General features: G+C 43.1%; 5 protein-coding genes across 11 annotated transcripts; 1 reads left to right on the top strand and 4 right to left on the bottom strand.

The window, feature by feature from the left end:
- Positions 1 to 36,440: 36,440 nt before the first annotated feature.
- Positions 36,441 to 60,878, bottom strand: CHAF1B (chromatin assembly factor 1 subunit B). Of its 3 annotated transcripts, none has more exons than XM_090060485.1 (14): positions 60,781 to 60,878; positions 58,150 to 58,353; positions 54,554 to 54,686; positions 53,617 to 53,734; positions 51,806 to 51,909; positions 49,858 to 49,954; positions 48,060 to 48,144; positions 45,102 to 45,195; positions 44,164 to 44,233; positions 43,980 to 44,071; positions 42,302 to 42,464; positions 39,975 to 40,400; positions 38,351 to 38,445; positions 36,441 to 37,802 (listed from the first exon to the last, which is right to left on the bottom strand). In XM_090060485.1, exons 1-14 carry the CDS (start codon positions 60,850 to 60,852, stop codon positions 37,681 to 37,683), a joined length of 1,875 nt encoding a protein of 624 aa, XP_089916611.1. In that variant the 5' UTR covers positions 60,853 to 60,878; the 3' UTR covers positions 36,441 to 37,680. The 3 variants fall into 3 exon arrangements, with proteins under 3 accessions (XP_089916611.1, XP_089916624.1, XP_089916617.1); XM_090060491.1 differs by lacking the exon at positions 36,441 to 37,802 and adding an exon at positions 37,809 to 38,122; XM_090060498.1 differs by lacking the exon at positions 60,781 to 60,878 and having other exon boundaries at positions 54,554 to 54,582; positions 58,150 to 58,347.
- Positions 60,879 to 67,166: 6,288 nt separating this feature from the next.
- MORC3 (MORC family CW-type zinc finger 3) lies at positions 67,167 to 126,559 on the bottom strand. The gene is made up of 17 exons (XM_090060477.1): positions 126,411 to 126,559; positions 110,986 to 111,058; positions 110,185 to 110,317; positions 106,377 to 106,589; positions 105,192 to 105,341; positions 92,003 to 92,153; positions 88,374 to 88,505; positions 87,729 to 87,848; positions 87,174 to 87,271; positions 85,432 to 85,536; positions 85,153 to 85,275; positions 84,982 to 85,056; positions 83,899 to 83,941; positions 81,632 to 81,822; positions 79,181 to 80,030; positions 76,422 to 76,585; positions 67,167 to 69,699 (listed from the first exon to the last, which is right to left on the bottom strand). Exons 1-17 carry the CDS (start codon positions 126,447 to 126,449, stop codon positions 69,546 to 69,548), a joined length of 2,814 nt encoding a protein of 937 aa, XP_089916603.1. The 5' UTR covers positions 126,450 to 126,559; the 3' UTR covers positions 67,167 to 69,545.
- A 6,621-nt stretch (positions 126,560 to 133,180) lies between these two features.
- On the bottom strand, positions 133,181 to 224,557 carry DOP1B (DOP1 leucine zipper like protein B). 4 transcript variants are annotated; one of them, XM_090060439.1, is made up of 37 exons: positions 224,445 to 224,557; positions 220,115 to 220,290; positions 202,026 to 202,207; positions 201,766 to 201,936; positions 198,647 to 198,836; positions 196,800 to 196,895; positions 196,073 to 196,196; positions 193,364 to 193,464; positions 192,794 to 192,908; positions 189,507 to 189,627; positions 186,968 to 187,087; positions 184,174 to 184,279; positions 183,037 to 183,228; positions 181,395 to 182,094; positions 175,158 to 175,429; positions 173,207 to 173,359; positions 171,909 to 172,009; positions 168,831 to 169,021; positions 166,484 to 168,113; positions 166,097 to 166,193; positions 164,661 to 164,846; positions 162,899 to 163,024; positions 160,287 to 160,421; positions 158,342 to 158,397; positions 155,207 to 155,311; positions 155,052 to 155,118; positions 153,638 to 153,779; positions 151,923 to 152,005; positions 151,575 to 151,684; positions 150,461 to 150,607; positions 149,952 to 150,013; positions 147,429 to 147,557; positions 145,783 to 145,919; positions 145,359 to 145,414; positions 144,181 to 144,342; positions 143,610 to 143,739; positions 133,181 to 137,265 (listed from the first exon to the last, which is right to left on the bottom strand). In XM_090060439.1, exons 2-37 carry the CDS (start codon positions 220,250 to 220,252, stop codon positions 137,005 to 137,007), a joined length of 6,894 nt encoding a protein of 2,297 aa, XP_089916565.1. In that variant the 5' UTR covers positions 220,253 to 220,290; positions 224,445 to 224,557; the 3' UTR covers positions 133,181 to 137,004. The 4 variants fall into 4 exon arrangements, with proteins under 4 accessions (XP_089916565.1, XP_089916582.1, XP_089916573.1 ...); XM_090060456.1 differs by having other exon boundaries at positions 144,181 to 144,339; XM_090060447.1 differs by having other exon boundaries at positions 175,158 to 175,426.
- Positions 224,558 to 254,636: 30,079 nt separating this feature from the next.
- Positions 254,637 to 263,060, bottom strand: LOC149874360 (carbonyl reductase [NADPH] 1-like). The gene is made up of 4 exons (XM_090060425.1): positions 262,922 to 263,060; positions 259,936 to 260,270; positions 256,892 to 256,999; positions 254,637 to 255,343 (listed from the first exon to the last, which is right to left on the bottom strand). The coding sequence occupies exons 2-4, from the start codon at positions 260,219 to 260,221 to the stop codon at positions 254,907 to 254,909; spliced, it is 831 nt and encodes a 276-aa protein (XP_089916551.1). The 5' UTR covers positions 260,222 to 260,270; positions 262,922 to 263,060; the 3' UTR covers positions 254,637 to 254,906.
- Positions 262,891 to 287,512, top strand: SETD4 (SET domain containing 4). Of its 2 annotated transcripts, none has more exons than XM_090060411.1 (11): positions 262,891 to 263,027; positions 264,382 to 264,501; positions 265,705 to 265,800; positions 268,195 to 268,232; positions 268,798 to 268,886; positions 269,439 to 269,868; positions 271,097 to 271,271; positions 271,971 to 272,025; positions 272,424 to 272,504; positions 274,628 to 274,751; positions 277,413 to 287,512. In XM_090060411.1, the coding sequence occupies exons 2-11, from the start codon at positions 264,429 to 264,431 to the stop codon at positions 277,545 to 277,547; spliced, it is 1,296 nt and encodes a 431-aa protein (XP_089916537.1). In that variant the 5' UTR covers positions 262,891 to 263,027; positions 264,382 to 264,428; the 3' UTR covers positions 277,548 to 287,512. The 2 variants fall into 2 exon arrangements, with proteins under 2 accessions (XP_089916537.1, XP_089916529.1); XM_090060403.1 differs by having other exon boundaries at positions 271,944 to 272,025.
- The last annotated feature ends 846 nt before the right edge of the window (positions 287,513 to 288,358 follow it).

Raw genomic sequence — 288,358 nt, 5'->3', positions numbered from 1 at the left:
ACAGAGTTTTGGAACATATACTAGTGGTTTTTTTAAAAAAAGGTGAAGAACAGGAGAGGTCAGATCATTTGAAGACAACAAACATCCTGAACAGAACTCCCTTCAAATTATTTCTCCCATTCCTCATGGGGCTGACTATCATCAGACAGGTAGGCAGTAGGGCTATGCAAAATTTCACTGAGCGTTTCATTTCAAAGCTGTTTTGATGCATTTTGAGCTCAAAACAGCAAAACTGAAATGAAACAAAAAGCATCGAAACAGCTTTGAAACAAAATGAGGGTACTTGAAACATTTCAGAAGTTTTGTAATGTTTCGAGTTTTGAAGCAGCCCGGTGTTGGCAGGCAGGGGAGAGCCAGGGCTGTGCTACAAGTGGTTCTGCAGCCCCATGTAGCTCAGCTTGGCGGAGAGTGCAGCCCTGGCCCCTCCTGCCTCGCGCAATGGGGCTGGCGGAGCTGATTGGAGTGCAGTGCTGGCTCTGCCTGCCTCCCACCCCCAGGCTGTGCTCCAATCAGCTGCACCAGCCCCATGGAGCTCAGTCTGGTGGCGGGAGGTGGGCAGAGCAGGGCTGCACTCCACCTCCCACGCTGGGCTGAGCTCTGAGTGGCTCCGCGGCCCCATGGAGCTCAGCCGGGGGGCAGGAGGCAGAGCACAAGCTAGGCTCTGCCCACCTCCCGCCATTGGGCTGAGCTCCATGGGGCCGCGGAGCCACTCAGAGCTCAGCCCGGTGTGGGAGTCAGGCAGAGCCAGTGCTGCGCTCTGCCTCCTGCCACTGGGCTGAGCTCCATGGGGCCTTGGAGCTGCACTGGTCCCAGGCAGCAGTGGCAGCCTCTTGTCATCCAGTGCAGATGCAGGGGCCTGCACCTCCAGGAGGGCTCTGCCAGACTCCTCCAAGGGATGTGGGCCCCCACATCTGTGCCTGGATGACAGGAGTTTGCTGCTGCTGCCTGGGGCCAGTGGCAGTATCTGTTTTCCCTGGCTCTGGGTGCAGGCTGTGTCCAGCACTGGTCCTAGGTGGCAACAGCAGCCTTCTGTCATCTGGCAGAGATCCAGAGGCCTGCACCCCAACAAGGAGTCCGGCACATCCCTGCAGCCCTCCTGGGAGTGCGAGCCTTGACTTACATGTGGAATGACAGGGGGCTGCCGCTGCTAGCAAATTTTGCTTTCAAGATTTTGAAGGGCAGTGTCTGAGATATCTCTGCACCAATCTCCTTGAAACTTGGCAGGCTTCATGCCTTCAGAAGGAGTTACCATCTCTGCAATTTGCATCTGAATCAGGCAAGAAATGACAATGTTATAGGCATTTTCATGATTCCTCATTATAGCCTATGGGACAAATGTCAAAATAAGATGAAACAATGAAATGAAACACTGTCCCTTCAAAATGGCAAAACGGACTTCAAAACAAAACAACGGTGCTTTGCACAGCCCTAGTAGGTAGGCAGCTAGCTCATGTTTTATTCTTCTCAGACCTCTTGTAACTCATTTAGGTTCACAGGCTACAAAAGCCAGTTTCATTTCTTCCCTCTTCCTAATGCTTCCTATGCATCTCTGTGAGACTTTGCTACTCCTTTAAAACTCTCTTATGTTACCTGGTGTATTTGGTCAGTCCTTGGTACCTTTTGGCTGCTCAATATCCAGGCATGTCTTCAAACTAGGACAAATGAAGAAAAACTGGTTTTCCAGTCCCAGTAATCACCTTTCTGGGGTAGATCCAGAGGAGGTGTAGTGGCATGGCTACACTCCCATTTCAGACTGGACTGTTCTGCTGGAGCCTCCGAGTACTTTAAAAAAGTCCTCAAAGTGGAAGAGAAGGAGAATCCTCCCTTGCCTTCTCTGCTTGGAGGCATGTCCCCTCCCCTCCTTCTCTAGTCTCTGCTGCCTTTCCATCTGTCCCAAGGGTTGGGCAATTTCACAGCTATGCCTGCCCACTCCAGACGGACTGCATAGGAACTGGGCTCCCCTAGGGAAGCCATAGTGGCAGCAGTTTTCCACACCTACTTCTGGGAAGACTGGGCAGTGTGAGGGAACTGAACCCTTCCTCATTGCTGCTGCTGCTGTTCCCAGCTAAACCCAGCTCCTGCTCAGCCTGGCCCCAGCAGGCAAGAGTAGCTCTGAATCTTCCTCTGCCACCAGGACAGCAGGGAAAGCAGCAGTGACTAGAGAATGAGAGGAGGGAAGGAAAGGACAGAGGGTAGAAGACACAACTCTGAGTATGGACAGGAAAAAGAGGAATGCTTACCTGCTTTGGGAACTTTAAAAAGTCCCCAGAGTTTCCTGCAGTGCAGTCTGTCTACACTGGTGGCTTGAAGGGGAGGAGGCTGCGAGAAGGGGTGCAGCCACCTCTGCAATGAGGATGGCTGTTTCCACATCTCCCCTTTGCCAAATCCTGGATCCATCCCTGCAACTTACCAAATCCATTCTTCATTAAAGAATTAGAAAGAGCAGACTGAGGGAAGTGATTATTCCCCTCGAATTTTAGGCACCTCACTACAGAAAGGAACGTGGAGAAATTGGAGAGTCCAGTAGAAGGCAAGTAAAATGGTTAGAGGACTGGGGCACTTAACTTATGAGAAGAAGCTGAGGGAACTGGGCTTATTTAGTCTGGAGAAGAGAAGTCTGACAGGGCATTTAATAGCCACCTTCAACTACCTGAAGGGTGGTTCCAGAGAGGATGGAGCTAGACTATTTTTAGTGGTGGTAGAGAAAGAAGCAATGGTCTAAAATTGCAGCAAGGGAAGTTTAGGTTAGATACTGGAAAAATCTCTCTCACTAGGAAGGTAGTAAAGCATTGGTACAAGCTACAAAGAGAGGTTGTAGACTCTCCATCCATGAAGGTTTTTCAGACCTGGCTAGACAAAGCCTTGGCTGGGATGATTTAGTTGGGGATAGACCTGCTTGAAAACGCAGTTGGACTGGATGGCTTCCTGAGGTTGCATCCAGCCCTAATTTTCTGTGATTCTAAGGTTGAGTACTGGTGTTTTAGGCCAGAGTTTCCCAACCAGTGCTGTCAGAAATAACCAGGCATGCCACAGAATTTTGCCATTGCAAAGAGCTACAATGAACTACAACAGGTATGAGGATGGGGAATGCCTTAACAGGCAGGCTGAAGAAAAAAATTATTAAGGTAAGTGTGCTTTGGGCTGGAAAAGGTTGGGAAACACTGCTTTAGGCCACTCAATATCTTAATGACCTTCAGTGTAGTTACTACCTAGTAGGGCTGCGCGAAGCTTCAGGTGCGGATTTGATTTGGAGGAGATTTGGCCCGATTTGGCAGCTGAATCTTTGAATCTGAATCGAATTGGGAGACAAATTAAAAAGGTCTGAATCAATTTGAAGCTCTTTGAATTGATTCAGGAAAGATTTGGAGAGATTCTGAGACTTGGGCAGTCCCTGTTCACTGCCACAGGGAGCTGGACCTGGACTCCGTGCCAGTAAGTGTCGGGGGGAGGGGCTGGAAGAGGGAGGAGGGGACCATGGGGGGAGCCTCTCCAGGCCCCAGCCCCATCCCCAGCCCCCTGAGCAGCTCCTGACCCCTGCTCACTCTCTCAGCCCCATCAATGGCTGCCCCACCCAGCCCCAGCATCTGGGCTCTTTTTAAAAAAAAGCCCTGCACTGACCAGCTCCTGCCAGCCAGGGGGGCAATCCCCGCTGCACCCCACTGCATGTGCAGCTCTGCCATGAGCCCCCATCCCCTGGGCACTCTCCCAGCCCCATTCGATAGCTGTCCTGCCCAGCACCAGTGCCTTCGCGGTTTAAAAAAATAATCCCCACAATCACTTGTGCAGCTTGTGGGGGCTCATGGCAGAGCCCCCCATGCAGTGTGGGGCAGTGGGAGGCAGCAGGGATCACCCCCCCCACCTGGCAGAAGCCAGTGAGTGTGGGGCTTAAAAAAAAAAGGGTGGGGGCCAGGATGCTGGGGCTGGGTGGGGCAGCGATGGGGGGTGCTGGGAGAGTGGGTTGGGGTTGGAGGGCTCTGTAGCAGTGCCCCCCCCCCCCCCACAGCATGGTGTATTGGAGTTCAGTGGGGATCCCCCTGCCTGGCAGCAGCTGGTGAATGTGAGGATTTTTTTTTTTTTTAAGAGCCAGGATGCTGGGGCCAGGCAGGACAGCCATTGACAGGGCTGAGAGAGTGGGCGGTGGATGGGCCCTGTTTGATTTGGAGATTTGGCTGATTCGGTGGCAACTGAATCTCTGAATCAGATTCAGCTGAATCGACTTGGGACAGTGATTCAAATCACCAAATTGAATCACCATCCCCCAAATTGGCCAAACCTGAATCTGAAGCGAATACTAGCTGCTTCGCACAGGTCTACTACCTAGCATTTTATATACATAATATAGGTAACAGCTTACTCCTAGGAGGGTAGTAAAGCACTGGAACAGGCTGCCTAGAGAGGTTGTGGAATCTACAGCACTGGAGATTTTAAAGACCCTGCAAATCCTTGGCTGGGTTGATCTAGTTGGGGCTGGTCCTGCTTTGACCAAGGGGTTGGACTAGATGACCCCCTGAAGCCCCCTCCAACTCTAATTTTCTATAATTTCTATGAATAGTCTTTACAGGTAAATGGTCTCTATTTTCAGTATGGTGGATACATATTGGAAGCCTTTTCAGTAATACATTGTCAAAGGTGTTCAAAATATGTTAGTAATAACTGCATAATAATTTCATATCAACCAGAATTCATGAGTTGTTCAGATTCCTCAAGTCACCACACCTGGATAGTCTATCTGAAGTCAGTTACTCTTCCTTTATGAATAAAGAAACTAAGTTTGACCCCTATGGAACTTGGAGCATTTAAAATTGACCCCAATGTGCTTTCCATAGACTAGGGCTTGAATTCTTCATTCTGCATCTTTCTCAGTACATATGAACTTATTAACTCCTAAAATATTTTTGTGTGATTGTATACTGTTTTATATTTTATACTGTTCAAGTGTACCCTCAGCCACAGCAGAGAAAACCCAATACCAACAACAAAGGTCTTAAAAGATAAGTAAAAGAGAAAAAGTTTTACAAGTTAGCTTGAGAATTTTTTTTAAGTTCTACACATCCTTTTATTGATTTAGAAATTCTAGACAGCTTTAATTGTTTTTAAGCATGTCCATCTATATTTCAGTTGAGCAGTCCGTCAGCCCGCTGGGAGAGCCTGTTCTATATATTTATTTAATTTTAATCTAACTATAGCAACCAGACAGTATGCATGATTCAGTTGCCGAACTTATACATCCAATGTAATATTCTAATGTATGAAAAGAAACATAGGAAATGCCTATAAATTGGAAGAGGATGGATACCTACTACTCCAAGATTCCCAGCTGAGTCTTTCAAAATGGGTGAAAGAATTATCTGGGCATGATGGGGAATTTTCTAATAAAATTAGATAGTAACATAGTAGTTGTAAAACAAGCCATGTTGAAAGGGTCAAATATTATGACTGGCTTGGTTTTAATACCAGTATTTGTTGCTTTATTTATGGTTCACACTCAGATATCAAAGTGTGAATGAAGAAAATATTCTACTAATGAGAAATTATGCAACATAACTTGCAGACTTATAATACTGTATTTCACAACATTAGCAAACACTAGATAAATAAAATTATAAAAATAAGAGTGGATACAAAAATATCACAAGGTAGCTCTTTATAACTGCAACTGCAATGCCTCCTTTCATAGTAACTTAAAAACTTTTCCTGGCCTGTAATAGCTTGGGACGGCTATTTGTATTTTGTTCATACTCTGACATCTTTGGCCACACGTGTCTTTTTATGCCAAAAATGTAAACTTCCTTACTGTGAACAAAAGAAGTTGTTTCTACATGAGTTTGAGGCAGCACGAGGACAGACTGAAGTTGGAAAGCTAAATGAAAAAAACAGACACTGGTAAAGTAGGTCAGTATGATAATCATTTATCACAAGTTATTTTGAAGGTCAGGGATCTCTTACTGTAGTCTTTGGCTCCCTGTCAAAAAAAGCAGCAGCAGCAGTAGCTTTTCTATGGTGAAAGTATAGCAAAGACAGAACAGAGCCAGACAAGAAAGTTTTACCCTCCTACAAAATTGTTCAGGGTTACAAAACCTTTTCCAGTCTCCTTTGGGATGAAATAATGCCTGTCTAATGTCATCTGGAGAAGACCGTAGGCTTAAAAGTAGGTCTAATTCATATCCCAGGTGAATACCCTGACCACCTAAGCTACTTCTTCTGGGGCAGGGATGGTGGCTCTCAATCTTTCTCTCTTCCTCTCTTCATTCCCCTTCCCTTCCCCCTCCAAACTTTTCTCAATGACGCTTTAGTCAGAAGTGGTATATTCCTACAAAATGTTTCAGTTACAACAAATGAACATTTCCAATGAAAAACTATTTAAACAAACAATTCTGGAGAAACTGTATCACAGACTGTCAAGCCCAGACTAGCCCCCATGTTCCTTCTTTCCATCTTTCTTCCTCAACTTTGTAACTCAAGCTATGTAAGATGCCTTTTTATTTTCAGGTAAGAGAAAAGGATGCTTTTAAGGACAATTTTTTTAACCTTTCCTTCTCTTCATTTCTCCATTCCTCAGAGAAGTAAGTCTCCTTCCACAGTGTCTGATTCCTGTCCTCTGCTGCATCATATCTATATAATTAGATAGGTTTAGAAATTCTTCTGGGAATTATTTTTTTTTTCATTTTTTCCCTTCTGAAGCACCTAATACACTTTTTCATGTTTAATGATAAATAATATAATTTTCCTTGTGTAGCTCAGTGTCTGTTCAGATGTGTGCCATATGTTGGGAAGCAGGTGGCTTATGTGTCATGTAAATAAAAATTCAGAAGCACAAACATCATGTCTCCATTTGAATTTTAGATCATATCTTCAGGGCTTTTAGTCATAGAGCATTATCCAGAAATGATTAATTAGTCAACGCTGTATGTTGATAAAGCTGCAGATCTGTAACGCCTTTATGTTTTGTAAACTACTCAGTACTAAACTTTCCTGCCAGGCAGCACCTGCTGCTGGGTGGCAGGTTCTCCTAACAAGTCTCCACCTTGCTGATGCTTATTAAAATAAGAGTCCTGGTGATGGGAAGGGATCAGATTGTCAGACAACTACGATGGACCACAAAGCCACCAAATTAATGAAGGCAGGCATCAGGGAGGTCATTTTAGTATTATAATTTTCCATTATTAAAGATAAGAGCAGCATTTTAAACTACTTCCTCTGAAAAAGGTTGGAAAACCCATTTGTCTTCTGAAAGATTATAGTGCCAAAGTTAAAGGCCAAATTTAATCATTAAAGAGTGAATTTTTTTTGTACTGCTTGGTCATGTCTGCATGTTCATTGATGCGCCGTAATTATGGTGCATTAAGGTTAGTGCCTGTGCCACTGAGTGATCAAGGGGACAGATAAACCCCAGCACAATAAAGGGCCGGGCTGTTCAGCCAAAGTCCCACCCACCCATCAGCATTGCCTGGTAAGGGCAGGAATGGGCTGATTTGTACCTGAGAGAGCAGAGCTGGAGGGCAAGCAGTGCTACTACTGCAGTTTTTGAGCACTTTCATGTTGAGCATTAAGAAATGGGTATGCTCTGACATCAGAAGCCCATGCCCACCACCAGAATTACAAAGACCAGGTACACCAGTCTGGAGGATAAGACCGCTGACCCTGTCAGGGAGGTGAGTAGGCAGCCGTGCTTTTCCCCCAGATTGGAGAGCCAGTGGGGTCTCCAGATATTTTGTGATGCAGGACAGAGAAGTAGAAGGCCCTGCATGAGAATGCATATCGAGGGGCCCAACAACAGAAACCCTGAAGAAGGACCCAGGGAAGAACCCATGCCAGAACCTGGTGGACATGTACCTGGCAAGTAGGGTAATGTAGAAGGAAAAAAAAAAAAAAAGGAAAACAAGGAAAAGAAACAGCTTTGAGCATGCCTACAGGAGAAAGGGGGAGAAACCTCACCCTGAAGGTTGAGTTTTGAAGTCAGTATTACAACTGACAGGGAACTAATGAACTGATCCCTGCATTTTCAGTTGAGGTTAAAATTAATTATTGCTCTTATGAATTGATTACTTTGATATGTTGGACTTTTTTATGAATTAGTATTGTGTGTAAGGACTTTTTAGGATCCTTGATGGACATAACTGGATTTTTCTAACCCAAATATAAGGAGGGTTTGTGTGTGACCCAGAGATGAGAAAAGCATAAGATATCATTTGGTCACAACTAGAATAACTGGAGCCCCATTGAACATGGTTGGCTAGTGGATGAGGTGTAGGGAAGGTGGGGTTCCATGAATACACCACTGAAGGGACATGCTTACAGCAGTCTTTAGTAACATAGGAGCCTCCCTTTTCTTCATTCTTTCTATTTTAAAATCAAGACATGGCAGGAAAGTCAAGGGGGACTTCCCATGAGGGAATAGCCCTAAGTACCCAGATATCGACTGTAGGAGGCTGCTAAAATAGGAAAAAAATCAGTCCCAACATTCCCAACACCAACTATTTTGGTCAAAGCAGGTACAACCTGTAATAACAAGTACTAACCTTAATGCACCATAATTGGTGCTACTGTGCATTAGCACAGATGAACATTTTTGTGTGATGCTAAATGTGCATTGGACTAAATCTGCTGTGCATTAGCATGGTTTTTGCCAGCTGCACTAATTCACAGTAGAATTAGCCCAGTGTGCATTAAGCATCTTGTGTAGATGCACCCACTTAGTAGCAAATCTCAGTACAACTCTGTGAAGTCACTCACAACTTCATAGTTAAAGATAAATAGATAAATTAATAACTTTACATGCTCTTTTGTGTACACTTCTTTCTTCGGTGCATAATCACACATGGAAGCAGCAAACAATCTAACAACTGTAATTTTAGTTAATTACTCTTTTCTAAATAAACATGTATACATAAAATGTTTTAAAAACATTTCCATACTGCATCTTAAATCCACTACTACCATGTCCTCATTTCTGGATTTGTCTCTGGGCTTCCAAGCACTTCTGTGCACTAAGGGGCTAACCCTTGCCAAACTGGTTCAGCCAATCTTTCCTATAGTTTTAAATACTATGTTGTAATGGATAGATACACAAAGCTTGAAAAGATGTGGGGAATAACAATTCTGCTTACTCAGTCTGCTTGAGAAGGAACAAAATAATGAACTGTCTGTGATGAGCGCTAAGCAGTGACTAAATGAGATTACTTCATCAGGCAAATTAATATATTTTCATAATGAACAGCAGGTAATGGATCACCTGAGTGACAAGAGATTCTAATATCCAAGCCTGGGCATTTTCTATAATATAAGTATAATAGGTCCTCCATATGCCTTCAGTGTCTGTATTATCAATATTTAACTCCCTTTTTTGTAAAATCTCATGAGATACCTAGCTTAGACAGGCATTCATGTTGATCTATGCTACCAAGGCATTTACATGGCCTCTTGTCATTGTCACCTTCAAACAGGCATGTATTTAGGCTCACAAGAGCCTTAAGAGACATAGCAGCAATGTTATCTTCACTTTTTCCAGTGGCTTACTGAGGTGCACAGAAAAAATCAATCTCCCATTATGACATGAGACCCTTGGTGGCATCCAAATATGGGAGGACTACTGGATGTAAAAGTTGAGTCTCTACTGTCCAATCTCAAAAACTCAAGTTTGTCATCAGAAAAAACTATAGTATATTCAAACTTCTGTGTTTGTTCCAGATAAGAGGATGACTGAGCACCATACTTCCCAAGTACACTACACCTCTAGACACCAAATATCTACTGTATTGGACCCAGGTCCTTTCAATCTCAGCCCCTGGGTTGTTGTCTTCAGTCCCTGCTGTGAAGTCAGCTATTTATTTATATAGAAGATAAGCTAAATAACATGACTTGTCTTATTTAGTAATCAGGACTTTGAATAACATTCAAACTACATTTCATCTACATTCATGCAGAAAAAAAATTCTACAGCTCCGTGTAGGCTAATCACAGAATCCCCAAGGATGCAGTCAATCATGTCTTTCCTATTTAAGAGCAGCGACCCCATTCTGAATTGGGTATTAACTACCTGTTTTGTTTGGCAGATCTCTTATTCCAAAAATAAACAATTGTATGAAAAGTCATAAACTATATATTGCACTTTTCCATTAAAAAAATCAAAATAATGTCAGGATTTTTAGCAGACTTACTTTTTTGCAGGAAATCTGGCTTCTACAGCTGGTCATGTTGTACTGTACACTTCAGCCAACTTTAACTGCAGTCCAACATTTCCTTTTTAAGGTATCCCTTACCAAGGAGCAAAGCCAAGTGAATTTTGGACAGGATTAGTGTGTTAAAAATTATGAATGTGTTCTTATTAGAGTAGGTTGCATGTTTTACATTAAATATTCATTCAAGTAGTAATCCAGCAAAAAGTTTGTCAAGATGATAGTTACTTTGGCTTAAATAACACATTTTTTCCCTGGGTTGTACCAAAATGCTTGTATTTATCACCTATAGAATTTGAGGACATTACTGAGGATCTTATTTGAGAACAACTATGTCCTATCAGTGGTGCCAGATCCTGTGCTTTTATATTACAGAAGGACTATTTCAGAAACTACTTGGTTCCCACTAGAGATAACCCTTTTACAGGTTACACTCAAACTCATGCACAAAAAAAAAACAGTTTGAATTTTTTGTCTGACCTGCTGAAATCAAACCTTTTTGAGCTGAAAAAGTCTCTCAACTACGTCTGATTGCAGATATATAATCAGAATGCTGTCCATTTTAGATACAAATTTGCCTCTCCCTCCCAAAAATCCATTGTTGTTACCCGATTGTTTATTACTATCAACATTTCATTCATTCCCTTCTATACCTTGTCACCCCTCTCTTAACTGCTCTCTGCCTCATCAGCCGTTGCTCACCAAATTTGTGGTAGCAGAGCAGCTAAAATGCAACTTCAAGGTCTCATTGTAAGCTCTTCCTGAATTCTGCACCCAGATGACATGTTATAAATGGCCACATAGTCCTTCAAACTGGGGAATCAAAGGCAGCTGGATATGACATTGACTGCATCACTCTCTTGTATGCTGTCAACCATAAAAATTAGTGCATCTCAATCATGCTAAGCCCTTAGGCTCCAATAGCCAGCCAATGCACTTTTCAGCATTCAGCTTGAGCCCTCAGGCATTTTTTCTACATTTGGAAGTTCCTTCTGTCTTCCATGAAGGAAGTGCTTTCTCTTGCTCTTTTCCAATCCCTCATTGAACTACTAAATAACTTTTCTCTTTTACTCAGTATATACATCAAAATTAGGCCCCGATCCTGTCATGGAGCTCCATAGGGAAAGCTCAGAGGGTTGTGCCATACTCCCTTCTGCCCAGGACTAGAGATTTAGACAGAAAATTCTCTAGAGGAGAACTGGAATTGAATCCTCATCTGAAAAACATGAAATTAACTCTTCATTTTATTGTAAAATATCTTCTATACTATTCTTCACTATACAGGTATGTTGTATAACAACCCTCAGAGATGCTCTACCTTGAAATAAAATTTAAGAGATCTCATGGAAAATCTTCATTTTAGGTTTCCTTTAATGTTTTTGCTACTTCCCCATTTTACACTTAAATACTTTTATGCCCACACATGTGTATTGTAACAGATGTATCATTACTCAGGGTCACAGTTTAAGTGTTTATAAAACACGTACAAGGTGGATTGGGGGTTCAGTTGCTTGATTTCTGCTCTACCCAAACTTTAAAACCAACTGCCCTTAAACCAGCACAGCTACAACCTACACCCCTAGAAGGGGCAGTGGCATTTTTATTCTATTCTGGAAGCACTGAGGGAGTCGACTGACTTCATGGCTAATTAATGTGCCCGATTCCTGCACATCCTACGGTCTCTTTGTTGCACAGGTGTTAAAGACCCTCTCTCCTTCTTAGTGATCTTAATGTCCTACCATTCAAATGATCCTTTCTTCCGCAATTTTGTTATCTGGTAGCCATTCTTGTTAATGTTTCTCTTCTGTTTCACAGCCCTGCATACAATGTTTTTAGCTTAACTCAGGTGTAGTAATATTGACTCAGGTATAGCAATGACTGACAGGGAGGTACTGGAGGCACTGTCGAGATGCTCAGAAAGACCAGATTTTATTTTACAAAATTGAATGAGAGATGTACATTAAATTATAATGACTACAGGACTAACAAAACAATATTTTTTATTGTTTTTTATATTTCTGCTTAGTTTTCTGTGTTTTTTAAACTTTATATATGATCTAGCAAATTAGTGAACATTCTGATACAGTTATATTTATTTTTCTTTGACCTTAAATGGAATTATTAGTTCTGAACCCATAACTTATTTGTAAAGCTTCTAGTTTCTCTCTAACTGGAGAAAAATGTGTGTCATATTATAAGCAATGATATACAACATCTGCACCTTTTCAAAATTCTAAATTTGTCCATGAACAGGTAGCAGATATGGTATGTGCACAATCAAAAACATAATGCGTTGCAAAAGAGTTTTCCTTTAAACAGCAATGAATATTACCTATCAGTAAAATTACATGTTTTTTCCTGAAACAAAAGAGAACACTAGAAATCATTCAGACTAATCAAGTTAAAGATTAGCAATACTGCCCTCATGTGGCTGGCATGAATAATTGCTCTGGCATGAACCGGAATTCATTAAGTACCCGGAAAACATTGGTTTCTGCTGAATGTTTCTGTTAACACTCAGAAGTAAGAATTAAAGGTGCTTTGCTTTAAAAAAAAAAAGTATAGACTGTGCAATTCTGGTATTAATAATATCCTGAACTCCCCCATTACTACTATAATTTCTACAAGATTAAGGTGGCCACAATATCAAGACTGATAAAATCTTTCCATTGTAAGGATATATAGGTCATGCAGCAGACTAAACCTGACTCTTCAGATAAGAATTGATTCAGTTTTACATATTCATAAAAGCTCGGTGTAGTTCTTTTTCAGCAAGAGAAGCTCAGAGGAAAAACAGGACATGTAAAAAGGTTTTTCGTGGTTATCTAACTCCAGCATGGTTTAAAGAGAAGTATTGAAGACTATAGCTCCAGGACATGAACCAATGGTTTGAATTATTATGAAATAAACAAATAAAAACTGCTGAAGTACACACCATCTCTGTGCTTCCCAAGCCAATCATCTAGCATAATTCTTTCCTGATAAAGCTTCCAAAAAGGTAAAATCTTCATAGATTTCATAGACACTAGAGCTGGAAGGGACCTCAGAGGATCACTGAGTCCAGCCCACCATCCAAAGGGCAGGAAATCAGCTGGGGTCATAGGATCCCAGCAAGATAAGCATTCAATTTCCTCTTGAAGGTGTTCAGTGTAGGTGCTTGAACCACCTCCGATGGCAGGCTCTTCCAGACCTTGGGGGCTCGGACAGTAAAGAAATTCTTCCTTATGTCCAGCCTGAAATGGTCTTGCAGGAGTTTATAACTGCTTGACCTCGTCATCCCCTGGGGCGCTCTGGTGAACAAAAGTTCCCCTGAAAACTGGTGGTCACCCCTGATAAACTTATAGGGGGCCATCAGATCACCCCTGTGCCTGAGCTTTTCCAGGATAAAGAGCCCCATGGATCTCAGCCTGTCATCATAAGGTCTGTTTTCCTGACATCTGATTATGCGTGTGGCTCTCCTCTGGACTCTCTCAAACTTCTCCACATCCTTTTTGAATTGTGAGGCCCAAAACTAGACACAGTACTCCAGCTGTGGCCTCACCAAGGCCAAGTACAAGGGGAGAATGACATCCCGGGATTTGCTTCAGAAGCATCTATGGATGGAAGCCAGCATTTTACTCGCTTTACTAGCGGCAGCATCACATTGCAGGCTTGTGTTCATCTTGTGGTCAATGATGACCCCTAAGTCTCTTTCTTCTGTAGTGCTAGCCAGCGTAGCACTGCCAAGCCTATAAGGATGCTGCAGGTTTTTCCTCCCAAGGTGGAGAGCCTTGCATTTTTCGGTGTTAAACACCACCAGGTTCTCATCTACCCATTTGCTGAGCCTGTCCAGGTCAGCCTGGATCACCCGCCTGTCTTCTGGCGTGGATGCTTCACCCCAAAGTTTGGTGTCATCGGTGAACTTGGCCAGTCTGCTTCTGACTCCAAAGTCCACATCATTAATGAAGACCTTCACCTGGTCATAGAAGGAAATGAGATTGGTCAAGCAAGACCTATCCACAACAAACCCATGCTGGCTATCCCTTAGGATGTTTGCACTGGCCAGTCCATTAAGGATGGCCTCTTTAATAAACTTTTCTAAGATCTTCCCAGGGATAGAAGTCAGGCTGATGGGCCTACAGTTAGCCGGATCCACTTTCCTCCCCTTTCTTGAAAATAGGCACCACATTGGCCTTCTTCCAGTCTTTGGGCACTACACCAGAGCGCCAGGAGTTCTCAAAGATCCGTGCCAGAGGCTGGGCTATGATGCTCGCCAGCTCCTTGAGTACCCTGGGGTATGGATTGTCAGGGCCAGCTGACCTGAATGTATCCAGCCTCTCAAGGTGTTCCTTCACGAGGTTGGCATTTATGGAGGGCAAGGGATCACCCTCACCCAGACCTCCCTGTCCCGGAACAGGCATGGGCGTCCTACGGGACTGATGAAAGACCAACGCAAAGTTCCCATTTAATAGGTTGGCTTTTTCCTGGGAGTCAGTTGTCAGTTGCCTCATCTGGTTCAGCAGCGGTTCAATGTTGCCCTTGCTTTTCCTCTGGCTCCTCATATATGTGAAAAAGGACTTTTTATTGTCCTTGATACTTGAAGCTAGTTGGAGTTCAGTTGCAGCCTTGGCTTTCCTGGTTTGCTCCCTGCAGGACCGGACCAGTGCAAAATAATCCTCCTTGGAGGTGAACCCTATCCTCCATCTTTTGTAGGCCTTTCTTTTGAGCCTAAGGAAGTCTGCTAGATCCCTGGAGAGCCAGGGGGGCTGCTGTGTCCTCTTGCTGCCTTTCCTCCGAGATGGAATAGACTTAGCTTGTGAATTGGGTATCGCTTCCTTGAGGAGCAACAACTCATCCTGAACTCCCCTCCCCCTGGGTTCATGGTCCCTTAGGGCTTCACTGACAAGCCTCCTGAGCTTGCAAAGTCAGATTTCCTGAAGTCAAGAACTTCCACGTTGCTGACTGACTTGCCAGCTTTACAGCAGAGTGTGAAGATGATCAGCTCATGGTCGCTGTCACCCAGGTTTCCATCGATCACTAGGTCACCGATTAGGTCATCCCCAGTAGCCAGTATTAGGTCGAGCAGCGCTTTGCCTCTCGTTGGCCCGTAGACTTCTCGAGTCAGGTAGGAGGTCAAAATAAAGCCCACCACCTTGGTCTATGCCCCTAACTGGACAGAATGGGAGGTCCCAAAGTCCTCCCTTATCCTGGAGGGAAGCTGCAGTGGGATTTATTTTGACAATATTTACTACCCTTGAGATATTACAAGGATAGAGCAGTCAGGGAGCAGACACATTAGTATGTGACAAACAATACGCTGGCTAAAATTCAATGGTCTGGGTAATATAGGAGTTGAGACTAGACTATCTAGTCAACCCTTGTGGATGTTATAGCTATGAATCTTAAAAACCACCAATTTATACCAGTAACTAATCTTTAAATCAACAAGAGCTACTACAATGAATTGTTTTGAAAGTACTTTGAGATCCTTGAATGAATACTGCATAAAGACAGTGCCGTTTTATTAAAAATATACATTCGGTAACCACATGCATTTTTCATTTAAGAAAGGAAAACTGTCAAGCATTATAACTCATCCTTATTATTACAAATTGGCTTGTTCATTGTATTTACATCAAACTAAAATATTTTGATAGAAGACTATTTTATGTTACATATGGAAGGAATACTGGTTTGTTACTGGCTCATAGCCATTACTTTTTGTAATAGTCTGTCATATGCCATTGATTACACACACACTTGTGCATGCACACACACAGAGTATTTTCTCACATACAACACACCCCTTCATGTTTTTAAAAGCAGAATAAAGAAAAAAATATTTTTCCAGAGTTACAGTTGCAGTGAGCAGGGCCAGAATCTAACCTTCAGCTGACTCACCCTCCCTTTCCTGCTTAACTAAAATCTTAGCTCCTGTTGAAGACTGGTCTCCATGGGTGAACCTATTATTTTGAAGAGCTAATGCTATAAAACAGGACAAAAGACCAAGAGCACTGTCGCCGCCGGGATGCGACTAGCTGTTCTCGGGCCGCTCTTCCCCATGGGGTTGGTGTTATCCCTTGTCGGCGCTCCCGCTGCTGCCTGAGCGAATGTTCTCTGCCCGACTCCTTGACCCCGTTCCCGCCTGCCACGACTTGATGTTATCAGTGTTAGGGGTCAATTGTCGTGCATGCCCGTAGCCCAGGGTTCCCCGGTGGTCACACTCGGGGCTCCGCCACTCCTGCACCCCGGTCTCACACCTCCTTATGGTGCTGTCAAGCTGTTAGTTGTCTTGCTCTAGGATTATTACTGAAATAGGGGCCAGCTTCCCTTCTGCAACCGAGACTATACCTACTACTGGTCTGGGCTATGATGCTTGCCAGCTCCTTGAGTACCCTGGGGTATAGATTGTTAGGGCCGGCTGACTTGAAGGTATCCAGCCTCTCAAGGTGTTCCTTCACAAGGTTGGCATTTATGGAGGGCAGGGGACCTCCCTGTCCCATAGTGGGCATGGGCGTCCTACGGGACTGATGAAAGACCAACGCAAAGTACCCATTTAATAGGTTGGCTTTTTCCTGGGAGTCAGTTGTCAGTTGCCTCATCTGGTTCAGCAGCAGTCCAATGTTGCCCTTGCTTTTCCTCTGGCTCCCCACATATGTGAAAAAGGACTTTTTATTGTCCTTGATACTTGAAGCTAGTTGGAGTTCAGTTGCAGCCTTGGCTTTCCTGGTTTGCTCCCTGCAGGACCGGACCAGTGCAAAATAATCCTCCTTGGAGGTGAAGCCCATCCTCCATCCTTTGTAGGCCTTTCTTTCAAGCTTCAGGAGGTCTGCTAGATCCCTGGAGAGCCAGGGGGGCTGCTATGTCCTCTTGCTGCCTTTCCTCCAAGATGGAATAGACTTAGCTTGTGCATTGGGGATTGCTCCCTTGAGGAGGAACCACTCTTCTTGAACTCCCCTCTCCCTGGGGTCATGGTCCCTTAGGGCCTCACTGACAAGCTTCTTGAGCTTGTCAAAGTCGGCTTTCCTGAAGTCAAGGACTTCCGTGTTGCTGACTGACTTGCCAGCTTTATGGAGGATAGTGAAGGCGATCAGCTCATGATTGCTGTCACCCAGCTTCCCATCGATGAATCGGTCGCTGTTTAGGTCATCCCCAGTAGCCAGTACCAGGTCGAGCAGCGCTTTGCCTCTCGTTGGCCCATAGACTTCTTGAGTCAGGTAGAAGTCATCCACGCACAAGAGGAAGCTTTGTGACTGCTCAGATTTTGCTGAGTGATCCTCCCACGAGATGTCCAGGTAATTGAAGTCACCCATGACAACCATGGTCCTGGAGCATGCAGCCTCAGCCAGTTCCCAGGGGCAAACTCCTGGCCAGGCTCAGGACTTTGGGTGGGAGGTTTGTAGTAGACTCCCACTGTTGTGTCCCCTGTGCCATGTTCCCCATGGATTTTAACCCAGAGGGTCTCCAGTCATCCACCCTGGTCGCCAATATTAGCTTGCAGGGATGCGTAGCTTTCCTTAACATAGAGAGCTACACCCCTGCCCCTTTTATCTACATGATCCCTCCTGTACAGGGTATAGCCATCTATACCCGTGGTCCAGTCATGGGTGGAGTCCCAACAGGTCTCCATTATCCCAATGACATCATAATTATTTGCATTGAGCAGGAGGACGAGCTCCTCCTGCTTGTTCCCCTAGCTTCTGGCATTTGTCCCTTTGGGGGCTCTTGCCTTGCCCACAGATTGATCCAGGACTGGGGCAGGGGTGGGCTCCCTTAAGTGCCTTGGCCTGCTGGCTTTGCAAGAGTTGCTCAGTGGGCCAGCAGTGGCGGTAGTCCCCCATCCCCCAACAGGCTTAGTTTAAAGCCTGGTGGAGCAGGTCAGCCAGTCTGGCTGAGAAGAGCCTCCTCCCCAGGGGAGAGAGGTGGAGGCCATCTCTTCCCAGCAGCTCGCTGCCTCTTTTGCCAAACAGCAGGCTGTGGTCATGGAAGTCAAAACCTTCCTGATGACACTGGTGCCAGAGTCTTTGGTTGACTATGTAGATCCTCCTCTCCCTCCTCAGCCCATACCCCGAGACTGGGAGAATCAACCCCTTACCTTCCTGACCCCAAATATGGCAACTGGTCTAAACCTGAGTAGAGCATCTAGACTTCTAGTTAGGAACCTCCAGCTTTAAGTTTCAGGAGGAGCACTGGAAGAATACCAGAACTTCTTTACTGTGGAGCAGGAATCAAAGCATTGTGCTTCTATTCTGGACAGAAAATCTGCTTCCCCACTTAATATATGTACTTCAATTTTGGGAGGTTGATTTTTGGGGATAGTATGCATATTGTGTGCAAGTAAATATGGTGTGTGTGTATGTGTGTGTGTGTGCATGTGCATGTGTGTGTATAGGCATGTAGTAAAATTTTGAGTAGCAAGTCAATGAAGTGCACCTCTTAGACCTGCGGGTTTCATCTACACATTTGCCCCCATGGTCTTGGGTAGAAGTAATTTTTTTTTTTTGCAACTATTTACTGATGCAGCTCCATCACTGATACAAGCTGTGAAAGTGCCCAGAAGCCTCCTACGACTGCCACCATTTGAGGACTTGCCTATATGTAGAAGGTGCCATCATATCTGTAAATGTGATTTTAAAACAAATTAGTAACAACAGCTTTTTTCAATTTAGTTTACATCTTTATGAATAGTTTTACTCTAAAATCATAGAATCAATGGACTGGAAGGGACATGGAAGATCATCAAGTCTGGCCCCTTGGGCAGGAAGTTAATGAGCTCAGGCTAGCTCAATGAGGTGCTTATCCAGCCTCCGCTTGAACCCCTCCAAAGATGTCGACCGCACCAACTCTGCCTGTAGTTTGTTCCAGGTTCTAGTTACCTTTACAAAGAAGTTCTTCCCTATGTCCAGTCTAAATCTTCCCTCTGTTAGTTTGGGTCCATTGGTCCTCATCCTCCTGTGGAATTGCTCCCCCAGATCTTGGTGCGCCCCCTGAAATACTTGTAGGTGGCTATCAAGTCATCTCTCAGCTTCCTTTTACCCAGACTGAACAAACCTAATTCCTGGACTCTCTCCACGTAGGGCCTATCCTCCAGGATCCTGATCATGTGAGTGGCCCTTCTCTGCACCCTCTCGAGCTTATCTGCATCTTTCCTGAAGTGTGGTGCCCAAAAGTGGGCACAGTACTCCAGCCGCAGTCTCACCAATGCTGAGTAGAGAGGGAGGAGCACCTCCCTGGATCTGTTGGCAACACATCGGCTGATGCACACCAGGGTTCTCTTTGCCCTGCTGGTGACTTCATTGCACTGTTGGCTCATATTCATCTGCTGGTCTATTATGACCCCCAGATTCCCTTCAGATGTTGTGTCAGCCAGTGGGCTACCACCTATCCTATAGTTATGGTGAAGGTTCTTCCTACCCAGATGAAGGACCCAGCACTTTTCACTGTTGAACCTCATCTGATTCTGATCAGCCCATAGAACCAGTCTGTTTAGGTCATCCCGGATCCTTACCCTATTCCTCTGGTGTGCCCAGATTTCGCCATAGATTGGTATCATCAGAAAACTTAATCATAGAGCATTCCACCCCATCCCAGGGTAATAAAAATGGGGGCACCGGAACAACCTCCCATGGCAGGACCCAAGGCAGGGGCGATATGCCCAAGGAAAGGGGGAAAAAGCCCTGAAAAGAAGAAATACTTACCTCCTGCAGGGAAGAGCAAGCTGCATTGAGGAGGGCCACCAGTGCGGTTTATCAGCCACTTTTATTGCTGGCTGGTGGCGGCACTGGCATATGACGTCATAAAAAACTGCCACCCGGCAGATTTAAAAGCTGGGGAATGGAAGGAGAAGCAGCAGGGATGCTGAAGGGCGAGAGTGCTCCCCAGCCAATGTCCCAGGGAGGCTGAAAGCCACGGCAGGAGCAAGATGGAGATCCCTTGAGGGGGACTGCCCCCACACAGGTGGGACCCACCACCTTGTGGGACCCACCACCTTTATCAACAGGACAGCCAAAGAAGAGAGGGATGATGTCAGGGGACCAGAGAAGGTCTAAAATGATGGACCCATGAACGGGGTGGGCAGAAGCCTACACCCAGACCTTTTCGTAATCTTTTTTTTTCCTTCTTTTTTATGACTAATCCTATCTTGGAGGGTGCATGGAGGGCAACCCAGGAAAGACCCTCTAAAGATTGAGGCCAGATTGGGCAAGAGCCTCAGAAGAGGGGCGAGTGCAAAGACGGAGATAATTGAATGCCCTGTGGTCATCAGGATTAGGCGAACCGAGGAGCAGGCCAAAGACCCACCATCCAGCTGCCTGGAAGGTTGGCTCTTGGTTGGAGTGTAGGGGAGGTGGAGCCCCAAGAACACCTCCAATGGGTGACACCAGGAGTAGCGAGAAACCCCAGAAGGGACCCCATTCCGGGAACACAGAAAATCAAACTGCGGCAGGCAACTGTCAGGGCTGCCCTCAGGGTGGAGCATAACCCGATGCATAAGTTCCAGGGACATACTCCTCAGACGGGGTCAGGGGAACGCTCGAAAACTGCCCACAATCTTCTATACAAAGTTCGACGGGAGCACACCCCTTCATCTAAGTTATTAATAAGTTTGTTAAAAAGCATGGGTCCAAGCACCACTCCCTGTGGGACACCACTGGAGACAGTCCTCCAGGATGAGGACACCCCATCAATTACAACTCTCTGTGACTGGCCTCTAAGCCAGTTTTCCACCCCCCTCACCGTAGGGTGGTCCAGGCCAGTACCCTCCAGTTTAATTGAGAGAATTTCATGGGAAACAAAGTTAAAGGCCTTACTGAAGTCTAGGTAAATGATGTCTACCGCATGTCCCTTGTGCAGCTGGTTAGTTACCTGGTTATAAGAGGACACCAGGTTTGTTAGGCACAATCTATCCTTCAGAAAACTGTGCTGGTTGTTCCTTAATACCTTGTCAGTTACAAGTTTTTGATTGATGGCCTCCTTAATTTTTTCAAAAGTTTTTCCTAGGACCAAAGCCAAACTGACTGGTTTATAGTTTGCAGGGTCATCCCTCCTCCATTTCCTAGAGATGGGTACTACGTTGGCCCTCTTTCAGTCATCCAGGACCACTCCTGAGTTCTGCAACTTTTCAAGTATCTTCACCAAAGGCCCTGCTGTGAATTCAGCCAGTTCTTTTAGGACTCTAGAATGTAGATTGCCTGGCCCAGCGGACTTTTGTTCTAAAGTCCCAGCCCCAGCCCCAGTCCCACCCTGCTCCCTCTCCTCCACCCGCCCCATGCTCTAAGACTCTCCACTTGCCAGTAATTATTTATTTATTTATTTTTGCAGCAAGTCTGCCAAAATTGCTGAGCCTGCTGACTGGTGATGGCATGAAACAGTGGAGTAATTACCCTGATTAAGCCCAGGGAAGCCATTAATCCACGCTTAACAACATGTGGATTAATGGGTTCTCTGGGCTCAACCAGGGCAATTAAACTACAGTTTTAGGCCAATTGGCAATGTATTGGGAGGGTGGGACTGCCAGGACCCCTTGGTCAATCAGAGGAATGGGGGGTGGTGGTGGGGGTGCCATGTTCAGCCCGTGAATATTGCAGCCAGCCCTGGGATCTGCCTGTGAACTTGGCTGGCCACCTCTTTGAGATTGGTAGATCCCTAAGTACAGATAAGTGAAATACTTTTGCCAACAGAACTGAGGAAAAGACAAGTAGAATTTACTTATCCTGTTATAATTTATCCTTCTTGGTCCATTAGAGATTATTCCTCTCTATCTTCTAAGCAGTGATGCCTCCTTGCTGTTTTCAACTCCTCACTCTCTCTCTCTCCACACACACACACTCTGTATGACTAACTGTTTCACAATCTATGACTTGGAGATGATGCTATCAGACAACTGACTGCTTTTCCTCACTCCTCCCAAGCCAATTGTTCAAACTAGGAACAAAGCATACATTAGAATTAATATTACAACATATTAGCTTCCATACAGGATAATTTATCAGCTTATTCATTTATTATACCAATGGTGGAAATGAAGGCTTAAGGTATGGATCTTAATGGGTCCCAGCACTTCTCAGTCTCTCTCTCCACAGCAAATGACCACAAGGGAAAAAACGGAGGACTGAGACATTTTCCCTCCAGCTAGTGTGTGGTGCAAATTCAGTGATGCCCTGAGTATGGTCTCACATACCACAGAGAAGAAAAAGTTAAGTGCATTTTACCTTTCAGGGGCACATGGTGTGGCATTATATTACAACTGGGACTTAGCCAGCAGCAAACCCATTTTACAAACAAAAGAGGAAATTAAAATAGCAAGCATACTGAGTCAACTCAAACCAAAATTTTTATCTGAGGATGTTTTTGTTTGGTTATGTTTGGTTTTCTTGTTCTTTTTCCAGCTATATGTAGGGTTTTAATAAATGAAAACTAAGAGAAAGACCATTTATCCAAAAGTAATATCAGACAAAGACAGTAAACCTATTTGAAAGTGATATAAGAATAAATGCACTTAAGACCAGTTAGGCAACTGACAAAATTATTTGAATGAAACACTTTACTGTCTGCCCAAGAAAAGACTGAGGAAAACTTGAATTTATCCATCTGGAAATACTGGCCACAGATACTTTGCACTTTTTTTCTACATCACATGTCTAAAACATCTAAACTTGAATCCAGTTTTTTTCAAGGATTAGATTTGGGTAAATGGAATATCCCAATCACATCTAAAGTATGCAACTGATTCTCCATCGTGCGTTCTAGCACTGTCTATAAAACAGACAGATGGATTGTCTCAAGTGAAGATCATATTCCTGACAGAAAATAATGGAGCAGGAATCACTTCATCTGGGGAAAGAAATTGTGGAAAAAAATCCTCATAAGGTCCTTTCTGGGACAATTAGTGGTTGTGTTGAAGGGTCCCATCTTAAATTATTCCTGCCCTTTGACAGACCAGACTCTTGAAAACTGGAAGTCATATTTCACCCTAGTTGAACAGAAAAACTGCCAAGCACCTCTGGCCCATTATTTACAAAATGCCTACTGAATTGCAATCCCAGGCATCTTGAAAGCTTGCCAGTCATATTGCTGCTGCTGTAGTCAGCCTTTGCTGCCCTGCTTTTCTTTACCCTGGAGGACCAGCTACCCAGAGACCAACGGCTTGGCAATCTGCAAACATGGCTCCTGCCTCAGACAAACTCAGGTGTAGCTACCACATCCCTCCAGAACGGGAGAGGTGGTGTGTTACCGCACAGCTGCTTTGTATGAGAAGCACCACCTTTCCTCTGAGTTGGGTCTGCTCCACTACCATGTCTTCTCCTTGGACAAGCATTTCATGGAGGATCCTGATCTCAAAGTTCCCTACTTCTCCCCTCACCAATAAGGCTCTCAATATCTGCTCCCCAGTCATCCCTTCCTTTGTCTCCTCCAGATTTCCCTCATCTACCAGTCCTCTATCCAATGCAAGTTCCCTCAGCCAAGCCTTCCTCTCCCACCACACCCTCAAGACTGAATCTGCATTTTCCACTCCCTTCTTCCACTCCTAGCCACACACCTGCACCTTCTTTATGGACAAGGCTGTGGGCATGTCCTTTCACAGCATCTGATGAAGTAAGCATCATGCCCAAAAGCTTGTGCTATATATATCAACTTTGGTTAGCCTATAAATCTATTTTAACTTCTGCTGGACTTCAGACTAACATGGGCTGAGTATGTCTCAGGGGCTGTGTCTACATGAGTGGCAGACCATGCAGTTGTTTCTGTGTAGACATTTAGTACTTGCATAAGCAAGTACTGTGCAGTAGTGTTGCCACACCAGTTTTTTTCAGATGCTGCAGTGCAGTAACAATGAGATACTGCACAGTAGCGGTGCATCTCAGTTTGTGCCTACCAATGCTACTGCACAGTAACATGTTGCTACTGCGTAATAGTGTCTCATGTAGATGTGCCCAGGGTGACCCAGCTGAGCTCCCTGTTCTGTTCAGAGTAGAGACAGCTGAGTCAGTTCCAAGGAAAATGTTTTTGCCTTTCCCACAGCAATTGCCCCTTGGCTAATCAGGATTTGTGGAGGAAAGTATACTAGGGAACCCCAGCTTTCTTTGGTTACTCCCGTCCTCTCCAAGGATAGCTGAAAGTGAGTAACAATTCTTTTTCCCATCTCCTCTACTCAAGGAGGGTGAGCTGGGGTGTATTGTCTATAATTACAGATATATATTAGTCAAAGTAGTGATAGTGAGGCCTGATATCAAGGAATACTCTATGGCAGACTGTGACTAGTGTACAATGCTACTGTTAGAAACAAAGCAACAGAATGAATACTGTTTTATATAAATGCCTGTGCATGTGTGCACATGCACACATATTGCTATATAAACATAAAGCACATTTTTCTTTTGAGGACCTGTTGTGCACTGAAAATATATGAGTGCCTGATTGCTTTAACCTAGTCCCAATTTGAGTTCTGAGCACTTTTGGAAAACTGACCTTGCTGCTGTCTTCTTCCATTTCCACCTATAGTACTGATGTGCTTACATTGTTACTGTGAATTGTAGAGCATCTAAACTGTAACAGACAAGTTCTTTATGATAGAATTATCAAACTGACAGGAAAAATAAGTGTTATAAAAGGCATGAGAGGCTTCCTAACATAAACTGTATTCAAGTCTTACACCTTAAAACACAGCATCCAAACCACCATGCCGAGTCTTTCTAAATATGAATGCTGAACAGTTCTGGAATTTGTAATGCAAATAAATCAAGAAATAGATCCCAGCCAGTTACCATAAACCCTTTTTGTACCCCTCTGTATCTCTGGGACCTGCTACACATTATAACTAAAGCTGGATAGAAACTAGCTATAGAGTTACGTTTTCAAACGCTAATTTTGTAGTTGGTTCACTTTTTTATAGCTGGATAATCATTTTTATGGTGTGATTACTTAGCTGGTTAATCATACAATAAATTTAGACCAGTCATGCATGCAAACAATATAATTACTTTCATAGAATCATAGAAAACGAGGGTTGGAGGTCATCTAGTCATCTAGTCCAACCTCTTACTCAAAGCAGGACCATCCCCAACTAGATCATCCCAGGAACAGCTTTGCGTAGTAGTCTTAAAAATCTCCAGGGATGGCGATTCCATGGCCTCTTCGGGTAACTTGTTCCAGGGTTTTACTACCTTCCTCAGAGTTTTTCCTAATATGAACCCTAAACTCCCCTTGCTGCAACTTGAGACCATTGTCTTTGTTCTATCATCTGCCACCACTGAGAACAGTCCAGCTCTATCCTCTTTGGAACTACCCTTTTCAGGTAGTTGAAGGCTGCTATCAAATCCCTCCTCTGTCTACTGGTCCCCAGATAGAATATGCCCAGTTCCCTCAGCCTCTCCTCACAAGTCATGTGCCCCTGACCCCTAGCCATTTTCATTGCCCTCTGCTGGACTCTCTCACTACATCCTTTTGTAGTGGGGAGCCCAAAACTGGATGCAGTACTCCAGATGTGGCCTCACCAGTACTGAATAGAAGCAAAAAATCACTTCCCCCAATTTGCTGGCAACACTTCTACTAATGCAACCCAGTATGCCATTAGCTTTCTTCACAACACCAGCACACTGTTGGCTCATATTCAACTTATTATCCACTGTAATCTCCAGATCTTTTTGAGCAGACCTGCTGCTTAGTCAGGCAGTATCCAGCCTATACTTGTGAATGGGATTGTTCTGTCCTAAGTGGAGGACTTTGCACTTGTCCTTATTGAACTTCATGGGATTTCTTTTGGTCCAATCCTCCAATTTGTTGAGGTCTCTCTGAATCCTAGCCCTCCAAAGTATCTACTACTCCACTGAGCTTGATGTCATCCACAAATTTGCTGAGGGTGCACTCCATCCCATCTTCCACACTGTTGATGAAGATGTTGAGCAAAAACTGGACCCAGGACTGACCCCAGGGGCACTCCAACTGATACTGGCTGCTAACTAGACATCAAGCTATTGATTACTACTGTTCGAAACCAATGATACAACCAGTTTACTACCTACCTTACAGTCCAGTCATCTAACCTGGACTTCCTTGGCTTGCTGACAAGAATGTTGTTGGAGTCCATACCAAAAGTTTTGCTAAAGTAAAGGTACATCTGCTGGTCTCCCAGCATCCACTGAACCAGTTCGCTCATCATCAGGGATCCTGGTTTGCTCTGACCCCCTCCGCCCCCCAAAATATCCAATTTTCAGATTTAAAAAGTAATCCAAAATCCGCATTTTTCCATAATTAAAATGAAACGCTACTCTATGTGGTGTTTCATTTTAATGAAACACTAGCATGCTAATAGTTATATATTAGTGGTGTTTCATTTTAATCACAGAAAAATGTGGATTTCGGATTACTTTTTAACCCAAAAATCTGGGATTTTTTTTTTTAAATGAGAGAAAACCAGGATCCCTGTTCATCATAGAGAGCAATCAGGTTGGTCAGGCGTAACCTGCCCTTGGTGAATCTATGCCGACTATTCCTAATCACTACCTTCTCCTCCAAGTGCTTAGAAATGGATTTCTTGAAGACCTGCTCCATGATTTTTTTCCAGGGACTGAGGTGAGGCTGACCAGTCTGTAGTTCCCCAGATCCTCCTTTTTTAAAGATAGGTACTATATTTGGCCTTTTGGCCTTTCATCTGGGTCCTCTCTTGATTACTACAAATTTTCAAATATAATGGCCAGCTGCTCTGCAATCACATCAGCCAACTCCCTCAGCACCCTTGGGTGCATCCTGCTCAGCCCCATGGATTTGTACTTGTCCAGGTTTAAGGATCATCCCTAAACTCTTCTTTCACTGCTGCTGGCTGCTTACCTCCTCCCCAAACCATCCTGCCAGGTGCAGTATTCTGGGAGCTGAGCTTGCCTGTAAAGACTGAGATAAAAAAGGCAGAGTACTTCAGCATATCATTTGTCAGTAGGTTGTTTCCTTCATTCAGTAAGGGACCCACACTTTCCCTAATCTTCCTCTTGCTCCTGAAATACTTGTAGAACCCCTTCTTGATACCCTGTATATCCAATTGAACTCTGGCCTTCCTGATTTCATCCTTGCATGCCTGAACAATACTCTGATATTCCTCCCTAGTAATTTGTTCAAGTTGCCACTTCTTCTAAGCTTCCTTTTTGTGTTTTAGCTCATTGAGGAGTTCCCTGCTAAGCCACTTTGCACTTGGGGCTGGTCTTACTGTCTGCTAGTGGCTGGTCCAAATTTATTGTGAGATTATCCAGTCAATTGCATAATATAGGTAAATGTAGCAGAGCCCTGCTTTATGCATTTTTACAAATGCATTTATGTACAATACACAATTTACATATACTTTGTTTAGGAGCAAAATACCTTTCATGCTATCATTAGGGAAAACTCAAAAAAAGTGAAAAAACAGAGATTTCACTTGTCCCTCAGCAGCAATCTGACACCATAATTAAGAATACCTGGGGTGGCTAGTATTTGAGAGCTTTTTCCATTTGCAGAAGCAGAGGTTTAGTTTACTGTGTCTATAGGCGGTGAGACTGGAGAACATTGAGTATATCTTCTACCTCGGAAGCCATCTCTCCCAGAAGGCTGACCTTGACAAAGACATCCAACATCACCTCAAATGTGCAAGCACAGCATTTGGATGCCTAAAGAAATGGGTATTCAAAGATTGCAATGTCAGATCCGGAACCAAGCTCATGGTTTACCAAGAGGTCATGATCCGTACCTAGCTGTATGGAGCTGAGACATGCACTACAGGAGACATCTAAAGTTGTGAGAGAAGCATCATCAATGCTGCCTGAGGAAAATCCTCTGAATCCAGTAGGAAGACAGATGTACCTTTAATATCCTCCTACAAGCAAACACCACGAGTATTGAAGTGATGATCATCCAACATCAACTTAATTGGGCTGGCCATGTTATCTGGATGTCCAACTCCAGATTCCTAGAGTTTTATTTTCCTAGCTCAGCCAAGGTTTTATTTTCCTAGCTCAGCTCAATTGGAGAGCAGAGAAAGCACTTCAGAGATGTCCTTAGAGCCAACTTAAAAAACAGAAATGCAACATTGATGTCAACTTGTGGGTGACTATCACCCAGGACCAACCCAAATGGAAAAAGAGTCTGCTGCAGGGATCTTAGTATTGAAAGCTTATGATAATAGGAGTTGGAAAAGAGGGAGCAGAAGAAACAGTGTGTTGTGGACCAAATCAAGAATCCAGTGCCACCCACCCCACCCGGAAACACATGTTCAAGCTGCAACAGAGTCTATCGATCCCAGATAGGTCTTATAAGCCATCTTAGGACATACAGTTATGGCAATCATGGAAGACAATCACCCTTGACTGCGAGAGATTATTGAAGAGGAAGAGGCAGAAAGTACTGCACACATTAGGAGCTTCTTGCATTCTTTCCAAACCCCAAGTTCCATGCGTGCCTGCCCCTCCCCACCGTCATGCCCTCTCTGAACTTTTGATGTGGGACTCTGAGCCCTTCTTCCCACCCTTTTGTCCCATATCAAATGTTCTTGTGCCTTCACATTCCCCTTTTTTCCCAGTATAGTCATTTAAAACAGTACTAGGATGATAAAACAGCCGAGATTTGAGTATATTGTTATGCAGAAAGGTCTTAATATCCACAACCAAATTTTTTTTTTTTTTTGATTCAGACAATTTTGGATCTGGTTGAGCCTGATGGATGTACTATCTAATTCTAGAATTGTTTGGACATGGCATTTCAAAGTTGCTGTTTTACTTCCACACAGATAGTAGTACTCAAGCTGAGTGTAACATCTTTACTTCGTCAATTAAAAAATAATAGTGAGTATCTCTATAACTGACACTACTACTAGTAGCATTTTTCCTAAAAATATATTACCATGTGTTTTATAACTAGCTGTGCAATTAAATCATCAACTAGAAAAAAAATAAATCAAAATTTAGAAAGATTTAGCCACAAAAGAGCACTTTAAAATGTGCCTATTTTTATTCTGTCATGCTTTTATTTAATTTTGAAAATAAAAACATGTCTTAATAGACATCTATTGCATCATATTTTCCTTATTAGTTACATTATTTCATTCCATATCTCCATATTTTATATATATAAAATTTTAAATCTGTACATCCAGGCTGTCTTCCTTTTGTTTTGACAGATAAGTAGTGACCCTATTTACATGGTTAATGTGTTACTCTACTGAAAAACTGGACCATACTTACTCAAATACAAGATGAGGTTTTTTCACCCAATTAGAATGGGGGGAAAAGCCCCTCATAACTGCATACAACAAAATCTCACTGAATACATTATCTATTGTTAAACTTCTGCCAAAAGCAGTGTGTGCTCATCAATGGAAATCAGCTATGAAGTTGATTAAATGCAACAAACACTGAACATATCTATAAAACATGTGGCCTACATTGGGCAAACATGCTGATGGGAACCTACCACAAGAATAGGATAGTGTAGCCCATCTGAATAAGACATATAGTAGTGCATCAGTCTGTGGAGTAGAGGTGAAAGTCCTGGCCTACATAGATGACATCAATATCCTGTGTAGTGACAAGTACTCAGTGGAAAAGAGGCTACAACACACACAAAGTGTACAGAGTAGTGCCGGGGCCAAGTTCAATGTAGGTAAGTGCACCTGCCTGGCACTGGGTGAACTTAGGGACCTGTCAACCCTAGAGGTCTCTGTCCCCTGTGAGGGATGGAGTTCAACTCAGAGTTGATGGGACAGAAGGCATGGGAGAAGACAGAGGCCAAGGTCAGAGACTGGGACTGTGGAACATACACCACCTGACATTACGGGGGAAGGGGGAAAAGGAGGCTCATGGAGTTTATAAGAGTGAAGTTGCTACTGGTGTTTTTGTATACCACACTGGTTTTATCCTTCTCCCCGGCCCCCCCCAAATTCAAACCATCTACAAAGTCCAGAGGCCCATGCATGTCTTCTTCTGGGGCTCCAGATGGGAGAAAGTGGCAAGGACCATACTGTATAAGAAGGAAAAGAGGAACAGCAGAACATCTAGCATTCATTTGGGCTACATACATGAACCAGATCTGCAAACTGACAACCGGGGCAGGCTCTAAAACAGCTCACTTTGTGAGATACTGTGCAGGGAATCTGCTGCAATTCTCGCAAGTGTACTTGCTGCTCAAACCACACCCATGGACCTGGGAACAACTGTGGTTCTACAAGGTCCTAGAGCACTTTTGGACTGCATATGAACTACACAATGAAGCCCTGGCAACACTGACAAACCATTGTAAAGGTGGTAAGGGCAAGGGACAGACTGTCACCTGTGGTGATACTACCTGGCAACAGCTGCCAAGCCACATGGGAATCTTCCATAAGGACCTGCAGAAGCAACCTGGATTTAAGGAGCAAACGGTTCAGTGGCAGGTCCTCCAGTGATGAAGACAACAATGAGGAAGAAGAGACGATGACAGGGAGGAAGATGACAAAGATGATGATGAGGAAGACGACAAGGAAGACAGGGACTTGCGGGCAGTGGATCTGTGAGGGAACTAGCAAGGGAGGCGGTGGGGAAATGGGAGGGGAATATGGAAGTGGTTTGCATGATTGTATTGGTTAAAGAAGAAGGTGACATGCACATGGGTACGTGTATTACAACAGGGATGATGATGGACAACTGTAGACATGTTATGGACTGTCAGGTGAACCATGTCAATCACAAGATAGAACAGCAAAGGCTTAGGTGCGCACGTGCGCATGTGTGTGCGCGCGCGCGCGCACGAGTGTAAAATGTATAAAGATGAAGGCTGTATGAAATTTTCTCGGCTGTTTCAATTTGACACAGTTTTGGACTCATTTCGAGCTCAAAACAGCAAAATTGAATTGAAATGAAGGGCGTTGAAATGTTTCAAGTTTTGAAGCAGTCAACAGCCAGGTGTTGGGAGACGGGGCTGCGCTCCCAGTGGCTCCACAGCCCCACGTGGCTCAGCTGGGAGCACAGCCCTGGCTTTCCCCGCCTCCTGTGGCCAGGGTGTGGGAAGCTGATCACAGTACAGGGGAAAGGAACTGAGCTCAGTTCCCCTCCCCAGCACTGCAATTGGGCTGGAGAAGGCAACTGAGCCCAGCTGTGCCGAATTCCCTTCCCCAGAGCTAAGATTGGGCTGGGGAAAGGAACTCAGCTGATTATTGGGCTCAGTTCCCTTCCCCAGCTCCCGGTCCCAGATGGTAGCACTCAGCTTCCCTCCCCAATCTGGCAGACAGATTGGGGGCCTGCAGCCCTGGGAGGACTGGCACAGCCCCCACAGCCCTCCCGGGGTTGCGGGCCCCCGATCTGCCTGCCAGATGAGAGGCTGTTTCAAGCTACCCCATTATAGCATATGGGCGGAACAGCGTAGAAACAGTGTCACTGTTTCGACAAACCAAAACAGAACAGCGGTTTCGAATCAAAATGAAATTCGAAATGAAATGCTGTTTCGTCAAAACTCAAGTTAAAACTGAACAGTGCCATTTCACACAGCCCTAATATTATATATATAGTGTGTGTACATACATTTACATTTGCAATACATATATATTGCAAAAAAAAATTATACAAAATATAAGTAGGTGCCAAAGTGCTGCTCAAAAGTATGTTTATGGAGTACCCATACTGAAAATTAGAGCAGTTTCAAAAAAAAACGTGAATCAATTCTGGATAAGCTAAGTGCATGGGTACTATATGCAAATTGCTACAGTCATGTTTAATTTCAAGATCTTCTATTCGAGTAAATACAGTATTTTAAAACGTGCATGTTGAGGCAGAGTGTCCTGTGACACAAGCTAAATGAGATGTTAGTCATCAGAAAATAAATGCATCTTTTCTTCTTTACCATTATTTATTCAAGAAGGAAGAAGCTCCTATTGACAACAAAATCAATTTTTCTGGAAAGCATATACTTTTTTTATGTATATATATTAAATTTATTTTCCGTCTAAAACCCCCAAAGTCTTCTTTCTCCAGCCTGCTGGATTTAACACTGCTAGTTTCAGTGTCCTTTCCCTACAATCCCAAGATAAATTCCTGTAGAACAGTGACATCCAGTGGATGTTAAGATATCCTTTTGCTTAAAATCCCATACCTAGGCCTTCGTGGATTTTGTTTGTGTCAACTTCTTTTAAAAAAAAATTATCTGCAACTGAATGGATTTCAGCAACCAAATTAAAATCATCTATTATCTTATTTGCCACAATGGTAAGGATGGCAACCAAGAAGTACGCTGAATTCGGATGAACAAAGATTCTGTATGTATGGCACACAGAAGGACAAAGACATAGGGATGATTAGAATGTAAAGAATACCTTGTTAGTAGATCTTTTACACAACATATGAAGTAATACTTAAATATGACACACAAATTAACCAGTCCAATTGATGTGCCCACTAAAGAACTGGGTACAAACTAGTTTGGTGTACATTACAACATTTTGCCAGCATATTCATGTCAGCTGGGGAAGACTAAAAGATCATGCTCTCTGCTCAGCACAACTGTGCTGGTATTCTCAATCCCTCTCTGGATGGAACTAGGAAATGGAAGAGAGCTTCTGCTACCTTAACCTCCATTGTAAGGGGAGGTGATATGGCCAAAGTAACCAGGTTATTGGGAGGGGAGGGGGCATTGTGGAAAGGACTGCACATAAATGGAAAGGGTCTAAATTACAATGAATCCTCAAAAACCACTGCACTTAAAATGGCAAAACCAAGATTCAGAGGTTATCCAGCCTCTCTCATGACTACCACTCTTCAAAGTAGAAGGTAGCTTAGATCCAATTTATGAAGAAAACATTTCATTGACTGTTTAAAAAGCTTAAGTAAAACTATCTGATGTGCAGGACTTCTATGGAGTAACGTATATCAAAAACTAGGAGATGGGAATACTATCATTTTCATGGCTCAGATTGAAAAAAAATGCCCAAAACAACATTTGATGCAAGTATCTGTATTACCATCAAGTATCAGCCACATCAGTACAGGCCCATTAATATATATTTTTATTCAACAGCAGTTAGAAGCCTGAGTTGGCTTGGTAAAAACATCTTTATTTTCCGTACTTTAGGAAGAACCTGGCATGGACAAAGCTAATAAACTTGGGCCCTTTCTCATCTAGATTTAGAAATGATCCAAAAGAGAACTTAGGTAAACTTTTAGGCACTTAACTCTAAAAAAGTGTGATTAAAAAAAAAAAAAATCCAGCAGCCATTTAACCGCAGAAGGACCCAAAATTCATGACGTACCCCATTTCACTACAGTATTCCCTAAGACATGTCCAGCGCTGCTCTGGTTGTAGGAACAAGACAGATTAGTGCCTAAATTCCTTGACAACCTCATTTGGTGGGCATGTTCAGTGCACTCCTAACACTCACCAAAAGAATAAGGCTGCTTACAAAAAATACTGGCAGTTGCTTTATTTTCAGCCTTTTCTTTTAGAGAAACCTATGCCTGAAAACTTGTCTAATCTCACTCCCACAGCAGAAACTGATATCTTTAGTTGGACCAAACAGATTTTGCTACTTCTGAAAAAGCAGCTGGAGTGGGAGGAAGTGGTACCTAGCCATAGAATGACTAGGGTATTGCATAAATTTTGGGTACCACCATAAGCACACATATCTTGGAAGACTAAGCCCAGCTCAGTTCTTTGAAAGAATTGTAGGCCTCTACCCACAGGAAAGGCCTAAATTCTAGGTCCCAAAAGGACAGAAATGCCTGCCTTCATCCCCAATTCATTCATCTAAGACTGGGATGTCAAAAAAATCCAGCCCACAAAAGCTTATCATCCAGACTGCAGTGCTGCCCGTGGCCCTTGGACTAGCTGCATATAGCATGTGGAGCCTACCTGGCACAGGTTGGAACAAGCATGTGTGCTGTACATGGTGTAGTCAACCTGGAACATGTGCAGAACAAGTTATGCAGAACTGGTCCTGGATGTGAGCTGCAGGTAGCGCCTGTGCCAGACTAGCCCTACATCCTGGATTTGAGGCTGGTCCCACATCCCAGATCCAGTGTACAGGGCTGGTCTGGTGTAGGGGATACATGCAGCACATGCCCTGCACACCATACGCAGCAAACATCCCAGATCTGCCCCATGAGCTGCATGATGGGCTAGGGTTGATGCATATTAAAAGCAGTGTGTGGGGCTGGAGCTGGTGTACACACTAGGCCTGTGTGAAGCAGCTAGTATTCACTTCGGATTTGGATTCAGCTGATTCTGATTTGGCAGGTGCCAAATCAAACAGATCTTGCTACTTTTGAAAAAGCAGGTGGAGTGGGAGGAAGTGGTAACCACCCGGGGGGGGGAGGGGGAGGATCCCTGCTGCCCTGTGTTGCGAGATGGGGCTCTGCCACAAGCCCCCAGAGGCCCTAACAGCCACTGCATCAGCTGGTGAGTGCAGGGCTTATTTATTTATTTTTTAAAAGTACTGGGACACTGGTGCCAGGCAGGGCAGCCATTGACAGGTCTGGGAAAGTGAGCAGGGGTCGGGAGGTGCTCAGAGGAACAGGCAGGGGATTGGTCTCCTGATTCGATTCAGAGATCAGGTTACGGAATCTCCTCCGAATTGAAAATCAGCAACCAAAGCTTCGCACAGCCCTAGGACACACTAGGGGCTGGGGAAGCAGGCAGGGAATGGGGCCTGGCGGGGGTCCCCCCAGGGCCCCCTCCCCCTGTCCCAGCCACCTGCGGAGGGTTTGGGATTGAGAGTATGGTGGCGGGTAAAAAGGTAAGAAAGGTTTATTGACATAAAAACCACACAACTGTGCGTAAATAATAAGACTCCAATGACAGACAATAACAATTTGCGTTGGCAACTTAAATTAGCAGTCGTCTCTGATGCTTGATGTATGACAAGTTCTTTTTCCACAAACCTCAGGAAAGTCAGGCGTCTCCAATCAGTGCTATCTGAGGGGTACTGGGAAGGACCTTGGGCTCCTCGAGATCCACTGGCCCACTGACCCAGGTCAGCAGCTAATTAGTAGTTTATTTCACAGAGCTGCACCTTCCTTCCAAATGATTTCCAGATGTGCCAGCCAATTTATAACTTCTGAGCTATGCTGGTAACTTACAGCCATCCAGATTCTCCAGTTATAATTATTCTTAGGACTGACCAATAGCAGTACAAGCCTTGCATTCTTCTGATAAGGTTAATTTTTACTACGCCACAGGGCCTACTACTTCAAGGCTTTGCTAAATTTACTAGGCCTTACCTCACTACATAGAAGGCCTCGCTACATTTTTTACTTTAATTAGGTTCTTAACAACAACATATAGCTTAATATCTGAACAAATGACAGAAAAACACTTGGTCTAATTTTCACAGAGCTTTCAGCAAACACTTATCACACAGACAATTTCAGCTGTCACTCCCCCCTCCTCCAGCTCCCCCCCGCCCCCTACTTACCAGCACAGAGTCCGGGTCCAGCTTTTTGTGGTGGCAAGCGGGGATTGCCTGAATTTCCAAATCTTTTCTGAATCAATTCAGAGGCTTCAAAAATCGATTTGGACCTTTTTAATTGGTCTTCCAATTCAATTCAGATTCAGAGATTCGGCTGTAGAATCTCCTCTGAATCAAATCTGCAACCAAAGCTTCGCACAGCCCTAGTACATACTGCAAGCAGTACATGGGGCCAGCCCACAGACTAGCCCTGTGCCCCTCATCTGGGCCACAGGATAAATTTGACACCCTTGGTTTAAGCACTAGAAACAGGGCAGAAGTTTAGACACACCTGTCTGTAACTGGCTCACTGTGCACAGCATCCGATGAAATAGATAGCTGCCTATGAAGACTAATGACTCTCTGAACCGGTCTTTAAAGTGCCACCGTGCCCAGCCTTCTACCTGACTTCACACTAACACTGCTAATCACCTCTGCATAGTGTGGTGCCCAACTCCACTCATGCTGTGTACAGGGAGCCCAGGCATCTGCTTCTGGGGTTCAGGGCCAGGCACATAAAAAGTGCTTAACATGTAGGCACTTTAGTCTTTTCCTGAATCTAGCCTTTAGAGCAGTGATGTAATCAATATTTTTGTAACTTCCTGTATGTATCATGCTACAATAGAAATGTTTGTAGCAAAGAATTCTTAGCATCTGTTTAACATTAAGTCTTGCTGACAAGCATTTAAGTAAAATTTCTTCCTTACGAACACCGTTTTATGAACCATTTCTTAAGTATTTTTACATGGACTTTACTTTTGCTGTGTTAGTTCAATTTCTCAGAAAGTTATGAAAAAGGATAAAGTAAAATTGCTTATTTTAAAAACAAATCATTTTACAGTGAAACAACCAGAGCCATGGAAAACCGTATGTAGAAAAGCTTTAATGTGAAATTGGAACATTTTTTTTCCACTACGTGCCTCAACACTTCAAATGTTAAAAGTATAAGCTTAATCACAAGGGATAAATAGCACTTTAAGCTCTTTTTTTATGTCAAAGTCAATTAAAAGAATTTTTCATGTATTTTAACCATTATCTTATTTTTCTTTTTACTAGCTCATGGACATTACTCAAAAGGCTCCCACCTCTTCAATCCTCCACCACAGCTGAATGTAGAAAACATAACAATTAAAACGTAGCTTTCAAACAATTTGAATTTTGATTTCATTTGTTTTCAAACCCAAAGTTATACTGTTGAGCTACGCAACAGGTATTAAGTGCTAAAATAAACAACCATAAACAAAGATAAATGTACACTGGTTTTGTGTTTTATTGGCCAACAGAACAGGCTCTAAGATAAAAAATAGCAAAAGAGGTATTTTTCTTTGATGCCCTGGAAAACTTCATGCCTACTCTTATTTTTTGAACAAAAAACCAAACCAAACCTAACCTAAAAATTAAGAAATCTGTTTCTGTTGCTTAATGCCCACAACTGATCTTTAGAATGTTTCTGTTCAATTCCCCATTCCTTCTCATTATAAGTTTGTAACTTCTACTGCAGAGTTAAAAATACAGTTCAGTATCACTGATACATGCAGAGCATGTAAGCATTAACTACTTATATAGAATGAAAGTTGGAAGGCATGAATTATACTACAAACTGCTAAATTTAAAATGGCACCTAGAAGTCAGATATATACATGAACCAGCTGTTAACCACATAAAAAAAAATCACTATAAAGACAGACAAGTCCTTAGAAATCCCTCTTTGCCAAACAGACCTGCTGGAAGACTTAATAGCTTAAAAATATCAATACGGTGATTATAGAGGAGATCCTTCAGTTGTCATAGGAGATTACTATAAATGTATCATCTGAAAACATTATGTTTTATCATACAACTGACATTTCTTGATTAAGAAAACTTTCTTCAAAAGGGTGAGACAGTTAAAAGCTGTGTTCCAGCTACTTCCCTCACTGCAAAGCAATGCTTCTGTAGAAAAATCAGTCTTTTCTTCTGCAGATATCTTCTTTCACAGCTCTGCATGCCCAGTACCATTCCTACTTATAAGCAGCTGCCAAGGAGCCATCCTATGAAGGAAGGCAATATATTTGCTATTCTGTCTGAACTGAACTCAGAGTGAGTTTATTGAAAGTTTGGTCTTTAGTTGTTTGAAGTACAGGTGGTTTGGTCCTCAATAGGTACACAGACAGGTGTTTCTTCAGTTCTAGGACGTTTAGAGGCTGGAGGATTGTGCACAGGATCATCAGGTGGTGATGGTGGCTCTGAAATATTGAGAAACATGAAAACCATGCTTGGCTGGACTTCACATTTATTACGCTGAGTTTACAAGTGAATTTAGTACTCGTGAAAGATTCTAGGTTGGTAGTTGTAGATACAAGTTCTTCATCTGTACCAGAAGCATGCCACAGATGCAGTGGTGGAAGCTGCCTCCCATAAAACCAACCAGTAGTGAAGTAGTGATCTGGAGAGGACAACCTGCATGCCAATTCATTCTACAATGCTGAGATTGCTGGGCCAGGTGCCACTTGGTATCAACTGTAGAGAGATTACTTTGTGATATAGGCACCCGCATGCTACTCACCTGTACAAAATACAAAAGCACCACTGAATAGTAGCAATTTCCAAATCTGTGCACTAGAAGTTCAAGTTCTTTAATTTGCCACTATTTTTTGTATTTGTGCCTGAACTAAAATTGTCATACTTATGAAATCAGACAACAATCCATAACAATACATAAATGACCTCTGGAAAGAAAGGGCCGAGTAGGAAGAACCCTTATTTACTATGTTACAACCAGAAGGTTACTTACCATGCTGAACTACTCCTGAAGAGGAAGGTGTGGGGGCTAGATTTGTGGCAGTTGAGTTTGGTGCATCTGTCCTCACAGGAATCAAGTTTATTCTCCTAGAGAAGAGGGGTGGGAAAGAAAGAGATATCTGCTTCCAGTGCTTTTAGGTACCTCATTTTCCCCACAGTCTTCTTTGAAATGTACTGTACAATTGCAATTACCTACAGTGATATACATTTACTTCACATATGCTTCTTCTCTGGTCATGAATGGCATAGGGATATATAGAACAGAAAATATAATGCTTATAAATAAAAGCATTTTAAGACTTATTAGACACCCTTTCCCCTGGATTAGTATAAACAAATAATTGATAGTTCAAGAAAATGAAGGATCCTTTACTTAAACGCACACTTCCTCTGTAATCTTAGTGTTTGCATTTTTCTTCTCTTAAATCTATTAGATGTCTCACAAAAAAAAGAAACAGTACAAATGGGGCAGAACGACAAAACGATGCAACTGAACATCTGATTATGCTTTAGTCTTGCAAAATGCCTATATATTGCTCTTATGAAATGACGGTATTGGGATAATTGAGATCATGTTAATGCTAACAGCAGTTTATAAATTATCCCAGTATATTTAGAGAAAAATCTCCCCCTAGAATTTTGAAAAGTACATTTGCAAAAATCTCATCCTTATAGTAAATATTCTTTCCAGATTTGTGTACAGGTTTTCCTAGCTTTATGCAGGTTCTGTATGTGCGAATTCACTCTTATGTGATTGGTGTGGTGGAAGCCCGCAGTCAGCTGCTCTGTGCAATGCATTATAGAAGTGATGTGCACCAATATATAGTCTCCTGCGTGGATCTGTGCTCCTCGCTTGTTGTCTGACACGTGTTTCTGTAGAAGCCATCCCCATTATGATTGTGCCTTGTGCTTGTGTGTACTGTCTGATTTTGGTGAGTACGAAAATTGTCTTGTAAAAGTGGAAGAAAAGGGTTGGGGGTCAGTACAGTCAAGTTCTTGGAATGTATCCCTATTTGTTGCATTGTAAAGTGGGTTCCTTTTATGCAAATTAGAAGTTATGCACCGTTTCTTGGGAATGCATGTGCAGCACAAAGTGAAGGAAACCTGTATTAATCCTAGAGAATAATTTCAAATGAAGCTTTATATGCTCATCTAACAAACTCTTTAAATAACTTACTATTAGTGACTTACATGGTATATTTAAATATACTATGCAGAAAACACGTCCTGAGTGAAGTCACACATTTATTGTGTGACTACATTCCAATGTAGCCTCTTATTAACTTAAAAAAAAGACAGGCATGAAGTTCTACCAGATTACACCTTTAAATACAAGAACTGTGACAGAGATAGAAATCTGTTGTAAATAAATGCACCAAGGAATAAGGCAGAATTTAAACTTTACTACTGCCTACCAGTTTGGATAGCAACTCATGAAGTCAGATCTGGGAGTTGTGTTGAGCTTTCAGCTGGAGAACAACTGGAAGGTGAAACTGTCACAAAAGCCACAACCAGGACACAAAATGTAGTTCTCAACTTCAACATATTAGAAATAGCAATAATACATCTTGTGCTGGTCTTCATATTTATAACTGAAATGACAATTAAAGTCTTACCTTGGTGTCTTACTCCATGCTTCTAAGGTATTTAGAGTAATCCTTCTTGGCTGGTTTACTTTAGCACTCTGGCTGGCTGCCTGTATAGGTTTCCTCTCTTCTGACAAAGCTGGAATATTTTTTATGCCAACAGGTGTTGAAGGAGAGTCCTTGCTAGTTGCTACTGCTGTTGGTATTTTTGGCTGGAGAGTGGGAGTGCTTAGGTCTTCAATTCTGCTTGGAGGAGTTCCATCTGCTGGGCGAGAGCCTGGGGAGACCACCTTATGTGACTGACTTTTCTTCACTTTCTTTTCTGCTACAGTAGGGGTCTTGACAGTTAGCACTGGCTTTTCCTTCAATGGCACTCCAAGTTCACCCTTCTCAAATGTAACAAAAGAGCAATACCCATCCGTGGAAGAAATAGCCAGAAAAGATCCATCGCTGGACCTGTTTTTTCATGGGAGGAAAGATGAGAAACTGACTACGCTCCCCAGAGTAACGTTCTCTGCCAAAACCACAAACTGCCTCCCTCCAACTAAATACAGAAATTTAAATAAATCTGCTATCAGCTCTATGTCAGCTAATTTAAAAAACAAAAAATCTTATCTGCCAGGGTGTGTGGCTGTGTGTGTGGGTGGCATAAGGTATGTTGGGTGGTTATGGGGGCAGGGTGTATGTGCATGGCATTTGCAGGGTCTGAGGGAGAGTGCTAGGACCCCCACACTTTGCCCATGGCACAGCAGCAGCAGGTGGGAGCGCTCAGTGCTGGCACTGGTGCCCAGAGGCATGCAGCTCTAGCCAGAGCTGCACATTGCGGCAAGGGACGCAGCCTCCTCCGGGCAGTCTCTATTACTGGTGTTCCCCACCACACATGCTCAGTCCCTGCACTTGCACCAGGAGGGAAGCCCCCAGGTGCTGGAGCCAGCTGCCTTTCCCACCCCCCAGGGGAAGGCACCTGGGGCTACCCTCCCATGCTGTTCAGCCCTGGCGGGGAAGGCAGCCAGCTCCAGTGCATGGGGCTTTCCTCCCATGCCGTTCAAATGTAGGGGCTGAGTGTGCATGGCAGGGAGCACCAGCAATAGAGATTGCAATGAGGGGCACAGCGTCTGCCAGGCAATGTGCAGTGCTTGCCAGACCTGAGCACTGCAATAGAGGCTCAGGGGAGGAAGGAAGGTCCCATGACTGGGGAACAAAGTCTGGGATGTCAGCAACCACTGCCCCACCCCTCCCCTGCCCACTGGTGCTCCTGCCACTGCAGCTGGGGTTGTTTGGGCTCTCCCACCTTCCTTTAATTTCTACTTCTTGCCCCCGCTACTGGCGATGGGACAGCACAGCAGGAGAGGTCTCAGGTACCTAAGTGGGAGGCTCAGGGTACCTATGCTGCATGCAAGATGGGAGGCTAAGCTATTTGTGTAGCCAGGCTGACTGCACTGCAGGTGAGAAAGTGGCAGGGAGAGAGGGGTACTTTGCATGCTGAGGGATGAAGGGGAGCTGTCTGCACTGCACTGTGTGCATAATAAGGAGGGGCCCATGTGGCAGGACAGATCCGGGGGTGGGGAAGGGTGCAACTGTCCACACAGTGAACAAAAAGCAGCTCTTGGTCTATGGCCCACATCTTGTGCAGCCTTTAGTATAGTGGCCTGCCTCAAATATGGCCCCCAGCTGCCTGGAAGTTGGACAGCCTTCACTTAGATCCAGATGCACAAGACAACCAAGCACCTCAAGTAGACCTTTGGCAGAATTTAGATGCCTAAGTTTAGGACAGTGATTCTCTAACACCCCTCCTCCTCCCAGATAATCCTATATGAACCAAAGCTCCACCAGTGAAATTCACTAGAGAGCTAAGGTTCTGATTCTGTGCACAAGCAAGGCTGCCTCCCTCCTGTCTGGACTGAACAATTGGTTATCCAGATCAAGCATCCAGATCAAGATCCTCCAACTATGTTTTCTTCTGCTGATCTACCCCAAGAAGCCAGATCCAAAAGAACAAGTTCAAAGAGTATCAACAGAATGCGCTCTATGCAAAAACAGAGCTAGAGGAGTTGTTACTGCCCCTTCTGTCTTGAGGCACTCCAACACCCAAGCCCCTTTGTAGGTGTAGCCTGCAGTCTCTCTGTGCCTCTGTTCCCCATTTGTAAAGCATATAAAAACACACTTCCATAGCTCCTGGGATAAATTATTTAAAAAGAATGAAAGGCACCAAAAAACATGATAATGACAATTACTTAAGTACCGTAGATTACATAAAACAAACTGACATAAAAGGAGGAAGCATGAGCAACCTTAAGGCTTCAAATGGGCTAAGGACAACAATCTACCCAAACACAACAAATCTGTCGGTCACCTACCATGAAATGTCACTCAGGGTATGGTAATGTACGTTAGACACATAACCAAATGGAAAGGACTGCTGCGTATCATATAAAAGCACAGAATCTTCTGAAGCAACAGCAAATACCAACCGATAAGGAAAATTTATTAGACTAGGAACCGACTTCTGACTGACTTCATCTAGAACACAAAGAAAACACCATTGGGAAAAGTCTCATACAGGCCACTGCCTCACTTAAATGATACTGCTTAAATTGACATAGCTACCCTGAGTCTGAACATAATTTTTATCCTTAGAGTGAATCAGTAACTATACTGTGGTTAAAAAGGTGACATTTTCATTATAAACCACCATTTTCAGGCTCTCATGAGTTTCTGGAAAAACTACACTTAAGTTTCTCTTATTTTGTCTCACCTTACAAGATAAATGGTTGGGAGAGGTTTTTGGTTTATTTGTTTTTTTAGGGTTTTTTAAAATTACAAGTGCAAATCAAAGCCCTGTAGTTAAACTTCCTTTAAACTTTTTTCCCCATTATTACTTCAAGTGTGAACAAATCTCAAAACTTACTTTAATTAGTCATGCCAAATTTATAAAAATACACAGTTGCTATATAATCCACTCAAGGTGATTAATTTATGTTTTTTTGTATAATTTTCATGTTCAACTATTGGCTAGTTTTTCATACTCAGAGTTTGCTCCTTATATGATTAGTGAAAAAGAAAAAGAGTACCACTCTAGTAAAGTTTTCCAAATCCTTGAAATTAAGCACCCGGTGGCCTCTTCAGCAGTGATAAAATATAGAACTCCCAGTCACTTCTGTGTTGGTTACAGAAGCTCCCCTTTTAAATTAATGGCCTCATTTTTTCACTTTAGGCATTCGATGCTGTAAATTTTGCCCTAGGAGTAACAATATATGCCCAATAAAGAGTGACTGACAATTTATGGAGAAGATCTCATTCTCCAAAAGAGAACACTGCCTCTGAAGACTGTGAGAAAAAATGGTACACGCTTTTAAACAATTCAGTAATGGACACTCTAAGCTGAGCTAGATAATTAGAAATGAGGAAACTTATGCCTTTTAAGCAAGACTGAACAGTCTCATTAGAAGTCCTAGGTAAAATCCTGAGTCCATTAACTTGAATATGAGCAAGATTTTACTTCCTGCATCCATCCACTTCTGCACAGTATGCTCAGTCATCCCCATCACAGTTATGCCAGCATGATCCAGTTCTAATCAACAAGCCTAGTGCTACTTCAGTCTTGGCTTCCCCTGAATAAACATCACAAACCTGTGACAAATGATGGCAATTTTGGGGTGGCTCCAGGAGGTGGGAAACCAAGACTAAAAAAAAAAAAATATTTTACTAGGTGGTTCTTTAATGCTAAGCCAAATTACTTACATTTATTCACACCAATCAGTTTAAAAGTTGGAGAAAAATGCTAAATATTTTTTCTGTAGCCTCAGAGGCCAACTAAGAGCATTCAGCCACTACACCAAAAGCCACTTAAAAAGGCACTTAAAGTGAATTAAAGTTCTTAGAATCAGCAAACAGGGTTATACCACAACTTAGAAGCTTTCTTGAAGGAATGTTACAAAGGTAGGACATAAAATAGTATGACCTGCAACATTATACTCAAGTTTACCTTTTAATACATTTGCTGTAAAAAAATGTTCCCTGAAGGATTTACAGTACCTTTAGGAAGTGCAGTTCTCAATTCAAAGTAGATTGGGCAGCAACGAACAGCTAGTGTTGCTTTGCCAGGACAGGGCAGGTGAGCCATGGGCCTATTAGGAATAAGAAATATTTTTAAAAATGGCATTAAAAATTATTATTTTTTGTAATGATAATGAAGAAATAGGTTTTTATTAAACCCTACCTTTTAAGATTGTTTCTGGAAAAAACATACGTAGTGTTTGTCACATTTTCTCCTGATTCAACACATCCAGCTGAGAAAACACAAAACAATTAAACCATTACTCATCAATTCAAAAAGGTACTGAACAGACAGCATACATTCAGAAACATTTTATTTTCCAAGAAGTAGCCTTGTGTCAGCAGGCCAGATTTTTGTGATCTGAAAACAACTTGAAAAGGTATTGCATATATTTCTTTAATACTATTTTTGTTTCCTTTATGTACTTCCTTAACACAGGCTTCTTTTTGATGTTTCCATACATCTGCACTGGGAATGCCTATACTGGAAAACCCTTCTTGTAGTGTTATTCTAACTAATAGTGCAGAATGCTTTTAAGAACAAGGACATACCAAAACCCCCACTCAGAATAAAAGTCAAGAGTAACTACTTATTTCTGATTTTTTTTTTTAAACAGTGCAGCTCTGTTAATATACCAGGTGTTTCATGGAAGCTGCAAGTAGATTTTAATATGACATGAGAGAAATTCTCACAATCTGCAGGCTTGATGGTGGGAGCTTCTCAGCCAATAAATAGAATACATTAATATGTCTCCTTGTTTTCTTGTTTCATCATGCAAGAACAATACACCGAACAAATACTGTAAAGCTTTCCTTTGATTGAACTCAGCCAAACTGTTTGGAAAGTGGTCTCAGTGAACTTTCAGATCAGCATACAAACATCAGACTAAGTGAAAATTTTTATTGACACAAAGTATGCTGAATTTAGTGTCAGAGGAAACCCCAGGCTAAATCATCACCACCAGCATGTCACCAGAACAAAAAACTGCTGGCCATATTCACAGCAGTATTCTCCAAAGCATCAGAAACTGTTAGACATTTCCTAGGTGAGGAAGAAGCCCTATGGGCTGCCCCATGCGCACAGTACCTGCTTTCACGTACCTGGAGTAAGTAGCAAGGAGCCATCAGGAGTGAAACTAAGCCTGCGGAAGAATGATTTCATGCTGTCATCATGAAACATTCTAAAGCTTCTCATCTGTAACATTTAAAAAGTATTTCAGATGCAATGTGAAAAAAATCTTATTATGCTGGTAATTAACTATGTCTTAGAAAAGTCATCTTAATTGATCTTTTTTACCTAACAGATGAAATGTTTGACGTTTCTCTCAACAACAAAATGATACTATAAGTTCCTATATATGCTTTAAGTTCTCTATAGCTAATCATAGTCCCTCTGTTCACATGTTTATTAATATCAACAAGAGTCTCATTTAGACTAGACTATTCCTCTCCTTCCCTTTTCGTTACTATAGATATTTAAAATAAAACAGTCACTAAGAAGATGAAGATACTTAGGTACAGAGTAGTGCTAGTGCTCAGCTATCATGGTTCAAACAAGCAAACACCACAAAAAAGGTGATTTAACATTAGAAATGAAAAACAAAATTCAGTAAAACAAAAAAAACCAAACACACAGGGAAAAGATATTTATAGGTTAGTCTAAAAAATTACCCCTTAGAGTATCTTGCCTTACCTCTAGTACTATAAATTTAAAGATGCGCCTCCAAGGGACAGCATCTTAGAACTTATTTTTCCCTAATATTTCTCTTGAAAGACTTTATTCTCTAGAAAAGTATATTCTAAGCTACTGATTTAGTTATAAAAGTATTCATGCAATATTATAATACTTAGTCACTATAACTTGATTATTGCACAGATATCATTTAAAATTCACTGCACGGACTATTTTGTTTCTCTGTCCTTTAATTTATTACCAATGATATTAAACATGATTACTTTAGGCTGAGATATTGCAAGAGATATTTTTTACAAGTCAACATTCTTTGTGACAGCCACTTCGACTAATAAACAGGGATCCGGGTTTTCCATTTTCCACGGTGGGGGGAGAAAGAAAAAAAAAAAAAAGGAGAAAATCATGGATTCCTTGTTTTTAAAATCAGAGAAAATGCCCATTTCCCTTTTTAGCAGAGAAATCCATAGATTCTCCGCTTTTGCAAAGAGCTCTTGCAGGTTCACACAGCTCCAGCCTGCAAGAGCTGATTGCAGAAAGGGCGGGAAAGCCCCAGACCTACCTGGAGTGGGTGGGGGAGAAGGGGAAGGGTAGGGCCTGAGCCTCTGAGTCAGCCAAGGCTGGGCTCAGGCTCAGGCTCGCCCTTCGCCCCTGGAAGTAAATGGGGTTTGGGGGTTGTGGGGCAGGGCTGGGGAAGGGGGCTGAGGGAGCAGGGATGTTGTCAGCCCCAGGCAGCACACTGCAGCTAGGTGCAGGGCCAGGGGGTGAGGGCAAGGGTACCCCTCTATGGGGGGCTTTGCAGACAAGTGATGTGGGGTGCAGTGTGATGGTGCCCACCATATGCAGGGTGCACACATGCCGCCCAGCCGGCTACCCAGGGGACGGGGGGGGCTCACGTGGCCAGTTGCCCAGTTCTGTGGCTGGCTCTGCAGCAGCAGTGAAGGGTGGTGGCTGTCTCGTTACCTATAGGGCTGCGCCAGCGGTGACAACCACTGCGTACAGAACCTTCCCGCGCCACCATGGAGACGTGCCCATAGCTGTGCAGCTGGGCGCAGGGCGGCAGTGGCCAGGCAGCACACAGCCATCCCCACCACCATCCTGTGCCACACGGTGCGCACTACACTGCCGCTGCCGCCCTGCACCCAGCTCAAGCACAGCTCTGCAGTGGTGCAGGGGGTTTGTACGCAGCGGCCTTCACCGCTGGCACATAGCAGCCACTGCTGCTTACCTGTGGGGTTTTGCCAGCGGTGAGGGCCGCTGCATACAAAACCTCCCCGTGCTGCCTTGGAGCTGTGCAACCAGGTGCAGGGCAGCAGTGTGGTGGCTGCCATGCAGCACAGGATGGTGGTGGGGATGACTCCATGCTGCCTGGCTGCCACCACTGCCACTGCTGTCCTGCGCCTGGCTGCACAGCTCTGGGCATGGTTCCACGGTGTCATGGGGAGGTTCTGTACACAGCACTTGTCACTGCTGGCAAGGCCCCACAGATAAGTGGCAGCAGCTGCTGCATGTGAGTCCCCCACATCCCCATTCCTCGCCACTGCTGCAGAGCCAGCCACGGAGCGGTGCAGCTGGCCGCATGTGAGCCTCTACCTCCCCTGGGCAGCCAGCCAGGCAGCATGTGTGCAGCCTGCACATGGCAGGGACCACCACGCTGTGTCGCACATCACTTGCCCTCAAAGCCCTCTGCAGAGGGGCACCCCTGCCCTCACCTTCTGGCCCTGCACCCCTGCCCTCACCTGGATGTGGTGTGCCGCCTAGGGCCAGCAGCACCCATGCAGGTAACTGTGGGATGGTAGCGCAGGGTGCAATGGCAGAGTTGCAGTGATGGCCACTGTGTGCAAACCCCATCAGGCGTGTGAGGCCTGCAGAGTGGCACTGCTCCAGGGAGTGGGCACAGGGGCATGTTCTGCCCCTTCTTGATCTACCTCCCCAGCACTTTCCCCCTCTCCCCCACACACACTTACCTGCTGGGGTGGGTGTCAGTGTCTGTATGTCTGTGGGTCTGCTATGAGGGGCATCAGGAGGGCTGTTGAGGCTGTGGGGGAAAGTGAGGGGCACCAGCCATGCTGGGGGGGGGGGGGAGGGGGGCAGCTATGGGGAGCCTTTAATTTTTATCATGGATTTTGGGTTTTTTTAAAAAAAGAGAATTTGCCATTTTTAAATCAGAGAAAACCAGGATCCCTGCTAATAACTAAGAGTACCTCCATTCACACAAATACAAAAAAGTGTCCAACGTACGAGTAAATTATCTCTAAAACTGGATATTTTCCTGCCATCAATGCCAGAGTTTCACTTTTCAAGAGTGCAGCATTTGTAAAACAACATACAAAGTGTTGCCTGACAATGTTAGTGTTAGAATAATTTACCTCTCCTTCAGCTCCTGCTCCTGACGGCATCTTGGTAACATTGAATGCTACCCGTCTGGTCTGTGTGTTGTATACTCGCATCACCCTGCATAAAACAGAGAATAATGCCTGCTACCTACATCTTTTCTTTCTCATCAAGCTTATCCTTGATTTTTCCACACAGTTACAGCACATTCTTCCCTGGATCCCTTGTTTCAATCCAAACCTTTCAGGATTCAACTCATCGCAAAACTGTCACATGACAAAAGACCTTACTATTAAAAAAAGCACTAAAGCAGTAGTTATTTGTTGATGCCCTCTAAGTCACTGAAAGTCCTTGATTTATTAAGAGCAGCTTTATTTATGGAGCATGTGTACGTGTAATTAAGGAAAAAAAATCAGGGTTCATGGAAACATATAGGACCAAGGCAACTTCCTGGCCTTTCCCCAGTGGCTCCATCCTGAAGAATAGAAGCTTCTACAGAGGAAAATAGATGGATTCCTAGCCCTTTGTGGTAGGAGGCTTATAAATATGAACTGAATGAACTCCTGTGCAAGGCCGTCTTTCTGAATCTGCAGGGAAATGTGAAGCATCCTAATTCACCTCATTAAGCGTGCTAATTTTCAAGTCTCAAGACAAATGTCACTTTATTTTACTGAAACACCAAGGTTTTGTGTTTATTTGGCGTGGCTGAATATTAGAAGACATGAGATTCATTACGACTTAACAGCCCTTTTATTCATCTTCTCTCTGAGGCCACAATAAGATCTGTCCCCAAAGCTCAAATCAAGGAGTGATTTTTCCAGTGTGTTAAAGCAATTTTCTTTGCAAAGGAAGCTACGCAGTATAAGGTTTATTATCCAACTGTGAAGCCTATTAAGAATAAGATATATACCCTACACAATTTCAAAGCTGAACTACAAATTAAAGTTGAATTTGTTCATTACAGATTTGTTTGCTTATTGACCAGGTTGCAAAGGGAATTCAGAAGAGAAACATGTTTTATTGGACTTAAACATGTTTGTTTCTCTTCTGTAACATACGCTGTCAAACATAGGGTCATGGAAGAGGTTTGAGAATACATTGTATTGGGACAAAGTACACACTTACAATATCTTTGACAACCCAGGAAGTGCCAGCTGATTTCATGGAGGAAAAAAGTAGCAGTTTACTTAAATGTCTACATTTAGAGTGGCATAAGGGTGATGGTGGAGCCAAGATGGCAAAGAAATTATGTGAGGCAAAGATCTTTTATTGGACCAACTACGTAGTTGGGGATAAAGTTAAACAAGCTTTTGAATGCAAGGCATTTTTCCTCAGATCTCTGATCACACTCAGACTCTGGGTGACAGTTTGCACAGAAATAAATTGAGCATAATTTTTCAACTCACCTTTGCAACTCTCTTTCAAGGATTAATCTGAAAGCAGTTAAAAATTACTTCTAATACTAATGATTATGAAGAGAAGGAATTAAATACCCCTTTGTTGACTTAATCTCAGTTAGCATGGAACAGATTTAAAATCTTGTTAAAACATGTTAACATTAAAAATTTTGAACAATGGACAACGTGGTACAGCTATGAGTGGGACAGGACCCTATGCCTGGTAACCACACTGGCACCTAACTGTGGGACAGAAGAGCAGTTCTGGTCGTTTTGTTAAGTATGCAGTCTACATTTGCACAGGATAAAGTACTGTTAAAAATTAAACATTTTTACACATTACAGTATAGACCTGAGAGAGACAGGATACTGCACATGGTAACCACATTAGTATTTAGTTGTAGGATGGTAAGAGAACACTTAAGCCAAAACTCACCTATCACAGCTAAGTGTTGCAATGTACTGGCCAAGAGGATCCCAAGTTATTCCTTGTACATAACTTTTGTGTTCATTTAAAATTGAGACTTTTTGCCCTGAAAATACAAATCCAAATACTAAGACTGAAGAGAATTATTTAAAAAGGAATTAAAACAAGGCCAAATATTCCAGAATATACAGCAATATAGCTTTTTTTTAAAAACACTCGAACTGATAAATGCTTTAACAGCAAATTAACAGTGATGATTGAAATGCACATTTAAGCTTTCCCCCCCCTCCTTTGTGGCTTCTGCTTAGTTGAACAATAAGGTTCAGGCTTTGTAATATGCCTATTTTGTTTATTAAGTAACAAGACATTAAATTTGAATGCATTTCAGATTTTTTCTTGAGTCTTGAATGGTCATCATGTTGGGTACTGAACTACAGACCTGCAGCACAAAAGCATGAGTCAAAATTTAAACAAGAGGCAGGCTCCTTCTCTTGGGTGATGATGGCAACAGGCTAATTCCACAGCTGGAAAAGGTTGTGGGATGGAATGACCCATGCTGGGTCAGAGGCATTCAGTTAGGTAAGTGCTACGACCCAGCTGCCACCAATGTTTGTCTGTGTGGCAGCATGGGGAGAGTGCCTACAACTGGTGCTTGAGCCTGCAGTGGCATGGAAGTGCCTGCAGCCAAAGCCCCGCACCTGTAGGCTGGATCTGGCCCATGTAACCCCGGCCTTACAATGTAATAAGAAGGTCTTACTACTCATAATAATATGTAGCTATCAGCCTTCACTCAGTTGCAGGGCGTTGAACATGCTGGTCTTGACCCAGCTAAGCACAGCCATAACATTTATGAACACAAGCAGTTCCAATGAGCTCATCTCCAGGTAGGCTGGATGGGGGCCAGAGATCCCAGCACAATCCAGGATCAAGCTCTGGTGGCACTTACTACTCATCTTATCTCAGGTAGCTAGTCAATATTTAGGGATATCTGGATTGTTTCTGTTAGGTGTTGAAATAGATTATATGCATCAGATATTTCTCTGGTGCAATTATGTTTAGCTATAAAAAAAAAAAGCAAAAATCTTGTTTCCCTGAACAAAGCAGGATCAAACAGCAGGAGAGCTTTATTACTCCCACTTTTGAGCAACAACCACTCTGCTTAGAAAGCTCCAGTGGCACTCTCAGGGTCACACTTCCAGTGGTTCCCTGATTCTCTCTCTCACTGGTTCTCCTGGTATGCTGCTTCTGACCTACACATAAATACAGCTACAATCTGATCAACCCTCCTCCCATCACTTACCATAGAAGTGGCGTATTTAATTGCTTCTTCATTTAAACTGAATGAAAAGTGGCCAAGGATATCCTCCAACAAAAGACATTCTTTCTTCTTTAGGTCTCAAAGCATTTTACCACTTGTAAGATGGTTACTGAAAGAATGCCAGCAATAGGCAAAGGAGTAATCCTTATCCTATTTTTATACATGAAATAACCAACCCTCAGGAAATAAGGGCACTGTCAATGTAATTCACAAGACAGTCTTTTAGATGAGAACAGCACTCATTCTCATGACAGCCTTAGTTCCATCACATTTGTGAAGGACTATAGTTGCATATACCTTCAGGGACATCCAACTACACTTAAACAAGCTTGTTACAATAAACTCAAGACCAAGGCCGTTCAGCTCCAGTCTTACAAACATGACTGTCACTGAGTTTAGGGATTACTTGTGCAGAGAATATTTGCAGGGCCAAGGCTATGAAGTGTTTTTAAGGGTTCCCTCTCCCTCACTCCAGGTTTTGCTCATGGAGACATTTCCATCCCAACTTCAAAAGTTGGAGAAGCAACTGGATTATGTTACCACAGAAAAAAAGCACTTCACTTTGCTTAAACACCAAGGGATACTATTTACCTCCATAAGGGAGCCTCAGGAAAGAAAAAAATTGAATTTAACAGTTACCTTTATTGACATCCCACATTATAGCTGTGTTATCTACTGATGCCGATGCCATGAAGTTTCCATCAGTGGTCCAGCAAATATCATAAACATCTTCTAAATGGCCTCTGGAACCCAGTAGAATGGAAGACAATCATTAGTTATATAAAGGACAGTTGTGAATAAACAAAAAGGACATTTAGTTTTTTAGTATTAAAAAAAAAAATGCAAGAAAAAGTTACCACTTAAGAAATAACCAGTCTCTCCTTTTTATTTTTAAACAAAGCAGTCACATTTAAAATATGGAAAGTAGAAAATTTTAAAAATAAATTAAATTTTTTTTCATAATAATTCACCATAGTACCAGCACATATTCCAAAGGAAATAAATGAATTCGTAAATTACTTCAAATGCAAGATTAAAGAGCTGGAAAATGAATATTCCTAGGTTCTGTATAACGTACAATAATAAGAGCAATAAAAGAAGTAAAAACTAAAACTGTATAACTGCAATGATAAAATTAAAAAGTGAGAAGCACTGCTATTCCTGAAAACTTTCCCCACCAGGTAAGAGTTAAATAAGAAGTTTTCATACTATGCAGGTCAACTAAAATGTAAAAATTTAAGTTTACACTACATCTTAACTAATATCTTCTGATGACTATTCTAGGTGTGTACAATCACCATTAAAAATGACTTTAAAAAGGTTGAGAAATACTAGAAGTATTTTGTGAAATGGTCACACAATGAGACCACTGAAATTATAAATATTTGTTATACTTACTTTTTAAGATGGTAAGTTTATTAGAGATATTAATTCTAATTACTTTGCTTCAGAAGCTGTCCAGTCTCTTAGGTAATTGCACAAGCAATTTTTGAAGGACTATTTATACTTCAGGATAAGCTTTTGGGCTCTTACACATATGCGTGGAGCCTGCTGCAATGTGCTGGAAATCCAACGTGTCGGAACAGGCTCAGTTAATCAAGTCTGCTGAAGCATGGAAATTGATGTGCTCAAGCAGCCTTCCACATCATGTATATCAGAATTGCTGCACATCTCTGAGCTGAAAAAGTGGCAGCAGTGCGTTTTGAAATAAAACACGTTTGATAAGCTTTAGTTCAAAGCACCCCGCTGCCATTTTTTCAGCACAGCAATGTTGATACACATGACACGTGGGAGCTTTTAACTGGTGCAGCTTACTAATTAAAGTGCCCACAGTACGTGTAAAAATGCCTTTAGATTCTACAACAAATACTGGATGTTGTCTTTTTCACTTGGAGTGAAAACAAGATGCAATTTAATTTCAAATGTAACAGTAGTAGTAGCATGTTTGATGTCTTGTCCACTAACAAGTATACTGAAACTATCATTCATAGTTAACTTACAAAACTGAAATGAATATACATATTTTTGAATAAGGATTTAATAGTTTGAAATGAACTGTGTATCAAGATAAAGCCTTTTTGTGAACTCTGACCTGGATTAACTTTTTAAGAAACATATACATATTTGCACTTTTTTGTTGAATTTTCCTTAAAATTTCTAGTATAAATTCAGTAATTAAAGGTATATTTATTTAAAATGACCCTGTGCAAATGCAAAGTGCTACAGAACATGAAAGCCGCGCCATGCAAATGTTGGATCTTCTGCCCTAAGATGGAGGACATGGGCTGGTACAGTATAGAATAGCAGATGTTAGCATGAAAGGAATGCATCACGGAGCACAACATTTCTGAAGAACAATGGAAAGATTCTGCATATGGTAAGCAGAAGCTGTTCCAGATAAATAGCAACATGGGATGAAGGATGAAACATGGGATAAAAGCCCAAGTTACCTTAATGTTTTAATAACTGTCCAATTCTCTTTGTTTAGTTGAGCTTCGTCTTCATCCTGAAACACTATTGGTTCTGGTTCTTTATTATCATTCAGTTTCCATAATAATATCACAGCATCTGTGGGAAAAAAAATTACTTAACACAAATAAATTGTTCTTTCTTCTTGCAGGTTTTATCCTGCTATTATACAAAATATAGAAAATCAACCAGAGCTACTGTCTACTGTTTAGGCGATGGACCTGGGAATGTTCTTCTTCTTTTCTATTCTCTTTTTTACAGTAGGGACAGGAAATAGAAGTATAAGCTACTTGTGACGTATGCTGATTTCCTTCTTTTTTAGTAAACAATTTGATTACGGAGATTTTTCCAATATTCCAACAGGAGTTACATCAACTGCCAAAGAAGTGACTTTCAAGTAGAGTTAGATACCTAACTACTCTGCCTTTTCAAAATTTTCCCTTAAAATACTGCATACTTGCATTAAAAACAACCCAGAACTATCCACAACCTTTGCTAAGGTCGTTAGGAGACCAGACTGGGACTCAGAAACTCTGGGTTCAATTGCTAAACTCTGCCACAGACTCCCAATATGGTCCTGGGTAAGCCACTCAATTTCCCCATGTACAAAACAGGAATAACAATTTTTTCACAGCTGTTAAGTAGATAAATTAGTTCTCTATTCTCACAAAACCCTTGTGAGAATAAATTCTGTGGGGTTTACAAGACACTTGGACACAGTGCTGCTTGGAGGTGCCAAACAAGTCCAAAGATGGAAAATCATTCACGTCTCCCAAATTTCCATGCTCACTTTTACTCCAGGTGGGGGGGGGGTGCACGCGCGTGTGTGTGTGTGTGCACGTGTATAAATAAAACTTCTTTATGTTGTTCTTTTATATAAAATATTACTGACCATCACCTCTATATAATATTACTCACCATCGCCTCCGGATGCTAAGATTTCACCACTGGGAGAGAAACGCACAACGTTAACAGCTTTGGTATGACGAGCTAGATTGGACAAAAATTCCACAATTGCTTTCCCATCTGGTCCTTTTTCCACTTTCCATATCTAGTTACAAAAGTATCACAGATAGTAAATATCCTTCTTTACTTGACAACTCAGTCTTATAATAACTGTAATATTTTCTGTGTAGCATACTTAAATATCAAACACTGAGCAGAGAGGGTAAGCATTTCAGGTACAAAAAAAACCCAAAACCCTCATCTGAAACTTCCACAACTAAGCCATGGTGGCATCTTACTAATTCTCATTCTACAATTATTATTTTCATTTCCTGATTAGCATCCCGACAGCATTCTTTCTGTCTAAGCAAATATATTGTTGAGTCTTCTAGGAAGTTATGAAAAAAATACCCATTTTCAAAATGTACATAGATGTCTGTTCTCTGGCTCTGTGAACCCTTGCTGAGCCTTTAAATAATAGGATGAGTCAATCAATAGATTTAGCAGCATTAACAAAACACAAATTAACCAACCAAAAAAAAATGAATATATTCATCTTAATACCCTCAACCTTTCTACACCTCAAAACACCTATCAGCTGTCATGCTCTATCCCAGAACTCCAGACACAACACTGAGTAGAGGTGCACCGATACATTGGTCCGATATCAGATCGGCACCAATATAAAGCAAATTTTCAGTATCAGATATCGGCCTGGTGTGGCCGATAATTTGTCCAATAAATGCCCATGTGTGTGCGCAACTGCAATGCAACACATAGGCAGTGAGGAGCACAGCCTGACAGCATGGAGTGCTGCGTTCAGCTGGTAAGTCTGTTGTGGTAAAAGGGGAGGGGGGAGAAGCATGGGGGGGGGCAGATCAAGGCCCCTGTGGTGAGGGAAGGGTTGGGGCCGGGGCTGCCCAGCCAGGGCTGGTGCCAAGGCAACGTAAGAAGGAGGCACAGCTTGTCAGGGGGTGCATGGGAAGGGAGGGGAGCGGCTCCCGCTGCTGCGCAACGCTCATCCAGTGCTTGTCTGGCAGCTCCTGCCACTGCTCCTTGTACAGGACAGCATGGGGGGTGAAGGAGGGGAAGCGGCATGTGGCCCTGGATCTGCGCAGGGCAGGATGGGCTGAGCTCTTCCCAGTCGGGCAGACCCACCCCCATCATGCCCTCCTGGATGACCTGTCCGCCGCCTCCCTTCCTGTGCCGAGCTGCACCTCTGTCCTGTGCCCACCCTAGCCCACAGCTGCAGCCTGCCCATGCAGATTCTGGGGGCACATGCCCCCCCATCTCCCCCTTGCACAATCCACTTGTGGCTCTGTCCTGTGCCGTGCCCTGCCCCTCCCCCATTCTCTCTCTCAATGCAGGGACCTTGATCTGCCCACCCCCCTCCCCTTCCACTACACCAGACCTACAAGCTACATATCAGAAATCGGATTGGTATAGGCCTATACACCTCCTTGAAAATCAGCTACCAGTATCGGCCCCAAAAATCTCTATCTGTACACCCCTAACACTTAGTTTTGCTGCGTACCCTGAAGTTATAAAAATTTGAGCTGATTTAGACAAACAGGTGTGACCAGGAAAGACAGGGAGAACAGGTTTAAGTTATGAATGAAGAACACCCCTAAGTTTAAATCAGGGGAAGAATGGGGAGGGTCCAGTTTTCCACCGACCAGAAGTAGAACGGGTCACTAGGGTATTTCAATGTCAGTTTCCATTTATAACTCAACCCAAACACCAAAGATGTCCAAAATTACAAAAAAATGAAACTCTTGAACAATGGTATTATTGCTTGCCAACTTCTTTCGCTATTCAACAGAATTTGTAAATAATAAAAATCAGTAACTTTCAGCTCAACAAATACCTGAAGATTTACAAACTACTGATACTGTAAATATACAGATAGATATTACGTCCTATGCTTGCAAGATAGCAATCCAAATACATTCAGCACCACAGAAATGCATACACCTTTGGGCGAGAAGGCTAATCATCAGTGAAGAGAAGAAAACTTTTGGTTAAGGATAAAACCTTACAAAAAATGCCAGAGTAGGATTGGAGTGTTTTTGTAGCTGTGATAATGGTTCAGGAAATGTATGCGAGGCAAGGGTCCTCTTGTGGTATCTTTTATTGGACCAACTATATAGTTGGGAGAAATCTCAGACAAAAAAGTACCCTTCTCCAGGTCTGAGGGTTTCTGATGGAGCCAGCCTTAGGGAAAATGCTGCCCTGGCTGAACTTGTACTTTGGTGCCCCCTGCCTCTGCCTCCCCATCCCTCAAGCAAGTCAGAAGCACTGCTGCAGGTAGAGGTCCAGTTTGGTGGAAAGGTGGAGTGGCACGGTGTGCCAGGCAGGCAGGCACCGCTGCTGCTACCCAGATTGGTGGCAGCACTCCTCCTAGGCAGCAGCTGGAAGTGGGGTGTGGCCTGGGCTAGGCACTACTCCTCCTGCCTGCAGTGGGGATCAGCTGGAGAAGGGCAGGGCAGGGGGGAGAGTGCTGCTGTGAGCGTGGGCTACTCACACGTATGTGTGGTGCCTCCCTGACCACAGCACTCTGGGTGATCGCCCACCCCTAAGGCCGGCCCTGCATTCTGCTTTACATCCTCGTATAGGGCGGACCTGAAGAAGGGTACTTCATAGTTGGAAGAGACCTTGGACCATAAAATGCTCTTCTTCGGGTCATACCTATATGAGGATGTAAAGCAGAGGGACTTGCCGATCTGGAAAAAGGCACTTTGTGCTTGAGAGCTTGTCCAAGATCCCTCCTAGCTATACAGTCAGTCTAATAAAAGATGCCACAAACAATGCCACAACATCCCTACCATTGGAACTGAGGGCCTCTCTGTTTATAATATAGATCAGGGCTGTCCAACTTCTAAGCAGCTAGTGGCTATGCACCTGGTGCAATGGGCCTCACAGGGCAGGGGCAGGAAGCAGAACCTGAAGGAGGGAGGGGGAGCCCAGGGGCTACAAATTAACCCCTCGTGGTCTGTGTACAGCCTATAGGCCACCAGTTGGACAGCCCTGGCATTGACTGTGCAGTTATAAAACTAATTACATGCTGACAAACTCTAATAAACCAAAACAACTCTCTGCTTTATCACATAACCTTTGCATTCACAAAGCAGAATAAAGGCAAAATGATTCAAATTTTCAGAACCAGACAGTGCTTAACTTCAGATAAATACAGACCAGATATTTGCATTTCAGATGCAGTTTGGTGAAAATAAGAACAGTTCAAAAAGAACAAGTCAATCCAAGTCTTTAGGATTTGATTAATCTGGTCTCCTCCTGTGCACAGTACACACTGGGGGGACCTACCAATATTCCAGTTACTTAAAATGCCAAATTTAAAACCTAACTCAAGTCTAGCTGAAATGTGGAAGCGGCAAGAGCCAGAAAACACCCCCAAAACTGACAGCATTTAGTCCCTCAGTCTATCATTCACTTGACTCAGAGTAGAAAAATGATATCTATAAGTGAAATCTGCAAGATCTGCAAGCAGATGTAAGGGTCCATGACAGGATGTTCTACACACATCAACTCAATGAAGGTTGGGAACTCACCCGAACAGCAGTGTCCACGCCTGCTGAGGCCAACCGATTGATTTTCCCATCAGCCCCATGTTGAAAGTCCAAGCTGTACACCGGCTCTTTGTTATGCCATGCAATCTCACAAGTGATGACCTTCATGTTGGCTATATAAAACACGTTAAGCCTGGGAGATTTTGCAGCTTCTGATGATACAGGTGGTTCAAGCAACGCAGCGTCCTGCAAGTACCAGAGGCTTTAGGAGAAGAATGTTTGGCAAAGTACAACAGAGAGCGACATACAGAAAACTGTTTGATATAACTACAGTTTAATTAGAATTAACTGATTAATTGTATCATATTGGCTTGAATCTAAGACAGGGTTATTTTTCTCCGTTTCTGCAGAGAGGAAGACACAAACCAATTGCTTGAAATTGCAGTGAAGCATGTTTAGACTGGATATCTGGAAAAACTTCTTCACTGTTTTAACAGTGAGGCAGCGGAATAGACTGCCTAGGGAAGTTGTGGCCTCTCTATCACTGAAGGTGTCCAAGAAGAGGTAGGACAGCCACTGGCCAGAGATGATACAGGTGTGCTATGCCTATGTTCTACCTTTGGTATTTCCCATGTTTCTGGGCTTTGCTGGTTGCACTCCCTTTTCCCCCTCCCCCCACTTCTTCTGCTACATATGTCAGGGTGTTTATAAGCCTTCCCAGAGGCACTGGCTACAGACAAGGCTGGGAATTGTAACTGAGATGTGCCAATGCTCCTGCTGTGATCAAAGCCAGAGGTTCCTGGCTAGGGGGTCTTGCCTCTCTGCTCAAGGTGAGATCACTTGCCAGATTTGGGGTCAGGAAGGAATTTTACCCCATGATCAGATTAGTATGGACTGTGGGGGGGTTTTGCCTTCCTTTGTAGCAGGAGGCATGGACTCTACCTGGGATCTCTTGATCATATACTGACAACGTTTCACAGAAGCAGGACATTGGCTGCTGTGGTTCCCCTGCTTTATCTGTGACAGATTAGGGTGTAAGATCTGTGTTGTGATAGGGATGACAAAAGTTGTATGTAGAGTTTAGATTACAAATTGCATAGGATGGTCTGGCTAGGGTTGGGGGCTGAACTAGATGACCTCTGGAGTGCCCTTCCAGCCTGACTTCCCTATAAACAACCTTAAATTCAGGAATAGTATGTGTGTGTGGGGAGAAGGGGGTGTGAGGCAGGGCAGCAGTGGCAACTCCAACCCCAGCTCCGTGCTGCCACTGGAGTTTCCCTCAAGATCCCAGAGCCAGCCCCGCACACCCCATCCGATTCCCAGCCACATGCCCTACCCATGCTGGTCTCCATGGAGGCCCCAGGATTGCAGGGCAGTGACAGCACAGGGCTTGGGGCCAGGGCAGAGCTGTGATCTGCTCCCTACACATGCTTGCCCATGGAACCAGGGCCCGCTATAGGGGGAGCAGGTCATGGCTTTGTCCTGGTACTGCCACACACTGTGATCCCAGCCCTGCCCCACCTGCCCATGCTGCTCCCAGCAGCCTCATTTCATCGGCCTGGCTGCTTGCCCTGCCCACAGCAGTCCCAACCCCAGCGCTGGGTGCAGGGCAGATGTTCAGGGTGACTGGGCAGTGGGGCTGGCATCTGCAGCAGCTAAAAGCTGGGCTACCAGGAAACAGAGTCTGGCTGCACTGCTGCTCCAGCCCCACTGCGCACCCGGGGGCAGCAGGTTGGGCCACACACACCACAGCCTGCCCCCTACACCTGAGCAGGGCAACACTGAGGGACGTGTCACAGGCTGCACAAAATCCCTTGCCTTGGCGGGCCAGCAGCCCAGTCATAATCATTTAACTGTTGTAACTATAAGCTAAATGCAGATATTCTTTTAAATCGAAGAAGTTTACATCCCATCCCTACATTGGAGTTACAGCCGCTGGCGCCCCCACCTGCGCTCCCCACTGCCTCCAGCCCAGGTCTCGCTCTGGCCCCAGCCTGGCTACACAGCAGCAGTGGCTCCAGGGCTGGGGCTGAAGCTGCCTGCACAAGTGCTGTTGGCAGGTCTTAAATATGACATGATTGTATTGCAAGCTTGAAATGATGGTATTTGCTAAACGATCCTATGCTGACAAAGTATACAAGTAAGTCTCCTTCTTGCCTTTACTGCAAACCGGCAGAGAGTAAGAACCGGGGCAAAGTTGAAGCGTGTCTTTCTTTCGAGCTAAAGAAAGTGCTGGGAGCGAACCCACAGCTCAGTTACAGCTGCTGGAGAACTACCTGGGTTTTCGCCTCCACCAGCTGCCTCACAAATGATGGCACATTTTGAATGCTGTTACTATTATTGCTGGCCCATCTTACAAAAGCTTGTAATACGATAATTAGGGTTGACATTATGGTACCAAGAAGATAATTATTGAACATTCGGCAACAGTGGGCAGCGGGAGAGGGGTGAAGTTTGTGTGTGGGGGGGGGGATCCCCTGAGGGGCAGTTGGGGGGCGCAGCACGACCGGGGGCCCCCCCGCCGGGCACTACGCATGTGCCGACGCCCTGCACCGGGGGCGTTCGGTGCAGCTCCCGCGTGTGGGGGGTGGGGGTGGAGGGAAGCACTGCCCCCGTGCGCACGGCGCAACCGTTCCCCCCAACCACCCCCCACCGCGCTCCCCCCGTCCCTACCTGAGCGCCGCGCCGGGCTCCGCTGCACCCGCCGGATTCGGGTTTCCCGCGCGCGCCGGCACCACTGCGCATGCGCGGGGGCCGAGCTCGGCGGTCGTTCTGACCGAGCCGCACAATTGGGAGCGCGGAGCTGTAGCGCCCCCTGCCGGGGGAGTCTCGCTCTGCCCGGCACCCATGGGGGAGAAAAGGCCCAGCCCACTCCGGACTGCATGCCGTGACAGGACGCGACTGCTCGTGCTTTCAGTATTAAATACGAATGAACATAAAATAATGCCTATATTCGTAATAAATAATGATATAGAAGACCTAAGAATTGCGATCATCATCATAATAATAACTAGAATAAAATTGTTTCTGATGGAAACTTTCCAAAGAAAAGGAAATTCCATGAATTGACATTTGATTTCTCCCAGCTACCTCTTGGGACAAAGAAAAAATCCAGATTCCTTTTTATTTATTTATTTAAGGGGGGGGGAAGGGGTTTACACACTGAAACAGGGTGTCCTAAATGAAAAATGGCCTAAAATACTGAGAAGTCACATTTATTTTTCACAAGCATTTTCGACTACAAAATACCACCTGGGTTGGGTTCTGCAAGGTCTCAAATGGTTGCGCAAAACCAGAGCCCTGCAAAATGTTTAACATAAAACAGCCATGTTTCAAATAGACTCTTTTCGGACCACAGCTCCATTTCTGCCACAGTCCCCCACCCCAGCACTATTTCCTCTACAGTTTCCTGTTTCAAACCATTAAAATCTCACAAAATGCACCTTGGGCTGAAAAGGGCCATGTTTCTTCTTGGTTTCAATACACCTATTTCTTTGTGCGGTATTCTTGAGGAAAATAGATTGAGCTTTTAAAAATTATTTTACTTAGAAATTATAGAAATGTAGGACTGCCATGAACCTAAAGAGATGTGGTCCATCCTCCTATTCTTTGGGTCAGGTTCAAATATAGCTAACTATCCCTCGTAGATGTTTATCAGCCTGCTGTTAAAAACTTCCACATAATCATGTCACAAAAAAATGACTGCACAACCTCTGTAGGCAACATGTTTCAGCTTGCCAGTCTCTTTTGGTAGATTCCCCTGCCCCCACATGTTTAAAATGTTGCTTGCTGCTAAATTAAGCTGGTCAACACTTGTACTGCCCTCAGTGGCCATGGAGAACAAAGATCATGTTTTCTGTAAGAACCTTTTCCATATTTGAAGACATATTCATCCTTCCCCCATTTATTTTTTCCCCTAAACAAACCCAGTTCTTTCAGCCTTTCTTTACAAGTTGTTTTCTACACTTCTTATCCTTATTGTCCACCTTACTGTTCTCTTTAATGTGTCTAGGTCTATTTCTAGTGTGTGGTGCCAAATCTAAATACCAGAGCATGCATACCAGCCTCAGGCTTCTTTACTATTCATTCCACCCAGGAAGAGCACACACCAACTGCAGATGCTTCCTCAGCCTGACGAAGGGTATTTATACCCGAGAGCTTGCAAAAAGAATTTTTCTAACTATTTGAGTTGGTCTAATAAAAGATATCAGATTTACCCAAGGAACCTTGTCTGCTTATGTCCTTAGACAAACGTGGCTACAACCTACACCCCCGTAAATCTAAATACAGTACTCCAACGAAGGCCTCTCCAGTTTCAGTGGTATGGATGGATTAACATTTTGTTCCATAACTAATATACTTGCTTCCAGGCTGAAGGACAGATTTACTGTTGTACCCTGACCTCTTTATTCCTCTCATGTAATGTAAAGGGGACAGTACCAACTTGTCATGAAATATTTCTGGTGTAAGGTGGTTTGAGCTGTTTTCTACCCCTCTTACAGTTCCCCAGCTTGTACTGCCTCCCTTAGAAAGTGATCTTCAGCCTCTGCAGGTCCGTGGGCAACAACACTGAACAAGTCATGCATTGTAGCCAACTTCATACCTTGTTTTCCCTTGTCATCTTAAACAAACATGTAACTGTGGAAAGCAAAATTTCTTTTGTCTCGCACCAGAAGGCCATAGGTGGAGAACTGCTGCTCTAATTAGAACCTATGAATTCTTCTAAATATAATATAAGACTGTTAGCAAATAAAAATCAAGGATTTTTAGGACTAGGCCAGGGATTGACTTGACACCCTCATTCAATGAGTGACAGAAAGGCTTTATTTACTACAAGTATTCAAAATCAAGTCAAGTGAGCCCAAACCAAATCAAAGTCCAGTAATTAGCTATAAGGTGATGATTTCTCACTGAACAGGCAACGAAGAGGCAGTCTATTGCTCTTCAACTTCTCAAGTAAGGCAGGCGCATCAGCAACTGGTGTTAGAGAAATTTTTCACTCTCGAAGCACACACGTGGCTTGCTGTTTTACTGCCTTTTTATACCCTTAGCTCAGCATCTTCAAAGCATTCATTTAGTTGTGTAAATCAAGAGAGAGTCCCAAGCAGTAATTGGCAGGAAAATCTTGTTAACCAACTTGCTCATTACTGGTTATCAGAAATTTCTAATTTGAATGAGTTCCCTTCTTCAGTGACAAGAGGTTATCCAGTTTGGAACATAACAAAAAGCTGATTAACAACCAGGAAAAACATGTGTCCTTGGAAAACAAGGTAAATCATGAGAGAAGAAAAAAAACAGCTAAATCAGGAGGAGACACCTATCATATATGGAGACTGTCTCTTTCTGCACATAAACACAAGTTAATTGCAAAAGAAATCTTTACCATACTAATTAATCAAGAATAGGCATTTCACACCGTTACACACCAGACAAGTAGGAGCCTGCCTGAAATCATCCTGTATATAGCAAGATAAGCTGGAAGAGATACTTCCTTATTCCTTCTTAGATGGCCTAGCCATGAACTTGCATCCTCTTGTATTATGCAGTTAGCATCACTATTCTGTATTTTAACTTTTGTGAGTAGACCCAAGCTTAACATGAGTTTCAGTCATCACAGACATAAAAAACTGTTAAACAGGACCACCTGAGTCTAGGCAGCCTGTTAAAGCAGCAGTTAGTCCTCATTCACACATGGGTAAGGCAATATAACAATACCAAATTGGAGGTGGGTAGAATTGTTTAGTTATCATCATGCATCTGATACCCTTTAACTACAAACAATATTTGCATTTAAAATCTCTATCTTGACAGGTATATTGCCAATCTCCAGGAGTTTGTCCCACTGGAGATTAATTCACTTGCACACCACACACTTTCCCCACTCCAGTCAGACCTCCAGAATTGGGGGTACATGTCTTAAGTGAAGAAGCTAATTTTTAATTGCTGACAGATGCACAAAAGAAATAGAAGGCAGACACCATTGTAAGGTGGCTGTTATGCTTCTCCCTCTGCCAGCCTCAAGGAGGGAGGAGATGGAGTCAACTCCTTAGGGTCGGAGCTAGTGCCAGCCACAGTCAGTGGAGTCAGGATCTCCTGTGATCAGCCTTCAACCATGACTGGACTATATATAAATTTAATTCTGCCTTCCCAAAACAAGGTTCATGTCTTACAGGAAAAGGAGGTGGGGTGGGCTGTGGTACATGAGAAAAATATGCTGTGTACCATGCTGTTGTCCATACAGGATTCCTTTACCAGACAAAGGTTGACAAACATCCAGCTTTAGCTACAGGTGGTTTAATATTATATTGGGATCCCTGGTTGGAGCACTGTATGTCCCAGCATAAGACTGAGACCTCTCCTACTCCTAATGTGGCAGAGAAGTAGGATGATGTTCAGAATAGGGCCATGCTGGAAATCAGTAGAGCTGCCTTATAAATTTTTCTCTGCCATAGATTAGCTAGGGCCACAGGCAAGGTACTTCACTTGTAGTTAATTCTTTATAAGTACAGAGATTTTATTCAACTACCTCACTTCATTGCTTTGTGTTTTAATTATTATGACTATGAAGCAATACTGACTAAAGTGGGGAGGTGTGAAATGTTAATCTGACATCATGGAAATCTCACAAAACCACTGACAGATGTAAAGATGTGCCTGTAGTCCAATGCCAACAAGGGAGTTCCTCCTGGGCTTTTATGCCACTGTTGAATAGACATTGAAGACCCATCCACCACCCTAAATATGTAACATGATATATGTGGTCGAAGAGAGATTGATCATCTTCAATCTGCAACTGCCCCCTCTCCCCTTCTCCTTGTGCTTTCCCAAGACCAGGATGGTCCAGTCCTCTCAATCCCAGGGAAATCGAAGCAGTGCCTGCCTGTTCTTTACATTAGGGACACCAGCGTAAGAATTGGGTAGGGGGCTGCATTGCTCCTTGCTGCTCAGTTCCCAGTGCCTGGCAGCCCAGTGGAGGAAGTGGTTTGGCAAAGCCCCTTCCAGCCTCTCATACTGGGAACTTCAGTGTTATAAAGCAGGTGAGCAGCAGCTGGTGCCTGTTCTTTCCCTCCACTCTGCTCCTGGTCTACAGGACTGTGAAAGCAGCTGCCCTTCCCTCTTCTTCAGATAAGTGACACCAATCTCAGGAAGGCAAGGAAGCCTTTCCCCAAGCTCCCCAAAACAGGGCAAAGTGTGCAGATGTTCAGCCTCCCAGGAGAAACTCTCTCAGAAAGGAATTCAACCCTGGTTATTCCCCAGCTATTTTTCTTCCAGAACTGCCATGTTTGCTCTTGGTGAAATAGCTTGAATGCCTGCCCACTTGTAGTTTCTGAATGTACAAGATTACACAGGGAAGGGCAATATTTAGCACTGCTTTTATGCCGTACGTCCATTATTAAGGTGGTGATGCCTTTCAGTCAGCACTAAACAATATTTTTGTACAGCATTTATTCTGAAACACATTTCTGGCCGAAAAGAGAATTTTGGGACTGCAACCTAAAAAGGACAAGAGTGAAGACAATATATCCAGTTTTAAACACTGTTCTAGGCATTCTGTTGTTGCGTTCAAACAAATGCTTTTAGCTCATGTCCTGGGACACGCAGGACAGATGTTTAAAACAGCCATGTCCCAACAAAAATGAAACTGTTCCTCCTGCTCTCTGGTGCTGTGCCTTCCCTCCCCCTGCTGAGCTGAAACTAGAGCTCCGAGACAGCCAAGCATGCCAGAGCCAGGGCAGAACAGAGTGTCCTGTTTTGCAACCAGGGAAATATGGTATCTTATTTTTTGCCACCTTTAAGGACATCATCTCTGTAAATCAGTGCTGCAGATAAAGCATCTGACACAAAGCAAATACTGTAACAGGACTCTTGCTTCAATTTATTCTGGAGTCTTATCACTGGATTGCTGAATTCAGTGAAGTGAGGTTTTATACACGCACGTGTACACATACCCTATCAATTAGAGCACTTACCAGGAGCTCACAATTCACACGGTTGTCCTACATCATTATGCTAGCACTGCTTTTCTGGTTTCAGAATATTTCCCTGGATATTGGCTTCTTCATCTCCACAGTATCATATCCATCCCTGGGTACTACAGGCTGTTATTTCTGACAAAGGTGATACTAGTGTCAGGCTAAGGTTCAGCTTCAAAGAGCCAAAAATTTTGGAGTTAGAAATTCAGCTGCTTACGTTAGACAGCTGACACTCCTATAAAAGGGATGCAATCAATATGCTATCTTTAAGGGAATACTTTCTCTGATACAGGTTTCCCTCGCTTTATGCTGTACATGCGTTCCTGGAAAACGGTGCATAACTTGAATTTGCATAGAGGGAACCCATTTTACAATGCAACAAATAGGGATATGTTCCAAGACCTGAATTGTACAAACCCCCAGACCCATTTCTACCACTTTTACAAGGCAATTTTGGTACTTCCCAACAGCAGGCAGTACACACAAGCACAGGGCGGTGGTGAATGTTACCATCATGGGTACGGCAACTATGGAAACATGCGTCGCAGACAACAAGCGAGGAGGACAGATCCATACAGGAGACTATATTTTGGTGTGCATTGCTCCCACAATGCACCGCACAAAGCAGCTCACTGTGGGCTTCCACGACACCGGTCACATAAGAGTGAATTTACCTCGCATATAACAAATTTTTGGTATAAAGAGGGTCATTGAATAAGAGCAGATTTGCACATAAAGAACCATCATAACGTGAGAGAAATCTGTAGTACAAACACCAGATGCTCAACAGAAATTGACCCAATGGCAACCTGGGGTAAAATAATTCCCTCACCTCCTAAATGAAAAAAAGAACAAAAACAACAAAAAACAAACAAGCAACCTTCTCCCCTCGGCCCCCCCCAAACCAAACCAACTTAAGAGAACTGAGGGTGCCAGAAAGTCAATATCTATGTAAGTTTGAAAAAAAGTCTGAATGTAAGTTTTGAAGGAAAGGTAAGTATTGATGACTGGCTATTGAAAGGAGGAAAACTCAGATTCCTCAAAAAATTAGTATTTAAAATAAAGCCAGGATCATTTGAGCCATTATGCATAGCTTTTATTTAAAGCAAAAATTTGCATTTGACCAGTTACAAGTTTTGATCTCACAGAAAACCAGATTTTTTAATACAAAAAATACATCTATTTACTTTAACAAGTAAATAAAAACATTTCAATTTACTAATTTTTTTCAAAGTTTAATGTACAGTATAAAGTTCTTATTTTCAATATAGATATATTTTACCAGTCATCTATAATAAAGTCAACTACAGAAGCATTTGATGAACAGAGGTAATAAATTAACAATAAAGACATCAGCTTGAAAAAGTGCACACCAATTAATGGAAAATATAACTTTAAAAAAGTTGTAAGAACATTTTTACATTACAGCCATCTTTTCAAATTAAGCATTAGCCATTATAAGCATAAGAGTATTGCTTTATCCCTATTAGTATAATACTAGATCAGGTATATGTTAATTTTAAGACAATACTCTTAACTTAAACTAGGTGAAGTACAACTTGGGAATACAACCCAATTTAAAATGGGACAGTAACACTGTGGAAGCCAATAGTTTAATTTTATAAAAATGCATTTCGTAAAACCTAGTTCTAAAGACATTTTCATGATTGTTGTGAAAGTTTCAATTCAAAGACTGGAAGTTTTTACTGGAACAGGCTGTGTTCAGACCGCTATTCAAATGACAAGCATCATGGAGATCAGGTGTATATGCCACCTCTCTTTTCTGGTGACTGCTCAACTGCCAAGGTGGTTGCGGTGGGGAATGCAATGATCACACCATCATTACACCCATGTTTCTTTCCTCTCAGCACCATTAGAAAGTCTGAATAGTGTTTGGCAGATTGTGCCAACTGTGCTTAAGCAGTAGAACCTGACTAGAAACAAAAAAATCAGGTGAACCTGACTAGAAACACAAAATAATTCCATCTTTTTTGCCCAAGAGAAAATGTTTCAAATTGAAAAAATAATTAAATCAGATTTACAATTTTTAATCTTTATGAGCTCACTGGTTATAAATATAATGGGGAAGGAAAATGTTTACCTTAACTTGACAGTGAGCTTCCAATAAAGATTAGAGATTTCATTAAAATAATGTAATAGTCCACTGTAACCACACAGCATACTTTGAGAGGCAAGGGTTTTTGTGGGTCATGTATTTTGTTGAATCAGCTACAAGGCTGTGAGAAATTTAGAGGACATTTTTTAGGTACAAGGCACACTTCTTCAGGTCTCCTAAAGACACCCTTTTCAGGGTGACCTGAAAAAGGTTGTACTCAAAAGCTTGTCTAAATCTTTCCCAGCCACACGGTTAGTCCAATAAAGGCACTGTTTACAAAAACCGTTTCCTCTTGCATATTTCCTAGACCATCATGGTTCAAACAGCACTCCTTTATTATTTTCCTTTATTATTTTCATTTTTAAGGGAAGCCAAATCAAAAGATTATAATTACACCGCTGTTCACATCAGCCTGAAATACAACCTGGTACTTTCACAATGAACTCAACATTTGATATTACAACAATAATTTTCTTTCGGGGATTTAAGATAAACACGTAAAAGGCATTTGTCCACATCACAAAACCACTATACAATTTAATCTGATTGGTAAATTTTACTCAAGGAGCAGGTCTAGTACTGATCTCATGTTTCAGTCAGGATTGAAATGCATTAGCAACGCTATGTGACTAACCTTACACAGCATATGCCAAGACTAGATCTGTAAGTAGTTGGGCACTACATGTAATTTTTTTTTAATTGTACTGGGTACCTGCAAATCTCACCAGCTTTGAGAAGAACTAGGAGTACTTCATACTTGTCAAGGTAAGACTCTTACTGTACTGTCAAGGTGCTATCAAGGAGGAAAACATATGAATCTAATGGCTATGTTTTGATCACATACAACACTGAGTTTATCTTTCAACCATTATCAGCAAGGGCAATACTGCAATTTACAATGTTTATTCTGAAGGAGAAATCAAAGATGGTATTTTAATGCCACTGTCGTCACTGTGCAGGAACAAACAAATTTAATGATCAATGAGAAGTACAAAATCAAAAGAAAGCTGAACAACTTTGTACAAAATGATTGCGATTCCAAAGAAGTAATAAAAATATCTGCAGATTTAATTACAAATACATTTACATTTTAAAACAAAAACATTTAAATTTAAGTATGTCTGGGGTTGCTCAACACTGCCAGTGTTCCTTTAACAATAAAGTTAAAGTTACACAGTAAAGTACCTGCCATATCTGTGAGAACATTCGAGTGCATAGAATATATACATTTTACATTGGGTTTGTGGCACATAATATATCTAAATTCCCAAACATAAAATGAAAACAATATTTACAGTATTTACTGTACAATATAGTAGAGGCTGAGCAAATGTCTACTAAGTCTGATACTAAGTACTGCTGATTTCATGCATTTGTTCTACAACTTGTCCTAAGATTTCATCAACTACATCCACGTCATAATTTACTTCCTTTAAATCTAGATCAGGCATAATTGTAGCCAACAAATGTCCAACATTTACTCGAAGGGATCGCAGTTTCAGGCTGTAAGGAAAGAATATTGATCATATTAGAGAAGATTCTATATGCATAGTGCAGATAATTCTGAATTTGCAAAATAAATTAATGTTTTAAATAATTAATTTAGAATGATGCCCACAGTAAACTGCAGCTCTCACAATTATGCTATCTGTATATCTGACTTAAAAGAAGCAGATGAGCCAATATAAAATGTAATATAGTTCAAAGTTCCCTATCCCTAGTGGCTAAGACCAATATGTTAAGGTTTGAGTATCACAGCTCCTGATCTGGAGGTCTGTATGATTATTCAGTTTTAAATGAAAACAGTACCTAGTTTCATCAGGGGATCTGGGGTGCACTCCTACTCCACTTTGATTCCTGCTCCACTGAAAGCTCAAAAAAACTGGCCAGCAGGGAGAGCCACTTTTCGATTAAGGTGGAGTTAAGAAAGTCAACTGACTTCATGGCTCATTATTATCAACTTCATTTCTGCTAATATCTCTACTTCATAGGTGTTACTACCTTTGATCTTTCTCTAAGCTAGCCTTTCTGTTACAATTACCCTGTCTGTTATCTATTCCCAGTAATATTTCTCACCTCACCACCCAGTACATCCAATAAAAGTGTGCTGCTATCTAGGAACCTGTAGTGGGTGGTTTTGTTTCTAGGGGATTTGAACCTACAACATATCAGAGACAAGGAGGGGAGGAGCAGGACTAAAAGCAGGCTGAGTTGTGGAGCAGCACAGTAGTCAGAGGCAGGAGGGAGTTGCAAAAGTAAAGCAAAGAAATGTTATTACAGTCACCCTTTTTTGGGTTATTCATTGCAACAGATGATAAGGCTGTGTGAGGTTAACCTAGTAATACAATCAGGTTGGCATAAAGCCAGGCTTGGGCAGACCCAGAGGGGTTGGACTCCCCAGGTAAGGGAGTTGCCAGTGGCTGAAGCAAGTCCTCCCCTAACCTCAACTGTTTGTGTATGTTGAGGATGAAGGCCAGTTGGGGGCATGCTGTGGGGAAGGGGGTCTGTGCAGAAAAGGAAATATTGAAGAGAAGGGGAGCTTAGACATTAGAGGGGTGGGGACTGAGGAGGTACTAGGGCATTATGGGGGCAGAGAGGTGTGAAGGACAGGCAGAGTTTGGGAGCAAAGACAATTGTGTAGGAGGGAGGCCTCCAAGGGTTATGATGGTTTAGTGTCAGGTTTGGAAGGAGAGCATCATCCATTTTCTAGTTAAGTTTTCTTTGCAAAGGTATTCAAGAAAGTTTTGTCTGTTTATGCTTGCACTCTCCAGGGACAGAAGAAGGCTCAATGGGATGCGAGGAAGATGGTCAAGGATCTGGGGGCTGAAGCATGATGGGGATGAGTCTGTGCTGGGTGGTGGTGATGAGGGGGCAGGGTAGGACTCAGTGCGGTGCCAGGGGGACGATGGTATTTGACAGGGATTGGGGCACAATGGGATGGTGTTGATCATGGTGTCTGTGGGATAACAGTAGACAGAGTTAAGCCAGGGGGCATCTGAGATGGTAGGGATAATCCATAAGGGGCACTTCGGGGCCATGAGGGAGTGTTTGAGGGACCCACATGTAGGGGCACAGGGAGCAGGTCCACCCATGGCCAGATGGTGGGTAGCAACTGACACTAGGTGCCTGTCCTATCCTGAAGATAGCAATTCCTTTCCCAATTTTGTTTGAATCATAAACTGAATATAGGTCTCTAGGCCCCTAGCACATCAGTAAAGCTTCTAGATTCTTTTTAACTGGAGAAAAATAGATCGTGTGTCATGGGATGATGCACCACAACACCTGCATCCCCTTTTCCAAAAATCTAGAGCTGTCCATGAGTTCCATCCTTCTCATTAAACATAACATTGGAATAACAGACTTGGTGGAATAGCTTGCATGACTGGAACAGTATCACAGATGGATATAAACTGTTCTGGAAGGACAAGCAGGGCAGAGGAGGAGGAAGAGGAGTTGCACTTTATGTAAAAGAGCTATATGATTGCTCAGAGCTCCAGTATGAAACTGGAGACAGGGTAGAGTAACAAAGGTGATGCTGTGGTAAGTGTGTGCCACAAACCAACAGACCAGGTGGATGCACATGTCCCAGGCACAGGCCCTGGTTCTAATGGGGGACTGCAATCACCCCGATATCTGCTGAGAGGGCAATACAGCAGCGCACAAGCAATCCAGGAAGTTTTTGGAGAGTGTTAGGGACAACTTCTTGGTGCAACTGTTGGAGGCCAACTAGGGGCTGTGCTGTTCTTGCCTGCTGCTCACAAACAGGGAAGAATTGGTGGGGAATGCAATAGTGAGTGGGAATATGGGCAGCAGTGACCCTGAGATGATTCAGTTTATGATCCTGAGGGAAGGACGGACAACATATAGACCCTGGACTTCAGAAAAGCAATTTGGACTCACTGATGGCCCATCTGAGGGGGAAAGCAGTTTAGGAGACCTGGTTGTATTTTAAGAAACCTTACTGACAGCACAGGGACAAACCATCCCAACGTGTAGGAAGACTAGCAAGTATGGCAGAAGACCAGCTTGTTTTAGCAGGGAACTGTTCAGGGAGCTAACAAACAAATGGAAGCTTACAAGTGGAAACTTGGACAAATGGCTAGAAAGAAGCACACAGGGATGAAATCAGGAAGACCAAAGTGCAAGTGAAGTTGTCGCTAGCAAGGGATGTGAAGGGTAACAAGAAGGGATTCTACAAGTATGTTAGCAACAAGAGGAAGAACAGGGAAAGTGTGGGTCCCTTACTGAATGGGGGAAGGCAACCTAGTGACAGAGGATGCAGAAAATACTAAAGTACTCAATGCCTTTTTCACCTTAGTTTTTACAGGCAAGGTCAGCTCCCAGACTATTGCATGTGGCAGCACAATTTGGAGAGTAGGTGAGCAGCCAACAGTGACCAAAGAATAGATTAGGGAGTATTTAGAAAAGGTGGATGTATAAAAGTCCATGGGGCCAGATACAATGCATCCAAGAGTGCAGAGGCTGCTGGCTGATTTGATTTCAGAGCTGCTGGCTATTATCTCTGAAAATTCATGGTGATTGGGAGAGGTCCTGGATAATTGGAAAAAGGCAAATATAGTGTCCATCTTTAAAAAAGAGAAGAAGGAACATCTGGGAAACTAGAGACCAGTCAGCTTCTCCTCGGTCCCTGGGAAAATCATTGAGCAGGCCACAACGCCTTCTTCTCCAAGTGCTTAGATTCCTAAGTACTTGGAGAAGAAGGTGGTGATTAGGAACAGTCTGCATGAATTCACCAAGGGAAAGTCATGCCTGGCCAACCTGATTGCCTTTCACGATGATATGATTGGCTCTGTGGATGTGGGGAAGAGCAATGGACATGATATACCTTGACTTTGGCAAGGATTTTGACATGGTCTCTCTCAACATTCTCACCAGCAAGCTAAGGAAGTCTGGGTTGGATGAATGAACTGCAGGGTGGATAGTAAAATGGCTGGATCATCAGGCTCAAAGTGTAGTAATCAATGGCTTAATGTCTAATTGGCACTCTGTGTCAAGTGGAGTGCCCCAGGGGTTGGTCCTGGGGCTGGTTTTATTCATCATCTTTACCAGCTATCTGGAAGAGTGCACCCACAGCAAGTTTGCTGATGATACCAAGCTGGGGGAAGTAGTAGATATGCTGAAGGGTAGGGCTAGGATTCAGAGAGACCTTGACAATTTGGAGGACTGAACCGAAAGAAATCTCATGAGTTCAGTAAGGACAAGTACAAAGTCCTGCACTTAAGACAGAACAATCCCATTCACTGGTACAGGCTGGTAACTGACTGGCTAAGCAGCAACTCTGCACAAAAGGACCTGAGGGTTTCAGTAGACAACAAGCTAAACATGAGCCAGCAATGTGCCCTTGTTGTGAAGAAGGCTAACGGCATACTGGCCTGCATATTAGGAGTATAGCCAGCAGAATGGGTGAGGGAAGCGATTCTTCCTCTATTCTGCACTGGTGAGGCCACATCTGGAGTACTGTTTCCAGTTTTGGGTCCCCCATTACAGAAAGGATGAATTGGAGAGTCCAGTGGAGGGCAATGAAAATTATTAGGCGTCAGGGGCACATGACTTCTGAGGAAAGGCAGAGGGAACTGGGCTTCATTTAGTCTGAAGAAGTGAAGACTGAGAGGGCATTTGATAGCAGTCTTCAACCTCTCGGCTCCAAAGAGGATGGAGCTAGAGTGTGCTCAGTGGTGGCAGAAGACAGAATAAAGAACAATGGCCTCAAGTTGCAGCAATGGAATTTAGGTTAGATATTAGGAAAAACTCCCTCACCAGGAGGGTAGTAAAGCACTGGAACAGCTTATCCAGAGCAGTTGTGGTCCCTCCATCCTTGGAGGTTTTTAGGACCTGGCTAGACAAAGCTTTGTCTGGGATAATATAGATGGGGATGATCCTGCTTTGAGCAGGGGGTTGGACTAGATGACCTCCTGAGGTCCCTTCCAACTCTAATTTTCTATGATTCTATGATAAAACAACCCTGAATAAAAAAAGGCAAGAGGTTTTCTTTATTTGTTTGGATTAGCAAACTCAAACACTAGCAGACATTTCTCTCCAATTTTGCTAACAAAAAACACTGTGAGAAACACTTTAATCCTCCAGGGACAAAAGGAGAGATGAAAAAAGGAGCAGCTAGGAGGAGAAAGGTTTACTTTGTTCCAAAAGTACCTCAAAGAAGAGCTGTTCAACCTGTAACTGGATGGGGGCTGCATCCCATGCCAGCTGCAATACTGGGAGCCAAGGGCTCCTGGGCAGCCATGTGTATCTCTATCTAGCTTTGTGACATTTTGTGCCTCCTGCCTTCTGGGGCAGGCACAGAAAGCAGAGGTTGTAGGAGAGAAGAGCAGCCTGGAGTCCCTGACTGCTAGTGCAGCTCAAGCAATAGGGGGAGCAGCAACTGGGTGGGAGCCTAGGGGCAGTAGATTAACTACTCCGGGTGCATTTGGCCTATGGGCTACCAGTTAGACAGCCTGGCCTGAAATTAAAAGCAGGAGTGAATGTAAAGACATGAATCTATATGCTTTAGATAAGGGCAGCCTGGAGCCACATGGGTCACAGACTACACAGGCTCAGCCCTGGGTATCCCTTGCTGCATGGGCCGCCTAGTGCCTTCCATCTCCTAGTAACATGTACCACATGGACTGCCCAGTGTGCCCTCATCTGGCACACAGCCCACCCCCTCCCCCCATGTACAGGCAGCCTGGCTCCCTCCAGATGGTGTGTGCAGCCAAGAGGTGCAGGGGTTGCTGCATGTGTGGCATGCTCAGCTGGGAGAGGTGAATGGGACAGGGACACACTGGGCTGCCTGTACTGCAGAGCTGCCTGTGTTACTCATGCAGCAGGGAGGATGCTGGACAGCCCACCTCCCCCTCTCCCCCACCCACATATATCACATGGGCAGCACTCCTCCCTCCCCACTTAGTACAGCTCCCCATGTATGGTCAAGGAAGGGGTTATGGCAAGCACAGCGGGGTGTTTGGGGGGGTGGTGGTGGGGGTCTAGCACCTAGCACCCTCCTTGCCATGCAAGCATCAGGGACAACTCCACAGAAGAGGCAGCCTAGCTTCCAGGGCTATGGCAGGGAGGGGGTTGCTGCATGTGGCTGGGAAAGGTGGGGACCTGGGCAGCCTGGCTTCCCCACCCTTACCCTACTGTATATGAGCTCAACACTGCTGCATTCCAGCTGCATGCATTTCCCACTTTCAGTGTGGGCAGGCTCCCTTTTTTGCTGTACTGCTTGGGCAGTCCAGCTGTTTTCCATCTGCAGCAGCAGGAGCAACTGGGGAGGGGGAATAGCAGCCAGCTGGGAGCGTATGGGCCACATGCTAATACTTCAAGGGCCACTAGTTGGACAGCCCTGCTTTAGATGCACTTTTCTGTTTTATTTTATAATTTTTTTTTATTCATCCTTATCCTTCTGTGTCCTTTTTGCTTTCTTCTATATTCCTCTTCTTTTCTTGTTATTCCTTTTGTATGTCCTTTCACTCTCTGCCTTTCCACCTTCACCCTCCCCCCCCCAAGTTATTTCTGAATCAAGTACCCCTTCTTTTCTTTAGAGTATTTTCTTCTTGGAAACATTTCCTTTAGCACTGCCTGTAGTTGATAATCTAGCATGATCTGTGGATGGCTTCTGTCAAAACAAATACACTCCCTTGTCCAAATATATGCAAGTGCAGAAAAACTGGATGCCACTGGTAGCAAATCAACTGCTGATTTAAGGAGGAGCTACCACAGCTGAGGAAGCAGCAAGATCAGACCCGTAGCTCACACCTCACACTTGAAATGCAGCCCATAAAGACATGTCACATGGAAGGTAGTCAACATATGTAAAAGATACATTCACTAGAGAGTACAAGTAATCCATAAACAAATGAACTAAACTTCTTTAGATACCTTTGGATAGAAAACTTACAAGAAAATGGTTGATGCTCTCCTTTCTCTGTTACAAAGCATTAAGCATACTGTTAATTCTTCATTAATGCTATGAAAGCAGTGACTATTAATCAAAACTATTTTATTTGTGCTGCAAACATTTTTTTGGGATTAATTAGACAATAAGCTCAGCATGCAGGTGCTTTAATCCTTTTAATCTGGACCCTAGATAACAACTAATCTGAAAAAAAATATTTTAGAAGATGAAGTATGAATGTTAGGAGGGCAGCAGTGAAAAATTCAGAGAGACTGAGAAGACCAGAAATGGGCTTGAAATAGGCAACTAATACCTTTCTTCATCGGAGTAATTTACTTGATCTTCAACATTACTGGTTGTAGAATCACCTGCTTGTGCTACCGCTTGTGGAATTGTAGCTTTTAATTGTGCAATTTCTGTTTTAAGCTCCTCACACTGAAAGGCTATTTGAGTTTTCTCCATTGACAGCAGTTCAATCTGAAACACAAAAAGCAAAATAATCCAAAGTCAAGATGCAGCAATTTAAATCAAGGTGAATTAGGAAATGATTTAAATTCACTTGACTTCTAGAAGTAGCTTACTGAAACACTGAAAAACTCCTTAGTTATCTGTGCCATTACAATTTTAGATCTACATTTAATAACTCCATTATATGTTTTATAAAAGTTATATTACTACTGATAACACTGTTAACGCTCCTATAGACAAAGAAAGGAAAACAAGAAAAGAAAAAGCCCTGGGGTCAGCAAACAAGCAGGTACATAAAACATTATGCACATATATTCTTCAAAAGAGACTCCTCAAACTCATGCTTGAGGTTAAATCATATATGAAAGTTTTTTAGAATTGCATTTTTATACCACTAAAAATGTTATAAAATGTTGTCATTTCAAAACACAACCTCAGTAGTAACAATGAGAAGTTCACTTTTAATATGTTAACCTTTTTTTTCTTTAATATGCATATACACTAATATTTAAAAAAAATAAGAACCTAACGTTTGTAGCCTAAATATAATTTTAGGAGCCTAAAGGTATGATTTTTTAGAAGCACCTATCTGATTTAGAAGGGAGGACAAGTTTAATTGGTTTCAAGCTTATGGATACTAACTGGTTGAGGTATTTTAGCTTTCTTAAAACAAATTAAACAGAGGAGAAAGGGGTACTGGGTGCAACCATGAAACAAGCTACTTTCTCAATGTTTTTGTTTGACTTTGTTGTTCACAGAAAAAGACTTCTCTTTTCAGTACAGACCAAGTTTCATAGTTAAGATTCTTACCTTTGTAAAATTTGACATTCTAGTAACAGGCAGATGGCATCCACTTTAGCTATTTAAGACTAAGAAATATCGAGCAACAATTAAAGAATGTTTTCTTAGCCATTTTTATGCACTCTACATGAAGTGAAAGAAAACTATTATTGTTCCTAGAGTTGGTGGAAACAAAGGAAGTGAATGTTCATTTTTCTTAAGGCAAAAAGGCAGAATGTATTTACTCTTTCATGATATAGTGCAGTGGTTCTCAACCTGTTTGCCACAGTAGACCACACTTGCAGCTCTCAATGTATTATGTGGGCCACATTCACACAACTTACTTCCTGTATATCAGTTTAAAAAATGTTTTAACAGGCTGTCACGTGGGCCGCAGCAATGTGCTGATTGGGCTGCATGTGGTCTGTGGGCTGAGAACCACTGAGAAAGTGCAAAAATGTATTACCTAAAATGGACAGAACACTTAAATACATTACACAAAATCCACCCTAATTCTGAATATACTTTAAAAAAATTACTACTTGCAAAAAAGGCAAATTGACAATACCGAGGGCAGCAAACGTATTTATACTTATCATAAGTAATGTATTTCCAAAACTGTGAAATCTCCTATGTGATATTCTACTTATATGTTTCAAGCTTCTTTTGTAAGGGAACCACTTCTACATGGATAACAGTAAAGTAAGTTTCTATCCAAATTCAATTATCCAATTCCTTTACTAGTTGTGTCACTTAAACCTGTCTTTTATGTGATAAAATCATGAACATAATTCCTATGTTAGAGCCATTTTTAAAATTTAACATTTTGAGAAGTATTAAAATAGGAACTGTAACATAGTAGTTGTTGTTCTGATGAATTTGTTTGGGTGGTCACTTGCTCACAGTCAATGTAGTTGTTCAAGATGCTTGGGTCTCTGCACTCTGAGGCCAGTACCAGCAACTGGCCTCCTGAAGTGCAGGTGCAATGGAGAAGGAATAACTCAGATTAGTGCTGGGTGGCAAAAAGCTCCAAGCAGTTGTCATTTTCACAGCACATGAGCTGATCTGTTCAGTAATCAAGTGAACTCAGCAGAATTGCCCAGGAAAACACCATGCATAAACTATGCTCCCCTAGGCTGCTACAAAAACAAACAGAAAAACCCCCAAACTGTCCAGCGCCTATATTTATACCCAATTGTTCATGCCAATATTTATCTGCCCCTTTGCTAAGGTATCAATGTTACTTGTCCATTTGCCAAGCTCATACCTGGCCCCTTCAGTTTTTACTTTACTTCTAAACACTCCCTTTTTGGACCTCTCTCCTTGTTACTATGTTCTTATTTTTTCTACATCCCCTGTCAAGTCATTTAGAGGCCTGTAACATCTGTTCTTTCTGAGCACCTTCTCAGAGCCTTAGCATAACTGGAAGTCCCACAGGAGTAAGAACATACTAAAAATAATGTGTGTATGGGCAGACAGGTTTGGATATGTAAATAAACAATTTACAGCATACATACACAGATCTTGGGGCTACCAGCTAATACACTAATCCACATAATCTCATCTGACTGTACCACTGGTAACCTAACCTTGATTTCCTAATATTTTCTTCCAATGGTATACAGTGTACTCCAGAGTACTGGTCTTTGCTCACTTGGTGATTCACTGATGGCTACAGAGATCCTTGGGCAAATTCAATGAATGATGGAGGCTTTTGTGTATAACCTTTAAAAACAAAGCAAAACCACCTCCCCCCCGCTTCCCCCCCCCACAAAAAAATTTGACATTACTCTACCCTACCGTGAACTGTTTTAATCTGCATACCTCATTTTTGTATTGGTCCCTCTCAATACTGCATTTATCTAGTTGTCTGAAGACATCATCAAGTTGCACAGCAATTTCATCCACCTCACTTTTACTGTCACCATTAGTACATTTGCTGCATTCAGTTTTTAAGTTTTGCAGAGTATTGCACTGTTCCTTTAGATTTTCTATCTCTTTTAAGGCTTGTTGGTACAGAATAGCTATGCCTTCTGGACTATGTTCTTGGAAATGTTCAGAGAATGTGGTATTAGTCTCAGTTGATTGATGGCACATTTCCTTTTTCACATACTTGTCATTCATTTCTACTATCTTCTGCTCCAGCATTTCCACCTGTCGGGCCAACATTTCACACTGTTTCCAGTAAGTTTCTTTTTCTTCGTTTGTTAACTGCAACTGATTTCTTAGTTCATTTACTTTAATTTCAAGATCTGCAGAAGAGGTTTCAGAAACATTTGCAATTTCTTGAAGGTTTGGTCCAAGTCTGTCCATTTCTGATACAGACAGCAGATTACCTGGGCTATCTTCCACTTCTTCCTTTTTAACAACTACGTTTGGGATCTCAGTTTGTGTTGCTGCAGTCCAGTGTCCACATTTAGTCTCAGAAGTAACTGTACCGCAAGGTTCCTTGACTTCACAACTTTCTTTGGGTATGCTCCCTTGATCCTCACTAATATGTTCAGTTTTTATTATCACTATATCAGAGTCTACTGCAGGTTTTGGAGTACTACTCTCCTCTAAAATGATGACATCTTCATCATCATCTTCAGCATGATTGTCAATTACTTGATTATGTAACCGCGGTGTCTTTGCAGTTATGGGTGTCAAACAACCAGAAGCCCTCCGTTTAAGACTGATGGGAAAAAGAGAAATAGTTTACTGTGACTTATTATGTTATACAAAATCATTTGTTTTCAAAGTTTTATATTTCAAAATTTATGTGGACCATATTCATGAAATTATGTTGGGCTGCACCAAATCTAGACAAAGCGGTTCTGTTTTCTAATTTAAAAAACTGGAGGCCAACTTTATGAGTTCTAAACCTCACATTTTAGAGTACTCTTGAAATTCAAAGATTGAATGAACTGAAACAGCACAAAGTGAGTAAAAGTGATTAATTCTGCCTGAAGGGTATTCGTACTTGAAAGCTCGCAAAGATTTTTTCCAACTATTTGAGTTGGTCTAATAAAAAAACATCAGATTTACTTTAAGAACCTTGTCTGCCTAATTCTGCTCAACAATTCTGTTGTGACTGCTGGTTCTCCTCGGTACAATTAGGAAGAGAGAACCTCTAAAACTATAGCTTATTTTCTAGCACTTCCAGGCAAGACATACAGCATATGCCTAATTTTGTAGTCTTTGGGGCTAATTTAGTTTATGCTGTTATCAGGGTCTCTGTGCTAATCATTCGTTATATTAATCCAGTGGTGCTCAACCTTTTTGCCCAGTGGGTCAGATGGGTAGTGCCTGATCCCTCTGCAGGCTAGATCCAGCTGTTGGACCCAATCAGGTGCCTGGGGTGGGCACAGTAGGGCCCCATCTGGTGACAAAGTGTGGGGAGGGGGGCAGCCTGGCTCCGATCCAAATGCACGGGGACATGCGGCTTGGGTCTAGCCCCAACCCAGCTGCACAGGTGGGAAGAGACATGCCCCAGCCCCAATCTGGCTGGGCAGGGGGAAGAGGTCATGGCCCATCCCTGTAGCAGGAATGGGGCATGGCCAGACCCCATGGGGGGGAGGAAGTGGTTGTGGACTGGCCTCATGGGGCAAAGGGCAGCTTGACCCAAATGGAGTTGTACAGAGCGAAGGGGGGAGGGGTGGTCTGACCTCAATCTGGCTGTGCATGGAGAGGGCTGTGGCCTGGCTCTGACCCCCCCAGAGGGCTTGGGATTTTTGGTAGTGGGGAGGGGTGGCAGTACTGCCATTTCTTCTCCTCACTGCCCAATTTCCCCAACCCTTGCAGGCTGGATTCCAGGGCTCCATGTTCTGAAAGTTAAGCACCCCTGCATTCATCCACTCTCTACTGGGGCCTACAAAAATGACTGGCCATCAATCAGGATAAATAAAGCCTTTATTTATTTGTAAGTTAACTGTTATTTCTACTGTAATGTAATGACTCGCTTATTTTAAAATGGTATTTAAAAAAAGACTAATCAAATTTGAGCCAACAAGTGACAACAGAAGTTTACATGTTATGGAAAGCTCTCTGATGAAAAATAAGGCTGACAAAGCCATCAATTCCTCTCTACCTTCAGCAACATTTTGCCATATTTACTTGCATCTTTCAGAATGCAGCCAGAGGATATTAAATGAGATGTGCTCAGAACACTTAAGATTACACAGCAATCACTGTTTTGTACCTTAGCCTAGAGAAGCCAGACACAGTAACCTTTAGTCTGTAAGAATATTTCCTTTGGAGATTAACAGAAATCTCCTTTGCATTTAATTCACTAACCTGTTGTCAGAATCTGGATGAGGTGAAGATACCAATCTGTTATTTGAAGTGTTTAGAGATCTTGTAACAGAAGTATTTGAGGATTCTGTTAACCGAGATATAGGAATCTCCTTTCCACTCACAGATGACAATGTTTTAAAATCTTTACTTGTAGAAACAGGAAAGGTTTTTAAATACATTTCATTAGCCATCTGTAGAAAAAAAATGTTTTATTTGATTAAGAAAAAAAGAAAACCAGACTTCTAGGAGACAAAGCAATAATCAATTGTTAGTAGATCTACTGACCAAACTAGTGCCAGAACTACCATCAGAACATACTTCAAGTACCTGGGAGCCTGTTTGACATTTAGTACTATGGGTGATCCTCCAGCATCAGCAAGTCACTATTAAAGCTACTACTACTATGAGGTTGCTTTATCTTCATTCATACTCAGAAGAACAGCAAGAAATAATATACTGCATTTTAAAGAAGGAAGATAAGTTCACTTCAAGAGGGATGTCGACAGCATGAAGAGGGTCCAGAGAAGGGCCACTCGTATGATCAGGGGACAACAGGGCAGGCCCTACGAGGAGAGGCTACGGGACCTGAACCTGTTCAGCCTCCACAAGAGAAGGCTGAGGGAGGATCTTGTGGCCTGTTATAAACTAGTCAGGGGGGATCAGCAGGCATTGGGGGAGTCCCTGTTCTCCTGAGCACTGCCAGGAGTGACCAGGAATACTGGTCACAAGCTGGCAGAGGGTAGGTTTAGGTTAGACATCAGGAGGTGCTACTTCACAGTCAGGGCAGCTATGGTCTGGAACCAACTTCCAAGAGAAGTGGTGCAGGCTTCTACCCTGGGGGTGTTTAAGAGGAGGTTAGATGCACATCTTGCTGGGGTCGTTTGACCCCAGTATTCTTTCCTGCCATGGCAGGGGGTCGGACTAGATGATCTGCTCAGGTCCCTTCCGACCCTAGAAACTATGAAACTATAAGTTATATGCAACACAACTGTCAAGGACCCCTGCTTTGAACAAGTCACTGAATTAAGCCTCTTGATACCATTTTGAGAAAGGAAAGCATTTTCCACATTTTATTAATTCCTATATATGATTCAAAGCTCACATTTACACTTTTGCTTTTGCCAGGATTATGAAGTCTATCACATTTGAAAGTGTATACCTAAAACAGCTTGTGATCATCCCTTTACTAAAACTTCTTTGCACCTAAATTCAAATGAAATTTGTATACAGTGAACAACTTGCTCCATTGACTCCACAAAGGGCTGGTCCATATGGAGAAGTTCAGGAAAATAATGTTAATTGAAAGGATTAGTGTAGATTGGACCCTGTCATTTAGAATTAAAGTGGTCTTAATTTAGGTTAGTATCTTTCATTTTAGAAGTGAATTAAAGCCAATCAAAACAAGGGTCACTTTAGAAGTGAACAAGAAGGTCCATACCTCAAGATTCACCTTGCAATTCATACTTTTAGTTAATTTGGAGTAATATCCCTGATCGTATCCATGTAGACAAGCTCCAGACTTAAAAATACGACACTGCCAGGATCAAAGCTTCACTCCCTTCTTGTTTCAGAATCTAGTATCAATAACCCTCCTCTATTTTTAATATCTTCCCCATGAACCTTACTTGTCTCCTTGCCACACCAGTAACTTCTCTTTAACAACTCATTCCTGCTCTCCATTTCAGACACCAAACTCTTGAGAATTTGAAATGGAGATGCACTATATTAATTACTCATTGAAGATAGCTCTCCTCCTCAGAGTACACCTTCTTCTGGGGTTTAACTGGTCCACACACTATTCAATCCTGAATGGCCTCCTATACATATTTTCTAACAACAGCATTTGCTTGTCTTTAGGTAACAAAGTTCGAAGAACTTCAAAGATGGATTTTTTTCATCACTGGGGAAACTGTTTTAATCTGCATACCTCATTTTTGTATTGGTCCCTCTCAATACTGCATTTTTAAACCACCCTCTCAGACTGCTCATGTAGAAGTGTTTAAATATGTTGGTACAAGGTGGTTACTGAGAACTTTACCTTTTATACTTTCTCAATGCTCCCCGCTCCCAACGTAACAATGGAGGAAAAATAAATTCTTTGAACTATATTACCTAAATATCAGTTGTAAATTAACAGCTTTAATGTAATGCTTACCTGTACCAACAGCAGAACACATTGCATGTATACTCTTACACTGTAGCTTTCTTTATCCTCTTAAGTTACCATAGAAACTACCAAATACAACAAATAAAAGTTTAAGTAGTACCTGTTGACTGTATTCCATTCGTTTTCTGAATTTTTCTTTGTCTCTTTATAGGAATGGAGGGACAAAGATTAAGGTGTTAATGCCAAATATACAATTCACTTTACAAATATAATAATTTCTATATTAAAAACAAATACAATGCTTTCTACTGCCTAGATTGGAAAAAATAGACACTGGTTTTCAATTACCACATTCTGAATTTATTAAAGAGCAAAGGCCATCACAGCACTTAAATCAGCTTAACTTTAAAATAATTTGTTGCCATATCTAACAAGTACAGCTCTTTAAAGGCCAATCCTTGCATTAGTATTCAGTTTAACAGAATAAGCCACAAAGGTATTCTTCCAGGTGGGTCAGCTAGCATTTTTTTCATGTCTGAATTATTACTATGTTAGGGCACTTGGTTATGAACAGTTGGGTCCCAAACCATATCCTTAGGTTACAATAGGAACTCTGAACCGTCACACAGCCTGCATTACTCCGTTTCCAGTTAATGAACCACTCCTTTCCAATTCCTTATTATATGGGCCACCTTCCTTCCTTCCTTGTGAAAAATCATGCAACGTCTCTGAGTGAATGCCCACAGATGCTTTTCTGGAAAGTATTAAGAAATCATTTACACACACGTGGCCAGCTGAGCAGCCCCTTGCTAAAGACAGATAGACTGAGTGTTCTGTGCACAAGGATAGGCATACTAAACTGTGTCACCTTAGCAGTCTTAAAGTAACAGGAAAAGAGGAGAATCAGTACCATGAGACATGGGAACTTAAGGACTAGAAGGGGCTTCTGGACCATTAAGTCTAGTCCCTTTACATTCATATGCAACTAGCAGTCAAAAACAAAAACTGATCTTAGTAGAGCACAGAGCCCTTTGAGAATCTCTGGATCAGCCAAGCCACATTCTGAACACATATCTTATTTCAAAGTTGTACAATCACCTTTAAGTATGGTTTGGTCTCATCATTTAAGATATCACAGTGTTTTAATTGTGTATGTCACCAGGAATCATAATTGTAGCATACACCCTTCAAACTCCTGTCCTACACTGGGCACATTTTTTTCACACAGATCTCCAATACTCACCTTTTCTTATAGGTTTTCTCATACGTAGGATGTATTAAGTCATCATCTTCTGGTTCTTCTGGTACACTGCAATCCCTGATTTACAAAAAACCAAAACAAATGGTGTTCTAATCAGCTGATGAAAGTAAAATATGCAGTACAATTTAGCTGTTCCTCCAAATTTTATTTTACCTGAATTGTGGGTCAGGGTTCAATGAACAGTACCATTTTTCTGGCAAGCGATCTATCCCATCTGCAAGCTTCCGCCATTTCAGACATGAATCACACTGAACCCATGTCTGATCAGGCCGTTTTCTGTAATGAAAAGTCAAAACATACAAAAATGTTTTGCTCCACTACTGTTATTGTATTTGCTTCTCTGTGACATTAGATAGAAGCAGATAAACTATTACATGCATATTCTATATATTGTGACTTGAAAATACAGTTTCAGAGAGGCATGTTACTCACTGTATGTCTTCCACTAGCAAATCCAGAGGATATTCTTCATTTTTCTTGGCTTTCATTTCATTCCAGTAATCATTTAACTTTTCTCCTAGGGCTGCTATTGTAAGCCTAGCAACAGAAAATAAGTGTCTTATGGAAAGATATTTTGTAACATTAGTAAGAAAAATGCATTTTTATACACGGTGTAGAAAGAATTAAGATATGCTTCAGCAGAATATGGTATAAATCAGGGCAGGAACTATAAATGTCTATTTTCTGGAATTGCAGTTTTGCTTCCAAATTCATTGTAATAAAAGTCAATAACAATGTTTTCTGTAATTTTTTGTATATTGCCTAAATTAGGCTAGCATCTATATAGCCACAGTCTTACACAGTGGCCAAGACCTTGGTACCCAAGTACATATACAACAGCCATGATTTTGTAGTCAGGTCTGTGCAGGTGAGCTCCTGTACCTGGGTCGTCAGGGCCCCACAAAAGAGACAAAAGGGTTCTACGCATATCTGGATGCAGGTTTGGCTCTCAAAGGACAAGTAAAACAGACTTCATAACTTGGTAAGTGTAGAAGCACAACAGCTAAGTATTTCTGATCCAGAAAAGAAAAAAGAAGAGTACTAAGAATTTATGGTTTATGGAAGCTGTTTGGATACCTAGCATTAATTATTAACAAGTCGTGTTAATATTTACCTATAGTGAAACGGTAAAATGCTTTATATCTTAAAAGCAAGATTTTTGTTTCAAAATATATTTTATTGGATCAACAATAGAGTTATTAAGAAATATTTAAACATCGTCAGGCAAGGGCATTTTGTACTAAAAAACCTAACTTGCAGCTCTCCCAACTTTATCACTGGTCCAATAAAAGTTATGACCAAATACATCATGCTTTTTGAGATTCCCTAGACCAAACCTGCAACACTGCAAAATTCTATAATTGTATTTATTTCTCCATTCCACCAGAATCTCTTAAGATTTCCAATGAGAGGAAAGCAGAAATTCATTTAAAAAAAAAAAAAGCACACTAGCTCAATTTTAGATATGATGCGAGAATGCCACCATCACAATTAGAGAACTAGTTGCACCTCCCTGCCTTTTCTAGCCCCTCAAAATCCATTTCCCCCTCTCGCTGCTCTCTGGCCCTCTGACTTGTGTGGGCTGGAATTCCACAGTTCTTTAATTCTTGAGCCCCGGACTACAGTTTTTGCCCTACTATGTTCTGCTGTCTGAAATGCTTTCCTTTGGGAATTTGTGACTAGTACCATACAATGATCAAGTAGCCTTTATACAAATCAAAGTATCCACAGAAACATATAAAGTAGGTTGGAAGGGACCTCAGAAGGTCATCTAGTCCAATCCACTGCTCAAAGCACAATCATCCCTTTTTAAAATACATCCTACATTTATGTGTATTTAACCTGTTTTTAAATTTCCAAGGATGAAGAGTCTACAGCCTCTTTAGGTAGCTTGTTCCAACGTTTAACTACCTTCAAAGTGAGGAATTTCTTTCTAACGTGTAACCTAAATTTCCCTTGTGCAATTTATGACCATTCCTCCTTTTCCTGTTCCCTGTGGCCACCAAGAACTGTCTGTTACCATCCTCTTAGGATCAATTCAGGGCATCATATTACAAAGTATTTCTGCATAATATTGAGAAGAAACATCTTTTGCAGTTAATGTATTATGAAGGGTATTTCATATACCCATTCTAAACCTGTTTTCTAAGATGCCTAGATAAATATATATTTACCTGTATTCATTGGTATAATCAAAATCTTGTTTATTATGTGTTGGTTTTAGGAAGTTACATTCTATAATTCCAACTACACCAACACCCATGTTGTTTGCCTGTAAGATTAAAACATAAATGAAAGGAGGAAGAGACAAAAGAGATAATTTTTACACTGAAGCATTTTTTTCTGTTTCCAAGGACGACTGCTAGCAGTTTGGATCTAACACATACGTTCATCTAAACTATAACTTCATCAGAAAAGAGTATGTGCCAAATATACAGAATTTTGTCAGATGGTTCCTCTGAAAACAAAACAGTGGAATTATTTTCATTTTGTGTTTATCCTGTCCTTCCCTTGCCCTAGCAATGGCAGTTATACACTTTGCAAATTAACATTAACTCTGAAATAAATATTATAAAGTGTACAGTAGAACTTTCATCTTCAAATAGATTAATCAAAACTAAAAGAACCCACGGAATTTACTAGAATAGCACCAACATAATAGTCACTGTTTTGAGTGAGGTTACTTTCTAATTCGAACATGAATGTGTTTTTCAACTTTAAGTACTTGCCTTTAATTGACAGCCAACTCTTTCATAAGCTTTGATAAGTCTGTTTCTATGGTACATCATTATTCCATAATGATCTTTATTTCTGCAGTTAAATCCAAAGGTGATTCTTACAGTTTTAGCCTTATTTTTAGATGTTAAGGAAAATTGGTAATACAGATTTACTAACACTAAGAGCATTTTTACATGTGTTTTGGGATGCAGCACTGGGTGCTTTAATTAGCAAGCTGCAATAACGAATGAAAAGCACCTGCACATTTTTCCATGGTGAAAAATGGCAGCAGGGCATGTCAAACGAAAGCTCCTTGAATGTTTTAGTTCAAAGCACCCTGCTGCCATTTCTCAGCACGGGGACGCTGATACATGTGGTGTAGAAGGCTGCCAGAGCGTGTCAATTTCCATGCTCCAGAAGACTCGATTGAGTCTGCTCCAGCGCGTTGGAGTTCCAGTGCATTGGAGCAGGCTCCCTACATGTCTACAGGAGCCCTAAATATTCATCCTAAATAGGGCCTTAAACCACTCTCATGTTGGACTACTTCCACCAATCTCTCTGTCTGATACGGTGATATATGGGTAATTACATTTTCCTCAAACAAAATCATGTCACCACATTAAATGTGCAATAATGTACATATCAATAAAGGATACAGCCAAAAATTTTGGTCTATAAATATCACGTTCGATATATGCAAGGCTTTTGGAAACGAGCTGTGTTTGTACTTTTTGTCCTCTTACAATGATCTGCATTCTTGGCTTCAGATACAAAATGCTACAATAAGCCTGCAAAAAAAAAATCTATTATTCAAGCTGAACAAAATACAAAACAGTTTATAGTGCATCCTCCCCCTACAAATTTTAAATAAGGTCATAATTAATGCTCCTTAAAGTTGATTGTAATTATAGTCTTCCAGTCCTATTGTTATCAATTCAATTTGATTAACAATGAACTTGTACAATGAATTTAACATATATTATAAATTGTAAAGCAAAATGAAACAAAGGGAAAAACTCCTTCTGAGCATGACAGAATAAACAGATATCTGAAGGTACAAATTTATCAAGAAGCAACCCACCTCCAGGAAGCAAGACCTAGCCTACAATGACTAGCATTTTCAAACTGGAAACATGTTCTTCTATGGTAAACTTAACAGACTGTGGATTACCAGGGTGGTTAATGGTGATTAGCATTCATATGCAGGTAAGCCATGCACAGCTTTCCATGTTTGTATCACACTAAGCAAAGAAATTGATTTCTACATAAATAACGTGCTTTGCCAATCTAGCCACCATCACCTTTCTAGACTTATATGAGCTCAATAATGTGAAGGCACCTTCAATTTGCTGGCTACCATACAGAAAACTTTTACTTTCATACAGTTGCATGGCAAAAATCACTTGCCAAACAGGAAGCTGCTTCAGGGGAAAACATTAAAAGGGCTAAGCAAGGACAGCACTGAAATATGATGAACAGCAACAACTGCTGAAAGAACATATAGGAAAAAATTTCCAGCATTTTTAGTTACAACGTAATTGTACAGTATCCAAAATCAATACACAAATACTACTGTTAACACGTAGATAACAGCTGAGCATGTTCAAAATATGTCACGATTCAGTTCTCAGCTCCTCTTGTGAACTAGTACTAGTAATTACTGTTTTATACATTATACTACATATGATGACATGCTTGGCTGAAATGCCTAAAAAAACAACTACTTGTTGTAAGTTTGCATTTATTTATGTTTAGTTCACATCACAATGTTATATGATCAAAATATGTTTTCAGAAAAAAATAAGCTAAGTTGACAAAAATAAGCTCTGAAATTGTGTTAATACTCAATTTATGTTGCTGCTAGATGGTACAAACTTTCAGTAGCGTGTAAACAGTAAGGGAGAAAGACTGTGTAAACAGGCAAAATGTGGTTAATACTCAATTAGCAATTGCAGTAATTATATTTTTTCTTTGCAAGGGAGTAAAACTGGTAAAAGCATTATTCTTATAACCATTCACTAGCGCTTATGCTGAGGAATGGGTAGTACCCAAAAACACTATGAATTTAGCCAGTCCCTTTTCTTCTGAGCTCTCTACAGCACATCATCCCAGAGTAGTGCATCCCATGTACAGCTGATGTAGTCTTGTGTGCATTTCCTCTACTGCAGGGATGTCTAATTCACCCCAGGCCTTAGACTAAATCCAAACTACAGGGTTCCTTTTGGGGCAGACTGGCAGGGCCAACAGCCAACTCTGGTGGGCTACATTTGGGTGGCAGTGTAGGTTCATGGCTGGGCAGCAGCATGTAGCTGCATTTGAATGGCAGCACAGAGGCAGCACAGGTCCAGGACTGGGTAGCAGCGTAAGTCCAGGGACCCTGAATTCTGTGGCAGGCCACACCCAACAACTTCTGGTAGCTCCTTGGTCATCTGGTCCACCAGCATTAACAGCTCCACAGGCCAGATTTGGCCTCCAGGCTGTATCTTTGACACTCCTGCTCTACCGGACACTCCAGCCCTGATGCACAGGCAGATTAGGCAGTGTGATGTGTGTGGATACTAAAAAAAAATCTAACACAGAGTAGTACCACAGAAGAAACTGCACATTTAGGAATGTTTTATTCAAATCTGCTCATGTGAGGGCACCAAACTAGTTACAAAATTTGATTTTATTGCACTGCAAACTAACCAAGAAGGGAAAGCCTTCCTTACAGGTTTCTGTGAAAAACCTTACAAAGGTACAACCACAAACCATAAATGAAAGTATTTCAGCAATACATGCAGAAGGTTCCCACAGGCAGAGTAATAGACGTAATTAGTAGAAACAATCAGTCTCTCCTCACTGAATTAAATAAATATTCTAGAGCATGGGTGTCAAACTTATTTGCCCAAGAGGCCAGAACTAGACTGCAAGGCTTCCATTGGGCCAGACAACCTGCAAATAATGGAGGCGTTAATCCCTGTGGCTGCCAGAGCCAGTATATCACCAGCAGTGACTAAAACCCCCAAACTTAATGCCAAGTGTGGGGGGAGAGGGGGTGGGCAGAAGGTGTAAGTGACTGTGTTAACCCTGTGGATGCAGCTGCTTTAGCAGCTGTGGTGACAAGCACCATGGGTCAAATCCAACCAGTGGGCCATATTTTTCGCAACCCTGCTTTAAAGCATTACAAACAGTTCTACCATGCCCAAGAAACGGGCACAGAGCAACATTACAAAAGCAGGGTCTGTTCTATCCAGTCATTCCCATCTCTCCCTCCTCCTTTGGATTATTCATATCAAAAGCAATCTGCAGCAGCAGTGAGCCCAATACTGGTCGAAAACAAATGCAACCAAACCCTGAACACAGTATCTCTTGCTTCAGAATGCCCTCCCATGACTCCTGTCACAGATGGTCTTTGCAGAATTCTGGTGGAGAATAAAGTGGGATGAAAAATTTCTATTGCCAAATCTCCATTCTACTTTTTTAGCACACATTATTTATTTCCAGAATATGGCCTCATGTTAGGAACTTGTTCATATGGACATCTGCTAACAACCCCTGGATGGACTAACTCACCCAACACAAGGACTTTCCAAGGTATGGCGGTGATGCTGAGTTCACCTACCCACATATTTCAAATGTCAGCATGCTGGATGTACAGACATGAGTATACAGTATCTCCAGATTAACTGAAATGTGTGCTGACACATGGTAAATGTAATACCTGAATCCATGAGGGACTGAAAAACAGAACAGCAGTGCCAAGTATATCCTTGGTTCAAATACAGTAAGAGTTCAATTCATTAAACTCTCAACATAGCTTTCTGATTTGCATTTCTCTAAAAAATGGTTTACACTAGATCAGGACTATCCAATTTGAGTGGCTGTTGGTTGCATGCTACATGGGTCCCTGCTGCCCTTCCCCTTGCCACATGGGTCCTCCTACCCAGGGCAGGAGCAAGAAGCAGAAGCTAGAAAAGGAAGCAGGAGCCCAGAGAACCTAGCTGCATCAGCAACAGCAATGTCTGCATGGGAGCCTGCAGGCCATGAGTTAATCACCCACAGCTCACCAGTTGGACAGGCCTATTTTAGATTACAAAGTAAGTCTATTTTAAGCTTGTGTGGATTACCCTTTAAACTAACAAATGGGGGACAGTGTGACATAAATAAAGCTGTTTTTTATTTTGCAATTACCTTAAAGATCTAACAGAAAACACAGAGCTAAAACCAAAACAACAATGGAGAACTTTGAATTATACTTTCTAGATCTGTTATAATCAATTTATTAATTAGACCGTATACATACCCGTAGAGAATAGTCACTTTCAGGCACATTTTGGTCCATTCGCTCTTGTTTTTTATACCCTCGTTTTCCTGTTGCTTCATCTAAGTCTTCTGGAATTCTGATGTCATATTTATCCTTATCAAAATCAAATTCTGTTTTTCCATTTTTATCTCTGAGGAAGACGGTTCAAATACACTAATTACAAAAATAACCTAAAACAGCGTCTGGGGAAGGCATAGCATCATGAGGTATGAAAGAGGAAAGGGACTTATCAACTCCTTAAAAATATCAATTCAAATCAATTTAGCCAATACCAGTACTCCACTACTCATTATATAACACCTCCGAGATGTTTACAGGATTCTAACAGGATCCTCATAGTTCAGATTCCACATAGTTCAGATTTTTATTGACAAGGAGGTGAACATCAATTTTAACATAAGATGAGGTTGATCACACATGTATGCTAAAGTGCAAAAGTTCGTTTTACAAAATCTCCTTTATATTCAAAGTATATTACAAAAAAGGATTTTATTGTAGTTCAATAAGCAATCTCTGTAATTCATAACTGCATTAATCTTGCCTTATCTCCTTACTCTGCAAAAGGTCTCTTTTATTCAGCATCTGTATCCTTAACTGATGTACCCCATTGCTTTTGATTGGCAACACCCTCACATAAAATTTAAACAAATCACCTCTAGCTCAGAGGTTAGTTTTTATAAAAAAATCTTTCATAATTTATTTCTAGTGATTAAAAACCTTCTAAAGAAACAGTTTTTCAAGAAAATAAATATTTTTCCATCATGGTTTCCACACCCCAGATGTAAGAATTAAGCAGCTGCACAGTAACCTGCTATGGAAAGCAGTGACTTCATTATATTTTAACTGCATGAGCAATGCATATAGTTGCATGGGGGGTGGGGGGGAAACCAATACAGTGGAAGTTAAATATTAACTTGAATATTTTCATCATTCCATCTGAACTTGGATTTGAGTAAACATAATATATTTAATGTAAGGAAAATAACTGAAAGTAACAATAACAGAATGAACCCAAGACTGGTTGTAGGTAACAAACTGAATATGACTGTGTAATGAGACTACATTATATGAAATAAAGATGTTTTTCCCTATACTGTACTGTTGAGGTAACCATTTAGTGTTCGGTACTTCAATGTTAGATGGTTGTAAACATGTTTGAGGAAAAAAATCAAAATTATTAAGGGTATAGATTTAGATTAGAATGACAAGATAAATGAGCTGACAAAGGAAATAATACTATTTTACCTGAAGGTGAGGAGTTCAAGGTCTATTTTGATACAGGTAAGTGCAATATGATAAAACTGGTAAGTTCTATATAAATATATATGTAGAGAGATTAGATCACTGGTTCTCAACCTTTTTAGACTCAAGACACCCTACAGAAAATGCCAGCTAATGACTGTGAAACTCAAGCTGAACTGGGCCTACTCACAAAAGTTAATACAAAATGTTGATGACAACTGTATAGTGCAAGAGGATTCAAGTTTGTGGCTGGATCTTCTGAAAAGAAATAATGAGGCATCACTTCCAGCTTATTTTACTATATTTATAATTTTAAGCAGGCTCGTGTCTGATATGTAACTGTGTGAAATGTCTATCCTTGATTAATTAGTATCGTAAATATTTCTTTTGCAATTAACTCGTGTTTATATGCAGGAAGAGACGTTTTCCATATGGGTTTTCATAGATGGTGTTGCCCTGTGGGGTCAGGCCAATTCTCAAAATCTCAATATGGTGCTGTTAGACAGGAAGGTGTGACAATTTCACATATACAAACATACAAATCAATTAGGTACACACACACACACACACACACACACAATCAGCTCAGGCACATACACATTCAAACTAGCCTAGGCACATGCATACCTATTGCCAATTCAAACACATACACACTAAAAATTAGACAAAAATCAATTGTCAATACCCGCACACTCAATACATATACACAGATCACTAATTTGTATATCATGCACAATGAGATATACATATATATACATACACATACACACACACACACCAGTTCACAAACATACACATACAAGTAAGTTCCTAACTTGGATGGTACAGTGCGTGTGCTTGGGGTACCTGGGATACTTGGGGGAAGGTTAAGGAGAGAGAAAGAGAGAGAGAGAGAGAAAAAGAGAGAGAGAGTTAAAGTGTAGGGACTGAAAGTTGCCAGAACCGGGATCAGAACCAGTGGACTAGGGAAAAGCTGGCTGAGGAACTGAGGCTTGGGGTTCACTTAAGGTCAAGTAGCCCCAGACTTACTCGAGGTCACTGGTGCAAGGAAAAAGAAAAAAAAAAAAAAAAGCCTGGTGGCAAGGAGACGGCCAGGAAAAGAGAGAGGCAGAAACCTGGGAGCTTGGGACTGGAAACTGAGGCAGACAGCTGAGTTACTGGGGGGCTGGGGCAGATAAATGGTGGCAAAGAGGAGACAGCCAGGAAAGAAACTGAGGCAGAAACCTGGTTGCTCAGGGGAAAAGGCAGTGGGGATAAGGCAGTGGCAAAGAAACAGGGGGTTTGGAGGCAGAGAAGAGCTCAGTACAGGTGTTGGAGGTGGCAGTGAGCCAGAAGCAGGAGAGGGGGAAATAGGACAGAAGCTAGAGCGGCGAGGAACAGGGATTGGAGCAGGGCTGAACCGTAGAAAAGCAAAAACCAAGTCAGGGGTCCAAATAACAGGTTTATTAAACAGACAGTACACTATACAGCCCCATGAATTTATTGGTTCTCACATGCACACAATGGCAGCAGGAGAAAGACTCAGTGGAAGGGTTGGAGTCCAGGTAGGGCTACCTATCCAGTCTGGAAAGTGGTCCTTGTTCAGTAGGTGCTGTCCAGAGGAGGGTTGCTGGCAGGGCCTCTGGGTGGGTAGGTGGTGTGGCATGGTGCTGGTCCAGATGGAGAGGGCATCCCAAGGAGTCAGTCTTCACCACCCCTTTTTATGGGGCAGACTACCTCTGATTTCCTACGGGGAGGGCCTGTCCAGGCAAGGTCAGTCCTGTTCCAGAGGGCTCCAGGTGTTCTTACTGAGCATGTGCAGCCTTGGCACAATGGTGGGTTGCCTCATCTTTAGTTTCTTGAATGCTGAGGGTGGTTCCAATGGCTGGGTCATTGGTACAGGTATTGGTGTTGATTGTTTGGTCATTCAGAGGGAGGTATTTTTAGACCTACTGCCATTGTCTCTCAAGCACCCTCATTCATCCCCATTTTTTCAGAAACCAAGTTACATAGGAGGGGTAGGTGTGAGTCATAGGTTACACAACCGGGCATGGGGATAAGATGGAGGCTTGACATTACAAGATGGAAACTTGACATGACTTATGCTAACTTACATATATAGGCCTAAAACAGTAATCACACAATATAAAAGCAATAAAAAAAATTAATCAATACAAACATAATAATTATCACTTATAAAACAGTGGATACCTATATCCAAATAGCAGGGTACTTATTTGCAAAGAGGGGAAAGAAAAATAAAACTTGCTACCTAAAATAAAATGTTAAAGCTTATCTTACATCTTAGCTTACTTAAACTTATCTATACAGAATAGAGAGGGAGAGAATAAGTAAGAAATGGTTGGGGAAGGGGAGGGAATGTATTTTAAAATAATTAAAAAGAAGAAAAACTGGGGGTTTTGCTACAATGTCTCCTCCTGATTTACTCATCTTGGACCTCAGTGATCTTCCAAGGACTCCCCAAAAACTGTTTTTCCTGGATGTTAATCAATTTCTTGATATGTTCCAACTTAGTAGAAATTAATAACCTCCTGTTACTCAGGAAGGTAATTCAATCAAAATTGTGACTTTCTGATAACCAATAACAAACAGTTTGATTAACAAGGCTCAAACCACCGTTTCCCAGGTGGCCTCTGTAGTAGGCCATACTTCTGGCCAGCCTGTGGCTACATCCACAGCTACTAATATATATATTTTCCCTTCACTCGCCTTTAAGGGCCCCACAAAATCCGTTTGCCACTCCTCTCCCGGCTCTTGGGCTCAAACGTCTACCTGCCCCCTCCCTGGGTATGGGGATCGTCGGTGAGTGCTGCAAGCTGGACATTTTTCCAGGGCCTGTCACGCCTCCACCTCCATAGCCCTCCCTCCCTCCTGCCGAAGTCTCCTCTGCATCCCTTTACCCCTTTCATGGGCAAATGCATGGGCTGCCCATACTGTCTCCAGAGAGTTGATGCGGGAAGGGCGCATCAGCAAGTCCACCTTGGTGTTCACAATTGCTTCTGGAGAACCATCCCCTTGATGTCCAGCCACATGTCGGATAGCCACCAATATTTGTCTACTCATCTCCAAATATGTTGCCAGATTTCTATTCCCCAAACAGGTCTACTTTTCAAGTGCCATCCAGCCCTTTTCCAATAAGAGATCCATTTGGTGGCCCCCTTAGCACATACCCAACTATCCGTATACACTCTTATTTCTGTCCAACCCTTATCAATCTCATAAGCAATTGCTTCTTTTACAGCCTTCAATTCTGCTAACTGGGCACTCCCATATTCTCCAGAGAAGGGGCAGTACCAAGCCCAAACTGCCATTACACCATCCACCGCTCTATCGGTAAACAGGGCTTGAGGATCCGCAGGGTCACATCTTTCTGCAGAGGTTATTGGGCTTATAGCCTCCCCCTCTGCATGCGTCTCTAACGAAGGGAGTACTGGATTTTTCAACATTCCCCCTGCCTCCCAATGCGGGTACCCAGCTACCTGTAGGCTCCACTTTAACCACTGGGTTTGGTGGGGGGGACCCTGCAGGCGGGCCATTCCTTAAGGTGGTCAATATCCCAGGCCATGCTCTAATCCTCAGGGGGGCATCTCTCACCAATCTCTCCCCCTTCTCTAGTCCAAAAACCACTGCTAACGTTTCCTTTTGAAGTGGCTCATAACGGGCTTCTGTATCAGCTATGCCAATAACTCCCAATTCTCCCACCTTTGTTGACTTCGCTGATATAACACTGCACTGATGGTATCCCCCCGGGCCCCTGCCTCCAAATATTTGGGTGTGCTGTGGTCCAGAGGGAGTAGGGATGGGCTCTCTAACATAGCCCACAGCATTTCTTGGCAAACCCTTTCTTCCTCTTCTCCCCATGCCCACGGGTCACCTTTAGCATCCAATAGAGAGGGTGTGCCAGGCTCACGAAGTCAGGTACCGCCGCCCAGCACCATCCTATCAATCCCAAATAGGACTGCAGTTTTTTTCCAAGTGCAGGGTGGGGGGAGTTGGGCTAATGCTTCTTTAGTTTGTTCTAGGATTCCCAAGCCTCAGGCATCCAACTGCATACCCAGGTACCTTACTGAGCGCTGCACCCATTTAAACTTCCTTTTATCTACCCGAAACCCTGCTGGCCCTAGAGCTTGTAGTACCTGGTGGGAGATATCAGCATGTTCCCCGAGAGTGTTTGCCCAAATTAAAATATCATTCACCCAGCTTTGAACACACGGCAGGGAGTCAAGTGCCTTGTGCACTTGTTGGTGTGCTAGTATTGGCAAATTGAACCAGCCCTGGGGCAGGCGCAGTGGCCGGTACTGTTTTCCTCTGAACATAAAAGCAAACATGTCTTGGTCGCTTTCCTGCACTGGAATTGCCCAGAAAAAGTTTGAGATGTTGATTACAGTAAAATGGGAAGCACCTCCCCTTTGAGCCACATCCCACATTTCGGGAAGGGTGCTGACGACCGGACCCAGTTTTTTTGTCCTTTTATTTACCTCATGATAATCTATTACCATTCTCCACTTTCCACTAGCCTTTTGGATGGGCCATGAAGGGGCGTTCTATTGGGAAATGGTGGGTTCTACAACCGTGGCCTGCAGAAGTCCCTGAACCATTTCACTTGCATCCTCTTTGGCCTCAGGCATCAAAGGGTAGGGACATACAAAACGTGGTCTTACTCCTTCTTCTAATTCAATTTGTATTTCTTCTTTGGTACATCCCACTCTGAATGGAACCATGGTCTGTCTCTAAGCAAGGGCGCTTCCTTTTCTAGGGCCATCACCCTCCAGCGGGATCCATCTATAATTCAGTGACTCAAAACACTGGTTCCCAATATCCACAACAGGAGTCAGGTAGCAGTCATTAACATGGGGATCTCCTGGCTCCCTAATTTTACCATGCCTTTTCTTTCCCATCCTTTAAACGCTCCTCCCCCCACCCCTTTAATCATCACTGGACGTCCATTTGGGGCAGGGGGGCGTAACCATTGGAATATCGTAACCTTTGCCCCGGCATCCATCAGAAACCATCCTTCCACCTCACCTCCTTCAATCTTAATATGGGCGAAAAGGTACCACCTAGAGTCCCCGGGGATTTGTCCCACTGGAAGTGAAGAGAGGGGTGTTCTTTTATGATCAGGTCACAAAAGCATTGGATGCAGGTGTTGCCGTGGACGTAGTCTTTCTCGACTTCAGCAAGGCCTTTGACATCATCTCCCACCCCATCCTCATTACAAAACTAAGAGACTGTGGCATTAATGCCTACACAGTCAGATGGACTGCAGATTAGCTGAAGGGTCGTACTCAGAGGGTGGCAGTGGACGGGTCATATTCAACCTGGGGGGAAGTGGGCAGCGGAGTCCCCCAGGGCTCGGTCCAACGTCTTCATCAGGGACTTGGACGAGGGGGTAAAAAGCACCCTGTTCAAATTTGCTGATGACACTAAGATGTGGGCACGCTAGAAGGAAGGAATAGGCTACAATTAGACCTAGACAGGTTACGGGGTGGGCGGATGAGAATAGGATGGGAGTCAACACTGACAAGTGCTAGGTGCTGCACCTGGGGAGGAAGAACCAACAGCATACCTACAGGCTGGGAAGCTCCCTTCTCGTCAGTACAGAGGCAGAAAAGGATCTTGGAGTCATCACTGATGCCAAGATGAACATGGGCCAACAGTGTGGGGATGCAGTCAGGAAGGCCAACTGCACCTTGTCATGCATCCACAGATGCATCTCAAGCAGGTCCAAGGAGGTGATACTCCCCCTCTACGCGGCACTGGTCAGCCACAGCTGGAGTATTGCGTCCAGTTCTGGGCGCCACACTTCAAGAGGAATGTGGACAACATGGAGAGGGTCCAGAAGAGGGCCACTCACATGATCAGGGGGCAGCAGTGCAGGCCCTACGAGGAGAGGCTATGGGACCTGAACCTATTCAGCCTCCACAAGAGAAGGCTGAGGGGGGATCTAGTGGCCTGTTACAAACTAGTCAGAGGGGACCAGCAGGCATTGAGGGAGTCCCTGTTCCCCTGTGTACTACCAGGAGTGACCAGGAATAACTGTTACAAGCTGGCAGAGGGTAAATTCAGATTAGACATCAGAAGGCGCTACTTCACTGTCAGGGTAGCTAGGATCTGGAACCAACTTCCAAGCGAAGTGGTGCTGGCTCCTACCTTGGGGGTCTTTAAGACAAGGCTTGACAATCACCTTGCTGGGGTCATTTGACCCCAGTACTCTTTCCTGCCATAGCAGGGGGTCAGACTTGATGATCTGCTCAGGTCCCTTCCAACCCTACAAACTCTGAAACTATGCTCTATGGGGATTCCTCTCTCCTTCAGCTCCTTCCAGAGCTGGTGGTGGGGGATCTTTTTCTTCAGATCAGTTGGCAACCCCCTTACTACTGCCACTTGTTTCAATTTTGGGTGCTCCCCTGTCAAATTAATCAGGGTCTCCAGTCCTTTTATAATTTCTGCCACGGGATGATTCATCCAGGCAGCATAGCACTGTAGCAGAATATCCTGTAAGAGACAAGATCCCTTACGAAGGGTCCTCTCCCAAGCGGCCCCAATGACTACAACCTGCAGGGTGTCTGCGTCCAAGGTCCCTCCCAAGGCCACCTCGATAAATGCATCCCCACTTAACTGTTCTACTGATTGCGGCCAATCTATCCATTCAGGCTCTCTAGTGTGCCAGTCCTTGGTAAACTCCCAAGCTTCCAAGGTCCCTAGTGCAATGCCCATTAATTGGTAAGCATAAAACCCCGAGACCCTTGGGTTTACCTTCTGACTGGCCTGTGCTAACTTAAACCAAAATCATCCCAGGGGAATGATAAACACAGTTATTGCCTCTTGGGGAAATATTTATCTGGATCCTGAGCCATTACCCTACTGGCCCAGGAGGCCCAAGTCTCTTTTGGGTCCTCTACCCAGGCTGGCAGTTCAACCTGGAAACCTGCGGGCTTCCATGGGACTACCTCCCAGTCCTGTAGGGTAAATCCAGGGCCCTCCTGATTCGCTTGATACTTAGACTTCATAACTGCACTTACCTCCAAATCCACAGGAGGGGGTTTACTCTCTAGGGGGAGCCGTCTCCTCCTCCGCTCCCAAAGCAGGCAGAGCAGGTTGGCCTTCCTCACCACTGACTAGATTGGCCACTGCCACCTGTCATTCTCCCCGCCCGCCCCCCCCCCCAACTCTGGATTTAGATCCTCTGTAAGAAAGAAAGCTCCTGCCACCTCCCATAACAAGGATATGGCTCCTTCCAATAACACAGTTTTCACCGCTGGGCAAAAACTCCTTCAACTGTGGAAAGGGACCTAAAGTCCTTTGCCCTGGAGGACATCCATGGGTGTATCCTCCTACTAAGTTCAGAAAGATTTGTGGTTTTTCCCCGGCGTGTGAACATGTCTGCAGCTCCCCAGACGCAGCTGGCTAGGCTGCCCCCTAGGAGGGGTCTCAAAATGCCTGCATTCTCCACCAATTGTCAGGGCTCCCACCCTTCCGAGGGGGGAAGGCGAGTAACCCACAAGTCACATGCCAGGGTCAAAGCAACAAGTACAACTTTTATTGCGAGTAACAGCAAAACGGTCTAACAGTAGCAACTCAATACAAGGGCTTACAAAACTGCTACCATGTCGGGCTGGAGGAAAGGTACACCCCACCCTGTCCTAAGTCATTACCTGACTTGTCTCGGGAACCCCACCCTGTGTCCGGGTGGCGAGACAGTCTCCTTTATCAGGTCCTTAGCCTTGTCCTTCCCCAAAGTGATTCCACCCAGGGTCTAGTTTTCATGACTTTTATACCTTCACTCCTGCTCCCTATCTCTTTGTGTTCTCCAGTCAAAGTAGCTTCTAGCCTTATTATCTTTCATGAATTAGAGCAAAGCTATTGTTTCATGTTGCAAAGCTGTTACTTCGAAGTTCCTCTTTCCAGAGCTGTTGGGTCAGGCAAGAACAGTTACTCTTTCTAATCTTATCCAAAGAACAGCAGATGCATTAGCTCATCATCCCATGGCTCCTGGGTTCCGCAAAGCTGACCCCCACTCTGGGATGCCAGCTTAGCCTCTTCCCAGCACCCTTTTTGGGATGGGCCTTACGTCCTGTTACTTATTGCCCCAGTTTCTCTAAATAGACACAGCTACAAGAACGTTTTGAAGATCCCGAGTTAAAGGATATAAAAGAGGAATGAACCAGATAACAGGGAGCACTTCAAGAACAAGAAATTGTTCTGACAAACTGCTACTGCATCCAGCTGATCTTTTGGTGAACACCTTGAGAAGCTGACAAGACTGAAACTGCCTCTTTGCCTGTACTGGTGAGTAGGGTTGTGAGGCTTCAGATACGGGGCCACTTCGAATGCTTCGGCGTCTGAAGCAGCATGCCCAGAGTGAAGCGCGGGCTCAGTTAAGCTGTCTGAAGCAGTTCGGAGCTTCCAAAGCACTTCGGAAAAGCTTCAGACACCGGAAGTGAAAGTTAGAAAAGGGAGGGGAAGCAGGTGAGGGAGAGAGAAGAGGGGGAGCGGGGGTGGGGGGGGAAGACTGACAAGTGTAGGTGGCCAGTGAGAAGAATTTCTATCTAGCTGCCTTTCCAATGACAGCATCTGGGGGGAGGGACCTAGAAACTGCATAAAAGTCTCTGTTTGGAGGAGTGTTGTGCCTTTTCCTAGCTTGTTCCCTCTCAGGAACTGCATGAGAAAGGAACCCTCAGACTCAAACATTTCAGCTTTCTTGCTTTACTCAGTAGTTGAATTTGCCTGCTCCTTTTTGTTGTTAGAAAGGATTGGGTAGGATTTAGCTTAGCTTAGCTTAGCTATTTGATTACTATTCAATTAATTTTTTTGAATTTATATTTGCTCTTTTTTTATGTGGAAACTTTGAAAAAAGAAAGCTGTGTTTTCCCTGCCAGTATGATCCATCACTGTGCAGGGAGGCACAGAGATTGCATGCATGCACACAATATAAAGAAAAAAAATCAGATATTCATAGGCGAAGAAGACAGGCAGACAGACAGCACACAATTTTTACATAACTCAACACTGAAGCAAACAATCAAAGAGGCCAGTGCACACACGCAACAGAGGGAATAAAACACACAATACAAAAGGACTGACACACACACACAGACCTTTTGCAGCACAGGAAAGATCAATATGAAGTGTGCTGGAAAGGCAGGTGCCAGGTCTTCTGGCAGGGGAGGGGGATTGGGTAGGGGGAGAGCTAGAGCTGCAACCGCCCCTCTCATCTCCCAAAACACAGATGCAGCGGAAGTGCAGTTCATTGGCACAGCTCTGAAAAGTGGTTTGCATTGTAATTTGTTTCCTCAGGATCAGGCCTGAGACTGGAGGTGAAGTGGTTTTTTTGTGAGGAATGTGCCCCCGCAGGTAGCTGGGTTTTGTTGTCTTTGATAGATTCTGGTGTGCAGGTTGTAGGGGTACTAGAGATAGTTGGCAGGTTTTGTGTTTTGAGCTGTAGGAAGTTGGCTTCAGTTCTGGTGATGAGGTTAAGTCCTTGTTTGAATGTACAAATCACTTTTCAGAGCTGGGCCTATGAACTGCACTTCATCAGCCTCCTAGGTGGTAGGTACACAAACTCATCGACTCAATATACACAGTGGAATTCTGGCAAACTGTGACCTAATGGATATCTGACACCCCAGGCACCTGTGCACTTTTACCTGCACTGCTACATCCCCCTTTCCCCACTACACCCCACCTCAGCCTGTCCCTCACCCCCTGATGCCTCAATTTCCATTTTCACTGACTGGCTGTCTTGCCTGCATTGCAGGCCAGGCCTGCCTCTAGCTTCTTTACTATTCCTTCCATCCAGGACCAACTGCAAGTACTTCCTCAGCCTGACAAAGGGGTTTTTAACCCTAAAGCTTCCAAAGATACATTTTTTTAAGTACTCCTTTTTGTTCACAATACACATATAGACATAAAACACAAGATAAGCCACCACACACCATGAGTAACATCATATGTCCAACACAACACAACATCTTTACTTCTTGCTGTCAATTCCTTTATAAAAAGGAAGGCTTTGTGACAGTTGCATTTGGGTACCTTTGATGCTGCTGCTGAGCCAGCTAAATTATTTTACCTGTTGTCATGTAAAGTGGTGGACCGGGCGTGAGGCTGTAGGGGAGGAGAAAGCCTCATTGGGGCACACTGCTGTGCTGTGCAGAGGCCCCAGTGCCAGGAAGGGCGCACCTTCACACACACACACACACACACACACACACACAAAAGTTTTGCCTGCCAGGAGCTTGAGGTGAAGGGCTCCAGAAGACAGACTCCCCCATTGAGAGAGACACAGCTGGCAGGCTTCATGGCTTGGTAGGGCCCAGCACCCAGGCCTGCACTAGATTCCACCCCGTGTGCCTTAAGACAGACGTGGTCACCCAAGCACCCACCTAAATCATGAGTTTTGCCTATCAGCAGCTTGAGGTGCAGTTCTCCCCAAACCCCTGCACCTATCTTCTTGAAATCTGGCATGCTTCGTGACCTCACCAGGGGCCACCACTCCTGCAGTTTTCACCTCCCCCCCCATGGTGTAACATATAGACGTGACATGAGTTTTGCTTTCAAGAATTTGGGGTGCAGGTTCCCCCAAACCCCTACACCTATCTTCTTGAAACTTGGCAGTCTTCATGCTCTCAGCAGAGGCTACCATCCCTGCATGTTTCACTCAAACCATAGACAAAACAGCAAAATTATAGATATTTCATTGATCTCCCATTATAGCCTATGGCTGGATCTCTGAGGCAGCTCCAAAGCTTCAGCGCCGCTTCGGCTGGATTGAAGTGGCAAACCAATCCAGAGGTCTGGATCGGATCGCTGACATCCAAAGCAGCTGGATCAAATACCTGCTTACTTGCACAGGCCTACTGGTGAGATCCTAGGACTTCTACAGCTAAATATACTGGACTTAACTTTGATTTAGGCTCATTTAATAGTGAATAGCTGTAGTAAATAAAGCCTTTCTGTCATTTATTGAACAAGCTGTAGTTTCAATCCTTTATACAGTAGTCCTGAATCCCATTTCATCACTTGACACCAGTTCTTAGCTTTTATTCTTTTTTGACTACAGAGAAAAATAACAGAGAAATTCTTCTGTTGCAAAGGACTCAGAAAGACCATAACAGGTCAGAATCCTTTTGACCTTATGGATTCCTATTTGAAATCTCTGGGTTAATTTGTAAGTCATGTTTGCGCCTAACAGTGGTAATACTGTGCAGCACCTTGTAACACCCCTGAAAGAATTCCAAGTTACTCGGGTTGAGAATCACTAGATTAGACTATGGCATACACACGCACACGATTTTGGAATGCTTCAAATCACATTGTGTGAAAAACCCATTATTTACAACATTTAAAACTATTGGGTAAACCACTTGAGAACATACAGTAAGGGACAAGTGTACAGAGAAGCAGGTGCATGTGATAAGATGGCTTTATAGGTTTGCTTTAAATTCAATTAATTTATGTAAATATGACTTTGAGACTTTGGATTCAGCCCTAGCAAATATATGGAAAAATTCCAATTAGATGTACAACATCACAAATTAGAACTATACTTGGAAAATCCCAGGTCTGTTGGGTAGTGCACCGTACCACCACAAGAAAACGCAGGTAATGTATTATGTTGTGCCAAAAAGCAACCTAATTTCCCTTTAAATATTAAAATAAATGAGATATAGCAGGATGCCTCATTTATTCTCTTTGTCTTTGGCTATTTATTTGCTCTGTTATGGCAATTTAGGGGTACAAGTTATGACCCTCCAGTCCAACAGCCTATGTTCATCAGAATTGCTATTAGCTCCATGCTCATCAGCTTTGTAGACTTATGCAGTTGTTCTGTCAACATTTCTAAAGACTATAAGCCTACTAAAGTAGTGCATACCAAATATGGATTGCAAGTGCACAAATCAGCAAATGCTGGACTTAATCTTACCTTCTTAGGTTCCAAATGATAATTCGTGTTCCTTTTTTCCCCAGGATAGCATCAAGCTCTGCCAATAACTTATCTTCAGAAGAGAACAAAGAATGTGTCAGAAGGGCTTTCAGGTTGCCTCTGGATTCTCCTGGGTTAATCATCTGACGTAAAAACTAAGTTAAAGAATTAAACAGTATCTACAATTTTAAATAATTTTTAACACAAGCTTCTTCAACAGAGCTAATGTATGCCTGGGGTCTTATCTCATTTGTCTCAAAGTTGTTGCAAGCTTGATGTTTATATTCAACCATATAATTATAACCTCTTTTCTTCTTTTTTGTAAGCAGGATAAGTATGGCTACAACATTTCCATCTTCTGTAAGAGCATGAATAACTGGGGGAGGGTGGGTGTACAGTTGCACTTTTCCACCCACCCTCTTTGAGTCCTAGTTCAAACAAAGTTTAAAACCAACAACCTGGCAATGGCAGCAGTGTCTCTATTCAGGCAGCAGTGAAGGACTCACTTGACTTCATGGCTCATTATAATCCACCTGATTCCTTCTAAACTCTTCATTCAATTGGTGTTAATGACCCTCTCTCCTTTTTAACAATCTCATTGTTCCATTAATTAAGGTAGTCTTTCTTCTGCAATTTTATTGCTTGTTAGCTGCTCCTGGTAATATAGCTCTTATTTCACAGCCCTGTGAATTTTTTTTAAACTAGCTAAAAATATTAAATCAGAAGTAGAAACCTTAATTCTGGTGAATATTAACTTGGGTGTGGAAATACCTTTCAATGAAGCATTGGATGCACTGTCAGGGTGCTCACAAAGGCTAGATTTTGTTTTAGGAATCTGAAGAAAGAGATGTATATTTAATTCTAATGACAAGAGGACTAAAAATGCAACATATTTTGATTATTTTTGAATAGTTTGTTGTGTTTTTATACATAATACATGGTATAGCAAATTAACTCACATTCCAATAAAAGTTACATTTGTTTTTGCTTCAATTTTAACTGAATAATATAGCCCTGGAGCCCTAGTAAAACTTCTGGTTTATTTTTAACTAGAAAAATATGTGCAATTACCACACCATCTGCACAGCCCTCATTCCCGTTTCAAAATCCTAGATTCATCCAGTTGTTAATATACTATTTTTACATTTGCAAATACACCATTCTGAAACAGTGAAAAGGATATGTTGCCTGTCGAATGACACTATAGGAACCATGACATGCTCGGCTTTTATAGCTTCCAGGTAGGTCTGAGATAACAGGCCAACACACATAGACTCTCCATTTTTGGTGAAAACAATTGCATCTTTTCCCAGGCGCATGGATCCTGATTTGAATCCATTTCCATACAGCCCTACTGGAACGCGGCCGTTGACTGCAACTTTGTCACTGAATCCAAAACTGAAACACATTATAAAAAATAGTGCAAGTGTAAAACAACTGTAGAAGACCAATATATCAACATAGACTTAAACAGATGGAGTTAATCTCAATTTTTGAGAACAATGGTTGCAGCACAAAGAAAATGTGAATTTGCTTTACAGGTAGACAAAGCCAAAGATTATTAATGCTATATTGCTAAGATGCTTTGCAGTGTGTGAGCTACTGCTGTCTTTAAATATGCATAACTAAGGGTTTGACAACCTACAGCTCCAGTGCCACACTGAACTCATGAAGAGGTTTAATCTGGCAGCACACAGTTAAATTGGACCTTCTTCCCAACCCCCTCAGGCAGCCTCTCTACTGTTCTCTTGAGCCTGTGCTTATTTTACTGCAGAGGGTCCAGATATTTTCAGAAAGAGCAAATGCAAGTTGCTTAAGCTTTTCAGGGGTGGAGATCTGCAGCCTGTACAAGGGATTGGTCACAAGCTCTGGCCTGCAGGGTCAGAAGTTGCCAACCCCTAGTCTAAGGGATACCATTTGTATGAAATTATGCAATGAGTGCTCCTAAATATTTCTAAGTATCTGATGGCAGTGGTTCTCAACTGTGGTGGTGCAATACTAGCACCACAACCACCACCTCATTGGGGTAAAACTGCCCTGCATATGTCTGTTCTCAGGAGGTGCACTAAAGCTGAATTGAAAAGCAGCTGCAGCAGAAAGGTATGCTAGCCTGCAGCCATTTCTGCTGCAAGTCTTTGCTGTTCAGCTCTGACACGTATCCTGAACACGGAGGTAGGTGTACAGGACAGTTCTACCTGGTGGCAGCAATGGTCAGGAAATAAATGCTGCTGCCACCAGGTAGAACTGCACAGTGCCCCTCCATGTTCAAGAGAAATACTGGAGCCCAACTCAGAAGAGCTGCAATATAAATGGTATGCCTCTGTGCGTAACTAATGCAGGCAGGTATGCCTTTCTGTTGGACTCACTTCTCAGCTCAACTCTGATGAGCTTCCTGAAAACAAAGGCAGGTGGAACAGTTTAATCTGCAGGGCCCAACTGGGAAGGGCTACGGCAAGAGCATAGAATTCTGACATAACTGCTTCCGGACTTGGCTCTGCAGGAAGTGCACAGCATGGTTCCACCTGGCCATTATAGCAGTGGGGTAAATATAATATAAATTATGTTCCACTCAATTACTAATGGATTATAATTACAATGTTCATATTACAATATGCATAACGCATCTAAAGAAAATTTTTTAAAATGAGGTGCTGCTAAATTCTGAAAAGTTTGAGGGGTGCGTTGAGTCCCAAAAGGTTGAGAACCACTGTCCTGAATTCATAAAGAGAGAATGAGACTTAGGTGAACACTTTTGCCACATCTTTAAAATGTGTTTACAATAATGTACAAACTGAAGCAAATTTTCCATTGTAAAAGTGATACCATTATATCCAACATGAAAAGAGTTGGACATCTGTAGTTCCACACAGAATTTAGCATGCAGGCCCTATGCCTAGAAACAATACATTAAAGGAAATGACATTAAAAAATGTTGATTCATTCATGCAATGTCTACCTTATGATTACATTTTTATCCTAGTTAATATTAACTTCCATAGATCCACAAGAGTGAGGATTTTGTATTAGGTTGTGAACAGAAGTCCCGGCAGACTGTTTACTCATTCTAAGCTGGCTCCAAAAATCAGAATACTCCTTTGCGCTAGGGATAGGAGCTTACTGGAAAGAGAGGGCTAAATGTATCATCCTACTGATGCCTGACTAGTACCAGAATGATTAGAGCTTGCTGCTTATCTGGAATCCTTTGTTGAAAGCTAGATAAACAGGCAGAAACGATCTACATAATGTTGATCAATGTACAGAAAATTCTGTAACAAAACACTTCGCTGAAATATTGGAATACTGGATAGGTGTGTTAAGCTACTACAGCACAAAAACAAACTGAAAAATTGGTATAGTTTTTTTTATGTTGCTAATTGATTACATTTGTGATTAACAATACATTCATGGACTTTGAGCAGTTTGGTCTCCTAACCATTTCCATGTAGATAAAGGACTAAGAGTCAAGAAAATATATTTAACTTCATTACAGCTACTCTTAATTCCCTTAATTTTTTACTATGAATAATCTGACAAGTTTGAATTATATTACCTTTCACATTTATCAGTAATGAAAGGCATACTTACACGTATATTTAGGAACTTCAAAGGTGACCCTTAGCCAGCCTGAGCCAGGTGAACTGCCTCTTCCTACCTCTATCTTATCTTGAGGCCTGCACCAAAGCTATTCACACTGTACTTCCTGTTCCTCCTGAAGAACCCTACTAGGAATCAGTCTACAGGACATTTTTCTTTTTGTGCTGGACAAGAAGGAGGTTGTAAAAGGTCAAAATCCTGGAACAGAAAGTGGCAAACACCGCAGACAGCAATGGGCTAGAAGGCAAACTTAACCTGAAGTGCAGAAGAACTTCTAGAGTCAGTTGCTTGGGTTAATTTTGAGGACTTTCAGTGTAAATTGTTGTTGAATAAATTAGATGTCCTGTGCCCCTGATACTGCCCTGCTAAGCCTTCAGCAGACTCTTGACTCAGCAGGTGTCAGCTTCATGCAGGCCTCCCTCCTTCTCCCTTTCACTTCTTAGTTTAATGAGGCCTCAGTTTCTATCCAAGTTCCCCAGTTCTCTCTCCTTTCCTAGAAGGTGACCAGGTTCAGCGGGGCTACCAAAAATATAACAAGCAGGGAGTTTTCACGTCCTTGCAGATCACATCTGAAAATGATACGTCATGTGACATACCTTCCAAGATGACAGAGTGGCCTGGAGGGAGGTTTAACAATGAAGGGATAACTAACTGGCACGCATACCAAAGTAGTGAAATAGGGTATATATTAGGGCTGTGCGAAGCTTCAGTATCCAAGCAGATTCGGAGGACATTCAGCCTGATTTGGGGGCCAAATCTCCGAATCTGAATCGAATTGAGACACCCATTAAAAGGTCCAAACTGAATCGGAAGCTTGCGAATAGATTCAGAGATTCAGGTGGTCCCTGCTCACTGCGGCTGGGAGCTGGACCCAGGCTCCATGCCAGTAAGTAGGGGGTGGGAGGGCTGGAGGAGAGGAAGGGGATCATGGGGGGACCCCCCTGCCCAGTCTCATTTCCGCCAGCTCCCTCAGCCTTCCCCATGGCTGTCCTGCAGTAAAGCAAGTGGCCACAGGGTAAGCGGATGCTTGCAATGGCTGAACTGGTTGGTGCAAATAGCAGTCAACACAGCTCTGCAGCTGATGATCATGCCCAGTTGAGCTCCAGATTCCATGGCAGGTCCTGCCCACTGCTAGCCATACCCTCAGGCTGAAAAAAGCAGCTCCACACTGTATGAACCTCCATCTCCTATAGCCAAAGCCTACACTACACTAGGGTTCTCATTTTCACTCACTAAATTCACTAACAGATTTTTTAAGAGAAATGAACTGAACAATATAATGTGATATACAAATGGATTAACAATCATCATCATCTTCAGAACAGATGCTCAGAAGGGACCCCTGAGGTGAAATCCAGTTGCTGCAACTGCTGTTAAATCCAAAAAAAATGTTACCCACCTTAGCATTTTGTGCAACTTCTCTGATGTCATACCATTCCCATTATCAGTAAATGTCAAACATACGTTGTCATTTATTACTGTCTTATCTATCCATATTTGTTTAGCATTCACATCTGGATCATAAGCATTGTCTGGAAATTAGGAAAGCATGAACTTAAAGAATATCAATTAAAAATATCAAAAAGTTCACTCATTTAAATACTCAAGATACTTAATTCAGGTGAGGAGAAATATACCAAGTCCTTTTAGAAATTTAACTCTTGCACGGATTCAGCAGGTCATCCCTATAATATCTCATATTTAATTCTGTACAATTTTTGTAAAACATATTTCAATTGATTATAGTTAAAACTTCGTATGCTTCAAACAATATAAGTGGCTTGCAGGCTTTGCAACTGAAAGTTGAACAAGCTGAGTAAAGGATTGACTTTTTTTTTTAAGATAAATAATTAAATCTCAAAAACCTTCTTAGTACAGTGTTCAAGACGTACGTTGTACCAGTAAGTTATACAACAAAGGAAACAGGCAGGCCTATATAGAGAAAAGCCATAATATATATCATTAAGACCATGTGTAAGGAAGTTTTTAAATATAATACCAAAGTATCGCAGTAAAATGATATTACATGCAAGTTTTCTGGCTATGATCTAAATTTATTATATAAATTTAAATAATTTTAAATTTTTCGCACCTCCTATTAAGCTAATTAATTTAGCTGAATTTAAATTTGCAAGATTAAATTCATTAGGCACAACATAAGAGATATATCAAGTACATAAATAAATGCAGATCCAAATACCTATAAGTTCTGCAATTGCACTGAAAGGCCAGGTGTGACTGGTAGAATTTGTGTGCAAAAACTTTGGACAGAGCTGAAACAAAAGAAAAATAAGGCATTAGTGTTAGCTCAATTGTATATAATGCAACATGAAAGACAGTATTTATTAAATAATATGTATTACAAGTATAATGCGTCAAAAAGTTAAACATGTCAATATGCAAGTACAGACTAAAATAAATGTATAAAAATAAAATACATTATCAACAATATTCTTCAAGGAACAACAAAAAGACCATGACTTAACATTTTGTTCTGCTGTACTAGAAAACAGTACTACTAAACAGCAGCTCTCAGCCTTTCTGATCTTGTGGCCCTTACTGCAACGGCACTGGCAGTGAGTGATTGGAGGTCCCACCAGACTTCTAGAACTGGAAGTTATCTATCTGGAACCAGGACTGCGATGTAGCTCAGTGTTAGGGCTGGCTGCTAGGATCTCTAATCCCAAAACAACAGGTCTCTAACCACTTCAGCTAAAATATTTTTTTTTCCCTTAAGGCTACATAACAAGCTCTTATCCTTAGGCTAGTGATTCTCAGCCTCTTTAAACCTGAGGCACCCCTGGATAGATTTGCAGTACCCCTCAGAAAATGCCAGCTCTTAGTTTTCCCTTTATTTTTTGACTACAGAAACACAATAGAGTAGTTTTTCTGTTGCAAAGAACTGAGAAAGGCATCAACTATGGATTTCTGTTTGAAATGTCTGAGTTTATCTTGTGAATCATGCTTGCAAACTTAACAGTGTTAATATTGCATGGCACCCCACAGCACCCTTGAAAGAATCTCAGGGCACCCTAGTTGAGAATCATTGCCTCAGAGATCAACCAACAATGTGAGGATTCAATATACTGGCTTCCTGTGTGCAATTATACCTCAGTAAGATGTGGCCTGTGTTGATGAAAACAGCTTATTATTGACATTAATCAAGTACGGCAGTGTGTTTTAAGTAATGATGGATTTTGTTTTTCATAATGTTCTACCCCTCTCAGATGACCAACAGTTATTCTAGAGATGCAGCCATTAGTCCATTTTATGGACAACATAAACATTAGAATTATGGCAGGGGTGGACAATTATTTTGACTAAAGGGCCACTTAATGAGTTTTGGTGAGCTGTCAAGGGCCACACACAAAATCTTTCAGAAGGTATCATTTTAACAAATTACAGATTAAAAGAACAAATCATACTGATGCTTGATTTTTAACTTAACATTTTATTTAAAAAAATGTTTGTCCTGACTTATGTTTGAGTAGTGCACATTGTGGCAATTGTATGATACCCCAAAATAAAGTATAACTTGTATATTTTGCATAAGGCAGGTGTATGTCGGGGGGGGAAGGGGCTGTCCATGGGCTAGGTCCTCGGAACTGGCTGGGAGTGAGGGAAGAGGGAAAGGGCAAGGTGAGAGTGCACCAGAGCTCAGCAGGACAGTGTGAATGCAGCTGTAGTCTGCCCCCCGTCTGTCTGGGGTCCAGCCCTGCCTGAGGCAGACCCTGCCATACTTCCACCCACCCAACCCTGGCCCTGGCCAGTGCACAGATGCCTCCCACCCACTCTACCTGCCTGGTACAATGAGCAGCCACCTGCAGGCAGCCAAGTGGGAGGAATGGGAGGAAGGTGGCCAGGAGCTGAAGCTGGAGCCCCATCTAGATGAAGCTTCCTCCCCCTCTGCCTGGAACAGGACAGCAGGGGTGGGAGGAAGAGGAAGAGGAGCCACTGGGGGGGTCAGGGGGGCAAGAAGTATCTGGGTGGCTGCAGCCAGACTGGCAGCAACCCCAACGGGAAGCTGTGCACACTGGCTGGGGCTAGGGTCAGGGCTGCTGGTGCACGCTGTCCCGGGTGGGAGTGGGCAAAGCTCAGCCCCATGCAGAGCACTGCAGGGGCAGCTATGGGCAGGATCCAATCAATTAGTGGGCACCTGCTCATGAGCTAGATTCGTATTAATTCGCATGCCAGATCCAGCCAGCAGGCTATATTTTGCCCACCCGTGGTCTATGAGCTGGATTCTGTAGCCCTCAGTTACTGTGTCAGCTACAAATCACTTTGCTTGCATTTCATCTAGAATAAGAACTGTGGGAAAAAACACAGCAAAACAAAGGAAATAAACACCAGTTTAACAACCTGAGACCCAGTTCACACAGTTCTGATACCAATTTAACTATGCCAGTTTAGAAGTATTGGTTCTCTGCAGTCCTATATTTGCATTAGTCAATTTGAAATTGTACTGGGACAAAAATTCATATGCCCTCGCCTGCATAAGAGTTGTGTCAGCACAGCTATGTTGATTTGGTGCATGGAGGACATGGTTTGCTTAACCCAAACGGTCAGGCTCATAAAAGCTCATGCTAGATATATCAGTAAAAATCATCAAATCTGTCAGAAGCAGTTGCCAGGTTAGCTCTTCAAGTGCAAAAAATGTAGACTTGAGCACCACTTCCAGCCTCTAAGTCCATCAACTCCTTTTTTAAGTTAGATGTACACTGTTGCCTTTTGCCATTCTTAAACACAGTTTTAGTGAGCTATAAACAGACAATGAACAGATGTGTTTTAAACAACAAAATGCAAGGTGCTGAACGCTTCTCCATGATTCAAATACTAGTGTACAGTCAGTAGTTTTTGTTTTCTACTGGTGAAAAGGTGGGAGGGAAAAAGGTCCTATACAGGTTGCCACAGAGGCTGCATAATGTCCTAGTAGACAATTTTTGCTTATTTACCAAATGTGTAGAAGTTTGATTTTCTTGGACAGATGATAAAAAATGGCACAAAGACCCCTTCTTGCAAAATCCTAAGATAAAACATCAATGCCCTGTTTCCAGAATCACATAGCTTGGGCCCCTCATTTCAGTTGCTTAATTTGTATATACTTTTTCACTCCTAGGCCCTGCACCTGAGCCTGTCTTGCACTACAAATGTTTTGCCAGTGAAAGTTGCTTTCTCTCAAAAGAGCATAGCATGCAACCACACCCAGTGCTGTCATGCTGATAAAGTGTTGATTTGTATGATAAAATTTAGCGACATCCCTGAATGATTTAAGTGAGCTATCAGTACTGTTCCAGCATTACACCGTTTGTGTGAAAACCATTACACTAATACAGTCATTGGCAACTTTATTTCAGAGCAGTGGGCCAGACCATCAGCTGCTGCTGTGTGCTGCCAATACCCTACTGCCTGGCTTCTGATTCCTTCTTTCTCTTCCCCCACACTTACCAGGTGCCACTGAAAGATATGGCAAATGCCAACAGAGAATAGCAAATTTGGTGGCAAGGACATAGGGACAGGAGACTAACTGGCCATGTTAAAGTAATACCTACAAATTAGCACCCCTCTCCCATCAAATGAGACATTTGTTGGCCTAACACAGCTCTCTGCCAGTGGATCTGGCCTGTAGGCCATAGTGCAAACCCCTGCACTAATGCAAAAGACATGGAGGCAATTATCCTTCATTCTCCCAACAGTGTCTGTTTATCACAATTTAACCTGTGCTGCCCACTGGTCATGGAAGAACAACAGAACAATTATTTGCATAGAAATGGTCTACCAGGATATTATGCAGCCTGTCAGGCAACCTGTATAAGTGCTTCAAAAACTATGGAGTAAAAGATCTCAATCTCAGAAGCCACTATTATGTTCCCAACACCATATAACATGCCAAGGTAACAGGGGAGCTGGACCTTATTTCCACCTTTTTACTAATAGAAAACAAAAACTACTGACTATACCCCAATTCATGAGGAAGCATTCAGCACCTTGCATTTTGTCATTTAAAACACATCTACTCATTGTTTATTATAGCTCAATAAAACCTGTGGTTAAAAATTGTAATTTACTGAGTCTTATAAGACTAAAGATTTCAAAGTGCAAATCAGCACACCTCCTACCTAATTCATAACAGGCATTTCAAACCATTTAAAAGCTATATTAAAGCCAAAAAACCCCACAGCAACAAAAAACACCCTACCATACATGCATTATGACATGACAGTGCATCAAAATAATCTTTTAAAGCCTCCTTCAGCAATGCGGCACCTCAATAAGCTCTGGTAGATGGCCTTTCCACCTCATCCTACCAGTGGTATCTATTCTTTTGCTTTGCAAACAATAAACAACAACATAGAGACAACAGTTAAGATTATCTGGTTGGACACCACGGCAATTAATACTGCCACCACTCTCCCACTGCCAAACTTCCAGACTCATGAGGAATCTCACAGGGATGACACAGTTCTGCATCCTGGATCATGCTGGCACACAGGATCACTCCGTGGCCAGATCTGGTGCAGTTAAGCCAGCTTTCAGGGTGTAACCAGACTGCACACATGGACTGACCCCATGGCCAAACCCGTGCTGGAACCAACTCATGGACCAACCTCATGTCACGCATCCAGTCTGCACTGCTGGAGTTCAATAAGGACAAGTGCAAAGTCCTGAATTTAGGATGGAATAATCTCATGCACTGAGATATTGTATAGGTATAGGGTGGAGCACACAATTTCCGAGGAAACTGGGCTTATTTAGTCTGGAGAAAAGATGACTGAGGTGGGGATTTAGTAGCAGCCTTTAACTATCTGAATAGGTGGTTCTAAAGAGGATGGATCTAGACTGGTCACAGCGTTGGCAGGTGACAGAACAAGGAGCAAAGGTCTCAAGTTACAGCAAGTGAAGCTTAAGTTAAAGATTAAGAAAAACTCTCTGGATAGGAGAGTAGTATAACACTGGGAGAAGCTACCAGGAGAGGTTGTGGAATCTCCATCTCTGGAGGTTTTTCAGACCTGGCTAGAGAAAGCCTTGGTTGGAATGATCTAGTTGGGGATGGACGCGCTCTGAGCAAGCACCTGGACTGGATGGCCTCCTGAGTTCACGTCTAGCCCTAATTTTCTGTGATTCTAAGGTTGAATACTGGTGCTTTAGGCTACTCAATACCTTAATGACCTTCAGTGTAGTCACTACCTACCATCTTATATATATAGCATAGGTAATAGCTTGCCTTTCAGGTACACTGAAGCCCTAGCCTACACTACAGAGTTTTGCTAGTAGAAGTTTGAGCACATGCACACCCACACTTCTAATGGGTGGTTTCTGCTGATGCCCAGCAGCCAACATATGTAGTGGCCAGGAGAGTCTGGGGGTGGACACACTCTGGCAGAAAGGTTGTGACAGCTGTTAAAAATTTCTGGCAGCACACCAATACAAGTACAGACAAGGCCTAAGGCAGGCATGTCAGAGATATGGCTCCTGGACAGGCTGAGAATTTGGGGGCAGTGCCCTTCACCAAAAGCTACAGTACAAAGCCTCTGCCAGGAGGGAGGGAGAGTGATGGCACCACTGTGTCACCAACACTTGCCCTGCTGCCACTGGAGGTGGGTCTGGACCTGGACTGCAAGGAGCCCTTGGTGGAGATCTGGGCCCCCACCAGATAAGTCTGACATCCAAGGCATAAGGCATGTGAAGGGAATGTCAACATGCACAGAGCAGTTACATGCAACTTAAGATTCACAACACGGTATATACTCCAATGATACACATATTTGCATGCCTTTACAACTGGGAGTCCAAATTCATCTGCTGACTAAGAGTATTTGAAATGGTAATCTTCATGGCAACATTATTTTATGCCTCGTTTCTGTTACAATTATAGTGTAGTGCCAGCATACACACTACACTATAATTGTCAAATCCCTGTGTTGGCCAGGGGTTTGAAAAGATTGTGTATTGTACCTGATGTGGCTCAACCAGCAAACTCTCTAGTTTGGATACAAAACTTCTTACAAAAGGTAGCTTCTGCCATTTGGAATGGCTGAGAATTGCGGCAGTAGAAACACTCTTGACAGCAGACTTGGATTACACAGGATGGAGGCTGCCTGGTTATCTTTGTTAAGGCAGTAAGAGCAACAGCAGCCTTGCTTTCTCAATTAAGCCTGAAGTGACAGCTTGCAGATATAGCCTCCCGGGTTAACCTGCCTAACATCCAACTCCCCAGGTAAACCCTCCACTTTCCACCAGCTATTCTCTTTCCCCCACCTGCTGTCTCATCCTTTGGCTACAGCTTTATTTATTCCCCATTTCCCTTGCCCTGCCCATGTGTCTCTCACCTACTGACCACCTCAATTTACATTTTAACTGACTGGCTTTTTTGCATAGGTACCGGCCTCTGGCTGCTTTAGCACTCCATCCAGGAAGAGCACAGACCATCTGGAGGTGCTTCCTCAGCCTGATGAAGGGTACTTGTGCCGGAAAGTTTGCTAAGAAGAATTTTTCCAACTATTTGAGTTGGTCTAATAAAATACATTGGATTTACTAAAAGAACCTTATCCACTGACCTACAGGACTGGGATTAATACAAGAGCAATAGCAACAGGGTTGTGGGTCACTTCTAGGCTAAGACAAACACATACCATGAAGTGAAGCATACCAGCTTCCAGGAGAGGTTCCTCAAGGTCATTTGAGGATGTAACCCATCTCTTGAAGCGAATAACCTCTAGAGTCTACTAAGGGGAATCTGCTAAACTTTTACAGGTAAGCTAGGGTCTTCATAGGTCTCTTTGCATTAAAAAACCCACTGTTTAAAATTTCTCTCACACCTAGCTCAAGCCTTGTCATTATGGAGAACAAGGATACTGTTTCCAGTGAGGTGAAATTAACAAATGAGCTTGCAACAAAGCTGACTCTCATTTCAAAAGACAGATCAAGAAAGCAGGGCTTTTCATTTGAAAGATCCACGGAAGAGAAAGAGCTAAGTAGGTGGATGCATCAAAATAAAGGTCCTCACCTCCAAGCAGAAACATACACATGTGGGGGAGGGGCAACTTTTGCAAAGACAGATGTCATGGCTAATGTTTGAGACACTGAGGACAGCAGAGGAGGGGGTTCTAGGTGTAGTGGCTGATAACAGGAGACCACAACCTACCAAAGAGAGGAAATTAAAACAACTTAGCTTGTTTAGCCTACCTAGATAAAAGCTGGACAGGAAACATGATTATTCTTTATATATATATCTGACGGCTGAATACGACGGCTGAATACGATGTAAGTGGAAGAATTAATTGTGTTAAAGGATAATAGTAGTACAAGGTCAAATGAGTATGAAGTGCTCACAAATAAAAAAAAAAATCTGGACTGGAAGTTAGAGGGTTCCTAATAAAGAGATGAGTTCTGAAATGGTCAAGATAGTGGGGACAAGGAATTTAACTGTGTCAAAGAGGACCTTGTTCATGGAAAGAATAAATAGGATACAAATGAGCTTAGAAACAAAAGCTTGTGATGTGAAGCTTCAACTGTTTGATTTGCATACTAAACATCTGATCACTACATGAACTGTCTGAGGTAAGTTTTATGCCTTTTTGAGGATATTAGTTCACAAGAACTTGTGTTGTTTATGCATATAAGTAAGGAAGGCCAGCTCAGGTAGGCCCGTGGCAGACATGCAGGTAAAATCGTGATGGGATCTGATGCAGGATCCCTACAACTGCACTTCCTGCCATGCCACATGCTCATGGCAGAAAGTGCAAATGAGGGATTCTGCATCAGATCCCATCACACTTTACTGCTAGTGCAGGGGAATCCTGAGATCAAAACTGTGGGATCCCCTTGCACTTGCAAGCACCTAGTTCCCATAGCTGGGAGCCCCATAGACTGATGGGGCACACCAGGAACCCCTGCAGCCCAGACACCAGTTCAATTAATGATGTTATAGGAACCAGCCAAAGTAATTACACATTTTTCATATAAGACCTTTGTGTCTTATTCCCCTTTTTATCATGCCATTAATTGCACTGTGTCGCTGGGTAACAACTTTAACCAGTTAATCATATCTTTATTCACGTTTTAAATGAAACATGTGCTAATGGCCATCCTGGTCATCTCCTCCCTAGCCCCAAGCCCGTAATAGTTGCTTCACTATTATCTATATTGTATGGAATCAATTAATCCCATGTTTAACAGTAGGATAGGATGAACTGATTTAAATAAAGGCAATTTTAATCACCAAGTAAATCACCCCTATATTTACATAACTTTAATAAATCTTTGAGTTATTTTCTAAAGAAAGAGGCATTTTTACCTGCTGACAAACAAAGCATGCAAATTTACAACTAAATGGAGCCTCTATATTAGACTCAGTAATCTTTTTCTCTATAGAAGGAAAGCTATATGTTTAACTATTTACACTTTTTAATCAAACATATGGCTTAAATGCAGATTTTTACTAATTTTGCATATTGAGTATGTTAGCAAACAATTAATGCTATATTGCTTATATATTAAATAGTTGCACCTTTTGCTTGTGCTTGAGCAATTGGAATTTAACCCCAATGAGGTACATAATAGTTCCTGGAGTTGAGTGCCAATGTGTGTGATGACTCTGGCAGTTCCTCACAATCAGCAGCACAGGTTCTGGGTCCCACCCACAAGATCAAGGCATTAAATACAATACACGACAGATTGTACCATATTTAGAAAGCATAACCTCATAAGTCATAGTACTTAGGACTGATATAATTGCATCTGTACTGAGAAGGGTTGCCAGTACAAGTCCATCAGGAAACTTTTCAACTGTAGACGAGGTTTGTTTCATATCAATATGGCAACAACCTTGGAGATTTCACTGCTTTGAGAACAATGGGAATCATAGGACTCACTAGAAAGTGGGTCTGGAAGAGACCTCACCATGTCGTCCAGTCCAGCCCTCTGTGCATGGCAGGATCATCCCTGACTAAACCATAATAGTCAAGTGTCTGTCTAACTTGCTCTTGAAAATTTCCAGGGATAGAAAATCCACAAATTCTCTAAGCAGTCTGTTGCAATGCTTGGTCCCCCTCATATTCAAAAGTTCCTCCTAATCTCCAACCTAATTTTCCTTGCTGAAGAGTGAGGCCCTTGCTCCCATTCCTGTCCCCTATATCCACAGAGAAAAACCCATCTCCATCCTCGCTGTAATCACCCTTGAGGTACTTGAAGGCTGTTATCAAATCCAGCTTGACCTTCTCTTCTCCAGACTAAATAACACTAGTTATTTCAACCTTTCCTCACAAGTCATGCTTCCTAGGCCTGTTATTTTTGCTACTCTCTGCTGGATTCTTTCCAATCTGTCCACATCCTTGAAGCACGGGGCCCAGAACTGAATGCAATACTTAAGCTGAGGCCTCACCAGTGGTTGCTTCCCAGCTCTCTCTCTCACAGCCTAAAGACAACTTCTTACCTACAACATTTTCACTCAGGATTTGAACAAGAAGATGGAACACTGTAGCGAGATGTCTTTTCTGCAGCTCCCCGTGTTCTCAATTTCCTTCTCTAGTCATTTATTCTTGCTCTCTCACTCACACACAAGTGCATACACAAAGCTATAGACTAAATTCATCTTCTGTATGGTTAATTTCAGTTTGTGTGCTCCTGGGTCCTTGGAAGCCAATAAAAATCAGAATTCCTGAGATGCCAGTAGAGGCCCAACAGCTAAAGCTAATGTTCTTGTGAAACTGAGATTCTAAAGGGAGGCTTTCTTATCCCTTCTCTTCATTATCAGTTTCTTGTTTCTTCTTTATGGCCACAAACAAAACTCCCCATAGTATAAATATAATAAGTATGTAGGTATAACCTACTACAAAAGGTCACACCAATCACTACTTATTTATTTAAAGAAAGCACACATTAGCTATGCATTTAAATAAAATTAGAAATACACTTGCCCAAGTCCAGTTTGTATACCGAACATCTTATGGCAATTGACCCCTAGCTCACAGACTTAACTCATCATTATTGTCTTATTCTGACATCAGAAACTGCCAAAGCTAGCAGAGTTTCAAACAGAATCAGGTAGCACTGCCAGTAGCAATGGTTGTAGATCAAACAGACAAAAAATAATGAAGATGGACTAGACACTTGACCAATGGCTATGTAGAGCACATAGGTAGTATTTTTTGTTCACTTGCAGTTCTAAACAAAACACAGTTTGCCTTTCCTGATCCCAACTCTCCTTACTGTCAAGAGATCAAACCACATCTTATTCTCCATACACAGTTGAGAGCTACCAATGAAACTAGCTTACCAGGTCAAGCATTCGAAACAAACTGGAAACCTCAAATCTTCACTATATATATTAGAAGTGTTTAACGCACCAACCAAACACAGGCCACAGGTCAATCTATTTAATACATCAAACCAGGCTAGTACATTAGTAAATAAACACAAATCTTTGCTGTGAAACAGTAGACATTATTACTCTTGAACTTTACTGGGCAAGGAGTCTCAAGCGATCCAACAGTACATGTGATTCGTTGTAATCACAGACACATACACATTGCCCTTACTACCAAAAGGTTAACTCTGCCTTGTAAACATGCCTTTTGGAAATACTGCTGGCTGAATCAGACTCCATCCACCTACCACATGGGGGTACCTGGCAGTCATACAGTATGCTGAAAAGGAGTCAGTGTGTTAAAGATGGGGTTGAAACTCTGACACCCATAAGGGAACAGAGTTAAGTTTTTAGAAATGTAGATATAATCCATGGTAACAGCAGTAGTGTGATATGAAAGTGGACTAGAACATAGGTACTATTAGGCAGATTATTTTTTCCTTGATACTGTGTCAGGTAATTCATGTGCAGGAGTTTTAGCAGTTTCAAAATATTTTATGCATTAACCGTCGTACACTTTTTAAATAATGTTCAAGCAGATGACAGAGTTTAGATGAGGGAGGTGCATCAACCTATAAATTGATAGCAACGTATAACTATATCATGGCATACATCAGGGCTTGGGGAAGCATCTATTTACCAATAGGGAGGACAAGAAATAACAGGCACAAATTGACTGAAGATTGCTTCAGGCTAGACATAAGGAAAGACTTCTTTAAAAGTCACAGGCTGAAGGTTTGGAACAGGTTTCCCCCAGAGGTGGTACAGTCATTGATCGTGGCGATCTTCAAAAATCTTCTTGATGGAGTCATCTGATCCCAGCAGTCTTTCCTGCCCAAGTGCAAGAGGTCTCTTACAGCCTCTAACATCTATGAAACAGTTGTGCCACACAAGTGAAATCCCAAAAGATGATTTAGTAAGATCTACCAGATCAGCTAGAGAAATACTGCTGCAAACAATGAAGATGACATTCATTAGCAGTTGTACTTCTCTGGAAGATAAAACCTTTTATACTGCAGGGTATGATCATTCAGAAATGCAGCTGAAAATCCTCTGTAAGCAGATGCACATAAAACTTCCTTCCTTACAGAATAGCAGGTGTGTCTCACAAGGCAACAGAATTGCCCAGAGTGAGGCATCAGATAAATCTGGCAAAAAAAAAGAATAACTCACTGAACATAAGCTTTCACTTGTAAGTATTACTAAAATGCAGGGTGGGTAATAAATAAATAGAAATCTGATTTTTTATTTAAATCTTTTTTTTTATTTAATTGTATTTTTAGATTTTTTTTGTTAAGATACCTTTAAAAATAAATTGACATAAGACAGTTTTAATTTAAAATAGTTAAAGCTCAAATATATCATCATGGAATAGGGATTATTACTTCTACTTACATACTGTCTGAAATAATATATTCATGTAACCCTTTTAGAAGTTTTATAAATAGGTCACAAGAGGCCACAGACTATACTAGGAGCCCGATCTTTAGATCAGTAAAGATTAAAGAAAACCACTCTACCCAATGGGACTCAGTGCTCAGTCTAGAAGATCCCATTAAGCAACTCTGTAATGCTTAGTTTCAGTTCTCAATTGTGGATTTGCATCTCCAGAGATCACAGACAGACAAGGTTCTTCGGGTAGATGGGTTTTCTTTAATTAGACCAACTAAATAGTTGGAAAATTTGTTCTTTGCAAGCTTCCGGGCACAAACAGCCTTCCTTAGGCATAGGGAGAGTTTGTCATCTCCACAGATAACATCCTTATTAACAGCAGCATATGGAAATGAGAGACAACGGACCTGATTACCAAAGATCCAGGTTTTCCATTTCCCACAGAAAAATGGAGGAAAGCATGGATTTTACCCTTCACCAAAGGAAAACGCAGATTTCTCATTTTACCACAGACCTGTGGGTTTTGCAGTTTTGCAATGAGCTCTCTGCAGGCTGGCAGAGTTCCAGCCTGCAAGGGGCTGAATGGAGTGAGAGAACTGTCAGGCAGGGGGCACCAAGTGTATGGACATGGCCACCAGCTCCTGTAAGTGGCAGCAGTGGTGGGGGGAGGTGGGATTGAGGTCCCCCATAGGGAGGGAGTTTGGCAGGGCTGGTGCTCAGCTGGGCGGTATGTGAAGCTCAGGGCTGCAATGCATAATCGCAGGGCCCCAGTGGGGAGCAGAACGGGGCCATGGGCAGCTCATCCAGGGAGGCAAGGCTAGCTCCCTGCTGCTGCGCACATTCCGGAGGGGAATGAGGGGGGGGGGACGGCTGACCTCTAGATTTGTGTGTGGGGCAAGGGTAGGGGCAGGCACTGTGTGCTCAGGGTCTGCCCTGCTGCCTCTCCCCCCAGAAGATCTCCTGCTATCTATACCAACTGATGTACACTTTTAGTTTTAAAAAATCACTTTATCACTTACAAGAACAAATGTCAGGCATAGAACATTTTCTAACATATCCTATTTAAAAATTATTAAAAGAATTCAGACAATACAAAAACTGAAAGGTCAACTGTTTAATACTTCTGAATTGGCATCATGAAAAATCAGCTATGTATTGAGAAAGAAAATATAAATCCCATTTCCAAAGTTAACGTTAACTATGGAGCTGTGACCAATACTTCCAAAACAGCACAAACAGCTGAGATTTTAAAAGTTAGTTATACATCTTTTCCAATGGAATGATAGGAAGTGATTTTGTCATTTTGTAAGTAGCACCTGTAATGCAAGGACATATTTTATAAGGATACAGACTATAAACTGTTACTAAATCAACCATATTTCAATTATTTCATGTCATACTGCAAAATGATAGGTTTTTGAATGCATGTGTTTAACAATAATATCACTTCTTGACATGCCATACAATTTGCATTAATTTTCTTTCTAAAAGGAATGTAAAGGAAAAACAGATTGAAGTGCTTGCTGCTACCATCAAGTACGGTGGATTTTTGCAAATAAGACTTGTTTGCACTGATTAGCTTAAACACTGCACGGGGATACTACTAATTGTATTTGAAAATTTATAATAGCTTTTATTTTGAAGATGTAACTAATGACAGTACAGTGGAGTCGCATCTTACATGGGGGCTAGGTTCTAAAGTCAGTGCGTAAGGCGAAAATCACGTATAGTCAAAATTACGGCATCTCGATGGCATGGATGCTAGATTTGTTGCGGCCATATTTACGCGCAGCAAGATGCTCACTTTATGAGAGGTATGCGGGAACTGAGACCAACTGAGGGAACAGCAGATTCACGTCTCACTCGGGGGCATACGCTCATTGAGTGGAATGGCAAGCAGAATCGCCCGCACTATTTAAATTGTTATTTTTCTCTCTTTTTTTTTTTTTGTTGAGTGCATATAGTTGAATTCGCATAAGTTAAATGCGCATATGATGCAACTCCACTGTATTTGTGTGGCAGGTCTGACAGGGTTTAGCACCTGTAGTCCTCACATTTGTTGATCTAACCAATGGATTACAATGATTCAAAGAACAGCATTCATTAAACAAAGTTTCATATAATTTCAACAGTAGGAAAATAAAATATGCCATAAAAAAAGAGGGCTGTTACCAAAACAGAAAAGATCTATGTATACATTTCTTTCACTTCAACTGACGTAACAGGCAAGAGAGCCAAGGGGAGACACCCCTTTTTATGCAACACTGGCAGGTCTGTCAGCCTGTTGGTCCAAATAACTCCTCCATTACTTCCTATCCCCAGAGGAGGATATCCATGTTAGTCTGAAGTCATGCAGAAGGTACAGCAGGGTGGCACCTCAGAGACCAATTTGTTTAGAGAGGTATGAGTTTTCACAGGCAACATCCAATTCAAAGCTAGGAATGGACTGGCAGAAAGAAAAGATTTTTTATAAAGAATGGGACAAGGGGAGGGTGATGTTGTTAACAGCAATGGCAAGTGGACCCATTAGATAAAAACTGTCAAACATGGGGCCTATAAGGCTCAGGTGGGTCCAGGAATTTGAGGGTGGGGAGAACAGGGCCTGCCACAAAATTTAGGGCTGTAGGAACTTGCTGGGAATGGCCTTCAGTGGCAAGGGGACAAGCAATGGCTAACCTGACACTGCTGACCCTGCCCAGGTTTCACCTGCTTACAGCACCCTCCTGCTGTCTACATTGGCCAGACAGGCAATCCCTATGTAACAGAACGCACAGGTACCATGTCAACATCCATTCCAGAAAGATACCAAAGCCAGTGGCAGGACACTTTAACCTCCCTGAACTGTCCATCACTGACCTCCATAAGCATATCTTTTTTGTGGAGGGGAAAGATTTGTATCCAATGTAAAATTTAATTTTTGTTTCCAAATGCATGCATTTTTAGCTCCATGATGGCATTTCTGCAAGAACAAAGAAGAGAGAAAACAAAGCCATTTTCACAGGTACCTGATCTGACTCCCACTCTCAGTGGAAAGACTCCTACTGACTTCAGCAGAGATTGGTTTGGGCCTGGATGACTGACAAACAGCACAGAAGCTGCTAGAGGGTAGCCATGAGAAGAACTTGTATTGCAAAGTACTTTGTGTTTGCAACCACCCAACTCAGGGAGTTGGCAGTTTTCTCTGGCGGTGGTCAGACAGCCAAGCAGAGTTGCCTATTTTGCTACTGCTCCTACTATAAGGGGTATCTGTGAGAGCACAGCTATGTGAACCAACTACCAGGAAATCACCTACAGCAACCACTCTCAACCTTCTTTATACCAGGAGCAATCTGTAAACATGGACGGCCAATCCTGACCCACTCCCTGCTGTCCGCCAGTGTGCGCAGCAAGGGGACCCCCCCTCACAGGCTGAACCTCTGCCAGCCTGCAAGGAAAAAGACTCAGTTTCTCACCTTTTTAAGAAAATCCATTTTTTTAAAGTTTGCTCAGGACCCTTTTATATAGTCTTGCTGCTCACTTTTGGGTTGTGACAAACGCTGAGCTAGTCCAACCCCTGCTCACAGCAGGACTAGATCTAGGGGCAACTAACACCCTCAGGCAGCACCCTCATGGCAGATTCGCTTCCGCGTGGGGAAGGCCACACTCGTGATACACATACATACACACACACACACTACACAGTCACGGGGGAAGAGGCGGAAGAGAAACTGGCCCACCGCCCCGCCCCGCCCCATCCCATCCCATCCGACGGGACAGCGGGCGCTAGAGAGAGTCGAGAGAAGCCAGACCGCAGGGACTGACGCAGCCCCTGCTCGGTACCGCCCCGCGAGGGTTAGGGCGCCCGCGGCTCCCAGCCGGCCCCCGCTCACCGCGCTGAGGCGAATCCCGGTCACTGTTTTCGTCGCCATTTTAGCTCCAGCGCCCGAACCGCAGCTGGGGGCAACAGCCTCCTCCTGCGGCCCGGCACTTCCGGGGCGGGGCTAGCGCGCGAGGGAGCCGTTTCCGGCGGCGGGAGGCGGGGCCAGAACGCTGGAGGTGGGCGTGATCGGGGCTTCGACCCACCTCTCCTCGCGTCGGGGCGAGGCACTGCTCTGCTGTTGCGTCACGAGCGGGGGCGGGGCTAGGGTTCGTAGCTGCGCCGTCCCGCGCTCCAGGGCCTGTGGGAGACTTTAGGGCCTGCCGCAGAACCCGGGGTCCCTGGACCCTGATGGGCAGCGGGCGCCTGCGTGAACCGAGTCCCGCTCCCTTCTGCCCGCTGTGCCCCCTGAGCACGGCCCCAGCCCTGACCGAGCACAGCTCCCCCTCCTACACCCCAGCAGGCTCCAGGCCTGGGGTGCTTCCCCCTTTGCTGGGAGGGGCTGCGCTTCTCCTCCCACGCGGCTTGTTTCCGCCCAGCAGTGTTGCCAGGTGTAGAATGGCATCGGGATTCAAAAGCATTCCAACTGTAGGACAATTTTTGAAGCAGCTGATTGATGCAGCATATGCAAAACCCGAACAATGGGCAGGGAGCCTTAATGGACTTTCGCATTGGCTGTCAGCATTTTCTTAGTACTGCTTGCCTCTTGAGAAAGAGATACTTTAACTTTGATGACCCAGTTCTCACCCACTGGAGTTAGTGAGCAATACCAATAGGAAGATTTATTTGCAGATTTTTCAGTGGACCATAGTTAGGACTATGGGCTTCCAATACAATACTTTCAAGTGTACTTTTCTGTTTTATTTTATAATTGCTTTTTCATCACAGCAGTGAATCAATCAAAATTCATCAATGGACTCCTGAGACCGCATGTATGTGCAGACTTGACTCCTGGGGCTGACAGCTGCCATCCAGCAGCTACCAAGAGGGATGTCCCTTGAAGTCAATGACCCCAGGACTGGAAAAGTCCAAGAACGGGGGAATAACCAAAGTCTGTCAGAGAGGGATAAAAGGCAGTGAAGAATGACCCCCAATGGCACCCTCTTTGACCTGAACAGCACCCTGCCTCTCCAGTCAGAAGGAGCAACCGGCAATATCGTGCTGAAAGAAGCCTTGACTGGCCACCGACGGCAGACTCCAGCACTTGGGGATAGGTATATCTTGAAACCAGTGCTTAGTGTTCAGAGCTAGATACTGTGAGCATGTGTGAATGTGTGTGCGCTTGAGGGGATCAGCACCAAGGTTTATGGTCTGACTTTTGCATCCATCCAATAAACTAAATTTTATGATGATCCTGTGAGTTGGTGCTTTGTAGCCAACAGTGGTACCCCAACTGGGGATCACTGCCCCACAGCCACTCCACAGTGAATTGTTACTGCTTCTGGTCTCACAACACTGAATGAGGCTGAAGTTGGTTCCTTATTCCAACTTCCTAGGGAACTGGGAATAAGGAACTTAACTTCATCTTCCTCAATGCTGAGCCAAGTTGAGGCAAGCTGGGTTGCAGTTAGTTGGTGTCCTGTCAAATCTCATTTCAGACTACAGGAGGAAGCTTGAGCCCGAAGTATAGCCCATGTTTGAGCAGCTGTTTTGTCATGCAGAGGGGAGGGATGTGGAAGAACTGGAAGTTTAATGGGACTGGGTTTGGCTGATACAGACCAGTTTAATATGGAAGGGGTTTTCAAGGTGCAGGTCTACCTAAAAACTGAACTGTTCCCATATCACCTACTGGGAACCAGTTCATAATTCATAAAATCTTACAGGGGTCAAATTGGAGTGCTAGAAGTCATCTAGTTCAAGCCCCTGCTGGATGAAGGATTATCCCTATCCAGAACATCTCATACAAATCATAATCTAAACTCTATGGAAGACTCCTGTCAACCTTGACACAACACAGACCTAATTGTGTCAAGTGTTGTAGTTCTGAGAGCAGGAGATGGGAATGAGTAACCAGCCTCAGAGTGTGAGTGTGTGTAGGGAAAGGGGGAGTTGAATGACCCATGGGTGGGGATAGGTTCTTACTTTTCGGTGTTCTCTTTGTGAAACACAAGGTTCAATGAACTCCAAATTGATGAAAGTCCCAGTCAATTCTTTGTTACCTGCCTTGGTGGGGGAAGGGAAGAGAGCTCAGTTTACTAGTTCCTAGGGGCTAGGGAGCCATGTTGAGGGGGCATAATCAAGGAGGAAGCAAGGGTATAGCTGGTTGTTAGAAAGATAGCTTTTATTGAACAAGCAGTGCAAGGGAACTCATTGATAAAAAAAGTGCCAATAAATGGGGCATGAAGGGGCAGTAGAGTTCTGGCTACATACCAGAATGGCCAGTTGCAGCAGCAGGTATAGGAGGTTTGAAGAGAAATGAAGCACAGAATGCCTGGAGGACCCATCAGACTGATGCCCTGGAATGCTGAGTGTCCACATGTGAACCCATCACTAACTTGGTTCAAACAGCACTCAATTTTCCACTTTCTACTGCACCTTTAAACCATTTGAAGCAGCTTAAAGCCAGTTTAACAGACTCGTATGTCTACCTCAGATTAAAACTGCATTTAAACCAGTCTAACGTGCTGGGTGTGTTCATGCCTTATCTCCCTTTCTAAGCAATTTTTAAGAGAAGACTGCTCTTTAGGGTTCTGGAAAGTTACACTACCTGACTGGTACTCAGAATGGACAAGCTAAATTTGCATACTATAAACGTTCCTCCAATGTGCTGTGGCTTTATAAAGATGGATTAACATTCCAGTACTATAGGCACAGTGGTGCAATGGAGAAGCACAGTGAACGCTGTATCAGTAAGACAGGAGCAGAGGAAGATTTTGGGATGGACTTATGCCATCCAAGACATTTCTAACTTGGGAAAGAATTAAGCTCTTGTCCTTAAAGACTAAAGGGGCTGAACACATACAATACTATCACTATAACTAGCTGTTTTGGCTGCATACCATCCATTACTTTCTCCAGGGGTTAGTGAAAGTTTGTAGAGCATCAAACTGTGGATTTTGTTGACAGAGTTGTGCAAGAACTTGTACTGGCCCATGGTCAGAAATAATATTGGGACCCACTCCAGGCAACAGAGTTTATTTCAGGATATACAATAGCCAGAGTGAAATTCAAATGTTGATATTCAATTCAGATGTGAGACATGAGTGGACAGGAACAAATGGAATAAGGATAGGGGACAAGATTGAGATATTCTCCTGTTTTTCATTTTCAATTTAAATAGTACTCTAGGAATTAAGTTTTAAACATGCTGAAAAGCAAATAGTATGTCTTACTACATCCCTACAGCCTGGAATAAACCCTAGCACCAAGTACTGTTCAGTTTCCTTGTATGTAAAATGACTCCGTGGAAACTTGGTTCTGTCCCTATTTTGTAGTACTCTGCAGATTGCAGCTGAGCTACCTTATCTTTATATGCTGGTCTTATTTGATCTGTAACTCTAATCAAGGACAATATTGGATTCCCACAACTTCATGCCTACAGAACATCACCTTTTTCCCCAAGGGTGTAGGCTGTAGCCGTGTTGGTCTAAGGACATAGGTAAACAAGGTTCTTTGGGTGAATCTGATATCTTTTATTAGACCAACTTGAATAGTTAGAAAAATATTTCTTAGCAAGCTTTTGGGTTTAAAAACTCTTTATCGGGCTGAGGAAGCATCTGCAGTTTGTGTGCGCTCTTCCTGGACAGGATGAATAGTAGAGGCCAGAGGCTGGTATGCATGCAAGAAAGGCAGTCAATGAAGATATAAATTGAGGAGTCAGTGGCCAAGAGACAGGCCTGGGTGGGGAGGACAATTAATCCCCCTTCTTCCTCTGTACCCCAGCCTGTCTAGAGGTATGTAGAAAAAACATTTAAAGCTGCGTCTATGTCTGAATCACCGAATCTCTCCAAATCGATCTGGAGAGATTAAAAGGGTCCTCTGATTCAATTCAGAGATTCAGCCACTGAATCGGGCTGAATCTCTGCTGAATCCAATTAGGGACTGAAGCTTCTCACAGCCCTACTTTTTAAACCCGAAAGCTTGCTAACAAAAATTTTTCCAACTATTTAAGTTGGTTTAATAAAAGATATCAGACTCACAAAAAGAACTTTGTTCGTCTTCCCTGCCCCCCCCCAGTACATTCATGTTATCATTTGTATTTCAGTATTAAAATTGATTTAAACTTATTCCCTGGAGTACTTGATTTTGGTGGATTAAGCTTGTCAAGCCTTCTCTGCTCCCCAGAGCACCTCTAAGCATTAACAAAAATCCCTTCTGTGGGTGTTTCATAAACATTATACTGGTTTATTGTTCATTTATTATAACTGGTGCATGCTTACATGTATTGACTCCAAACTGAGTTTTTTTGTTTGCTTATTTGGGAACTTTTGAGGGAGGTAGGGTATAGAGATGGACATCTTAAAAAGTTTCATGTATATCATCTGCTTGGCAATTCAGTGGTTGCTGACACTACAATTCAGATTCTCTTATCACCGTTCTGGGGAAACAGGAGGATTTACTTCATGGTGTTGGCAGACAGAAAAAAACTGGTATAGGTACCTTCCATAGGTTTAGTCTTACCTTTTCTTGTGCATCTTAAATTCTGACAACTGAGGGCTACCAAAACTTATAATACCATTTACTGAACATGCAGATATGAAGAGAGGATTTAAGTATGCAAAGAGATCACCTGGATCCACCATTTTTCCTAGTCTCCTTAAACAGATTATTTTGAAGGTACCAGATTCTTCAGGTCTGACATACAGCAGCATTCCAGTGACGGATAGGAAACGTTTGGGGGTTGGGAGCATTGCAAGGAACTGGTATACCTGCTTTCAGGTACTCCTGCTCAGTAGAACACCTAGAAAAGGCATAAAGTCATTCCCCATTTCAAATTTTGTTTCTTTTTAACTAAGAAGAGCAGAGGAAGTGCAAATAGATAAATTCTTTTTAACACTTGGTTAAAAATGACAATGGCCTCCACTAACAGTAATGTTGTAATGATTTTGCACTTGCTAAGTGCTATAGGTGGCCATGTTCGCATGTGTTTAGTGTTTATGTAACAAGTGCTGGGTGGATGGGAGACTCTGGGGCTGCAGCATGGAAGCACCATGCGGCTGGAATTTTCCGCACGGGGGTCTCTCAAGGGGAAGTCCAGGGCTTGTCAATAATGTGACGGTCACCGCCCCGGGCCAATGAGAAAGCGCCACATGTAATTAGACCGCCCTGCATCACAGAGAGTATAAAAATCATCGCGCTGTGAACTTTGGGGTCTTTGCGCGCCCGACGGAACGTACCCTACGGATTGAATCGACACGGAGCGACCTTCGGCCTGGCCAGCCGGAGGAAAGGACGCCAGACCCGCCTGATCCCGGTGACCCTTCCCGGAGATACAACACCAGTGTGAGTGGGTGCTCACTGGTGCACCCAGCATAGTTGATTTTGTTTTGTTTAACCCTTATTAATAAAATTAAGCCTGACCTTTAAAGCGAGCGTGATCTGCGTAAGCCCGACTATCAAAAGATCCTGTCCACAAGTAACACCCCTGATCCTCTAATGGAAGACTGTGGTGTAAATCAGGTAATCTGTGGCTGCTGTAAAACCCACCTGGAGTTTTGGATGTGCAGCATTCCAAGAACCTTTCCCACTCCCCAAAATGAAAAAGAAACAGCCAAAAAACAAGCAGTGAAAGATGAGATCTATTCTGCTAATTTCTGGTAAAGTAGGATATATCCTAATACTATAACTATTAAATAGCAGGTGTTCGATAGACTATATGTTAGATAGTGGCCCTGTACCCCCAACATTGTCTTGTATGGCTTCAGCAAAAACAAGTCTCAACTAGGGCTCAGGTTCTAGCAGGTCTCCCTAATCATCCCCCCTCTCCCACCAACTTTAACAAGGTTTCAGGTTCTCAGTGGTTGCTCTCTTCCCTCCCTTCCTGGAAGGTAACCAGGCTCAGCTGGGCTGCCAAAAATATGAGTTGGGAGTTTCAAGGTGTTTGCAAAACACATCTGGAAAATAAAAAGTAACACAGGGAGGACTGAATAGATATCTAACAGTGAACAGAGAACTAACTGTTTACATGTACCGAGTAGTAAAATAGGATGCATCTATACCTGGTCTGTGCGGTAGCTGGTAATTTTTTTTTGTAAACCTTAATATCTCCTTGGTTTCTATAGTTATTCAGTATATAATAAAAAGGTATCAGAGATGTAACTGTTCTATCATACGCTGTACATGTGACCTCTATGCACACTTCTCTGCTAGCCAGTTTTATCAGCTGGCTAACAGTAGTTAAAGGCTCTCTAGTTCTACTCACTGTGTTACTTTAAACTTAATACGTATCAGTCAGCAAGATTTTTCAGATATTATACAAGCAGCTTCATGTTATAACTCTACACAGCTGTACAAGGAAAAGATTGCACAGAGCCTTTCGCTGCTGTGTAGGAGCAGAATTGTTTGTACCTATTTTCTGTCTTCATTGTGAAGGGGGAAAAAAGTTTCTTACCTACTCCCACAAAGCTGTAAAGTGAAGAGGCAGTTCTTTTAGACAGACCCTGTCTTCTCACATATATAATAAATGATATATATCTATCACTGTATACAGAATTCTGTATTGGGGCTTGATAAATTGGAAAAGGTCCAGTGACTTTTAAGAGACAGATTAAATAAAGTTACAGGTAAAGGCATCTTATCAAGAATGACAATGGAGTTAAAACATTAACAAGATCCATTTGAAAACATATTTTAAAATAACATTTAATATTATTACAAGAATTACATTCAAAAGATAACATTGAACACACTTGGCAATTATTTCCTATATAACATTTCAAAGTTCTGCTACTCTTTGGCAGTAATATTTATTATTATAGATACTATCAACTTTTTCTTCAGAAAAATTGAACCTTTGAAAACCAACTGCTATACACTATAGCTATGTTATTTCAAAGTCACAGTTTCTATAAAAACAATTGAACTACACATTTTGTTTGGAATCAAGCAATCCTAAGCAAAAGTATTCTACTGGTCTTATAATCTAACTTTTTGCTAAAGTTTCTTAGGGTCTTCTGTGCATAAGTTGTACTGCTTTACTTACACCATTGTGAAGCAGTACAACCCACCACAAAACATGGATAGGCAATTACATCTGCACAAAAAGTGCTATAAATGTGTAAAGCTAGTTGAAAATGAAAATGGAAATAAGTTACACTAGTAGACAGACCTCTATGCCGATATAACTGCATCCATAATGTATGGCATATGCATTGTACTAAGATAACTATTTCAATTAAAAAAAAAAAAATCGAACTCTTAACCACTACAGCTTTTGCAGTGGTACAAAGTCAGTATATAGACAAGGCCATTGACACTCAAATAAGTTTTCTTCTTTAGTGCAATGATTTTACTGTTAAACAAGTGGTGAAAGAAGCATTTCTGAAGCAGCCCATGAAAACAGGCAGAATGTCATGTGGAAGGTGGGGAATTTAGAAGCAAGTGACAAAAAAGAGGCTCTCAAAGTCATCTGAAAAAAAACTGAGTATTGAAGAGAACATGTGGCTGAGAGGTTAATGTTATTTGGTTGCTATATGGAAAAGCCTTTTTGATCAAAGGCATACTATACTCCTAGCCTGATGGGAAACAGGGAATAGAGCAAGAGAAGGGAACAAGTCAGGGAAAATGGTTCAGCCTCAGAAGAAAGTGTGAAATCAAACTGCTGAGGAGGCTGTGAGCAGACAGACTGTACAGGCCTTAATTTAAAAGAGGACTAAGAATGAAGGATCTGATGGATCCTTGATTATAACAGCTTCGGAATAAGTACTTTACTAGCCTTGGGTAGGATGAGGAGAGTCTTTGACTGGTAATACACTGGGGCTCCTGTCACAGAACTGGAATTAAAAGTAAAACTATCAAATTACCCTGAGTGTTAGCAATATATGCTTATAATTTTGAACGGAAACACTTTAAAAACATATTTCTGTTTAATAATGTTTTGCTCCAGTTTTTAATTGTATAGTAAATTATGTTTAGAAAGAACAGTACATATTATCTGTGAATATGCCAAAAGGTTTCATAGATTCAGTCAGTCAACAGATTACATTCAGAAAGAAGTGTGATTAATTCACATTCATAAGAAGCAAATAATGCCATACTTTGCTCTATTTTACTAGTAGACCTAATTGTATCAATGTTTAAAAATGACTGCAATTTCATGTAGGACAATAAATGAGTATTTAATCACTGTTACAGCATAATTACAGTAAAGCATGTTTTGCATGTTTCACCATTTAATCTGGTACCCAAATAAAGATGCAACTGTACTGACGATTTCAAGCCAATGTATTAGGAGTAGCTTGTATTTCTATGCAAGTCTTGAAACTGCGCTCCCCCATACACTGTCTCAAAGCCTTTTGGGCATCTTTACACATGCTCTGGTGGGGGCAGGGGGGGTGACGCTTTAATTAGAGTGGCTCTCAGAAGCTGCTCTAATTAAAGTGCCCAGCCCACAGCATCTTGTATAATCAGCGTCATGCACTTAAAAATGGCAGCAGGAGTGCTTTAACTAAGGTTCGTTCAATAAGCCTTAGTTAAAGCACCCCCATTGCCATATTGAAGTGGGTGGACGCTGAACATATGCGACTCCAAGGCTAATTCTAATTAAAATGTGTCAAAGTAGGCACTGGGCATTTGTATGGGTGCCCTTTCCCCCCCTGCTTTGGTTAAAACAGGACTGTTGTCTTGACAGGCTTAGTTTAGCAATGACAGTCTCAATTAACACTGGTAGCAGTAGCCAAGTGCACACCTTTCACCCTGACAAACATGAAATGTATACAGACACCCCAAACATAAAAGTACCTCAAAATAATTCAACCGACCTAATTATTTGTACTTTCTGGGACTTATAGGCAGTTTGAAAACTCAAGAATGTTTGCTTTTGAAGAAATGTTCTAGTAATTCTCCAGCAGTGGCTGCCATTATGAGGTTAATTATCTATCTGACTGTAAGTAAATGCATCCTCTTAGGCAGTTCAAGACTTTTAGCCAAGTACTTCAGGGAAGGAATCAATCAATCAACCTATTTCCCCACTCTCCTAAATTCATCAGAACTGCTTTGCCAGCACAGCCCCAGAGGTTGCTCTTGAACCTTTCAGTCACAGCACTATGAACTGAAACACTCCCATCTCTTGTGCCACGAAACGGCAAAAAAATTACCTGTACTAAGAATTTAAAAAAACTACATAACACATATTTGCTTTTGATTTGTACGTACCTTATATATGGTAACATACAATTTTTACATGGGCTATCTTCATTAACTTACTGTTCAAAGGCTGTAAGGTGGCTTTAGTCACTGAAAGAATAGCTGAACAAAACATTCTTTCTTTTTTGAAGAATGACCAGTTTTGAATGATTATGTAATTTGCATTCAAAAATTCAAGTGGTGTAAATTACAAAATGTTATTGCCTAGGTCTCTTTTCTCACTATATAATCACTGATCTTGCAACAACAGATTACTATAATATAGATTTGAGATTCTAAATACAATAGATCTGCAATTTTATTTACAACAAAATAAAAGATTGCTTAATCTGAAAAAAAAACCTGTTGATATTTAATTTACTCCCTGGATTTGTAAATGTTTGGGCCAGAGTTACAGAAGATAGCACAAGAAGTAGAACTTAAACTTCAGAAAAGTGTATGCAGACTGACTCTCCACTAATATACAATATCAGTTTGGACATTCGTACAAACTTCTTGCTTTTACCTTTAGGAAATAGAAGAATGGTTCTATAAACCAGATTAAAATACTTGCATTGCAACTTTTTAGATGAATAAAAAAATTGTCACATTCATTAATGAATCAAAAACTTTGCTTCTTTGTTTATACAAAGTTTTCTTCAGTTCCTCATGTCAGAAAGAAAAGGAGAATAGTGGTGACTTCTCTTGGTAACCAAATTATGCCCTTTGGGCGCTATTACACATGCTCTGGGGGTGGAAGGGGCACCACTTCAATGAGAGTGGCTCTCAGAGCCACTCATTAAAGTGCTATAGCATCTTTTGTATCAGTGTAGCCCTGCTTCAAAATGGTGACGGGGCACTTGAACTAAAGCTTGACAAAAGAGCTCCTCAAACAAGTTTTATCTCAAGCGCCCTTGCCGCTGTTTTGAAGCACAGAGATGCTAATACACAAAACACAGGAGGCTGCTGGAGCACAGTAATTTCCATGCTCCAGCAGATTTGATTCATCGAATCTGCTCCAACATGCTGGAATTACACTGCATCGGAGCAACCTCCACACTTGTGTACAGGCACACTTTGTTGCCATAAATGTTAAGCATAAGTCCTTGCTGTTCAAGACAAATTGAGACACCCAAATTAAGAATGATTTACTTCATATCCATAAAAGCGGGGAGAGAGGAAAAAAAAGCTGACATACAGTTTCAAAACGGGGGAAAAGAAATGAGTAACAAGTGTCCTTACAGGAATTACATCTCACCCTTATTCATATTACAGCTCTCCCTTGGTTTTACTACTTATTCAACACATATTGTTTAACAGATGACTTAGCTCTCTAGAGTTTCCAAAAAGTCACATTCAACACTTTCTTCAAGTTGCTTCAAGATCTTTGTGCCACTACCAGCAGGATATTTGACTGATAAATACATTGAACTCTGTGCTTTTGGGGACCCATCACCTTTTGTTTTAAATGCAGAGCTCAGAGTCCTGAAGAAGGGCATTAGTTGTGTGATACTGGATACAGAACGAAGGTTCAAAAGAGGAAACTCATATTTTTTTGAGGTTCTCTCATCAGCATTGTTTGTTTCCTGTAAAGAAGCACATACACAAGAAGCCTCACTAAGAGTTCAGGAGTAAGATACCGTTTTTTTTCTGTGTATAATTTGGCTGAAATCTGCACTAGTCACTTTTCTCAGTGCATGGGGGGGAAGGAATATCTGTGACCTTTAATTCTATGCTTTTCTGCATTATCAAATGATTTGAACAGCTCCTCCTTACATTCCACTCTTTGTTAAAAAGTGAGGCCTGTGAGCAGTCTCTCACTTTGGGGTCATGCATCACAGAGTTCTCGTAGAAAACTGCACCTCCACCACTACACCTCTGACTTGCAGAGACGGCAGAAGGCCAACTCCACCTCTGGTTCTTTTCCACAGCTATGTGCAGCCACTAGGCAAACTGATCAGATGACACAGATTTAAGTGCCAACAACATGCAGCCAGCTCTCCCTTTCCCTCACCATATATGATCATCTTATTACTGTCACGATGGACAATGTTTGGATGAGATCTGATCATTCATAAGCCTATGAAGCTGAATTCCAGTGGGAGGATGTGCTTGTGGGAAGGAGGGAGCATTCACAAGTATGGCACAGCATCCTTCAGTTGAAGCTACATGGCATGGATGTACACCAAAACTGAACTGTGTGGCATACATGGATATTCACCCCAATCAGATTCACTCCTGCGGTATTTAGCTGCTATATGTACCTAATGTGAAGGTAAGTACCTAATCAATTTTATAATTTTTATATCTGTCTGTATTGCAGTATTTTATATAAAAGTATTTTTGTAATTTCACGATGTAACTAGACAATAAATCAAATGAGGTATTTAGCTTAGACCCAAGACACTGTCTGCCTGTAATAGGGCAAATCAACTCTACAATAAAGCAGCATCTGAGAGAAATGGAGCTTCAGTCAGGGGAATTCCAGGTACCTCAGGCTGACCAGAAATTTTTAGATGACTCATGAGCAATTCAAATAACGCTTTTGAAGGGTAAGTGGCTGAGGAGGCTTTTTAGAGTCTAGCTAGGACAGGATCAGTGTCTTTGAACCTCGGGCTTTGGAGGTTCGGTGCTCCCAGTGCCCAGAGCTGGCAGATTCAGCAGGCTAATTTTTTTTAAAAGTACTGGCAGCAGGGCTGGTCCAAGGGTAATTGGTGCCCTAGGTGAACTGTGTACCTCAGTGCCCCCACCACTTCCAACATAGATGAGAATAAGAAGTCTAGAATGACCTTTTACATGTACTTATTTGATATTCGGAATTAACAATAACAAACATTTTTAGTGAAAGAAATCTGTGTCACGAGCTGCAAGATCATGTAGGAGTAGGGGTTCATTGTTTAGGATCATGTTCCCAGCAGTATGCTGTTGTCATAAGTCCGCCTGAGAGTTGAAAAGGTAGGAGTCACGATTCTAGTGATCTTTCCTCTGAGATCTTCTCAGAGGTCTTTCTCCCCATACTGAACCAAAGGTCTTACACTAGGGATGGGCAATTATTTTGGGCGGAGGGCCACTTACTGAGTTTTGACAAGCCATCAAAGGCTGCGTGACAGGCAGCCAGGAGCAGATATTAATTTTCTAATTTTTTTTAGGGGCCCCGTGGGCTGGATAGAATGGTCTGGGGGGCCACATCTGGCCTGCGGGCCTCATTTTGCCCGCTCCTGTCTTAGGCCAAGGCAGAGCTTTAGCCGACCAGGGCTATTATTTAGAATGATGTTCCTGTTATTTTGTTCTGCATATAATTTTGGCGCTCCCCAAATTTTGGTACCCTAGGTAACCGCCTAGTTCACCTAACGGTTGGACCGGCCCTGACTGGAGGGGCTCTCAGGAGGGCTAGAGCATGAATGGAGCGTACTCCTGGTGACTGGGGCGGCATGGCTGCATGGGCGGTGGCGGTGGAGCCTGGTGGTGGTGAGCAGGGAATTTCCGCAGATGCTGCCGGCCGAGTGGTGGCAGCAACGGTCAATCAGGGACTGCCTGCAGACACCGCTGGTGGTGCTGGCAACAGTGTGGCAAGCAGCGACTGCCTGCAGGTGCCACCAACAGTGTCAGTGGCGCCTTTTTGTAGGGGGTGCACCTCTGGGCTAGGGTGTAGCCAGATTAGAGAGTAAGAAACTTTACTTGTTTTGCTGGTTTCCAAACCTATGTTCAGATTTGCATGTACATATTCTTTCTCCCATGTAAAAAATCCTTTTGCTCTTTTGTTTCTTTACTGATTACCTGTGGAAAAAGGGATTGTTGCACGAGTGATATTTCAAGCTAGGCCTTTCTACAGAAAAAGGCATCTAAAATTTCTCTCACAACCCATGCAGTGGCCATCTGGAGCTAGCAGAGATTCTCTTACTGCAGCTGCAGGGTTTGGTGTAAGGGCAGTGGAGCTGAGGCTTGCTGGGGTTACAAAGTTATCCCAGAGCAACCTTGATTTGTTCCTTGAGGCAAGTGGCAGCACAGTGGGAAGAAATTCAAGGCTCTAAGCCCCCCCACAAATGGGTTTGTCATAGTACACACCTACAATTGGACAACTCAGTCCAGTTTGGGAGGACTCAAATTTTCTCATACTGAAAACTCTCCTATAGCAGTATCCATCCACACATGATGTTTGTTACCATTTCCAGTTGGCCAGGACACAATGGTTTATTCAAGAAGTCAAGAACCTGGCATCAGTTATTCACCCTGACTGCTGACAGACATGGGAAAAAACTCCAACCCCCATCCCCATCCAATGCGTCACCAAAAGAGGCAGCACATTAGTTCAACACAGCTCCACAGCATCTGTATAGATCAGACACTTCAATGGGGCTTTTTAGCACCTTCATCTAATAGCTGATTCAGTCAGCTATTAGACAAGCATGCTAAAAAGCCCTACTGAAGCACCCAGTCTTACAGATGTTGGGTGAGCTGGGTCAAACTAACATGACCTCCTCTGGGCATGTGCTATATATATTTTTTTTAATTACGTTTGTAAGCAGTCTCTGTTATTTCTTGGCTGGGCTGCAGCAATGCAATACACCAAGACATTGAACATGCTGTGCTAAAGAAATGCTAATTAGAATGAGAGAGTGCAATGTGTCTTCTATAACAGACTATCACAAGCATAAGTTTGGCCCCTGCAGTGTACTGAGTGTTCTTTGGGAAACAAGATTCCAATCCTGATCTTTATGGTGCTCAGTGGCCTGGGTGCTGGATAGCTGAGAGACCAACTAGTGCCTCAGGAATGCTGTCTGTGGACAACTACACTGTTCCTCTGACAAAACAAAACTCTACAAGCTGGTCTGTGTTGGAGGCATTACGTAAGCAGGCCCAGAAAAGACTGCTGAATGAACTCTCAGAAATTAAAAACCGTCACAATTCCTTGGAGCAAGGTTTGCAACAAACAGTCTGCTGCTCCAAACACACAACACATTTCTTTGACCTTTCATTTGCTAATATAAATATAGGTGTATGCATTTTCAAAAACCCCCAAAACTATCAAACCACATGTATACTACACATATATACTATGTTAATCATGTTGCTTAATCCTGTCCTGGATTAGGAATCAGCCTGCTCCAAGAACCTGTCTAGAAAAGAACAAATAGAAATAGAGTTTGGGAAAATATCTGAATCCTTGGCTGAGAAAACAGATTACCTGCATGCTAAGTCTATAGCAAATCAGACAGTCATTTCATAGAATTGTAGAAAGTTAGGGTTGGAAGCAACCTCAGGAGGTCATCTAGTCCAGTTCCCTGCTCAAAGCAGGACCATCCCCAACTAGATCATCCCAGTCAAAGCTTTGTCTAGCCAGGTCTTAAAAATCTCCAAGGATGGAGAGTCCACAACCTCTCTGGGTAACCTGTTCCAGTGTTTTACTACCCTCCTAGAGGGAAAATTCTTCCTAATATCTAATCTAAACTTCCTGTGCTGCAACTTGAGACTGTTGCTCCTTGTTCTGTCATCTGCCACCACTGAGAACAGTCTAGCCCCATCCTCTTTCAAACACTCCTTCCAGTAGTTCAAGACTGCTATTAAGGCCCATCTCAGTCTCCTCTTCTCTAAACTAAATAAGCCCAGTTCCCTCAGTCTTGCATCATAAGTCATGTCCCCCAACCCCCTCCACATTTTGGTTGCTTTCCACTGGACTTTCTCCAATTTGTCCATATATCTTTTCTGTAGTTGGGGGCCCAAAACTGGACAAAGTACTTCAGATGTGGTCTCACCAGTGCTGAATAGAGGGGAAGAATCACTTACCGTGACCTACTGGCAACACACCTACTAATGCAACCTAGTATGCCATTAGACTTGGCAACAAGGGCATACTGCTGTCTCATATTCAGCTTATTGTCCACTGAAACCCCCAGGCCCTTTTCTGAAGAGATGCTGTACTGGTGCATGGGATTTTTCCATCCTAAGTGCAGGATTTTGCATTGGTCCTTGGTGAATCTCATGAGATTTCTTTTGGCCCAATCCTTCAGTTCCTTGAGGTGTCTCTGAAACCTAGCCCTACCCTCCACCATGTCGACTGCTTCCCTCAGCGTGGTGTCATCTGCAAAGTTGCTGAGGGTGCACTCAATGCTATTTTCCAGGATGTTGATGAAGAGATTGAACAAAACCAGCCCCAGGACTGACCCCTGGGGCACTCAACTTGATACTGGCTGCCAACTAGACATCAAGCCACTGATTACTACTCTCTGAGCCCAATGCTCCAGCCAGTTTTCTATCCAGCTTACAGCCCATCATTCAGCCCCTACTTTCTTAATTTGCTTGCGAGAATGTTGTGGGAGACCCTCTGGTTGCCAGAACCAGAGGGGTTACTATCATGAGCAATAAATATATGCTCTTGGGGACATCCAGGTAATTGTCTAGCAGTTGAGATTAGCTAATGTAAAGCTTGCAAGTTTGCAACCCACAAGTGGAATTTGTCACAATTTAACCAAAGTGTTGAATCTAACTGCTTGCACTGATCATGGGACTGACTGGGCCCCCAAAATAAGCAAAACTGCAAGATTAACTGATCTAACAGGTTTTTTACAGATCAGCCATAACAAGATCTGACCACCTAATATAATTAGCACACTCCAAGGAATCCAAGGAATAAGAAACCAAGGGGTTGAGCTTGGGCAGACTAATGCTAATTTCAAACCTCAAAGTAATGTGGTGTGAAATCTGCTTATTGGGTGAACCTGAGTTCAGGTGGTAACCTTTCATGATAATTTCTAACATCTTTTAATACCATAGGGTAACATCTATAGGGCAAGACTGTGAGTGGCTCTAAAGCCAACGGATTAGCATAAGATAAGACATAAAGGAACACACATGTCAAGTAACCAGTCTGAAAGATGGGACAGAAGGACCATCACTGTACCAAGCTTGGACCCTGGACTCCCAGTGTGAGTGAGGACCGGATCCTGACCAAGGGACCTTCCCAGTGACCCCCCAAACAGTGTTGATCACAGCTGTCTGACTTCCCTGGAACAACTTGGCACGCACCTGGCATAGAGGGGCTGCTAGTAAGTTGCCAACCCCATGTGGGAACTCTTTGTCATTTTGTCTATCTGTTGTTATTATTTACTATTAGCTCTTTATAATTGTACTATTTGTTTGGCCCATTAACCTTTCTGTTAACTGTTGTATGCTAAGCTATAAGTAAATTTGCCTTTACTTCACTCCCGACTCGCCTCCTCGATCCCAAACCCAGCAGCCTAACAGCTGATACACTCACAGCGCCTAGCTGGCCTGTGATAGACCCACATTCACAGAGCCAGTCACCTCATCATAGAAGGCAATCAGGGTTGGTCAGGCATGACTTGCCCTTGGTGAATCCATGCTGTTCCAATTCCCCTTGTTCTCCTCCAAGTGCTTATAAATGGATTCCTTGAGGATCTGCTCCATTAATTTTCCCAGGAACTGAGGTGAGGCCACTCTATAGTTCCCTGGATCCTCCTTTTTCCCTTTCTTAAATATGGGTACTATGTTTGCCTTTTTCCAATCTCCTGATTGCCATGAGTTTTCAAAGATGATGGCCAATGGCTCTACAATCACATCAGCCAACTTCCTTAGCACTCTCATGTGCATCCCACCTGGCCCCATGGACTTGTACACGTCCAGCTTTTCTAAGTAGTCCCTAACCTGTTCTTTCAGCACTGATGGCTACTCACCTCCTCCCCAAACTGTGCTGCCTGGTTAAATGCAGAAAGGATCAGTTAATTATCCAAAATCCTCAAATTGCATACAGTGTAATAGGATTATAATCTAAGAAGATCAGTCTTAAAAATTTAAGGAGCTTTCTAACATGGCCTCTGCCTATCTAGCTTTCTTAAATGAGTGAAAACAACTCTTCAGAATTACCATATTTAATGTAAACAGAGAGCATGCATGTAATAATGCAATACTTTACCCCATATTTCATCTTTAACAAGTCCATGATTCTAATGATGTGTGGTTTACATTCCTGGTGATTTTCTATTAGATGCGAAGTCATACTGCAAGCCTCTGTGTCCACTTCTGGGACAAAGGCCCATCTGTACCTGAAACAAATGTATAGGTCAGAAGTCATACACAGGAGTCCTGTTGTTGGATCACAACAACAGCTGCGTGCTCAGATTGAGTGCAACTCCCACACCATTATTTTAACATTGTAACCGTCTTTGCATACTCTAATACAAAGCTGTGTTCTGTGGTCACAGATGTGTTTACATATTGAAATGATAGAGAATTCCCATCCCACACATATCCTTCCCCCATGACAATTTTTTGTGCTGAAATCAGTGAATACTCTCATGGTGTGATATTTACATAATTTACAGAATATGCCCCATACTTATGACAGAAAAGATTGCAGACAGTACTAAATCACGAAGGAGAACAAAATTAAATACAGACTACATCTATGCATTTTAAAAGAAGGGACACAAACAGTAAATTATCTATAGTACCAGATACTAAGTATATGTAACTATAAGACTCACATTTGAAATAACTGCATCTTGTCAGGTGGAAAAGAAAGTGCTGTGTCCAAGAACTTACAAGCTGATAAATACAAGAACAGCTCATTCTGCTGGATGTCACCAATTAAAAGGCCACTGCCATCACCTGAAGCTTTCTGTCTGCTTACTTTGCTGTTGCTCCTACTTGATTTACAGTGAAGAAAAGCAACATAAAAAAAGCATTAAATATTTTATATCAAGCAGAGAGTTAGACACTAGGGGTGTGTAAATTGGGCCGTATTTGATTTGGATTTGGCCCAATTCAGGGGACAGTGATTTGATTCGGATCACTGTCCCTGCTTTGATTTGGCCTATTCCAAATCTGACGATTTGATGCGGATTTGGAGAATCAGCAATTTGGCTATAGACGCAGCTTTAAATGTTTTTTCTACATACCTCGAAGTACCAGCTGCGGCTTGTGAACACTGAGATGGTGGGGTGGACAGAGAGTCCCACAGGAGCGTGGGGGTACTCCCCATGTGCTCCATGCCATACCCGGAAGTGCTTCTGGTCCACTTCCGGGTTCACCACTGGGGACCCCCCGCACTCCCATGGGACACTCTATTCACCCCACCATTGCAGTGTTCAATGAGCCATGCCTTGTACCTTGAGGTATATAGAAAAAGCTTTTATAGCTGTGTCTATGTCCAAATTGTCAACTCTCTCTGAATCAATTTGGAGGCTTCTGATTTTGTTCAGAGAGATTAAAGGGTCTGATTCGATTTGGATTCGAAGATTAGTCCACTGAATCAGGCTGAATCTCCACCAAATCAAATCAGCGACTGAAGCTTTGCACAGCCCTATTAGACACGTCAAAGGTTAATTTATATTCTTTTTTTCCCCTCAGAACACAATAATGTCAGTAGAGACATAAAAACAACAACTAAACATTTATTTTAAAAAACCTGGGAAGTAGTCAAGTACTAATTTGGCTCTTCTTTTTTCTGTAAGCAGTGAATACTCATTTCCAGAACTTAAAGAATTAGCTACCCTAAGACACCTATTTATGTCAATGAAGGACTTTTAAGAAATGCAATGCCAGTGCAGTTATAAGCCACTGTGAATTTTTAAAGTTCTGAAATTTCAGTTGGGACAGCCACAAACACCATGCTTACAAAGATCTGGACCATGTTTACTAACTGCAAAGAATCAATTCTTACTTTGGTGGTTCATCCTCCTCAGTTAAGTCATCTTCCAGCTGTATAAATGTCTGAATCTTAAAGAAAAAAAAAGTAGGTACTTTCTTTTTGGAATTTTTAGAATATTTTTAGATATACATCCAGCTTGTTTACAGGAAACCCCTGCTTCCTATGCAATCAGGAATAATAGGGCAAGTTTTATTTTAACCTCAAGTCTTACAAGACACATCAGCCTAGAACAAAAGTTAGTTTCTTACACAAATCTATTAATAAACAGCAACATCAAATGCACTTCCTAATCACACCAAGATCCCTTACAGATTTTCTAATATGAAGTTGGTTTCAAATTGTGACAAGACTTACAGTTGCAGAGAAGTACATTTAGAAGAAAGGAATCTAGTAAGGTATGGAAAATAAAGGTAATATTTCAACTATTGTCACTTACCAATTCAGTCACCATAATTGGCCATAAAGAAGTTAAATGCTGTGGAGAAATTCTTAGCAACAGAACTCTGAAAAAGAGAAACATCTGGGCAGCAACTACAGAAGTCTGTCCCACACGCAGGTTTTCTGTCAGTCGTTCTAAAATGTATTTTCAAAAAAGTTACATTGATCATGTACATAAAGCTAATTATTTTGGTAAACTAAAACTGCAGAAAAATGTAGCTTGTTTAGACTGTATCAGTCAGTTTTAATTGACTACCATTTCTGTTCCATTAATGATAATGTCTACAATTCTCTCAAACCAAAAGGTTTGTTCTCCCCACCTTTTGTAAGAAACACAAAACAAAACTGTGTTTTATTCATTGAGTTTTTGCTTTTCCCATCTTCATCAAAAGACAAACTAGTATCTAATAACTGTAGGGGTACAGACAGAAGTGACAATGTTCACCTTATCTGGCCACAGAAAGTAGTTTATAGCCATGACCAAACACAAGTGCACAGCTGTGAACTGCTTCAAAAATGCCCAACTGGGGAAAATCTGAACCCTTGTTGTGTAAGAGTTCAAATGAAAATGTTTCAAAATATAGCATCTTCTGTAACTTATGTCTGTGCTACCTCCCAGCCTGTCACTACTTTCAGAATAGGAGTGGGGAATGGGAACAGAGGGAGTTTGGTCTGGGGTTTCTTCAGCACCTGCTGGAGAGGGAGGCAGGTGTACTGGAACCTCCCCCCAAATCCCAGGTGGGAAGGTGGGGGCTCCATTTCACCGACCCCACCCTCCAATGCCAGCTGGGAAACCCCTAGAATGAGCTCCCTCTGCTCTCTTTCTCCCCTCTGATTGGGAAACTAAAGTAGAACTGGGCCTACTCAAAGTTAAAATACAATATATTGATGACAACTGTATAGTGCAAGAGGATGTAAGTTTGTGGCTGGACCTTCTAAAAAAGAAATAATGAGGCATCACTTCCAGCTTATCTTACTATGTTTATAGTGATTTTAAGTGGGCTTCTATGTGCCTAGCATGTAACTGTGTGAAATGTCTATCCTTGATTGATTAGTATAATAAATATTTCTTTGCAATTAACTCATGTTTGTATGTTGAAGACAAATTTTCCATATGGGCTTTCTGACAGGAACTGCTAGTGCACTCAGCTGATCTTCTGGTGAACGCATCTATGTCTTGAGAAGCTGACAAGACTGAAACCACCTCTGCCTATACTGGTGAGATACTAACACTTTTACAGCTAAATATACTGGAGTTTGCTTTGCTTTAGGCCCATTTAATAGTGAATAGTTGTAGTAATTAAAGCCTTTTTGTCATTCGTCGAACAATCTGTCATGTTAATCCTTTATACACTAGTCCTGAATCCCATTTCATGACTTAACACCTCCTATTCTTAAAACAGCATGATCTGTCAGGGAGGAAAGGTTGTTCCTCAGGGAAACTGGCTGCAGGCTCCCAGCCACCAGCGAGATTCCCCTCCTTCCTGGAACCAAAAGTGAACTTCTGTTTGGTCTGAGGGATCCCTGTAATTCAAAATTCCTGCAAAACTTTCTGAGTTACAGTGGGGAGCTCACTTCTGTCTGTGCCCTAAGGAGAACATGGCGTATTTAAATAATGTACCTTTTATAAATAAATAATCTTACCTTGTATCAATGGAAGATAAAGGTGATATTGATCAATCTCTCCACTGAAGACAGCAAAAGCCTGACGCTTTAACAGCATTGCTTTTTGCTCAAAACTTGGGAACAGTTTTAAAGAACTGCTCTGCATGTCTGGAAGAGAAACCAGTGTGTCATGTATATCATTTCTACATTAAAGGTAATAAGTAGTATATAAATTTAAAGGGAGATATCTTCATTATTTAAAAAATGTTGTTTCTATGAAAAACAGTTATAACCACTTGAAAGGAGTGATAATTGGCACTGTATAAATGTGGGTGTATGGGCAAGGGTTGGGGAGGGGAGGGCTGCCTAAAAGGGGCATCTCACACGTGGCAGGAGGCTTCTCTGCAGTTCCATTATCTACCTTTATCCTCAGGTGCTCCTCTATAAATCCATATATACAAGATTTTGGATCTCTCTGAAAAAAATCCTGGGCCATTGTAGGACCTGCCACTGATTTAAAAATCAGTTTCCAAAAATATTCTGCATATATTAAGATTTTCAAGGGTAAGGTTTTTGTTAAATTTAATAGTTGAAGTAGTACATGGAAGACAGACAGACCAAGGTTCCTTCCCCTCAAAGCCTCAGACTTGTTTAAAGCTTTTCTCCTGCCCTCCCTCAACCCTTGAAAGTTGGTAGGAAGCCTCCTATACTTAAGTCTGGAAAATGAAGTTTTGGGAGTGGGAAACCAAAAGCATGCTGCAAGCTACTGGCTGTTGCAATCTAGATCTTACAAATATGCTTCTTCTACAGACAGCTGTGTGTACTTGGGAAAATTATAGTAGGGAGTAGGCCTGTGTGAAGCAGCAAGTATTTGCTTTGGATTTGGCTGATTTAAAGGAACGGCAATTCAATTTGGTGATTCAAATCACTGTCCTGATTCGATTTGGCTGATTCGGATCTGAAGATCTGGCACCAATTCAGAGATTCAGCAACAGACTAAACAGGCAGCAGGCCTCGCCATGCTGGATAGAGCTGCCTCCAGCTGGTAAGCAGAGTGCAGCCTGGTGGTAGGCAGCTGGCGGTAGCCTCCTGTAGCACAGCCTGGCCCAACCCACCCTGCGTACATCTGGGTGCACATGCTCATCCCCACGCCCTTCCGGACCAGCGGTGCATGTGGCATGCATTGGTGGAAGCCTTCCTCCCCAAGTCCCACACCCACCCACCCCAGCTGGGCATCTTGTCCCAGCCCCAGCCCCAATCTCTCCCTCGCTGTGGGGGCATTGATCTGCTCCCCAACACTCCTCCCCTCCCACCTTCAGCCAGCACAACACACTTACAGCTGGAGGCAGCTGTGTCCAGTGTAATGAGGACTGCTGCCTGTTTAGTCTATGGCCAAATCTCAGAATCGGCGCCGAATCTTTTCCAAATCTATTTGGAGGCTTCCGATTTGATTTGGAGCTTTTAACTGTTCTCCCAATTTGATTTGGATTCGGTGATTCGGCCACCGAATTGGGCCGAATCTCCAAATCGAATCAGTTACTGAAGCTTTGCACAGCCCTAGCAGGGATGTCTTTTATCTTGTGAAACTGCACCATGCAGAAGCTGTTGCAATAGAAGTTTAAAACTACCCAGCAATATCCATGTAGATAAGCCTCACTGCTGTTCCTGTAGGTCACTTATGTTTTTGATTATATACATATTTTCAGAAAGGCTAATGCTGAATTTCTGCAGAGACAATATAGGTTTCCCTCGTTTTATGTGGGTTCTTTATGTGCAAGTTTGCTCTTATGCAATGACACTTTTTATACCAAAAATTAGTTATGCAAGGTACATTCATTCTTATGTGATTGGTGTAGTGGAAGCTCGCAGTCAGCTGCTTTGTGCGGTGCATTGTGGGAGTGATGCACACCAAAATTTAGTCTCCTGTGCGGATCCGTGCTCCTCGCTTGCTGTCTGCGACGTGTTTCTCTAGTTGCTATCCCCATTACGGTAACATTCACCACCATCCTGTGCTTGTGCATACTGTTGTTGGCGAGTACCAAAATTGTCTTGTAAAAGTGGTAGAAATGGGCTGGGGGTCAGTACAGTCAAGGCCTTGGAATGTATCCCTATTTTTTACATTGTAAAGTAGGTTCCCTTTATGCGAATTCAAGTTATGCGCCATTTTCCAGGAATGCATGTACAGCATAAAGCGAGGGAAATCTGTATTAAGAATCTCTTCCTAAGCAATGCAACTGCACTTCACCCTTCTAAAAATACTAGGAAAGGATTTCTGTGAATAAAACGGTTAACTGTAACTACACCTCTCTGATGTATGTAGTCTACAAGGTCCAAATCTACCCTGCCTTCAGACTGGCACCGGTAACTGCATCTAACTGTAACTGGACTGTGTTGGCAACTTTATGAACTGTACAAATACAATGCCATTAATTATTAACTACTCATTAAACAACACCACCACTAATAATAATACTAATAATAATAACTGTTAAAATATCTAACAGTCCATGTGAATTGATTTCAAATTATTTTAGTAGCAAGGTATCACTGATCAATACTCACTCATTAAATCTTTAAACATGGTTTTCTCATGTGTTAGAAGATGATCAATAATGGATCTCCAGCTGGGTAAAAACATACAGAAAACAGATCAACATTAAATATTGATGCAAATTATCTATGTGTAGAGTAGATGTACGCATCTACAGAGGGAATCATCTCACCATCTCATTTCTGAATTGATTCCAAAATGACATACATTTTATCTGGCTTATCATGCATTATATTTGACAGTCTTCAACCTGATTACATGCAGATCCAAAATCAGTAGAGAAAAATACTAACTTGTGTCATGACATGAAGAGAATTTCTTTCCTCAGCAGAGTGCTGAAAACTAATTATTTTATGAAACAACATATATTTACTAGAACTAGTTATTTTGCAGTTATTTTTCTACATATTCATTCAAACTTTCCCACAGGATACAAGAGGTTGAGTAGTGAGTATCCTGCTAAATACTATTTCTGTAGATTTATAATGGAATCACAGATTGCCATGATTTCATTTCTTACTGGATGCATGAACTGTCCATTTGAAAGAAAGCTGGGTCCATATATAACTCCAGAACTTCTTTTTTCCAGGCTCGTTTAGTGTAGGCATATCCACTTAGTGAGCTGAGCAACTGGGCACCCGCACGAAAACTAGGAATGTTGTAGGCACTGTAGTAAATAAAAGGTAATTAGTATCCTGGACATGCACGTGTAACACAGAGTGAAAGCTTTGCTCCCCAGAATTTCCTGGATAGTAATAACCTACTCAGAATTCTGTTTGCTGTAGTACAGGAAAATGATCGTCACCTATACAAATGGATTAGATTGAGCATGTCAAAAGCCCTGCCAGCTAATTTCTGATGGCCATATCAATATCCTCGCAATGTAGGTTCATTAGAAATCCCAGTCCTTTTCATTCTGAATGTGAACTGAAGGATTACTGAGTGCAGGACACCAAGCAATGGATTTAGGAATCCACCACTGTGCTTACTGACAGTTGGTTCACTTACTGCAGGTCAGTCAGACCATCGTGCTTAGGGATTCCACAGAGAGAAGGGCTTTGGGTTTGTTAGCGCTTACAACAGCACTAATCATCTGGGACACTAGATGTCACCGAGGCTTCTAAAACTGAAGGCCTATGTCATCCTCCTATGGAAGATGGCTAATAACTTATTAGAGAACTCTTGGCCACTCAAGATATGGAGAAGTAGTCTGAGAACAGGTGTTTCACCTTGTGAAACTGTTGCCAGCCTAGATACAAATTTTGTAATCATTAACCCGACTGCCTGTTCTTTTTTTTTTAAGGTACACATTACTCATGATTAAGTTAGAGTTGGTTATCAGTACAAAAATTTAGATTTACTTATAGACAAAAAAAAAAAAAAACTAAAAAAGGCATCTTACAGATACCCTTGACACCACCTGAATTACTGCACTAAAGATGTATTTTAAGACAACTTTCCACAAATCCTTTTCAATCTCAAACAAGACCACAGCCCTTAGAATTCACCCTTTGCCCTCATGTTAGAAATGCCAAGGAGGGAATGAATAAAATGAGGCTTACAACATGCCCCAAAGAACAGATGTAATTCTGACATGATATAAAAGAAGTAAGATGAACATCAAGTGCTCTTACCTGTGATTGCGTAAATATGGAAACACATAATAGAGCAAACGTGAGATCAGTGGCACAGCTTTCTCTTTCTCATCACTACGATAAACCATGTCCAAGAGAGAAGCCAAAACCTTTTGAAAAAAAAAGGTCCCACACTAACCTGAAGCAGGCATTTTTGGAGGGGAGTGAGCATATACTGTATTTCACAAAACTCAAAAATGGTGATCTTTTAATTTTTAGTATTATGCCAGAAAATAAAAAGAGCACCTTTGTTTTCAGCAGTTTCAGCTGGTAGTTACTCTGTCGATGAAAACAGCAACTACATAAGTGGTTCCTATTTAAAGGAGAAGAACAAAATGTTCACCTTACCTCTGCAAGGAGAGAGAGAGCTTGAACACTGTATATTGAAGGGGCAGAGGCAGAGACCATTGAAGATGGAGCTATTGAAGTATCTGCAAAAACAGAACATGATTTTATGGTTTATTGCTTATAATCAGGTTTATAATTTGCATATTGACTTGGAGTGAAGTACTACTTGAAACCTGCTCATCTCTACATATACTTAACATCCACTCACAATCTCAGAAGGATTAAACATTATTGGATCATTTTAAAACTTCTTGAAAGCTATAAGCACATACCATTGTTTCCAAAAAGGTGAATGTCATCAAACAATCATATCTACAGATGCAAGATTCTAGTCTCAGTTATTTAAAGAATAAGAAAAATATATTATCACTATTTTTTTATATGGGCACCCATGTCACCACTGCATTCTTATATACAAATTACTATACTACCTATGTGCAATGTACAAGCAGAGAAGTTTTGCCAAATTTAAGTTTTTGAAGAGATCACCTGCAAAATTCTAACACAAAAGTATTAACTGTATATAAGTTACCCATTACCAAGTTCCTTAGTTAAAAAGAAAAGAGAAAAGGCAAACTTTATGGATCCAGTTTGAACACAGTGGGAACATTATTGTTTGAATGCCTGATTTTGCTAAACATCTTCCAATAGTTTGGAATAAAAAAATAAAACTTCGGAAATGCATGCATTTTGGAAAAAAAATGAAATTTAATACTCTTTTAAAGGCTTTTTTAGAAAAAGTGTTAGTTATGTCTGTTATCCTCTATTCCAAATAGGCTTTTTAAAGCCTATTTATATCCTTTACTAGTTCATATCACATAATACATTGCAATACCTCACATAACGAAAAATGAATAATGATGCTAAACTTTTCAAGCCTCAGTTTGAAAACACCACCACTCTTAAATGCAGGGGTGGGCAAAATGGTGGATCCGGCTGGCAGCTGGATTCCATTTCCCAGCAGCCCCTGCCCACATTGCTGTGGCAAGTTTCCATGGCAATCCCAGCAGTGGCTGTGCCATTACAGGCAGGGCCCAGATTTCCATGTGAAGACCAGCCCCAGCAGCACTGTCTGGGTGCGTGGTTGGGCAGGGAGCTGCTCTGCAGCCAGTGCTAGGATCCTGCAGTGGTGACAGCATGGCCCAGAGCCAGGGCAAAGGTCTCCATGGAAACCTGGCCCTGTGCTGTCACAGCACCCCTGCTGGGGTTGCCATGGAAACTGGCAGCAGTGATGTGGGCAGGGGCTGCTGGGAAATGGAGTCTACTACAGGCCCGATCTGGCCCACAGGCCAGACTTCGCCCGCCCATGTACTAAAGCGTGCCAGAGCAGAAAAATCAAAATGATCAGTACCTTATAAACGAGAAAGCAATGATGACAAACATATTCTCTCATTATGAAAGTAGTTTCTATGCTTTTTGAATTTTTAATTTATAATGATGCCAATTTCTAGAACACTGAAAATACATTATGTACATGTACAGCAATACTTCTCCAATATTAATCATGTGATATACAAATACTTACTAAATGACACTTGCAATATTTGATCTTTTTAAAATTTAAATTGTGACAACATACGCTCTTGGGACTGTATTTTTTCAATTTAAAAAACTTGTATGAAAAAGAATTATTTTTACCAGAGCAAAATGCTAGATATTCACTAAACCTTATTCTATGTGGTACAGAAAAGCTGGCCAAAAGATCTGATGCTTACCACAAGTATCTTCAACCTGGGATTCGTCTAAAGAGATCTGAGGCTGTGCTTTTACTTCCAGATTCCGGCTTAGCCAGCTCGTCTGTTCCAGAGAGGAACCAGCAATGTTCCCCACAGCTTCTAAGATTTTTTGGGTCACCTCCTAAAAAAGTAACCAACACAACCCTATATTTGAGAAGAGTTTCTGGCATCTGGCCAGTTCAGAGTGGAATAACATGCAGGTACTAAGTGGCATCCTTATGGGTTATCCTTATTTATTATCTTTGCAGGGTGCATGCAAAACCTTTTACTCAAATGTTTATATGCAAGTTTTATCAAAGACTTAGAAAGGAAAATAACCATCCCATTTTAGTTTTGCTTCCCATGCAAAGTAAAGCTCAGTAAGTATCATATAAACCAGTGAGGATACTAAGTTTTAAAGGAGCTTTTCTCCTCTGGCTTCTCAACTTTCTCCTCTCGCTGACCCACATAAACCATCTGATCAAGATGTTTTTTCAATTCTACTGAAGCACTTACACTAGTCTCAAATGAAGACTGCAGTCAAACTGCACAATTTAGGAGTTCTTTCAAAGATTTGTTTGCTTTGAATCTGTCTTCCAACTTTTGAAAAAAGTTGCACCACTGTGCCTAATTTTCCTGTAGTCTAAACTGAGCAATCTGAAAACTATCAACTTTTTCTTTTAGATATGGCTAAGATATACCCTTCTTCCAGCCTCACATTTCAGCAACAGTACTACTCCCAGTAAATAAAAGAGGTCAAAAACTTCAGCTTTCTCTTCCCTCAGCAACAGAGCTGCTATGAAATGCAAACAGCTCACTGTGTAGTCACCTTTCTGGCTAATTTTTGCAGCAGAATTGGAGAAAGCCACTAGATCTATCACCATCAATCATGAACACGATCATACAGTTTCTGTATTGAAAATCTCTTCTCAAATTCACAGTCAAAAGCTGGATATGACATCTGTAGGGCCTGAACTATCCCAGAGAATCTGAACAAGAGGAGGAAGAATCTTATGTTTATCCTCATCTTATTTCCATGGTAGATAGTTTGACTATTTAGGTGACTAAATCAAAGCCATTTGCCACAAAACTCCCAGTGACTTCAGTGGAAGTAGACAGACTCGTTTCACTAATCACTTTTGACAAAATTTCAGCAACTACATAAATCACATATTCTGGTGATGTCATAGTTGTGCTATGCATTTAAACCTGGAGGATAACATCACCAAAATATGTGTGGGGAACACAATTTGGCTAGTCAGGATCAGGACAGGTCACATTTGTGTATATTTTGGACAAAATTCCATACCAGATGAAAAATAACATTTTCCATATGCTCACACCCTTACAAAAGTGTGGTTTAAAATTCAAACACTGTTGTGCTAGGTCTGTGAAAAAAATATGCATGTAGTACCTGCAGGTCTTTTTGATCCTTTTTGTTTTCCAGGGTAGGTGTTCTGGTCACTAAGTCATTTAGGGTACTGCAGGAGAAAAAGAATTTACCTCAAGTTAGTGAAATGGAGAGTTTTACTCAATATATTCATACTCTCAGCTGCTCTTATGCTGTACCTGAGAAGCAGGAAATATCCAGGGGGAGCCAAGTTCAATTGCACAGATTCCTTCAGCAGTGCTAATACTGACTGAAAGTTCTCCTGCAAGGCTGGGGCAGGAAATCTGTGAAAAGATAGATAAAACTGATATCAAGATATGCAACAGCCAGACACAGAAAATGCTGGCTCCCTAAGATTAGACTTGGGAGGGAGAAAGCACTTAATTAGTTATGTTTGTGTTCAAGTATGGCACCCTGTTAAAGAGGATATGTTACCACATTCCATCAGTGCACTAATCTAATAACGTGAAAACACAGTTAAAAAGAAGGCAGGATTCAGGACTTCAGCTGTCTGCAAGCTAAAGCCTGGTTGGCAATGAGTGGAATATAGTTTCATAGTTAGTAGGGTTGGAAAGGACCTGAACAGATCATCAAGTCCGACCCCCTGCCTTGGCAGGAAAGAGTACTGGGGTCAAACGACCCAAGCAAGGTGATTGTCGAGCCTCGTCTTAAAGACCCCCAGGGTAGGAGCCAGCACCACTCCTCTTGGAAGTTGGTTCCAGATCCTAGCTACCCTGACTGTGAAGTAGCGCCTCCTGATATCTAGCCTGAATTTACCCTCTGCCAGCTTGTGACTGTTATTTCTAGTCACTCCTGGTAGTGCTCAGGGAAACAGGAACTCCCTCAATGCCTGCTGATCCCCCCTAACTCGTTTGTAACAGGCCACTAGTTCCCCCCTCAGCCTTCTCTTGTGGAGGCTGAACAGGTTCAGGTCCTGTAGTCTGTCCTTGTAGGGCTGCCCTGCTGTCCCCTGATCATGTGAGTGGCCCTCCTCTGGACCCTCTCCATGTTGTCCACATTCCTCTTGAAGTGCGGCGCCCAGAGCTGGACGCAGTACTCCAGCTGCAGCCTGACCAGTGCCGCATACAGGGGGAGGATCACCTCCTTGAGATGCATCTGTGGATGCATGACAAGGTGTGGTTGGCCTTCCTGACTGCATCCCCACACTGCTGGCCCATGTTCACCTTGGCATCAGTGATGACTCCAAGATCCTTTTCTGCCTCTGCACTGATGAGAGGGGAGTTCCCCAGCCTGTAGGTATGGTGCTGGTTCTTCCTCCCCAGGTGCAGCACCTTGCACTTGTCAGTGTTGAATCACATCCTATTCTCATCCGCCCACCCTTGTAACCTGTCTAGGTCCTATTGCAGCCTATTCCTTCCTTCTGGTGTGCCCACATCCCCCCACATCTTAGTGTCATCAGCAAATTTGAACAGGGTGCTTTTCACCCCCTCGACCAAGTCACTGATGAAGATGTTGAACAATGCGGGCCCGAGGACAAGCCCTGGGGGACCGCACTGCCCACATCCCTCCAGGTCGAAAACAGCCCATCCACCACCACTCTCTGGGTGCGGCCCTCCAGCCACTTGCCGACCCATTTGACTGTGTGGGTGTCGACACCACAGTCCCCCAGTTTCTTAATGAGAACAGGGTGAGAGACAGTGTCGAAGGCCTTACTAAAGTCCAGAAAAACTACGTCCACTGCTACCCCTGTGTCTAAGGATTTGGTGACCTGGTCATAGAAGTCCACCAGGTTAGTTTGACAGGATCTGCCTCTAACAAACCCGTGCTGGTTACCCCTAAGCATAATCTCCCCTGCTGGCCCCTCGTGGACATGTGCCAGAATAATTCTCTCAAAAAGTTTGCCCAGGATCGAGGTAAGACTAACTGGCCTATAGTTTTGTGGGTCCTCCTTCCTCCCCTTTTTGAAGATGGGAACCACACTGGCCCTCTTCCAGTCCTCTGGCACTGCACCAGAGCACCACGAGTGATCATAAAGCCGTACCAGGGGTCCTGCAATGACCGCAGCTAATTCCCTCAGTATTCTAGGGTGGAGATCACCTGGACCAGCTGATTTAAATACATCCAGCCCCTCCAGAAGTTCCCTAACTAGTTCCTCACTAACCCTTGGCCTAGGTGCGTCTCCCCTAGGGTCTAAGGGGGGCCTAGCTGGGGGATGGCTGTTCCGGTCCCTGCTCAGGAAAATGGAGGCAAAGAAATCATTAAATACGTTAGCTTTGTCATCTAGTGTGACAACCAAATTTCTTAGCGTGTCCTGTAGGGGCCCCACATTACCCGGTACCTTCTTTTTGCCCCCTATGTATTTAGAAAAGGACTTTTTGTTGTCCTTGATCCGGGAAGCTAGTCCCAATTCCATCTCCGCCTTGGCCTTCCTGACTGCCCCCCTGCATCCCCGAGCAACCGCTGTATAATCCTCCCTGGTGATGGCCCCTCCCTTCCATTGGGTGTACGCCTCTCTTCTGGCTAGGAGACATTCCTGGATGCTTTTGGTGAGCCACGGGGGCTTTTGAACCCTCCTGCTCCCTTTGATCTGTGTTGGGGTTACCTCCCTTTGGGCTTGGAGGATCGTCCCCTTAAGGAGCAACCACTCTTCTTGGACACCTGGCTCCCCTCCCCTCCGGGACCTCAGTGCTTCTCCGACTATTCTACTTAGCTCATTGAAGTCCACCCTCCTGAAATGTAGGGCTGCTACCTTGCTGCAGGCCTTTGCCACCTTGCGCTGGATAGTGAATTCCAGCAAGCGATGATCACTGTCGCCCAAGTGGTCGAGCACCTGCAGCCCCCTCACCAGGTCGTCACCAGTGGCCAACACCAGGTTCAACAAGGTGTCTCCCCTGGTGAGGCTGTATGCCTCCTGGGTTAGATGGAGGTCCTGCATTCTGGTTAGGAACGTAGGTGAGGAACTGCTCTTCCTAGCAGTTGTCTGGAAGGTTCAGGTCACCCATGATGACCACGTCCTTTGACCTAACTACCTCTGTGAGTTGATTTAAGAATTCCTGGTCTAGCTCTTCCCCTTGGTTGGGTGGTAGTAGACCCCCACTGTTAAGTCTCTTTCCCCTCTTGCTCTGGAGGAAGAGGGTCTTCAGGAAGGGTTTAATGAGCAGAGTGAAGTGGCTTTGAAGACTAGTTTCCCAAGGCATTCCAATGAATGTGAAGAAGAGAGTTTTAATTAAAGGAGCCTTCCCCATGCCAAGTGTACCAAGGAGTTGTGAAGGTGAGGATCTAGGCTAAAATAGCAATGCTAACTGAGCTGCAACATAGAACGATCTGCCGATTAACTACACAGTGGCTATTACCTCTGAATGAAAGCATAACAGAACTGCAGTACTGGGATATCCACTAGGGAAGTTTTCTGAAAAATAAATAGGAGAAGCATTTTATTGTCTTCTACAGAATTAAGTCTAAACTGTTAGAGGACTTAAATGTTTAATGGAAAAATTGTTTTCTCCTGGTAGCAACCAATTCTTCAGTTTGAGTCGGATGGGTTGTGTCTTGCCTGTGCAGATATAAGCAGCAGGTCAGAGCTTTTACCTAGGAACACTGAAATAATGCAACACCCATCACTTTAAAATCTCTATCCACCAAATAAAATTCCTTTAAAGATACATAAACATACATGTAGCTCTCTTCAGGGTAGTAAGACTGACTTCCTTGAAGCCAGCTACATTAAAGCAGAAAACCAACAAGGAAATATTGGTGACAACTTCAATAACTAAGAGTCATTCAGGTTATTTCTATGCTGACCAGCCACTAGGGGTGCCTGTAGACATGTAGGGATACTGCTCTGACACACTGTAATTACAGTGTGTTGGAACAGACTCGAATCAAGTCTGTGGGAGCGTGCTAATTACTGCACTCAAGCAGCCTCCGCATCTCATGTATCAGTGTTCCCGCACTTCAAAGTGGTGGCGGGGCGCTATAAAGCTCATCAAACAAGCTTTAGTTAAAGTGCCTCCGCTGCCATTTTGAAGTGTAGGGATGCTGATACATGAGATGCTGTGAGTATTTTAATTTTAATTAAAGTGTTCCTTCCACCCCTGAAGCACATGTAAAGACAACCAGTGAGTCTAGGAAATGAAATTCTGCCAAGAGCTCTGGAAGTTAAACTTCCTGGATGACCAGATGGCACATGACTGAACATCCAATTTTAAACAGCCTTACTTCATAGAAAGGGAGACCTAAAAGACATTTTAATGTAAGCAAAAGTACTACTTAATAGGTTTTAAAACACCCATTACAATGGAATTTTAGTCAAGTAATCTTTTTGCTGTATTTCCAAAATGTCTGTATGTCAAGAGTTAAGTAAACATATAAATTTAGCCTAACAAAGAAACATAACTGTATCTTAAATGTGGACATGTATAGCTTTGTTTAAATGGTGCTTGTTTTATTTTGAAGGGAAACCTTAGAACAACATAACAGTGGTGTTCAATTTGTAAGTTATGTTTCAAATGATTACTCTAGTGATGCGTCAGGGGCTTGGCAGAATATTGAAATATAGTTTAGAAGCTTACTTTTTATTAAAAAAGGATTTATAAAACCTAACATGAATAAGAATGTTGGTGTTTGTTAATATTCCAGTGGAAACTTTTACATTTTGTTTAAACTTAAAAAATTCTGCACCCACATTTGGAGACTTGGTAGAGCAGCGCTGTAGTGAGAACTACAGAGGGAAAGTGACTGGCTACTAACCAAAATTCCTTATTTTTATTCCTTTGAAAAGGACTAAAAAGATACTGTTTGAAGGGAAATGAAATTGCAGTTATCTAAGCAAGGTGAAATGCACAAAGCAAACAAAATAAGATGACAGCCGCATAAGTTAGAACTATTTCATTTTTAGAGATAGAGCTATTCATAACATGCAAAAAAAGCATATGGACTCAGGTCCTCAGACATGCTCTTCAACAGATCAGAAAGGAATCATATGCGTCTCCCCTCACCTCCACTAGGAAGGTTCCAAGCTAGCACTGGGACTTGCTCCTATTTGTGCTGGGTGTAACATCCCCTGACAGACTATTACAAGAACTAGGGAGTCAGACATACATAACAGCTCCCTGACCATGACCTTACTGCTGACAACTGGGGGACATAAATGCACTGTAGTTATGCTACCCTTATAAAACCTTATGATTTCTGCATGCTTTATTCTGTTTTATCGGCTTTACCCAAGTGTGGAGTGGGGAGGGAGGAGAGAACATCCATGTTAAAAATATGCCTTAGAAAAACTCTTTCATGACTTACCTCTTCGCCTTTGATTTGGGATGGTTTCTTGACCACTTCTTTTCCCAGCTGTAATATACTGTCAAACTTCAGGGTATTAAGTGCACATACTAAGTCCACAAGAATAAGCTGTGACACACTAGCTAGTGGCAGAATCTGTGACCAAAAAATTAAAAAGAAAAGAAAATAGGAAATCATTATTCCATACCATCAAGTACAAATGCAAACAAAAGAGTTAGTAAACATGTAACAAGTTGACAGAGGAACCACAGGGGTATCAGAATGTGGGTCTCATTTACTCACTCTCACCTTTGCTGGCATGCTGACACTGCTGCTGAAGCAGCATATTCAAATCAAAGTTGCAGCTGAACATGAATGTAAATAGAAAGAACTCTTCATTATCAGAGGGAAATGCATCTAATCTCTCCTCTCTAGAAAGGTATCTGACCCTAGGCTTTTGAAAGCAATGGTGGAAAACTGAAATCTCTAAGGCTCCAAAAATTAAAAAATGGCTTTGTACTAAGATATTGCACTTGGCTTGGAATATAATACTTGGCTGTACTTATGTTTGTATATGCAGTTTGTCACCAGGGTCTCAGAGACTTAATTTTATTTGAGGTTGTTTCTTAAACAGTGAAAACAGGCGGTTTCAAATCAAAAACATTTCATGGACATATATCTGTTTACACAATTCTGTTAGGAAGAGTTTTGAGGTTTTAGGCTCTTTGGTCATTTTGGCTTTTTTATTAAAAAAAACAAAAACAAACCCCTAATGTCTGAGAAATAAGAGCAAGCCCTAACATTGTATATATTTAAAAAGTGAATAAATCTCAACGTTCCCAGAAACAAGTAACCCACAAAGATTGTGTCAGTTATGGGAAAATAATAAGGAAAGCAAAATGAAACAAACCCCAGAACAGCAGCACACTGCCATGTACCAAATTAAGTTTTCCTTATTTTGCCCATAAAAATGTTTTCACAGAAAACAGAGAAATAGTGCTGGAAGAGATCTTCATAGGTCATCTAGTCCAACCCCCTGCTTGAAGCAGGATCATCCCTATTCAAACTATCCTATCCAGTCCATCATCTAACCTCTTACTAAAACTTGGGATCTCTTCTCTAAGAGGTTGTTAATATATGCTTCAGAGATCCCAGGTAGAGGGCCATACTGTGTGAGCTCGATGCCGAATTATATAGGACTGAATTAAGCACAGGCTCAGACCTGTTCAATTTAAAACTTTTATTGTTTCACAAAGTCATAAACTAAAGGAGGTCTGTTGGTTCACGAGGTTCCCAAATCAAGCCCTTGCTCTCTAACCCGGAGGCTAGGTGTGGCTGCCTGATTCAGTAGTCTCAGAACTGGTCAACAGCTCATTTAAAAGGAGTCCCTTATCTTTTTTTAGGCAAAAGATACAAAACTGTCCCCATGGTGGAAGTGAGGCATCTAACATAACTTTACTGTTAGTTATATATGATAACACTTATACATATGCATTTCTAATTCTTACTTCTATTGGTTATTTAGTTAACTTATCTATATTATAATATCAGGTGATACGCTTTGTATTATAATCATTACGCTTCTTATGTTAATTCTTAATGACCTTTATATTTCTTATGCTAATTTTCTATAACCTAAATACATTATTCATCTATATGTTTTGCTGGTTTTTGCAGGGTTAAAATGTCAAAACTGACATAATATGCGGTTGTTTTTTCGTCATTGCGGTTTAGCCATGCAGTTTCCTATTCTTAACAATGTAAGCGGCATGTCTGCTATGTTTATCATTGTTCAAAGGTCAGAAGTTCAGCATTTTCATCTAAGGGTCAGAAAGTGATTACCAGAATGTCAATTGCTGACTTCTCAACCTCCTTGAAGCATTCTGGGAGTTTTAGTGCATTGTTCTAATGCTAGGCCTTGCTTAGCATAAGCACTCTCTCACACATACCCTCCACGACACAGCAAGGCAAAAGCCCCAGATCCCATACTAATTTGACCATGGAGTAAAATTCTTTATTGAACCCAAATATAGCGATTGGTCTGACCCTGAGTGGAGGAACAAGACCCTCCAACCAGGAATCTCTGGCTTTAAGTCTAAGCAGGAGCACTGGCACACCCCAGTCAACACCCTCACCTTTGGTTGCAAGTAACAAACAATGCCTCTAAGAAAGGCTTAAACAAAAGCATACTTGCCACATGTAGCAAAATGTATACAAAATCTTGGATGGGTTTTATAGGTTGGCTAAGGAAGCAGAGACCAGGACTTTTCTTTTTTTTAATGCAAAAGTCTGAAGATGTCACAGGTTGTGTTCCAGGAGTCATATCCAAACAAAATGTATGCCTTTACTATGTTGTTTTTAATTAAAATATTTTCCTTTTTGAAAATATATTTCTTTTATAGTGCATAATTCACCACAATTCCTTCATTTCCCCTTTATTAACAGTCTGTAGGCTAAGTTGTAATTATTTATACCAAATTAAAATATTCTTGTCTAACAGCTTTCCTTTGCCACTCCCACAAAAAATAAGTCAGAATTTGAATTTCAGCACTAGCTCTGTGAACAAAACATGTCTTGACATTAAAAAAGCATCAACTAATCACATAAAGTAAAAGCTGCAGCTCTAACTTTACCTTTACTTTACTTTGACTCTTGTGAGTTTTTTTACTACTCCATACTGCTGCTACTGCTGCCATCAACTGGACTCCTAGTTGTGCTGTCAATGGATTCAAAAATTCTAGTACTTTATTCTTTATTGCCTATAAAAAGAAATAAAAAAATCTGTCATGGCACCCTCAAAATGTTTAAGGCTAATTTTCAGTGTATATTTGTAGAATACTTTCCTTGTAAAACATTGTTCAGAAGAAGTTACATAATCATAAACAAATATTACTGTATTTTTTGGTTGTGTGTTAGGAAAAGATCATAAGCAAATTAACCTATTTCATTAAAGAATTATGTCTAATATCTTGGAAAGCATCTCATTTCTGCTTTCCAAGATGCTAGATTTATTTTCTGCCATGTCATATTCTTTCCCCTCTCCCCAGATATTTTAAAGTCGGTACTTTTCTCACTCTGGTTATCAATCAGCATCTGTAAAAGGGGTCAAGAGTCTAGTATTTTATTCATAAGTATTATATAAAATGATTACATAACAGTTGAGCAAAGGATGGCAAGTCAGCAGAGTACAATGTGGCGAGATGCTTGATAAGGAGGTGACCCTATGGAAAATTAATAGGAAAAATAGTTTAAAAATGGAAGAAAGGATTTGAAGCATATAAGGAGAGTAGCAAAGGGTTAGCAGACAAATGTAAAAGAGATTGCACGTATGCCAAGTCATCATTTTCTCGAAAAGCATATGCAACTGAAACACCCCTTTATATTTTCCTCATTCATGTCAATCAATTATTTTCTGCCTCCTACATACACCAAAGGATACAATCTAAACAGCTGGAGGAAAGCCAGTTGTTTTATTCAGATGTTATGTTTTTCCCATCCAGTTTGCCTATTGAAAAATTGATTCAACATTGTTTTTATAAGTTTTATTGATAAAAAAGGGGGAAAAAACCCCAAGGCAACTTTCCAGCTTCCCAAAACCACAAAGCCAAATTATTATACACCTGAACGTTAAAAACCATAACTAAGATTACTTAAAACCTATTTAAATCAATGAACTAACTAATTATTTGTTACTGATTCAAATAAACTGCTGTAAAAACCCCAATCTTTATATCAATAACTGGGAAAATATCTGTATTGGAAATATTTTCAGAAACTGTTATCCTACTCAGTTGTAAGTTGCTGCCTCCCTGAAGGCACAAGTAAAAACAAAGGAAGCTGACTGTAAATTTACTTCTGTGGAATCTAAAAATCTGACCAAATCAATGCAGGCTGGCTGGGATGATTTTACCGTTCCCAAAGCTGAAATGGAGCTTAAACAGCTAAAAAGGCCGTTAAGGTGGCCTGGAAGAAGCAGGCAGGCTGGGCAGAAACACACAGAGATAGTACAGTAGCACTACTTAAGGTTGTAAGCTCAGAGATGGGGAACAGGACCTATCTGAGCCATGAACAAAGAAGGCACATTTAGGCAAGGGATTATGCCTGCCAGTCTCTGTTATATCAAATTCACTTCTAAGCACTGTATAGCTTTTGATAAAATAAATCTTGCTTTGTTTTGAAAGGGAATCCTTCCTGGGAATAAGTCATAGCTACAACCTGAGCGGTTGGTTCAAATTGTAGAACTTCACCCCATGAAAGGCAATGGCCTAGCTGAATCTTTGAAACTCTTTTCATTTTAATAGTATTGTGAGAATGACATGAGAACCCCACACAAATATGGAAGGTAGGGGAGAGGGAGAGCATGAGAGAGTATATGTGCCTGGACAGAATTCCTACTTTGGTTGCTTTGAAGTAAACTGAAGAGCCTTTAGTCGCTCCAAAAAAGTCAGATGGTCTTCTTTGAGAGTCTTCCTTTTTTAAAACACTCCAAAGGAGAGACAGAGTGTTAACAATGCGAGGCAGTTCTTCCAAAATGGCATTCCTGGCATTTCTCAGGTTTGTAGGTTCAGCTACAGATGATGACTAGGAGAACAGAAATATCTCCATTAAGTATTTCAGCTCTCATACCTGACAGTATGCAAGTTTATTAACCTTACCATTATACCACAATATTTTAACACAGACATTTTCTTTCCACAAAAATATTTTGTAAAAACTTTGGAAAATATTATCAGCTATTCAGTTCTGTTTATGGTCTATGCTACTCATTATGGAAACTAGAGTCACAGCCCTTTGTGATACACAAAACAAGGTACAGAGATTAATTTGTATATGTGTATGTGTGTGTATATATATGTGTCATTTACAATACACGCTGTTGACATACTCCTGCTTAGTTAACTATTCTACAGAAACTTGCCAGTTTATCTAAAGACATAGGTTAAATGTTGAAAAGCAGCATAGGATGTACATGCATTTGAGTGTTAAAGAACATACCAATAAATCTACTCTATTTCCGCTACATAGGATAAAAATTATGAACCACCCCCTGCAGTTCATTTTTTAAAATGGAAAACTTGTATTCACTCACTCGCACATAATAACATACCTAAAAGAAAAAAACAAACACTAAGATAATGCTAGGGAGGCTTTCTTGGGAAAAGCAGATATAGTAAAAAGGTATATGGACTGCTTTGACAATACAACTTACTCCTATTTCCATGTATAAACAAATACGCTGCTTTAGAGCAATTACAAAAAAATACTGCAAACTAGGTGATGTCTCTCCAACAAAGACATAACTGTACCTTAGATGTGGATATTAAAGCTTTGTTTAAATGGTGCTTGTTTTATTTTGAAGGGAAATGGCTAGAGTCCAATAATTCCCATGCACACACAGACAGCTGTCAACTACATATGATGCTGGGGTGAAAAAAAAATTCCATTATGACTTCTGTGAGTATGTCCTTCTTTACCTACACTCAAGGGAACTGAGAACATGAACCTTCCATTTCTGGGCTCACCCCATGAGATAACCTTTACTATTTATAGTCACAATTTGGCAATGCATTTCAGGCAAGGGTGTCAAAGACTGGGCGTGAAAGTTGGATCCATCCTGTGAAGTGTTATCACTCAGCCTGTAGTGCTGCCTATGGGTCTCCAACTGGACCTGCATGCCACAAGCAGTACACCCCAAACTGGCCTGCTGGGCCAGGTGAGTTTGGTACCTTTGACTTAAAGATTGTGCTTTTGTGGTTTGCTGAGCTGCAGCCGAATGGACTGTTGGCATTTTGAAACTATTACCTACTGAAGTAATAAGAAAAATCAGTTACCTTTTTGGCCTGGTTAGGATGGTCCAAAAGGCAAAAGTGACCAATGGTTGTTAGGCCTTCCAAAAGCGTTAGAGGATAGTCTGGTGTAATATTCTCCCTTTTAAATGTTATGTTTTGGAGAAAAACACAAATGATTAACAGTACAAGTAACATAGGTAACATTCAAAGAGTGTTTTCAGTTCTTTGTACAGTACTAGCTGCAGATGAATGGAAAAAACACAAAAGAAATAACACAGCAGACGTTTCAAAAATTTTGCTTGGATAAAAATCCTAGTAATTTCAGAGTACTTTTGACAAAATAAGGTTTTTGAGAAAATGAGCTCATAAGGACTGTACTTTGTATAGAAAAATGTTAAATAAGAATAAATTTGTGGATGTATGTCTTACCTCTCAGAATTCCTTGTAGACATCTTCACAGATTCGTTTTCATACTGTTTAACAAGTTCATCCAGGTTTTTACATATTTGTACTATAAATGGTGCCACAGTCCAGCCTAAAGACTTCCCAAAGTACGGCAAAGAACACGTGACTAAGCTAACCCAAGGTGGGTGCATTCCATAGCCATACTCCGGCTGCAAACCTCTAACCACAGCAGAGACAAATAGTCCTTGTGAAGTTATAGGGTGTGGGTATACATATTGTATTGCACCAATAGCCTGCTGAAAGTTCAGCGCCTGCTGCCATTCCTTGGAAAGGTCTGGCTGGTTCTCCTGTTCCTCATGAGACTGTCCAACATGGTGCTCCAGGACAATCAATACTTGCAAAAGCTTCAGCAGCTCAATCTGAAGTGGATGTTCACTCCAAATCTGATCCTGCCCAAAATTGATTAAACTTTCTTCAAAGAGGCTGTCTTCAATAACACTGCTATTTTTGTCAGATATCATAAATTCATACCGTTTTTGACTTGTGTACATAGAAGCAGACAAAGAAAGAAGAACAAACTCTTGCATTTTGCATCTCCCAAGCAAATTGCGTATAAACTCTATATTTTTACTTTCTGCTGACTTTGCCATTGTAGACAGCTGTGTTGTCATTCTGATCAAGACTTCCACACTTTTAACTTGGACATCTCTGTTGCCAAGCACATCTTTGTGGGTTACTTTCAGGTAACAGGGATAGTAAGAACGAAGAAAACTCAAGCAGAGGTAAGTCAGCAACTCTATTAATAAAGAATGGGGACACATGGTTGGAGACTGAGTTTGGAGTTTACCATAAAAGCTCTGTCCCACAAGAGATTCCTGGTGACGAGCCAGAAGATTACAGATGAGATTCAGGTGAGCTGTGGAGCTGGTATCCATGCTAGTACTTGCTACAGCTTCAATGAATTCTTTGGGGTTTGTTTTGAGCACTGCCTCCAATACAGAGAAGGCATATAAAACCCTCTTTGAATCATAAGGCTGCAAATACAAAAGAATATGTTTGAATAAAGCCTCTATCATCTTTCGTTTTTCCTTCTGCTGCTTCAGCAACCTAGAAGTTGTAATATCTTGAAGTTCCAAGTCAGCCTCATCATCACTTGATAGAGATTCTGATGCTTGAGTTTTCTCAGAATCTGCACGCACAAGATTTAACATAGTACTAGGTACAGAGCCATCAGGAACACACATACTAGATGAATTAACATGTTTCAGGTTCTCTTTGTAGTCTATTGCAGTACTGTGGTTTTCCTCATTGCTGAATTCTTGTGGATCCAGAGAAGCAGAAAAAGATGAGGTATTTTCACTATCAACAGGTCCAGTGCTAGTATCTGCTGATTCTGTATGTTCACTATTCTCACGATCACCATCTGTATCTAGAGGGAATTCTGTATAGCAACACAGATCATTTTCAGATAGCTCATTTTTTAGCTGAGTTTTCTCTGGCTCTTTTTCCACTTCAGCCCAGATAGCTTCCCTGTCTACTGTTGTAAACCGGCTCAATGGTAGGTTTTCTTCAGAATTGCTTTCATGCAGTTCAGAGGCTCCAAAGGGCTCTTTGAAAGAGGCTTTTTTCTTGCTGAACCAATAAAGCAAGTCTTCTGATAAAGAAACATTAAAAAAGTTAGCATTTACTAAGGTTCTTATAACTCGTTAACAAATTCAATTTTAATGTTTCAACATTACATTAAAAGAGTGACAGTAAAAGAAAGTATGGAGATTAAGGAAATGACTTGTACAAACTTTCTTAATGTTAAAAATCTTACCCCACGGAAATAATTTTCTTGACTGTTGTTATATTTTACAATGGAATGGTAATAGAACAGGCTGAACATACAATAGCACAGGCTGCACAAAATGTATTCTGTGATGTACAGGAAGTCCCCAGATATATCAACATAGTTTTAATGTTTCTTGTGTCAAATCTTGATAACAGGGAGTTAACAACAAAGCATTATTGCTTTTTTTAAAAGGCTGAACATTCTCTAAGTTTCTTGGCTCATTGGTCATGCCAGCTTCAGCTGTCTGCACAACACCTAAGGAATGAGACTCCTTTTGACTGCTATTATAAGTAACAATAATTAGCAAGTGTAACTGAATGGCAGACAAGGCAGCAAATTAGTTACAAGTGGATATAACCCCCCTAAATTGTATGACTTGTATCTAAATATTACTGGAGTTGTAAGTGTTAAGTGTAAACATGCAGTTAACACTGCTGTAAAAAGGACTAATTTATCTGAAAGGCTGGAGTAAACTGGAGTTAAGTGTGAGGTGATGTTCTATAAATTGTGACATTTGGAACCCAAGTGCAGTTTTACCTGCTGTACTTTTCTGTTTGACATAGTGGATGGAAGTACGCTGGGTCTTTGGATGAAGCAGAAGTAACAGTACTGGTTCAAGAATTCGTGCAACGTCATGAAGTGAGAGGGCACGTACCAGCCAGCCCTGTGCTGCAGCACCTATTGCACCATCTGAACAATTTAAACTGTCCAGTACCACAAATAGAGACCTGCATAGGGAATCAGAAAGGAAAAGTATAACTGGAAACTTTTAGAAACAGCAGACATATATCCCTAATACTCATAACACACTGTTAGGCAGCATCAATGCAAACAGATGTCAATACTTGATGTCACTGCAAAAAACAGGTGTTTGATAGGGCTGCTATCTAGAGTTCGAAGTCAAGCACATGTTTTCAGGAGCAGGACATACATCTCTGTACAGAGGTAGTTAGCCATGTGCCATGTTAGTCTCCAGAAAACAGAAGTTAGGGGAGGGGGTGCACCTTAGAGCAGAGATTCCCAACCAACTGGCGTGCTTTGAGATCTTTTTAAGGGTGCTGCAAGGTGCCACATAATTTCTGTTTTGTGTTCTCAGTTTTTACCGGTTTTCAGCAATAAATTCCCTGATTTTTTTTGAATGAACTAAAAATACCTGTTTTTCAGTTTGTTCAATTTTACCGAGTACAGTAAAATCCCTGTTAACCAGCATAAGTGGAGAATGGCTGGGTGGTGTGACAGTAAGCTAAAAGTGCCAGCTACCTGAGGCACAGGTTTCCAGCTGGATGTGGGAGGTGGCAGTGGCTGCATGCATAGGGAGGCAGTGGCCACGTGGGAGCTGGGGGAGGGTGGCTGGAGCTGCTGTCTGGGGGTACGGGGCTCCCGGCTCTGACCCTGGGCAGGATGGGCCATGGGAATTGCTCCCAGGATGGGTGGTTCCCAGCTGCACCCTGGCGGCTCTGGCTGTGGCCCTGGGCACTAGGAGCTGTGAGCCCTGCCGAGGGGCAGGCAGGAGGTCCTGGCCCTGGTCCCTGTGGTGGGTGCTACACCTAGCCACTCTGCATGGGCCCGTGGGGCTGAAGCCACTGCCTGGGGGTGCAGGACTCCTGGCCCAGACCCCATATGGGGTGGGAGGTGCTGCTGCTGGGTCTCTCCCTGCCTCCGTGTCTGGACACGCGCCACTCCCCCCAGCCCTTGGGCTGCGCTGTGCTGTGGTGCAAGCAGGTGGTGTTGGCTGCTCCCAGGGCACTGAAGCAGGGGTTGGGGTAAGTGGGGACAACTAGAGCCCCGGGGGTTTTGGGGTGCAATACTGCCCAGCAGCTGCACGCAGCTGGCGTTGGCCATTCCCAGGGCTGCTGCCACAGGGGCTGGGGTGAGCAGGAACAAGCTGAGTTGCTCCCTGTGTTTCCCAGGGCTCTGCTTGTTCCCACTCACCCTAGCCCCTACAGCAGCAGTCCCAGCTACTTGCATCATGGAACAGAGCAGTCCAGGGTCTGGGGCGAGTACGAACAAGCGGAGCCTTGTGGGGGTTGGGGCACTGTGTAGTCCAGCAGCTGTAGGCAGCTGGCATTAGCCACTTCTGGGGCCACTGTAGCAGGGGCTAGGGTGAGTGGGGACAAGCTGTGCTGTGCCCCACGCCCCCTGGGGCTTTGCTTGTTACCACTCATTGTAGCCCCTGCTGCAGCGGCCCTGGGAACAGCCGACACCAGCTGTGGAGGTAACTGTAAGTCAGTGGGTGCAGGGTGTGGGGACAAAGCTCTTGCTGCTATATGCACCCCAGGAAGGCTGCAGGCTGGGGCGGTGCTGTGCCAGGTTCTTCCCAGGGGGCACAAGCCCCTGGATCTGCGCGCTGGACAAAAGCAGGCTGCCACCCACCCTAAGCACTGGGAAGAGCCCAGTGCTGCTGCTGGCCCCAGCATGCAGTGGCAGCCTCCTCTCGTCCTGCGCACAGATCCGGGGGCGTGTGTCCCCTGGGAATAGCCCAGCACAGTCCCACAGCCCACAGCCCTCCCGGGGTGCATGCAACAGCAAGAGTTTGTCCCCCCGCCCCCAACCACTGATCATTCCCTCTGCTTTGCTCCCTTCTGCAGCCCTGGAAGCGGTCAATGGGCTGTGCTGTGCTGACCCCCTCCCCCTGCCCCTTCCTGATTCCCAGCCTTACTTCCTCCCTCACCGCCATGGGAATGTATTATTATTTTTCCTGATTTAAACCAATTTTTTTTCTTTTCTTCTTTTTATCCCAATTTCAACCTGTTTTTATGTTTGGAAAATAAACCTTGAAAAAATCCCGGATTTTTTTTTTGAATTAAAAACTGAAACTGTGGAACACTACAAATAATGTTAGCACCATTAAGCAACCTAACATGATTCAAAAGATAAACTCAGATTTCAAATAGGAATCCATAGTGTCAAAAACATTTTGACCTGTTTTGTTCTTCATTCTACTGTTCTGTTATATAATTGTTCTATTATTTAATCACTCATGTTTTGACTATGGAAAAGTAAGATCTGCCATTTTCTGAGGGGTGCCTTAAGTCTAAGGAGGGACATCTCAGGTCTAAAAAGGTTAAGAACAACTGCATTAGAGACCCATTGGTTAAGAGAGGAATGAGCTTTCCTGTAGGCAACAATGTACTTCAAGCTACTTAAATACAGGACTATCTAACAGAGCACATTGTGGCCTACAAAAACTTACGATTCTCTGAACCAGCGAGTCTCTAGGGTATCACCCTGCCCTACCTTCTGCCTTTTCTGTATTGAATCCCTTTATACGTAGTTTAAAAAAAATCAAGTGTTTCCTAAACTTGAAACCTTTCAGCAAATTTTGGGTAAGACTGAAGGCTGTGGTGAATAACAGGTTACTTTTGGCCAATATTAAAAAAAAAGAAATTAAAATTAAGAATGAAAATCTAATTAGAGTCACCAATACACACAGCATTTTGTTTTTTAATTAAGTTAATATTTGAGATTTATCCCTTGGTTCATGCAATTCTCTAGATTTCTGCCTCTCCCCCCGCCCCCCCAAGGCCCCACAAAAAGAGTAATTTAAAAGACCATAATATCCAGTATTTCTACGTAGATAAAACATAATGAATGCAAACAGATGTAGGGCAATACCTATCAAAGGATCGATTGTGGGAAGTGACTCTGCTGCCTTGGATTTCTCTGGTCAAATGCCATATGATAGAGAATCTGAAGAGTGCCTCCAGCCTTGTCCCCTGAGCAAGGGAGAAAAAAAAGGGAAACTAACTTTTTTATTCAAAGATAAATATAGTAATTTTAGTTAATCTGAAAGTTTCTAGAACAGCAACAATGCTCACTGCATGGATGACTGCTAATTTATTGCTTAAGAATTTTGTAACTTGTTTTTTAAAAGTTTTACAGAAGACTGGCATAAAAATACTACTTTTTCATAGTGCATTCAGAATTCCCCACTGTTGGGCAGACTAATGGCCCCAGGCCTCTGATACTGTCTTGCTAAGGCTTCAGCAAAACCATGGCTCAGTCTTCAGCTTCTAGCAGACTTCCCTCCCTTTTCACTGCCTATTCTCTTTCATTTAATGAGACCTCAGCTTCTAGCCAAGTTTCCTCACTTCCTCTCACTTCCTGAAAGGTGGTAAATATCAGATAAAATAATAACAGGCTTGGCTGGACTGCCAAATAGATAATAAGCATAAGTTTCAAATCTCTTGAAAATCATACTTGGAAGATAAGTCTAGTGACACATTTTCCTAGAAGATCTTCCCATCAATCATGGAACTTTACCCATAAATGAACAAATAGTTGATGCACACCCCAAAAAAGGGTAGACCTGCATGGGTATCTGTGTGATAAACTTACCTTTTCTGACAGCTAAAATGTGAGTTGAACTGGGAGAGAACTGTTCTATCCTTAGCAAAGGGAAGTGACATAATTAAGGAGATTCTACTTCTTTTAAAACATAGCTTGCATGCTATATTGTAAGGGAACTAGCTGCTAAATATCGACACAGACAGATTCAGCACTATAGCAGCACATATTGGTTGATGAGCCAAATGCTCTGCTGGAATAAGACACTGGGCATTTAATCTAATGATTTTATGATATCCAGGACCATCACAGTAAATTTGAGAAGCACTGATACAACCCTTGGGACTTTAGCAGAATTTGTAATTATGGGAATAGAGAGATCCTACCCTACTTAGGTGGTGCCCAATGACTAAGCTGGGTCCCAGGGTGATTTACGAATAGACATGAAAGGATACACCAAGGGAAGGAGCAATAAAGATTCTAAATTAGGGGCCTCACAAGATGCACAGGCTGAGAACACCCCAAAGGCGAGTTGTGAGGAACTGGAGGCAGGACAGGAGGCTTCTAAAGCCAGAGGAGAACAACATGGCAGTTATGAAAGGGTTCCAGTAAAATAGAGAACTTACTTTATTGTGATCCAGTAATGCATGGCAGATGATGTCTTCACAAATATTAGCTGATGGAGCCAAACAGTGCAGTCTGTAGAATAGCTCCACACAGGTAATGTGATGCTCTCTTGTCTCTTTGTTTAACTGATTCCAAAGCACTTGAGCTACTCTCTAGAGAAAAAGAAACTCCATTAGTTGAAAAGATCTGCATAAAATATTTAAATGCTTGTAACTGAAACATTATTTCATATTATTTTTCTATCCTACATAAACTCAATTAAGCAAACAGCGAGAAACTAGTTCATAAAGCAGGAAAACACAGTAGCATAACCCTACAAAGGCAGTGAATTCATATCTTCATTGAAGGCTGAAGAAAGCAGAACTCTGCTCCCATTTTCTAAATTTAAAATGCACACACAATTCATGTGTTATGCAGAATACCAAAATTGTGACTAAGACAACAGGAGTGGCACACTTGAAATAATAACTTCTGACAACACTAGAGTATTTTTACCATCCTGGCACACAGAGAATACAGAAAAAAGACTGAAGACATAGTAACACAACATAGCTGCGTTTGCCCTCCTCACTGCAGCAGAGTTTTGGGCCCCCTGTGAATTACTGAACAGAGCATCCCCCTAGTAGTTCAACAATTAAAAATTAAGTTTAGAAGATTCATTCCCACCTTTTTTTAAAGTTATGGCTTACTCATGTTCTTCTTGATTCAGATTTCCTTCAAGCTAATGTCTCTAAGTTTCCCTTTATATTACCCAGTATAAAGTTGAGTTGCCCCAGCACTGAAAAGCAGAGAGAAGCTATAAAATTAATTTACCTTACTGCTATACTTAGTAGTGATTTTTTAAATATAATAAGAAATACAACAGCCTTCTGTAATATACTGTGCAGTTTTTTGGCTTTATTTATTTTTTTTGGTGAGGAGCCTACTGTTTTCTATCCACAGTATTTTGCCTGTAAAAAAAAAAGTGTGTCCAATACCATATCCTAAACAGTGAATTAAGCCTTTCAATGGATATATCCTATGTATGTCTAAATTCCCCTTTGTTGGGCAAGTGTACCATTTCTAGCTTGCATCCAGGTTGCAGCCATATTGGTCTAGAGGCAAAAGGAATCAAAACTCATGGTAGAGGTGATATCTTTTACTAGACCACACAGATTTCTGCAAAAAAAAAAAAAAAAAAATTAAATTGCAAGCTTTTGGGCATAAGCACCCTACTTCAGGCATTGAAGAAAAGATTGTAAAAGTTCTCCTGGGTAGAAATGAAAGTTCATATTTCATATTAGGGGACATAGTATGTTACTGAAATATGAACTTTCATTTCTACCCAGGAGAACTTTTACAATCTTTTCTCCTATGCCTGAAGAAGGGTGCTTGTGCCTGAAAGCTTGCAATTAAAGACTTTTTTTTGCAAAAATCTAGTTGGTCTATTAAAAGATATCACGTCTACCACAGAGTTCTGATTACATTTCTATCTTATCTTCTGACTGTGGGATTCAAGCAATAAAAATGTAAATAAGGAACAGGAGGTAGCTAGAATATCTTATCCTTCATCCTTCCATGTATTTTTGTGATGCAAAGATTTCTTTTGTAATGTAAAGGCTTAAAATGCAAAAGCAATAAAATGTAACAGTCTATCAGAGCTACTAAGCATTGAAGACAACTGGGACAAAAGAAAAGAGAATGGGAGAGGAAAGAAGAACAGTCAATTAACATTTTTATCTCCTCTCTGCGGAGGAGTGGGGGATGGCAGCAGACACCAGCCAACTGAATCCCTTGCTGTCTTATTATCATGGTATAAAGGCAGCTATGTCAGGGCATCAAGTTGTTAGGAAGGTGCGCTGCCTTCAACACTGTGCCCATATATAGACGCTTGAGTCATACAAAAATATTTCTGGAATTGTGTGTTACACTTTCTAACTAAAGCATATCTGTACAGTAAAAAACTGGTACCTGATAGAAGTCTGTTTTCTCCGAGATTAGCTTTAAAACCCCGGGAGCAATGGGAGGAACCGTAACCATCTGCAATCTCCCAAAGAAGGGGTTGTGGCCAGAGATTTTATACCGCTTCATTCTGTCTTCAATTACAAGTGCCAGTGATTGTGAATGGTTGATCACTTCTAGTAGTGTAGAGATGGACACGTTCTGCACATAGCAGTCTTTCACACAGCAGCATATCGTCATTAGGGATTTAAGCCATAGTGGGAAGCTGGCATCGCCACCTCCTCAGAAGAGAGAGAGAGAGAGAGAGAGAGAGAGAGAGAGGAAAAAGGCTCTTATTTAAATATTTGATTATATCGGGGTGCTCAACCCCTGGCCCATGGGCCAGCCCCAGCCCCTGATGCTGAGTCATCCAGCCCATGGGCCTCCCCATGGGTATGATCCTGGTGTGTGGGGCTGGGCTGAGGTGGTTTGGGGCCCCAAAGCCCCAATCCTGGCGAGTGGGGCTGATCCGGCCTGCAAACCAACCTGGCCCGTGCAGCCAAAGCATCAAGCACCACTCGATTATGTGATCAAACATGTACAAGCATCACAGGGTCAGAAGGGACAGAGGCAGCATGCAATACAGTTCCTTTCATAAAACTAAGTATGCTCCATCTTAAAAGCAGTTAACATTTTTATTTTGCCCTCTACTACTCTCATTGCAAGACCATTCCAAAAAGCCACTTTTGCTAATGGACAAGAACCTTCCTTTGATTTCCAGCTTAACTGTATTAATGGTTGATCTAAATCCATTTGTTTTTGTATCAATATTGTCCTTTAGCCTAATGGTTATTTTCCCTCCCAGATGTTTACCACCCCGATGTATTTATATAAATCAAATCCTAAGTCTTCTCCGCCTTCTTTGTACTAGGCTTAAAAAAAATGTCAAGTCTCTTCTCTCAAGACAAGATGGGCTCTCTCCTTTCCACTTCTATGATCCTTCCCCTAAATCAGGGGCAGGCAATTATTTTGGGCAGAAGGCCACTTACTGAGTTTTGGCAAGCCATCGAGGGCTGCATGACAGGCAGTTCAGGACAGATTAATATTAATTTTCTAAATTTTTTAGGGGCCGCGCGGGTCAGATAGATTGGCCTGGTGGGCCGCATCCGCCCCCTGGGCTGCATTTTGCCCACCCCTGCCCTAAATTAATGTAACATCCTTTCTCAGTATCTGTTCTAGTTTCAATCACTCATTCTTGAAAGAAAATGACCAGAAGGGTAAATAACATTCCAGATGTGGTTTCCCTTCGTGCAATGACATTAATACCTTCAAATGGCTACCAGGAACAGAATTCTTGATACATCCTAAAACTGCAATTGATTTTCATGTGGCTATATTGTATTGGTGGCTCACAATCACCCTGACATCAACTAACAGACCCCTGTTCTTCTCTGCCTCAAGCCATTTCCAATGGAAGAGTTCCAGCTCAGAGCATGTTTTGTCATCAGCTCCCAAGTGCATCTCATATTATTTACTTTCATCCCATTTCTATTATTCCAGTCCTAAAGGTCATCCACTACTTTCTGTACAATATCCTGATGTCTTCCTTCATTATCAACAAATTTCATTAGCACAATTTACTGCTTGTTGTGGTTATTAATTAAAGTATGAAACAAGATCCGTCCCAAGACAGATTCTTGAGAAACTCTACCAGTAACCCTCCTTCATAGTTGGTAGGGTTGGAAGGGACCTGAGGAGATCATCAAGTCCAACCCCCTGCCATGGCAGGAAAGAGTACTGGGGTCAAACGATCCCAGCACAGTGTTCATCTAGCCCCCCTTAAAGACCCACAGAGTAGGAGCCAGCACCACTTCTCTTGGAAGTTGGTTCTACATCCTAGCCACCCTGACAGTGAAGTAGTGCCTCCTGTCCTGATGTCTAATCTGAATCTACCCTCTGCCAGCTTGTGACTGTTATTTCTTGTCACTCCTGGCAGTGCTCAGGGAAACAGTGACTCCCCCAATGCCTGCTGATCCCCCCTGACTAGTTTATAACAGGCCCCTAGATCCCCCCTCAGCCTTCTCTTCTGGAGACTGAACAGGTTCAGGTCCCATAGCCTCTCCTTGTAGGGCCTGCCCTGTTGGCCCCTGATCATATGAGTGGCCCTCCTCTGGACCCTCTCCATGTCGTCTACATCCCTCCTGAAGTGCAGCGCCCAGAACTGGATGCAGTACTCCAGCTGCAGCCTGACCAGTGTCATACAGAGGGGGAGGATCACCTCCTTGGACCTGCTTGAGATAATTCCCTCTTCAAAACCGCTTGCTGGATTTCCCCATTAAGTTAGTTTCTTAAATAACTTACAATTGCCAAACTTTTCAGCTTTAAATTTTATCTAATAAATTTTGCCATGTAGCAAATGTTTTACTGAAATCCAGACAAATGAGTTCAACCGCTTTGACCAGGAAATCAGTTATTTTATCAGGTAAATCAGTCACAATCTACTTTTGTAAAAACCAAGTTGCATTCTTTGCAGTCTCTGTTCATTCTTAATATATCTCTTAACATTACTATTTCTCTCTTAGGCCTGCAGCCCCACTCTACAAGTTTTTTCCTCTTGTTTAAGATTCAGATTCCTGATAATTTGTAGCACCTTTGACTTGAAGAAGCTAGGCATTTCCTCAGTGTTCAAATCTATGTAAAAATCAAGCTGACTTTACTAATTAGCTCCCTAAATTTAACAGTTTGTTTTTTTCTAAATCAATACCTTCATTACAGATCCACTTTTTTTTTCAATTAATTATAGTTTCATAGTTTCTAATTTATTTAAATCTGAATCAGTTCATAATTGTTTAACCCAATTTTTAAAAAATGACTAGCCCTTCTATAACATTATCTTACTTATATACTATTGATGGTATGCATTTTCTCCCCTATGTCATAAAATTAATTCTTACAACTAGGGAAAGAAGTTACATATAAACCAGTTTACGTGATCAGAAACTCATAAGGGCAGGAGGGAGCCATGGCCCCCAAGCACCAGCCTGGGGGGGTGTTGGCCGAACCTTTCAGAGTTCTTATCATGCAACATGACCAGGGCTAACCCATTCTATCTGCAAAGCCTATGGCCGCAGGAGGCCCCGCAGAGCTGGTGGTGGTAGCTGCGTTTGTTGTGTAACCCACCTGCCCACCCTGTGAGATGGAAATTCTGGCCACCATCCCTCCCGCTGCATCCAATGTGCCGGGACTTACATGTCTTTCCTGGCCAAAACAGGTAACCAGACAGGGCCAGGGTGGGAGACCAAGTATTGCTACAAGAAGGATGTGGGGGGGGGGCCGCAAATGCAAGCATTGGTTCCTGGGCACCGGAGCCCCACAGTACATCACTGTGTCTCAGACCCCTTCCCAGCTCAAGTTAAATCAGAGTCCCCCAGCACCCCAGCATTTTGCAGCTCTGGGCTGGGCTGGACTGTGCTGTTTGCTCCAGAGAGCATGGCTGGCCTCACCCCTCTGCTCCCTAGCTGGAGCAGTGAGGGCTGGCTCACTGCCTCCCTCCCTGGTAAACCTCTGCTGGGGTCTGGGGCCATAAAAGGTGGTTAAACTTCCCTTTCCCTGAGTACAGAGTTGCCCTGCCCTGCTTAGTGCTGGCTGCAACTGTGGACTACAAATCCCAGAGGCACCTGGAAGCAGGAAGAGAAATTAATGGGCAACTGCAGAATCCTTCTATTGTGAGTCTGGACTGCAAATTCTAGAGACCTTGGGGACAGCAGGAAGAGGAAGCGAACACACGGCCCATGCTGGCTATGTGCCAGAGAGCTATGTTCTAGCATCCCCCTCCCCCGCACCAGTTTCTGGCTTGAGTTACTGCAGGCATGTGGCTGTATTTCCTGAATCAAAAATGAATGTCTGTTCATTTGCTCATTGGTTCAATCTCTGAGACTAACCTGCTGTCGCAGAGCTTGTAGGTGCCCTGCGGCTGAGGGCAGAAATGGCTCGGGGAGACCCCTGGTGGCGGAAAGAGGGAAGCTCAGCTGCCAGTCACTAAGACTGCGCAGGTGCTGGTTGCTAGGGCAACCAGGGTAAACAGAGACAGGAAGGCAGGGAGCTTGGCCCTTCTTAAGCCCAGGCAGGAGGCCAGGAGGGCAGTTTCCCTCTGGTGGCTGAGGGAGGAGGAACTCGGCCAGCACAAAGAGGTAAACCCGGATGGCGGGAACATTCCCTAGGCTTGCTGCCTCTGCTAGGGAGGTACTATTGTTTTCTTCTGACCAGGATGGTCTAGCTTTTATGTTGTAGCCCAGGGGCTTTGTATTTTATGTTCATTATTTTACCAGAGGACCGGGTGAGGCTATTAGGGGTTGGAGGAGGCCTCATACGGACTCCCCGGTAGCATGGGGGTTCCTGGTGCTTGAGAAGGTGCAGTATTTTGCAGGGTGCATTGGCCTAGCCCCGAGAGAGAGTGAGGAGGGGCAGCGAGGAGCCCCGAGAGCAAAAGGAAGGCTGAGACATAACAGAACCCAAGTCAGATCACACCAGCACCATCTGTGAGGCTTGGGCTGCGGTGCAGGGGAGGAAAAGGAGCCACAGGCAGCGCCCCCCTGTCATCGGGGTGCGTAGAAATGGGCAGCCTCCCGCTGATTACAATCATCTATTAATCAAAAAAATAAGATCAAGACGTGGCAGGTGAGTAAGCAGGTGGTTGGCCTATTGCAGGAAGGGGCAGAGCCACACTTCCAGAGAGGCTCCAAGAGTAGGACTCCTGTCACACCTGCAAAGACTGAATCAATTCAGCCTTGGACTTTTTGACTGTCTGTACTTAGCTTACATGTTAAAATGTAGCATTAGCTTGGCTCTCACTATTTTTTTTCCTTTAAAAAGCACACATATATGCATAAGACTGATCATCCTAGCAGAAATTTAATGTTATCCAAAAATTATTTTTCAGCCCAAAAGAGCAGGGAACACAGGGGAAAATAACAGGGGACAGGGACACATCACAAACCTCAGCATACCACCTAGAGCTGTCTATTCTCAGCCTCTCTGAACAGCCCTTTAAAGAGATAGGCACACTTTCATAGATTTCATAGACATTAGGGCTGGAAGGGACCTTGAAAGATGAGTCCAGCCCACATTTATACTTACAGAATGGTACTCCCACAGACACTCAAACAAAGTCTATTTTAGACATGAATGATTTGCCTGGAAAAATAGTAACTATAATAAAATAAAAAATAATTCCAAAATTATTCTAACCAATATAATTTACTGGAGTATCATCTTCTACTGCAAGATAAGGTGTTCTCACTAAGTAAAAGTTAAAACCTGTTGGAAACTAAAAATATGCAGAAAAGTTGGTGGGCTTTTTTTGGGGGGGGAGGGGGGTTTGTTTGTTTTAAAAAGAAAAGAAAATGGACATTATTTATGTTTCTGTGCATAATTTTAATTTTCCACAGGTACCTGTGTAACCCTTCCTTACCAAAAATTCTCTGTTTCTAAATTTCCTTAATTTTTCTGGATTAGGTCTAAGAAAAACACCCACAGTAACTTGTACTGACACCAATGTGACATTCTGAAAGCTAAGTTGAACAACAAAGATAGAGAGTATGAAGTAGCATGGAGATGAGCACATAAAAGACACTGCAATCACATAAAAACCTTCAATGTTAAACACCAGCAATTTACCCATGCAGTTCATTATCATCACTTTATTGACAGTGACATCAGAAACCTGTAATGAATTCAGAAAGGGAATCCAGGTGTCCCTTTTCCTAGTCCTACCTCTATACTTTCTCTCTGAGAAACAACACTTACTCGCATGAAAACTAAAGTCCAAAATGCCCAATGGGAACAGGATTGAGCCCTAATTATACAGACTGTCCTGGTCTTGACTGACAGACTACACTGTCCCTTGTTTTCTTCATAACCCTGAGGGTAGAGAGGAATAAGGGAGAATTGTCTTACTTAAGACAAGGGAATACTAAAAGCCACTCACAATTTTTCTTTGCCATGATACTTGTAACAAACTGTTAAAAAGAGAGAGAGAGAGAGAGAGAGAGAACAAAATGGATTTAAGAACCGTAAAAAACCCACAGCGCCAACCTTCTCCAATAATTATGAATGCAATTTGCCTTCAAGCCAACAAAAATGTATTTCATTTGCAAACACTGGCAAGTAATAATGCATGTACATGCTTGGTGAATTTCTAGTACATAATTCGCTTAATTTGTAATTTTCACTATATGACAAGCTAGCCAAACAAAAGTCTATTCTTACCAGGAACTTGAAAGAGAGAGAAATACAATTGTTCAGTTTCGTCCTCAGAAAGATAGACTGGAAATGTGGTGCAGTCCAGTAAAAGGTGACAAGCAGCAGCAAAAGCTTCTCTGCACTCTTCTTTAATGTCTCCCAAGTCAAGCATTACCTGCTCAATGTCCCATTCTTCTTCCTCTTTTACTTTCTTACTACCAAGGTCATAGTCTGACAGGGAAAGTGGCTCCAGATTTTTCTGTTTAAATGGTGACCCTCGAACTGTGAACAAGTCTGAAAGCATTTGTTTAAACTGTGGCACAGTAATTTGCTTGGCTTCCCATGAATTCTTCTTCTTGCTGGAACTTTCAGAAACTCCAGCCTTATTTTCTTTGCCTTCTTCACCAGTCTGGGTCACTGTTGAAATGCTTCCATTGCCAGGCACTTGTAAATGCATTCCAAAAATATATTTACTAGCAAACTTAGCAACCAGCTCTTGGATACAGTTCAAAGTTTTCTGAATGCTTCCCCCCTTTTTCCAGACGTCATCTCTCTCAACAGCCACACCTGGCATTCCTAAGTGCTGAGAGAGCTCTGGGGAGGAGGCACTTAGACCTATGCCACTGTCTTCTGATTTGAGTGGAGGGAAAGGAGTATCATCATCATCATCCTGTAGTGCGGGCTTAGTTTCTAAAGTTATGCTACCACCTTCTTTCTTTACCGGGCTCTGAAATGGAAGTATACATTTTATTAACTATGTTTTTGGGAGTTACGTTGAGCTGAGACAGGTAGAAGGGAGAAGAAATGGAAGATCTCCTTCCCCTCCTCTACCAGGTGCTAGAGATCAAATATTTCTGAGGCAGTGGAACACGGCTATAGATAAATAGTCCTATCGCATCTAAAACCAGATTAAACTAATTTTAATCTATACACCTTACACCTCTGGTTATGTTCAGCATCTTTGTGATCTCATATGGTGTAACAGCAGCCTCAAAATAATTTAATGTGTAATCAAGAGTGGAAAGAAGGGTCTCTACTGCACCAGTCTACCAATGTCTAACTGAGCACTTATTCTTTAAGTGTTATAGCTTCTAATGATGTACATTTCCTTGTACTCCTGCTTGTCATTTGTAAATGGTGTGGTTTGCTCATGTTGTACATTCCTAATCCTTGCCTAAGTTCTTTTGCAGTTGTTTAACAATATATTGCATCAGCTGTCATATCTTATAACCACAAGGCAGTCCTTGACCACAAACAAAGAATAGGTGTGAACTGATGACCTGAACGCTTAGCAGTAACACGCTGCTGAATGTCTTGCCAGTGAATCAAGTAGCAACTATAGAAATCCGTATCTCCAATGGACAAGATGGAGTAAGGAAGGAACTACTAATAAATGCCAGTTTTAAACAAACCTATGCTGGCATAAACAAATCAAGTAAGGTTGGGGGAGATGACCTATAAAAGACCTAGATCACGACACAAAATGTTTGGAGCCTTTGGAAAGAGCTGTGGTACAGAAGATACAACAATGCATCTATTGGTGCAGTTAAGGTGGAGTTTGAATGGGAAAAATAGTAGCAGATATTACTTTAATCATGTTAACCCTTTTAACAATTTGTGATCTGCCATTTATATGTAAACATGCCACAGGCCTTGCAGCTATACCTACCGTGTTTCCACTTCCAGTCTCCATGTCCAAGTATGATGGGGGCATCTGTACTTTGCTAAGTACTTTAAAACAGGTCTTTAAGGCATGAGTGAGTTCTGGCAAACTCAGGGTGTCCATGTTCTCTAGAAGAGACTGCACCACATAACTGAGCATCTGTGGTAGATACTGAGTCTGCACTTCAGAGTAAAGCTCCTGAAAGAACAGGCATTATTAGACATAGATAACTGATGACAAGCTTAGCAGACAGATGGATGTTACTATTTTCTAGCTGCATAATACGAAGTCTGGTTTTTAATAACTAAAGATGTGGCCAACTGAAAGCAAGCACACTGGCAGTTAAGGCGCACAGATTTTTTTTAAACAGAGCTACTTTTTTTCTTCTTTCATTCTTCATATCAAATGTGGAACAACATCTTAGAATTTCATGGATTTCAACTACTGATAACGTTGTAAAAAGGCCATTGTAACTTATCACCCCAAGCAGCAGAACCTAACAATAAAGTATTCTTCCCTCCTTAAAAATATGATAATTCTGTAAATAGAAAAAATTTTGCTCTACTTGCTCAACCAGAAAACAACATAGTGCATGTTACGTACATGCAGACCTTTCTGAGAACAGATAACAAAACATTCTGCCAATCTCCATCTTAATAAGTTACTTTTGTTCAAAAGTATTCAGTTATCATTATAAACTTAAGATTCTTCCTTTTATTCCTCACCTAATATCATTCAATATATCTATTTGGGAGCTTTTGGATTTGGAGACTGAATTGCATGTCAGACACCTTCTAACAGATATTCCATATATGTTCAAAACATACCTAGGCAGAGAATATGTTATATAAAATGCTCCTGGCAAAAGAACCCCTCTCATGCCACATCTGCCTTATGCACTCAAAAATTCTAGAAGCAACTTCTATCCCTTGCTCACATGGTATTAAGTGGCCTTGAACAAAACTCTTCACACAAGTAAGGGAAAAGAGGATTTGGCTAAAAGGACTGTGTTTGTTCATACGTTTTCAGTTAAAATAGTTTTCCCATAAAAAATGTAGCCAACTGAAAACTTATCTGATGAAAGAGAAAGGAAAAGGGACTTAAATCTTTGAATGATTAACTTTTACGTCAATCTTGCCTTACCAAAGGAATCACATCAAGAAGGAACACCAGTAGTGTGCAGAGTTCTGAAATCGTAGGAGGACAGCTAACATTCTCAGTAGGGTATTTCATCTGCATGGATTTATTTCTGGCATTGAAAGAAAAAATGTGTCCTTTCAAAACAGATATGATATTCTTACATTTTTCCAGAATTTATTTAAATGATAAAAACCTAACCTTCTTTGTATTGACATCAGTGTGAACTATACAAACCAACAAGGGAAGAGATTTGCTTCCTTCCCCTGCTACAATTAACTTAGAAGTTTTAGGTGAAGTCTTTTTTAAAGCTTATTTATTTTTATTGCATGAAGTTCCATGCATCTTAGAATCCTTTGATTGTGGCAGTCAAACATAACATTGCAGTATCCAATTCATTATATACACCATCTTCTTCTCTTTCTTAATGTTTATAGTATGTATTAAGAAATATTACAAGGTAGACTAACTTCTCTCACCTGACAAAATCCTCCATTATTAGTCTGCAGGTACAGAAAAAAGGGGAAAAAAAGACCCCCTTGGGGTTTCACCTTCTGAAGATGAAGTTAAGAAATTCAGGAGCATAGCAGAGTGGCAATACATCATACTGATAACTACTACCTCATTTCAAGCAATAAGTAAAATATAGTTTGAATACTTAGATATTAGATTCAGAGCTCCCTCTATACCAGCAATATGAAAGTGAGATGCCTGCAGCCCCGTGTGAACTGGTGCAGTTCAAAGGGCTGGACCAGCAATCAGGCGATAGCCAGTTTTAGCCCTAGAACCACACTGAAGCTGGTTCAATGCTCTAGTGTGGTTCCAAGGGCTGGGACCAATCATCAGCTCACTGTTGGTCTCAGCCCTGGGACTGCACTGGAATATCAGAAAACCTGCATGCAGTCCAGTTGTACACATGTTTTTTTAAGGTCCCAGCATACCGTGACCCTGGGATCTGGGAGAAGTTCCCTGACCCCATGTGCCAGGGATGTTTTAAAGGTCCTGGTGCATGGGGACCCTAGGATCAGGGAATCTCTCTCTGATACCAATGGCCCCATGCCTGGGATGTGCCAAGTGCCTTGCTCTGCAGCTCCCTGGGAGCTAGGCCTCACTTCTCAGCCTCCATGACAGCTACAGGGCAAGGCAAGCACTGTGCTGGGGCACAGGGAGCCTCACAGCTCCTGGTTACCTGGCACCCTGGCCCAGCTGATGATCTCCCCTCCTCTCAGCACCAGGAAAACAACAGTATGAAGCCCCATGCAGGGTTTCATCACATAGCTGTCAATCTTCTTGTCAAAGATCAAAGTCTTTGATTTCAGATGCCGATGGCAAAAGGTCAAATGACAAAAGGTCAGAGGCTAACACAACAAACTCTGTGGTTGTAATTTATGCCTCTGTATTAACAGTGTTGCATATACACACCCCTGTCTGTGCCTCATTTCAAATCACTCGAGTTCCCACACTAGAGAGAGAAACTGGCCTTGACAGTTCAGCACAAGAGATATCAGTACCCATAGTGACTAGATAAAAATGAAACTACTTTAATTAAGTTGTAAAATTAAATATACTATGCACGCCATCCTGTGACCAAACAGAACCAGTACCACCCGAGTAAAAATAACCCCCCTTTTTTATGAAACCTGAGCAAACAAAGAAAGCACAAGTGCCAACTCATTAATTATTTATAATTGGCGTATAGTAATTGGTCACCTGTGCCTAATAAAACTTTGAAAGAACTTCCGCCCAAAGCAGAGAAAAGAGAGCAGAGAACTGTATATACACTCAAGAAGAACAAATCGTGCATCTCTCCGCCTACGTTATCTTTCTGGCGTATCTTGTCTTACCGGTCCGTTTATCTCTCTATCTTTGACGTTATCTTTCTTATCAAGAGCTCTTAGTAATCTGCAGACTGCAACGGCTTATATGAATCGCTCGGAAGCAACTGTCTTACCCACCCTGTAAATGCTGGGTAACATGATATCTGCATGCTGTAACTAAATCAATCAGCTCCTCTGCCTATGCTGCAAGCCATCAGAAGCGTAAGTAAAATAAATCTTTTGTGAAACCATCACGCTGTGTTTAAATCATACTGACTCCTGCTCACCGTTATCACCCACCAGCCCGGTCATAAATCCCCCTCCTCGCGCCAAGCCGGTCGTGCCAACCCAGGCTCGCAGGTCAAGGGTGCACCAGCGTTATGGGGCGCGACACTTCTGACACAGGAGAACTATCAACCAAGTCCTCCCATTCAGCTGACATCCTGCTGAAAGGCAAGACTAAGCTACCATATGTTCAAGTCAATGCGAAATGAAAACCAGCCACAAAAATATTACACAAAACATATAATATTTTTGTGGTTGGTTTCTCATTTTGTCATGGCATTAATTGCCTGAATGTGTGGCCAAGTTACTATTTATTGAGCAATTAACAAGTTAATTGCATCTTAACTGTAACGTCTGCTGGGACTTAGTATAAGACCGTGATATTGCTCTTACTCCTTCAATAAAAATATAAATTTCATGCTTCTTATTTCTGAGTTGTTTTCTAGAAAAAAATGTAAGTAGTTGTACTGGAAGCCAAAATAATTGATTTAAATTTTAGATGGGTAAAATTGCTTCAGATTTAACAAACTGCTTTATTTTGTTAGCTTGGGATCTAACTGTGCATCTCTTCCCCTAGTGTTGGTTATGGCACACATATCTAAAATCTGTGACTAAAGTTATTAAGGCTTTTTTACCCTGATGTCATAATGCTTAAGGTGTTTGTTTAAAAAAAATAACAAAACAAAAAACGTTACTACCTGAAGCAGTCTTCAAAACATCTGGTCATGTAATCCCATAGAAAATCTGTACTTAAGGATGTGATCAACAAGTTGACTGTTTTAACAATTTCTGAGGCATTTTTATTCTCTTTGATTGAACTGTAAGACACAGAAAAAGTAAACAAAATCAGTGAAAACTAAATGCACATATGCAATTTTGGATTAATCAATCTGGCTGCTAACAGACATTAAAAAAACCCCAAAACGGCACTTTACTTTAAATTCAGCATGCCCCTACACCAAGCCCAGTGCATGCCCAGAAGTGGTATTGTATTGGTTTGACCTGACTTGCCCAATGTCTGGGTAGATGGGGAGCTTCAGTGGGGCCTTTTTCTCACTTTTATCAACTATTAGATAAAAATGCTAAAAAGACCTGCTGAAGCACATGGTCTATACAGATGCTGTAGAGCCGGGTTGAACTAATGTGCTGCCTCTTCCAGTAAAGTGCTGTTGGTTTTGGTTTTTTTCATGTCTGTTGGCAGCCTCTATCACTTAAAACTTGGCTTGAAAGATTATGAAGGTCAAAAATTTTAAAAATTAGCTTTATTTTCAAGGCAAAAATATTTCATCTGATTTGGAGATCTATAAACTTCAGAGTTCTGTCAATGGACATGCAAGTAATAAATCTGCTATTATTACCCAGGAATCAAGGCAATGATATAAAATACACTTGGTTAGCAGAGAAGAATTCAGTGATCCTGAAGGAGAAGTCAAAGTAGGATATTCAAAACAGAGCAATCATAATCAATCTTTCTTCCTTTCTTCAAAAATACAATTTAGTAGAATGTATGCTTCAGCAAACAAATGCAACTAAGATTACCAGGGATTTGGGTTTTTTGTTCACCATGGAAAAATGTAGTAAAATGTGGATTTTCTCATTTTAAGATGAAAAACACATTTTCTTATTCTAAGGAGAAAAATGCAGAAAATGGTGGGTTTCCCCATGAAGGCTGGCAGAGTTCCAGCCTGCAAGGGACTGGGGGGAACAAGAAGAAAGCAATCGGGTAGCGGGCATCATGTGCATATGGCAGCCAGGCAACATGGAGAGCAACTCTCACAGTTCCCTGCAGGTAAGTTGTGGGCAGCGGCAGGGGAAGGAGGTGGGGACTGAAGCCCCAGTAGTGAGGAAGGGAGTTGGGCAGGGCGGGGTTTGGGGGTGCTGTCCAGCCATAGTGAGGCTTGGGGACTGGAGTCAGGGCAGAAATACATGGCTACAGAACCCAGGTGGGGAGCTGGATGGAGCTGCAAGTGGCTTGTCTAAGGTGATAGCATGGGGGCTGGCTCCCCACTGCTGTGCACACTGTCGGGGGGGGGGCAGGTTGGGCATGGAGGGCATATGCCCCCCAGATTTATGTGTGGGGTGGGGGCTGATGAGGGCTCACTGCTGCAGGCTTGGGGCTTCCCACACTGCTGGCCACCTCTGGGGGCACCTGCAGCCCAGTGGGCAGGACCCAGCATGGTAGGGCAGGGTGGGGAGGCTTGGTGCTGCCACTGAGAGCCCTGTGCCGTTATGGTAAGGTGCCTCAGCAGCAGCGGGGTGAACAAGTCCGTGCCACTGTCCCCGCTGCTGCTGGATGGGCAGGGGGCACCTTGGAATGGTGGTGTGGACCACTGGGAGGCCCCTGGGGCGTGGGGCAGCAGGGCAGGGAGCCCTGAACCCAAGGTAGACAGCCTGCATCTGCCCCTACCTACAGGCTCCGCTCCAGTGGTGCTATCCACAGGGGAGGGGGAGCCAGGCTCTGCACTCTGCTCCGGCACAACAGCTGCTGCCTCCTGTGGGAGGGGGCAGTGGACCCGGGTCCCTGGCCCTGTAGCCCTTGCACTCGGCGGCCTCCTCTGGCAGGCCTGGGGGGCTATGGGTGGAGAGTGAGGGGCAATGGCACAGGCAGGACACCGAGATATCAGGGCTGCTCAGCACCATAAAGCTGTTGGGAGGGGTGTGGGAGGAAGGTGTGGGGGAGACAGGTGCAGCTGGACCCGTGTCCTGGTGAGTAAAAGGGGCAAGGAGAGCTCCAATTTTCCATGATATAAAACCCCAAGTCAAGTGCCAAAATGTATAGGTATTTATAATTTATTTTATTATAATGATTGAGGCACTGGTAGACTTCCAGATTGCTTTAAGATTGTAAATGTATCAATAAAACATTGTGTTCAACTGATAGGCATATTTTAATATTATAAAAGCCTAAGTCTGTCTGTCTGTCTGTTCCTAATGCTTTATTTAGGCTCTGATTGGCTGACGGAAAAAGCCACTCAGAGTGCTCCAAGTGTGGGAGAGTGCTGCCATGATGGGATATTGGCTAGTGTATATGTATATATTAGAGTTTCATTTTAATTGCGGGAAAATGTGGATTTTGGGTTTTTCAAATCAGACTTCGCAATTTTTTTTTCATCAGACAATTAGTAATTTTTAAACAGAGTAAAGCAGGATCCCTGAAGATTACTGAACAGATTACATGAGTAGCTAAGCTTTATTCTTAGTAGTTTCAACTATTAACAGGTACAAGTTAAAGCATACCTTGTAAGTATGTTCCCACTTTGACTGTAGCTAAGTTTAAGGTCAGAACCCAATGCATCCTTGCAATAGGAATAAAAGGCTCTAATCACTTCAAGGAACAAATCCCCAACAACCGGTGGCCCTGCAATCAAAGGCAAAATAAATCCAGTGATTACTCCAAAATAGTTCCTGTACTAAACAGTTACAAGCTTTTAGTCCACTACTGAACTTCTGAAGGTGAGTGAAAAACAGCACTGTTGTTACTCATGTAAAATACCGGAATGAGGATATTTTCTATGATGTTATAAACTACTATCTGGGTTCCCATGCTAAAATGACAAATCTACATACAAGATTAAAATTTTGCTTTATCCACTGTAGTAAATTAAAATGGGAGATTTCTGTAGGTCACAGCTGGGCCGACTATTTATTACATGTATCGCTTCAGAAGACTGCAGTATACTTTTTTATGAATGCCTGGATTGTTTTTGTCACTTCAGCTATTTATATAAAAGCATATCAATGACAATGTGAACATACAGCCTAGCCTGCCTGTGCAACAGGATAAGTTCGCTGACAAACCACAATAGCCCACCCACATTTAGTAAGAAAACATTTAGATGAGTTCTCAGTGCAAATGTGACAGTGACATCTGACATGTATGTACACTGGAAAAACTGATAGCTAAGGAACAGGAAACTCATGTGCCTGACTGTATTAGGATCACTTTTATGAACAGAGAAAAAGTCTAAGCAAGGAAAAAACAAAAAGGATTATACATATTGTAAGGGAGATAACAGTACTGCTGAAGATCAGGCCTAACCCAGTTCAGCTCTTCTTTAACTTGGTTTCAACTGTAAGTTAATTTTTTGGTTTGTGACTAAGAAACCCTTAAAAAAAGAATGATTTATTTAGGATAAAACAATTTTTGTTAAAAACAGAAATGTTTTCATTTTGGAGTTTTTAACCCTTTTTGATTAAAAATATACAAGAGATTTTGAAATGAAAAAAGTTAAAATTAACCATCTCCAATTTTCCAAAATTGCCTCTGTTTTTTCAAGCAGAGGTTATTCATTAAATTAATCAACAGAAATTGAATTTGGGCTAATAACTATTTTTAAAAAATCACTTCGCTCCACTTCCATGTGCTCAGCTCTTGTTCTCAGTGGTAAGACCAAGATCTAAGATCAAGCCAAGAGCCTCAAGAGGTCATATGCTGTGTGCTTCATTAATTATTTAATTCATAGTATATGTGTTTTGAAGTTAAAATGACCTCTGATTCACATTACCTTAAGGCTCAAGAGTTTGTATGGTGTACTTTTTGGATACTACCATGAAATAAGAATAATCTTTATTCTGTTGTTCAGATGAACACTGGTTCTTACCAAAATAAAAGTTATATCTTTAAGGTTGCTGCCATAATACAGCCAGCAACTCTTTTCTAAGTGAAGATATTAAAACATTTGATTACTCCAATGGCCTTGTATAACAATTTCTCCCATCAGTAGCTTTTTAATTTGCAAAAATAAATTAACAGTTACAAGAGACTGTACTTGCACCTGCGTTATCGTTTTAAATAATGGTGCTCAAACTTTTGGTCCAGAGGTCTGGATGAGTGGTGTAGGGCTGGTTTGAGGGCTGGATGGAGCCCCATACCACACACGGTAGTGTGCAGGGCCGTGTTATCCATCCCACGGAGTTTCCCCACAGGTCTGGAAATTTAGCAGGAGGCGAGTGGCAATTAGCTGCCACTGCTCCTCGGCTGCAAAATTTTCCAACTGTGGAGAGCCCAGCTGGCTGGAAGACATGGCTCTGCAGGTCAAATCTGGCCCCCGGTTTGGGGGTTGACAACTCCTGATTTACAGCGTTTAATTAACAAAAGAGGCGTTTCTCTTAAGAAAAAAACAAACACTCTTTTACAGCCTGTTTCAAAATAAACTGTCATTGTTGAATAGGTGTCTTATTTTGTCTAATCAAGCAGCTGAGGAAGTGTTATACCCACTCCTTTAGAGACAAACACTAAGTGCTTTGAAAATCTGCATAACAAGTCTTTTCACTTGATAAATAACAGGCACTTACATCCTGGTTTTTCATAAGGATGTACTGAAGGATTTGTAAAGAAAGCAGGGAAAATGAATTTAGAGAAGCAAACAGAGAAGTCTCCCATTTCTCCCAGTAGAAAAGCATTTCCCAATGAAGGAAATATGAGGATTTTACCAGAAACTGTCACTGAAATATTTACTTAATATATGAATTTACAGCCCTGCCTCCAGACCCCTTCCGGCCTGGCAGATGATTAGCTGAGAGGCAAAAATCATGGCAAAAATAAGAAAAAGCAGAAATGGTGCTGCTTGCTGCAGGATGCCAGTACGCTTTTGGTAGGCCACAGAAAAGCATGGATTCTGGAGTCTTCCATGGTAAATGGAAAGCTAAGATCCTTGGTGACTGTAACAGGGGGCCTTCTCAGGGCCTATCCACCTCTGGCCCACCCACCTGTTCCTGGACTAACTGCCTGCCTCACTCGCCTGCCAGACTTTGTTGTTTCATAATTGGTTCTAATTAGGCAAGAGGCTGCCCATTCTTGCCCTGATGCCAGAGGGTGCTCTCTGCAGCTTCAATCCTCCCCTACACTGCAGCCAAAGCCTTACAGATAGCATCCAGGTGACACTATGATGCCAGTCTACAGCCAGACCAAGCCAGGCCTCTCTCACTGTCAGGCCTCATTCATACACACACTCATACCACCCTCCTCTGAATATGGTCTCTAACGCTCATCTCTTTCACGCATCGACAACTTATACTGCCCTGCTCCATCTTAGAGTGGCCCCCTTAGGCCATAGGCTTTATCTAGTGCACACCTTGGGTGACAGATGTACCGTCTTTTGGGCCTCTCCTACAACCCTCACTGGGGTAGTGGCCAGCCAGTTACCCAACCTGGGTCAAGCTTGCCCTGGCCCCTCCCAACCCTGCAGTGATGACCAGAATGCTGAACAGGAAACAGTAAGCATAATAGTTTGCCAACCTCTAGAGGAGGTATACAGCCTGTTAAAGGGGCTGTGGACTGAAGTAGACAAAGGCCAAGGAAAAGATCTAACCATAAACAGAACTGAAATATTTTTGGGTTGCAGATCAAGCAAAATACAGAGGCTGGAGCAGATGGCTGCTTCCCCATACAGGGCTTCAGGGCTGTAATCTGAGGAAGACAAGTGGCTGTCCCATACAGACAGGGAAGAGAAAGTCCATGACAGGTCAAGCCCTCATTGCAGCATAAGTCCCACACAATGCATGTCAGTAGTGACAGCTGTTACCTATTTCAGGTTTATCAAGGAGACTGAGCAGAATCCGGAAAGGTTTGAGATATGCTTGATACCGTTCTTCTGAGTCAGACTCTGAAAACTTCTGATGCAGTATTTCAGTCAAACTCTATTAAAAAGAAAAATATCAAAACATTACATCTAGGAGAGGTACCATCATGTTTATAGGTTTAGGTCTTCCTCGCTGCTTGTTTCTTATATTAGGTGCCGAATACAGTCAGACCTTGATTTTTCAAGATGGACACAGACTGAAGTGGGTTGGATAATCAAAAGAAATTCAATTTAAGTTAATATGCATTCAGAAATCATAACGGTTGTGTACAAAGAAGATTTTTAAATAACTCAGATATTAACATCTTTGACAGACCACCAGTTTTCCCCAATAGAAGAAATATAGCATAGTGACATTCAGACAGAAGAGACAAAATAATGATCTCCTCTTCTCCGCTATGTTTCAAGCGTAGAGGTCTCAAAAGACATAATAAACAGTTTGAACAATTAGAGAAACAGTTTGTTCTGAAGTTTAGCATGGATTATAATAATTGTATGTAGATTAAAACCAACCTCAACTAAAAGATCTTTGGAGTATTTCCCAAAGAAATAGATGGCATGATCTTCAGAAGCTGTGGAATCTGGAGCAAAAGTACCTCCCTTAATATCAGAACCTAAAAGTTAAATAAACCCAACATGAGCACAGAAAATGACACGATTTACGGGCTGCATTCATACAAAATTTACAGGAGTACTGCAAACAAATTTTATTAATTCATCATTATTAACTCGTGTTTTGTTCTAAATATAGTCTATAATTCAATCCAGGCCAAGTGACTGTATAAAAATGTGCATTTGTGTGAAAGCCAAGGCCAAGTTAACCAAATCTTTCCCTGATTTATCAGCGTGACCAACCTGCATGGTGGTAAGGAACAAGCCCCTTCAAAGCCTACCTGAAGTATGTTTTGGATTGGGTGAATGAGGAGAAGTCTTTGAAGTTACTGTTTTTCTTGACCACCCTCCCACTACACTAAATATTCTGGGCCCCCCCACATCCAGGCCCACTCCTCCTTCCCTCCTGTTGCTTGGGGTCTCAGCCCACTCCCCTCCCTGCCGCAGGGGGAGGACCAGACCCAAGGGTGGGGAGAAGCCAGGCCACCGTGGCAGGGAGGGGGGGGAGGGGGGAGCAGTGGGCCTGGGGCAACCTGGCAGCAGTGTGGGGTCAGGAGGAGCAGGCTTGGGGCTGATGCGGGGAAACAGAAGTGGGGGAGGAGTGGGTCCGGGCCCAACAGGAGGACGTGGCTTGCTCCTCCCCTCCCCCCACAGCTGCAGTGTTGGGCAGAGCTAGGCTGGGCCCACTGGCCACCCCCCCGCCCCCCAGTGCCGCGGTGGCCTGGCTTTTCCCCTGGCTCAGGCTTGCTCCCTGCAGCCCCAGTGTCAGGCCTAGGTCCAGGCCCAGGTCCAGTCCTTCTGTGGCCCCACCGTCACCACCGATGCCACAGCGTGCCCACTCCCCACCAAGTCAGGCCTGCTCAGGGACAGAAGAAGCGGACTCAGGATGAACAAGGGGAGGAGGACCACTCCTTCCCGCTCCCAGCTGCTCCCATGGCTGCACTGGGCTGGGCCTGCTGCTCCCCACCTCCCCTCCCGGCATGGTGGGCTGGCTTTTCCCCCACTTGGGCCCACTCCCAACCCCCTCAGCATTGGACCCAGGCCTACTCCCCACTGCTCCGTCCCCTGTGTCCCTACCATCACGGCAGGGGGCTGCCTTCTGTCAGAACATTTCTTCACGCTCTGATTGACTTTGTCAGAGCACAAATAAAGTGTTACGGACAGACAGATTTAGGCTTTTATAATATTAGAATTACTATGACTCTTCAAGCTCCTGATAGTTTTGGGACTGCTCTGAATTATCTGCAGGACATGGCACTGCAATACCAATAGATAACCAGCAACCCTAAAACTAAGTAGTCTTCCAAATGGAGATATCCACTAAGATAGTAACTATCAATATAGCTTGTTCAACAGGCTATCTTATGTTGTGTAACCTGAATATTAGGGCTGTGCACAGCTTGGGGTCTGGGGTCTCCGTTGATTCGATTTGGCAGGGATTCGGCAGCCGAATCTCTGAATCGAACTGGAGCCCTCTGAATTGATTCAGACAGATTTGACGATTCAGTCATAGACACAGGTTTAAATGTTTTTTCTACATACTTCAAAGTACCAGGCGGCTCATGAATGCTGAGATGCTGGGGCAGAAGGACCGTCCCATGGGGGGGGGAGGGGGAGGGCCAGCATGCTCAGAGGCAGACCTGGAAGAGGACCAGAAGCATTTCCAGTCCGCTTCCGGGTCTACCACGGAGTGTGTGGGGGACACCCCCGCCCCGCGACTGGTGGCTCCTGCGTTTGGGGGGGGCACCCGAGGTCTCCCCATGGCTGATTGTCGAGTGAGGTGTGGGAGGGGGGTCCACTGCCATGCACACAGGGGCGGGGGGGAGGGCCTTGTGCTCCTATGGGACGCTCCATTCACCCCACCATCTGGTTCACGAGCCACCTGGTACATCGAGGTATGTAGAAAAAACATTTAAAGCTGTGTCTGTGACCGAATTGCTGAATCTCCGAGTCATCCAAATCTGAAGATGTAATGCTTTGGCTGAATCGAGTTGGGACAATGATCTGGACCAATTAACTGAATCACTGTCCCCCAAATCAGGCCAAATCCGAATTGAATACGGCCCACTTTGCACACCCCTACTGAATATCACTTCTGCAATTTTAACTGGCTTAGCTATAACGATTTTGTTCTCATGCTCAACCTGAAGCCAACTCGCAAAACATCTGAGCATGGCTCATATGACCCAGTCTGAAAAATACATCAATAGAGCATCACTGCAAATACTCAAGTTTTATGGAATGCAAGTCAAGTTTTAAAGGCCAAAAAGAACGTACATTTCTGGTGCAAGAAGAGGGGTGTATCTTATCTGGGTAAAATTATCCCTTGAATTAGTTAGGAAACAAAACTGAGAATTAATTCCAAGTTGGTCTATGAGAAATTTACCAGACACGTTACAATTTAAGATGACAGAATTAACTATAGTTTATTAACAGAAAAAGTAATACTTGCATGATGGAGCATTCAAATGCAAAAATGCTGTCACTGATGAGCAAAATGAAGTAGGATTTTCTATTTTGTCACGATTTTATGATTTCTGGAAAGTATGTCTGTCTTTTTTTTAAACATGGAAAAATAAAATTAGTGGTATAAACCAAAAGTCACTGTACCTAATAACCATGCGTATAATCTTCTATTTAGGGACATGTCTCTTCTCAAGAGTGTATGAGTGGCTGCTGAGAGGATATGAACTATGTCAGACCTGAGCAGTGGAACAGCACTTTCATTGCAGTCCTACACAAAAGAAGAAAAAATTAAAAAGGGCAAATGTAGCTGTATGATCTCTCTGAAAGAGAGCACACTTGCTAATTTCTAAAGGTTATAAAAAAAATTTTCAGACACAAACTGGAAAGCTATGCTAAGAGTGCTAGTGTAATAAAGGAAAATAAGAACAACCCATTACCATTATGGGATTTGTAACTTAGAATCTGTCAGGAGACAGATTAGATGGTGAATCTACTGATTCATGCACTAAATACATGTTTTCATAGGCTCTTTGTAAATATTTTAATTTAGTCCAGACAACCCTGAATACCTAACTTCTATGTAGGAAAACTTTTAGTTACCCAGGCCTGAATGCTTCATGTTGTAGCAGAACCCAAGTGTCCAATTAAAAACAATGTCCCGTCGCTAATGTTTGGGCTCTTTGTAGAAGGAAAATTAGCTGTGAATTCTGCTGAAGTCAATGGCAAAACTCAGATAGATTTTGATTGTCCCTACAGGGTGAAAAAAACCTGGCACAGTTTTAGAGAAATGTCTAGATAGCGTAGTTTTTTTTTTATAAAGAGCTTCTCCCAATAAAATGCAGTCATCTTAGCATTCAAAGGATTCTCTTACCAAAGTATAAAATGGGAAAAAGAAGAGAACCACTTCTAACGTGTTTCTTTGTACAAGAACATTTGAATCCAATACTGCCACACACAGTGCTTTTACCTGTAGTATGAAGAAAAAAAGGGACAATGTTATTTTACTTAACGTTTTTCTTATTACCTAAGTTACAAGGCTTGTTAAAATACTTCAAATATTTGATAGCTGTTAAACAGAAACAAATCAGTACCTTATTTGAAAAGCATGAAAATATGAATGTTTAAAATGACTGTCCTTCTAACAGGAAGAGACCCTACCCTGAACAGTTTCTAACAATTTTTCATATATATGTGACAGCATACTTGGGTTTGCTGAACTCTGGAATGTAAGTATAAGCAGTGACAGTGTTAGACATCAGAAAGATTCAGAAGATGCAGGTATTGGTCTGTCATTCTATTATTCTAGTAACAGAGGGAGAAGGAGAGGGAAAAGGAGAGAGGGAGAGGGATGCAATTTGTCTCCATTTAGGCAAAAGACACAAAATGGAGGGGAGCTTTTTCTCAGGTTTGCCGAGGCAGGGTTTTGTGGTGCTGTTTTAAATACTGACAAGGCTCCAAGTACTGCAAAAGAACACCTTTGTATGTACAGTAAAAGCTCTGTTATCCGGCATCCCCTGGATGAATCAAATATTCTGGTTAATCAAATGTGCACTGTCTGGTGCACTTCCTGGCTTCAGTGTGTTGGGGAAAGAGGGAGGGGGGCCCTGGACAGGCTGCTTTGCCTCACACAGGCTGTTTTGCTCTGGGTCATAGGCCAAAAGAGTGACGAAAAAAACCTCAGCTCATGGTGGCGAAACAGGAAGTACCCCGGAAGTGGTACTTCTGGTTTCACTTTTGCCATGTCCCTCGGATGCCAGTTAATAGAGTTTTCTGGCTAATGAAGTACTGGTTAACACAGCTTTTGCTGTATTAAAAATCTGAATTATAATATCTGACGTCCAGCGAACAATTTTGACATTCTATCCTTAAACACAAAAGGCAACAAAATAAAGGAGGGCACACTGGCTTTATTTTTAATTTCTCATCTTTTCTGGTTTAGGCCAAGTCAGTTTCTTAAGACTGTATTACGTACTTGTGATTTCAAAAGAAACAGCAGTCTGTTGTAACTTCAGAAGCTTGGGTTGTTGGGTTATTACAAATTACAAAGGACATGTCACTCTTGGACAGTTCTCACTTGTTCACCTCTTTCCTACCTATTTTCTATTTTTCATTTTAATGTCTTCCGTTTTTGGAGCTGAGAAATATGAAGAGTCTCACCTCCCTTACCTAAGCACTTCTGGACAACAGGTAAGGAGCTATCCTCTTTGCAGAGAATAATCACTTCACTAAGCATAAGAATGTGATGGTAAATCAGCATCACTTCTCCTCACCATCATTATTTTTAAAATGTGCATAATCTGATGATGCTTGTTTCCAATTGTGTGTTTGTACAGTATCTAACACAATAGGGCCCCAATAATGACTGGAGCTTTGGGTCATGACTGCAATGCAAGAATAAAGAGGGTTAAATTAGGTTTACTTCAAACAAAAAAAAACCCATCCCATTCATTCCTTTATTTTAAATTACCTAGAAAACTCTTACACCTGTGAAAAAAGTCTGCAGGTGCTACGGTCATTCTTACAATTTTTGGTCAGCATGTAGAGCATGTTCCACTGTTATAACTGTAGCTGAGATTGTCTATAACCTTATCTCCTGAAGTAATTTTTCTCACCTTTGAAAAGCCTTTTGCAGGTTCTGTCAAGTTGTATCAAGAAAGATAGGGATTTCTTAGTAATATGGTAGCAAAGACTATCCCACTAGGGGTGTCACGAACTTACTGTGAGCTTATAATCAGTCCCCAGCATGTGCTTCTGCTGTTTTCCAGACAACTCTCTGTTGATATGATTGACAACAAAGAGAGAAGCCGGTAGCCTTACTGAAGGGCTGGCCAGGACACTGCCCCAGAGAGCAGCATAAAACATTTCTTTTCCTATTAATAAAGACAGCTTCACCAACAAAGCATCGGTCCTGTAAGAAATATTTCACGAGAAACAAATTTTATTTTGTTAATCCATTAAATACTACCATACAATTGTATAATACAATTCAAATGTAATAGAACCAATATTTCTGGATTGTAGGTAACAGAGTTTTTAATATATCCTCTCCCTTTTGCTTTCATACTTAGCATTGCCCTTTCCATGTTGATTTTGCCACAACGTTCTGTTTTACAACTCAAGTATTTATTTTTTATCACTGTACACAATAAAACAAAATATTCCATCTACTTTGGGGGGACTTCCAAAAAATAACTCCTTAAATAATATGCTTATACTCACTAATACAGCAGTAATACAGCAGTTCTAAACCAGCTGAGGTGGAAGAATTTCTACCTATATCATTTGACGACTTTTGCAGAATTAGGATAAAGTTATCCATTCTGACTATCAAAGCATTTCTTTTATCCTTATTTTGTATATTTCACATGAAACAAGTGATTTCACACACGTCCATGTCTTTCAATGTTTGCACAGTAGCTCAAATACAATATATATATTGCTTGATATGAAATTTTCGTAGTCTACAAATTAGTGGTACATGCTAAATGATCAGGCTCAACACCTAGAATAGGAAGACTCAGAAATGCACTTTAGATATCTAAATATTTGAGTGATTTGTGGTATTTTTTCTCACCACACTATTACTTCTTACTCCAAGAAGCATGAAAGCCTCTTTCATCTTTAACTTGGTCTTCAGTTAATCTTGCATAAGGAATGCAATGCTTTATTCTACTCTATCATGTGACTGTCAAAAGTGAAAAGATTTTAGTCAATAAAATAAATCTAACTCTGAATGGATGCCAGAATGGGTTTTTTAATATATCATTACTTTTGCACCAATCAATACAGCCATCAGTATGTGAGTTGCTTTCTAATTCTACTCATGCATAAATAGAATTATTAACTAAATTTTTATGCCAAAATCTTTATTACTGAGACAGAAAGCACTTAAACTGACTTTCAGATTCTAGGATTAGTTTACTAAGCTGGCAGCTGGAAGCTATCCCATTTTTATTGTACTTGTGAATTGAGCAGATATGCTTTGTAAGTGATAAAATGGCTGTGTGTGATCTCATATATTTGTGTGTCCATTTTTCAGAGTGACCTTTCCTACGAACCTCTACAGTTATAACAGTTTAATTTCAACAGACCTTCCCTGATTTACCTCCTCTAAAATTAGATTTTTGTATTCTATTATTTGAGAATTGAAAAGCTGCATTTGAAACTGAGAAAGCAGGGAAGATTGCTTGGGGGATTATTTATTTTTCTTTGTCTTATGAAGGATTTTTTCCTTTTGTGTTATGCCTTCAAAACTTATATATATATTTTTTTCAAATGTGAACTTTTATGAATGTTCATGCCTGATACATAATATGGCCTCTACCAGGAATGATGGAGATGCTAAACCAACGGTGGGTGTATTTAAAAAAATGTTTAGGTTAGACCCTGCCCATGATGCAGCTGAATTAAAAAATAAATTAAGAATAACTTGCTTGAAAGTGTTTCATCTACCATTCTAACATGACAAAGATTATTATAACTGAGAAGCTACATAAAAAATATTTTTTCCAGTTTTGTGCATTTCACAACACCTTGTAATATTGCTTAATTTCAGTGTTTCATTACAAAATATTTCACAATGGCAAGTGATCCCATTTGCTAAAGAGGAGGAAAAAAAGAAATAAATTAAAAAATTAAGAAAGTGTGATTATAGAGCCACATAGGTTGGCAGGCTATTTGGGGATGTGTGTAAGATTGGAAACTACCGTTTACTCATTACTCTTAACTGCGGTCAGTTTTGAGGATGTAGAAACCTTCTGAAATTTCAATGATAAGATACAGGTTTGGATCTGAATAAAAGAAGTGGTATCAGAATAAAAGTGTGCCAATATCATTCTGCATGATGAAATGTTCACATATTTGTGCAACAGTGGTAAAAAAGGTAACTTACCTTATAAAGGTATATTAGCTCCTAATTTAACACTGAAAGCTATTTACCACTAATGAACAAATACAACTTGCCCTTGCCCACTTATGGCAACTGATGGTAACTCTTTAAAGCTTTTCTGAAGTGTTGACTAGACTGTTTTGCAAAAACAAACAAAAAACACAAACCACTAACCTAAACAGAACACAATCAAAAGACTTAGACACTCCCATTGATTTGAAAATTAAATCATTACAATGGGAAGAGAAAAAATACACCGGATAAGCAAACTTAATTGTATATACCAAACCCATGTTAAATCACTGTCAAGGTCAATAATGTACTTGATGAAAGAGTGGTGCAATTCTTGTAAAAGGGGTTTCACAAAATAGTTCTGTCACAGCTACTATGACTTGATTGAAATACAAGCATTACATAATCAAAAGAACAGTGACTAAGGGGTTAGAAATAACACAATTATCAATGCAACCAGGACCGCATGGTAGTGATCTATTATGGAAAGTCTGAAAATTAGCTTGAAATGCACAGAACTAAGTGTACTCTTCCTCCTAAATTGTAAGATTTAAAAGAGTTTATCAATAGTCAAGAATCCAATTCAAATTTGGGAAGTGGTGCGTCACCTTGCTGTATTTATTCTATTATGTATTATTACTAACGTGGCCTCATGCAATCTGTTTTTTCATTTCCTTCTTCTAACAAAGCTACTTTGTGGTTTCTTTTTAGAGCTCTCATCCCTCCCTTCCTCCAGTTCCTTCTATACTACAGGCATCTTATCCAGTCTCAACTCTCTTTCCACTTTTGTATCTTTCAGGGATTTGCCAGGTCCCATCCTTCAGAAGCCTTGTTTCAGGTACTTTTTTTTTTTATGGATAAGGTCTGCTGAAACGGGTTCCTCTACAATATGGGAAGTGACCCAATATTTATTTTAAAGTAATACTTGCAAGCACACCTGTCATAAATTTCTGAGCCCTCTTCCAATCCAGGCAGTAGTCCAGTTATAAAGGCTTGAAGACTTGGCAACAGGGACCTTTGCAGAGGAAGAAAATACTTTTCATACAGACCGAGAAGAACGGGTCTCACTGACATTGCTGCATTTGCCAACAGGGGAAACAAGCCTGAGCTTTAAAAGAAAGAGGTTCAACCATGTAAAACAAGAAAACAACAATTTAAGACATTTTATTAAGCCTGAGTTTTTAAAGAACTATTTACCTGTACAGGAACAAGTCTTTGGCAAGCCATTTTGTCCCAATAATTTTAAAGATTATTTCATACGTTTCTAGTGCCTTTAAATGTACTCCACTAGGTAAAGCTGGATGTAAACACTGAGATAATCTCTTACTGATAATCAAACGCCTTGGCAAGAGAGAGTATTTCAGGTTACTTTGAAGAGCCTATAAAGGGCGACAGTAACAGCAAAGTTATGGTTTCCAACATTACTCAACATTCTTACTGGATGTACAGCTTTTTGCTAGAAACTTTACAAGGAAATATTAAATAAGGCATTCAAAAAAGTTACTCCACAAATGCACTGTGTTAGATTAACAGTGATCTACAAACTTGGTATGAAAACTGAAGCTGAAGCATTGGTTTTTAGGTGTAACCAGGCTAGGGACTGAGTGGAATGAAAAGGATCTCAGCTCTCAAGGGCTGAAAACGGAGCGAGTGTTCAGTTGCCCTTGGTTAGCAAAGTGTGAAATGAAAAAAGAAAGAAACCCCCCCACCCAGGTTAACAGAGTCCAGACCCAAGAATAATGGACAATGACACCGAGTATGGCAACCCTTGAAGACTGTTACTGTAATAAACATTACTACTGTATTTTTTCCCTAGAATGAAATTTGTGAAAACCACCTTGCTATAAATCTCGTAAGAAAAAAGGATCAGGGAGGGAGCGATAGGAAAGAAGGAATAAATAAAAAACATACTGCCTGTAGACCAACCACTTATGGAAAATAAAATTCACTGCTTTCCACTGGAAAGAAAGATGACTCCTTAGTAATAAGCATAGAACTGCCCTGGATTTGCAGCAAGAGAAATGAAACAATGCACTTTAATTCAACAGTATATTAGTTTTATATCCATGCCATACGTAAACTTCATTTTACTAACTAATGTACAGACCCTGTTACCAAAGTATCCCCAGATCTGCTGTAGTTTAGTGAAGAATCAGCTCTAGAAAAATGAGAATAGGAGCCAGGTTTTCATGGCAGGTTCAGTTTAGGCTTACATCCAGAAGCTAGGCACACTGGGACTTTTCCAAAAGAGGCTATATCCATATCCTACATACTATAAATTCATTTATCTTAAAAAAGCTTCTCATTCTTATGACAGAAGAAAACCTTCAAAAACAAGAGTCATGTGTAAACTAACACAGTGCAAGTTGGACAAGGCTGCAGGCAGACTAGGTGGAAAACATATGCAGGATGTACTTATTTCCTGTACAGATCAAAGGATGGCTAACTCTGGGGTCTAAAGCATGTGAATATTAACATTTAACTTTTACTGCTGATTCAAATATGCATGAGAAGGTAGGAACTATTACACTGATGTGATTGGCATAATCTACTGTTAACACACTTCAACTTATGTTAACTGGCCTTTGGGAAACCATCTGGATTTCCTCCCTCTCCCCCCAGTATCTTTCTTATAGGTTGGTCACTTTCACTAGATGTGCTACACCTGGAAGATAATGAAGCCCATGAAGATTCAGAACAGTCTCATGTAAATGGAATGGACTACTAAGTTACATCCTGAAATACATACTGAAAAACTAACTCATCGTGTAAAAACAATTCACTTACTGAAAAATAATTGTAAGGATATGACACCTGGAGTATTATTACAATCTTAAATCCAAGACAGAATCTTTTTTACAACATAGCTAAACTTTACAAAACTGAAGGAGGGTCCATTTATGGAATTTATCCTTCAAATTTTAAATTAATTTAGCAATATTTACAGAAATACTGAAACTGCTTGAAAAGATGGACTTTGTGAAAGTATACCAACCAATCCAAACAGAGTAATTCACACACCCTAAATTCACATACTTGGTTTGTTTACTCTGAACTTTAACTCAGAAGGAACATATACACACACAAGCTGCATATATCTTTTTGCTCCAAACTGCTCAAGACAAATACCATAATATTTTATCAGTTCATTTAAATTTGACTAAGCATACATGACAGCATGCTTTACTTAGTAAACACAGAACAATTTGATATATTGCAGGAAAAATTTCCTCTTACACAGCATGTCCTTTGCACAAATTCCTCTCCCTAAAATCTGCAGATTATTGGCACTCTGCTATGCTGGTGGAAAAACAGACACACCATACAGCACATAACTGAACAGAATACTAGAGTCATAAGAGCAAAAAAGTCAAAAGGAAAGTGGGGAAGGAGGAAGTATTTATCTTGCACAACATGGCAGCCTAAAATTGTCTAAATTTTGAGACAAGATCAACAGGTACTTAAAGTGTATCATATCTTCAATTTGCCAAGCATCCTGGCATTCCTCAAGAATCACAGAGCAGCTCTATGCAAAATTTCTGCCCAGCAAGTACACTCAGAAGACGGGATTTTCAATTGGCTCTAGCTTCAAATGGGGACTGCTTAATATCAGTTAACTTATGAAATAAATTTTGAGGGTTCTGAGTCATCTTAGACAAAGCACACGTTAAATTCAAACCCAGTACTCACCCCATGCAGACTTCCTCCCTTCCCACCAAACTGAAATAATTTTTTAGATTAAATTACTTCTTGAAAATGGAAGACCTGCCCACTCTCTGGATAGTCACTCTGGATATTCCCTTCCACCCATCTTTATCTCATAAGCATTCAACAAAAGTACTCCACCCAACTTGGATATTAGCAAACAAAGTTACATGAGAACCCATATGCTACTAGTTGAAAATTACCCTCATCATCCAGTAAATAAAAAGTGCTTTGAAAACAGATTAAGGCATGCCCTAGAATAGGGGTGCTGATTCCCTGGCCTGTGGGCCAGATGTGGCCTGTGGGATTTCCCAAACGTCTTTGGGGAACCCTGTGGGTTGTGGCCCTGCAGGGCAGCATGGGGCCCAATCATGCAGGGCTAGGTGAGGGAAGTGCTGGGCCCTAAAGCCCAATTATAGCATGCAGGGCTGGGCAGGGACTTGGGGCTGATCCCAGTGCACAGGGCTGGGCAAGGGCAGCAGAGGCCCAGGCCCAATCCCAGCATGTGGAGCTGGGCCAAGGGTGGCATAGGACCCAATCCAACCCATAGACTAGGCCCACACCATTCATCTGGCCCATGGGGCCAAAACTTTGAACACTATTACTCTAGAACACTATTACTCTATAACAGCAGTTCTCAACCTTTCACACTGGGACCCACTAGCATAACTATCAGCTTGCCATAACCCACACCCTCCTGCTCTCCCTTCCCCATTCCCCTCCAGCTGCTGCATCCAGCCCCTTCCCTCCCTCCCTCTTCTGCTGCTTTAGGCTGCCCTGCTGTGTGCCCGCTATGCCCCTGCGCTGTGTGCTGGCTCCATTCAGCCTTGCAGAATCCTTCAGACCTCCCCAAGACCCTTTAAAATCTTCTTGCCACCCACTTGTGGGTCACAAGGCATGGGCTGAGAAACACTGCTCTAGAATATTAGAAGGGTGTGGTCTCACTATGGTTTCAGGGGAATGGGTGTGAAGCCCTGCTCTAAACTCATGCCAAAAGCCACTCCCAGTCAACTCAGCTGGTACCTAGGCATTCAGACCAGACAGTCTGACACAATGTTAGCTGTATCACTTGCTAATGTGCTTTGGGCTCCAGAAATTGGCATGCCTTAACCACAATGCCCTTCTAGGCTCATGGGAACTCTGTCAAGTCAGTTCCATAAAAGGTCCAAACTATCTGGTACTCAGGTCTCTGATGCACATTATATTTAGAAGCGCAATAAACACGTTAATCATGCTTAGCCAGTCAGTCCTCAGCTGATATCAGTGCATGTGACTGTTCCATCCTAAGTGCAGGATTTTGCACTTCTCCTTATTGAACTTCGTGAGGTTTCTTTTGGTCCAATCCTCCAATTTGTTGAGGTCTCTCTGAATCCTAGCTCTACACTCTAGTGTATCTACTACTCCACCCAGCTTGGTGTCATCATCAACTTTGCTGAGGGCGCATTCAATCCCATCTTCCAGATCACCAGGAATCCTGGCTTTCACAGTCTAAAAAAAAATCCCCCATTTTCTGTTTAAACAAAGTAACATAAAATCCACATCTTTCCGTGATTAAAATGAAACACCACTAGTATATATTAGTCATGGAAAAGTGTGGATTTTTTTAAATCAGAGAAAACCAGGATCCTTGCAGTTCACCTATGAAGATATTGAACAAAACTGACCATGGGACAAAAATCCTAGGGCACTCCATCTGATACTGGTTGCCAACTAGTCATCAAGACATTTGACAATGTTCATGTAAGCAGGACATTTGTTGTCATGCTTTTTCTGCCATCCTCGGATTACTTTCAGTAGCTGAGGGTCACAACTCAAAACAGACACCTGGTTGGGGTCCAAAATGGAACAGCACTAAGGAAGGAGGCATCTAAGCCGCATGAACTACAGTAGCAGTGACAGGCTGTACTGGTAGTACTAGTTCAGCTTCACAGATATTGCCTGGAACAGGTCCCTCTCCACTTGTTCAAGACTGCAGGGCTTCTTGCCCTTTTCCTTGCTTGTAGCTTCATATTTTTCAACAAGCCTGCCAAAATCACCGAGTCTATTTTTTGTGGAGCCTGCCATTTTTCACAGAGCCTGCCCGAATTTGCAGTTTCTTTAAAAATTGCTCAATCCTGAATTCAGTAGGGCCCTATAGTCCATACATCCAATCCAGACGTCCTCAGTTTGTTTGCGGGAATGTTGTGGGAAACTGTATCAAAGCCTTGCTGAAGTCAAGGCATCTCACATCCACTGTTCTCCCCACATCCACAGAGCTGTCATATCATCATAGAAGGCAATCAGGTTGGTCAGGCATAACTTGCCCTTAGTGAATCCTTGCTGATTGTTCCTAATAATCACCTCCAAGTGCTTAGAAATGGAACCCTTGAGGACTTATTTCATGATTTTTCAAGGGACTAAGGTAAGGCTGATCAGTCTGTAGTTCCCCAGATCCCCCTTCTTTCCTTTCTTAAAGATGGGCAATATATTTACCCTTTTCCAATCAACCATGACCTCTCCTGATCGCCATGAGTTCTCAAAGATAATGGCCAGTGGCTCTACAATCACATCAGTCAGTTTTCCTAAGCAATCTTAGGTGCACTGCGTCTGACTCCATTGACCTGGTGACTGTCTATAAACTCACAAGGGGGGACCAGAAGGGTTTAGGGAAGACACTGTTTCCCCTAGCGCCCCCTGGCATGACAAGGAACAATGGACACAAGTTATTAGAGAGTAGATTTAGATTAGACATCCGCCAGAACTACTTCAGTTAGGGCGGCTAGGAGCTGGAACCAACTTCCAAGGGAAGTGGTGCTGGCTCCTACCCTGGGGATCTTTAAGAAGAGGCTTGATGACTACCTGGCTGGACTCATTTGAGTCCAGTCTTTTCTCCCGCCCAGGCGGGGGGTCAGACTTGAAGATCTACAAGATCCCTTCTGACCCTACTTCTATGATTCTATGACTTGTACACATCCAGCTTTTCTAAACAGTCCCTAACCTCTTTTTTGCCACTCTTGGCTGCTCCTCTTCTTGCCAAACTGCTGCCAGGTCCAGTAGTCTGGGAGCTACCCTGCCTATGAAGACTGAGGTAAAAAAGGCCATTGAATACTTCAGCTTTTTCCACATCCTTTGTCACCAGGCTGCCTCCCCCATTCAATAAGGGACCCCACACATTCCCTGATCTTCCTCTTGTTGCTGACATACTTGTTGAAACCCTTCTTGTTACTCTTCATGATCCTTGCCAGCTGCAACTTCAATTGCACTTTGGCCGTCCTAATTTCATCCCAGCATGTCCGAGCAATATATTCCTTCCTAGTCATTTGTCCAAATTTCTACTTTTTAGAGGCTTCCTTTTGTGTTTCAGCTCATTGATGAGTTCCTTGCTAAGCCATGCTGATCTGCTGTCATACTTGCTAGCCTTCCTGTGTATCAAGATGGTTCATTCCCGTGTCCTCCATAAGGTTTTTTGGAAGTACAGTTGGCTCTCTTGGACTCCATCCCTCATGCTGGCTTCCCACGGGATCCTACCCAGTAGTTCCCTGAGTCAAAGTCTGCTTTTCTGAAGTCCAGGGTCCTTATTCTACTGCTCTCCTTTCTTCCTTTCCTCAGGATTCTGAACTCAATCATCTGGAGGGCCACTGCTGCCCAAATTGCCTTGCACTACTACAATCCGCACCAATTCTCTCCTATTTGTGAGTAGCATGTTAAGAAGAGCATGGTCCCTTGTTCAACTTTCCAGCACTTCCACCAGGAAGTTGTCCCGAACACACCCCAAACACTTACTGGATTGCTTGTGCACTGCTGTATTGCCCTTCCAGCAGATGTCAGGGTGATGGAAGTCCCTCATGAAAACCAGGGCTTGTGATCAAGAAACTTGCACTAGCTGTTTGAAATAAGGGCTCATTCACCCCATCCTCCTGGTCTGGTGGTCTACAGCATATACCTACCATGACATCACCCTCGTTGCTCTATCTTCTGACCCTAGCCTAGAGACTTTCAACAAGCCTGTCTCCAGTTTCATACTGGAGCTCTGAGCAATCAATTTAAACCTTTTACTAGAAAAAAAAGTGTTCTAATGCTTGGAATAATTCTACAGGAGACTTTTTCTTTTTTTTTCTTGCTACTCAATGAGAAACTAATGATTCCCAAAAATATTTGAACTACTACTGGCTTTTAAAATCTATAAGACTTATGTTCTTTCCTAATTTCTAAAACTATATACATTTTGCTTTGAATCTATTTTCTGTTTTACCTTATTTTCAACATTTTAATTTAGTTCTGCCTTCTAAATCTCCTTCTTGGGCTCAGAAAATGAATCAGAATCCCATAATGATTACTAGAGAACAGGTTTCTTTGATAATATATTTTATTGGACCAACTATATAATCAGCATGGCTATAATACTCCTGCCCCACTGTTACTATTGTTGACAGTAAAAGGCCATTCTACACATGAAATCCAATTTACTTAGAACTGTTTAGCTTCTTAAATACAAGCATCATGAAGGTAAATGTTTTTCTTCTGCATCTGATGGGTGAAGGTTTTATAAGAGTAATTATTCCTCAGTGTTTCAAAATAACACCTTTTCTCAAGAACAAAAATAGCTTTCTCGTACAATTCTAAATTTAATTCTGAAAGAGAACATATATATACACATCATTTGACAATAGCGCCACAGGTCAGTCTGACCAATTCTTGCTTAAACTTAAGTACCAAGTAGAAAATCAATTATTTATGTCTCTGTTTGTTCCCAGGATTTTAGTTATGTAAGGTAGAACATCCACTTCAATTTAAACTATCAGCTGTAAGTAAGAGTTATTAACTTTCTTGCTTGTAACAACAATGGTAAATTTAAGGCTTGAAATTAGAGCTTTGGATTCAATAGTCATTGAGAAACAAGTACTAGAAAAAAACGTACAAAAAATAAAGCAATTATTTCTCTTGTTTCAACAAAGAGTGGGGAAACAAACAACTGGAATTTAAGAACAAGACTTTCATAAACTATTTTGTCCAGCAAGAGCAAGCACACTATCATTACAGGTAATTAAACCATAGTTCAGCCTACTGCATTCAAGTTCTGGGCGTGGTGCTGTTTTATTGAAATAATAATGTACTTCCTGATTCAGTTAAAGGGGAACCTTTAATTGCCATTTTCTCACAGTTTTCTTAAGTATTTTCTTCACTAATGGAAGAGGGGGGAATAAAAAAAGTTCTTAAAAGTTAATTCCTACCGATTGCCAGATTGTGTGTAGTTGTCAAGTGGATTTGGAGGATGAATTAATGACTATGAAAGAGCTCTCTCAATGAAGCAACAGTGGAATCCTTCTGGCAGAACGTTCCTAGTGTCTGCAAGGTACTTACATCCTTGTGATACTCTTACTTTTCCATAACATATATTCCTCTGGTAATAACAGGACTTACTCATCATAGAGGTTTTTAATGAGATTTGCAAATGAGCAGTCTACAAGTTTCACTATGCAGGAGTCAGGAATTACTTATTACAGTGACCTTAGAACAGATTCTCAAATGGGGTGCCACAGCCTGGGGTGCCACTTTAAAGTATTAGGCACAATATCAGCACTGTTAGGGATACAAATACCTACACAAGATTCATAATATAAATCTAGAAATTTCAAATAGGAATCTGACCATCTGCAGTCTGAGTTCTTTGCAATACAAGAATTTAATTATTTTTGTGCAATAAAAAACCAAGTGAAACTAATTTTTAAATGAGGTGCCAATGCATTCTGAAACATTATGAAGGGTTGTCTTCAGTCTAAAAAGGTTGAGAACCACTGCCTTACCACTCATATTTACAACTTTTCCCAATCACTTCAAAACTGAGGTGGTAAGAAACCTTATATTTGGGAGAACTGATTAATTTAAAACTTTGTGGTTAGAATAAAAATCCTTCTTATTAGAAGCATACATCAATTTCTTAAACTATACCCGAGTTTATTTAACAGATTTTTCCATTCTGCATATATAAAACAGCAAAATACAGAACTGTCTAGCTATAGGCTGCCTTATTGCTGTGTTGCAAGTGTGATCAAGATGCTTTTCATTATTTATGCTGCTTGAACCCTTATATAAGTATAGCTGGAGTAGCTCAAACATTGTGAATCTGGTTGGCTTAGATGGCAAAACTTAAAAATGATATTTACTAGGGGTGTTATATTCACCTGGTCCCCCAAGCCATATCTGGACTGTGGGACTCCTTGTAAGCCAGATCCACATGTGGTGTCAGTGGTTGGGGGGAAAGCATCAGCAGAGAGACTTAATGAAACTTAATGAGCCCCAACTGGGGCTCTATACTCTGGATTTTGGCAGTGGGCTCTGCAGATCCCATCCCTGAACTCTCAGCCCCTCTGGCTGCTAGGCTTCAATTTGAACAGGCCTTCAGGAAGATTCATTACTACCAGTCACCGCCCTGTCCCAGAATCCCATGCAGGACCACTATAAAGAAACTTAAAATGTGTAAAACAAAGACGATTTGAAAATGCCACCTGCCCAAGAAAACAAAGTTTGCTTAAAAGAACCACATGAGAAGGATTCTTTACAGGTCTTATAACACATCACAAACAGCTCTGAAAAGCAACAGATGCAAAAGACTAGTTCCAATGCCAACAAAGCAAAGTACCACTGGTCAGAAAGGGAAAGAACTAGCCATACAGGCTGTACACATTCTCAACAACCAGCCTATTAAGGGAACATATTTGTAATCAGAGTCATAACCAGGCATTTTGGTGCCTATTACAGGTTATGTGCAGAGCATCGTCCCTATGTGCCATTATGTATTATGTCTATTTGATGTGCCACCCCATCCCCAGGTGAAAGCACCACCTTGCTATGGTACTCTTGGTAACGCCCATATTTCAAAAGGAAAACATACAGGTTTTCAAAATGTAACAACTGTATCCATGAAACAAACACTGAACTATCCAGAGGCATAGGGCAAAAAATAGTTTACAAGTAATTGGCCCACATTACATTCAACCTCAAAATTTTTGAAGCACTTAAAGCCAAGACGAATCAGTGAAAAACTTTTATTTTCCATTAGCTGTCAGATAAAGAAAAGCCTCCAGGAGGCCTTACTTTAAAAACAAAACAAAAGCCATCTGATAAATCAAACATGCCACCTACTGAGAATCTTTCTTTGTAACCTCATGTTATGTCCAAGTATAAGAATGAGGTGCATACTACTTGTTCAGGCCAACTGCTGCTGTTATCTTTGTACAGCAATGACACCATTGTAAATAATACACATGATTTCTAGAGCGAGTTGTCTTTAAAACTGGTAATAACTGCTTTCATCTAGATCTACAGGTATACCCACCCTCTCCCCTGCTTTGTTTGGAAACAGTATATCACCCTCTTCTGTGTTGGCAAATTAATAGTGTAAAAACTAAAGACAGAAAGGCACTTTTAACAGAAAATGTTTGATTTCCCTAGATTTTGTGGGGGCTGTTTAATTCTGTATTTTTCGCTATTATGCCATTCACCCTGAGAAACACAAATGATTTAAAGTCTGCATATTGTATTTCTTATTTCACAGCTGGGGTAATGCACTTCACATTAGAAATGACATTTTGGCTAAGAACACAGGACTCTCCCTTTATTGACTATCCTGAACATGCGGAACTAGCTCCAGTTTCCAGTCCAATCCTCCCACCCCCCTTAGCTTTTATCAGCAATGACTGCAGAACCGTTACCCCATCCTGTCATTAGCACAAGATGGCAAAGTCAGCAATAAAACAATGCCATTTTTGCTATTAAAAAGGATTACAAAGTGCTGCAACAGCAGTCCACAATGAACATTTTAAACCCAGGCATTCATCTCAATAAGAGCAGAACAATTTTTTCCAAACAGTTCAACCACACAGGTTTGCATATAAACAATTAAAATGCTATTAGAAGCTGTACTCAAGAACAGTAATGAGAGAAGATCCTTATTTCTAGAAACACACAGTGGATCAGAAAGGCTGTTAAAAGCCTAAAGAATGGCTTAAGGTAAAAAATGATTGTTACATATAAATATCTCTTTATAAAGAGATCCATATACTTTGGATATGAAATTCATCAACATTATAAACTGCACTACAAACTATAAATCTGATAAAAATACAGTATTTTTGTACACTGGGCAGGTCTAAAAGTCGCCATATGGTGATGTTGTTACTGCGTTGTGCTTTAGCACCTCCTTTTGGAAGTACTAAAGCACAGCACAGTAACCACCTACATGCACAGTTAGTTTTTGCAGCTACTTTGCTATAGCAGTGCATTAAAACAGGGGAGCACATCATTATGGTGAAGTAGCTGCTGGTCACGTGTAGTCCCATGTCACTTTACGTCACCATAGCCACTACAGTGACATAGTGCATTCTTACAGCAACATAGGGTGATGTGTAGACGTGCCCACTGAACTGTATTCTCAATTCTTGTCACACTTTGCACTTGAAGTATTGGAAATAGCTATGCCATGAAGATCAGTGCATCGCACTGAAAAATCCAGTTAAACATCTGAAAAAGAGATCAAGTGATAAATAACCAAACAAAAATGTAAACAACTTCTAAACAAAGATCTTGTTTTCAACCTAGTGGGCCTCATGACTGAACTAGAATCTCTCCCGTGGTCATCACATGAAACATAAGAAAACGTTTTAAAACAATGATTAAAGCCAATACTTAAGCTTTAAGATGGTCAATATCTGAAACAGATCTGTTCATAAACTTAAAAAATACTTTCTACAGAGGTGTTTAAGGAAATTAAAAAATGTGAACATAACACATGTGGATAATAACGTACTAATTTCAACAGACTAAGCTTTTGTGAGAAAAAAATGATTAACTTCTCTGGTGTTCTAACAAGAATACTCAACACTAAGGGCATCCATACTCATGCAGCGAGGCTGCTCCAATGTGCTGTAATTACAGCCTGTTAGGGCAGACTCAGTTAATTGAGTCTACTGGAGCTTGGTAATTACTGCACTCCAGCAGACTCCAGCAGCATCATGTTTATCAGCGTCCTTGTGCTTAAAAAAGGTGGCAGGGGTGCTTTAACTAAGTTCATTCGATGAGCTCTAGTTAAAGCATACCCATCACCATTTTTCAGCACAGGGATACTGATATACGTGACACTGCGAGCGCTTTAGTTAGCCACCCCCCCATCACAGCACATGTATGAACAGCCTAAGTAAGGGAATGTTCCCTTCCAAATCTGCAAAATATTTTAACCCCATTCCTGCTTTCACCTGTTTTCAGGAAGCAAAAGATTAAAACAATCAGAAGTCTAATCGGAGGCACTGATGCTATTAGGAACCCAGGGGACAAGAAGGAGATTGCAAAGTGTCATGCTTCATTTGCTTGTTAAATAAGCAGTGAGAGAAGGAGGCACTGGAGCTACTCTTGGTGGGAAGGGTGACAAATCCAGCTGATAGCGGAGGAAAGTTCTATAGCACTCTACCCCTCTTGCTCGATAGAAACCAAGAACCTGTAAAGGTAAGAACTGGAGACTTGCTTTTTCCCCCCTCTCAACTTTATTAACAAGAGACTCCTACACATTTCTAAATACAAAAACAAGTGGAGATTCCGGTGAAGTTGAATGGCACAATGCTAATACAGAACAGATTAATTAGCTTCTGCAGCTCAATACTACAAAGTATTAGTGAAGCCAGGCTGCAAAGACTAGATAAAAGTATCAGGGGTGTTGGTTATAGTTGCACTGGTTTAAGGAGATAGGCAGACAAGGTTCTCTGAGTAAATGTGCTGCAGTCCAAAAAAAAAACAAAAAAAACCCAAATCCTTGCAAATCACTTACCATAGGACATACCATCCTTCCCTGGGACCTATATGGAAAATCCTCAAACAATTGCAACCTGTACTAGAAAAAGACCCAATTCTTAAAGAGATCTTTCCAGAAGTACCCATCCTAGCCTTTAAAAAAGTACTGAACCTCTCCAACCTCATCACTAGAAGCAAAATATCTATAGCCCAAAGCACACCAACTGGATCCAGACCATGCCAGGACAAGAACTGTAAAGCCTGTTAACACATCTCCACCACCCCCACAATAACTACTCCCCACAACAGAACCACCAGCATTCCTGGATCTTACACCTGCACCTCCTGAAATGCACTGGGGTGCACTGATATTTTTGGGGCTGATACTGATAGTCGATATTTAAGGAGGCATATCAGCCGATACCGATCCAATTTCCGATACAGTTGCCCCCAGCTGGTAAGTCCAGTGTGGTGGAAGCAGAGGGAAAGGGTGAGTGTGTGTGTGCGGGCAGGTGGAGATCAACACTCCCCATGGTGAGGGAAGGGTCAGGGGCTGCCTAGGCAGGGTGGGATGGGGGTGGAGCTGCATCTCGTGGTGCGGGGGAAGAAAAGGGAGGCAGCTGCTGGGCTGTGGTCCTCACTGCCTGAGCGCTGTGCTAAGGCTGCACACAGCACATGCATTTATTGGCCAAATTACTGGCCCCATCCAGCCGATATCCGATACAGCCAGTTTTCTTTATATTGGTACCAACCCAATATCGAACTGATGTATTGGTGCACCTCTAGAAATGTAATATATCTTATCCAGTGCACTGAATGCCCTGATGGAAACTATGTAGCAGAAACCAAACAACAACTGTGCACCAGAATGAAAACACAATGAAAATCTATCAAAGACAAAAATACCCAATTACCTGTGGGTGCACACTTCTCACAAGATAACCACTCTCTCTCCAATCTCTCAGTTCTATTCCTCAAAGGGAATTTACAAGACACTTTTCACAGATGAGCCTATGAACTTTATTTCATAAAACTACTGGATACAAAAAGTCATGGACTAAATATAGTCTAGATTTAGGGCACATTATAACTTGCCTGCCATCTGGTAAGCTCAGGTACCCTCTCTACCAGCTACATTCTATCACAGGTCAACATTCCTCTCTTTTATGTCCATCCCCACCACCACCTACCTGTCTCATTAACTTCCATTGCTTCTGATTTCCCTGCCAGGCATCTGCTTTTCACAGACCTGCATTTTGTATGTTGGCTTAAGCTTCTATTCCACCCAAGAGAGTACACAAACATCAGCAGGCTCTTCCTATTCCTGAAGAAGGTTGTTTGTGGTTTTTGCAACTATTTAGTTGGTCTAATAAAAGATATCACATTTACCAAAGAACCTTGTCATACTTTTATCAAGACATTTACATATATAAGATGATCCAGAGTTACACATGATAAAAATGTAAAAGGGGTATAAACTTCTATGTTTCTCATACACATTTCATTGCTCTCCTTCATCCTCTCTCCTATGTATGAAAGATCTTCCTCAGCTCATCTGCAAAGCTCTCCCATAGTTTTCAAATTCAAGCTCCAACTACAACCCATCTTCACATGATGTCTGTAAGAGAGCCAATGTTTGGGAGGTGAGATAACTTTTACTGGACCAGCTTATGTAGCTGCAAGAGATTAGACAACCTTTTGGGCTTCACATGCCCTTCAGCTGGTTATAAGCTTTTTATCTCTTCTAAGCTGGTACAAAAAAAGCTACAACCTCATCTGACAAACTTTGCTTCCCTCATATACCTTGACAATCACAGCTACAACAGCACCACACCACGTTGCTGGTAATAAACTTCGCAGGTGCCTCTCATAGTTGCTGAGTGCAATATGGCAGTTTTCAAGTCCATTTTTACAAACTGGATAGTATTTGTTGCTCTCCTCCCCACCACCTGCTATTTGTTCATAACTTGCCTTCAGATAGAGTGTAAAATCCTATAGGTGGGAACCGTACTATGCTGGGACTGTACCGCACACCCTGAGGTCAATCCTGGAACTAAATAATAATTAATAGTTATGTTTTCAGGCATAAGACAGCTGCCTATTGCTTAGCTTAAGAGAAATTTATCAGCAAGCTATTCTGTCATTCCTCCCCCCTACACATTGTTTATCTCCCTTCTACTTTCTCCCAAACTCATATGATACTGTCTACAGTCTGAAACAAGATATGCAACTGGATAAACAAAATGGTGTGATCTGTAAAAGCAATTCTAAAACTGCATATGGGCTGACGTAACAGATAAGAGTTTTGTTTGATTTCCACTATGCTGCTTTTGTCAGTCACATACCTCAAAAAGAGTTTTCAGCCAGTAGATGTCAGCTGGCTAAAATGAGTGAAGTCTAGCCCAAGGTAAAAGATCAGAGCTTACACCCTTCCACATGCAAGGGTCTCCTCTTAGTTAAATATGAGAACTGGGATTGAGCCAGGGAACTCTATGAAAGCCCTTGGTTCTCCCCACAACTTTAAAACACTTCACACACAAAGGACTAGTGAAAAATTATGTGGATTTGCCAGGACTGCAAGGGTAGAAAATGATAATACATAACTCAGAGTATCTACCTTCTCTTGTCTGAAAAGCAGAGCACAATACAGATAGTTTATAAACCTACTAATTTATTTTTCCACATTAGTGCAGCAAAAACAAGTGATACTTCTTAGAAAGAAGTGCCATTTTTAATGGGTGCAGGAAGGTGTTATTTTAAGTCATTCTCCACTCCCATGTGTTTTCAGAAAGAGCTTTGCATTATGAGAGAGGCATGCAGAAACCCTGCTTGCTGCTTTACAAAATTAAATCAGAAATAGAAGATAGATCCATATGGAAAAGAAAAAAATATATTTTGTTAAGTTTAAGAACGTAATTCTGAAGTTATAAAAGTTTGGGGATAGTGTCTAAAATCGACAAATTTGTTAACTAAGTTTCATGTTTTCTTCAACCTTCAAACTATACATAAAATTAATAGATTCACAGAAGTTAAGGGCTGGAAGCGACCTCATGAAATCATTAGGTCCAGCTCCACTGCACTTGGGCAGGAAAGACTGCTGGGGTCAGATGATCCCAGCAAGGTGCAAGCTATATGCTGATGATCTCCCCTGATGAGTTTGTAGGCAGCCACCAGGTCCCCCCTCAGCCTCCTCTTGTTGAGGCTGAACAGGTTCAGGTCCCTCAGTCTCTCCTCGTAGGGTCTGCTCTGCTGCCCTCTCACCAAACACACGGCCCTCCTCTGAACTCTCTCCAGGCTGGCCACATCCTTTTTACAGTGTGGTGCCCAGTACTGGACGTGGTAGTCTAATTGCGGCCTGACCAATGTTGCATAGAGGGGGAGTATCACCTCTCTGGACTGGCTTGAGATGCATCTGTGGATGCATGACAAGGTATGGATGGCCTTGCTGGCTGTGGTCTGGCACTGGCGGCTTATATTTACTTGGAGTCAATAATGACTCCAAGATCCCTTTCCGCTGCTGTGCTTTCAAGAGGGGAAAGTCTAGGCCCCACTTATCTCCTGCTGCTTGGGGTCCAGGCCCACTCCCTGCCGCAGCAGTGGGGGGAAGGGAAGAGTGGACCCAGGCCCAATGCAGGGAAGGACTGGGCCCAAGGGTGGGGAGAAGCCGGGCTGCTGCAGTGGGGGGTTGGGAGGGAGCAGCGAGCCCAATCCAACCAGGTGGCAGTGGGGGGATGGGAGGAGCGGGCTTGGGGCCAATGGGGAGGAGCGGGCCCAGGCCTGACGTGGGGAGGAGGCTCACTACTCCCTTCTCCCCACAGCTGCCATGTTGGGCTGGGCTGGGCTGTCCCGGTCTGCTGTTCTTTCCTGCCCCCCACGCCACTGCTGTGGCAGGCCAGCTTTTCCCCTGCCTCGGGCTTGCTCCCCACCCCCCTCTGCATGCTGGGTCCAGGCCCAGTCCTCCCCAGGCCCCACCATCACTGCTGACACCATGGGGCGCCTGCCCAGGGTTGGGGTAGGAGGCCCACTCCTTTCCTCTCCCAGGCACTGCCGCGGCCATGTCAGGCCAGGCCCGCTTCCCTCTCCCCACCCACCATGGCAGGTCAGCTTTTCCCAGCTTGGGCACACTCTGCCCCCCCCCCCCCCCCCAACATTGGGCCCAGGCCCACTCCCCTTCCCCCTCTACGTTACCTACAGGGAGCAGGGCGGGAGCCTTGCCCCACCTTCTGTCTGCTCTGTTCCTGCCACCTCCAGAGAGCTCCGTCCTGTGTCCCCACCATCATGGTGGTGGGCGGTCTTCTGTCAGAATGCTTCTTTGCACTCTGATTGGCTGTTTGTCAGCCAATCAGAGTGCAGATAACACGCTATGGACAGACCGATAGATTTAGGCTTTTATGATATTAGAACAGGCTGCCACCAAGTCCCCTCTAAGTCTTCCTTTCTCCAGGCTAAACAATCCTATGTATTTCAGCTTCTCCTTGTATGACCTGCTCTCCAGACATCTAATCATGCATGTCGACCTTTGAACTCGGGCCTCTTTCGGACCTCTCAAGCTTTGCCACATCCTTCCTGAAGTGTGGCACCCAGAACTGGACACAGTACTCTAGCTGTGGTCTCATCATGGGCATGTAGAGCAGGAGGATGACATCCTTAGTCTTGCTTGAGATGCATTGGTAGATGCATGCCAAATTTTTGCTTGCTTTGCCAGCTACGACATCGCATTGGTGGCTCATGTCCATTCTGTGGTCTATCACAACCCCCAGGTCTCTTTCAGTAGTGGCGTTGTAGCCTATAAGTGTGTTGCGGATTATTTCTACCCAGATGGAGCAATTTACATTTCTCCATGTTAAACATCTTCAGGTTTTAACCCACCCATCTTGCAAGCTGGTCCAGACCAAGTCTACATGTTGAAGGCCTTTTTGGTTCACTCTATCTACATGTTTTATTACTACAGTACTCCTAGTGCTGACTCCAGTTATACAGACAAACCCCATACTTTGCTAGTACAACATATTCCAACCTCTGGTTCAACCCAGCTGAACAAAAAAAAAGTACTAACAAAAGCACAGGTTTAGCAGTTTAACACTTATGCTGGCAGCTTCCTCTAGCACAAACAAGTCAGTCAGAGATGGCACCTTATCCCAATGTTGGGTGATATAGCTATGCTGGCAAAAGCTAGTAGCACAGATATGGCCACCTGTAGTTATAGCTGCACAGGAACTGCTATAGGAAAAAAGGATATTGGGCCAAGAGTGAATCAGACACAGTTAAATGCTGAGTATAATTAAATATTATCAACATCGTGATCCTTAAGTAAAATTACATAAACTCTGACCACATGAAAGTAATAAAGCATAAGATTTCTTCTTTATACATGTTCATTAGCTACTACTAACTGAACTTGAGTAACAAGCTGTACATTTCTGTTCCCTGAGAGGCCTAAAAAACATAAGCTCTGCAAGGGAAGCAAGTGCCATCTGAAGTCAAAGTTGTGTCAGCGGTATTATGCCATTCTGCCAACCTAAAGGTCTTAATGAACCTTAAAAGATGGAATGTTCATTCTCTTTCCTTTGTGATCAGGTACATTTTACTTCCCATGCACTTCCGTTAAATACCTGAAAGATTTTTTGGATTGTAGAATGCTTGGTAGCAGGATGGGGAGAAGGAAAGACACTACTTGTACAATATAACCGTTCTCCAAGTTATTCTCTGGGCTTCAACACTTTAAAGTGATTTTCAGTTGTCCAAGTCTCCAGTTGTTAACACAAAGGAATAACTGGCAGTATAAACTAACCAAATAAGAGCACCTCCAAAATACACAGTACCTTGTTGAGCTTTCCAAGCGAAGAGATGAGATCTGCCCATTCACTGGAAGATTCAAAGTTCCTCAAAGCTTTTTCAATTGCTGAAGAATAATTTCTGTATCTGTAATCACTAAACAACTCCTGCTCTTCCGGATCCATCTTGAATTCTCATAGCAAAGGCAAAACTGCCTGGTAAGCTAAAACAAACAGAGTTACTAAAAGATAACCTATATTTAAAATGTTGGTATAGTAAAAGAATTGCAAGGCTGTAATAGGTGTGCAGAAATATGCAAAAGGCCCCAGTAAGCAAGTATATTTTACAGGCATGACACCAATATTCTGCTGTCATTTGGTGCTTTTTCAGTCACACTTTCTTATTTTTAAGTTTTTGTCCCCCACATACCTGTATAGGTTTTTCATGTAGTTTAAAAAAAAAAAAAGTAAATACAAAAAGATGCCTAAATAGGAAACCATACACAAAGTATATAAACTGGTAGAGAATGAGAGAAGAAGAGAAAAATAACTTTCCTAATATTTGATATATACTAATTTGTGTGGTTACACTGCTATGTTTACTATGAAAATAGGCCTTCATGCTAGTGCCATTCCAACAGCTGTGACAGAGAGACCCTTCTGAGTTCTGTTATTCCAGGTATCAGCATGGCAATTATTTACCTCATGAAAAAAGCTCAGTACTGAGCTGAGAATGCTTTAAAATGCTGCTGGTTGGATTCAGTTTTCCTTTTCTGCTTTATTTTTATGCCAGAAGGACACTGATGCATTATATTTCTTGTTTACAGCAAAAAAAACCCCTACAGTTGTAATCTTCATATAAGTGAGTCTTTTGTCTCCCATATTCCAGATGACTATTCTTGCTACTGGCTACTATCTTTCTATGATAAATCATCGGTTAAATAAACCTTAATAGCTCTCTCAGCTCAGTAGCCAGCCATCATTTTCATAATGGAGATGATCTGTCCAGATAATTTGTAACACTGTAGTGTAACAGTAGTATATCCTGTCCATTTTCTTTCTTTCTTTCTTTTTTAAGGGAGTTCAGAGAGGTTGACTTGAACTTGAATATTTTCAATATCTTCCACATTGTGGTAGCATTGGAATGATGGTGTAGCTGTGACAGTCCAGAAAATATGAGTCAAGGATTTTTGTGGGTGATATCTTTTACTGGACCAACTGCATGGTTCACATAGACTTAGACAAGCTTTTGAATGCAGGGCATTCTTCATTAGCTCTGAGAAAAAAGCCAGAGCGGACTAGATCACCTTCAGCAATTCTCGTCTCTCAAATATTTTCACAGCTAGCTCATGAAGTCTCCCTATCTCATAAGAACAATTTGCTTCTTTTTAAAACATGATTAGTCAGAAAAAAATGACGCAAATGACAGTTTTAAAGCTACTCCTTTTATACGTTCAGAATCATAGCAACTTTTTTGACAGCATTAATTGCAGCAGTCTGGCAATAAAATAATAAACTAATTCTATTCTAGGTCATGTAGTAACACAGATGTCACAGTAATATGTTTCCTCAGAGGTATCTGTGATGCATAAACAGAAGGAATGGAATAATTAAGTTTTAGCCACAGTTTTCATCACTTCTGATAATGTGCAAATGAGAGTGAACACTTTGGCTTTTTCAAGACATTACCATTAGTCTAACTCAGTGATTCTCAACCTTGAAATCCTTGCAAGGATGCTGCAGGGTATCACACAATATCAACTCTGTTAGGCGTGCAAACATGATTCAAGATAAACCTAGAGATTTCAAATAGGAATCCATAGTGTTATAACCATTCTGAACTGTTGTGAGCTTTCTGAGTTCTTTGCAACAGAAAGACTTATTTATTCTGTAATCAAAACAGAGTGAAAAAAAGGCTGAGGGATACCTTGAGCCTTAAAAGGTTAAGAAGCAATGGATCATCTATAAGCTGACATTTCCCAATAAAACTATACCATCCCTTGACATACAACAACACTATTTTTAACCTCTACAAATAGTCTAAACTACTTTTGGCATGAAATCAGATATCATATGACCAAATTATAAATGGTTCCTAATAGGACCAATTTTCATGGAATCATAAAATAGATATAAAGATGCATCTATTTCTCAAAGTAGACACTTTGTAATTTATAATACACCCTCATACCTAATTTTTGGTAACACTTCAGAAAGTATTCTCATTACAGCATGGCAGGAAACAGGTTTCCTATCCTGAAGAAGGTCTGAAGGTTCAAAATATTTTGAAAGGTAAAAAAATAAATCAGCAGTTCACCCCCCACACTGAAAAATGTAGATTGGATCACTCAAATTGTTTTATTTCAATCATCTGATGTTTAAAATCTACATCCTAGACCCTCATTAAGACAATTAAAAATATTTTGAACGAAACATTAAAGAGGAGTGAATGAAATTGGAACTGCCTCTTTCATGCAAACATATAGTAAACTGGCATTTTCTCTCAGCCATATCTCTCTGAAACACCTATATACAGCATTGCTCCTGATACACAGTTGTGCATGATGCACAGTTGTTAGTTTCAGATTAAGAACCAAGCGTTAAAGTGGAGGGCTGTAGCCCTTTATGTACAACAGGTGTCAATGAGTTTTGTTGCTAGAAATCAGCAAGTTTGAACATGCCTGGAATATTAGCAAATACTGTTTAATTACCTTTTACACTGAAGGAGAAATAGTACTGACTATAAGGCTTGTTTTCTTATGCATGTTAAAAGACAGCAAAAAAAAAAAGGGGGGGGGATTTCTCTAAGCCAGAAGCAGATTCTGCTGTTAAATCATCACTTTAATTCTCAAACCAACACATTAAAATCTTCTCCAAAAATCCTGCCTTAAAAACATTAAAGATCCAACATTATTTTGATTACAATTCAACCCCTAAGTACAGGGGATTGTTGCTTTTGTTATTAAAGTGCCCATGTGGATTCAGTCCCTAACTTGTTTGTATCAAAACCCTGTGAAATTGTTTTGAGACTCTTATTACAAAAAAGAGAGCAGGTAATCTAGGTTTTGGATCCTGTGCTACAAGCAAGATGGATATACCTTAGAATACAGAATGGTAAGGGATTTATTTTAATTTAAAATTTCTTATAAACAGGGATCCTGGTTTTCTCAGAGTAAAAAAAAAAATCACCAATTTTTGGATTTCAAAAAGGAACCCCAAATCCACATTTTTTCGTGATTAAAATGAAACACCACTAATATAAACAGACAGACATCCACATTTTTCTGTGATTAAAATAAAACATCACTATATCTATATCTCTATAAATATCTCTATCTATCTAAATAGATAGTGATGTTTCATTTCGTATAGATACAATGAAACAACAGTATATGTATCTAGATCTATATAGATACAATGAAACATCACTATATCTATCTATATATCTATAGGTATATAGCTATAGCGATATTTCATTTCATCTATATAGATCTAGATACATAGATATAGTGATGTTTCACTTTAATCACAGAAAAATGTGGATTTTGGGTTACTTGTTTAAATCTGACAATTGGGGATTTTTTTTTTTTAAATCAGAGAAAACCAGGATCCCTGCTTATGAACTCACTCTCTCCCTACTGCAGTCTCACATTCAAAGGGGAGATGCACAGGAAGGAGAAGTTTAAAAAGAAGTCCCACAGCAGTCAGTCAGTCTTTATAAGAGAAGCAACTTGCAACACATCCCCTGCCCTGCTTGCTGTCCAAAAGCTGCAGTACCTGTAGCTAGGTAAAAATGAAGGCAGTCTATTCTGGAAAAGGGAACCGAGCAGACAGGCTGAAGGAATTCCTTCAGGCCTCTTTCAGCTTATCTGTAGCAGGCACCACCCTGCAGCAGGTCCCCGGAGCCACGGGCGGCCAGAAGAGGAGGGGCTGCTGCGCAGAGATCAGGTGGCTCACAGGACACCTGGCAGGGATGGCTCCAGCAGCACCACCCCCAGCCTGTCTCCCTGCGGATCTCAAGCTTTGTAGCCAAGGCGGCCTGGCCACAGCCCTCTCCCCTCACCCACTAGCAGACAAAGCCACACGCACCGGGGCGTGCCGGGCTAGCACGATGCGGCTGCAGAGGGACACGCCCCGCGGGGCAAGCACAGGTGCCCGGGAGTGTGTGTACGTACGTGTGTACGTGTATGTGTACGCATGTGTGCATGCGTGTGCGTATGTGTACATGTACGTGCACATGTGTGTACGCGCGCGGGCGAGCGAGGTGCCCACCCCCGCGCGTGCCGCAGAGGATGCACCTGCAGGCCAGGCCAGGGCAGGGCAGGGCGGGGCGGGGCGGGGCTCCCCCCATAGGCCGGGCCGGGCCGGGGGCACCTACCTGCGGGGCTCCCCGCGGCGGGCGGCGGTCAAGGCTCCGGCGGCCGCTTCCCGGCGGCCGCTTCCCGGCGACGTGTCCCAGCCCGGACAGGGGAGGGGCGGGGCCGAAGTTACCACGGTAACGGAACGGGGCGGGGCCTCCCCGGCCCAGCCGCAGCCCAGCTCGGGGCATACCATCTGGGAACTTGGGACGGGGGGAGACTGCTCCCCACAGAACAAGGCTGCCAGGTGCTTCCGCTCCATGGGACTCCCCTTCCTCCCTCCTTCTCGCCACTGTCACGGGAAGCGTCCGGCTTCCTGAGCGCGCTGACAAGGGAGAGTCACTCTCTTCCCTCCCGGCTCCCCCCCCGCAGGTAGGGTCGGGTGGGACATTCCAGGCTCCAAGCCTGTGTCTTTGGCGCCACCGGGCGGTGCAGAGGAGAAGTGCAGGTAGCGCGGGGCCGGGCTGGAGTTGCAGTTGGCAGGCTCCTGCTGCCTGGGAGGTTGTGGGGTTGTGTCTCACCTCTTTATTCAGCGGAAGGGACTTGCTAGGTGATGCGCCATAAGGGGTTTATGAGTAAATCCCCCTTTTTAGTGAACTTCTGAATCTTCCACGTGGCTCAGTCCTTGCTGACAACTTTTCCTCGTGGAAAGGCGAGCTTGGGGATAGGAACTGGGAATAAGGCACTGGAAACTGGGGTAAGAAACCAGATTCAGCTTCATCCGAGACAGCCCCTTTGCTTTCCGCTACTACCTAATCCTCAGAGAACCAAAACCCATGGCAGAGGTGACATTTTTTATTAGGCCAAGTAGATATTTGCAAAATAAATATCTATATATCCATAGATAGATATATCTAGATAGATATAGATATATTTGCAAGCTTGCAAATCAGCTTGCAAATACAGAATTTTGGGGGTTTTTTTACAAATATCTATTTGGTCTAATAAAAAATACCACTTCTGCCACACATTTTGGTTCCTTTTGCCTCCAGACCAATATGATTACAACATGGATAACTACTCCTCAGGGAGACCTGGGAGAAGCCCCTTCAGCCTCTTCCTGAGCTAAACCCAGCAGCCACTAGCTGACCTTCCCTTTCCTCCTTCCACCAAGGCCCTGGAAACCATGAAAAGATGCAGGCCAGGCTCCAGGGAGCCCACGCTCCCTCCACTGTCCTTTCCTAGCCCCTGAGCCCAGTCTCTCTGGGATACCCAACAGCTTCCAGCTGCCTCTTGACTCCCTGTCAGGGTCTCTGGGTGAGACAGGCCTGTTTGTTATACTGGGAGGACGGTGGGCCTAGGCCCACCGAGAAAAACTGTTGCCTTCCCTTAAAAAGGGACAGGTAAATGCCTCTTAGGTCCCAAATCAGGCTGTCCAACTGGCATCCTGCAAGGGGTTCACTTGCAGCCTCTGGACTCCCATGCAGCTTTCCCTGTCTCTGTTGCTCCATGTGCAGTAGCTAGGGAAAGCGAGTGAGGTCACATGAGCGCATCGACACAAGACATTGACTGTACAGTAAACAAAAAATACTGTGCGGTAGTGTCACAGCATGGACAGTGCTAATATGCTACTGCACAGGTATTATTAGGCAACTCCACAGTAGTGTCACCTGAAAGATATTCGCCAGTGCTACTCTGCAGTAACTCTGGTTACTGCACATTTATTTAGTACTTGTATTTTCTAAAAGAATTACTAAATAAATGCATAGTAACAACTGTGCAGTAGCATCTCACATAGATATAGCACCCTGGAACAAGCTGAGGGACCCTGGAACACTGACCAGTGAAACTCTGCCCAGAGACATGGGCAAAGGAGTAAGAGGAAGACAACCCTGCACTCCCCCAGTTTTTACCCTCTAGGTAAAACAGGAAACCAGGGCATCCATCTGTAAAACACAGCAGCGCTTGCTGTGTACAGGAAAGAGCACAGTAAAAAGCTGGCCCAGATGGTTCTCTCTCTTCATTGGGCTACATCTAAATTCCTCTGCAAACAGCAGTGTGGATATAAAACAAGCAGGCAGGGAATGATTGCTCCACAGCACTGTGTGTACATGCTTTAATCCTACAACACTCCATCCTTCTTGCCAAGTAGCAAGGGGACTACACAAACGAGGCCTTGCAGGCTCCCCTGTGGCATCATGCCACACGGACGCTCCTGGTTGCCACCTCCCCCAGCACCATGGCCCGTGTGGTACTACTCTGTTTGGCCACAGAAGCCAGGGGAGGAAGGGGAAGCCTGAGCCTCTGGCTGTTGCTGCTGCTGCAGGTGGAGCAACAGAGGCAGCAGAGGCTGCATTGGAGCCCAGGCTGCAAGTTAACCCCTCGCAGGCCACCAGTTGGACAGCCAGAATTCAGGGTATAAGATACCAAGTGTTAAGTACATCGCCAAGCATCCATGTTCTTTCTCCAGCCAGATGTGCTCTTTGTGGAGAAATACTGGCTTTTGCTTTCTAGGCTCTACCTTTTAGTGTAATTTAGGAAGTTGGGAAGTACAAGGCTCTGAAATGCATAGCTCAAACTGGCAGCATGGCAGCTCAAATGGAAAATGAATGTACTCTGGTTCTGAACAAGGTAAAAAAAGAACATCTCAAAAGTGGTAGACAATAACTAAACATTTCAGGAATTACATTTGATTCACTTCATCCATCTAATCTAATCAGATAAAAGTTGTAGTTTATTTTGGGAGCAAATCAATCAGAACATTTTAAAGTAAAGAAAGTTTGGTTTGACCTTCCAAAGAAGAGAACAGTTCCCAAGAAAGAATAAAACAGGGGGAGGTGAGCCCAGCTATCTAAATTCAGGCAGATGAATTTTATGTGTACAACTATTTACAAAAATTGATCTTTACAATGTCTAATAGTCCATTAGGAGTTGAACAGAATGGCTACAAAAGTATGAATTTCAGAATTCTAAATCACTCCAAACATAACAAAAACACATGTTCTAGATGTGCTTCAGGTATATGGTTTCTATTTCAACTAATTACTCAGATGCATCTGAAATAACCTAACTAGCAGGTTCAGGGAAAGATCAATGAAGCCAATTTAAAAATATGTTTGCACAGCCAAACAAAACATCACTGTATTTTTCAAAGTGGTGAAGCTGATAACAGGTGCCTATACAGGAGCACCCAGGCTGCTCCAAAGCACTATAATTAATCAAGTCTGCAATTAATTGAGTCTGCTGGAGCATGATAGTTACTGCACTCCAGCAGCCTCCCATATCTCATGTATCAGCATGGTGGGAGCACTTGAACTAAAGCATGTTGAACGAGCTTTTAACTCAAGCACTCCTGCTGCCATTTTTAAGTGCAGGGATGTGTTGCTTTAATTAAAGTAGCCTAATTAAAGTGGACCTCCCCACCCATGCCCCTGAAGCCCATGTAAAAGTGCCTATTTGTAGCCATACTAGAAGCTAACACTGTAAGCACAGGTTGCAGTACTCTGTCAGCATTTCTTTTATGAATACAATCACTTACTACATTTGAAGGGCACAGGTTTGACCCTGCCTTAGACAGCTACAAATCAGTCAAACTAAAAAAAAGAAAAAGATATTCACTTGATAATAACATAAAACTATTTTTGACCATATACATCTCCCAAACAAATATTTTGTATTCCTCATGCTAAGAATGTCATAATACAGCATTTTATGTTGCTGGAGATTTGCAGTTTTCAAAAAGTGTTGTACCATGTGTTCATTTAAAATATTTTTACATCTACTCCTTTTACAGATCAGAATGTGGTTCTTTTTTCCCTACTAACTTGCATTTTTTTCATTTTCTTATGCCTCACTTTCCTTGTCCTCCTTTTGCAAGAAATCTAACACATTTTGGGGCCTGTCTTTTTTTCTACATAGTTGCTCCTCCAGTTGACTTCTGAGCCATCAGCCATATATAGGTAGTGCATGTCTACAAGAGACAGGCTAATTGTTTTTTAACCCTAACTGAATATTTGTTATGGTTCTCATAGCTTAGCAAAAAGTTTCTCAATCTGGAAAAGAGTTCAGATATGATCTCTTTTAAATTCGGCTTTAGTTCCCATGAAATTGATTTCCATTATTGGCTAAAGTCATAAGCCTAGAGAGTTGTCAAAAAAGTTCTTTAACATCATCTAAAATCAAGTTGGCAGATAGTTAATTCAGGCCCCGAAGTTAGTTTAAAGTTCTAGCTCGAGAAAATTCCGTGTCAAATGTTTTACCATCCTGCTTTTCAGAGTAATTAAGCCAGTTTTGCTGGCTTCTAACTACTAAAAACTACACTCCTGTCCCAGAGCCAGGGATAGAAGCCAAAATTCTAGGACACCAGTATTTTATTGCTGACTCACATCTGTTGGTAAAACTCACAGAGGAAGCAGGTACCAATTCCTCCTCAAGCAGGCTGGTTTACCAGAAAGGGTAGCAATTATTTCTGTAACACAATTAATAAGGGTCTAATCTGGAACTGGAAATTTAAGGGGGTTCAAACCCTGCTTTTGGTCTGCATAGGAGCTTTTTTATGACTTTCACTGAGAAATGACCTCTTTAAAACATTTTGTACTTAAAAATTATGATAACCAGTAAGTTATGGTGTGCATCACCACATTTTACTTCTTCCACACTTCAGTCATAGTTTCATAGTTTCTAGGATCGGAAGGGACCTGAGCAGATCATCGAGTCCGACCCCCTGCCATGGCAGGAAAGAGTACTGGGGTCAAATGACCCCAGCAAGATGTTCATCTAACGTCCTGTTAAACACCCCCAGGGTAGGAGCCTGCACCACTTCTCTTGGAAGTTGGTTCCAGGCCCTAGCCGCCCTGACCGTGAAGTAACGCCTCCTGATAGCTAACCTAAACCTACCCTCTGCCAGCTTGTGACCGTTATTCTTGGTCACTCTTGGCGGTGCTCGGGGGAACAGTGACTCCCCCAATGGCTGCTGATCCCCCCGACTAGTTTATAACAGGCCACTAAATCCCCCCTCAGCCTTCTCTTGTGGAGGCTGAACAGGTTCAGGTCCCGTAGCCTCTCCTCATAGGGCCTGCCCTGTTGTCCCCTGGTTATACGAGCGGCCCTCCTCTGGACCCTCTCCATGCTGTCCACATCCCTCTTGAAGTGCGGCGCCCAGAACTGGATGCAATACTCCAGCTGCGGCCTGACCAGTGCCGCATAGAGGGGGAGGATCACCTCTTTGGACCTGCTCGAGATGCATCTGTGGATGCATGCGAAGGTGCGGTTGGCCTTCCTAACTGCCTCCCCACACTGCCGGCCCATGTTCATCTTGGAGTCAATGATGACCCCCAGATCCCTTTCCGCCTCTGTGCTGACAAGAGGGGAGTTCCCTAACCTGTAGGTATGGTGCCGGTTGTTCCTCCCAAGGTGCATCACCTTGCACTTGTCTGTGTTGAAACCCATCCTATTCTTGTCCGCCCACCCTTGTAACCTGTCTAGGTCTGATTGTAGCCTGTTGCATCCTTCCAATGTGCCTACGTCCCCCCACATCTTAGTGTCATCAGCAAATTTGAACAGGGTGCTTTTTACCCCCTCATCCAAATCACTGATGAAGATGTTGAACAGTGTGGGCCCAAGGACCGAGCCCTGCGGATCCCCACTGCCCACGTCCTTCCAGGTTGAGAAGGACCCATCCACTACCACCCTCTGGGTGCGGCCCACCAGCCAGTTGGCAACCCATTTGACTGTGTGGGTGTCTACACCACAGACCCCCAGTCCTTTGTTACAACTTTGCTCGTGTCACATGCTGGTCAGCATGTATGCCACCAGCATTAGAACAGAATCATTTCCCAAGCAACCAAAACATGCTATAGCCAGATATGCTGTCCTATCAGTGTAAAAGCTTCTAAGATCACTGTTTGGATTAGGTACAAAATTGATGAGGTTTGGGTTTGTATTGGTTTCTGGCATATACTGGAAATGAAAACAAAATCTCATCAGCTTTGGAGGGCAATGAAGATAGAAAGGAATGCACTAGGTCAGTGGTGTTCAACCTTCTAACCCAGTGGGGCTAGATGAGTCACACAAAGCTGGTCCATGCTCTCAATCCAGCTTGGGGTTGATGTGCTGGCCCAGCCCAATTCACCAGTCCCAGCACCACAGGGACCCTGCGCACCAACCTCACTGTGTGCCAGCATGACCTAGTGCATAGGGCCAAGTCATGCAGCCCACAGGGCTCCTCATGGGTCCAGAAATTTGGCAGCAGGGATATGGCCTGCAAGCTGGAGGTTGAGCACTATGGGGTCCAATACACATGGAGGGAGTCTGCTCCATTATGCTGTGATTACAGCAAGATGGAGCAGACTCGATTAATCAAGTTTGATGGAGTGTGGTAATTATTGCAATCCAGCAGACTCCAGCGTCATGTGTATCAGTGTCCCCACACTGAAAAATGGTGGCAGGGTGCTTTTAACCATAGTTTCTCAACCTGTGGTATGTGTACCCCTGGGGGTATGTGAGACACAGGCAGGGGGTACGTGGGTACCTCAACACTTTCTCTCTCACCCTCTTTTCCTTTCAAAACTATGGCAAAAAATTTGGTGCTCCACATATTGCATGGCACTTTAAATTCCCCAGTGATAATTTGGCATGCACTGGGTTCAGCTCTCCTAGCTTTGGCCTACATCACCTCTAGCCCAGGTATATACTTGAGTTGTGCACCCCTGGTGTAAAAGATGGCAACCCTATTCACACCAGATCAGACATCTGTCATATCACAGCCTTATATACACAGCCCTTCTTCCAACATATGGCACACAGTCTGTAAATATAAAATCCCCTGGAAAATTGAGTGTTGGGGTACTTACTAAAATTTTTAGAAGTTAGGAGGTACTTGCTACTTAAAAGGTTGAGAAACACTGCTTTAAACTAAACTTTGTTTGATGAGCTTTAGTTCAAAGTGCTCTGCTGCCATTTTTCAGCATAGGGATGCTGATACACGTGACGATCTGGGTGCTTTTAATAAGTACCACTTTTAGAGCAGCGCTAATTAAAGTGCCCTCCTACTTCCTGGAGCACATCTATGCATGGCACTAGGCCTCCCCCTTCATATTTTTCCTATGCTCTACAGCAGGGGTTGTCAACCATGGGGTATGCAGCAGCAGTGCAGAGAAGCGGGGCCATTTCCACCAGCACTTCTGGTTTTGCCGCTGGTGCTTCTGGTTTTGCCATGGGGGACCTCCCCCCTCTCCACTCATCAACTGGCTGGGGGGCTTCCAGCTTCTCGACTGGCCGTTGGTGGTACACCAACCGAAAAAGGTTGAAAACCCCTGTTCTACAGGTTGCATGTACCATGATGCAATCTTAAGTGTCACCAAACATCATCTTGATTTCTTAGTTGGATAAGGACTGGGAAACCCTTGAAGAACATTTCAGATTTCTCTATTGCAGGGGTAGGCAAAATGGCAGATCTGGCCGGTGGCTGGACTGCATTTCCCAGCAGCCCCTTCCCATATGGCTGGGGCCGGTTTCCATTGAGACCCGAGCAGCAGCTCTGCTGTGATAGCACAGGGCTGGGATTTACATGGGAACTGGCCCCAGCAGCACTTGCAGGGTGTGGAGCTGCTCCAGAGCTGGGCTGAGATCTTGTGGTGGTGACAGCGTGGTCTGGCCCTGGGGCAGAGCTGCAATCTACAGCCTACATGCCCCAGGCAGGGATGTACAGGCAGCAGATTGTGGCTCTGCCCCAGCTCCTTGCAGGGGTGACAGTGTGGTCCGGAGCCAGGGCAGAGCCATGATCCACTGCTTGCATGCCAGTGCCCAGGGCATGAAGGCTGCAGGTTGCGGCTTTGCCTCAGCTCTGGACCATGCTGTCACTGCTGCAAGCCCAGCCTGGCTGCAGAGCAGCTCCATGCCCTGCCACATGCTCTGCCAGTAGGAGCAGTGCTGGGGAGCAGCTTGGGGGGGGCTATAGCCACCCCAAAATTCCCTGTAGCCCCCCCATAGCTACCCCTCCCAGCACTGCCACTGCCACCTGCCATGCACAAGCGGTGGCAGCTGAGTCCGCCCTGCTCCCACCCACAGCACAGCCGCCCCTCAGCCACCCCTCAACCCTCCCGCCAGGAAGACGCTGGCACCGCTGCAACTTGCCAGTGCTGCTGGGCTGGTCTCCATGGAAACTCTGGCCCCTGCTATCATAGCGCAGCTGCTGCTGGGGTCTCCATGGAAATTGGCCTCAGCCGTGTGGCAGGGGTTATTGGGAAGTGGAGTCCAGCACCAGCTCGATCTAACCCACGGGCCGCACTTTCCCCATCCCTGCTTTATTGGGATCTGAATAGTGGGGGAAGAACACAGAGCCTCAAGTAAACAAAATGGGAGCTTTAACAATGCAACATTTAACTATAGAGCATTGCTGAAATGTACAATAACTATACTATTTATGGTGTTGCTTGCTCTCCAGGAAAAGAATTTAAAAAACAGGTCCATTAAGTGTATGTGGAGGATCATCTCTTTATAAGGACCTTTTCAACACTTCATATTTAGAGGATGAGACATTCAGACACCAAATCAAGACTACTTACTCATTTTGGGTGCCTCAATTTTCAGGTATTCCAGAGAGATAACTAAGGTGTGATTTTCAAAGGGACAGACTCCTCTAACCCCTATGAAGGTCAATGAGACCTTGTACAGAACAATAAAGTAATTGGAGTGTGAAAAGTGGTGCTTTAGTTAGTTACCATCCAGAAACATATGCTGTGAACAGCTGACCTTGTAAGACAGTTTTCATTATCCATAGTTTCCTTCTCCAAGCTTTGATCTTTTTCCAAAGGTTACTGTTTAATATGAAAATGTTTGTGCTTGTTTTCAGCCCCAAAATGAAATAAAATCCTTCCAGCCTTTTTTTTTTTTTCCGAGATAGGAATGAAGGACAAAATCTCTTTTAAAAATAGTAATTCTTGCTGCTATTTTAACCTCAACTAAAGCATTTACAGTTGAAAATTTAATATTTCATCAGTATAGGTTCTTTTGCATTTGAGTGTTTTAAATAGCAGTACTGAATTGTATAAAGTATGCAAGGGCTATCTTACATATCTCTGACACATTTTGGGTCAAGCTATATCCTTTAGGGTTATAGCACTCTTGACCCATTATTTTGAGATGCCCACAAAACATGAATTCATCTAAAATTATCTACTGAAACACTGAAACTCCCTAATCATCAAATTATTTTATATGTGGAAAGAAATGAAATAGGGAATATAAAGAAACAAGAGAGAAAGGTACCAATTTTCTTTAGGTTTTGCATTCCATTTTGTCTAGGATTTTGGGACTCTAATCCTGAATGAAGAATGTAGGCCGAGCAATGTGAGTTTTAAAGAGTAATTCATATAAGACCACACTGGTTATCACCATATCTCTATGCATACCTCCACTGCAGCTAACAGTTAAAAATTAGCTGACCCTACTCCACTTTCACACTTAAAATATTTAGTACCAACAGGACCTCATTATATCCCTCCCCAACTCCAACTACATTAAGAGCCCAAAGCAGAATTTGTTGATGAATTAACACTGTATCTTTGACAATGATTCCTGCATTGTTAACTAGCACATGCAGCCATTCCTATTTCTTCTTCAGAACATCCTGGAAAGTCCAGACACTCTGAAGAGTGAAGACCATCAGTACTGGTGGGTTCAGCCCATCTTCACATGTCCTGCATCCTATCATGTCCTAGGGAACAGCTCACGCAGAGCTTGCCCAAGAGCAGGCCATTAGCTCCCGCTGGGACAGCTCTGGGGGTGCTGAACATTCTTCTTTCCTAGCAGATGCCAAAATGAAACTCTGGGGATGACACCTTGCAAATCAAAGACCCAGAAAATGAAAATCTGTTTACAAAGGCTTTCCATATTGCAACAAGTCAGTATCACTCCCCTCCAACCAGAGGTGGATTAATATTTATTGGTGCACTGGCCAAACACAAAATTGGAGGCCCCCTCTAGAGGTGCACTGATATATCAGTTGCATGTTGGATCATAAAAGGAAACATTATCAGTTATTGGCTTGTTTTGGTCAGTGTAGCCAATTAATATCACCAATAAATGCCGTGGGCACATAGCCAGGAATGCAGCTGGGCAGCTTGAAGAGCTGCATCTGGCTGGTAAATCTGGGGGGGGGAAAGGGGTGTGGGGGGAGGGAACGGATGTGGAGGGGACAGACTGAGGCCCCCATGGTGAGGGAGGGAGTGGGGCAGAGGTAGGGGCAGCAGCAGGCACTACCCAGCCAGGGTGCCCCTGCTCCCTGCTCAGGGCACTCCATGTGGGTCTCCTGAGGGAAAGGCACCAGAGAAGAGTGCCCAAGCAGGGGCAGCACTAGGGGGTGTTGGGAGGCTATAACCACCTCAAACTTCCCCATAGGTCCCCTCATAGCCACCCCTCCCACCACCACTAATGCCACTGCCACCCACCCTGTGCAGCTGAGCCTACCCTGAGCGCAGCCCTGGTCCAGCCCCCCTGCCTGGAAGAGGGTGGCACAGCCCCTGGCCCGGAGCTCTCAGCGGGCAGCTCACCCTTGCCCCATGCACAAATTGGGGGGGCACATGCCCCCCATGCCTCTCCTAGAGGTGTGTGCAGTGGCAGGGAGCCACCCCCCATCCCCACCCCCTGTGCCCCCCAGATGAACCACCCATGGCTCCATCCTGGCCCCGGGTTTGCATTCACCACCCTGGCTGGGCAGTGCCTGCCCAGGCCCTGCCCCTGTCACACTCCTTCCCTTACCATGGGGGCCTTGATCTGTGCCCCAACACTTCTTCCTCCCCAACAGACTTACCAGGGTGCTGGCTTTATGGCTGTGCTCCTGGCCATGTGCACGGCAGCACCTTTAATTTTTCAGGTTCCCCCTCACCACTGATTGGTGGAGGGGCCGCGCTTGTGGCTTGCTCCTTGGCAGGGAAGGATAAGTCATACTTTTAAACCTGGTACCATTTTTGTCTCCCCAGCTCCTTGCTGCCCATGACTGGGGAGACAAAAATGGCATCAGGTTTAAAACCATGGCTTTCACTTCCCTGACGATGAGGAACGACCCACAAGCACTGGCCTGAGCATTAATCTGCATATGCCTACAACACAAAATATTTAAACAGTGCATTCTATAGAGAGACACCAGAATCTGAAATGAATAGAAGATTACAGTCATCACAGGCATGAGAGAAAATGGAGGAAGCTGCTAAAAAGAAAAGAAAAGAACTTATGGTTAAATGGTGTAAAGATCTAGGGAGTCACATTGCAGCAGTGCTTCTGGGCAACCAACAGCCTGTTCTCTCCACTTTTGATTTCAGGCAACAGGCCAACCTGGAAATCTGCCATTCACAATCCCAGACTTTCTTCTTAGGAGTCAGCTCTCTTTTTGGCAGCCTAATGGATGCACATCTCTGTCTTCCTGTGAACCATCAACACTTTCCAGGGAGCCACAGCTCCTTTGTACATTTACTTGTCTCCCACAGATGAGATTATGAGCAGTTGCTTCTTCTGCAAGCCTTGCTTTGGGGTACATTACTTCATTTCAGAAAAATGGTAGTTAGTACATCTCTTGTATGCTTCTCCTTTTCTACTCCATATCTAGGGGCAAAATCAGAAAAATAAATTGTAATCCCAACTATAACCATAATCTCTGACTTCTTTGAGTAGATATAGCAGAGGAAACACCTAAGCAGTTGAAAAAGACAATTTGGTAAAACAGTCATCATAGAATATACAAACTTGTAATTTGTTTTGCCTGAAAGCATAAAAATGGATGTGGAGTGAACTCAATGCCCACTCAGACCCAATGCATGGTATCTGTAAGAGGAGTGCCGCTTTTGGAGCCTCTCTGGACATGCGGCTCCAGCCTCCTGCAATGGGCCGATTGCCCACTTACTCTTTCCTGCCACGTCTTGATCTTGCTCATAATTGATGAATGATTTGAATTAGTGGGAAGCTGCCCATTTTTGTGTGCCCCGATGATGGGGGCGCCGTCTGCAGCTCCTTTTCCTCCCCTGCACCACAGCCCAAGCCTCGCAGATGGTGCTGGTGTGATCTCTCTAGGGCCATGGTATTAGGTCCCAACCCTTTGCTTGCCTTTGGGGCTTCTTGATGCCCCTTCTCACTCTCGGGGCCCCTCACTGCCCCCTCACTCTGAGCTTCTCACTGCCCCTCAACGCCGGGGCTCTTTGCTGCCCCCTAACTCAGGGGCTCCTTGCACCCCCTAGTCGGGGCTCTTTGCTGCCCCCTAACTCTGGGGCTCCACACTGCCCCCTAGTCAGGGCTCTACGCTGACCCCTACCTCCGGGGCTGGGCCAACGTACCCCCCCAAACAAAGCTGTGCCCTCTTCGGCACCACTCGCTGTGCCCTCTGGGCACCAGGAACCCCCAGATTATTGGGGAGCTCCCGTGAGGCCTCCTCGCACCCCTACAGCCTCACCCAGTCCTCCGGTTGAACAAAACACAAACGCAAAGCCCCCGGACTACAACATAAAAACTAGACCATTCTGGTCCGAAAAATTAGAAACCTCTCCTTACCAAAGAGAGAGAGAGAGCTCATCCACCCCCAGCAGGGACCAGGGTGTTCCAACCATCCGAGCTCTCCCCTTGCCCAGGCTGAGCTCCTCCTCCTTCAGCTGCTGGAGAGGAACTGCCCCCTGGCCTTCTGCCTGGGCTTAAGAAAGGGTAAGCTCGGCCCCTTCCTGGCTCTAGGCTTCCCTGGTTCCTAGGGCAACCAGCACCTGCACAGTCCTGGTGACTGGCAGCTGTGCTTCCCCTTTCCCGCCACTAGGGGTCTCTCCTGAGCCATTTCTACTCTCAGTCAGGACACCTGAGAGCCCTGCAACAGTATCCCTATTTGATGTCCTGGTCTGTCAGCCCCTAGTTTCTGCAGCTTGGTCTCTTCCCACCTTCTCCCTTTCATTTCCTGTTTCACCTGCGGTTGCCATTCCCATAATCTCTCATGAGTTTTCAATTTGCTCTTAGTGATGGTGTCCTTTTTGCCTCCTTTCCCCTCTTGGTTTCTCATCCCCTTTTTGGTTCTTCCTTTTCCTCCCTGTTCTCTGACATCCTTGCCTAGTGTGACTCTTGTCATGTCACCCCTGTTCTTCCCTGCCTTCATTTGCTGTTCCCCAGTGTCAGCCCCATATCTTTTATCCCTTAGTCCTGCTTTGATCCCCCTCTTTATTCATCATCTGTCTGTTCTGCCTCATGAATCTTCTTCTGCTTCCTGGTTCCCTCATCATGCCTGACTACCCTCCTGCCTGACTATACTCTCCTAACTTCTTCTGTAGCCTTGCCTCATTCCTTGCCACTGTAACCTGGGCGGTACTCCAAGATGTACCCCCTCTCCAATTGAAGTGATCAGAGCAGGTGCACAAGCACTGTGGGAGGTGTAGAGACCCTCTTCCCCTATTGAGCAGAGCCAGATCACTAATGGGGACTGAACCATATACCTTTTAATGAGAGAACAGTAGTGGGAAAATAACAGGTATAAACCAAGGGGGTATAGGGGACACTACAATGCCCTGAGGGGGCAGGATTCAATAAAGGTTAGACAATTACAATCACAGACATACTCATCCAGCAGTACAAACAATACTGGTTGGTGAAATATAAAAGGTACAAAATACAAAATGTCAAATAACAAGTAATATAGGGCCTAGGCACCTGGAGGGGGAGGGGAAAACACAATGATCCCTTTCCACAGCAACAAAGATTTCTCCTTGTCACTTCACTCACCCTAAGTCATCCCAGCTGGAACTTGAATTCAGATTTCCCATGTGGTAGGCAGAAACTCTACCACACAGCCACCAGTACCGATAGTACTGTAAGGTGCTAGGGATCTCAACCTTCCAGGAGTCCCTGCCTCACATCGAGCTTCCTAACCTCTTATTGGAGGAGCCGGAAACATAGTTTCATAGTTGGTAGGGTCAGAAGGGACCTGAGCAGATCATCAAGTCCAACCCCCTGCCATGGCAGGAAAGAGTGCTGGGGTCAAACGACCCCAGCAAGGTGTTCATCTAGCCTCTTCTTAAAGACCCCCAGGGTAGGAGCGAGCACCACTTCCCTTGGAAGTTGGTTCCAGATCCTAGCCACCCTGACCGTGAAATAGCGCCTCCTGATGTCTAGTCTGAATCTACTCTCAGTCAACTTATGGCCATTATTACTTGTTACCCCCTGTAGTGCTTGGGGGAACAGGGACTCTCCCAATGCCTGCTGGTTTCCCTCGGCCAGTTTATAGATGGCCATAAGATCCCCCCTCAGCCTTCTCTTGTGGAGGCTGAACAGGTTCATGTCCCGTATTCTCTCCTCATAGGGCGTGCGCTGCTGCCCCCAGATCATGCAAGTGGCCCTCCTCTGGACTCTCTCAATGCTGTCCACATCCCTCCTGAAGTGCAGCGCCCAGAACTGGACGCGGTACTCCAGCTGCGGCCTGACCAGTGCCGCATAGAGGGGGAGAATCACCTCCTTGGACCTGCTCGAGATGCATCTGTGGATGCATGACAAGGTACGGTTTGCCTTCCTGACCGTGTCCATGCATTGGCGGCCCATGTTCATCTTGGAATCAATAATGACTCCACAATCCTTTTCTGCCTCTGTGCTGACTGGAAGTGAGTTCCCCAGCCTGTAGGTATGCTGCTGGTTCTTCCTCCCTAGGTGCAGTACCTTGCATTCGTCAGTATCGAATCCCAGCCTGTTCTCATCCGCCTACCCCCGTAGCCTGTCTAGATCTAGTTGCAGCCTGTCCCTCTCCTCCAGCATGCCCACCTCTTCCTACATCCTAGTGTCAGCTGTGAATTTGAACAAGGTGCTTTTCACCCTCTCGTCCAAGTCACTGATAATTTCATAGTTTCATAGTTAGTAGGGTTGGAAGGGACCTGAGCAGATCATGAAGTCCAACCCCCTGCTATGGTAGAAAAGAGTACTGGGGTCAAACGACTCCAGCAAGGTGATTGTCTAGCAAGGTGATTGATGAAGATGCTGAACGGTGCTCGCCTGAGGACTGAGCCCTGTGGGAACCCCACTGCCCACATCCAGGTTGAAAAAGACCCATCCATCACCACTCTCTGGGTGCGGCCCTCCAGCCAATTTGCGACCCATCTGACTATGTAGGCATCGACGCCACGGTCGCCTAATTTTTTAATGAGAATGGGGTGAGACAGTGTTGAAGGCCTTCCTAAAGTTCAGAAAGACTATGTCCACTGTGATACTGGCATTCAAGGATTTTGTGAACTGGTCGTAGAAGACCACCAGGTTGGTCTGACAGGGCCTGCCTCAAATGCACCCATGTTGGTGGCCCCTAAGCATGATCTCCCATTCTGGTCCCTTGCAGATGTGCTCCTGGATAATTTTCTCAAAGACCTTCTCCAGGACCAAGGTAGGACTAATGGGCCTGTAGTTTCCTGGGTCCTCCTTCCTCCTTTTTTTGAAAATGGGGACCACATTGGCCCTTTTCCAGTCCCCTAGCACCTCGTGAGAGCACCATAAGTGCTCATAAAGCTGTGCCAGGGGTCCCGCAATGACTTCTGCTAATTCCCTCAGCACTCTGGGGTGGAGATCGTCAGGACCTGCTGATATGAACGCATCTAGTCCCACCAGAAGTTCCCTGACTAGGTCCTCACTGACCCTAAGCCTGGCAGCACCTCCCTTGGGTCCATCAGGGATCTCAGTGTAGGGGATGCCTCAGTCCCTGCTCAGAAAGATGGGGGAAAAGAAATTGTTAAAGAGGTTAACTTTGTCATCTGGTATGACCACCAGATTTCCTAGCATATGCGGAAGAGGCCCTACGTTACCCGGTACCTTCTTTTTACCCCCTATGTATTTAAAAAAGGACTTCTTGGTGTGAGGGAGCAGCAGCTAGGGGCGGCCGTGAGCTCCCTAGCGCCGCCTACCGTCACGTTAGGGTGACGTAGCACCCTCAGAATCTCGCCCGCCACGACTTTGATGGTTAAATATATAATGTGGAGGCTGCCAGTTTCCCTAATGGACGGTCTTGTTGTTCGTCCTTATTCCAGACTGGGGATTCGATATGCGTCCTGCCTTAAGGGCGATGCGTGCCTCCAAGCCTCCCCCTCAGCCCGCCCCAAGCCTCGCAGCTGTTCTGGGGGACGCTTGCGCGGTCCCTCGCCCCTCTGGTGCCCTTGTTCTCTCTCTCGGGCACCGGGGCTTCTCGCCCACCGGGCGCCTCCTTGGGTCGGGCCCCTCTCTCACCCGTTCCCCGCGCCCTGGGCCTGTCCCGCTGGCGCCCAGCTACTTGCTGGCGCCTCCTGGGTCCGACTAGCTAGCGCCGCTTGATACCAGCGCTCCTGGGCCGGGTTCTAGCCGGCACCTGGCTAATCGCCGGCTCCGTCTTAAGTCTGGAGCGCTCCCGCCGCCCTAGTCTCGGCGCCCTCGGGCCGGCTCGCGCCCGCCGCCCTAGTCTCGGCGCCCTCGGGCCGGCTCGCGCCCGCCGCCCTACCTCTCGGCGCTATCACCGCCCTACTCTCGGCGCCCTTGGGCCGGCTCTATCGCTGCCCTAGTCTCGGTGCCCTTGGGCCGGCTTGCTATCCTTTCCTGGTCTGCCCCGCTCTGGGCCTTGCCCTCTCAAGGGCCGGGGTCCAGCGCCTCGCGCTCTGTCCCTGCCCCACTCTGGGGCCTTGCCCTTTCGAGGGCTGACACCGCACGCCTCGCGCCCTGTCTCTGCCCCGCCCTGGGCCTTGCCCTCTCTAGGGCTGACACCGCGCCTCTCGCGCCCTGTCTCGGCCCCGCCTTGGGCCTTGCCCTCTCTAGGGCTGACACCGCGCCTCTCGCGCCCTGTCTCGGCCCCGCCTTGGGCCTTGCCCTCTCTAGGGCTGACACCGCGCCTCTCGCGCCCTGTCTCGGCCCCGCCTTGGGCCTTGTCCTCTCTAGGGCTGACACCGCGAGCCTCGCGCTAGGGGCACCAGCACTCGCAGCCGTGCCTGTCTCCTTGACCCCTCTCTGGGTCTGGTTGCCTCGCTAGGCCTAACACCGCCCTGATGGGCCGGGGTCTGTAACCCCACACCCTGCGCCTCCCTGGCGCAATATGGTGCCCTGCAGCACCGACAATAGTGCCCCTGGCACTGCGCCCCTACTGGGCACTGGGAACCCCCAAGCTGTGGGGGAGCTCCCGTGAGGCCTCCTCACTCCCCTACAGCCTCATCCGGTCTTCCGGTGTAAACTGCAACTTAAACTCCAGCCCTCTGGCTGCAACATAAACAGAGGCTCCACACGCCTAACAATAACTCCAAGCCCTGCCAGGGCTCTCAGTCCTACCTGCAGTCAGGGTGATCTTGTTCCCTGCATCATCGCAGCCTGTTGGTGGGGTAAGGCTGCAACCACCAACTCAGGCCACTCAGCTCGAGCCGCAGAGCTCCTGCTCCTGCGGCAGCCAGAAGGGAACTGTGTGGCAGGCTCCGGCCTAAGCTATATATAAAGGCCTGGCCCTGCCCCCTTCCGACCATGTGACCCACTTGGTTGCCCTGGCAACCAGGCACCTGAGCTGCCTGGGTGATTGGCAGCTCTGCCAATCACCCTCACAATCACGGGGCACCTCTGTGACTCCGTGACACTTGGTATCCTTGATCTGGATTGCTGGTCCCAGTTCCATCTCCACCTTAGCCTTCCTAACAGCCCCCCTATAGTCATGAGCAACGGAGGTACAGTCCTCCTTGGTGATGGACCCTCCCTTCCATTGGGTGTCCTTTTTAGCTTTGAGATGTTCCTGGATGCTTTTGGTGAGCCATGGGGGCTTTTGAGCACTCTTGCCCCCTTTGATCCGCGTTGGCTTGGAGGATCGTCTCCTTAAGGAATGACCACTCTTCTTGGACTCCCAACTCCCCTCCCCTCCAGGACCTCAGTGTCTTCCCAACTAGTCTCCTTACCTTATTGAAATCCACCCTCCTGAAGTCTAGGGCTGCTGCCTTGCTGCAGGCCTTTGACACGCTGCACTGGATGGTCAATTCCAGTAGGTGATGATCGCTATCGCCCAGGTGGTCGAGAACCCACAGTCCACTCACCAGGTCATCGCCCGTGGCCAGGATCAGGTCCAACAAGGCATTTCATCTGGTGGGACTGTGCACCTCCTGGGTTAGATGGAGGTCCTGTAACTCAGCTAAGAACCTATGTGAGCAGTCAGACCTGGCTGACTGCTCTTCCCAGCAGATGTCCAGATAGTTTAGGTCACCCATGATGACCACATCCCTTGACTTAACTGCATCTGTGAGCTGACCTGAGAATTCCTGGTCCAGCTCTTCCCCCTGGTTGGGTGGCCCATAGCAAACCCCTGCTATTAAGTTCCTTTTCCCTAGACCCCCTTGTATTCTGACCCAAAGCACTTCAGTCTGCCCCTCCTCTGACCCAGTGCTGTTTGTTGAGGATGTGTATTGCTCTTTGACATAGAGCCCCACCTTTCCTCCCTGTTCTATCCCTCCTGTACAGCCTATAGCCCTTGATGTTTACCGCCCAGTCGTGTGTTGGATCCCACCAAGTTTCAGTGAGCCCCTTTATTTCTGGGTTAGTGTTAGCCAGCAGGATGGCCAGTTCCCCATACTATGAACATTAGTGTAGAGGCATTTAAGGCCTCTTGGAGGTATGCACCACGCCCCTAATCCCTGGACTAACTGGGCCCCTGTCTCTTACCTAGGTATTTCTTGTGCTCGTAATGCCTGTCTTGGCTGGGCTGTTCTTGTGGGTGGCTCTTTGTTTGGTGTTCTGTGGGTCCTTCTGCCCTCAGCTTCCCCTTCCCCTGATGAGCAGTGCTGGGAACCTCTCAGGTCGCCGCTCAGATCCTTGCTGGAGCTGGGGAACCTCTCCTGCTGGCCACAGCCTCTCATAGGGGATCCTGGAGCCCAGCCTCTCCTGCCAGCTGGTCTTTCCTGAGTCAGGTGTGCTGCCCCTTTTACCCCCCTCCAGGTGACCCAAGGGGCCAATCAGAGGACAATGAGGGTGAGTCTCTGGGGCCTGATTGGTGAGGAAAGGGAATTCCAAGTCCTTCTTTTACCCTTTCAAAACCCCTGGGCCAAATCATTACCAGCTAGCCCATCACACCACTATTGTTTTAGCCCCTAGTCCTGGCTTCATTCTAGTCTTGGCTTCTTTTTCCCCTCTTCTTCCCTCTTGTCCTTTGGATACAGTCTGGACTTCTTAAGAGGCTGTATTGGCTAGAAGCTTGGGATTACTATAGGAGGCTCATTGAGAGGACAGGGCATTTGGTGGCATTAGCTTAGTTAAGTATAGCCTGGAGGCTAGGAGAGGGAAGGGTCTTGGGCTTGGTTGGTTGCAGGTCAGCAAGGCTGAATAGTGGTTGGCTTGGATGGTTTCAGCTAGCAGGATAGGATGTTGCATATTACCGTTCAGAATCCAGTGTGACAGATCAGGGACTCAGTAAGTTGGTGTATCCTTGGTGCTCAGGCAGAGGAGTCTGTTTGTAGTTGGTAGCAATGAATAATTGAGGGTGGTGCAATTTCTGAGCTTTATAGAGAAGGCCTGGCTTGGTTGAGTATGATCTTGATTTTTGAGCTGTGGGGGGATGGGGACTGCCTCAGTTAGAGGAGACAAGGGACCCCTGGGTATTCTGGCTCAGTTGGGGGCAGATGAAGGGTCTGGTTGGGGTGCCCTTATTTTTTTTTGGGAGGGTAGTTCTGTGCATGGTTAGGGTTAAGCTTGGGGACTTGAAGAACTGGGCAGGAGGGTAGGGGTGCTAGTTCTGTTCACTGAGACCTGGTTCTTGGGATGGGTCCGGGGTTAAGTATTACTTGTCTGTGGTGTGGGTCCTGAGGGAGTAGGTATTTTGGCTGGGGAGTGGCCTGGTGTTCAGGTGGAGTAAGGGCAGACCTGAACTGGTTTGGGGTCTGGGGAGGTGCTGACTTGGTTTGGGAAAGACCTGGGTTGACTGAGTACAACCACAAGGTTATAAACTACTGCAAGACCATTTCAGGCTGGACATAAGGAAGAATTTCTTTACTGTCTGAGCCCCCAAGGTCTGGAACAGCCTGCCATTGGAGGTGGTTCAAGCACCTACATTGAACACCTTCAAGAGTAAATTGGATGGTTATCCTGCAGGGATCCTATGATCCCAGCTGACTTCCTGGGCTTCGAGCGGGGGGCTGGACTCGATGATCTTCCGAGGTCCCTTCCAGCCCTAATGTCTATGAAATCTATGAAAGGGTGGGGGGCCTGCTTGGGTTCAGTTTAGTTTTGGGCTGGGGTGGGTTTGGGGGTAACTCCACTTTGTGTTTGGCCTTGTGCTGTGGCATGAAGGTGAGGGCAAAGGTTGGCTGGGTGTATCCTGTGATGCAGCACAGTACAGAGAGTCATTATGTTGGTGCAGACTGGGGCCCTGGCTTGGGGATGTTTGAGTCCTGGCTTGGTTGAATGCACATTGGGAATTTGGAAGAATGTTCTAAATAGGTTGCGGTATGGTGCTCAGTTGGGGAGGGCTCTCCTAGCTGGGTTGGTGGTAATTGGATGGTAGGAGTGCCTGCCTTCGCTGGGTGCTTCCTGAGGTGTTGTCTTGTTTGTGTGTAGCTTAGGGAATCCTAGGTTGGTAGGGTGTAGCCTGGGGCCTTGGTGAGGGTGGAGCTGGAGTTATTTGGGTGCAAACTGGTTGTATGGAGGCTGGGGGTGCTGGCATCATTAGGTGCAGTTGAAGGGCAGAGGCAGTGAGGGGCCTCGCTTTGCACAATGGGTTATTGCATTGATGAAGGTGGGAGTAGGAGTCGCTACTTGCAGGTTCTGTAGGGAGAGTTCTGGGTTAGTAGCAGCCCTGGAGGTTCAGGGTGGTTGACTTTGATGACTGTACCCTGAAGGGTAGTGTGGGGTGGTCTGATATGGCTTGCATGTGGTCTTGGTTTACAGAGGTTTTTGGGGCCCTTCAAACAAGGCCTAGGCATTGGGGTCAGAGGTTATTCCTGCCTGGGACTACGCTGGCTTGTGCTGTCAAACAGTTTTCAGCATTCCTGTGGGGCTTGTGCTGTCAAACAGAGTTTTCAGTGTTCAGAAGGTGAAAGGGTTGGGGCCTTTTTTCTGTTGAAGGTAGGTAGGGTCCCAATGCCAAGTAAATGTGCCAGAAGAATAGGGCTTTTGTGGATGCCTATGTTCTGCATTGTGGTAAGGGGTATCTAAGGGTGAAGTGTCATTCTGCCATGGCTGTTTGCAGATGATTTTGGGGTCCTTCAAACAAGGCACTGGATTTGACGTTCAGGTATCTTCCGCCTGGGGCTGGTTTGGGACTTATGCTGTTAAGGGGAGTGTTCAGAATATGGCTCCTGTGGGACTTTGTGTTTAGAGGGGGCAGGCTGGGCCTCCATGCCACGTATAGGGGCTAACTCCCCTCCCCTTGGTATTTTCTTATTTTGCTTCCCTTCCTCTCATGGTCCTTTGTGCTTGTTCTCTAGGCCCCAGGAGGCAACATCGCTTGATGTTACCTTGCTTGCCCACTTCCAGTTCTTCATTGCTCCCCCCCATGATTTTGAGGACTGCCGTTGGTAGGTGGTTCCTTATGTCCCACAGTACAGGGAAGGATTTGTGTGAGGGCTGCCTGAAGCAAGGATTCCTTTTTCTTCAGAGCTGTTCTTGGTACAGCTGGTTGTACCTCAGCTGCATATAAGCTATTGGTTTGCAGCCCCTTGGAGCAAGTCTTAGTGTTGGGGCAACTAGGTCTGGAAAAGAACTGGAGAAACCAAGTGGGGAGAAAAAGGGAGTTTGGAGAACCCCCTGAAGAAACAAAGCAGAGAAAAGGAGTCTGAAAAAAATTCACCTGAGACCAAGACAGAAAAGGAACAGCTAGAGAAGCACCTGAGAGACTAAGAAGAGAAGAGAGGATTGAGGAGCACCCAACAGAGCAGGCAGGGACAGAGGAGGTTGGAGATGCAGTTAACTGATTAAAAGGGGAGGGAAAGATGAAAAGGCCAAGAGGAGTGACAGCAGAAGTACCAAAGAAAGGAAGTGGGAGAAAAGAGGAATTGGAGAAGCCTTTGAACATGATACAGGAGAGAAGAAAAGCTGGAGAAGCACCTGAGAGGCAAAGTGTGAGAAGAAAGGGGCTACAGTGACAGGACCAAGGGAAAAGAAGAGAGCTTAGAGAGTCACTTGACATAAAACCAGGCAGAAGAGGAACTGTAGAAGCCCTTGAAACAGCAAGCAGGAAAGAAGTTGGAAAAACAGCTGAGAGACCAAAGTGGGGAGAAAGGAAGGCCTGAGAAGCACCTGATGGGGAGAGAAGGGCTGCAGATAAAAAAAAAAAGTGAGGATTCCTTGAAAAATCAGTTAGGTTGGAAGAGAGATGAGAAGAGCAGTGGATAAAACAAGATCAACAAAATACATTTTGGAAAAGTGTCTTGAAAAGGAAGGAGGAAAGAAGAGGGACCAGAGAAGCACCTGAGGCACCAAGGAGGAGTGAAGAGACACTGGAGATTCATATGAGAGACCAGCTTGGACAGAAGAGAGCCAGGAGTAGCCCTTGAGAGAGAGGCTGCAGAAAACCTTAATGGACCAAACAAAAATGGGGATGAAGAACTCATTAGTAGAGAAGAGGCCAGAAGAGTACCTGACAAAAAAGTGGGAAGCTGGACTTATCTGGAATAACATCTGAAAAAAACATGGGGATGGAAGGAGAACTAGAGAACTATCCGAGGCTCCAAGGAGGGGAGAAGAGGGGCTGGAGAAGTCCCTGAAAGACCAAGGAAGTACTTTTCCATCCTCTCATTTGAGAGACTAGAGGAGCGAAACAAGATTCAGGAAAAGCCCCTGAGAGATGAAGGTGGACAGATGAGAGGCTGGAAAATCCCCCAACACACAGAGGTAGAGTCAGAGGCAAAAGAACCCTCTGATAAATGGAGACAGAGAGGAGAAAGTCAGGAGGAACCCTGGACATGACAAGGTGCAGAGGAGAGCACCAGAAGAAGCCCCAGCCACACTGAAGTGGGGCAAAAGAATCAGGAGAAGATCAGAAATGATGGGTCCAGGGACACCTGGCCAGAGAGATGATTGTCTGTGGGAGAGAAGAAAGATTGAAGGAAGACCTGAGACAAGACCCTGGAGAAGCCCCTGAGAGATGAGCACCTGGGGGAAATCTGGTCAGACAGTCCTGAGTGGAGAGACAACAGCCTGGAAGAGCCCCTGAGAAACCTGGGCAGAGAAGACCAGGGTGGAGAGAAGACAGCCAGAAGGAGAAACTGAGAGCCTGGCGGAGAGAAACAAGAGCCTGGAGAAGTCCCTGAGAGACCAGGGTGGAGAGACAAGAGCCTGGAGAAAACCAGGGCTGAGAGAAGAGATGTTGAAGAAGGACCTAAGAGATGAGAGCCTGGAGAAGCACCAGAGTGATCTGGGGCAGATAATTGAGCCAGGAGAAGCCCCTGACGAGACCAGGGTAGAGAGAAGAGAGGCTGGAGAATCCCCAGAGACATCAAAGGGGAGAGGTGGGGTTGGAGGACCCCCAAGGCCATGGTGGAGAGACGGATGCTGGAGAAGAATCTGAAAGGCTGGAGAACGCATGATGTAGGAAGGTGAACAGAAGAGAGGCTTGACATGTACCTGACAGCAAGCATGGAGAATATACAGGTTGGAAAAGTAACTAGTGTTGCAACTGGGACAAGGCAGAGGCTTGAGGACCACCTGGCAGACCAAGGGGGTGAACAAAAATTCTGTAGAGAGGCAACTGAAGCACTTTATAGCACACAATTCTGGAGATGCTGGAGAAGGACCTGAAAGACCAAGTGGGATGGGAAAGAGGCTGCAGAATTACTTCAAACAGCAAGGGGAGAAGAGTGAGGCTAGAGAAGGACCTGGGGCACTAAGTTTGAGGTGACAGAGGCGGGGGAAGCACCTGCACAACGAGGTCCAGGTTACAAAAAGGAGACTATAAGAGCTTGAGGGGTTGAGATGAAGGGGCAGTCAACAGACCAAGAGGAGATGTCTAGAGAGGTTGAAGAAGCCCCTAGCAGACTAAGTTTGTGCAGAAAGAGGTTGGAGGAACACTGAACAGGGAAGAGGACAGCACTAAATGGGAAAACACACAGATAAGGTACAGGAGGGAAGATCAGTGGAAAAGAGCAGGGCAAGACTGGATTCAAGACATGACCAACACTAGGATGGGAAACAAGACAGTACTAGAGGATGATAGTTGAGATCTGGAATAGGAGTAGGATGCCTAGAGTTTAAGAAGGGGTACCTTCAATTTTAAAAGGTTTGGAACCACTATTCTGGGCAGAATCAGGAAGAGGGACGGCATTATGTAACTTTGTAATTTACCAATTACATTTTGGTTAACAGTATGGTGGGGCCTTCGCTTGGGTGGGCTTACAAATGCAACACTTAGTTAGGTTTGGTGAACGATGTGGCTGGATACAGGAGGTGGGTTATAGATGTTTGGGTGTAATGTCATTGTGTGGGTGGGGCTTACTCTTGTGAAGTCTAGAGTGTTTAATGCAGGGGGCATTCCCTTTGGTTTCCTGGTGGTGTTGCTTTGAGGTGGGGTGGGTGGTTGAACTCTTGTCAGGGGCTAGGGAAAGCTGTTTCTCTTTCTGGGGTTGTAGGTAGCCCTAGTTTTTGGGGGTGGTGGACTTGGATGAATAATGTCATGGGAGTAGTGCCGTGGTCCCATATGCAGTCAGGGGAAAGCCGATTAAATCAGTCAGTTTGCCTGCAATCTCTAGGTATTTAGACAGGTCTTCAGAAGTGCAGTTTGTGAGCTTGGGAAGAAAGCACTGTCTCATTTGGTTACAATTTGGATATTTACCCTGTGTGAGCATGGGACTTGTCTAAGCTGCTTGCAGTCCAGGCACCCAGGTGGGGAGCAGCATGGGGGGTCAGGGTTGCAGCCTCAGGGTGGGGGTGGCCGTTGGTGCTGTTAGTTTAGTTGCCTGCAGCCTTGGGACTTCAGGAGTGGTGGTCTTAGTCAGTTAGCTGTGGTCTGGGGCTTGGGATAGGTGGAGGGCCCTGTGCCATCTGGGATGCAGCCTGGGTCTTCATGGAGTAGGTATCATGCAGAGTCATGAACAGTTAGGTCTAGGGAGTCAAGGCACTGACCAGGGTAAGTGTGATTGGGTGAAATCTCAGGACAGACTAGGTTAAGTGACCAGGAGGAAAATAGGATAGCAGGGTTGAAGAGAGCTGAGTTGAGAAGCAAGGCGATGAAGCAGGGAGTGGAGCAAGCTGGGTTGAGAAGGCAGGAGATCAAGCAGAGGGCAGAACTGAAGTGGAAGCTGGAGGGAACAGTGGGGTAGTCAAGGGTCATGCTGAGTCTTCTTGCAAGGAAACACCCTGTTCCTGCATGGGGTGGGGGTGTTTATATGAGGACATGGAAGGTCAAGGGGGAGGTCATCTCCTGGTTTGGGTTTGGCCGTGACTCATGTCCTTCCTTGCTTGCATTTTTGATCTCTTCTCCCCTTGTCCTGTTCTGTCTGTCTCCAGCTTCTTTTGTCCTGTTCTGTCATCCCCTAGACCTCCCTCCTGTGTTCTCTTCATCTGTTGACCTCCAGTGTGGAAGCCCTCTGCTTGTAGTCTTCTCTTCACCTCCTGTGTGGCCCTTCCCTTTTCTGTTGTCCCCTTCTCCTGCTTCATGCCACCTCTGGTCAATTCTCCTGACTGCTGGATTCCCCATGTTTGTATTCCCTGGTCCTGCTTCCTTTCCCTTCCCGGCTCTTGTCCTCCATGCCCCATTCCTGCCTTCTTTTCTTGTCCCCTGGTGCGGCATAGCTGTCTGTTGGTTCCTATTCCCACCTCACTCCCCTCTTGGTGTTTCAGCTGTTTCTATTCTTCACTTAGCATGACTGTTCTCCTGCCTTGTGTCCTCGCTATCCATTACTGCCCTTCTTCTGTTCCCCTCATGGTCTACCATTGTGTTTGACGTCACCCACTCTGGACGTCTCTTTTTCTCAGTCCACTGTGTCAGTGTCCTCCCTTTCTCCCCATCTTAATTTCTCCTCCATCAAATCTGAGAGCAGCTTTCTATTTGTGGTTGTGCCTAAGGCTGCTCGAGCAGCCTGTATTAGCTTAAGTGTCAGTGCTGGAGAATGGGGAAGGCTCCCCCATTCTCCAGTCATCAGGGGGAGTACTGACTACATTGGGTGGGTGCTGTGCCCTCAGAGGCTAGATTTTTAAGCTGTTTTTAAAAACTTAACGTTTCTGTAGTCTTTCAGAAAACTGTCAAGCTGTGTGTCCAGCCCCAATTATTACAACACATGTCTGCATTATTCTGTGAATGTAATGGGGAGTATTGTATTAGGGAGGATAGTATTTAGCTAATAGGTAAAGTGGAATGTTTTGCTGTAGCATCTTGTACTGGAATATCCTTGATTGTAGGACAGAGGAGCATGATGGCTATTCCTGTATGAGAGAGCATGCCTGTGCTTGTATTGATCCATCACTACAGTTGTCTTTTATATCCAGACAGTACCTATATTGTTCTACACACACAAGTTATTCCTAAGCAGTGAGCCTGAGGAACTGAATAAGATGATTTTACTGTGAAATAATTGCTTTCTGACTGGATGTTTAAGCCCCCTAGCACATTCTTGAATTAACTGGGGACCTAGGCTTTCCTTTACCAAAGGCCAGAAACTTCTTAGGCACTGAATTATGTATTATATATGATACCATAAACATAACCACGTACCTGAGACATACTTTGCAGTTAGATCAGCAGTGCACTGGTATTAGGATAAGTGTGGAATTTTCATTTCATGATTACTTTGTGGAGAAAAGGCATGCCTATTTAGGGTGCTTCAGAAATGTTTGCTCCCATAGAAGAAGATACTTTTTGATTTTTCTTTCACTCATTTGCTTGATGGGGCTTAACTGATCTTTATCAGTGTTCTGTTTCATAGAAAGTGAGGGTTGGAAGGACCTCAGGAGGTCCAACACCCTGCTCAAAGCAGGATTATGCCCAACTAGATCATCCCAGCCAAAGCTTTGTCTAGCTGGGTCTTAAAAACCTCCGAGGATGGAGAGTCCATAACCTCTCTGGGTAACCTGTCCCAGTGCTTTACTGCCCTCCTAGTGAGAAAATTCTTCCTAATATCTAACCTAAACTTCCCTTGCTGCATGAGTGACTGGTGCCTCCCAAGTTTGCAGGGAGCACCAGATCACCTATGGGGGGGGGATCCCCAGTTGCCGATCATCGAGCCTGGAACCACCAGCAGCAAAACCAACAAAACCAGAAGTGCACTTCCTGCTGTCACTTCCAGTTTCACAGCTGGGGCTTCCAGGGGATGTGCAGCCAATCTCCCTCCCATCTGCTATCCCTTTCTCCCCCATGCTTATGCCTGCTCCCTCCTGTTGACTCCCTGTGCCTGTCCCAGCAGTGCCCCTCTTCCCCTTGGGCCCCGCAAGCTTATGACTTCCTTCTGTGTCTGTCCCTCCCATTCCCTGCTTTCCTTGCCATCTGTTCCCCTCCCCTCCAGGCACTTGCCCCAACCCTGCTGCTTACCTTCTGTGTGGCTCTGGGGCATTCAGTGGCAGCAGCCCCAGCCTGGCCAGACAAAAGCAGTAGTGGCAGCTCCAGGCCTGGCTAGCAGAGGGGACTGCATGGTCTGCCCTATGCTCTTCCCTAAGCTACACTGCAGCTCTCCCTGTGTGCCTTCCACCCCAACTATGAGATCTCCTTCATGCTCTCCCTGCTGTATGCCCCCTCTCTGCCGCAGAAGCCACTCTGGCCTAGGACAGGTTGCAGCTGAGCTCTGGCTTCCATCCTAGAGTGAGAGCAATCGCTGGCCCTGGATCAATGCTTGAATAAGACAAGACTTCCCCTTCCACTCAGTGATTTGGGAAAAAAACCTCATCTTGGATTTGAATAAATATGGTAATAACAGCCAACTCCTTCAGATTCCAAAGATCCATATGTGAGACAAAGGCTAACAGGAAGGACAAATGAATTAGCATTGAAACAAGCCAGCAATATTGTTTCATTCCTACAGGGAGAAATTTCAAAAGGGATTGCAAATGACGACGCCTCCCTCCCAAATGAATAGAAAACCTGGCAGGGGTGAAAAAGCCTTAGCTTGCCTTGCTCATCATGACTCAGCATTTTCCCCTACTAGTTTACAATACCAGTTACAATCTTTTTATGAGATAGTAGGAGGGCACAGGAAAGACTAATGAAAAACATGTTACTTGGGACCAGAAGGGACCTCCTGGGCCAGAGTCCAATCGCCTGAGCTTGCAAGCCAATCATTAATATAAATGGATAGCTTCGCTTATGTTTGCAATGAAATGCTTAAGAGTTTTGCAAATCAAAGAGGCAACTTCTGTTTCTCATACCTGCTGGCAATATATATAATATATAGCATAATAATAATAATGTATATAGTAGCCTCAGCTCACAGCCTAGCAGTTAAGAAAGTACATAGGGAGGGCATGGGACAGCTCCTACATTTCTACCAGATAAACATGTAGGATTAGATGCACGTTATCGCAGTGAGTTGTACTTTTGAAGGCCACTGTTGTGGCACCAGTGAAATAAAAAAAAAAAAGCAAATACAGCCAAGAGTTTTGGTCATGAGATTTTTCTAACATATGCCCCAGATCTTTCATTCTCTCCAAATCAAACTTCACTGGGACTATGAGTATACAGAAAATTCAGCATAAGACTTAGAACATCCTTAGGAAGTTTGAAGAAAAGAAGCTGGAAGGGTTTTTGTATTATTATGTAATAATAATATTAACAACAACAATAATAATACTACTCTATAATAATCATCCCTGCAATCATTAGCTAATGCAGAATGTTTTATGTAGTATAAAAGCCAAATGCAAGGTGTTTACCATTGGCCACAATGATCCAGAAGACAGGCGGAAGGTAGGGTAGATTTGCACCTTATAGACTAAATCAGAGACACATACTATAAACTTTTGTAAGTAGTGGGCTTAGGTCATCAGATGCTGATTCACCAGATGACACAGTGCTGACAAATGCTGTCTAACACCCCAACAGCCTCTGGCCCCTAATCACTAACTTGGTGCAAACCATACTGCATTTTTACAGCTGCCCAGCCTAATTTTTTAAAGCACCTTTAAACAATGTCTATAATGGGGGAGGGAGAGAGAATGAGAAAACTCCCTTAATAGTGCAATACATTCGAGATGAGAAGCAGAAACCATGGATGATATGATAGAATTGTGACTTCAATTTGCAACCAAAACCCTCAATCAGGATTGGGGGCTCCATTTTGCCAAACAATGTAGAAAGGTAGAGGGGGGCACAGTGCTTGTCCTAAGGAGCTTCCTGACTAATTTAGCTTTACAGTCTGATGGCAGCCAGCACTTGGAAATTGGTCTACTCAGACCTTTTTCATTCGTCCATCATAGTGTTTATTATTAGAGTGTCAGTGACTTCCTGAGTATAAATGAACAGCCAGCTTGCATGCAAACAGCATTTTGTATGCACTGACTGCCACGCATACAAGTATTGCAGACATAGCTTAAAACCAAAGAAAAAGGTAGACTACTGTCAGGAAACTGAGATGTGCCATAATGTTCATTTATATACTTATGGGCAAGTGTTCAGGATAATATGAACTTGCTGCTGTCTGACTAGAACCATGTTCTGACATTGGTCCCTAAGAAAAGTAGGACGTGGATATAATATGCTAAGTGCAGAAAATCTCCAATAAAAGGTAGGTTGGCATCACTTTTGTTTATGCTCATACAATTAGAAATCGGACAGGGTCAGTGCTTCTGCAATTGCAGAATACCCTTGGGAGGCAGTTTGAACTAGTTTTGCATGTGGTATTATTATTACTACTAAATTATCTGAATTATGATAGTGTCCAGAGCCCCCAGTCTGAAGCTGGGGCCAACTGTTATAAGCACCGTGTGTTTACACAGTCAGAAGGAACCCCCGCCTCAAATAGTTTCCAACCTAAATAATTGGAAATTAGGGTTAGACTCTGTTCATACAACTCAACCTGTGCAAAAAAAGGCCCAGAAAGGAAAACTTGGAGCAAGGATGAGAGAGAGAGAGAGAGATATGAACATACTGATGAATTTAGGAAACGTTCAGCTAAGTAGCAGATAGTGTCTCCTGGGCATCTCAAGGATGAGAAGCTATTGATTTGCAGGAATAGTTTAACATTACTCTTCATTAAGTCATCCATCCTTGTTGCCTCACATGAAATGGAACACCTTTGCCTTATGATATGCAAACTGACACAGTTGCTTTTAAGAACAAAAAAGCAAAGGCTGCAGAGTGGAATCATTAACAGGTGTACCTCCCCAGACCTCTCTCTACCCACAAAAGTGAATATAAATCCAAGAAAACACATTGCATCCCACTGTATTATTTCAATGTGCAGTTTATTTCAATGTGTTCCACATCTTTCAATACATGTTACAGTAAATTATGAAGAACTTAATACATGCTCTATTCCAGCCTGTAATTATTTTATAATAGAAACAGTTATGTGGATGTAACTGTAAAACTTAACTGGGATTAGAAAGGTCACATAGGTACTATACATCATTATTGGTACCAAAGATAAATCAGTGATGTTTAATATGGTTTCTAACCTGCCTCTCTGGCCAAACAAAGCATTAACAAGACAAGTTTACCATGTACGTACTTTCTTTTCACTAACATGTTGGCCATGAGGCTCACCAGCACCAGGAGGCAGAAGTGCTAAATAGACTGGAGTCACAGCTCCTTCATCTGGACTTTTAGTGGCATTTGGACCAGCCATGTCAGTTCTTACCCAGCCGGGGCAGCAGGCATTCAGCAGAATTTGGTCAGCTTTCCTTTTCTCATTCAATATCCTGGCATGAATTCTGGACAAGACGGTGACTCCAATTTTAGACACACCATAAGCAGTGTTGGGCCAGCCCTCCTTCTCATGCACTCCGTTCTTTGTATCCTCCACAAACTTGGTCATGAGCTTCACGAGTTCCTCCTCAGTGATTGTATCACTGCGAAACTTCTGCTGCAGGTCTTGGTTGCACTTTGCCAGAGCTGAAACCGCTACCATGCTAGATACATTCACCACTCTGCCTATTAAAGGAAAATGATATAAAAAGGTGTCCTCTGGTCATGCTGAAACTGATGTGGGTGGCCCCTGCTTTCAGCATAGAACTGTAGCTCTGCTAAACCAGAGAACCTGGAGAAGTACGCTTCATGCTTCATGGACCCCAGCTCCATGGTCTTTCTGCAATTAAGCCACTCAGAGGAGTTGCTCCTAGCAAGAAGCAGGGAGGCAGGGGGGACTACTAGATTTTTGGAGGGTAGAAATGAGTAAAGCAGCTGGGAGTTGTGCATCTTGGGATGCTGGAGGAATGAAAGTAAAATGTTTTACCTCCTCTGACCATTCAAACAATACTCTGGAATGGCATGGATAAAATACTTCCAAGATAAACTGGCTTTTGTGTGGCTTTAATGAGTGAATGCTCTCATTTTAAGTGTTTTTGTGCCAGTTCTAAGGTAACATGTTTATAAGGCTATTTATAATAATAAGCCCTATGCTCTGAAAGCCTGCATAACTGAACCTGTAACTAGGAGTTTTGATAGGGAAGTGTGTACTCTCTTCTAGATGACTATGAGTAAAGAGGCCTTTCATAAACCTACCCACAGGTAGTGAGAATCTGTATGCAATGTAAGTCATGTGGTTTGCCTACAGCAGTGTCCATGCAGTGATGTGCAGAGCCAAAAGCCACAGAGTACAACCTGTGCCCTAGCACAGAGGGTAGACCCACTGAGTCTGTAATATCCTGGATCCCTTAGCCAGCTCCTCCGTTGTCTGCATGTTGGATTCCGTTCCCCAGCAACATTCCTTAACATACAGAGATAAACAGGTCCTTAAAGGACAGAAATAAATGCTATTATTTTATAAATGGATCTCTCCTCTGTCCTATCTGCTAAGAGAATGTAAAATTGCTTGCAAAACCATAAATAATCAAATGATAAACTCTCCCAACTACTCTCTGTCTTGACTCAGTCACCAGTTTCTATTCAACTTATCTCAGTCTCTCTTTAAAGCTGGGGTATTTCAAGATAACGAAAATGAACTCTGATGATTTATTTTTGTAGTAAGGGAGTGATTATTTATTTTTACCAAATTCCACTGGCCTCAGGCCTTGTGAAAGCTGCTCTTGCTTTTCTCTGTGGTGACACAGGGAAAGCCCCTGCTGCTGCTTTTACCTGCGACTACATGGGAAGAGCACCCAAGGCCAGCACTTTTGCCTGTAACAGCACAGGAAAATGACTGCTGTCAATACCCCATGTCCACGGGCTGGATCCATGACTCCTGTTTTAGGATAGTTTCAAGAGTGTTGTCAGCAAATATACCCTGTCCATCTGGCTCTATACATGCCAAATTGAAGAATGGAGACAGTGAAGCAGCCATGAAGATGCCTGCTGCCACTTTCAAGATCTCCGTCTTCAGCATAATGATAGGGGGCATTACTCAGGGTAGATTCAATGCCTCATTTCTAGGTGTGGTGCAGAGATAGGCAGGCACATGCTTCTGTGCATTACTTTTAAGACCATGGAAATAATACAGGCTCACTCTTAATTATATTTCTGTCTCTGTTATGTGGCACTTACCATTAGGTTTTATGAGAGGCAGCAACTCTGTGCAAACATCCCTGGTTCCAAAAAAGTTTGTCTTCAGTGTAACCTCCGCTTGAGAAGCGAATGGAGTAGTATCAGCAACTTTACATTGGGCGGTGGGAGGAGGGGAAGAAACAAACATGAATGTTATGACCACAGTTCAAAGTATAACTATCAGACTTAAAATAAACATTAATTCATTTTTCAATTATCAGGTAGGAACTACATGTTGAGTAGAGAAAGCTCCAAATGCAATGTGCCACAAAGACTGGCATGTTAAAGGGTAGGGTCCAAATATGCAATATTAATCAGAGACTGGATTTTTTATTTTAGTAGCTCTTAGTGTAAGGTTTGGGCTTTTCCCACATGAACTGATAGTATAATGCCTAAAGTATAATGCTGAAAAACAGGTCAGGTGCTGCATTCCTTATATTGGTTAATGTTCAATCATATTTCCCAGGAAAAATCCTGGGCTGTTGTCAGTAACGGAGCAAGTTGCAGCAGGAATTGTGAAAGGGAGCTGCTAAAAGGAATGCAGAATGACTCTGTTGGGAAATAATACCCTCTGGTGACAAATTCAACCATTTGAAGAACTGGACAAAATGAGCTACTAGGCCTGCTTCCTTGTGACAGGGAAAGAGAAGAAAGAACACTGTCATTTGATGAGTGGTGGGAAGGTTCGCTGTGATAATCATATACAGATTGTTGAATCCAAAAAGGGAACACTGCCACACACTGGGACAAACTTAGGAAACTAACTGTGACTGAGCACTTGCTGCTTAATGTAGCTGAAATAGTCTTTAAACACTTTGCTAATTACTGCCTTATCTGTTTTCCTGAGCACCTGCCAAGCATTGGATTTAACAGAATGTTCATTGAGACATATTGGATACATCTACATGTCACCCTATGGCAATGTAGGGATGCACTACGTCACTCTATGGCACACTACAGCGACGTAGCAATCACACAGGTCTACAAGTGATTGCTAGCTACATTGCTGTAGGGGTGTGCTCCCCACTTATAGCGCACCGGTACAGCAACATAGTGGGGAAATCTAAGTATGTGCCACCCGTATGGTGCAGTACAGGCACATACAGTACTTTTGCAAGTACTAAAGCACGGTTCAATAACAATGTCGTCACATGGTGATGTGTAGATATGCCCACTGACACAGAGAGCCTGATTTATTATGACACTGGCATAAGACTGGAGCAATGCAGTGATGAAACAGGCAAGTACGTTGTAAATAAATATACAATATATTTGCATATTTACACTTTATTTGTATATTTATACAATGTACAATAAATTACAGAGAGCAGAGATTTTGTTGGTTTTGTTTTTTATAAATATTTGTAACGTAATTCTTTTTAAAATGTATTTTAAGCCAATTCTCCAATTGTGGAATGCTTCTCTTTGAGAGGTGGCATGCATTTTCACAGCATCCACCCTGAGGGACAAAAGGCCTTTGGTGTAAGTACCAACTGCTATTAGAAAGGCTTTACTCAATCCTTCTGTGAAAAATCACACACCAGGTATGCATATACTTTATAGAGAGATGGTACTGCTGAGCTTGCAACATGTGCATGAATCACTTTGATGATGAACCCAGTATTTAAGGGCAACTACATCAAGGCCTAAGACAAGTTTGTAAAATGGTACAAAAACTTGCAATCAGGGTAGCAAGACTAAATTAAAACAAGAAAAATTCCTTTTAGGCTAGATGTCTGGGAAAAACCTTTTAAACAGGCATCTCTAAAACTGAATTAGGAAAGTAGCGGAAATACCATTATGTAAGACCCAGCTACCTATTTACTACATAGTGTGCTCATCAGTATGGTCAGAGAGTAACTTTAGGGTGTAACTTGAGCTAATTCTGTAGTAAAGGGTATCTACACTCACATGAACTCCTCTGAAGCCAAGCTTGAGTGAGAGCTGCCATGCTACAAAGAGTGACCAGATTAGTGGAATAGAATAGCTATGGCCTTCATTACTAAAGCTAGGGTGGCCGACTAATGGGGTTTAAAGTATCACTTAGCTTGAAGTAGAGATTTTTGTGTGTAGACAAGAGTTTGCTGGAGGCAGTGCCCAAGTTGTACTTCCAGCTAACACTGCAGCAAAGACAAGTCCTAAAATGAGATCTGACAAACACACTAAACACCTGAGGTAGGGAAAGAGAATAAGCTGGGTCACCCAATTACTTGGTACAATAAGGAAATAAATCTCTTACTAGATGCAACTGGAACATGTGGAAAATGGGGGAATGTTTTGTCATATTTTTTTCATCCTGTATGCCTCAGGTTCCTGCATGCTGTGATACATTGGGTGTTTAATAGATTATTGTCCACCAAAGGTTGATGGAGAGTTAGGCAGCCAGGAGTAATTGCATGCAGCTGTCTGGCCAGACCTGCAATGGGGCATTAGGGACTGAAGATCCCTGATCTAATCACGTATGGCTTGCCTTGGTAAGGCCCTATGGAAGTGTAAGTGACTCAAGATTAGTTTAGAACAACTTGGACCCAAAGCAGGGACAAGGAGATCAGGTGGGGGCAGACTCTTCTCAAGGGCAGCAGGAGAGAGAGGGACAGAAAGATATAATGCGGATTCGAAAACGACAGGATTTGTAATTCTCACTGACATGGAACCTGCTTAAGTTTGTTTTGGCCCTTCTGACCTATGGACTCTGCCCTTTGTATTCCAAGCAACGGATACATGTAGGCTTATTTGGCAGAGGCTGTTGATTCACTTCAGTTTATTTTTGGCTGCTTTCATTCCCTTAAAGGGTAGTGTCCCCATAAGCAGCTGAAGTAATTTGGACCCTTGGCAGGGCTATGGAGACAAAGAGAAGAGCTGTGTCACTCAAAGTCAGAAGACCTTGTTCTGACAAATGAACTATACCTGGGTTTGGCATCAAGAGTTACTCACTGGAACTGTACTCATGCTGAACCCCTAGCAGGGACCTCTGTGAAACCCCACTTCACATTCTCCAGGGAACTATACAGCACATGGGCCCTGCAGCTTAATCAGTGTTTTACCTTTGAAAGCAATTCCTGCATTGTTAACCAATACATTCAGCCCTCCATATTTCTCCTTCAGGAAGTCCCGGAGAGCCCTGATACTCTGCAGATCACTGATGTCCAGCTGGTGGAAAAGCGGCTTCAGACCCTCCTTCTGCAATTCTGCCACTGCTGTCTGGCCGCGCCCAGCTTCCCGGGCTGTCAGGTACACATCCCCGGAGAACTGCTTACACAGAGCTCGCACAATAGCAAGCCCGATCCCTTTGTTGCCCCCAGTCACCACAGCCACAGGAGTGCTCGACATTCTTCTTTTCTAGCAGATGAAACTCACTGCAAAGGCAACGATGGCAGCTCTGTATAATGAGGATAAAAATAGATGTCTTCAAAAATTAAAATGTGTTTTAAATACAGTTACTTAAGAATAAACCACTTAAAATTAAATGTGAAACTGAGTCCATTTATTAAAACCAGAATTAAACATAAGATTCAAATAGCACATGCTTGTTGACCAGTGACAATGACTGGCTAAATGCCTGGAACCAGAATTTGCTGAAGACCTAACATAACTTTTGACAGTAGTAGGCTCTTTTGTAGGTTCAGAGAGAATACTTTTTTCCATTTCAGTTAGTTCAGGTTCATAACTAACTCAGTCATAGTTAAAAAACTCACTGGGAGTTGAAGGAGGAAATCAAGCCTTCCTGCTCTTTCAAGTTATGAAAAAGACCGTTCTTGTTTCGAAAACGATCGCATCAGTTCATTAACTGGAGATAAAGTATGACTAAGAACAAATGAACAACTTACAATAAGTTAAAAGGGAATGAAGGCTTACTGAAAAGTACATGACACAGGATCATAGGGGAGTACATGACACGTGACTGTTCATGTGCCTGCTCTTACCACACAACCAGTGGTAAAGGTAAAAGCTAAAACTGGGACAGTTTAGTTCTCCATGAAGCTGGATTCAAGTACTGTGATATAATTTTCACTTGTTCTAGAAACATCACCAAATGAAGCGGATCAGTTCTGCTTGGATGTCTCTGCACAACTGATCTCCTTTTTCAGGGGAAATGCACCTCACCCACTGATGCTGTGGGACAATGGGTGATGTGTTCCCTTGGGGCCTGAACGGCCTGCTACTGCATGCCCAAGCAACTTCTGTGCAGGAATATGCCCCTCAGACCCTGGGAGTGCCTGCCTGGTTTTCCCCACACGTCTGCACATGCGGAAACCCTGATGACCTTTACTTAGAGAGACACATCCCAGAGATCTGGGGGCAGTCTCAACAAGTGGGGAAATTCTGAGTTTCTTGCATATGGAAGAGCAGCCCGAGATTGCTCTGTGCTTGTTTCTGCAAGAGGAGAAAACTGGGCAGGCATTCCCAGGGCTTGAAGGGCCCAATCCTGCACAAGATGTCCAGACGCACAGGATCGGGTCTCTCAGGTCAATGGACCACCTGCCTGGGGCAGCCAGAACACAGGCAGCTCCAGGCTGCTGGCCTTCTTGTGCTATAAAGCAGACATCCACTATTAAACAATGGCACAAATTGATATGTTTGTGGTGCACCAGTGGGAAAAGATGCCTGTTTGCTTGGCCTTTGTGCTGCCATAAACATTTTTATGTTTATGGCAGCACAAAGACAACCTCTGTTTCCACCCTTACTGTGTGGTAAACAATTTCCCCCCTTGCAAGGGGCTCCACAGTAAGCCCCACACCCTGTTAACTTAGGGTGCAGGCAGAAGTGCAGCTCTTAGCTGCAACTCAGAATGATTTCTGCAGAGCGTTCTGAGTTACAATGTTACCCCAGACCAAACAGAACTTCATTGCTGGTTCCAGATGGAGGGGAATCAAGTTTGTGCCTGAAAGCTTGCAAAGAACAAATTTATCCAATATTTAGCGAATCTAACAATAGAGATCACATCTATCCAAAGAACCTCGCCTGCCTGTTGCGAATGAAGGCAGACAAGATTCTTTGGGCAGAGGTGGTATCTTTTATTAGACCAACTAAATCACTGGAAAAATGGTTCTTTGCAAGCTTTTGGGCACAAACACCCTTCTGCAGGGTTTTTGCAACAAGTTTCATTTTTCAGGTTTTGCAACAAGCCTTGACCCCAGTCAGGAACTTGTTGCTAACCTGGAGGATGCCTTGATATAAGCAATTAGGCAACAATTACTAGAGGCATGTACTGGAAAGCTTGACATTTGTTTCCAGTAGAAAATTGTGCCAGAGAGTGCCTCAGTTGCCGGAGGAGTTGGGGAACATTGTCCTCCTCATTGGTACCTGTAGCTGTGGTTAGGTAAAAAAAGACCCTTCTTCAAGCAGAGGGAAAGAACCATTTTTCCAATGATTTAGGTGGTCCAATAAAAGACAGCACATCTACCCAAAGAACTGTGTCTGCCTACATCCTTATGCCAACACAGCTACAACTCAGAGCCCTGCTGCAAATGAATAGGTTTTAGTAGCCAGGGGTGTAGGCTGTAGTCATGTGATGATCTAAGGACATCGGCAGACAAGGTTCTTTGGGTGAATCTGATATAGTTTATTAGACCAACTCAAACAGTTGGAAGAAAATTTTTCTGAGCAAGTTTTCGGGTTTAAAAACGCTTTGTCATGCTCTGCAGGTGGTGTGTGCTCTCTCTTGCTGGAGAGAACGAGTAGTAAAGACGACAGAGGCAGTAGTTTTCAGTAGCTAGCCAACTCCTCGGACTTCGGGGAAAGAAAGCCCAATAAGTAATTAAACACAAAGCCCGATCCTCGTGGAGGATCCGACCCCAAGTTTTCCCTGCGAGCTGCCTGAAACCAGGACTGAGCCGAGAAAGAGCAGTCCTGCGGAGAGGCTCTGGCTAGTCAGGAGGCCAAGAGGGCTGCCTGAATTAGGGAGGCCACCGGCTCGCTGCTAAGGGGCAACACAGGCAGCTCCAATGGCTCAATCCCCGCCCCGGCCGGGCAAGCAACCGAGAGCTCAACCCCCCGGCCCTGGACACCGGAGCCGCGCGGATTACCCACCTCCGGCCTGCGCTCAGCTGCTCCGTCTGAGCTGCGCTGCGCAGCGCGGGGCGGGAAGGGAGGAGCCGCGCGGCTGCAGCAGGGCCGGGCAGGGCCGGGCCGGGCGGTGAGTGCGGCGCCAAGCGGGAGCGGGCCCACCCCGGGAAGGGGAAGCGGGTTGCTCCGTGTGCACCTGGTCCTGGCTCTCCTGTCTTCCCCCCGGTGTCCGCAAGCAGCCCCTTGCCCCCAGTCACGGGACAACCCCGAGAGGTTCCCAACGGGGAGCCAAGCTCTTGGGGCCTGTGCAGCGAGGCCTTTTTCTGGAGCCAGGAAATGAGCTGGGCTTTCCCCAGGGGCAGCTGCAGGCTGAGGAGTGGGCCTCAACCTTTGCTGTTCCAGGACTGGGATTGACTTTGGGGAGTGTTAAAGTCTACGCTTCAGAAATGTGAAAAGCTTAGTTTTTTTGTTTTATATAGATTTATGTACATGCATACATTTTACACGCACACACAATGCATATGTGTGTGCGTGTGTGTATCTGGTGGGCAAAATGCGGGCCGGATGTGGACCTCCAGGCCATTCTATCTGGCCCCAAGGCCCCTGACAAATTTGGAAAATTAATATTAATCTGCCCCTGGCTACCTGTCATGCAGCCCTCAATGGCTTGCCGAAACTCAGTAAGCGGCCCCCCGCCCAAAATAATTGCCCACCCGGATTTTATATATGTATGTATGTATGTACGTACGTATGCATGCCTATGTATATACACACAAACACATGCTGTGTGTGTGGATAATTAATTTCCACAGGTCAATATTCTCATTAATAGACTATTGGAATATTATCTGTAAGCTAATGGCATTAATAAATACACATTATACATTAAATATACATTAATTAATAAAAGTGTGTGTGTTTACATAATGTTCTGATAGTTTATTGAGGAACATGATGAGAGATTTGATAAGTGTGTCATGTGGATCAGAACTGAGGTGGTGGTTGAATTTTTTATGCCAATATTATTCACTGAATAAAATAATTGTAATGGTAATGGAATATTGTAATGGAGTATGAATATGTATCATTTTCATACTTTTAAATGCCTTTCTTTAACAGTAAACATTTTTGGTGTGGATTTTATAAAAGACATAATAATTTGCCATATGACCTTAACTGTAGGGTAATGGGTGTTTCTGAGTGGAAACTGCCTTAATTTTAAATATAGAAATGCCAGTCTTCCCCAGAGGAAACTGTCCCAAGTTCTTGGTGCAAGCAGTGTTGAGGATGACTCCTTTCTCAATTTTCCTCCTTTAGCAAGGGATAGCTTGTGATAAATTCTCTAAGCTGAAAAATGCAAATATGTTCACAATGCAGAGCTTTACTTCTTTTGCTTATCTTTAATAAAAAAAAGAGTATTGTATACAGAGGAGCCAAAAGAAATACTAAAATTGAAGAATCCAACTTTTCTTTTTCTTGTTCAGGTTGTGTGCATAAGCAACATATATTACCTACAGATCTGATATTTAACATGCAGAAGAGTAGAGGTCGGACAGGTAGAAAGAGAAGAAGAAAACATTTTAAAGATTTGACTTCAGGTGGAGGTACTATACATCTTAATCTATTGCTTGCTCACTTTTAGGGAATCAGCAATGCTAATTAGCTAAATATATTCTTGCAGTACATATCTGGTAAATTCCCTATGTCCTTAAAGAGAGTAATTGCATATGCTAGCTGTCGCATACAAAAGAACATTTATTTTCTGTCTGCCAGGGGTAGGCATTATGGATTCTGTTTCTGGTTGATGGAGGCCACTGTAATTCCTCTTAAATTCTTTGAGTCCAGACCCAGCTCATGATCTACATCTGGCTTGTGTTGCTGTGTCATTGTAGCCTGCAGGGCTCCCCACAGGTTCAGTAATTTGATGATAGCATTGCACCCCTTCTGCTGCATTTCCAGATCCATAGAAAGCCCTGGGCCCAGCATATCGGACGGGGTATTGGATCCCAGCGCACAGGATCAGATGCAGGTGGTGCTGGACCCCAGAACCCCAATCCCAGTGCGCAGGGGATGGGAAGGGGGTGATGCGGGGCCCCTGGGACTTATTTCTGGAGCTCAGGGTCAGTGTCAGGCCATGGGATCCATACCTTGGGGGTCAAAGGGGACACAATCCCAGTTCATGGGGGACAGAAGGAGGTAGTGCCACCCAGTTCATGGGGGCCACAGGGTCTGATCTGGCCTGCAGACTGGCCGTGCACCACACTTCTGGCCCACAGAGCCAGAAGGTTGAGCACAGCTGCTTTGAGTCTGATCCTGCAAAGCCCTGGGTAGTTGTTCTGAGTACCTTCAATTTCCAATTAAATAAATAGCCACAGGGGTTGTGCAGAATCTAGCAAAGGAAGGCCCATCCAAACTAAACAGTCCATTGGACTGGCAGGCATGAGGCATACCAGTTCTTAGCCAGCAGCAGACCATTGAATGATATGGCCAGCTGCCTTTGACTCCCCAGTCTGAATAACTAGGTAACATTGACAGCTGAGCCTGCTGCAATGCAGCTTTTGTTTTGAGCCTGGTGGAGGTTTTGCACTCATGCCTTCAGAGCCATAGCAAGATGCCTTAACTGCTCTGCTACCACATCCTGAACCTAGCAGACTGAAGGCTCTCTCACAGTCCGTCTTTGGGCCTTATTGTATGTTATTAAAAAATATCCATCTTCTCGGTATAGCATCAAATTGTTCTACAATAAGAGCACCATGATTTTAATTAAAATGGGTCTATAAAATAATCACTCTCTCTTCTTAATTTAGTAAACTACAGTCACAAACTGGAATATATACAGCTTAAGAAATGGCTGAAAGAAAGGGGATTTGAAGACAATCATTTAAAGCCAGCACAATTTTCAGGTAATGTTCTAGTTTTAATGAATTACAGATAGTATTTCCATGTTACCCAGATTACAAGTAACTTTGTAGGTTGGCTTCTGATAAAAGAGGCAGAAACAGGTATACAGGTCAGCCTTTTATTTGCTTGCACTTCAAAATACAAAAACAAACATTTATCCCAAAGTGTGTCTGGCTACTTGAGACAGCACAACATAGATTCTCACCTATAGCAGCTGGGGAGACTTATGTCCTTTTCTTCCCCATTGTGGAATGCTGTTCAACACTTCTGCTTTTTTTCTATCTTAGTTTATAGTCTTCTTACGCAAGGCTTTTTTGTTTTTACAAATTATCTCAGCATCTTAACAAAAATATATCTATTATAGCAAAATAGCATCTAATACATTTGGTTACATCAATCACTACTACTAATATTTTAAATAAAGCTATGATATAGTATATTTGGATTAAGTCATGCATGGTCTTCCCTTGTACTGTCTCTTTTCAGGCTTGTGCTTTGTTTAATTGTATTTCATTACTGCTTTAGTTAAACATATTGATCGCTTTCTTTTCTTTGCTGACTGAGCTAGTTGTCACATATAAAGGTTCACACGATGGTTACTCAGAAGCAGGTTTTGAGGCCTTCTGCTTAGCCACACTTCTGCAGCTTGGCTTAGGCCTCTTGAAAATGGACAAGGCTGGCAACATACAGTTGCTCCAGGGCTGTCTAATGCTGACAGTGGTTTGTATTCCTACTTGACTGGTTGACTTTAAGGATTGGTCTTTTTTGTCCCGACCTATAGACAGTAAGCCTTGTTTGTCCTTCAAGCAACTGTATACAAGCGTAAGTTCATAAAAAGATTTGGGGACCCAAGAACTGGAAGCTGTTCCTTACTGGTGGATGCTTGGGATTTGTGTCCTTGGCATAGTGCAGGAACATGGAAAAAAACCTGACCTAGCTCTAAACAAGAGAACTTGGCCTAGCTGCATTAGTGTGGTACTTTGTTTGGACTAGATAGCTCTGCTTCAAAGCAGCTTATTGCTAGTTGGCCTATCCAGAGTGCCATTTTAATGTAACTATACTACTTCCAGTACCTGAGCTAACTTGTTCTCTGATATCTCTGGACAGTGCTGCTTGTGCCTTGGAGACGCATGTAATCAGTGGGATTCTATTGGCGTCCACTCACATAGGACTGAGGCCTTCAGTGTTAGTAGGGCTCTTTGCAGGAGTAAAGTATGTTGCATAAGTGCCAGGACCTTAGCATTTCCTCATTTAACTTGGCTCATTAATTGAACAAACATATCAGCACATGGTAAGCAAAGTTTATGGATGTGGACTGAAGTTGATAGCTGATACATGTCAGGCACTGGGGAATGTTTCTATAGGCATTTATGTATGTCTATTTCTTTAATAAATACAGTACTTTGAACAGTCTAATAGCATTAAATTGCAAGAGAGCAGATGGTATGTAGCATAAACTGAAGAAAAACTTTGTGCTTAGAATATTGCAAGGTCATAGTTAAAAATTTGCGCACAAGACTAATGGCCCGTAAAAAGCATCACTAGCAAAGGAGAAAGATGTGTTTTTACAGAGAAATTTAACAGTTATTTATCTTTTTGTCTCCAAAATGGAAGAATACAGGGAGATTGTTTAGATGCAGGAGTTAAAGAGAAGGCCTCAAGAATGTGATAGAGAGCAGAGACAAGTCTGAAGCGGGGGAGAGAGAAACAAAGTTCATACATAAGGGCTGTGTCTACACATGCTATTAAGGTGAAACAATAAAATCAGGCACTTAGACACCGGAGTTTATTGCTCTTGGGCACCACCTTTATATGTGTGCCCAGGACTGTAGCACGTTGTGCTGGGTTGGAGCAGTTCTGGCTGGCAGGAGACCTGGGGGGCCAGCCTGGCAGCCTGCGGCTGCTCTGACCTGGCTCAACATGCAGCAGAGGGACTGGCTGGAGCATGGGGGTGCTCCAGTGAGGGGTAGCTGGCAGGCAGCCCCTGCACTGAAGCATCCTTATGACCCAGCCAGCCCTGTCAGCATTTACATGTGCAGTGCTGTGGAGTAAAAAACTCAGTAGCAGGGTGCTACTTGTAAATACAAGTACAAGTACAACCAAGATCTGTATTTACAAGTAGTACAACCTGCTGTGGAGTTAATTAGTTTCCTGTGGCCTTATAGGGCCACGTGTAGACACAAGACGTACTGTGGAGCGAATTAGTCTACTCCACAATAAATGTCTTGTGTAGAAGGGCCCCTGATGCTGAGTCTATATTGTATTAGAATTTTAAAGCTTTTAAGTTTCCCTTTTCAGGCCAGTTTTAATGAACTCTAGTTTTATTATAGTTTTATGGGGAAGACAAGTCTGTAAATTGTATTTAAATCATTCTCTTTGCTCCTGTGCTGTTTCAGATACAGGAAGAGGACTATTGACCACAAAAGCTTTTCAGGTTAGTACTTGTGCCTCATGAACAGTAGAAGCAGGTGTAGATTTTCTGGCCCAGAATCAATCTTGTGCCTAAGAAAGCCTAATAGTCCAGAGGCAGTGTGAGAGCACTCTGAGGAGCAGGAAGCAGTTGTCTGTTAAGGAAGCCCCCTTCATAAGTTACAGCAACTTCTGATCCCTCATGCACTTCCCATAAGGGAGAGGAGGTTGATGAAATAACACCTTGTGCTTCAGTTGTTAATAGTCCCTTGGTACCCAAGGGTGTCCATTAGCAAATACCTCCATCAAAGGGGTCTTCCTGCAGGTCCAGGGATGTTGTGTCCAGGCCATGTGCCTGCAGTTCTGCCTGCTTATTTAGTGTAAAGGGCATATCAAGGAGGAGATGTGGTGAGTGGAGCATAGTCCCTTAAGGGTCCTCTTTCCCCTGTCTTGAGGAGAGTTCTGGTGCGTAAGAGAATCTAGCTTGAAATGCTTTCTCCTCTGGCAAGGGGAGAGGTGATTCTTGTTAGCCAGTCACCAGTTACTCATAAACTGTTCATCTAACTTTTACTCTGATTTTTTCCCCAAAGGCAGGGGAGTTGATTATTTCATTGCCTGAAAAATGCTTACTCACCACTGCCACTGTCCTTAATAGTTACCTTGGGAAATACATTGTAAGGTAAGTGGAGGAAAAGAAGCAGTTCCTTAAGAAGTTTCTCAGTTGCTTTTTACTATTCCTCATACATTAGTTAGTTTGCTGTTTGAACTGGTGTTAAAGTCTTATGCTATACTTGTCTGAGTATTTCCTTTGGTTACAACAAGACTGTTTACACATGTGAAAACTATTCAAATAGGTAAAGCTTTAAAGCTCTTATATACCTGGATCTGTACATTACTTGTCCACAATTACTGAACATGCATATGGTAAGAGAGTGAGGACACAAAGCACTAAATTAATGTATTTCAATTTCTTTGAAATTTCAGAACAGAAGCTACTGTAGAATATTGAAGAGTATTTTACATGTTTTAAACAACTTGTACTATTTGAATTCATTTTCACAGCATGCCAGTAAAATTACAAAAATAGAAATATTGAAAAAGACATTTAGAGGTGAACAACAAAGAAGTTTGTCATTGAAATTGTATGTTAAAATCCCCAGGTTTTGAAAGAATGGTGGTGGTAGGATTTTCTCTCTCACACCTTTGTATTTCTGTTGTGTTTGTTCTATAGATGGAAGCCTCCCCTGTCTCCTTTGATAGCACTTTGTACATTTTTAATAGCAGAGAAACACACCGGGGAAAGATCTCCGTGGAAGCCTTACCTTGACATTCTACCAAAGACATATACCTGTCCTGCTTGTTTGGAACAAGAAGTAGTGAAACTTCTTCCTGATCCCTTAAGAAGGAAGGCTCAGGAGCAAAGAACAGTGGTCCAGGAGCTTCACTCCTCTTCCAAGCCTTTCTTCTCTTCCCTGCAGCCTTTGTTAACAGAGAATGTAGAGGCAGTTTTTACCTATGATGCCCTGCTGTGGGCTTGGTGTACCATTAATACAAGAACAGTGTACATGAAACAGCCACAGAAGGAATGCTTCTCTAGAGAGCCAGATATTTATGCACTGGCTCCTTATTTAGACCTGCTCAATCATAGTCCAAATGTTCAGGTAAGAACAAGCAAAGGTGACATTAACTTGTCAGTCGTGGTTTCTGGAATGACTAATACTTCTGGGTACAGACCAGCCTAAGGGAAGTCCTCAGAAGGATGTTACACACAAGAGCAAACTCTGGCAGGTCTGATTCATCCCAGGGGTCAAACTGGCTCATGTAACTGTGTGGAATCATGTGGCAGCACATCAGTAAGAGCCATCTTTGACTCTGTGTCGCCTGTGTGGGCCTTTTTGTGCTCTGCTTCTTGGATATGGTATGTGATTTGCAATTCTGGATCTTCAGATGGCAGTGCTGGCTAGGAGTGCCTTTCACCAACTCCATCTGATGGGAAGGCTGACCCTTTCGGATCTGATCTGACAACCATCAGCTGTGCCTTTGTAATTTTGAGGGTAGACTATTGCAATGCACTCTATGTGGGGCTGCCCTTAAAAACCATCTCGTGACTGCAGCTGGTGTAGAATGCTGCAGACCTCCTGATGGGAGTGGGTCACCAGGAACACAACTCCAGTCTTCTAGTGTCTGCATTAGCTCTCAGTAGCCTGTTGGGCATAAGAACTTCTGAATTATATAGCCCTAAACAGCTTGGGACCTACATATCAAGGGGACTGCCTTCTCCCCTATACCCCATCATGATCCCTAAGCCAGCCAAAAGGAATTTCCTGTAAGTACTATCAGTACACCAAGTTTGCTTGGGAAAAACACATGGGAGGTGATTTCCCATAGCTGCTCATCTCTGAAACTCCCTCCTTCTTGAAGCCCATCAGCCCAAGCCTGGGCATCTTTCAGAAGGACTGTAAGACCTTACTGTTTAGACAGTCATTTAGAAATCAAAACTAAGCTAAGAAGTAAGTTAGTGGGTCTCTGCTTTGTTTTGATTTGTTATTTTGCTTTGCTTATTCTAGGTGCCCTTTTAAGTTATTCTGTCCCCCTTGCTGTAAGCCACCCTGGCCCTTGTTGGGAAGGATGGCATATCAATTGCATAAGTAAATAAATAAATGATTTGAGGAGATCTTTCATCCGAGCCCAGCTGGCCTGAAAATAGGCCTTGGGTGTAACAAAGAAAACTCTAATCTTCAATATCAGTTTGCATTGAATGCTAGATATTTATACCCTTTTATTATGGTACAGTAAAAACAATGAGTATTGCTGGTCTTTAGTATTCTAGATGTGGTATTTCTTTTTCTCCCTGCCATTAACCGAAATGTCTTTTTTTCTTTCTCAAAGGTGAGAGGCACCTTTAATGAGCAGACGAGATGTTATGAAATTAGGATGGATTCACGCTGCAGAAAATATGAAGAAGTGTTTATCTGTTATGGACCTCATGATAACCAGCGGCTCCTGCTAGAATATGGATTTATTGCCATTGATAACCCACATAGTAGTGTTTATGTGTCAACAGGTTGGGCTATAGACTGATCTTAGACTTACAAAATGGAATACTACGGAATGGGGAGCTTAGTTTATTGGTGCTCTATCTTTTCATTTGGAAGGTCTGAGCTGATGTAAATAAGGAGCAGTGAGGAAGCATAAATGGTTCCATTCCACTAGCCTGAAGCCAGTATGAACACTAGTTATTTTTAGCAGCATAATAATGTATATGCAAAAATAAAGTAGAATACTGTATTGATTTCATTTTTGCCATTTTGACCACCATCTAATAGAGATTTTTAATGGAAAGTGTTTTTTTTCCCTCCTGTGTGACTTTCACTTTTCTGGAATTGTGTTTTCATTTAGCATTTAGCGTTGCAATTGTGTTTTCATTTAGCATTGCAATTAAGGTTGAAATCCTGCCTGCTTTGAAGTTTTGCTGTTGACATCAGTTAAGCCAGGATACCACTTTAAGAACTCAGTTGGTGGCTGGGTGCTCTTTTGAGATGCGAAACACTTGCAATACGCAGTCAAATCAAATCTCTGTTAAAGCTCTTCAGAGCATGGCAGTGGCTTGTCTTTACATGATGTTCTGTTGGGAAATTATTTATTACTACAGTATGATAAAACACTTAGAAATCAAGTTGGTTGTTTTCCCTGTTAATTGTTTACTGAAACACTTTTAAATATATATTTTTTTCAGATACTCTTCTTAAATGTGTCTTTCTAGGGGACAAGAAGAAGAATACAAAACTTTCCATTCTAAAGGGTCATGGGTTTTTGGAGTAAGTATTGGTATGTGTGCATGTTAAAGTTTAGTTTATTTACTGAAATAAAGATTACTGCTTTTTTTCTAACTTCAAGAAAATAAGTTGGTCAGGTACATATGCATTATCTTTTTTGATTTTGGCAAAGCATTTAAGTGGATAAAAGACAAATGAAATTTAAAAATCAGAGTCAGGATTCAGCAGAAGGCAGTGGGACCACTTAGTCTTCTGGCTGTGGGAATCAGCAGGGAAAAGGAAGTTCTTCTGCCCCTTGCCAGCTATTTATGGAGATAAGAGGATGCCGCCACTGGGCAAAAGTCTGGCTGTTACTGCTTTGCAATGTGATCAGTCTGTAAAGGGCACACAACTATAAACATTGCTCATATGTTCTTCCGTTGGTTAATTTGCATTTTTAGAAACTTGACGTTTGGATGGGATGGGCCATCTTGGAGACTGCTTACAGCTCTCAAGCTGTTGTGTCTTGGAGCAGATGAATTGTAAGTTTCAAATAAACACTCACAGAAGGCCGTCGTTGTTTAGAAAATCTGTGGATCCCATGGTTTTGCCTGTGCCCTCCCAAACTCACTGCAAAGTATGGGGATTATTGTGTGGTTCCTTTCCTTATTTTAACCAGGCTACTTGCATGAGAAAGGGAAAATGGACTGGGGATAATACATCATATAAATATCATCATGGAATCATAGAAAATGAGGGTTGGAAGGGACCTTAGGAGGTCATCTAATCCAGCCCCCTGCTCAAAGCAGAACAATCTCCAACCAGATCATCCCAGCTAACGCTTTGTCTAGCTGGGTCTTAAAAATGTCCAAGATGGGGATTCCACCACCTCCTGGGCAACCTGTTCCAGCACTTTACTTCCCTCCTAGTGAGAGGGTTTTTCCTAATATCTAGGGATGCACCAATAAAGATTTTGGCTGATACCCATGGCCAATTATTAACCAGCCATATCAGCTGATATTGATCTGATAGCTTATTTACAGGAATGCAGCCTGGCAGCTTGGAGAGCAGCATCTGGCCGGTAAGTTTGTGGGGAGGCAGGGGGAGGGAAGAGGCATGGGGAGGCAGAATGAGGCCCCCACAGTGAGCAGGAGAGTGGATCAGAGTCAGGAGCAGGCAATCCTGCTGCTATGCTCCCAGTAGAGACATGGGAGCCTTGTGCCCCCTGGATTTGTGTGCAGTGTGAGGGCGGGCTGCCTGCTGCGGGCTTGGGGCCAGGGGCTGTGCAGGCCTCTTCCTGGTGGGGGCTGGCTCAGGGCTGTGCTTGATGCAGGCAGGCAGGGGTGGCGTGTGTGGTGGCATTGGAAGGAGGGCTACGGGGTGGGCTACAGCCACCCCAGAATTTCCTGTAGCCCATCCCCTCAATGCCACCACTGCCTATCCCACCCCCACCCACCCCAACTGCAGCCCACACCCAGCCTCCCCACGGGGAAGAGGCAGACTGCAGCCCTTGGCCCTGAGCCCGCAGTGGGCAGCCTGTCCTCACCCTGCACACAGATCCGGGGAGCACACCCCGCCCCCCATGCCTCTCCCAGAGGTGTTTGCAGTGGCATGGAGCTGGCCCCCTTCCTGCCTTCCCCCCGACTCTCCTCCCCTCCCATGCCCCCTGGTCGAATCAACTGTGGCTCTGTCCCACTCCCTGCCCCAGCTAGGCAGCACCTACCCCACTCTCTCCCTCACTGTGGGGGGCCTCGATCTGCCCCCCTGCCACACCCCTTCCCTCCCCCACACTCTTTCCTTCACAAAGACTTACCAGCTGGATGCTGCTCTCCATGCTGCATTCCTGGCCCCATGCATACTGTGGCTATGCGCATACATGCAGTATTTATCAGTAACATTATCAGCTACACCGGCCAAAAATGGCCGATTGCCGATAATGTTAATTTTTCTTTTATCGGTGCCAATCAGCTCTACTAATATTAACCTAAACTTCCCTTGCTGCAACCTCAGACCATTGCTCCTTGTTCTGTTGATTGCACAAACAACTATGGTGGCTGTAAACTGTAAATTTGTAAACAATAAGTATTCTGTTATCCTACTCTCCCTGCTTCAAGAACTGGTTATTACTTTAATGTTGGGTGTTTCTGCAGCCTGTTAGTTTGACCGGTCCCATGAACTGATTTCTGGTCCCCACATTGATTTCTCTGAAGAGAGTATTTAGGAACTACTGTTGACATTTCCAGACCCAATTTATTGCTGAAGTTCAAGGGTTCAAGTCCAGTGTCATCAGTGCTGTGCACTTAACTCTAGCAATAGATTTGGGCTTCAGAATCTGATATTGATTGAAAATGACTAAATAAGTTGTACCCTGTATAAAATATGCCTTTAAATATCCTTTTCATTTTAATTTGAATCTCCATTTTTGCTGAGGATCGAGCTTGCCATGACATGGAGAGCCATCAATCCAACATACCACTAAATGTCTGTATGTTCTCACATTCTCCAGCTGTGTTCATCAACATGGTATCTGAGTGCTAAAGGCCTGTTTTTATGTGTGTTATGTTTGATCTTCTGTTATCTGGGTTCTTTTTTCCCTGGCTGTTCAGTTTATTTTCCAGATGAGGAATGCAACAAATGACCATGTGTTCAAATATTTTGGTTTTAGTGCTTGCTGGAAGAGAGTGCTACTCGGTGAAGTGATTTCATCTGGAAATGAAGAGAAAGCTTTGAAACTAGCAACAAAAATATGCTTTTCTTTAATAGAGGAGACGCAACATGTCCTTCATCAGGTAACTTGCTTAGAAGAATGGAGTGGTCCAGATTTTCCTCTCAGTTTCCCATGCATAAATTGGTAGTAGCACTGCTAAACTGAGTTGGATTTGAGTTGCAGCTTGGTTACAGGCAGCAGCAGTATGATAATATAGTTACCAGATCATTTGTCAGGCATTAGCTAATTACTGCTTATCTAATAGAAAGAGAGTGTCATCCTCTTTTCATTGCCAGTGGGGCTCGTGCATAATATATTCCAGATTTACATCAGTATAATGGAGATCAAAATTTGGCTCAATTAGAGTGCCTGAAACAACTGGATCTTTTGAGATCTTAACCTTTGGGAGCAGGGGAGGATTGACACTCTTTGGGAATTAAATGCAAAATGGATTTTAAATTGATGGGAAGGATATTTAAAAGCATAAAGGGCTCAGGGATGTAAGTGGACTTTGTGTTAGGTGCACATGGAAATTAGTATAAGGTGGCAAAAAAAGTGAGCATTGAATTAATTGGAGTGAATCTGGACTGACACATTTGTAACTGAGATCACAGAATTGTTCATCATTTGAAATTCCTTTTTTTAAACATGCAGCAATATTATTGGGGGGTGCATGTGTGCATGAATGTGCATGCACACGCAGGTATGCACATATATAAGTATATATAGTAAAACTGCATATATATATACAGTAAAATCAAATGACTGCCCTGCTGAAATGACTACAAAGGAAAAGGGCAATGAGATGATAAGGAAAATAAGCATATGCACATGGTACAAGCAGTTCATAGCCCTCAAAGTGCAGGTACAATATCTGCAGCCTACAATTGTTGAACTGGAAGAGCAGGGAGCATGGTACTGTTTATAAACATGCCATATAGGGATATTTGAGAGTGTGAGAACCCCAGCCCTGACTTCCTTGACCTTCCTATTTGGAAATTACCTTATTTCCCTCATATACTGCACCCCCAAATATAAACACACCCTATTTTTGAAGGGTCCTAAGAAGGAAAAAAATCTTATTTTGAAGTACAGATACCTGTATGGAGACTTACTTGTAGGTGTGAAAGTGGTGAATATAATGAGACGCTTTAGATGGACTTCTGGGAAAGAGCCTTTGGTCATAGTACATGTTGGTACCAGCAACCTATGGACATAGAGTATGAAAGGGAGAGGTCCTGGAAATGAAATTTTTACAGCTAAGTAGGTGGAATTCTTAGATCCCAGGCCCCAGTGATCGTTTTCTCTGCAATGCTTCTAGTTCCAGGCATAGATCCAGTTAAGCAAAGGGAACTTCTGGGTTTCTGTGTGTGTTTGAGAAGATAGTACAGACTAGAGGAAATTTTAGTTTCTTTGGCTTTTGGGTACATTTTGGAAAAGCAAGACACAAACTGAAGGGGGTAGCTGAACCTTATACCGGATGGAGCCTTACTTGTTACAGAAAAGAACAAGGTATGTGTTTAACTGAAGTGTAAGTCAGACAGAGACAGCTGTCCGTGATGCTGGGAACACAGAAGTACCTTCACAGCCAATCATGGAGAGGCTGGAAACAACAGCTAGAACAACTAGGACAGGGAAAGGATAGAAGCACAGAGACAGAGTCTATAAAATCAGCAGTATGTCAGATCAAAGAGTTAAATAAAAACAGATTCCCAGTCAGGAATAACATCTGAAATGTCTGCTTATAAGTGCAAGAAGTTCATAAGTAAAAACAGATGATTTAGAATCCTGAACTGCGGACAAGGACTTGGAAATAATAGGTGTTTCAGAAACAGAGTGGGATAATGCAGTGGGATGTTGTAATGACTCTTACAAACTGTAGTGGAATAACCGGCTAGGTTGAAGGGGTGTGATAAGGTAGTAATGTTAACTAAAGGATTCATAGTGTCAAGTGAGATTATAATTCTGTGTGAAGACTACCAAACAGTAGAATCTGCATGGATCTAAATTCCAAGCTATAAGAATGTAGATATAAAAATGTAGATTGAGAAAAGAAAATGTGTTCAAAAGTTTGAGAGCGCCCAAAAGGGCAGCAGTCTAGTAAAATGCTGATAATGGGGGACTTCAGAAATACAGGTCCAGATAGACACTGTTGAAAAGGCCTAAAGAGAGAAAGTGACAAGTTTTTGTTTCTTAACACTGCCATTTTAAGTCCCTGCATTTTTCATTAGCAAATTCTAGATCAGACAGGAGGGGAGGCCATTGTCATGGCCTTACTCAATACACAAGATCTAATTTAAAAAGTAGCTCTACCACTAAGGAAAGGTGACTGCAATACAATTTAGCTCACTACCTTAGATTTATGTCAATGGTGATCTACTGTTCCTCTGCTTACAGTAGGCATCTTAAGCATCTTTCACTACTAAGTTCTTGGTGTGGTTGCTGTTGAACTAGGCGGGCCTTAGGGTCTGATTCAGTAAGGCACTGACTTGAAATAAGCACATTTTTTCCCTAACCTAGTCTTAGCCTTTGTTTCCTGTCTGTGTCATGAATTTTGTGTGAACACTGTTTCATTTTGTTGCTAACTCTGTTGTCTTGGTAAGACCAAATGTACAGTATGTTCATGATGCAATATTTTACCCTGGCACAAATTAACTTGTGAGAAGCATCTGTTCATGTACTCACCCTAGTAATCATCTTATAATTTGAAATAAAACCTTCCCACTTATTTTACATATTTCAGATTTCCAAGTTGAAAAAGGATAACATAAACCTTGAAGCCCAGCTGGCTTTGATAAAGGGACTGCGCCTGGAAGACCTAAGGATCTTGCAGAAGTCAGCAGAGATTCTGTCCAACTTGAATGCTACAGTCTCTTGACTGCTTGAGAAGGTTGTTCATGTCTAGTACAACTCAGTGGATCTCACTGGCCAGGAGTTACAGGCCTGCCTGACTCAGACACCATAAGTGACCAGTAACTGCAAAATAATAATGTTAAATTCTGGTGAAAACGGGTCCAGCTTTGTTTACATGTATTCATACCAGATATGGGATCGTATTCTGTACTGGATCAGCTAAGAAATACATCATGGAACAGGAGTCGGCAACATATGGCCTGTGGGCTGCATCTGGCCTATAGAATCTTTGGACCCAGCTGGCAGATATGGGGCTTCAGTAACATTCAGTGGCCAGGAGCACTGGCTATAGGCTCTGTGCCTGTGCTGTTGTGGGGACCAGCAGTGGTAGCTGCAGAGTCCTAGCACCTGTCTTCCTCCAGTTTGGGATGGGCCATTCTGGCCCTTAGTCAGAAGAGGTTGCCTACTTCTGGCATAGATAATGCAGCTAAAGGGAAAGGGGGACAAAGGTAGCTTTCTGTCTCTGAGTCATTCTGATTTGGGAGGATCAGTGTTTGGAACTTTCCACTGCCTATGGACTGTATGGGAGCCCAGTATCTCTCTCTGGGCCCTCTAGCTTACTAATGACCTCTTTAACTTTCCTGCCGTGCCTTGATCTTACTTATAAGTTTAGGAAACTGCCATATCTAGCCTTCATCCTCTCAGGTACTGATACTGGCTCCTGCACACTTATGTAGGCATCCTTTTTGTTTCTCCTGTTAAGGGGTGCCTGCTTGAATCCTCCCACAATAGAGGTGACTAGCAGGACCTCTCACACTCTGCAATTTTACCACTCTTGTATGGTCCCAGTGAGTCTTTATTATTTTCATACTCCCTCTTAGACACTCCGTGAAGGATCAGTCCATTGGTTCCCAGGGAGCTTGGCAATTCTCAGCCCTTCAGGGGTGTGTTCTTATTACCAGCACAGTGAATGCATGCATATGTGGCTTGTGGCACTGCAAGCCGCACTTGCACACTTGTGGGGACATGCCCATGACATCTAACTTTTGTGTTTTAACTTGCATCTGACTGAACCTGAGTTTAGAACACTTCCTTTGTGTATCCAGTCTGTGGAATGGTTTATGGATTTTCATATATTTATGACATTTTATGGATGTTTTTATATAGAAGGATCTTGGTTCTTCATTACATTATTAGTCACAATTCAACAAAAGCATTTAAAAATGTAAATAAAAATGAATTGTATACAACTGTGTGGAAGTAGAAACAATTGCAAACTCTGTCATTTTAAAAAAACAGTACTTAAAAGCAGTGCAAGAGTATAAACTTAACAAGAACATGGAGTTTATCAAAGTTTATCAAAGAGTGGAAGTGAGTGCATGTTTTGGGCTTGCAGCTCTAATTGCTAGATTCCAGTCACAAGTGGCATGGACAGAGGTAGGCGTGCGCACCCCCCCCCCAACAGTGTCATGGTTTTTGGCTGGCTGCTTGTTATACTGCATTTCTTTATTCATGGCAAACATCAATGGAGCATAAATGGGTTAAGAAAATTGAGCTCTTCCCGTGCACTAAATGTTTTCCTTAACAATAAATGGTCTCTCCAGAAGGGGAACACTCCATGATGTCTTGCACAGGAGCCATGGACACTTACATTTGCCTAAGGCAGTTACGAATGTTTTTAGACTCCATAGCTTTTGTGAAATGAGCAGCACCCTATTTAAAAAATGAATTAATTTGTTACAGATCTCATTTACTTGCACAAGGGTTGGGCAGTGGAGGAGGGGCAGGAGTAGAGGAGTAGCAGCTGGAGAGGGTGAGTGTCTGCAGTTAATCACCTTGTACTGCACCGTATCCATAAAAGAATTTCATGGCACCCAGATTGAGAATCACTTGCCTAGTGGTTAAAGCAGTCAGCTACTAGGGGCCTGGATACTAGGTCTTCTTCAGCATAAGGGGACTCAAACCCATGTCTACTAAAAGAGTTTCCCTACTAGATTAGAGTAGGGGTGCTTAACCTCCAGCCTGCGGACCAGACCTGACCCCTGGTGTCATGTCATTCAACTTGTAGGGCTTCCCATAGGGGAGCATTGATTGCTGCTCCTCTGCTGCCAAATTTTTGGACCTGTGAGGAGTCCCATAGGCCAGATAGCTTGGCCTTGCATGCTAAATTGGGCATAAAGGGCAGCATGGGGTCTAATCCCAATATATAAGGCCAGGTGGAGGCAATGTGGAGTCTGATCCTGGTGCATGAGGTCAAGCAGGATCAGCATGGAGTGCCAGGGCCCAAAGCTAGCATATGGGACCCTGTCTTTGGGTGGGGGTGGTGTAGGCCCTATCTGCGTGTCCAGGGGCTAGCCAAAGCCATATGGGGCTTGATCTGGGTGTTTGGGGCTCAATCCAGCCTTCAGACCAGCTCTATAGCACTCATCAGGCCAGTGGGGCCAAAAGGTTGAGCCCCACTGGGCTGGAGGACTCCAGTGGAACTTGTGTTATTGTGTAGTCAAGAATGCAAGATCTACGAGGCCAGAGAGAGATTAAGCAATAGGGAATACATCTCTTTAAGGGTGAGAGCAGTTTCCTGCACTGGGTGAGCCCTGGATTCTGGTCCATATTCTTTACATTTTCGCTAATGTTTCTGTAATCTGAAGCTGACTTCTGCAGTGAAAAAGGATGTGTCATTCCACACATCTGCTTGCTCTGGGTGTCTAGCATATTTGGAAAACTTCAGTGATAGCAATATATGTATGATTGTAAGCTCTCTCTCTCTGAGGGAGATGATAAACAGTTGAGTGGTGGGAGAAGCTGGCAAAAAACATGTCTGGTTTATTTCATTACACACAAATCTTGGACTACGTTTATGCAAATGTGGCCTCATTTTCACATGAGGTAGGGCCAATATTTGTTTTTTTTTCAGAAAAATCCTGTGAAATGTATACTGTTTTATGGTTTCAATGCAAAGCCAGGGGAATCTTGACAGTTTTGGAAGGACTTTTACTATAAAGTTAAAATTGTATTCATTTTCAAAATGAAAAGCCAAACTTGGATTATGTGAATCCAAACAGACTGGTTATGTCTACATGAGATGCTACATTGCCGTAGCAACGAGCTATGGTGACGTAGCAGCAGTGGGCACAAATCGTGATGCTAATGCTAGGTCACCATAGTGATGAGCTACCTTTCTATAGTAAATCACTATGGCAACGTAGCTGCTAAAAATAACCATGCACTGGGATGGTGGTGCATAGTTTAGTACTTTCTAAAACAAGTATACACCCACCGAAATGGAAAGAAACAATCACATAGTTCCAATAAATTTTAAACTTGAATAATCTTGAGGACATCTAAACCCTAAAACTCTTAATGTGTAAGTAGCGATTTAATGCAAAATACACATTCTTGTATTTGTGTTTGGCTGCTACCATATTACCTTGGTACAAACCCAAAGATGTTACCAAAACAACTTTATTGACTGACTTAAATAAAACTAGTGAAATTTCAGTAATGTCCACTAGATGAAGCTAGTGTACTGCTGCAAAGAGAGAGAAAATTACGGTGTATCTACATATCATTATTACCCTACCTCTTACATTTTTTTAATAGGGAAGTAGGCCCTCTTTTCAGCAGGCAATGTCTGTGATTTAGTTTTCATAGTTTAGGAAACGATACTCCATTGCTATTAAGATAAAATTACAAAGTTACATCCTACTCCTCTGCATTTAGAGTAAGACATAGCAAAGTTTCCTGAAGGAATGTTATTCCTCGCTGCTTTCTTCCATCTTCTTTTGGTCTGTCTTTCGTAGTAGCCCCTCTGAGTTTGGAGTTTGTCTCCTTTCTTAGATATTCCAATGCAAGACACCAATTCTTGGCCCAGTTTATCTTTCTTAACGTTATTTTAGCCTCATTCATTAAGGTGTAATTGAGAGCTGTCCACTTAAATTGTCTCCACATATTAGGGGCCTGATTCTTTTCTCATTTATACCATTTTCAGACTGATATAGTTTCACTGATATCACTGGGATGATTTCCCACTTACTGGGGTTGACAAGCGGAAAAACTGGGAGCTTGCATCTCACTGCAGACTCCGTGTTCTCTTTTTTTCTCATAAAGTTGCAGGTATAATCAGTGCTGTGGCAAAGAAATTTGGCACCCAGGGCAAAGCCTGTAGAGGCAGCCCACCCTCGCCTTGCACACAGATCTGTGGGGCATACGCCTTCCCCATGCTTGCCTGGGAGTGCACACAGCAGCGGCAGCCATGCTCCTCCCATCCCCTCGCCCCCCAAAATGAGCCACTCGTGGCTCTGGCTGGGCAGTACCTATTGGCGTCCCTTTGTTTTGGCACCTGGGGCAGTCACCCTGCTTGCCCCCACTTTGCTATAGCACTGGGTGTAATTTCATGCATGCATTCTGGATCTGAAGCTGAGCAGTATGGAGTAGTCACAAGTCTGTTGGAACCAGTAAGAATTAATAACAGGTGCTTCGTACTTTTCAGGATACAGTCCTTTTTTCCTGGGCTCACCCTCCCTCCTCCAGATACAGTTAAAAACCACAAGATACTTGGCACCTACCCTGACTGGCACCAAAGGCAGAGCCTGAACTGAAGCCTGTGAGACTGACTAATAATATCTCTTTCTCAGGCTTTTGCTGGCATGAATGAGAGTCCTAGGGCTTTACTTTATTCTTGCTATGTCAGTGTTATGTTGTTTTACATCTGTTGACTTCAGTAGAATTAAGGCTTGCCTTGCTGAGATAAGAACTAGCCCTTAATCTTTGTTTTTAAGCAAAGTGTATGCAAGATAGTGTTGCTTTAAACTACAAATATCGCTCTTATATAAACAAAAAAAATCCATTTGTACTGGGCCGATTTCAGTTGTAATATAATTCCAATTTTCACAGCAAAAAAATAAAAAAAAAAAAAACTTTGTCAAATTAGCTCATAACTAAGACTCCACTTCTCTGCTTCCAGATATGACCAGTGTCCTCCAGAGCAGCATTTTTTTTCCACGGGTTCAGTTTTTATTGTCATGTTTTCACTGGTTACCAAAAGAAAGAAGCAAGCTACAATCACAGCTGCAAGATTTGTATTCAGGTACTGTGGATTAAAACTGGTATAAAACCCTTCATGTTACAGCAGTGAATTAATTCTGATTAACGTCAGTATAACCTAGATTAGAATAATTTTACAAGACTTGGCTATATCAACATAACATGTTCCTTATTTGTAAAATTAACATTTCTTTCACTCTTATTTTCTGGTGTTGATGGTTGTCCTTTTGAGTCACACTTGATACTTTAATGCAAATTATGAAGGATAAGAAAATAAGCTGTTTTTAATAGCTTTGTTTAAAATCTTAACAGAGCAGGGCATGAAAGAGGGATGATTTATATCAATGATAAATCACACCTATTTTCAAAAGCACTAGTAGTCAGCCTGTAGTGGAATGTTCTTTTTCTTGATTGTGCTGTCAGTGTTAAAAATGTATTTTTTTAAATAAGAACTTGATTAATGGAAAGATTTTCCATTGATTTTAATGGTAGATTTTAATGGTTTTAGTAATTAAAAAAAGACCTGCTTTCACTTTGTAATTTCCCCACAGATATTATAAGGACTTGACTCTATGTGCTTTTACCACAGGAAGAGTTTGAGACATAACTTGAAACGTGGGTGCCATGGGCAGCACTCGGAAGTGGTGGTGGGTGGGATAGAAGGACGTGATGAAGGGAATGCTGTAGATATTGTGTATCTGAACTTCAGTAGGTCTTTTGACAAGGTCCCACATAACCTTTTCATAAATAGGAGGAATGTGGGCTGAACAGAACTACTGCAAGGCGGATAGATAACTGGCTCAATAGCCCCCAGCAAAGGGTAATTATTAATGGGTCCATGTCAGAATGGCTGGAGACTTTGAGTGGAGTCCCACAGGGATCTGTCCTGGTGCTGTTCAGTGTATTTATTAATTATTTGAATGCTGGCATAGAAAGCTTCTTGAGCAAGTTTGTGGACAACACAAAACGGAAGGATTGTGAATGTGTTGGAGGATGCAAGTGTAATTCAGAAGGATGTCAACAGATTGAAAAGCTGGGCTGCAGTTAACAGAAAGAAGTTCAATGCACATGAATGCAAGGTGCTCCATCTCAAAATAACCAAAAACACAAATATAAAATAGTGATACCTAGTTGGATGGCAGCACTTTGCAGAAAGACCTTGCAGTCTTGGTAGATTTCAGACTCAATATGAGTCTTCAGTGTGATGTAGCTTCACAGAAGTTGAGTGTGGTTTTGTGATGCATCAATAGAAGTATTAGGTACAAAACATGGGAGGTGAAAGTGCCTCTCTACTCAGCACTAGTTAGGTGTCATCTGGAGTATTGTGTGCAGTTCTGGGCTCCACACTGTAAAAAGGATGTGGAGAAGTTAGAGAGGGTCCAGAGGCAGGCAACAAAGATGATAAAGGGCTTGCAAGGCAAGTTATATGAGGAGGGGCTGAAGGAGCTCAGCACTTTCAATTTGTGGAACTTAAGAGGGGACATGCCAACAGTCTTTAAATACTTGAAGGACTGCCATAAAGAAGAGGAAAAGCACCGTCTCTTGCTGAAGAGAGGAGAGCATGGACCAATGGCTTGAGGTTGCAGAAAACTAAGTTTAGGTTAGATATCAGGAAAAACTTCTTCACAATTAGAACAGTGAGGCAGAGGAATAGACTGCCTAGGGCAGTTGTGGCCTCTCCATCATTTGATGTGTTCAAGAAAAGGTTGGACAGCCACTGGTTGGGGATGATTTAGGCATAGCTATGTTTATGTTCTGCCATGGGTATTTCCTGTGCTTCTGGCCTTTGCTGGTTGCCCCTCCCTACCTTTCTGCTATATGTCATGGTGTTTTTAAGCCTTCCTCAGAGGCATTAGATGTTGGCTACAGCAAGGCTGGGGACTGTGACTGAAGTGTGCCAGTGCTCCTGCTAGGACCAAAGCCAGAGGTTCCTGGCTAGAGGGTTTTTCCCCTCTGGTCAGAGTCAGGCCAATTGTCATATTTGAGGTCAGGAAGAATTTTTACCCCATGGTCAAATTGGTATGGACTGTGAGGGTTTTTGCCTTTCTCTGTTGTGGGGGACATGGCCCTCTACTTAGGACCTCTTGAACATGTATTGACAACCTTTTATAGAAGTAATACATTGGTTGTCATGGTTTACCTGTGGCAGGTTACGGCATTATGTTTATGTTGTGTCAGCATTGATGGTAGCCTTATGTAGAGTTTAGATTGTGGATTGTATAGGATGGTTTGATTAGGGATGATCTTGCCTCAGGCATGGGGTTGGATTAGATGACCTCTGGAAGTCCCTTCCAGGCCTATTTCTCTATGACTCTATCGGCAAACGCATGGACGTTTGAAGTATCACAAATCACACACATCACACATGCATCCATTTGCCATGCTGTTAATTTGCAATGCCATGGGGGGGTTTTGACACCAAGAGATCCAAGTGTTGAAAAAAAACCACCGCTAAAAAAAGATATGATGCATGCAGCAGCAGCATTCAAAGCCAGAAAGGGAGCGTAGCCAGTCAGAGCTGCTGCACTCTGGCTGCTGGCCAGGCTGCAAGCAGCTGGATCACTGCTGCTGCTGCCCTGGGAGGTCCCCAGGAGCCCAGATTAGGCTGCTGGGACCAGCACAGGTGCTGGCCTCAGCCTTCCCTGCCCTACCCGGGACAATTTGCCCTGCACCAACCTCACTTGCAGGGGTGTGCATTATGGTAAAAAGCAACCTCATGCCCTTTCATATGGGGATGTGCCTTCTAAGTGTGTGATCTCTCAGAGTAGAGGTTATCACAGCTGTGGCATGGTGCCAGCTGCTGCCACCTCTGTAAACTCCCTGAACACCAGTGACAACAGTGTGAGTTCCTTGGGGACTCCCATTTCAGTGTCTGCTCTAATGAGTGCCTGGGGCTAGTGCCCCGGTCATCTTCCCTAGCTGTACTTCTGAGGGGCCTTGTCATGTGAGTTGAAGCCAAATTGTACTCTCAGTTCTGCCTTTGGGAAACTAGATCAGCTTCACTGAAAGTGGGAGTGGCCCTGGCATGTCTATAGAAACCTTGTTTATACTAGAAAAATCACCTGTTACTGACAGGAGGCATCAGGAATAGGTGCAGTGGAACTGGCTCTTTGGTTCATTTTTATCTAACTAGATGAGCTAAATTTCCAGCATCATTGTCAACAATGCATCACTTTTCTAGAAAGAACATTTCTTTAAACATTTCTCTTCTCAAAAGAAAATGTTCTAATCAGTAAAAATTCTACAGAAAACTCAGAAATAAATAAAAGTGAGACAGAAGGGAAACGCTCTGCCCACACTTTCTCTGCTCAGGTTCTAAGGGGCATTTGAGTCTAAGTACTTTGAGTCTAAGTAAATGGTAAGGTATAAATGTGAAATGGCCAATTAAAAAAAAAGGCTGTGATAGTTATTTGGATAGTTATGAAAACCACCTGGATCAGCAGCTGTTGTAAGTGTACTTTCACTGTTTAAAAGGCTAATACATTTAAACAGAAAGATTGAGATGCAAGGAACTACAAGAGCTACACCATTTAGTGTTAAATGGGTAGGGTTTGCTCATCTGCTGGGTTGGAGGGTGCCTGCACGACAACAGCTAGCATTGTCACAACAAATGGACTGGCAGTTACTTCCTGGCTGCAGCAGGGGAGATCTCCATCAACCGCACCGTCCCGGGCTGTGAGAGCCAGATGCGCCCTAATATAGTTATCACGAACAAAGAGGCCAAGAAGATTGTGATCATGGATGTGGCCATTCCCTTTGAGAACTGGCGTAAAGCCTTCACCGATGCCATGGCTTGCAAGTAGGAGAAGTACACCCCACTGGTCGACATCCTGAGGGGCTGTGGCTATGATGTGATGATTGACACGCGCATCGTGGGAATGCTTGGAGCCTGGGACCCCAGCAATGAGAGTGTCCTGCATGCCTGCTGCAACGCCAAGCTGATGCGCTGCCTTCTGGTGTCTGACATGATCTGCTGGTCCCATGACATCTATGTGGAGCACATCACAGGCCACCGCCAATACAATGATGCCACCAGACTGGACCACCTGAACACTGCTCTGCATCTGATGGACTTCACTTTGAGAAGAATCTTCAGCAATGGACCACCCCGCTCCACCTGAAGAGGACCCCCGCAATGAGACTATATGGACTGAGAAACTTTCTTCAACTTCTTCCTCCACCATTGTGGACCATTGTACGGGTTTGTGTGTATCTATATTCTTTCTCTCTCAGTGTTGCGAAACCCCTCCTTCTCCTTCCCCCATGCCCAGGCTTAGGTGGCTAATGTATTTTCTGCAACCTAGTTGTGTTCCGTTCCTCACCCCCATCCTTCTTACGTTAGTCTCTCGCTTGGGTGATCTGTATTTCCCTACTGGCTTTGTTATCTTTCTGGGTTCATAACTGTTAATATCTACAAAAAAATTCAACCTGTTCTTAAGACATGCAAGACTCCCTGCTCTGACACTGAATTACTGCATGACTCTGGTGAATGGAGTTAGGTATCTAAATACCTTTGAGGATCTTGGATTTGGTCTCTGTGAGCGCGTTTACACAAGACACTCAATGTGCAGTAGCTTAATAACACTGTGCCATAGTGTGCCAGGCAAAACCCATGTTAATATGCTACTGTGCAGCAGTATTAGGCTGCTGTGCACTGCGGTAGGCCTACGTGAATAGGGAAGTATTTGATTTGGATTTGACAGATTCAGAGGACAGTGATTCAATTTGGAGATTTGGATCATTGTCCTGAGTTGATTTGGCCAAGTCAGCTTTGGAAGATTTGGCACTGATTCAGAGAGATTCAGTGATTTGGATCAACTGGGGAGGGGCAAGAACAGCCAGGCAGCTGCAGGTTCTCCCACAGCTCCTCCAGCTGTGCCTACCTGTCTCCGGACTGGAGGAGCCATGGGAGGAGCCCCCATGGCTGCCCTGCCTGGCCCCAACCCCCACCCAGCCCCAGCCTAATCCCAGCACTTAAAAAAAAAAAGCCCTGCACTCACTGGCTGCAGGAGCGGTGATTAGGTAGAGCCCCCCCCACAACATGGTCCAGTGCAAGGCAGTGGGGATTCATCCCCGCTTGGTACATGCGTGGCAGCTGCCCCATGGTGTGGGTGCAGCATGGCTTGGCAGGGTTCTGCGCACTGCTTGGGAGCTGAGACCACTGGGGCTGAGTGCTGCTGGGCTTCGGCTGACTGCTGGAGCTGCTCCAGCTCCCAGACAGTGCACGTTGCCCTGCCGAGCCATGCTGCACCCATGGAATGTGACAGCTGCCAAGCAGAGGTCGGGGGGTGATCTCTGCTGCTCCACACTGCATGGGGGGCTCTGTGACACATACCCAGAGGCCCCAATCACCACTCCTGCAGCTGGTGACTGCAGAGCTTAAAAAAAAAAAAAAAAAAAGTCCCATACTCACTGGCTGCAGGATCAGTGATTGGGGCCTCTGGGTGCTTGTGGCAGAGCCCCCTGCAGGCACTTGGCACCTATGCGGCAGCTGTTGCACTGCACAAGTGCAGTATGGCTCGGCAGGGCTGGGAGCTGGGGCTGCTAGGGTTGAGCGCTGCCAGGCTCCAGCTGACTGCCGGAGCCTCCCCAGCTCCCAGGCAGTGTGTGGTGTCCTGCTGAGCTGCGCTGCACCCATGCTATGGGGCAACTGCTGTGTGGGTGCCGAGTGGGGTGGGGGCAATTGGGGCCTCAGAGGCCCCAGTCACTGCTGCCAGAGCTGGTGAGTACATGGCTTTTTTTTTTTTTAAGTGCCAGGAGCCTGGTCTGGGCAGGGGAAGGGGCCAGGCAGGG

The sequence above is a fragment of the Crocodylus siamensis genome, chromosome 1 (assembly GCF_052110815.1).
Source record: "Crocodylus siamensis isolate JL-2025a chromosome 1, ASM5211081v1, whole genome shotgun sequence".
Lineage (NCBI taxonomy): Eukaryota > Metazoa > Chordata > Crocodylia > Crocodylidae > Crocodylus > Crocodylus siamensis.
The sequence above is the reverse complement of the archived record's forward strand: the minus strand, read 5'-3'. Positions and strand labels throughout refer to the sequence as shown.

Bases quoted from the DNA above. Each gene is read 5' to 3' on its own strand.
- CHAF1B (XM_090060485.1), bottom strand. From the start codon at position 60,852: ATGCGCAGTGGTGCCGGCGCGCGCGGGAAACCCGAATCCGGCGGGTGC. The intron at 51,910-53,616 runs GTAACTTGGGCT...ACTGGGTTCCAG, and splicing joins ACAGTTATTAAAACATTAAG to AGGCCATTTAGAAGATGTTT. The intron at 45,196-48,059 runs GTAAATTATTCT...TAAATGTTACAG, and splicing joins GAGCAGGAGCTGAAGGAGAG to ATGAGAAGCTTTAGAATGTT.
- SETD4 (XM_090060403.1), top strand. From the start codon at position 264,429: ATGCAGAAGAGTAGAGGTCGGACAGGTAGAAAGAGAAGAAGAAAACAT. The intron at 268,887-269,438 runs GTAAGTGGAGGA...TTTGTTCTATAG, and splicing joins CTTGGGAAATACATTGTAAG to ATGGAAGCCTCCCCTGTCTC. The intron at 272,026-272,423 runs GTAAGTATTGGT...TTGCATTTTTAG, and splicing joins AAGGGTCATGGGTTTTTGGA to AAACTTGACGTTTGGATGGG.
- DOP1B (XM_090060439.1), bottom strand. From the start codon at position 220,252: ATGGATCCGGAAGAGCAGGAGTTGTTTAGTGATTACAGATACAGAAAT. The intron at 193,465-196,072 runs GTACAGTGACTT...TTTAACTTTTAG, and splicing joins ATTATACGCATGGTTATTAG to GTTCTGATATTAAGGGAGGT. The intron at 175,430-181,394 runs GTAAGAATAGAC...CTCTCTTCTGAG, and splicing joins CTCTCTCTTTCAAGTTCCTG to GAGGTGGCGATGCCAGCTTC.
- LOC149874360 (XM_090060425.1), bottom strand. From the start codon at position 260,221: ATGTCGAGCACTCCTGTGGCTGTGGTGACTGGGGGCAACAAAGGGATC. The intron at 257,000-259,935 runs GTAAAACACTGA...CCCAATGTAAAG, and splicing joins TGCAGGAATTGCTTTCAAAG to TTGCTGATACTACTCCATTC. The intron at 255,344-256,891 runs GTAAGTGCCACA...TTCCTTTAATAG, and splicing joins GCCTCTCATAAAACCTAATG to GCAGAGTGGTGAATGTATCT.
- MORC3 (XM_090060477.1), bottom strand. From the start codon at position 126,449: ATGGCGACGAAAACAGTGACCGGGATTCGCCTCAGCGCG. The intron at 105,342-106,376 runs ACATATCCTTTT...AACTTAGTTTTT, and splicing joins ATAGTGTCATTCGACAGGCA to ACGTCAGATGATTAACCCAG. The intron at 85,057-85,152 runs GTAAAATAAAAT...TTTGTAAATCAG, and splicing joins AACCCTGACCCACAATTCAG to GGATTGCAGTGTACCAGAAG.